The 288,358-nt window shown below is 47.3% G+C and overlaps 1 protein-coding gene across 1 annotated transcript; it reads left to right on the top strand.

Annotated features, from left to right (window-relative positions):
- Window positions 1-109,014: 109,014 nt before the first annotated feature.
- Window positions 109,015-241,850, top strand: LOC146350515 (uncharacterized). The gene is made up of 7 exons (XM_084841981.1): window positions 109,015-109,235; window positions 175,614-176,222; window positions 177,024-177,089; window positions 178,410-178,564; window positions 180,793-180,837; window positions 185,527-185,678; window positions 241,744-241,850. Exons 2-7 carry the CDS (start codon window positions 175,755-175,757, stop codon window positions 241,848-241,850), a joined length of 993 nt encoding a protein of 330 aa, XP_084698107.1. The 5' UTR covers window positions 109,015-109,235; window positions 175,614-175,754.
- Window positions 241,851-288,358: the final 46,508 nt, after the last annotated feature.

The raw sequence follows: 288,358 nt of genomic DNA, 5'->3' as shown, positions 1-288,358 counted from the left end.
ATGTTTACGTTTTACTCTATGGGGAAAAGTGCACCTTTGGGGTACATACCTTTGAAAATGCAGTTTTCCCCATTCAAAATGTACACTTTTCCCATTCAGCCAAAACTATAGAAGTGCACACATGAACATGGGAAACAAGACTATATGAGCTTCAAATTGGTGTTTGAAGAATCTGGGTGAACACAACAAGCACTTGTTCACCCACCCCTATTGACATTAGATGGTTCAACAGATCTGATCTCAGCCACCACATTCCATGTAATGTTCTATCTTCTGCTCTGACCCCTTTTTAATGCTGCTTTCTCTCATCCATAAAGTGATGGCAGATGCCCCCCATTTTGAAGGCTTGACTTATCTGGCTTCAGCCCCTGAATAGACTAAACTCTGAGTTAATAAAGAAGATCCCAGGCACCTCTACTTCAGGGATGCCACATTGCTACCCCCAGCTCGAGAATACCCAACTTCATCTTGAGGAACAACTCTTAAGAGGTGCCAGAATAGAAATCACATGATACATGAAGGGCATCCATCCATCTCTGACCTAAAGCCAGAAAGATCCCCAATAGGAGGGTGAAGAAAAGGGGGTTCCTGTCCCATGAGCCTAGAAGGCAAAGAAAGTAAGGGGCATAAAAACAGAGTGCTGTAGAAACAGAGGTAAAGGCAGAGGAACAAGCAACGGGATACAAGTGTGGTTTAAAATTGCATTGATATGCAAAATTCAGTTTAACTATTAATTCAAGGAGGGATGCTATCAACCATCGACAATACCAGCATTAATTACTATGGGGTCCCCCCCGCCCCTGAACTGACCTTCATCTAGCCCCGATTCAGCTCTGTCTCTCTCCCCTGGGAGCCACCTCTTGCTCCTCTCGAGTATTTTCCGCAATGCCTGTAGAAGTATGCAAAGTGTCAACCTCAGCTTAGTTTTTAACCTGGAGTGATAGCTTTACTGATTTGCCACTTTACTACTCTTGTTAATGAATTTTTAATCTTCTTAATGACATTAAACACGGAAAGTAATTAAGGAAAACAAGTTTGAAACTGCTGACTTAAACCCTTTATTCAGAACTATTTAATGTAGAATTAATTTGATTTTGCCCATTATTCAAATGAACGCATTACCTTCCCAGGCATTGGTTTTTTCTTCTCTTCACCTCCCCGCCCCCCACCAACTATTTTATTAAATATATCATACTAGAGAGTTTGTTCTTTCCACTGTGATGCAGCCAGTGAGCTCTGACATCTACCAAAGGCAGGGGCAGGTCCCTCTTGGGACTCATAATCCTGCTGCAGGAGGGATTCATTTATTGTAAGTGACAGAGTCAGAGTGCCCAAAATGCTAGGCCACTGCCAGCTGGAGAGGATCTAGAAAAGGCCTTGGACTAGGAGGAAAACAATATTCTGATGTAAATGACCTAAGAAATGGAGCAGAATTGATCTGCTCCATGGGATGATCTAGACAAGCCTCTATGAATGTGAAGACTTCCCTAAAGAAGTGCAGGACTGCCTGGCATTTAGAAGCCTGTGATACAGATCGCAGTGGTAATTTTAGACCCTGGCCTTAATAGTCTCTCAGCCCACTCTCCCAGCCATTCCATGCTTTCCCACTTGCTTCTACATTCCTGATACATTAAAGCAAGAGAGAGAGAGAGGGAGAGAGAGAGAACTGCTTGCCACCCTTGATAATAATAAAAAGAAGTTCTCTGAACATCTGCAGTTTCACATTTTAAACTCATTTAAATCATAGTACTGTCATGACCACAGGAATAAAATGGAGCTTGCTTCTGCTGGCCTGATGCTCAACACATTACTTGGGAATAAGCACCATTTTGTTGTAGCAAAGCATGATACACACTTTAAGTAAAAATAATAAGATGAGCTTCTGTAACCATGTTGTAGCTGGCCAGCTGGTCATCCCCTGATGTTTTTAAAAACAAGGAAGGATGACGTGGCACGCAGCATCTGCCACTGCTCCCATCACCTGTTGCTCGGGGGGGGGGGATTTGGGAGCCCCTTGGACTGTGGGGCCCTGGATTTCACCCCAAGGTCCAGATCATTAGGCTGCTAACCAGAACATGGAACCTGGCAACTCACAATGAATTTTGGAAATCTCAGGTTTCGCTTCATGTAACCTTCTGGTGGCTGTATGGCCTAAGCATGTGAGCAGTGTACATATGGCATCATTAGGACAAAACAGCAGAACATTGATTTGAGACACAATACAGCACTCGCATGATGAGACCATCACCCCATCTTTGCATGCTATTTGTGTCAAAATGCCCCAGTGTCAAAAAGCAAAGGTTACCATGTGTGAGAGAAAAACCTGACATTAGTGTTTTCTACTGATTTGGTTTCACCTTTTCCAGATGACAGCTTTCATTGCTGATGGTGCCTCACAACACAGGGCAGCAGGGCACAGAGCCTGTTGTGCAGTGCTGAAGGATCCCAGTAGCAAGCTCACCTCACTCTCCAAACGGGAACTGTCGGGTAACCTTCCTGCCTGAAACAGAATTATATGCAACTCGTTGGGTTTTACCACACCATGGTCCACCAAACCTGCCATCTGTAACATATTGTTTCCTCCCTTTGGAATCAGCTCACCAAATATTATTATAACCAATAATTATCCCATAGCAGAGCCCTAGTTTTAGCAGGAGCACCACTTTGTAGCTTTCGCTCTATAACAGTTAAACTAGCCCATTCTTAGTACCTGTAGCCACATGACATCAGAAGTCTTCCACAGAGGTTAACAGAGTTGTTTCATGTTTTCTGTAAAAGTAAAAATCCATCCTGTTATGTGCATACAACTGAACTCCTGCGGATCAAGTAGGCATGACCTAAGCTAATCTACAGTTTTTGCTAGATAAGAGATGGGGAAGAAATTTGTTTTGTTCACCTTTTAATACCAACTGGCCTGTTTTGCACTTCCTGACCTAATACGTGGAATGCAATCATCCTTCAGTTTTTGCACATATCCAGATTTTGTGATGCAGTGCTCTGATTGAATGGTATGTACAAAAAAATATGTACATTAGGAAAAATTGCATACAAAAATACATATACATTTTCATGTGGACTTCCAAGAAAACATTCACAAAATGGAACAAACTTCTGCTTGAAAAAAATGTAAACCTTATAAAAAGCAAAGCAGATTTGTCCAACCCTAATGAAAAGATTAGTGGCACATAATTATTTTAATACTAACATTTGACATGTAAACAGTTTGCTGTAGTTGCAGAGCATATTTTTGGATGAGGGGGAGGAGAACTGACTGCTGACAACTAGTGAACACTAGAAATGGAAAGAAAATCTCATACCAGAATATCTTCATACATGAGAAATTATATATTTATATGCATATAACACACACACACACACATTATGCTTGCCTTTGAGATCTATATACACCACAGCATGGGAAATGTCCATTACTGGTTAATAATGGGGAAATGATGACAATTACTGGAGCCATTCAGTTTCTCCACTAGTTGTTTAGTTTGGAATTGCTATCCTTTGTTCACTCAGTTTTTAGAATCCAGATGATGTTATCATACCGTTGCATTCCAGCGTTTGTCATGTTCCTCCCCATCTTTTTGAAGGCCTAATATATGGTATTTTTTCCACCTAAAACTAATGCTATCATCTGATTAAAGAGATCTTAAGTTGATTAATCAGAGGTGTTTTAGTAGATTAATTAATAAATCAATGAAATATGTATAAATGTGCACATGAGAAAACAAAAAGTCGTAGCCAACGGTGGCTTTACCTTAGCAGAAAGGGCTTCTGCTCACACAAGTCAGGGTTCCCAAACTTGCAGATCCTCTTGCCCACTTAGTCTTGGGAGACCCTCTGGAACAGCATGTAACATGGTGCAGAGGGCTGAAGTAGGCAGGGGAAGATCAGCAAATATTGGATGCCCCAACTTGTGCAAATGGAACTTGCTTTCCTGTACAGTAAAGCCACCACTGGGTAGAAGCAAATAATTTTAAAGACCTATCTTAGATGATGCATGTATATGTTTTAGCAAGCCTTACCTTAGAAGAGGTGAGGCATCCCCCCCTTTTACACAAGAGGGAATGCCTCTTTTAAGATGGCACCTGCTATCTCCAGTTTTAATAAGCAGTTGCATTAAAAATCAAATCTGCTGACCTTTTCAGTTGATCAGAATGTTTTTAATTGATTAGTATAATCAATTAGCAAAATGTTGCACTGTACCTAAAATGTAACTGCAGCATTGGTGTGAAGCGGCAAAGTGCTCTTGATGTTTTAGGAGCTTCTCTGCCTTTACTTCAGCCTCTAATTTTTTCCTGTTCAGCATGGCTGGGGCATTAATAATGAATTGCCTCAAATTAATTCCTACTTACCCATAGATGGGTTAATTGCTGGTTTCCTCTAATTATGTTTCTTTTTATTGCAAAGTTGTACTATTTTGCCATTTGTGTAAGAAAAAACCCCAGAGGAAACACCCCCCCCCAAGGAAACAGGAACTGACTAATTCAAGAACAATTTATCATTGCTGCCTCACAGCACAGAATTAGAAACAATTAGAAGCAGAAGTCACAAGGAGGAAGCTTATAATTAAAGTTGCAGGGAATCTTTACTGAATGGGCTTACAACTTATTTAAAATATTTCTTGGCTGCCTATCAGGGGATAAGCCCTTCCAAGGCGGCTTACAACAATAAAATACATAAAAACAATTACAATATTAAAAGTGATAAAAATATAAAAACAATAAAACAATAAAAGCCAACAATAAAACCAACGACGATGTTAAAAGCAGCAACAGATTTATTCAGATTTACAGAAGGATCTTGGTCATGGGGACGGGCATTGCTGGATAAGAAGTGCCATGTGGCACAACCATGTAAGTTCTGCTTCCTTCCAGTTGATTAAGGAAAATCAATGTCTGAGCAGGCCTAGTGTTGGAGCAGCCATAGAAAACAGGCTACAATCTGGCACACAATTGAGAGAGGGCTAATTCTGCCTTTCATCTCAGACAACAGTGGCAGAGGAAAGTTTTAGCCTCTGCTTCAATGGTATCTCTCAGTGCAGACATTTACTTTCTCCCATATAAGTGAATTGGTTCTATCAATTCCTATGCAGAAAAGTAAAGCATTGCACTGTGAACAGCATTGCAGTAGGACAAAAGCCTGCCCATTCCCCCAGACACCAGAGATAGGGAAAACCCACTTGTATCTCCAAGTGTACTTGGAGGAAGGGGAACCAAGCCCCCAAAGATCCTCCTATTTTTGGCTTTTCCACAGACACATACCAGGGGTTTTAATGAATGCAGCCTCTTAACTTGTCTCCTTCAATCCAGTAGAGTGATGTCACTCCACTAGAAAAAGGCAAATGATGGAGGTGGTGGGGAACCAACCCCTTGCTGAGGACCCTTTGGCTACAAGCATCCTCTCTAGGGGTGGGTTTCCCCACATACACTAGGGTTTTTGGAAATGCAGCCTCATTTCTCCCCTGGGCTATCTGCTGGACTCCTCTGTCCTGCATCAGCTGTCTGTCTTTTGCAGTTCAAGATCATATGTACTTGCTAGCACAGTTCAGGAGAGTCCCCCACAAGCCTATCCTGAGCTGGTGTCTTGCTTAGGCTGGGTCAGACAGAGCATTAAGGCAACTGAGGGGCAAATCCAGAGGCAGGTCAATAAACAGGCCAAGGTCAAAGGCCCAGAGAGAAATCTGAGGTGCAGCCAACGTCCAAATGCAGGAGAGTAGTCAAGCAGAAATGCAATCCAAAAAGCAGAGTCAAGCAGGAGTCCAGAGGTCAGTAGCACAGAGGTTCCGTCACGAGGCAAGGGAACAAGAGTACAAAGCAGTGGAAGTTGAGGTAAGGTGTTGTTTCCAACAGCTCTCAAGTTCCAACTGAGACCAGCTATAGCCAGAGCTTTCAGGCCCCCACCAAGGACTCAGCTGCAGTTCATCACAGACTTGTGCAACAAGTCCTCCTCATGAGAAATCCTTTACCCATGAGGAGCCCAGTTGCTCTGGTTCTTGAGGCGTGCGCTTCACCTACAAGTGGCGGCCCGTGTCTTCACTTTCTGGTGCCGGTGCACTCTAGGGGAAGGTGGTTGTTTGGCCTCCTCCTCAGATTCTGTGGGAAATGTATGGTCCTGAACGGCCCCATTCAGGGGTTCCTCAGTGTCCACCTGTACTGGAGGATGAGGTATAGCTCCCTTGGAGGTGCTAGGAGTGCCAATGTCAGGATGATGCACAGGGCTGTTGGCTCTGTGGTGCCTGAATCGTCATCTGACAAGTCATCCTGGCTTGGGTCAGGCATGATAGCTGGGAACTTAGCAGATGGGCAGGCTTGCTGCCTTTTGCAATGTGGTGTTGGTGGCCACTTGCAACCACCCATGATCTTTGCTGAAAATGACAGCTCTGCAGCGAAGGAGAGGTCCTACCACTGGACTTCTCCATGGCAGAGGCACTGTCATTCACAGCTTGAAATTCTGGAGCCTTGCAAGCTCCACAATGCCTAGATGGAAATGAAAGTGTTGGGACTCATGGGGGGCTTAGGCTGACAAATTCAGATTGGCTTGGAAATAAATAGGGATGTATGGATTTTGCTAAATCTGTTCCATTTGTGTTTCATAGATTGTCAAGCACCTTTTGTTCCATCATCTGCTCATTGACAGAATTGGATTTGTTTTTACCAGAATTCAGTCCTACTTGTGCTAATGTAGTGCTAATTTGCACTTGAACTAATGCTCAATAGCACAAATCCCCCCCAGTGAAAAATTGGCCTGCAAGTCCACAGAAACCTTAAAAAAAAAAAAAAAAAAGCTGGTCTTCTGCATAATCCGCAGGTCAGATTCATAGACATCCAAACACATTTGAATCCATTTCAGATTTTCTTGACATCCCTACAAAAAAGTCAAGCTGTTTCCTCGGGTGGTTGGTAAAAAGCTTGTCTTACTTCTGACTGAGCCAATCCAAAGCCATAGGGAGCTCACTCACCACTAACCAGTAAGTACTTCATAGGGTCTTTGATTGCTTCATGATCTTTAGTTGTCTTGATAGCTTTGTCAAGTTCTCTATCTGCCATCAGTCATTTTTCTTTTATTACTTTTCAGTTAGATCCCATAATAAGTCTATCCTTAAGCATTTGAAGCATTCATGGAATTTTTTATAAGCCACTTTGATTTTCTTTGACAAAGAAAAGTGGGACATATTTTTAAAGAAAATTACTTATGTAAGATGACAGTATTCCAGCTGAGCTATTTAAAATCCAAAAAGATGATGCTGTTAAAGTGCTGCACTCAATATGCCAACAAATTTGGAACACTCAACAATGGCCACAAGACTGGAAAAGGTCAGTTTACATTCCAATTCCAAAGAAGGGCAACGCCAAAGAGTGTTCAAACTACCGTACAATTGCACTCATTTCACATGCCAGCAAGGTTATACTCAAAATCCTACAAGCTAGGCTTCAGCAGTATGTGAACCGAGAACTACCGGAAGTACAAGCTGGGTTTCGAAGAGGCAGAGGAACTAGAGATCAAATCGCCAGCATTCGCTGGATCATGGAGAAAGCAAGAGAATTCCAGAAAAATGTCAATTTCTGCTTCATTGACTACGCTAAAGCCTTTCATTGTGTGGATCACAACAAACTGTGGCAAATGCTTAAAGAGATGGGAGTACCAGACCACCTTACCTGTCTCCTGAGAAACCTGTACGAGGGTCAAGAAGCAACAGTAAGAACTGGCCATGGAACAACTGATTGGTTCAAAATTGGGAAAGGAGTACGACAAGGCTGTATACTGTCGCCCTGCTTATTTAACTTATATGCAGAGTACATCATGAGAAATGCCGGGTTGGATGAATCACAGGTCGGAATTAAGATTGCCGGGAGAATTATCAACAACCTCAGATACGCAGACGATACCACCCTAATGGCAGAAAGCGAAGAGGATCTAAAGAGCCTCTTGTTGAGGGTGAAAGTGGAGAGTGCAAAAGCTGGTTTGAAACTCAACATTAAAAAAACGAAGATCATGGCATCTGGCCCCATCACTTCCTTGCATATAGAAGGGGAAGAAATGGCAGCAGTGACAGATTTTATTTTCTTGGGCTCCAAGATCACCGCAGACGGCGACTCTAGCCATGAAATTAAAAGACGCTTGCTCCTTGGGAGGAAAGCTATGGCAAACCTAGACAGCATAGTAAGAAGCAGAGACATCACCTTGCCAACAAAGGTTCGTATAATCAAAGCTATGGTTTTCGTAGGGGTGCACGAAACCCACTTACCTGTCCTCGAAGCTTTTCGCGGTGGGGGGGAGGCGCTTCGCTGCTCCCCCCGTGAAGTTCAGGCCGGGGGGGAGGCTTCCTGCCTCGCCCGGCCGAAATTCAGGCCGGCGGGGAGGCTTCCCGCCTCGCCCGGCCGAAATTCAGGCCGGGGAGGAGGCGCCTTGCCTCGCCCGGCCGCGAACTAAAAAGTAAAAAAAAAAAAAATGCCCCCGTGATAGGCTACGTGACGGTTAACGTAGCCTATCACGGCTAGATCTGCAAAGTCAGCCGTGATAGGCTACGTACATCGTCACGTAGCCTATCACGGGTGACTTAAAAAAAAAAAAGCGCGTACGCAAACGGCGGCCCCCATAGGGAGCCGCCATTCGCGTTCCTTATTTGGTCACTGTAGTCTACGTAAATCTTTACGTAGACTATGGCGAAAATAAGGGCAACGCTATTTGCGTTGCCCTTATTTTCGCCGTAGTCTACGTAAAGATTTACGTAGACTACAGCAACCAAATAAGGAACGGGAATGGCGGCTCCCTATGGGGGCCGCCATTATCCGTACGCGCTTTTTTTTTTTTTTTAAGTCGCCCGTGATAGGCTACGTGACGATTTACGTAGCCTATCACGGCTGACTTTGCAAATCTAGCCGTGATAGGCTACGTTAATCGTCACGTAGCCTATCACGGGGGCGTTTTTTTTTTCTTTTATTGGAATGGCGGCGGTGGCGGCAGCCGGTCAAAAGACCGGCTGCTGCTCCCGCCCCGGACGAAGACCCGCCGAACCGCCGGCCGGACCCGCCGCCGGGAGGGACATTCGCCAAAGGTAAGTCCCGTCCCGGGGGGGGTGCGGGGGGCAGAGAATTTCTCCCCGAAACTTGTTCGGGGGGCCGAACACGTTGGCGCTCGGCCCCCCGAAGTTTCGGGGAGAAATTCTCCGCCAACCCTAGGTTTTCGCAGTAGCAACATATGGCTGTGAGAGCTGGACTATAAGGAAGGCTGAGCGCCGAAGAATCGATGCTTTCGAACTGTGGTGCTGGAGAAGACTCTTACGAGTCCCCTGGACTGCAAGGAGGTCAGATCAGTCCATCCTAAAGGAAATTAACCCTGAGTGCTCATTGGAAGGATAGATACTGAAGCTGAAGGTCAAATATTTTGGCCACTTAATGCGAAGAGAAAACTCCCTGGAAAAGACCCTGATGCTGGGAAAGATTGAAGGCAAAAGGAGAAAGGGACGGCAGAGGATGAGATGGCTAGATAGCATCACCAATGCAATGAATATGGACTTGAGCACACTCCGGGAGAGAGCGGAGGACAGGAAGGCCTGGTGTACTATGGTCCATGGGGTCACAAAGAGTCGGACACGACTGAACAACAACAACAACAACTTATGTAAATCATGACTAACAAGCCTAATTGATTTCAGTGGGTCTGCTCTAAGTATGACTAATCTGGATCCAATCCCTTATCTGCAAAGGCACAGTCCTTCTGCTGTATTATCAACCCATCAATTGTTTCCACTGGACTTGGTCTTTTTAAGAGATCTTTTATCTATATATGGAAGCATTTCTGTTTGGGCTGCAGACAGTAGACCTCAAATAATGTAAACCATCTGCCTGGGTCTTTCTTCTGTTAGCTTTCCATTGGAGACCATGCTTTGCAGACATCCTTGCCTTTTGGACCAATGCATATTAGAAAAGGAGCAGCTTTGGGGGCTACAGACCATTTATCTGACGCTGCTGCTGCTGTAAGAATTCAGTTCCATCATCTCCTTTCATCTAGCTGAGTTGTCTGCAGCATTCCCTGTAGGGATGGACGAAAGTCCCTTACCTGTCCTCGAAGCTTGCTTCACGGTGGGAGGGAGGCGCTTCGCTTCTCCCCCCGAAGTTCATGCGAGGGGGGGAGGCGCCCCGCCTCGCCTGGCCGGAATTCAGGCTGGGCGGGAGGCACCCCATCCCTCGCCGGCGAAATTCAGGCCGGGTAGAAGCGCCCTGTCTACCCGGCCGCAGAAAAAAAAACAAAAAACCCACCCCCGTGATAGGCTACGTAATGATTAACGTAGCCTATCACGCCTAGATTTCCAAAGTCAGCCGTGATAGGCTACGTAATGATTAACGTAGCCTATCATGGCTAGATTTCCAAAGTCAGCCGTGATAGGCTACGTAAATCGTTACGTAGCCTATCACGGGTGACTTTGGGGGGGAAAAAAAAAAGCACGTACGCAAATGGCGGCCCCCATAGGGAGCCGCCATTTGCATTCCTTATTTGGTCCCTGTAGTCTACGTAAAGATTTACGTAGACTACGGTGAAAATAAGGGCAACGCAAATAGCGTTCCCTTATTTTCGCCGTAGTCTACGTAAATCTTTACGTAGACTACAGGGACCAAATAAGGAACGCAAATGGTGGCTCCCTATGGGGGCCGCCATTTGCGTACGTGTTTTTTTTTTTTCAAAGTCACCCGTGATAGGCTACGTGACGATTAACATAGCCTATCATGGCTGACTTTGGAGATCTAGCCGTGATAGGCTACATTAATCGTTACGTAGCCTATCACGGGTTTTTGTGTTTTTTTTTTTACTGCACTTGTAATGGCGGTGGCGGCAGCCGGTCAAAAGACCGGCTGCCGCCCCCACCCCTGACAAAGACCCAATGAACCGCTGCCGGGACCCGCCGCCGGGAGAGACATTCATGAAAGCTAAGTCCCATCCCGGGGGGGGGGGGGCGGGGGGCGGAGAATTTCACTGCCGATTTCGGGGGGGTGAATGCGTTGGTACTCGGCCCCCCGAAGTTTCAGGGAGAAATTCTCCCCCATCCCTAATTCCCTGTTTCAAAATCCTTAGACTGCACATTTTTTGCACTGGTCTGTGGGGAAGCCACCCCACACTGCCACCATGTGTTGTCTGTCAGACATTGACCACAGCCTTCAGGCTTCAAACAGGCGTTTTTGACTATACTGATTCATTTATGAGGTTATATATAGCTCCCTGGTAGAGCTCTGAACATGGGCCTGCAGAAGATGTCTCTAGGCCAGAGGAAGTGAGGATAGTGTCTGGAGGCTGGACAGTGCACAATCAGTTCATGTACTTAAATAAAGCACATGCATGAATCACTGCCACTGTTGTAGGAGAGGAAGCAATAAATTTCTAAAGTTTCCCCTATCCCAGTTCAAGAGCTAGATTCAGGAAGGGAGAGGGAATATGCATATGCAATATGCAACCCACCCCTCCGGAGTTTTGGAGTGTGCTGTCATCAGTATACTATTTCTCATTTTCATCTCCATCAGGTGAGGCTGTGGATGTGCTAGAGTAGTACGTGGCTGTGAGAATGGACTGGATGAGGGCTAATAAACTGAAGCTCCAACCAGACAAGGCCGAGATGGTAGTAGGCATTTCTCCTGGCCGGATGGAGTGTGTTCAACCTGTTCTGGATGGGGTTGCACTCCCCCTGAAGGAGCAGGTTCATAGCTTGAAGGTCCTCCAGTAACCATCTTTGTCACTTGAGGCTCAGGTGGCCTCAGTGGCTCGGAGTGCCTTCTACCAGCTTTGATTGGTGGCCCAGCTATGCCCCGATCTGGACAGGGATAACATGGCCTTAATAATCTATGATTTGGCAAGCTCCAAGTTAGATTACTGCAATGCAGTCTACATGGGGCTACCCCTGAAGATGGTTTGGAAGCTGTAGTTTGTGCAAGATGTGGCAGCAAGATTGATTGCAGGGACCAGAAGGTCTGAACATATAACACCAAATATGGCCCACTTGCACTGGCTGCCCATATGTTTCTGAGCCCAATTTAACGTGCTGGTTTTGATCTATCAAGCCTTACATGGTTCAGGACCAAAATACCTGATGGAGCGCCTCCCCCAGTATGAACCTACCAATGCACTATCATCATCATCTGAGGCCTCCCTCAAGGTGTGTCCTCCAAGGGAGATTTGGAGGATGACAACAAGGAAGAGGGGCTTCTTGGTGTCCCCTCCCCCCAATTGGGGAATGCTCTTCCTAGCGAGGTCCACCTGGTGTCAACATTGTCATCCTTTTGGCAGCAGGTTAAGACTTTCCTCTACTCCTAGGCACTTTTAACTGGTCCTGGAATTTTAATTGAGTGTTTTATTTTGTTTTGTAAATGAGTTTCATATTATGTTTTATATTGTATTTTTAAGGTTTTAATCTTTTGTAAACCACCCAGAGAGCTTTGGCTATTGGGTGGTATAGAAATGTAGATCATCATTCTTTATACAACGCATAGTTAAACTATGGAATTTGCTTCCACAGGATGTAGTGATGGCCACCAATTTGGATGGCTTTAAAAGGGGGTTAGACAAATTCCTGGAGGAACAGGCTATCAGTGGCTACTAGTCCTGACGGCTATGTGCTACCTGCAGTACCAGAGGCAGTGAGCCTATGTATATACACCAGTTGCTGGGGAATATGGGTGGGAGGGTGTTCTTGTGCTCATGCCCTGCTTGTGGGTTCCTGGTCAACAGCTCATTGGCCACTGTATGAACAGAATGCTGAGCTAGATGGACCTTTGGTCTGATCCAGTATGGCTCTTCTTATGTTCTTATAATCATCATCATTTATTCTGATTATATTTCTGTGGGGGGAAACAGATTTTAAAATAATTTTAATAGTTAACCATAAGAGCAATTAGCATATGAAAATAACATGGAAAATACATCTAAACCTAATCTAGAATGTTTAGATGATCTAATCTAAACCTAAGCCCTATGCGAGCATATGCCTGCTTGCATCTAGGGCAAAAGTGGAGAAGGAGATGTGAGTGCATACATAAGCTCTGCCTCCAGTGTTCTGAGGCACCCAACAGCCAACAGGTGATCCAACAGTGGCTCAGCTGAACATGCTTACAGAACCTTTTTCAGTCTTTCATGCTCAACACGCAAAGGTCTACCCAGCAGATGGGTGCATGGGGATGTTGGGGGTGGGGCCTACATGGGTCCCACCTCTGCCCTACATTTGAGCAGGCAAACTAGACTATTTCCCTACTTTAGCCAAGATCTATCAATAAAGTGCTTTCTTTCAGCTCATCCAAGTCCATTAATAATGTGGCTTCCAGCTTTCCTGCTTTTAGCTCAACTTAATTTGCCCCTGGAGTCTGGACCCTCTGCAGCACTCTCCATTCTGGCTTTTTCTGGTTTCTTTCTTTCCTGAATCCCCCCCCCCCGCCCCGAATTAATTGATTTTGCCTGCTCACTAGCTCTCCTTATGTACACTATTTTAATTTGCCCTCCCAACTTCTTAGCCAAACAGAAGAGCAGTACAGTTTTTCTAAGGTTATTATTTCCCATAGTATCTAGGTTTCCTTTCCCCTGTTAAATTTTCTGGGTTGATCTTTTGTATCTCCTGTGGCCTTTTGACCTCCTAGCAAGAACAGCCTTTAAACAGAAAGCAACCAGTTTGCAACCAAGAACAAACCATAGAATGGCCGAACAGTTTCATTCCTTGACAGGAACAAACCTAAAATCTGACTTGCCTACAGCACACATACTCTGGCCCATGCCATCCAAAGCCTTCTCCCTGCCCCACATATATGCAATTCCTCTATATCACCATGTCTTTATGTATCAGTATGTGTTACTAGACACTGTTCATGTTGCCAAGGAACTCAGGTGTGGCTATTTTCTTAATGGCCTGTTAACATCGCCCACCATACTGATAAGGTGAGTGATGTGCCATCTGGACCTGCCTTTCGGACAACACCTCCTCCAGCAACCAGTGCAGTGTTTCTGGGATCAAAACAAAAATAGGAGTAGGAGGGGAATTTGCTGCTACCATTACTTTCCCCTTGTACCTGTCACTGTTCACCCATGTTGGTTACTGCTCATTTGAACTAGCATTAACCAGAGCTGTGATCGCTGCTGCCCTCACCTCCGTAAGTTGAGGGTTTTGATCATGCTGAATGAAAATATGCAACCCTGGTAAAATCCTCCATCTGGGAACACCCCTAGTAGCCTAAGTGGACTCAAGCAGTTGTTTCCTTTATATTCTTGTTGAACTGGCCAGGTCTAGAGCTTCCAATCTTCTTCTCCCTGTACTTCCTGTTTCTTCTCCATCTCCCTTTTTTCTGACTTCTCAGCTCAATTCATGGTAACCCAACTCCCCCCCCCCCCGCCGCCCCTTCTTTTTGGTCCCTTTCATTCTGGCAGCTTCGTTAAAGGGTGGCGTGGTGCATCTTCTTTTCTAAGAAACAAACAAAGCCCCATTATTTCACATTTTCTTCATGAAGTGGGTCTAAACTTCAGCTATACAGCAGGGAAACCTGTCTCTTCTCTGATACTGGCACATACCATCCCTTCTTACCCACACTTGTCAGAAATATGGAGAGGAATTAATCTTCAAACATAGGAAACAATGAGAAGTGAAAGAGAAATTATGTTTCTCTCCTCTGGCAAAGGGGGGGAGTAGGGTGGGTGGGTACTAGATGAGGATGGGGCTGGTGGGGGGAGGAAGGACGGTTGCTTTGTTTTATTGATTTAAACACACAAACACACACACACACACACACATCCCAGAGGCGCCCAAAAGCACAGGGCAATGATTAATGTCCCCTCAGAAAAAGAAATTATATAGAATAAATTAAACTACTGTGGCAGCAAATTGAAAAATAAGGATGTAAATGAGGTTTGAATACTTAATATCTGAGAAGGGGAAGCTAGTCAGGGGCATGGAAAGAATGAGTAGATTTTGTCAGGGACAGTACATATTAGTTCCTGTATAAGGAAAAGGACTGGTGTGTGTGTGGGGGGGGCAGGGTGTGTGTGTGGGGGGAGGAGACAAGTCCGGTCTTGCCTAGCTAACTCCGCCTCCATCCAGGACAGAAAACCTGTGCACATGCACATGAAGTTCCTGTATCACATTACCCTAGCAGGGATGAGGGGGAGTTCATAGCTGTTCTCAAGTTCTACGATAAGTAATCTGCACTTATCCTCATTAGGTTTTCATCTAGCTGTAGTGCAAGAATTCTCAAATGCTGCCATAGCAAACTTTTCCAAATCAAGAAGCAAGGAATGTGGTCTCTATAGCTTGCCTGCACATTCCACTGCAGTCTCCTTTGTATCACTTTGAGAATGAATGGAAGAGCCAAGGAATACAACCACCATGACGAACAGCATTCTTTCTATCTGCTACAGGAAACAGCTGCTGGTATTGCATCAGGATGCCCTCTACAACAAACCTGCACTACCCAGCTAGCAACACACAGCTCTCCCTCATCCTTCCAGTAATCTGCACTGAGAGGAAATGTCTGAAGAGGAGACCGTGGAGTTAGGCCAAGAGGGTGCTGCTGGGAATGGTATTGGCATGGATAGAGCCACTTTGCATTTGGAACTTCTGCAGTATTAAAAATGTTAGGCAGTTGGTATGCTTCTGGGTGCACCATCCCAAAGGCCTAGGGTGTCTCTACATTAAACAAAAAAAACCCCACATCCTTACTGGGGCTTTCTGCTTTCGGTTTCTTTGTGAAATTATGATGAGCTCCTTTACCTGGCAGACATGTAGTTTGAATCGAAGGAGCGCCTCCCCCCTCCCTGGCATGTGTGCAAAGGAGCGGGGGGGGGGGAGCCTTGTTTTCATCGCAGCCCCCAGGAAAGCTACAGCTTCCTTCTGAGAAGACGCAAGATTGTGCTGTAAGTCTGCAATCCAGGCACACTTCCTTAGGAATGAGCCCCTTTGAACTTAATGGGGTGCTCTGAATCAACAGAGGACGTTGATGCTGAGCTTGGTGGGGTGGGGGATCAGATCTGTCTCCCTTCTCCCTCTGATTGGCCTATGATCGAGACATGTGCTCAAGCATTTACATGGCAGACATGTGGCTTGGATCAAGAAAAGTCCTTCCTCGGCAAGTTCATAGCCCTATGCTGGCATTATATACTGCTGATACGGCGCCATTGACTTTTATTGCTAGCTTATCTCCGATCTTTTTGAAAGTGGGATAAAGGGGGAAATGTGCAGGAGATCTCCTGGAGGCTGATGACATCATGTAAAGGACCCGCAAACTTCTGTGGGTGACTAATCACGACTGTGCAATAAATCACTCATGTAGAGACAACCCTAGGCTGGTTAAAGTATAAAAGACACAATGAATATACCAATTAAAAATCAAGCTATTTCTCCCACTTAAAGTGAAACAAATTTTCTCCCCAAAACTGTGGATTTTGATGGTGAATATTCCCTGTATATTTTGGAGATATGTGCATATTCTCCAATAATATGCACATATATGTGCAATAATATGCACATATATGCACATAATATGCACACAATAATATGTTCAGCATCAGAAGCTGAGATTATTATGACTCCCACTAGTGGAATATAGCAATTGAAAGATATAACTTGTTCAAAAAGAACAGAAGCAATAGAAAGAGGGGAGGCGTTGCACTCACTATATATTAGAAACGTACACATCTCCACAGAAATTCAGGAGAATGAACATGGTGGCTCTATTGAAAGCATCTGGGTTAAAATAAATGGAGGAAGGAATAAAAATAATGCTGTGGTTGGAGTCTAACGACCACCTGACCATGGAGAAGATGTGGATGATCCTTTCCAAATGCAAATTGCAGATATTTCAAGAGAATGTGAAGCAGTAGTAGTTGGGGGACCTTAATTACCTTGATATCAGTTGGGAGACAAACTCTGCCAAACACAGCCTGCCCAGGAAAGTCCTGACGTGCTTTGCTGACAACTTTCTCCTTCAGGAAGGGTGTAGGAAGGAATGGGGGGGATCAGCTACCCTTGACTAGGGATGTACGAAAGTCACTTACCCTTCCGCGGATTATGTTCATGGTGGGGGGGGAGGCGTTCTGTCCCTCCCCCCGGAATCCTCGAAGAGGGGGGAGGCGATCCGTTCCTCCCCCCCGGAATCCTCGACAGCTGGCTGTGCTCCGCGGCGGCTACACGGAGCAGCTGGCCAGGCCCAACCCAGGCCAGAGCCGTCCGCAGCCGGATTTGCGGCCGCGGAGTGCTCTGGGCAAAAAAACGGCTGGGTTAAAGAGAAAAAAAACCACGTACGCAAATGGCGGTGGCTACGGCCGCCACCATTTGTATTCCTTATTTTTCGCCATCTTTGTCTATGTAAATATTTACATAGACTATTACGGCAAAAATAAAGGGGAACGCAAATAGCGTAGCGGGCGCTATTTGCGTCCCTTTTTGATTCGCCATTTTAGCCTACGTCAATATTTATGTAGGCTAAAACAGCAAATCAAAAAGGGACGCAAATAGCGCCCGCTACGCTATTTGCGTTCCCCTTTATTTTTGCCGTAATAGTCTATGTAAATATTTACATAGACAAAGATGGCGAAAAATAAGGAATACAAATGGTGGCGGCCGTAGCCACCGCCATTTGCGTACGCATTTTTTTTTAACCCAGCCGTGATAGGCTATGTAAATCTTTACGTAGCCTATCACATCCCTGTTTAAAAAAACAAAACAAAAAAACTCCAGACTGCCAATGGCGGTGGCGGCAGCCGGTCAGAAGACCAGCCACCGCAGCAAGTCTAGTCCCGGGGGGAATCCACGGGGGAGCGGGGGGGTGGCAGGCCGTTCTGCCACAGATTTCAGAGGGCCGAATGCACTGGCATTCGGCCTCACCGAGATCCGTGGCGGAATCCCTACCCTTGACTTGATTCTGACCAATAGGGAAGAAATAAAACGTAACAGGAACATAGGGGGAGAGTGACCAAGTAATGGTCAAGTTCTTGATTTTAAGGAAAACTAGGGATTAGGGTTGGCGGAGAATTTCTCCCCGAAACTTCGGCGGGCCGAGCGCCAACGTGTTCGGCCCCCCGAAAAAGTTTCGGGGAGAAATTCTCCGCCCCCCCCCCCGGGATGGGACTTACCTTTCCCGAATGTTCCTCCCGGCCGCGGGTCCTGGCGGCGGTTCGTTGGGTCTTCGTCAGGGGCAGGGGCGGCAGCCGATCTTTCGACCGGCTGCCGCCGCCGCCATTCCAATAAAACTAAAAAAAAAACCAACGCCCCCGTGATAGGCTACGTGACGATTAACGTAGCCTATCACGGCTAGATCTGCAAAGTCAGCCGTGATAGGCTACGTACATCGTCACGTAGCCTATCACGGGTGACTTAAAAAAAACAAAAACGCGTACGCAAATGGCGGCCCCCATAGGGAGCCGCCTTCACGTTCCTTATTTGGTCGCTGTAGTCTATGTAAAGATTTACGTAGACTACAGCAACCAAATAAGGAATGCGAATGGCGGCTCCCTATGGGGGCCGCCGTTTGCGTACGCGCTTTTTTTTTTTTTTAAGTCACCCGTGATAGGCTACGTGACGATTTACGTAGCCTATCACGGCTGGCTTTGCAGATCTAGCCGTGACAGGCTACGTTAATCGTCAGGTAGCCTATCACGGGGGCGTTTTTTTTTTTTTACTTTTTATTTCGCGGCCGGGCGAGGCGAGACGCCTCCTCCCCGGCCTGAATTTCGGCCAGGTGAGGCAGGAAGCCTCCCCCCCGGCCTGAATTTCGGCCGGGCGAGGCGGGAAGCCTCCCCCCCCAGCCTGAACTTCGGGGGGAGAGCAGCAAAGCGCCTCCCCCCCACCGCGAAAAGCTGCGAGACCAGGTAAGTGACTTTCGTCCACCCCTAATGCCTTAGTTACACCCTGTTGAGCGACTGCAACATGCTCTATGTGGGACTGCCTTTGAGCATTTTAGCTGGTCCAGAAGGGTGTGGCCTGACTGCTGATCGGGGCCAGTTACAGGGAGCACAAGACTCCCGGGCTGAAATAGTTTTAGTAGCTACCAGACTGTTTCCAGGCACAATTCAAAGTGCTGGTTCTCGCCTTTAAAGCCCTATACGTCTTGGGTGGAAGGCCACCTTTTCCTGTACAACCCTGCCTGAGTATTAAGGTCTTTGGGAGCGGCCTTCGTCCCAGCACCACGACTGTTGGCGGCAACGCGAGAGAACGCCTTCTCGCTGGCTCCGGGACTCCCTGGCAAGGGAGGCCAGGGTGGCTCCCACGCTGTTGTCCTCCCACTAGCGGAGAAAGGCGTGTTTATTCAGGCTGGCCTTTGCCGTATAAGCTGCTCTGCTGCTGAAGTGTTTTTTTAATTGGCTACTTATTTCTTTGATGGTTGAGTGTTTAATTTATTTGTGTTTATGCTAGTACTGTGCCAAATATTTTGATTCTTTAATTTTCAGCAATCCATGGGGGGTGGGGATGAAATGAAGACTTCAGTGAAAGAGGCTGGGGAGGGGAAGAATTTTCTCACCGGGGAGGGGGACAGGGGCTCCACGTACCTTTGAAATGTAGGAGGTGACTGAGGGATTGTCTTTCTGTTTTTTACACTTAAAGTGTCCTGTGTCTTATCGCAGCATTGTGGGGCTATTAGCACGGAGGCTTTCAGCCCAGCAGTGTTTCACAGAATGCCCAGGAGAACTGTGCATAGGCTTCAGCAGTAGCATTAGTTAGCTTCTAGAGAGGCTCAACTGCTTTCTCTTCCAAAAAGAAAAGTGAGGCTGAAAAGGGTACATCCAGAGCTAAAAGACAGCCAGCACTGGCTTTTGAGAACTGTGCCTCCATCTCTGAAACTGCATCATCATCATGAGCTTCAATGAAAGCTGCTTTCAGCTGTCAGTATTCAGAAGATCCAGAGCACACTCCAAGACTACTCTCAATGTGAAGTTCTTCCAAATGCATGTTTTCCTTATGTTTTTCATTTCTGATGCCATTGTCATGACATATTTGACATGCCTTGGTACATGACTCCTCAGAAAGGAGGTCAACCTTCTCTCTCCTTTCCTTCAGTACTGAGAGGCAAATATTTACTATTTTTGTAGCTTGGCCTAAATGCATATCCTTACTTTGGAATGTTGAGTTCTCAGAGGCAAAAATAGACAGCACATTTCCCATTAGAAGTGTTATATCAATGCATTTAAAGTTGGCACACCGGACATGTTGGCTTTGTAAAGCTGCTGCCTCCATTTTGAGGTCCACTGGCACTACATTTTGCCTTAGTGGATTGGCTAGACAATGTACAGATCTGCCCTCTTATCAAACCTGTGACAAATAGTACTTGTGGTGCTGCCCTATCCACCTTTGCGCAAAAAGATGCCTCAGGTGATCACCTGAATAAAGTCGACTAATATGATTCTTGGGGGTGAAATTATACATATGATTGCATACCTCAAGGAAGACCCCAACCATGTATTCTCGAACAAACTTGTAAAATTATGAGATGTAGGACATAGTTCCCCCTATTTTTTCTTGTATGTGTGTCTTTGCAGCCCAACCAGATTTTTGAAAAGGAAAAGGCTGATGAACAACCCTTTACCACAACTGTCAGCTTCTTGATGTTGAGTCAGGGAGCCATGACCAGCATAGCCACATAAAGGCACTTCGTGTACTGCTAGGAACTTTATGCCTTCCGCAGGTTTGGTGATACAATACCTGCTCTTCTCAGTAACTAATAGGATGTGAATCTTTCTCCATTGCTGAATCCTATGGGGAAGGGAGATGTAATGTTGGGGGTAACAATGGACGTAGGCGCATGCACTGCAATGGAGAGAACAGCTCTGATAGCGCCCAATAATAGTCTTCAGACACATGTAGGAAGAAAGCCAGACTTTGAAGCACATGGTCTTCGATGTCTATATACTAATGCCCAGAGTATGGGAAACAAACAGAACGAACTTGAACTCTTAATACAAGAGGGAAATTATGACTTGATAGGTATAACTGAGACTTGGTGGGATGACTCTCATGACTGGAATACAGCAATTGAAGGATATAACTTGTTCAAAAAGAACAGGAGGAACAGAAAAGGAGGTGGGGTTGCACTGTATGTGAAAAATACATATCTCTGCACAGAAATACAGGAGGATGAGCTTGGTAGCCCCATCGAGAGCATCTGGATCCAAATAAATGGAGCAAAGAATAAAAGGAACCTGGGGGTCGGAGTTTACTACTGGCCACCCAATCAAGGAGAAGACGAGGATGAAACTTTTGAAAAGCAAATAGCCAATGTTTTAAGGAAGCATGATGTAGTAGTAATGGGGGACTTCAATTTCCCCGATATTTGTTGGGAGACAAATTCTGCAAAACATGCCCTCTCCAGGAAATTCCTGACTTGTGTGGCGGATAACTTCCTCCTACAGAAAATAGAGGAAGGAACTAGAGGACCGGCTATCCTTGACTTGATCCTAACCAACAGAGATGACTTAGTGGATGAAGCAGCAGTTACAGAAACTCTGGGGGAAAGTGACCATGTTGTACTTGAGTTCTTGGTTCTAAGGGAAGCAAAGCCAAGTGTAGTCAAACGCGTACCCTGGATTTTAGGAAAGCTGATTTTAATAAACTCAGAACAATGATCAGTAAGGTCCCATGGCAAGTGACACTAACGAGAAAAGGAATCCAAGATGGGTGGGAGTGTTTAAACAAGGACATTCTCAAGGCACAATTACAAACCATTCCAACAAGAAGAAAAGGTGGAAGACAACAGAAGAAGCCAATGTGGCTTCACAAAAACCTTAGGGATGACCTGAAAACAAAAAAGGACACATATAGGAAGTGGAAAGAAGGCCAAGTAACAAAGGAAGAGTACAGGCAGATAGCACAGAATTGCAGGGATGGTGTCAGGAAGGCTAAAGCTGAGAACGAGCTGAGGTTAGTGAGGGATGCTAAAAGCAACAAAAAGGCTTTCTTCAGCTACGTGCATAGTAAAAGGGAGAGGAAAGAAATGGTTGTTCAGCTATTAAATAAGGATGGCAAAACGAGATGACAAAGAAAAGGCAAAGGTGCTCAATTCCTACTTTGGCTCAGTCTTCTCCCAAAAGAGGGTCTATGACCCCCCTGGAAAATGCGAAGTACAGGCTGAAGGGGCAGGATTGCAGCTTGAGATCGATAGGCATATGGTCAAGGAACACCTAATTACTTTGAATGAGTTCAAATCTCCAGGGCCAGATGAACTGCATCCTACAGTAATAAAGGAACTGGCAGAAGAACTCTCAGAACTGCCGTCAGATGACTGGAGGAAGGCTAATGTTGTCCCTATTTTTATTTATTTATTTATTAAATTTATTAATCTCCCATCTGACTGGTCACCCAGCCACTCTGGGCAATGTACAACCCACCATAAAACAATTTAAAACAATAAAATTTTACCATAATTTTTTTTTTTAAAATACCCTAACCCACCCCAAATGCCTGCCTGAACAACCACGTTTTTAATGCACGACGGAAGCTCATTAAAGAGGGGGCATGACGGAGTTCCCTAGGGAGGGAGTTCCACAGAGTGGGGGCCACCACAGAAAAGGCCCTCTCCCTCGTCCCCACCAGTCTAGCTGTCCTGGCTGATGGGACAGAGAGAAGGCCATCCGAGGCTGATCTTGTTAAGCGGCCTGTCTGGTGTTGCTGGAGGCGCTCCTTAAGATAGGCTGGGCCGGAACCATATAGGGTTTTAAAGGTCAAAACCAACACCTTGAATTTGGCCCGGAAAACAACTGGTAACCAGTGCAACTCCTTCAGCACTGGAGTGATGTGATCTCGCCGGCGGCTGCCTTTAATCAGGCGAGCCGCGTTCTGTATCAGCTGCAGCTTCCGAACCGTCTTCAAGGGTAACCCCACATAGAGCGCATTACAGTAGTCTAAACGAGAGGAGACCAGGGCATGTACTACCGATGAGAGCAGATGGTCGGGAAGGAAGGGGCGCAGCCGCCGTATCAGATGGAGTTGATACAGCGCTGTCTGGCTCACAGCTGACACCTGAGCCTCCATGGACAGCTGGGAGTCCAAAATGACCCCCAGCCTGCGGACCTGTCCCTATCTTCAAAAAGGGTATGTTGTCCCTCTCAGTCGGCTGCTGCAGCTGCAAATGGCGGCCATCTTAGCGGCCGCCATTTGTGTCTTGCCAGGCTGCCGTGATAGGCTACGTAAGTATTTATGTAGCCTATCACGGCAAAGAGCAGGGACGCAAACAGCAGCCGCTACGCCATTTGCGTGGCTGCCTTTACTGTGATAGGTTACATAAATACTTACGTAGCCTATCATGGAAAGAGCAGCGGTGCAAACGGCGTAGCGGCTGCCATTTGCGCCGCTCTTTGCCGTGATAGGCTACATAAATACTTACGTAGCCTATCATGGCAGCCTGGCAGGACGCAAATGGCGGCTGCAGCAGCCCGGCCGCAGCCAGAACTCTGGCTGCAGACGGCCCTGGCCAGCGGCTCTGCTGAGCCAGCCAGGGAGGATTCCAGGGGGAGGGATGGAGCGCCTCCCCCCCACTGTGGATCCCCCACTGCGGAGCCAGGTAAGGAATGTGTACATCTCTACAGGCACCATACGCAGATTGCCACCCATTTTACAACTGGAATTGTATCCCTCATGTTGGTGGTTTCCCTTTCCGGTGCTGAGTAGAGAACCTCCGCTATTTCAAAGAGGGTCCCCCAGGTCATCCTGAAACTGGCAATCCACTGCTCATTATCCCACATTTGGAGGACAGAGTTCTCCCACCAATCCTGAGTGGTGGGGTAATGCCACCAAGGGTGGTGCTTTGTGCAGCTGCCCATGAGGAATGCAGCAGGGTTCACCTTCAGGTAGAGCGGGAGAGCTGCTGTCCTGGTATACCTGCTCCTCCTACCCCTCCTGAGCTTCTTGAAGGTGGACTCTCGATTCTGCCTGAGCCGCAGAAGGGAGACCATTGCCCTAAGGTCTGCCAGCAAGATGCAGATCACAGAGATGCACATCTTCAGGCACTGAGGCTCCATGATGGAATGGCTCCTCTGCACACCAGCCAGAAGTTGCCCCACAACTGCAGACAGCCGGAAGCTGCCTGTGTAGGGGAAGGGGGAGAGGCCACTGGAGGGCGCAGTCTGAGCAGAGAGGAAGAGATGTACATGTAAGCACACCTAACATACAAGTGCAGTATCTCCCCACCATGGGTATCCATACATACTGGTCAGTCCACATCACTGAAGGCAGCAGATACGTACAGGCATCTCAGCGAACTAGCACTGTAAGCTGTCCTAACATTGACAGCAGAATGCGCACGTCACCTCCCAGAGCCTGCAGGGAGCAGAGCAGAACGGGGCGACAGAAGGGGAACAGATACAGGGGTGAGCAATTGTGCCTTTAGAGTTCTCCACCCATCCATTACAGCGCAATTGCGCTTTAAAACACCCTCTGAAACCAAAAAAAAGTGGGCCTTCGAAGGCGGAGGAGTCACTGGGCATAGTGGGGCAACAGGAGCGGAGCAGCAGGGGTTGGATGGAGAAGGAATGGGCTACAGGGCTTATTATTGTGTAATAGTGCCTTTACTGCTGTCTCCCCTTTTGTTAACGTGCAATTGTGCTTTAAAATGCCTTTTAAACAAAAAAGGGGGCTTGGTAGGCAGAGGAGACACTGGCCAGAGCGGGGTAACATGAGCGGAGCAGAAGGGGGCAGAGGGAGGGGGGACTCAGCAAGAGGAGGAGGTGGGAACACAGATGAGCTAAGCAGACTGCACCCACACTCAGCCCAGACTCCATCCAGCCATCAGGAAAATAATTTGATTTGGGTGCATGGAAACAGCACAGAGCCCCAGGCAACACCAGTGATACGCCGGGAATTTGAGCACTGTGTGGCTGGAAAAGGAGCAGATCCCATCGGGGAAACACCACAACAAAATTGCAAGCGAGGTTAAGCCGATACCGTGGAAACACGGCCCTGGGCTAGATGGACCAATGGTCTGACTCAATATGAGGCAGCTTCCTATCTTTCTATGTTCCTAATTTTAATATGGCTGCCCCTTCCTCTCCCCCCAGGTGTTATAATCTGAGTTGCTCAAGAACACGATAAAAGCAGCACAAGTATAAAGAACGCCTGAATGAATGAATTTGGCAACAAAAAACACCAAAAAAATAGGCAGCGGTGGATCAAATGAAGAGCCCAGATTACCAGCCAACTAAAGAGTCTTGGGGGCAGTCACGAAACGTGTACCCACTGTGACTAAGCCAGGATGTTTATCCATAAAAACAAACAGTGAGGCAACTGAAGTCCCACCTCACCAGCTCCCTCAGGGGAAATTACGTAACAGGTGCATGGCCCCATCTCTCACGCAAGACTACAAAGTCTCACCTGGGGCCTCCTATCTATTTCTTTCCTTCTCTGACAGACAAGGGGTCAATAAGGTGCTGGTGCCTTTGCCCTCACTGAGATCCAAAAGTGCTAGTCCCAAAGGAGTCAACCCATTGGTGATATCAGGCCTGGAAGTGACTGCTGGGACTGGCCGCCTAGCAGTGGGGTGCTGACGTTCCTTAGCAAGCAGACGCTCCTCACCCAAGCTGTCAGAATTCGTTGCGTTTTGAAATGGCTGTGAGACGCTGCAGAAATATTATTTATTGCCTTATTTATTAATTGTATTTCTATACTGCCTTCTGAAGCCAGCCAAGGCAATTCAGAAAATAAAAAGCATAATTGAATAAAAACCTAAGAAAATGTTAAAAACCACCTTACAAACCATAACAACCGTTTTAAAAGCTCAGTCAAAAAGATGTGTCCTGACTCCCTTCCTGAACACAGAGAGCGCAGAGACCAGCCGCAACTCCAAAGGCAGTGCACTCCAGAATTTGGCGGTACTACAGGAGGAAGCCCTTTGCTGCATTCCAAGATGCGGGCCTGTGCAAGCAAGGGCATCCTCAGAAGAGCTTCTCCTGATGAACTTAATAAACAAGCAGGTTCATACAAGACGGGCAGTCCCTCAGATGGCCAGGCCCTATGTCATCCCGAGCTTCAAAGGTTAACACCAACCAACACCGTGAATTCAGACCAGAACACAATTGGCAACCGGTGCAGGTCTTTCAGTATTGGAGTGATCATGATGCTGTGCACCAGGTAGCGCCTAGCTGCTGCAATTTGCACTAATTTAAGCATCCAGATGCTCTTCAAGGGTAGTCCCATGCAGAGCACAGTTCAATAGCATCACTGTTATGTAATCAAGGCACGGATAACTGTTGCCAGAACAGACTGACTCAGAATGGCTGCAGCTGGTACGCTAGACATAGTTGTACAGACAAGTTCCTTGCCACCACTGGCACCTAAAAATCCAAGGACACCATGGTAAAAAAAATACCATCTTTTATCACAAAGAGCTTCTGTGCACAAGGATGTTAATCCACTGTATCTACTTTCAGTTTCGTCTCAGAATTGATATCCGAGCTGTACACAAACAGCTTTTCCTTTCCTTCTTTTCTGCTACATAACCTCTAGGTGGCACTGTGCTATAGCAAATAATGCAATTATAGAAGTAGGAAAATATGTTTTGTTTCACTTTCACAAATAATACTCCATTTTCATCACTCCAAAAGTGGGTGGGTAGTGCTCTTAAAAAACAGAAATGGAACTGGACGGTCATGACATCATCTAAAATAACGATAAACAACCATGAATAAGGAATGACAAGTGCACAATAAATGCCTTGTGTAGGTCAAAGATGTCCAGGAGGGTTACAGGTTAAGTACCAAATAAAATGACAATAGGTCATTTCGCACTGATTAGGTAAGCTCAAAAACAGCACCAAATGAAATTAAAAATAAATGATAAAATGCCCTGAGAATGAGGGAGAAATATGAAAGCCTCTTTCATGAGGGAAGAAAAGTTTCAGACAATTGAAGGGCAGATTTTGACACAACAGCTCCACTTCTTCCCTGGAGCTGGACACAACACTGCTCCCCGCCCCCTCCTCCCCACACACCTAATCCAGGGTTTTCAGGGAAGTAGCAGATTACAAGCATCTGCATTAAAGATGCATCTACAATCACCCTTCAGATATTTTAACATTTGGAAGACCCTCCCCCCACAATGAATGGTCGAAAATAAATAGATATACAATTTCAGCATAGTGCTAATCTACGCAGGAGCCAGCATTTTTTTTTTTTTTAAGGAAAATGGGCATTCATGTATGACACCCATAGCCAATAGGAGGACTCTTTCTTTTCTTAAATAAAATGTCCCTGTGCAGACCAGCGCTCCTCTTGAGAGATGCAAAGGCAGGGAGAGAGCACTGAGCTCTCCATGAGTTTTCTTTATTTGAGTAAGCAGCAGCAACATAGCAATCAGAGACAGAGAGAGAGAGAGAGTCAGTCCTGTTTACAGGGGCTTGTATATAGAATAATGGTGCAAAGTTGAAAACCTCCAAGGTCCACAAAGTCTGGTTCAGTCAAGGTCAAAGCCAGCAAGTCCTCAGAGCACAGTGACAGACAAGGATTTAGCAAGAGGAGTGGTCAAAGGCAGTCTAAGGTTACTTACAGGAGTCTGCAGCACGAGAGATCAGTTCAAGGAACAGCAAGGTCAAGGAAGCAAGGTTTCGAGTTGTGAAGAGCTGAGTTTAGATGTGGTTCCAGCAAACAGCAAGTATCAACTGAGAGCTTATGAACTGCTGTTTCCAGAGTCCCACCCAAGACTCAGCTGTGACCCATCAGAAGCTTCTGGAAGAAGTCCTCTTCCTGAGGAGGGCCCTACGTGGAAGGACTGCTTCATTCCCAAGTAGCCTGGTTGCTGCAATTCTTGAGGTGTGCACGTTGCCTCCAAGTGGCAGCCTGTGCCTCCACCTTCTGGCACTGGTACGCTTTAGGGCTGGGCGGATGCTAGGCCTCCTTCTCAGACCTCACGGAGATGTACAGCCCCCAAGGGCCCCATGCAGGACTTCCTTGGAGCCCACCAGTACTGCAGGATCTGGTGTAGCTTCCCTGGAAGTGCTAGGGGTATCAGTAGCATCAGGGGGATCTATACTGTTGTTGGACTCTGTGGTATCTGAATCTTCATCCAAAGTGTCATCCTTGCCTGGGTCAGCCATGACAGAGAGAGAAGAAAGAAGGTGCATGCGCCAATAATTGTATTCCTCCCCTATCACTTCCCCTTTTCTGTGCAGTGGGGATGTTGCTGGAATAGAAAAGCATGATCCCAAAGGAATGCTTTTGTATGGCTGTGTTGATACCTCCCCCTGCCCTGCCGACTGCTTTGAACCCACAGTCTTAAAGATGCATTCCCCTTTCTGCGGTATGAGTTGCTGGCTGCTGTGGATTGAAAAGGGCTATCATGAGCCTTTGGTTTCATTCCACTGGGCACCAGCTGCCACTGCATTGGAATGAAACTTTGCTGGATGGGATTCACTTGTGAGTAAATATTACTGAAGAATTTTGCTACTGCTGGATAATATAGTGGTATGTGAAATGCTTTGTGAAACCTTTATTTTAATCCCACTTCCAGCTAATTACAGAACAGCTGTGCCTCAATAGTACTAAAAAGACTCTAGGATGGACACAGCCTAAGGGAGCTTTAAATAAAATACCATAGAAGTATGCTATTTGGGGTAATTATTCATTTCATTTTTATCTCCCCCTTCCTCTGAGTAGCTCAGGAGGACAGCATGCATGATCCCCACCCCACTTCATTATTACACCAACCCTCTGAGGAATGCTAGGCTGAATGATTATGACTGGCCAAGCCCGACTCCTTTTTCCATTGTGGTAGAGTGGAGATTTGAACCCAAGTCTCCCCAATTTTACTTTGACATGCTGATTGCTAAACCACCCTGGCTTTTCTGATAGATGTGACAGAGCGTGGCTAAGCAATGGCACCAAAATACTTCTGTAGGCAAATTGGTGGTGGTGTTGATATTGTTTCCCAGAATTGCAGAGTTGTTAGGGGAATTGAGAAAGGTTTTGGTGGAATTTTCAGTAGGGTTGAAGCTTTCTGGGATGAAGCTTTCACAGGAGATGGAACATGAGTAAGAAATAATTTGGTAGGTTATTTTTTAAAACTAATGTGTTGGAGGAATGGATGAGATTAAAGAAGGCTGAGCTGGTAAAGAGGAGTGTAAGGCATTTACTCTGAGGCCTAAAAGGGAGTGGGCAGTAGAAGGCAATGGATTTGATTCATTCTTTTTGACATGCCTTCCTTTCAGTCTCTTAGGGCACAATCCTATGCATCTAGAACTTTTTATCTCTCTAAAAAACTCCCAGCATTCCTGTGGCTGGCTGGGGAATGCTGGAAGTTGTAGGACATTTTTTCTGTCTAAACATGCATAGGATTACACTCTTGGGCTCTTTTCCTAATGTTGACTGACTTTTAGGGCAGAGAACTGTACTTGGTAATATATTATTGTTAACTTTCCCCTCCTGCTCTGTGTGTGTGTGTGTGTGTGTGTAAACCGCTTTTATAGGAAACTGCTTGGTTGTAGTGGGAGCGTTCCCTTCCCTCGCTCCTTGATCATCCGTCCCCATTGGGACGATATCTTTTGCAGCACCTCTTCTAGCCACTTTCTCCTATATCTCCAACTTGTTTGTTATTTGTATTAGATTAGATCCATCTCCCCTTTCCATTTTTGTGCAAACTACTGTAGCTTTTCCTTGCAAGAAGCTGCTATGCTCCCCCTCCCCCAGCAGTCTTCTTGTGTTTGTTTGTTTATCTCGATTTTGGACTCTGTAAATGGGAGCATGTGCTGTGTAATGTCAACTCTTACTTCAGCTTTCTCCCTTCCATTTCCTTGTCATTTTTGTCTGTCAACTCTGTCTCTTTTACATTTTTACAAGCCCAGTCTTATTGCAATTTTTAAAAACAAACATTGACTTCTGGGCATGCCCCCCCCCCTTTAATTCATATTCAACCATTTAGTTTTCTGCCTTTCTAAATTCTTTTAAAAAGTCATATTATAGCAGCCTATGTGTGTAGTGTTTGCCCCCGCCCCCCCCGCCCCCCCGCTGAAGTGAACTGTCTGTGTCTTTTCTGTGTTGAACCTCCCCAAACAGAAATTAAGGAAGGGGGGTTTTTAGGGTTTTTTTAAGGGTTTGATTTGGCTGTTATCTAATCACCTGCCCTGTACTTCTTGAAGTTACCCTGCCTTCCATAAAAGAACATGAAATATAAAACAATAAATTAAAGACACCCATCATTTGCTTAGGTAGTTCTGCTTTTCTTTAGCTCTTGTGTGTCTGTGTCTGTGTGTGCGTGCATGCGTGCGTGCTCGGTTGTAGTCCCACCAACACTATATGTCCAAATTTCAAGGCAGTGTTGAAAAATCACTAGACACATAGTATTTATATTAATTGCCTTCCTATTCCAATAACAGTCCACTGTATGGCAAAGGAATCCAGTGCAATATGAGGCATCTTCAGGGTGCTGGCCGGGGCAGAGGTGGGCGAGGTGCTGCTGTCAGCAGCAGCACCGTTAGGCCAGCTGTCTGTCCCCAGTCCAGATGGTGCATCCCGGTGGAGTAGGCCAGCAGAGTGTGGAGGCCAGCTGCAGTGCTCAGAGGTCACTGTTCGAGGGGGCTGGCGTGGGCAGGTGCAGTAGTCGCACTCTTGCCCAAGGCGGAGCAGCATCTCCTTCTGCAGTGGAAGAGGGGAGCCCACTGATGGATGTCAGGTCAGAGGTGTCTGACGTCCTCAGCGTGGTGGAGGGCGAGGAGGAGGAGACCCTCCAGGGTGCGTTGGGGGAGGAACAGCAGGCAGAGACCCTCTTCCATTGTTCCCTCCGCTTGTGTGGTGCCCCCCCAGTCTCAAGGCAGGCAGTATGCGCCTACTCCCCCAAAACGTCAGGGCAGCATTGTGTGGGACCACTTTGAGTTGGGGGCGGATCCCAGCCCTGCAGTGTCACACCACTCTGAGCAGGGGGAACAGCCAGGGCACTACAGCACCAGCAGCCTGCTCCTGCACTCAAGGAGGCAGCGCCAATCGGTCTTGCTCGGGGAAGAGGCCCCCGCATCCCAGCAGGCCGGCAGCAGGGGCAAGTAGTGCCTCCGGACCTCCTGCAAGCTCTCTGTCTCACACCCCCAAGAGGCTTAGGCGGGCCACCATGGAGGAGATGGGGTGGGGGAAATACGGGTCTGCCAGGTGGAGGTTTCATGTGCCCGACCGGATCACCAACTGCATCAGTGAGATGGTGGCATTGGACGACCAGCCATTCTGCTCATCGAAAATGCGGGGTTCAAGACGTTGATGGCCCTGGTGGTGCCCTACTACAGGCTGCTGTGTCGCACCACCCTTAGCAGGCGGGTGGTGCCCGCCCTGTACCGGGCCTGCCGGGAGAAATTGGTGGGCCGTCTCCGCCAGGCAGAGGCGCAGAGGGTGCACTCCACCTCGGACGTGTGGCCCAGCAAGGGCGGAGCGCACGCTTAACCTCTCGATGAAGAAAATGTCCTGTTGGGCAACTTCTTGTCCCATCTCAAGAATACCTTTGAGTAGGGATGTACGAAAGGGACTTACCTTGTCACGCAGCTTTTTTCGCGGTGGGGGGGAGGCGCTTCGCTTCTCCCCCCGAAGTTCATGCGAGGGGGGGGAGGCTTCCTGCCTCGCCCGGCCAAAATTCAGGCCGGGCGGGAGGCGCCCCATCCCTCACCGGCGAAAGTCAGGCCGGGTAGAAGCGCCCCGTCTACCCGGCCGCAAAAAAAAAACCAAAAAAAACCACCCCCGTGATAGGCTACGTAACGATTAACATAGCCTATCATGGCTAGATTTGCAAAGTCAGCCGTGATAGGCTACGTTAATCGTCACGTAGCCTATCACGGGTGACTTTGAAAAAAAAAAGCGCGTACGCAAATGGCGGCCCCCATAGGGAGCCGCCATTTGCGTTCCTTATTTGGTCCCTGTAGTCTACGTAAAGATTTACGTAGACTACGGCGAAAATAAGGGCAACGCTTTCAGAATTGAGCTGGCCCTTACAGAGTCAGGTGCCTCGGTGGGCAAGGCACTGTTATCCGAGGTACCCAGCGCTGTCTTGGCGTTTCATTGGAGTGTATTGGAAGAAACAACCATGAGCTTTTTAACTGCAGCAACTCTACTACATGTTACAGCAGCAGAACACCACAAGATTTTTTTGAGAAGACAACCATTATGACTAAGTGTGCCCAAGAGCCAGCACGTTCCCCTCCCAAGAGTTGGTTGCCACTTCGAGCCAGTCAGGCACTCTCCCCTTTTCAGAATCGAGTTGGCCCTCTGGGCTAGGCACTGTCCACTTTGCAGAATCCAGGTGCCACTCTGGGCCAGCCACTCTCCGCTTCTCAGAATCGATCTGGCTGTTCTGGAATCAGATGCCTTGGCGGAGAAGGCATTGTTGCGTTTCGAGGCACTGTTGTCCTTTTCCCTCCCTACCTCCTCACCTAGCTTGTTGAGAGAGCCTTACCCTCTTGAGAGAGCATTCTGCTCTCCAGAGTCTGGGTGGACAGTCTCTCATGCTCACTCTTCTCTTTGGGGCAAAGCATTTCCCAATTACCCACCACCATCTCTGTACTACATTCAGTATTCAGAATACGAAATGTGTAACAGCAGGACCAATTTTATATGTTTTGGAGCAGGAAAATAAGAAGAATGACACAATACATAACTACTGCAAAGCTCCACTGCCTCCCTGGCACCAGAATTGCCCTCCCATTGGCGTACCATAAAGGATTTACCGTGTACTCATCCCGAGAGGGCCCCTTCATTACTGTGTTTTATTCTTAATCTTCTCCATTCCATTCCCTCCCTTGTGGTCGTGGCCGGTCATGGAGTCCACGATTCTTTTGTTTCACCCCACAGCCTCCTTGGCACCGGAACTGCGCTCCCAGGGATGTCCCCTTAGGGGAATTGTAGTCATACCTTCCAATTATTTGGCCTCAAAAGAATCCTATATTGTTATTGGTTGTCACCTCCCCCGGTCACTGCCTGGGCTACCCCACCCTCTAGCCCTCGGGCAACTGAGCGGTACACTCAGTCACGGTACTGTTTTTCGTGAATTTGTAAAGTTTCTGTCATTTGTACAGTCATGAAGGGCATCACCTTTTCATTACTAGTAGCTGAGATAACCCATGGCCCATCCACCTGCCATCCCCTCCCCGGCCAAAGGAACCTAAATGGCTTTTATGTGATTTCCAAGTTTCACTGTGATGCCCATGTTTATGCATGGCTTGTCTTTCAGACCAGGTCACCTGCCCACCCCATGGTCCGTGCCCATTGCCTGTGTGGAGAAGCTGGGCTTGGTGGCTAGGACCCCATGGGGCTATTGCTTATTGGCACCATCCTGCACCCATGGGTGTCCCTCTAAACAGATGACAAAGAAAAGGCAGAAGTGTTCAATTCCTACTTTCGCTCAGCCTTCTCCCAGAAGAGGGTCTATTACCCCCCTGGCAAAGGCGAAGTACAGGCTGAAGGGGCAGATTGCACCTTATGGTCAAGGCATATGGTCAAGGAACACCTAATCACTTTGAATGAGTTCAGATCTCCAGGGCCAGATGGACTGCACCCTAGAGTAATAAAGGAACTGGCAGAAGAACTCTCAGAACCACTGTCTATTCTCTTTGAGAAATCATGGAGGACGGGGGAAGTGCCAGATGACTGGAGGGGGGCTAATGTTGGCCCTATCTTCAAAAAGGGTAAAAAGGAGGAACCTGGGAACTACAGACCAGTCAGTCTGACATCAATCCCAGGGAATTCTTGGGCCCAGTGCTCTTCAACATTTTTATTAATGACTTGGAGGAGGAGGTGCAGGGAATGCTGATCAAATTTGCAGATGACACAAAACTGGGTGGGATAGCCAATACTTTGGAAGAGAGAAACACAATTCAAAGTGATCTTGATAGCCTGGAGCGCTGGTTAGAAAACAACAAAATGACATTTAATAGGGATAAGTGCCAAGTTCTGCACCTAGGAGAAAGAAACCAAATGCACGGTTACAAGATGGGGGATACGTGGCTCACCCACACTACAAGTAGGGATGGGCGAACGTCCCTTACCTTATCCCGCAGCTTGCTTCGCGGTGGGGGGGAGGCGCTCCGTCCCTCCCCCCAAAATTCTGGGTGGGCTGGGAGGCGCCCCATCCCTCCCCGCCAAAATTCTGGCTGGGGGGGAGGCGCCTTGTCCCTCTGGCCGCGAATCTCGTCTCCTGCCGGGACACAAATGGCGGCAGCCATAGCCACCGCCGTTTGCGTCCCTGCAGTCAGCCGTGATAGGCTACGTAAATCCTTACGTAGCCTATCATGGCTGAATTTGGGGGGGGGGGAAAGCGCATACGCAAATGGCGGGGCCATGGGCGCCGCCGTTTGCGTTCCTTATTTGGACACGTGTAGTCTACGTAAACATTTACGTAGACCACAGCATAAATAAGGGCAACGCTATTTGCATTGCCCTTATTTTCGCCGTAGTCTGCGTAAATGTTTACGTAGACTACACGTGCCCAAATAAGGAACACAAATGGCGGCGCCCATGGCCCCACCATTTGCGTACGTGCTTTCCCCCCCCCCCCAAGTCAGCCGTGATAGGCTACGTAAGGATTTACGTAGCCTATCACGGTGTTTTTTGAAAATCTAGCCATGATAGGCTACGTAAATCTTTACATAGCCTATCACGTTTGTTGTTGTTGTTGTTTTTTAGTTGGAAATGGCGGTGGCAGCAGCCAGTCAGAAGACCGGCCGCCGCTGCTGCCGCCACCGAACCACTGCCGGGAGCCGCCAGCACCAGGGACATTCGACAAAGGTCAGTCCCATTCTTGGGGGGGGCGGGGGGCGGACCGTTTCTCCACCAATTTTGGGGGGCTGAATGCGTTGGCATTCAGCCTCCCAGAGATTCGTGGAGAAATTCTCCGACATCCCTAACTAGAAGCGAGAAGGATCTTGGAATTGTTGTAGATCACAAGCTGAATATGAGCCAACAATGTGATGTGGCTGCAAAAAAGGCAAACACTCTTTTGGGCTGCATTAATAGACGCATAGCTTCCAAATCCCAGGAAGTACTCTACTCAGCACTGGTTAGGCCTCATCTGGAATACTGTGTCCAGTTCTGGGCACCACACTTTAAGAAGGATGCAGACAAGCTGGAAAGGGTTCAGAGGAGGACAACAAAGATGATCAGGGGACTGGAAACAAAGCCCTATGAGGAGAGATTGAAAGAACTGGGCATGTTTAGCCTTGAGAAGAGTGAGGGGAGATAGGATAGCACCCTTCAAGTACTTGAAAGGTTGTCACAGATAGGGATGTCAGAGAATTTCGCCACGAATCTCAGGGAGGCCGAATGCGCATATTATTGGTGGCGAAATTGGTGGCAAAATGGTCTGCCCCCCCCTTACCTTGTGCGAATGTCCCTGGCGGCGGCAGCTCTGGTGGCAGGGTGGCGGCGGCCGGTCTTCCGACCGGCTGCTCCTGCCGCCATTTCCAAGTTAAAAAAAAAACGTGATAGGCTACTTAAAGATTTACGTAGCCTATCATGGCTAGATTTTTAAAAAAACACCGTGATAGGCTACGAATATCTTTACGTAGCCTATCACGGCTGAGTGGGAAAAAAAACAAAAAAACCCGCGTGTGTGCAAATGGCGGCGCCCATGGGCGCCGACATTTGCGTTCCTTATTTTGGCACGTGTAGTCTACATAAACATTTACGTAGACTACGGCAAAAATAAGGGGAACGCAAATAGCCTTCCCCTTATTTTCACCGTAGTCTATGTAAATGTTTACATAGACTACACGTGCCAAAATAAGGAACGCAAATGGCGGCGCCCATGGGCGCCGCCATTTGCATACGCGCGGTTTTTTGTTTTGTTTTTTCACTCAGCCGTGATAGGCTACATAAATATTTACGTAGCCTATCACGGCTGACTGCAGGGACGCAAACGGTGGTGGCTACAGCCGCCGCCATTTGCGTTCCGGCCGGCCAGGATTAGCGGCGGGAGGGACGTGGCGCCTCCCCCCCGGCCAGAATTTCAGGGGGGGAGGGACAGGGCGCCTCCCCCCCGGCCAGAATTTTGGGGGGGAGGGATGGGGTGCTTCCCCCCCGGCCAGAATTTCGGGGAGAGGGACGGAGCGCCTCCCCCCCACCACAAATCAAATTTCGTGAAAGGTAAGGAAGCCAGATTCAAGTGACAGGAAGCCAGATTCCGGCTGAACATCAGGAAAAACGTCCTGACTGTTGGAGCAATACGACAATGGAACCCATTACCTAGGGAGGTGGTGGGCTCTCCCACACTGGAGGCACTCAAGACGAGGCTGGACAGCCATCTGTCAGGGATGCTCTGACTTGGATTCCTGCACTGAACAGGGGGTTGAACTCGATGGTCGTGTAGGCCCCTTCCAACCCTACTAATCTATGATCCTATGATTCTTCAGGCCCCCACCTGCCTGCCTCTGCCCGGCTACATCTGCAAGCCTCCACCTGCCTCCACCTGCCCATCTCCGCATGGCTTCTCCGGCCTGGCCTTCTACAATGGCCTACTCCTGCCCCCACCATCCAGACTGTGCCTCCCTCCGTAGGACTGTCTAGGCCTTTGGCTTTGAGCCCTAGGGGCGAAGACCCGCACTCACCCAACAGGGTTGTCCATGAGGAAGCAATAGGCCCTCTTGGCGGGCTGGAGTCGCTTTGCATCCACCTTTCTGGCACCGGGCTGCTTCTCACTAGAGAAGAGGCATCATTGTTGTCCCAGGCTCCTCTTCCCAACACAATGTGCCCTATTGGGAAAGGCATGGCAATTCAGTCCATCATGCCCCTTTCTTCTGTTCTTTTCTTCCTCTCCTTGCTCAATCCATCAGTTAGGAACACATGGTAACCATTCCCTGGGCCAGTCCGCATCTAGGGATGGCGGAGAATTCCGCCACGGATTCCAGTGAGGCCGAATGCACTGGCACTGGCATTCGGCCCCCTGGAATCCGTGGCGGAACGACCTCCTGCCCCCCCGCCTGCCCCGCGGAACCCCCCGGGACAAAGATTACCTGGAGCGGATGTGGCGGATGCAGCGGCGGCTTTGGCAGTGGTGTAGCGGCGGCGGCAGTGGCGGAAGGGGCGGGGGCGGCGGAAGGTGCAGCGGTGGCAGAAAGTGCGGCAGCGGGGGCGGCGGAAGGTGTGGTGGCGGCAGAAGGTGTGGCAGCGGCAAGGGCAGCAGAAGGTGTGGCAGTGGCGGGGGCGGCGGAAGGGGTGGCAGCAGCGGGGGCGGCGGAAGGGGTGGGGGTGGGGGCGGGGGCGGCTGGTCTCCTGGCCGGCCGCGGCTGGGCGCAGCGTACGCAAATGGCGGCAGCTACGGCGGCCGCCATTTGCGTTCGCTATTTTTAGCCGTTCTAGCCTGCGTAAATATTTACGTAGGCTAGAACGGCAAAAAATAGTGAACGCAAATGGCGGCCGCCGTAGCCGCCGCCATTTTCATACGCGTTGTTTTTTTTACTTTGCCGTGATAGGCTACATAAATATTTACGTAGCCTATCACGGTTAAGTACAGGAACGCAAACATCCCAAACATTTGCGTCCCTGCTGCCCAGCGGCTGGATGTCCGGCTGTGGGCAGAGCCGGCCGGCGGCTCTGTGGAATCCCCATGGAGCGGATCTGGCCGGGCAGGACTCTGGGGGGAGGGATGGAGTGCCTCGCCCCCATCGAGGATTCTGGGGGGAGGGACGGAGCGCCTCCCCCCCACCGCGAAGCAGATCCGCGAAACGGTAAGTGACTTTCGTACATCCCTATCCGCATCCCAGGGAGCTCCTCCCTATGCAGGGCTCGCTGGTATGTATGGGCAGTAGAACCACCACTGGTCCTGTCCAGCATAGCTCCTGTGTCATCCTGCCTTGGTCAAAAGGCCCCTGAGAGCATGAGGTCAGCATCAATGACAACTGCATACACAGGAGAAATTATGTTCCCTTGCACCACTCTGTTCCTTCAGATCCGTAGAATAAACTTGTCAACATTATCAAACCAGTGGAACTCAGCTTCCATTGGTGGGGTTTTCCTTTCTTTCAGAACAGTAGATTCAACTTGGGCTGGAAAAGAATGGTCCTTTCTCTGGGTTAAAGTCCTGAGGAATGGTCCTTTCTCTGGGTTAAAGTCCTGCCAGTGTAAATCCCCTCTGGCTCAGTGGAGCTGGGTTGTCCAAACAATTCTTCTCTAGAAAGGATTGGCCTTCTGGCTGTTAATCTCCTAAACCTGTTCCTTCCCCCGCTTGCCTCTTCCAGGCTCTGCCAGCTGCCTGCCTCCTCCAGGCTCCACTGGCCCACCCGCCTCCTCCAGGCTCCGCCAGCCTCCTTCCTGCCCCAGGCCCTGCAAACCTGCCTGCCCGCCTCTGCAAGGCTCCTGCCTGCCCCAGGCCCCGCAAACCTGCCTGCCCGCCTCCGCCAGGCTCCTCCAGCCGCCTGCCTCTGCCGACCTGCCTCTGCCACTGAAACTGCTCCCACAGTCCGTGGCCACTCCCCTGGCAGCTCTTCCCAGCAGAAGCGCTCGCTGTCGTGTAGGGGTGGCAGAGCCACCACAGGCCCCGACTGGCCGAGTCGCTGTGTCTTCCTGCCTCTGTCACAAGGCCTCCGAGAGCCTGGGGTCAGCAGAGAGGACCAGCTGCATAAACTGGATAATAATATGCACTTGCAGCACTCTCTGCTCCTTCGGGTCCCGAGAATCAGGTTTTACAGTACAACCTGCTCAAGTTTGTAAAGAAGTGGTCTGGCCAAGAAAAGAAGACCCCGAACATAGAAACATCAATACTCATTCTGTGTCGGCTAGAGTAAACAAGCGCAGATGGAAATTTCTTCCAGCCTGCCTGCCAGGTAAGGTGCATATACGGCCATAGAGAGGCTGAGGCGGTGATTCTTCAGAATAAATAAACTTGTTCTGCACTCAAGAGAAACCTGCACTATTGGGCATAGTGATCCCTGCTTCAGCACACTATCCCTGCTGTGTTTGCTTTGAGTTTCATGTAAAAATGAAATTTCACCTGCACCTAGCACACAAGCCGGTGGGCCAAAGTGCCTGAACTCTGGTGGGTGGGATGCCCTCGATGGGTGCTGGGAGGGGCCCAGGTTTCACACACATCCGTGGAAACAGGGAGAAGTTACAGCTCTTTGCTTGGAGGGTATGTTTGGAAAACCTCAGATTTTAACTCTACCTAGCACAAAAACCACTGGGCAAACTGTCTGAAATTTTGCAGGTGGCCTCCTCTCCAGAGGGGTGGGGAGGTCTCCAAATTTCATGCCTGTATCCTAAAAACTGGAAAGGTTATGACCGTTTGTGTTTTCCCATGCAAGTCAATGGGAAAACACCAAAACCGTGTGATCCTGATATCCGAATCTCGAGTCGGATTCAGATCGGAGGGGGTCCGAATCAGTCCAAGGCGGATCGGCGTTGCTTCAGATGATCTGAAGCGGCATCTGAAGTGGATCGGGAGGTCCATGTACAGCCCTAGGAAAGAGGGTCTGATTTAGAAATTGGGGTCTTTATCCTTCATATTACTATCCTGTTGCTGCCCTGGGTGGATTCCAGTGGGAGGTCCCACTTGTGGGTAGCATATTTTGTTAGCATTAGCAAAACCACAAGGGCCTTTTACAGCTGTCCTCGTTTCAGTGGGTCACTAGAAACAAGGCTCCATTGGGGAGGTGAGAGAGGCAAAGTTGGTTGAAACTGGAAATAACAAATAGCCATTGTGGTTCTGGTTTGAGTAATAGGGCCATGTTGCCATTGATGGCTGAGGCACTGGGGTGTGCAGGAAGAGACCCTGCATGCACCTGGATAAATGGGCTGGAGGAAGGAAGGAGCAGGTTACAGACATGAGAGAAAAAATAATGAAACAATGAGATGCAAGGAACCAGATCCTCCATAAATCTGGTCTGCCTAATTGGCTTCATGCCAAGTGACAACAGCTGAGAGTCTGGCCCTTTGGGCAGTTTAACAAACAAAAGCAAACCATAAGGCAGAAGGAGAGGAGAGGAAATGTCCCAAAGAGAGCATTTGAGGTGGGGGTAGGGGCTGTATTTGCATAAAACTCCTTCCCTCTGACTTTCCATCCACCATGACTGCTTAACCTCAAGGCATAGCTATCAGCCTGACCCAAAGGGAAATTCATATTTCCCAATTTGCCAGAGAACTGCTAGCATCAGTGTTGTTACTTTCCATCTGGCTGGGGCAGAAAACTGTCTGTCTGCTTTTTTTTCTTTCTCTCTCCCCTCCCTCCAGTTGTGTACAGTCTTATCTCTCTTGCCCTTACCTTCTTTCTGCCTTCTACTATCTGGCTGTTTTGGGTGTTTCTCTCATTCCTCTTCCATCAACACTCTCACACACACACTTAAAAAAAAATCCACTTCACTTTGTCTCCATCTTCCTATGTATACTTGCATGCTCTTTCAAGCACTCTCCTCTTCTGTCTTTTCTGTTCATATATATTTAGTATTTATTTACAAGCTTGATTTTTTTCCCCCTGGATGTGAAGCCAGGCATGTACAGAAATCCTTAAGATGCTATAAAGCTGCTGAGGTATAAAATGGAAAGTGCTTACCCTGCCTGTACAGAAATATCTCACTGCATGGCAATGGAAGCCACCCGAGCTGGGCATAGTAAATCTCACAGAGTTTAGCCTGTTTGTTTACACCATGATGGGGAGACAGAGAGAGCGAGCGATTATTCTGCTTCCCTGTCAAGCCACTGCACATGTTGGCCCATACATTTGGCATTCCTTCTTTTACATGCAGAATATCTGAGCTGACAGGAGGGAGTTCTTGCTCCATAGCCCATCCCATCCGGTCATCCAGGTGGCAACTACTGGTATTCCTTCCTCTCCACAGACTTATCAATCATTAACCCTTTCAGAACCAGGTAAAGTATGCAAAAGCCATTTCTAAAGTTGCTGTCCAACATTTAGAATTAGGCGATGAATGTTAGGTTCAACTACAAGGTTTTGCCCCAATCTGTACTTGTCGAGATGACCATGTACATATGTGTGCATGTGTTTGATAGCTTTTTCTGATTAGTTCAGAAATCAGCATAGCTTGTACTGGAGTGTGTTAACTGTGACACGCCATGCCGCCAGACTGTTGTCACCTCTGATTCTCCGTATGTATTTAGAATTGTTGAGAGGGAAATGTAATGACCAGATGGGAGAGGTTGACAGTAAGCAGCACAGGTGTTCTGAGGGAAAGGGGGAGGGGATTGCAGGATGGCACAGCAGTGCTGAGAGGCACAATGGCTGCCTGATGGCCTGCACAGAAGAAAGAATCACAGGGCTGTGATTGTTGTTCGTCATTCACGGTATTTCCTGCATGCCATACATGATGTTGTTGTCCTGCAGCAGTTGTCCCTCATCTTTCCCCTGTTTTCCCTGTGATATTTCTGTATGCAGAAAATCAAATGTGATATTATTTGCAGCCACACAATGGATCTGCCATCACTCGCCCGTGTATTGCTGACATTGCACTACGACATGCTTTGTGTAGGCAGGTGTTGGGGGGTGTTGATGTCACCTAGTGATGATGTCAGGTGGGAATATCATCCCCCCACGCCTCCCAAGACCTCCAGCCCCTTCACCAGTCCTCTCCTGAGGACAACACTGGGAACTTCAGAAGGGCAGTATAGCAGCATTTCACTACCAGTGTTTCACTAGTACAGCATGGCAGAGACCACTGGTGCTCCGAACACCCACAATGTTGCAACCCCTTTCCATTCAATTACCTCTCCCATAAATACTCAAATGAGAAAAGCGTTACAGCTTTCTTTTACAAGGACAATACTGACTTATGCATGGGGGGGGGGGAGTGCAGCATACTGTCACTTCACTGGTACAGCATACCAGCATTTCACTGGTATAGCATGGCAGAGATTGACTTGCACACATGAGAGGGGGGAGAACAAATTTCTGAAGTTGCGAACATACTGTGGATTGTATATAGAGGTTGCCGAGCTAGGGATCGGAGGGAGCAGAAGTGAAAAGGGGAGGCAAGAAAGTTGAAATGGAAAAGTTCATGCTGAGAGCGGGGAGGGGGTGAACAGAGGGCATACAATGCTGCTGACATCTGATAACTTCCCTCCAGACTCCACCCACCAGTGTAAATGGGAGGCAGTGTTATGCAGTAAGCTATGCCCCCTTTTCCTGGCCCCACTCTTCCCCCACAAGCACCAGTTGTTGGTGGCTTCTAGGGATGTACGAATCACTTCCCTGTTTCTGGTCAGGGCATCTGGTGGGGGGGGGGAGGCGCTCCGTCCCTCCCCTCAGAATCCTCAACGGGGGGGGGAGGCGATCTGGTCCTGCCCCCCAGAATCCTGCTTGGCCGGCTCTGCTCTGTGGCGGCTCTGCTGAGCAGCTGGCCAGGACCATCCGCAGCTGGACTTCCGGCCGCTGACAGGCTGCTGCAGACGCAAATGGTGGCCGCTGTAGCGGCCGCCATTTGCGTCCTTCTAGGCTGCCGTGATAGGCTACATGAGTATTTATGTAGCCTATCACAGCATGCCCCCCCCAAAAAACGGCGTACGCAAATGGCGGCGGCTACAGCGGCCACCATTTGCATTCCCTATTTTTCGCCATTCTAGCCTATGTAAATATTTACGTAGGCAATTACAGCAAAAAAAAAGGGAACCGCAAATAGCGTAGTGGTTGCTATTTGCGTTTCTTTCTCGTTTTTTTCGCCTTAAAAGCCTACATAAATATTTACGTAGGATAAAACGGCAAAAAAAAAAAGAATGCAAATAGCGCCCACTATGCTATTTGCGGTTCCTTTTTTTTTTTTTTTTGCCGTAATTGCCTATGTAAATATTTAAGTAGGCTAGAATGGTGAAAAATAGGGAATGCAAGTGGCGGTCGCCGTAGCCACCGCCATTTGCATATGGTGGTTTTTTTGGGAGGCGGAGTTAGCCGTGATAGGCTATGTAAATTCTTATGTAGCCTATCACAGCTCAAAGGACGGCAATGGCGGCCGCAGCAGCCCGGCTGTGGCCAGCCAGGAGACCAGCTGCTGCCGCCGCATCCGCCTCATCCGCCTCAGGTAAGTTCCATCCCGGGGGATTCTGCAGGGGGGGGGGGCAGGAGGCTGTTCCACCACGGATTCCGTGTGGCCAGATTCTAAAGAATCTGGTCTCACTGGAATCCGTGGTGGAATTCTCTGCCATCCCTAGTGGCTTCCCAGCTTTAGTGCAGTTCTTTCCCCATTCTAAAAGGTTGAAATGCCTCCCTGAGGTTCATTTACTGTCAGTAAGAGCTTTAAGCTGCAATATGCTGGTTGGGGGTGAGGGGTATTTTGGCCTTGCCCCTTTTGCCTCTGACCCCACCCACCACTGGAATGTGGCCCCCAAGAGCTTTTCCAAAACTAAATCCAGCGCTCTGGCTGAAAGAGGCTCCTCACCCCTGCCTTCATGTGTTGTAGCTCAAATCAGTGATTCCTTTTACAAATGTTGCAGGGAGGCAAGTGGGTCCCCTTCTTAGCTTTGGGGTCCTGGATAGCTGCCTGAGCTGTCAATGTGTTAATAGTAGGGATGGACAAAAGTCCCTTACCTGGTCCCACAGCTTTTTTCGGGGGGGAGGCGCTCCGTTTCTCCCCCCGAAATTCTTGGTGGGTGGGGAGGCGCCCGTCCCTCCCCACCGAAATTCTGGCCGGGGGGGAGGCGCCCCATCCCTCCCCGCCGAAATTCTGGCCGGGGGGGAGCACCCCGCCTCTCCGGCCGCGAAGAAAAAAGTAAAGTAAAAAAAAACAACGTGATAGGCTACGTAAAGATTTACGTAGCCTATCACAGCTAGATTTTCAAAGTCAGCCGTGATAGGCTACGTAAATCTTTACGTAGCCTATCACGGCTGACTTTGGGGGGGGAACGCATACGCAAATGGCGGCGCCCGTGGGCGCCGCCATTTGCGTTCCTTATTTGGGCACGGGTAGTCTATGTAAAGATTTATGTAGACTACAGCGAAAATAAGGGCAACGCTATTAGCGTTGCCCTTATTTTCGCCGTAGTCTACGTAAATCTTTTCGTAGACTACCCGTGCCCAAAAAAGGAACGCCGCCATTTGCCGTAGTCTACGTAAATCTTTGTGTAGACTACCTGTGCCCAAATAAGGAACGCCGCCATGGGCGCCGCCATTTGCGTACGTGCTTTTTTTTTTCCAAAGTCAGCCGTGATAGGCTATGTAAAGATTTACGTAGCCTATCACAGCTGACTTTGAAAATCTAGCCGTGATAGGCTATGTAAATCTTTACGTAGCCTATCACGTTTTGGTTTTGTTTGTTTTTTTACTTGGAAATGGCGGGTCCCGCCGAACCGCCGCCAGGACCCGCCGCCGCGACGGACATTCGCACGAGGTAAGTCCCATCCCGGGGGGGGGGGTGTCAGAGAATTTCTCCACCAATTTCAGTGGGCCAAATGCGTTGGCATTCGGCCTCTTGGAGATTCGTGGAGAAATTCTCTGACATCCCTAGAATATAGCAATCCTGCTCGTTACTTGAAAGAGAGTGCCAGATATTTCCCTAGCAATTTCCTTGGTTAAATAAGCCCATGCTGCCAGTTTCTCACTTTCTGCTTTAAGAGATTGGGAAGGGTGTCAGGAGGATCTGGAGGTCAGGGTTGCTGTGGCATTAGGAACCAGGCCTGAGACAGCTACAGAGAAAGGGGATGGTGAACTTCTAAATGTCCTGTGCGCTCTACATATTGTGAAAAAAGCTGTTGCATTCATCAATGTCAGGCACAGAGTTTGAATAAATTTGAATGCACTCAAGCGTGTTCTCTGCAGCTTTCTATAATATCACTTTCCAGTTTGAATATTTCACTTAGGTTTTTTTTTTCAAATTTCTTTTTATCCACCTTTTCATCTCCCTTCCTTCCTCCCCCCCGCCACAGGCCTCACCATAGGATCTGTGGATGCATGCACCTCTCAGCAATGCCCAAGTGTGCCAGCCAGATCGCACTGCTGAGACTTGTACACTATATATTTTTTCCCCATCAGGCTGCAGGAGACAAAGACACAATTTGGTTCCCAAAGAATAAGGCACAATAAAGCACTTCAGTGCAAGAGGCTTTAATTTTTAATTGGCTTATGCTATAATGCAAATGAAAAACCTGTACGGACTAGGATGTGCCCTCAATTTCTCTTCTATATGCCATCCATCATTGAGAACAGATCTATGTGGCATAAAAAGATGAGAAAGACTCAAAAGTACATTTTAGTCCTATTTGTGAAAGCAATATTAGCCATGAGCTTCCTGTGCCTATCAGTTCTAGTCCTGCCACTCTGATTTGCCATCCATCAGGAGCTTTATTCCATACCAAATAGGTGCAATTATGCCCTCCACAGTTCTTTAAAATGCCCATCCAAATGTATGGTGCAAATCAACATCCATGCACATGATTTTATTTTGCATCAACAAGCTTTGATCTCAGCTTATTTGACCCTCTTCCCACAAACTTGGGACTTCAGGAAAAGCACATTGAGATGGCATTGGCTGAAAAAGGGATGGTGGTGAGAGAGGAGCACATCAGTTTTATGGCTTGGAATTGTTCTGTTAGCTGGAGGGGGCATATCCTTTATGATGTTCTCATTCCATGCCCAGAAGTTTTGTTGCTTAGCCTGTGTTGAGGGAAGACAGTGAGGAGAGATGGAGAGTGGGTAGTTATGATTGAGGGGAACAGAGAACTAATAGGTGCTACTGCTTGTACTGAACATTTCCTCCTCTCTCATCATGAAAGCGCTCGGATGGTGTGTCTGCATCTCTCACTTGCTTTTCCTCTCTCTGTTTTTGATTTATATCCCATTACTTTGCCTGTTTGTGCCTTGCAGACATGAATTTTCCCCCTGACATTCTCTATACCGCAACCACATCAAAACCTTTGATAAAATAATAGTGGTGGGGAGGCTTGTATGGCTGCTTTCATATTTTCAGAAGAAATAGACATCAATTAAAACACTTCACAAGAGCTGACCCATCATTATTAACAGCATTAATATTGCCACACCTCTCATATTAAGTGCTTTTCACTGGGCAGTGCAGGAATTGTTGGTCGCCCTGTTACATGACGCTCTGATGGAAGTTACCAAAGGAACATAACTCCAAAACAAAATACAGATGCTTGGGAAACACACAGGGACCACTGTCAGTGGGTATTTGAAATAAGAATATGTAAATTTGAATTAAAAGTTATTGTACAAAATTCAGTGTTAGCAAGGATCTTGGTGTATCTACGAGACTTAACACACCCATATTCCTCACCAGAAGTGCGCAACCTATTAAACATTTCTTCCAAAACATTTCCAAGTATCTATGACCCAGAACAAGAAATTTACTGAGATCCAAACAGCAATCTCAAGTTTTGAAATCCAAACTTTCAAGATGTGAATTTTGGATTTGAGATGCACAATTTCACACACAAAATTTACATTTGAATGAAAATTACTGTCCTGTTCCCAAATTTATTTCAGTTCCAATGTGGACCCAAGGTGGATTTGAATGTGGCTGACCACTCAGTGCAAATGCTAAGGAAATGCTCAGGACAAGCCACCTCTTGCTTGACAAATAGCTTTCCAACTCAAATGGGTATATTTCTGTTTGTTTCTATTCAACATGATTTGAACATGAGGCAGCCTCAACATTGTATGTAGCACAAAATGCACTTCCAGGTAGGGATGTCAGAGGATTTCGCCACAAATCTCGGGGAGGTCAAATGCCAGCACATTCGACCCCCCGAAATTGGTGGCGAAACGGTCTGCCCCCCCCCCCGGACGGGACTTACCTTGGGCGAATCCTCCTGGCAGCGGCGGCTCCGGCGGCGGTTCGGCAGCGGTGCGGTGGCGGCGGTGGCCAGTCTTCCAATCGACTGCCACCACCGCCATTTCCAGTAAAAAAAAAAAAAAAACATGATAGGCTACGTAAAGATTTACGTAGCCTATGACGGCTAGATTTTTAAAAAATACCGTGATAGGCTACATAAATGTTTACGTAGCCTATCACGGCTAAGTAAAAAAAAAACATCGCACGGGAGGGACGGAGCGCCTCCCCCCCCGGCCAGAATTTCAGGAGGGAGGGACGGAGCGCCTCCCCCCCACCGCGAATCAAATTTCGTTCAAGGTAAGTGACTTTTGTACATCCCTACTTCCAGGACAGCATCTTCCTCAGCTTTCTAGAGCAGGTATCCCCAGCCTTTTTGGACCCATGGGCACATTTGGGAAGTTGTGAAACTGCTGTGGCACCACCAAAAAATAGCTCCCACAGTGGATGTGGCTAGTCACAATGGCCGCCATGGGGGCCTGGCTAGTGGCCCCCACTAGCCAGTCAAAATGCTAGTCAAAAGGGAGCTAAAGAGGTGTGTGTGGGGAGAGAAATAATGAAGCTAAAGATTGGGAGGGAGGAGGAAATACAAGGCAAAGGGGTGGAGGAGAGAGAAAATTCAAGGCTAGAGGCTAGAAAGGGAGAGTAACATTGTCCAAGGCTTTTCTTAAAACAATTTTTATACGGGGGCAGGGAGGGGAGAGCTTTGGTACCCATGGGCACCGTGTTGGGGACTCCTGATGTAGAGAATGTAATGGAGAGCGGGGTTAATTCATACACATGTTGGATTTGCCTTGAAGGCTGCAAGGTGATGTGCTTCTGTCATATTCTAATCGGCACCACCGATACGCATTCTCTGCCCATTGCACCCAAGAGCACACGAGACACTGAGCTTCTGGCTCTGCAGGTGGTGGATTTCGGGCATGAAGGCTAATCATTTAGCATTTTAACTCAAATTCTGCCAATTGCTTTTTTGTCTAGTCCCTTTCATTTATACTCTGAGAAACCTTTTTCACTATAGCTTTCTAACCAACAAATTCGGGAAGCAAGATGAACTTTACAAGAGATCAGTCATTACATTAACTCACAGCAAGAGTTCCATTTTGCTGCTACTTTGCTGATATATGCAAGACAATTTGGAAGATTTCAGTGGCAAGTCAATTATGATTGTACCATACAGAAACAAAAAGAATACATGGCTCTAGCTAATTAAATACTGCAGACAGAGCTTAGCCAAAGACTTTAAGTCAGTGTCTGAAACTTGGCTCTTCTCCATCCCACTGCCCCCTTCACTCCTTGGTCCACACTTTCCTGGGCTTTGGAGATCCTTTGCTTTCCAACCAAAGCTTACAGCATGTCCTGCTCATGTAGTGTGGGGTTTTGGACTTGCCCCTTCTTCCTCAACTTCTCGCACCTTCCACCCCATTTCTGTCAGGACTGTGCCTCACCGTTCGTCTTTCTCCCAGGGCTCTGTTTCTCTCAGCTGCTGCCTCTTTCACCCACCCACCCTCTTCCTTCAGCCAATTTGCCTGTTGATCCCTTGCCCCACTACTTCCCCTACTTTCTTGGCTACACTCGGCTTCCTAGATATCAGCTTTTGTGCCTGCCCAATCTCCAGCACACACACACACACACACACACATTTGGCAACAACACAGGCTCTTGTCATAAAGCCATGTGTTGGTGAGACAGAGAATAGGACGCTGTGCTTCTTCATGAAGAAGAAGAAACTGGTGGCTGCATGTTTTGGTAACCTTTCATATTGGTTATTGCACTGTGAGGCTGTCCTTAAAAATATTTGCAAAATGCATCTGCCCCTATTCTAGTGGAAATGAGCAGGAGTGAATGTATTCTAATTGACATGCTGCTCAGTGGTGTCAAGAAGGGATGTGCAAGAATTTTGTTTCGTTTTGTTAAACATCAGAATTTGCCCTGTATGCACCTTCAAACGCAAGTGCATTTTTCGGGCAAAGCTCGTATATTCCCAGGCTTGCATTGTGTTCACAAAATGCATTTGTTAGAAAACTGGACACTTTAAAAATGCACATTTTAGAAAAATATCCATTTCCACACTTTAGTCAATGGGGGGAAAGTACACATTTGGGTGTATGCTTTAAAAAATGCGCACCCAAATGTACACTTTTCCCATTCTAACAACAACAGAAGCTCACATTTGGGAATGTGGACGATGTGGACCAAGCTTCAGGGTGGAACTTGGAGAACTTTGATGAGCTCAAGCTTTGCTGATTCTTTCATCCTTAGTGTCAAGTGAGAAGATGGCCATGTTTTGTATAATGCGTTGCTTCCTACCCGGCAGTTGATTCTAGAGCCCACTGAAGATGCTCAATAGCTTTTGATAGCTAGAAATGTTTCCTTGGTGAGCATAGGTAATGGGATATTAGTTAAGACACACCCACATGCTTGGGCGTGGGCTTAAGAGAAACAGTTGGGGGAGCTGGAGTGTAGCCAGCAAGAGAGAAGAGCATCTGGGTTTAGCAGCTGGCTGGAAGAAGGAGCCGTAAATGGCTCCAAGCACATGCTGGAAAACAGATGCTGCTTTGAAGACTAGCACTGCCTGTCTAGAATGGTATTTGCCTGGTCAACATGCACATTTATAAATAAGTAAAAGGCCTACGTCTCCACTGCTGTCTCCTGACAAGAAAATGGAGCTTGCAGAACAGGGGTGCAGAACCTCTTTCAGCTTGAGGGCCAAATTCCACTTCAGAGAAGCTCTTGGGGGCCACATTCCAGTGGTGGGTGGAGCTGAAGGCAAATGGGCAGGGACAAAAATACCAAAAAATCTCATCATATTTCTGCTCTTCCTGCCAGCAACTAAGCCCTATGGGATGCATTTCAACCTTTTAGAACAGGGAAAAGCTGCAAAAAAGCCAGGAAACGATTGGTGGTTGGGAGAAAGGGGGCCATGGACTTCTGGGGCACCCTAGATGGCTGGACTGGGACTGCAGGAGGCCTGAATTGGGCCCCTGGGCTGAGGTTCTGCACCCCTGTCATAGAGGCTGCCCTGGAACATTGAGCCATTCAGGGAAATCATAAGTTGCACATGACACAATGTAACACCCATATTCACAGGTTTCCTCTGGCTGTCACTCTTGTCTTCTGGGTAGGATTTAAAATATTACCTGCAGCATTTGCGTGTGCGCACACACACACACCCTGTAGTGCTTCAGTATTGGAACCCCTTGTGCCTTAGCTCTCCTTTGCATGCCTTTGCAAACTGGGTGAAGACTTTTTATATCGAGAACTGATTTTTTTGAAGTTTGGATTGTTATGCATGAAACAGCTATGAAAGTGTCTCATAATGTTTTGTCTGCTCGAATCTCTCAATGGAGGCCTTCACACGCAGAGCAAATCTACATATCCTTGGTATTAAAGACGTGCCTACTGATATAAGCTTGGCGGAATTTATGGATAAACTTTTGCATGACCTATTTGCTTTACCATCTGATTTTTTACTTGATATTGAGCATGCATATCATGTTCCTGATTCAATGCGTGGCACTAAAGGGACTGTTACTGTTCAATTTTCATGAGTCTCCACAAAAAAATACCTTATGCATCTGGCAAGAGAACATGGTGAGCTCTGGTGGGGACCAGCAAATGACAAGATTATGCTCTTTCATGATTATACTAAAGAAATTGCTGATAGAAGAAGGCAATTTGCCAAGGCAAGAAGTTTGGCAAAGCAAATTAACCTGCAATATCATATTAAATATCCAGCTACATTTTGTGTTCTTTTTGAAGATCAAATGAAAAGATTCTTGGATCCTGATGCTGCAGAAACATTTTTAATTGGTATTAAAATTAAATGCAGGGAACCAACTCTCTCAGCCTCTGGAGTTGGAACTTAGCCATTTTCACTGTTCTCTTGAAGTCTTGTTTGGGTTTTAGCTGATAAGTGGTTAGACTGTAGGCCAAAGATAAATGTTTGCATTTTTTTCTTCTTCTTTCTCCACTTTCTTTATGTTATATTGTAATAAAGTGCATATTTGTGTGTATGTCTGAGTACACATATAAATCTATTTTTAGATATGATACTACTTATAATATATAAATGATTTGTTCCTGTTTTTGTCTTTCTCTTAAACTTCTCTTTTTTCCCTTTTTCATTAGTATTATTACTATTAATATCACTATGGGATTATTGTTGTTGTTGTTCCTTGCCGGCTAAACCTTTAATGTTTAGTAATTTATGGTTAATGGAAATGGATTGTTTGCTTCTATTTCTGTGCTATAAGACTGTTTGGATATTTGGTTTGTTTTTATTGAAGTTTAATATAATTCTGTTGTGTTTTTTTTCTTTTTTCTTTTTTTCTCTTCCTTCTTTTGTTATCCTCCCTTTCTTTTCTTTTTTTAGAATACTATACTGTCAGAAACTGATGATTTTGATTATATTGTTGGTAGTGTTTATTTTATTTGTAAAAACAAAATAAAAATAGATTCAAATATATATATATTGAGAACTGAATTTTACAGCACCTGGTTTGCTTAGGTTTTGGGTAACCTAGTGGTTTTTATCACAGAGACTCTTCCCCTATATATTATTGCCCCAGTCTCTAGTAGCAGCCAGAATGTAGACACAAAGGGAACTTAGCAACCTGCCTTATACCAAGTCAGACCATTGGTTTATCTGGCTCAGTATTGTCTACTCAGCCAAACGTGTGAGCCGGGCAAGGGTCCTGTGGAAATGTGGGTGATTTTCAGCATGGATGTACCATACTATCCTCCTCATCCATCTTGGTTCTAGCTATCACTCCAGACTGTTCGCTGGACCCCTTGTCTCCCTGTCTGTCCATGGGCTCTACTGCATCAGAATAGTATGATCCCCGCAACTCTTGTCATTTCAATGGGCTCCCTGCTCAAAATCACCTCTCTAAACAAAAGTAACATGTATGAGGTTTAGGAATATGATTTTGCCAGTAATAGCCCTGGGGCTCAGGAGTTCTCTTCCTGTCAAGATGTGGCAGTGTTTATCTTCGCTGAAGTTTCTGCAACTCTGTATACTTTGGCTTTCTGAGATGGTGATTCTGGTGACTGCAGGCATTCAGCTTGCTCCCAGGTCGGCTAAAGTGTGGTGGGGTTGGGGGTGTGCATGGAAGCCCTTCCTCCAATGTGTCAACATGCCCAGCTCTTCTAAAGATCTTTGTGCATATAGGGCTATGGTCAGAAGAAGGTTTGTAAGCACATTCAGCTGAACATGCTTACATGATCAGGAATCCTGATGAGGCACAATTCCAAACACCTTCAGACTTCAGTGCTAAATGGATAAAGGTCATTATGCACACCACGGCACATTGTGGGCAAGGCTTGTGCTAAATGGATAAAGGGTTTTATGTACCCCCACTCCATACAATAGGGCTCCCTCTCCAATTTTGAGAGAATGAGAAAACACTCTAAAAGTGTCCACCTGCCCAAAAAGGTTGGAGATTGCTGCCCAGCTTATGACTACTGTTCTATATAATAAGTATTCATATTGTGCTTATGTGATTTGTATATTTTAATTCATTTATTTAGCTCATACTGCTGCACTCTAATTTATTTTAAGTATAAGGTAGGTGTTAAATGTTAAATTAGTGGTGAACCATTGTAACTGTAGTGGGTTGTGCATGTGTGTTTTACTGAAACTGCCCTTGACAAAATCACCGATTATTTCCTCACTACCAAATCCAAAGTTCTCTACTCTGTCCCAATGCTTGAATTCTTTCCTTCCTTCAATACAGTTCATCACACTCTCTTCTTCGACTCACTTTATGCCCTAAATTGGAATGACTCTGTCCTCAGTTCATCCTTTTCTGACCTGTCTACTCTTTTCAAGATTGCCATGGTGGGGGGGGGAGGGGGGGACTCTTCCTCTGCCTTCTCCGTGTCTGTTGATGCCCTTTGTTCCCTGGTTGATCTCACTACATCCCATGGCTTTCAGTCCCTCCTCTATGCTGATGACACTCTGCTCTCTCTCCCTACCCCAGAACTTCCCCCTCCATCCGATCTTGTATCTCCAGCTGCCTGATGGACTCTTCTGCTTGTATGTTTCATCATTGTCTCAGACTTAATATGTCCAAGATGAAACTTTTTACCTTTCCTCTAGGCCTTTCTCTCCTTATCCACTGATAATCTCACCATCCATACTGTTCAATAGGCTCAAAGCTCTCACTTTATCATTGAGCCCTCCTTTCCCTCTGCTTTGTTCCCCATATTCAGACAGTTACCAACTCATGTAGTTTCTTATATTTATTTATGTATTTATTTATAATATTTATATTCTGCCTTTTTATATCCTGCTCAAAGTGGCTAACAATAAAAAGAAAATTCATCAAAATACAATTAATATTTAATTAAAACAACATTAAAAACACATTAGAAAAATTGCTTGAAAATCTGTGTATTAGGCAAGATTGTGTACAAAGATGTGTGTAATGGGAAAATGTGCACAAAAATTCATACACATTTTTATGCAAAGGTTTTAAAAACAATTCACAGATTACAGGATGAATTTAAGATAGGAAAACTGAGAAATGGGAAACCCAGATAGACAGATTTCTCCATCCCTAAGCACTAAGAATGAAGACTGCACTAACCACATCTACAACAAGCAGAAAGCATCCCATTCAAACCATCCAAACTAAAGTTTTTGTCCTCCAGCAGAATGCTGTCAAAGAGGGGGAGGAATTAACCTCCCCAAAGAGGGAATTCTAAAGTCTGGGTGCAACCACTGAAAAGGCTCTCTTTTGTGTTCCCACCAAGCCTGAATACCCAGCAGGCTCATTTTGGAGCCAGAAATTATTCAGGGACCCTGTTCATTGCTTTAAAGGTCAAAATCGGCATGTTAAAATATTGCAATATATCTTCCTTTAAAACAGGAGTGAGGAACCTTTTTTCTGTTGATGTCTACCTCAATCATACTCAAAATCTGTCAGAGTCCACATTCAAGAAGCTGGTGCAGAATCAGAGGCAAACGTGGGTGGAGCCAGAGTGAACAGAGTTTGCAAAGTGGGCTGAGGTCTCCATGTAGCCCTTGAGCCAGAGGTTCCTCACCCCTGCTTTAAAACATTACAGAAATATGGCCCTTCCTCTCCACTCCCTTGGCAAACACTCTAGTTCATGTTCTAGTCATATCTTGCTTTGATTACTACAGACTTCTCTTCTTCTATTGTTACCCCTCGGCCCTATCACTTTTATCAGAATCTTGCTTCTGAAATCACTCTCCTCTCTCATCACTTTTACCATTTGACCCCTATTCATAAATCTCTACATTGACTTTCTGACTTCTTCTGGATGCAGCACAGTACAACCCCCTTTTCCTTCCTTTTGAACTGTCCATGGGTCTGTATCTGCCTTATCTCTTTGCCTTCATATATCCCTGCCTTCAAAGTAATCAGTTCAAAGGTATCCTGCTCTCCTAAATGTTTCTGCCCTTTGCTGCCCCTTAAGCCTGGAACTGCTTTACAGAATGCTTCCATGATGCCACCTCTCTTATTTCCTTCAACCCCCCTCTCACACCGAGATCACAGCACCAGTATGACTTGCCAAATGAATGGGACTAGACACCAACTGAGATAGTCCCATGGAGGCCATAAAATCCTGAGCTGCTCCAGACAAGGTGGGCTTGGCATGAATGTTGGCCCTCACTTGAGACCAGTCCAGCAAGCTCAGGGAGGTAAAGTGTTGGGCAGCAGGATGGACAGTACTAACAGAATCCCAATTCTGTCTCACTTAGGGATCCACAATCAGCAAAACTCAAGTTCATTGAGGTTCTCTGAATTCTTCCTCCAAGCTTGTTCTGATTCATATCCATATCAGATTGTGAGCTTTTTTTCTTTTTCTTTTTGCATGAAAATTCATGGGTATTTTTGTGCACATTTTTGAAACGTGTGCATTTTTCTCCCATTGATTAAAGCATGTTTGTACCTTTTTTCTTTTCTTTTCTTTTTTCAAAAGTAGACATTTTTAACACTTTTTTTTGTTCCACAAATTGCATCACAACCTTGGAAATGTACAGACTTCAATCTCAGATTGTGTTTAGGTCTGTGTTCTGTTCTGGAAGGTGCAAGCTTGGTAAATTCTGGTCAAACCCGAACTGGAATGACTTTCTCATACATCCCTAGTCTCATTACCCACCCTTAGGAATATGCATTTGAAATTGGGTGAGTGTGGCACCTGACAGGGTGATGGAATCATGATAGACCACTGTGACCCCACTTCCCTGCCCTCTGAGTCTAGGCTGCTGTTGTATGTTGAACCATATCAGAAAAAGCTAGGATAAATTAACTCCTCCCGCTTCATCCAAATAGTCCCTGTGATAGATGCCAGATTGGCTTGTGCATTCAGGACCAAATCCCAGATGGTGATGATCTTGCATTAACATTTGTAATATAGCAGCAAAACTTCCAAACTTTGTCTATTACCAGAGCAACCAGCCTGCCATTGGCTAAAGGAAGGTTTGGAAGGGGAATGTCTTAATTGTCTAACCTGCCTCCCTGTATAATGTCCAGTCTTCCTACTGCCATATCAGCACTGAGCCTACCATTAGCCTCCCTTCCCTATCAGAACACATCCTTTAATGGCCCCAATATGCTGCACTCCAAAAGAAATTTCTCGCAGCAGACCAAAATCAGGAGAAAAATAAACCAGAAGTGTTCCAAACTGGAAAAGCAAGCTAAAATGGAATTTACTTCATAGCTAGGCAGTATCTATCCCCTCTACAAACCATGTTGCTCTCTTAACACAGTTTAACTCCATTTCCCACAAAACACCCAGCCGCATCTACCTTTTTCACCCTGGCAGAACCACTCTCTTGCCATGACCCAAACCCTGAAAAGGTAACCCACAGAGGTGATCCCCATTCAAGTTGTCCTCTTGGTTAGACCCACCACCTGCAGTGGGCCTCTAAGAAGTACATTCCCTTAGAAGTGGCTACCAAAGCACCTGGTTGTAGCAAAATTCTTCACTGGGTGGAGTTTCCTTCTTGGGCTGATGACAAGTTCCACAGCTAGTTCCAGTCTCCCTGCAGTAGCTCCAAACACCCCAGGAGTAAAAAAGTGCCATGCCTCCCCCAGCACTGAATTTCTTGCCACTGTTCAGAGAATCATAGAATCATAGAATAGTAGGGTTGGAAGGGGCCTATACGACCATCGAGTCCAACCCCCTGCTCAATGCAGGAATCCAAGTCAGAGCATCCCTGACAGATGGCTGTCCAGCTTCATCTTGAATGCCTCCAGTGTGGGAGAGCCCACTACCTCCCTAAGTAATTGGTTCCATTGGACGTTTTTCCTGATGTTCAGCTGGAATCTGGCTTCCTGCAACTTGAGCCCATTATTCCGTGACCTGCACTCTGGCATGATGGAGAAGAGATCCTGGCCTTCTTCTCTGTGACAGCCTTTCAAGTTCTTGAAGAGTGCTATCCTATCTCCCCTCAGTCTTCTCTTCTCAAGGCTAAACATGCCCAGTTCTTTCAGTCTCTCTTCATAGGGCTTTGTTTCCAGTCCCCTGATCATCTTTGTTGCCCTCCTCTGAACCCTCTCCATCTTGTCTGCATCCTTCTTAAAGTGCGGTACTCCTGTCCACTCTCTAATATTAATGGTAATAAATGAGGCATTTTGTGAAATATACATTGACTGAGAAGCTGTATTCAGTTATGCAGAACTCAAAATGTCAAAAATATTCTTGTGGGAGGGTCCATTCCAAAAATCCTTTTCCAGATGTTCAACTCTCTTTGCTAAGATTTCCCCACATTTGAATGCAGGCCTGCACCCCAATATATTTCTTAGAAATATGCTAACCAAAACATGGTTACAACTCATCCAGTTCTCCTTTCTAGTTTCCACAATCAGCTGCAGTTTCATTTAGGTTACTACATTGGTCTGAGCTGGGGGAGGATGCAGGGTGAGGTATCCCACTTATGCACTCTGGTTTTTAAGCACTAGCTTTTTGTTGCCTGGGGGAGTTTTGAGGGAGCGTGTGTCTCTCAGGTGCATGGCAGCCCTGACTGGGTAACGGTGCAGAACGTAAAGTGTTGTCTATTAGGTAGGGAGACTGGTTAATACAAAGAGTTGTTGGTAATAACAATGTCCTTTCAGCGTTGACAGAGACAAAGCACCTGCATGTGGTGTCTACCACTGCGTGCAGCGACTGATGGTTGGAGGGAAGCATTGGAGAGCATTTGAATTTCACATCCAGGGAGAGTCGGCCTATCATTAAAAAACCCTAATTTCAGTGTCAGGTGGAGTTCCAGGTAATCGATCATGGTGTCAGCTGACACAGGCTCTTCCTTGCTGCCTCACCTCAGCCTTGGGGTTTCCAATTAAACTTATGGCACGAATCTGGAAGGAAGTACAGTGGAAGAAGGCTGGGGAAGATGTGGAATGGGAAGCATTTGCCCCGGGATGGACAGGGTGGAGTGCCAAGTGGGCAACTGACACGGGCATGGGCACACAAGACATTGTGAAAGCCTCAGCTCTGGGAAGAAAAGGCACTGCACAGCCATGTGAAGTGCCTTTTGGTGAAGTGTAGTGAAGTATTCTTGTGCCCAAATCCTGTGGTTCATCACCACACTCCAATAATCTCACTGTGCATTGTTTAGCTAACATAACATTTTGAATAGGATTTCACTGCTTCCTCTGACGTACTGCTGCTGAATTTTATGGGATTACTCTGGAAGATGTTGTTTGAGGCTTGTGCCCCCAGCACATAAACTTCATTTACCATTCTTCTTATCCCCATTTTAGATATAGAGAACTAAAACTTGCCCAAGACCACCCTTTGTCTTCATCGCCATGCTAGGACTGAGACATCAGCTATACAGCCTGAAGTGCCAGAAGAATCATAGAATAGTAGGGTTGGAAGGGGCCTATAAGACCCTTGAGTCTGACCCCCTGCTCAATGCAGGAATCCAAGTCAGAGCATCCCTGACAGATGGCTGTTCAGCCTCATCTTGAATGCCTCCAGTGTGGGAGAGCCCACCACCTCCCTAGGGAATGGGTTCCATTGTCGTATTGCTCTAACAGTCAGGACGTTTCTCCTGATGTTCAGCCGGAATCTGGCTTCCTGTCACTTGAGCCCATTTTTCCGTGTCCTGCACTCTGGGATGATCGAGGAGAGATCCTGGCCTTCTTTGTGACAACCTTTCAAGTATTTGAAGAGCACTATCATATCTCCCCTCAGTCTTCTCTTCTCAAGGCTAAACATGCCCAGCTCTTTCAGCCTCCCCTCTTAGGGCTTTCTTTCCAGTCCTCTGATCATCTTTGTTGCCCTCCTCTGAACCCCCTCCAGTTTGTCTGCAATCCTTCTTAAAGTGTGGTGCCCAGAACTGGACACAGTACTCCAGATGAGGCCTAACCAGTGCTGAGTAGAGGGGAACTAGTACTTCCCGGGATTTGAAAGCTATGCTTCCATTAATGCAGCCCAAAATAACATTTGCCTTTTCTGCAGCCACATCACATTGTTGGCTCTTATTCAGCTTGCGATCTACAGCAAATCCAAGATCCTTCTCTCTTGTAGTGTTGTTGAGCCACTTATCCCCCATCTTGTAACTGTGCATTTGGTTTCTTTTTCCTAGGTGCAGAACTTGGCATTTATCCCTATTAAATGTCATTCTGTTGTTTTCTGCCCAGCGCTCCAGTCTATCCAGATCACTTTGAATTCTGTTTCTGTCTTCCAAGGTATTAGCTATCCCACCCAGTTTTGTGTCATCTGCAAACCTGATCAGCATTCCCTGCATCTCCTCCTCCAAGTCATTAATACAAATGTTGAAGAGCACTGGGCCCAGGACTGAGCCCTGCATTACCCTGCTCTCCGAAGTTTGAGAAGATCTCATTGATAAGCACTCTTTGTGTCCGATTCTGTAGCCAACTGCGCATCCACCTGATCATTGTTTCATCAAGCCCTCTTTTTGCTAGTTTGCTCATCAGGATATCATGGGGCACTTTGTCGAAAGCTTTGCTGAAGTCGAGGTATATGATGTCTACAGCATTCCCACTGTCCACTCCACAAGGGAGGTTATTTGATCAAAAAATGAGATCAGATTCATCAGGCAGGATTTGTTCTTGACAAATACATGTTGGCTTCAAGTAATCACGGCATTGTTTTCAAGGTGCTTCCAGATGGATCGCTTTATCATCTGCTCCAGAATTTTCCCTGGGATTGATGTCAGACTGACTGGTCTGTAGTTCCCAGGTTCCTCCTTTTTGCCCTTTTTGAAGATAGGGACAACATTAGCCCTCCTCCAGTCATCTGGCACTTCCCCCGTCCCCCATGGTTTCTCAAAGAGGATAGACAGTGGTTCTGAGAGCTCTTCTGCCAGTTCCTTTGTTACTCTAGGCTGCATTTCATCTGGCCCTGGAGATTTGAACTCATTCAAAGTAATTAGGTGTTCCTTGACCATATGCCTATCGATCTCAAGCTGCAATCTTGCCCCTTCAGCCTGTACTTCACCTTTGCCAGGGGGGTCATAGACCCTCTTTTGGGAGAAGACCGAACCAAAGTAGAAATTGAGCACTTCTGCCTTTTCTTTGTCATCTGTTATCATTTTGCCATCCTTATTTAATAGCTGAACCATCATTTCTTTCCTCTGTCTTTTACTATGCACGTATCTGAAGAAAGCCTTTTTTCTTGCTTTTAGCATCCCTCGCTAACCTCAGCTCATTCTCAGCTTTAGCCTCCCTGATGCCATCCCTGCAGTTCTGTGCTACCTTCCTGTACTCTTCCTTTGTTGCTTGTCCTTCCTTCCACTTTCTATATGTGTGCTTTTCAGGTCATCTCTAAGCTTTTTGTGAAGCCACATTGGCTTCTTCTGTTATCTTCCACCTTTTTTTCTTGTTGGAATGGTTTGTAATTGTGCCTTGGGAATTTCCTTGTTTAAACACTCCCACCCGTCTTGGATTCCTTTTCTCGTTAGAGTCGCTTGCCATGGGACCTTACTGATCATTGCTCTGAGTTTATTAAAATCAGCTTTCCTAAAATCCAGGGTATGCGTTTGGCTACGCTTGGCTTTTGTTTCCTTTAGAACTAAGAACTCAAGTATAGTTCTTGGTTCTAAAGAACTATGCGACTTTATCCACTAAGTCATCTCTGTTGCTTAGGATCAAGTCAAGGAGAGCCGATTCTCTAGTTCCTTCCTCTACTTTCTGTAGGAGGAAGTTATCCGCCACACAAGTCAGGAATTTCCTGGAGGGGCCATGTTTTGCAGAATTGTCTCCCAACAGATATCAGGGAAATTGAACTCCCCATTACTACTACATCGTGCTTCCTTGAAACATTGGCTATTCACTTTTCAAAAGTTTCATCCTCATCTTCTCCGTGATTGGGTGGCCGGTAGTAGACTCCGACCATCAGGTTCCTTTTATTCTTTGCTCCATTTCTTTTAACCCAGATGCTCTTGATGGGGCTACCAAGCTCATCCTCCTGTATTTCTGTGCAGAAATATGTATTTTTAACATACAGTGCAACCCCACCCCCTTTCTGTTCCTCCTGTTCTTTTTGAACAAGTTATATCCTTTAATTACTATATCCCAATCATGAGAGTCATCCCACCAAGTCTCAGTAACACCTATCAAGTCAAAATTTCCCTCCTGTATTAAGAATCATAGAATAGTAGGGTTGGAAGAGGCCTACAAGGCCATCGAGTCCAACCCCCTGCTCAATGCAGGAATCCAAGTCAGAGCATCCCTGACAGATGGCTGTCCAGCCTCGTCTTGAACGCCTCCAGTGTGGGAGAGCCCACCACCTCCCTAGGTAATTGGTTCCATTGTCGTATTGCTCTAACAGTCAGGATGTTTCTCCTGATGTTCAGCTGGAATCTGGCTTCCTGTCACTTGAGCCCATTATTCTGTGTCCTGCACTCTGGGATGATCAAGAAGAGATCCTGGCCTTCTTCTCTGTGACAACCTTTCAAGTATTTGAAGAGCACTATCATATCTCCCCTCAGTCTTCTCTTCTCAAGGCTAAACGTGCCCAGTTCTTTCAGTCTCTCTTCATAGGGCTTTGTTTCCAGTCCTGAGTCCTCTGATCATCTTTGTTGCCCTCCTCTGAACCCTCTCCAGTTTGTCTGCATCCTTCTTAAAGTGTGGTGCCCAGAACTGGACACAGTACTCCAGATGAGGCCTAACCAATGCTGAGTAGAGGGGAACTAGTACTTCCCGGGATTTGGAAGCGATGCTTCTAGTAATGCAGCCCAAAAGAACATTTGCCTTTTTTGCAGCCACATCACATTGTTGGCTCTTATTCAGCTTGTGATCGACAACAATGCCAAGATCTTTCTTGCTTGTAGTGTTGTTGAGCCACGTATCCCCCATCTTGTAACTGTGCATTTGGTTTCTTTTTCCTAGGTGCAGAACTTGGCATTTATCCTTATTAAATGTCATTCTGTTGTTTTCTGCCCAGCGCTCCATTCTATCCAGATCACTTTGAATTTTGTTTCTGTCTTCCAAAGTATTGCCTATCCAACCCAGTTTTGTGTCATCTGCAAATCTGATCAGCATTCCCTGCACCTCCTCCTCCAAGTCATTAATACAAATGTTGAAGAGCACTGGGCCCAGGACTGAGCCCTGCGGTTCCCCACTCGTTACCTCTCCCCAGTTGGAGAAGGTCCCATTGATAAGCACTCTTTGAGTCCGATTCTGTAGCCAACAGTGGATCCACCGGATCATTGTTTCATCTAGCCCACTTTGAGCTAGTTTGCACATCAGGATATCATGGGGCACTTTGTCGAAAGCTTTGCTGAAGTCGAGGTATATGATGTCTACAGCATTCCCACGGTCTACAAGGGAGGTTACTTGATCAAAAAATGAGATCAGATTTGTCTGGCAGGACTTGTTTTTGACAAATCCATGTTGGCTTCAAGTAATCACGGCATTGTTTTCAAGGTGCTTCCAGATGGATTGCTTTATCATCTGCTCCAGAATTTTCCCTGGGATTGATGTCAGACTGACTGGTCTGTAGTTCCCAGGTTCCTCCTTTTTACCCTTTTTGAAGATAGGGACAACATTAGCCCTCCTCCAGTCATCTGGCACTTCCCCCGTCCCCCATGGTTTCTCAAAGAGAATAGACAGCTGTTCTGAGAGTTCTTCTGCCAGTTCCTTTATTACTCTAGGATGCAGTTCATCTGGCCCTGGAGATTTGAACTCATTCAAAGTAATTAGGTGTTCCTTGACCATATGCCTGTCGATCTCAAGCTGCAATCCTGCCCCTTCAGCCTGTACTTTGCCTTTGCCAGGGGGGTCATAGACCCTCTTTTGGGAGAGGACTGAGCCAAAGTAGGAATTGAGCACCTCTGCCTTTTCTTTGTTATCTGTTATCATGTTGCTATCCTTGTGAATCCTTAAGAATTCAAGTTCATTCTGTTTGTTTCCCATACTCTGGGCATTAGTATATACACATCGAAGATCATGTGCTTCATTGTCTGGTTTTTTTCCTACTTGTTTGTGAAGACTGTTATTGGGTGCTATTAGAGCTGTTCTCTCCGTTGCAGTGCATGAGACTTTGTCCATTGTTACCCCCAACTTTACATCTCCCTCCCCCACAGGATTCAGTTTAAAGCCCTCCTGATAAAGTTCTTCATGCTGTGGCCAAACACATTGTTCCCAACCCTTGTGTCAGGGTGGACACTGAGCCCATAGAATCCCAGAGTAGTTCTGATTCTGAGGAAGAGCAGTCGCTTCTGGGAGAGGAGCCCGCTCCTCTTTCCCAGGGCCAACAGCTTACGGAGATTCCTCCCACCAGCATTCCTAGCTTAGATAGCAGTCCAGGGAGTGACAGAGCGCGGGTAGCAGACTTGGTGGACGCGTGACGCCGACGCAGAGAGCGGCGCTAAATGCAGGGCGCAGAAAGGAGGTGTAGTGCCCGGTTGGCGCGCAAACAACGGCTGCGCCCAGAGGATCCAAGGGAAAAGGGGAGGGACTCTCCCTAGTCCCTAAGTTCAGGGGTCTGCCAGTAATTCCCTTTCAAACGGGGACCAATTGTTCCAACTCAGAGCATAGGTACTGTGCTGCTCAGATATAGTTGCTAACGGTAGAGTTGTTAAGTTGTAAAAGAAGAATAAAGCTTTGAAAGGAATCCCTTTGTCTGTGTCTGGACTTGGCTACTGGATTAGACTGAGAGAGGCCTCCAAGGAGCCCTTGACAGTGTCCGTAGCCGCCGCCATCTGCGTATGCGGTTTGTTTGTTTGTTTTTTCTCCAGAGCCCTCCGCGGCCGGAAATCCAGCTGCGGACGGCTCTGGCCTGGCTGGGCCTGGCCGGCTGCTCCGCGGAGCTGCCGCGGAGCACAGCCAGCCGCGGAGGATTCTGGGGGGGAGGAACGGAGCGCCTCCCCCCCATCCAGGATTCCGGGGGGAGGGACGGAACGCCTCCCCCCCCCATAAACATAATCCGCGGAAAGGTAAGTGACTTTCGTACATCCCTACCTGGTAGGGATGTCGTGGGCGCCTGTTTTGGTCCACAAATTTGATGGACTTCTGGCGCCCGTGACATCCCTACCAGGTAGGGATGTACAGAAGTCACTTACCTTTCCGCGGATTATGTTTATGGTGGGGGGGAGGCGATCCGTTCCTCCCCCCCGGAATCCTCGAATGGCCAGCTGTGATCTGCAGCGACTCCGCGGAGCAGCTGGCCAGGCCCAGGCCAGGGCCGTCCGCAGCCGGATTTCCGGCCGCAGAGGGCTCTGGGTAAAAAAAAAAATAAAATGTACGCAAATGGCTGCGGCTACGGCCGCCACCATTTGCGTTCCTTATTTTTGGCCGTCTTAGTCTACGTAAATATTTACGTAGACTATTACGGCAAAAATAAAGGGGAATGCAAATAGCGTAGCAGGTGCTATTTGCGTTCCCCTTTATTTTCGCCGTAATAGTCTACGTAAATATTTTAAAAAATAAGGAATGCAAATGGCGGCGGCCGTAGCCGCTGCCATTTGCATACGCGTTCTTCTTTTTTTTGTAACCCATTCTATCCCTCTTCTAACTACTGGAAGGATGGATGAGAAAACCAGCCTCTCTCAGTTTCATCTTTCAGCCTCCTGGGGGGGGGGGGAATCTTCACAACAATGGAATGAGAAGCGCACTGGAGTATCACCCAGATTTTTATGGGTAATACTGGCTTTGGTCCACCAGGAACACACGAAGCCAGATGCTGACTGTAGTGTACCTTTAAAATCCAGTTATAAGGGGTCACGCAGCACTTGAAAGGAACATAATTCTGCGTGGAGTGCAGGGGGTAGAACTGAATGTCATCAACCTGGTAGGGGCTGCTCAACCTGTGAGAGAGGTTTGTTTCCCACCTCTGTCCAGGCTTCCCCCTAGGGATGGCAGAGAATTCCACCACGGATCACGGTGAGGCCGAATGCCAGTGCATTCGGCCCCCCGAAATCTGTGGCGGAATGGCCTGCCCCCCCGCCCCCCTGCGGATCCCCCCCCAGCACGAGACTTACCTGGGGCGGATCTTCCAGGCGGCGGTGGCTCCAGCGGCGGCAGCGGAGGCTGGTCTTCCGACCGGCTGCCGCCATCGTCATTTGCATTGGGTTTTTTTTTTTTTTTTTTTACAGAGACGTGATAGGCTACTTAAGTTTTTACGTAGCCTAAAATGTTTGGGTTAAAAAAAAAAAAAGGCGTATGCAAATGGCGGCGTACGCCTTTTTTTTGTGTACGCCTTTTTCTTTTCTTTTTTACCTAAACGTTTTAGGCTACGTAAAAACTTAACCGGGAGCCGGTGTGGTGTAGTGGCGAGAGTGTTGGACTAGGGGTCGGGAGATCCGGGTTCTAGCCCCCACTCAGCCATGGAAGCTCACTGGGTGACTTTGGGCCAGTCACAGACTCTCAGCCCAACCTCCCTCACAGGGTTGTTGTTGTGAGGCTAAAATGGAGAGGAGGAGGATTATACACCGCCTTGAGTTCCTTAAAGAGGAAAAAAGGCGGGATATAAATGTAATAAATAAATAAATAAATAAATAAAACAACTGGGTAAAAAAAAAAAGGCGTTTTTTGCGTTCCCCTTATTTTCGCCATCTTAGTCTACGTAAATATTTACGTAGACTAAGACGCCCCCCCCAAAGGCATACGCAAAGGCGTACAGCCGCCGCCATTTGCGTTCCTTAGTTTGGGCTGTCTTAGTCTACGTAAATATTTACGTAGACTAAGACGGCGAAAATAAGGGGAACGCAAATAGCGGCGGCCATAGCCACCGCCATTTGCGTACGTGTTTTTTTGTTTGTTTTTTTCCCAGAGCCCTGGTTTTCCATCCAGGATTCCGGGGGGAGGGACGGAACACCTCCCCCCCCCATAAACATAATCCGCGAAAGGTAAGTGACTTTCGTACATCCCTACTCCCCCCTGCTACTACGTTATTATGAATGGACAGCAACTAATTCACAATTCTGAAAGCTCCCCCCTGCTACTACATTATCTCCTCCCCTTTTCACCAATGTGCACACTTTTGCCTTGAGAAGCCAAAATCCTGAATTCTCAAGTGCAGCATCTGAAGGCTTCCCAGGATAGAATCCTACTCCCCCCCCATTTTACCACATTCCAGCAATCTGCCGCGGAGTTATTGCTTCCAACCCCCCTTTCTCCTTCTCCCTGTTCACAATGAGACGTTTCCATAAACCTGAAAGATTGTTACTGTGATAAAGAAGGGACTTTACATAACAACAGAGAAATGACTTTACATCAGAGAAACTACAGAACATCAAAGAAGCACAGCATCACAATAGCGATTTAAGAGAGCATCGGAGAAGTGGAAGAGTGCTTTAGGGCAAGTTACCCTTTAATGCTTTAGCACTTAAGCAAAATACCATGGCTCCGAATGCATAGAGATCTGTTAAAGATTCACTGTAGAGGAGCAAGATTTATTTCTTACTTCTGAGTAAACATGCACAGAATGGGGGTGGTGGGATATGTTAAAAATTAAAAGCAGGCTGTCTAACGTGAATGAGTGTCCCCAGTACTGCAGTAATGTGAGGGGCTGCTGCTGTATTCCAGGGGTTTTTCTCAATGGGAAAAGCTAATTCTATTTGGGAAACAAGAGGGAATGGTGTGTCCCACCCCATTGACCTTGTTACTGCCAGGTCACAGAGGGATGCCCAGGATTTAATGTGGGGGAGGGGGACATGGCACACTGTGGTAAAGCTGCTTTCAGTAAAAAAAAAAAAAAAAGGCAGAGTACAAGGAGTTTCAGAAAATGCAGCTTTTCAAGAGGGAAGCAGCTGGTTGGCAGCAGATGGGTGACGATGTCCTCTGTTGCAAAAGAACTTAGATTGCTCTAACGTCACACCAGATCCCTTGTGAAGATAGCCCCCAGGCTTTCTAGAACTCATGCCACTGCCTGGGAGCTAGTATGGTGTTGTGGGACGTGGCACAGCCAGGGCCAGACCTCAGGGTGCAGTTCTGGGGACCCAGAGTTCCAAGGGCTTCCAAATGACCTCCTGAACTGGCAGTGGTGGTAGGGATGGATGGAACACTTACCTTCCGTTCCGTTCTGTTTCCGCTGGGGGGGGAGGCGCTCCGTCCCTCCTCCCGGAATCCTCGATGGGGGGGGAGGCGATCCGGTCCTCCCCCCCGGAATCCTGCCCAGCCAGCTCCGGGCGCCCGCAGCTGGACATCCGGCCGCTGGGCAGCCCTGCAGGGATGCAAATGGTGGCTGTCGTAGCTGCCGCCATTTGCGTCCCTGTATTTAGCCGTTATAGGCTACGTAAATGTTTACGTAGCCTATCATGGCAGGAGGGGAAAAAACCCAGCATACGCAAATGGCGGCAGCTACCGCCATTTGCGTACACTGGGTTTTTCCCCCCCTGCCGTGATAGGCCACATAAATACTTACGTAGCCTATCATGGCCTCCGCAGGGACGCAAATGGCATCCCTGTGTTAGCCGTGATAGGCTACGTAAGTATTTACGTAGCCTATAACGGCTATGTAGAGGAAGCGATGGCATGGCCGCCATGTCATGGCCGCCATTCGCAAAGCAGCGCGGACGGGAGCAGGTAAGTGCTCCGTTTCGCGCGCCTTTTGTGGGTTGGGGGCGGCGGGGACTTGGTCCCGCACACCTTTCATGGGTTGGGGGGCAGGGGCTTCATTCTGCGACAGATTTCGGGGGGCCGAATGCATTGGCATTCGGCCTCACTGAGATCCATCACGGAATTCTCTGACATCCCTAAGTGGTGGTGGCTTCTCCTCCCTCTCCTTGCTCCTGGCTGCAGTCTCATCTGGCCAGCTGCAGAAGGAATTGCTGTGGCATCTGGCAGAGTGCGCCATTCAAAACTAAGTTTTAAAATAGTTATGTTTTGAGTAGCAGCAGTCTGGACTGATCAGGTGCTGCCTTTGGGGGACACAGGCAATGAGAGCACAGGAGTGTTGTGAAGACTGGACCTGTGACCTCATTGGCAGAGTCTCCCCAAAGGCAGTGTCTGATTGGTTCAGATCTCTGCTACTCAAAATCTAAGTTACAAAAAAAGTGATTTCAAAATAGCATACTGTGGAGCCTGCCCCAGTGCTTTCTTTTGCCAGTGTGAGGCCTGCTGGGCTAGGGGGAGGAGGAGAAGATGCCACAACTGCCACCACCACCACCATATAAAATTTAAAAAAAGAAAAGAAAAGAAAAGAGGGAGGGCTGGCTGGCTGGCTGGCTGCCTGGCTGGTGGGGTAGGCAACAGGGGTGCCCCCCCAGAAAACCAACATTCCTAGGGGTCGCTCAAAGGTGGCTGCACCCCTGGTGGTGGATAGCATGTTGGGCTTAAAACCTGCTTAGCCACACACTTTGTGGAATAGCCAGACATTCTGTCAGCCTAACCTACCTCTCAGGATTCTTATGAAGATTAAATGCAAGGGGGTGGGGAGAAGGACTACAGTGAGCAGATGGAGTCCTCAATTATAGAATAGTTGGGTTGGAAGGGGTGTACAAGGCCATCGAGTCCAACCCCCTGCTCAATGCAGGAATCCAAGTCAAAGCATCCCTGACAGATGGCTGTCCAGCCTCGTCTTGAACGCCTCCAGTGTGGGAGAGCCCACCACCTCCCTAGGGAATTGGTTCCATTGTCGTATTGCTCTCACAGTCAGGAAGTGTTTCCTGATGTTCAGCCAGAATCTGGCTTCCTGCAGCTTGAGCCCATGATTCCGTGTCCTACACGCTGGGATGATCGAAAAGAGATCCTGGCCTTCCTCTCTGTGACAGCCTTTCAAGTACTTGAAGAGCGCTATCCTATCTCCCCTCAGTCTTCTCTACTCAAGGCTAGGTCTTGCAACTGCCCCGTGCAACCCTGCTCAGGATCTCCCGAGTGTAACACGCCCTGCAGCCCATCCTCAATGCCTTCGTCATCCTGACCACGCCCCCAACAACTGAAAACAAACGCCCACAGCTGGCAGACGCAGCAGCTTCTTCCGCTATTGGAGAATTTCACGGGGAGGTCATGGTGCTCCTGTTCTGTGGGCTGGAAAAAAATACCAAATTTTTTGTGTTTCGGGAAAACACAGGATAGGCTGGGGAAAATGGTGGGAGATGCCCTGGAGGTTAATGGAGTAGTCTAAAGAGCCCGCAAACTTCTGTGACAGAGCCATTTCAATAACAGGATAAAAGCTCTGTATGAAGAAAGCCTATGCCACAGGAAGCTCTGAGAGTTTCTTCACATCATAGTAATGGCCAAGTTGTAAAAGGCCTGATATAGCACTCTAAGGACTGAATGGTGGCAGAGAGGTATTGTTTCTTTGATGCCGCCACCACCACCACCAGAAGGCTCAATAATGAGCTCTAACTTGAGTTCTGTCACTCGTGTTCTAGTCATGTAGTATAAATCTGTTTCATTGCTCTCAACTTGCTAGTAAACCAGGGGGCAGAATGGACCCTAATAGGCTGAAGAAACTTCTCAGGGGCAATTCTATTCACTGCCTGAGACATGTCTGCATGGCACAGAGCTACTAGGGCAACAATAGGAGACCAACACATACCAACCAGAAACTCCCTGGGGGCATTCACAACGTGATGTGGCTGCAAAAAAGGCAAGTGCTATTTTGGGCTGCATTAATAGAAGTATAGCTTCCAGATCCCATGAAGTACTAGCTCCCCTCTACTCAGCACTGGTTAGGCCAGTGAGTACTGAGGTTGGGAAGCCTCTGGTGGAAAGACCATGAGGACCCAAGGAAACGTATCTGGAAGGAGGGCTCCTTCCACCTTTGAAGTCACCAGAAGGGCTTCCGACTTCCCTCCCGCTCGGAGGAGCAGAGGGATGGGCGGAGCCATCAGTCATGTTACAGGAACCAATGATCAGCCTTCTGTCCTGATTTTTCCATGCAGCCACAAAAAGGTATAGAGCGTAGGGAAGCGTTATGAGAGATGCCTGTATATAGGGCCAGTCTAAATCCCGGAAAGGATCTGAAATCAAGAGGACTGGTTTGTAGGGGGATTAAATGCCAGGTGTGAAGAGAGCCATATTTTCTAAGCACTTTGAAGATGAAGCTGTTTGCAGTTACCTTGATCTGGATGCTGCCAATTGTAAAGAGGAATCTGAGGAGGTACCATGAGCACCATCTAGTACTGTTTTGTGGAAGAAATTACAGTTGCTGTGGCCTGAGAATATAACAGTGTTTCAAAGGGTCTGGCCTAGCACATGCCTGCTTGTCCCTTGCCCTCAAGGCTTATTGCAAGGTCCAGGGTGTGATAAATGCCTCATAAGAGTGAGTGGTCCCAGCCACCTTAAATGAGGCAGTTGTGAGACAGGTTCTGAAGAAAGCCTCTCTGGACCCAAGTATCACAACTTTTAGTCCATCATCAATATCCCTTTCTTAGGGCTTTTCTACATTTATCATATGCTCATCATTCCCTACTCACGGTTGTGTGTGGGTTCTTTCAATGACATTGTGACCCTTCAGTTTTGCTTCTGAATAAGGGTGAATAAGCTGAAACTTAATCCAGACAAGATGGAGGTACTGTGAGTTGAAAAACCAACTACTTCAGATGGAAGTTTACAACTGGTTGCACTCCCCCTAAATGACCAAGTGTGCGGTCTGGGAGCCCTACTGGGCTCTGAGCTAACTGGGGAAGCCCAGGTGGCTGCAGTGTCCAGGAGTGCTTTTTACCAGCTTAGGTGGTATGCCAGCTATCTCCCCTATCTGGAGAGGACAGAGCTTGCCTTAATTATCCATGCACTAGTCACATCCAGGCTGGACTGCTCTAATGCGCTGTACGTGGGGCTGCCTTTGAAGATGGTTCGCAAACTTCAACTGATGCAGAATGTGGCCCCCAAGTATTGGTGAGGGCAAGGCGATTTGATCACATAATGCCTATACTGCACCAGCTGCACTGGTTACCAGTGTGTTTCTGAGCCCAATTTAGAGTGCTGTTTTTGACCTTTAAAGCCTTAAACTGTTTGGGACCAAGTTAATTGAAGGTCTGCCTTCACCCATATCAGCCTGTCCAAACTTTAAGATCAGAAAGAGAGGCCTTTCTCATCTGCCCACCCGTGATAGCAGTTAGGTGGGTGACCACACGAGAGAGCCTTCTCTTCAGTGGCCCCATAACTTTGGAAGAAGTTGCCACTGGAGGTATGCCATGCTCCGCCATTGCAGGCTTTTAAGAAGGCCTTGAAAATGTATTATTTTACCATGGACATCTCTTAATATGATTGCTGTTGTTGCTGCTTTTGCTGTTGTTGTTGTCTTTATTGTTGGCTTTTATTGTTGTGTTTATCACTATTTTATTGTGTTTATGTTTTTATTCCTTTTAATATTTTAACTGTTTTTTATGTATTTTATTGCTGTGAGCCACCTTGGGAGGGCTTCTGCCCTGAAAGGCAGCCAAGAATATTTTTTTTAAAAAAAATCTGTATCTAAGCAACACTTTTGGCAAGTTTTTTTAGAGCAGGGAAAATGTGGCATTTAATTGTGAAAGTGAAAGAAACTGCTTTTTTCACTTGTGTATTTATGCTATTCTACTATACCACAGTGCCACCTAGAGATTATGTTGCAGAAAAGCAGGAAAGAAAACACTGTTTGTGTAGCACTCAGATCTCTACAGCGTAGTAACAGCCTTGTGTAGAAAAGTTCTTAGACAAGGTGTTCAAGCAGGTGGCAGCAGGGCAGCTCCAGCCACTCTTGGATGAACATGATTATCTGGATAGGGGCGAATGCTCCTTCCTTGTTCTCCTCAACCTCTCAGTGGCTTTTGATACTGTTGACCACGGTATCCTCCTTGACCGCCTGGAGGGGATTGGCACTGGAGACACCGTATTCCGGTGGTTCCGGTCCTTCCTCTCCACAGGGTACCAGAGGATAGCTCTGGGGGAGGAGGTTTCGGACCCGTGACCGCTCACTTGTGGGGTGCCACATGGTTCCATCCTCTCCCTGATGCTATTTAACATCTATGTGAGGCCGCTGGGGGCTATCATCAGGAGGTTTGGGGTGTGGTGTCATCAGTATGCGGATGACACGCAGCTCTACCTCTCATTCAAATCTTCACCAAGGTTGGCCATAGAATCCCTGTCCAAGTGTCTGGAGACGGAGAGTGGCTGGATGGGGAGTAGGGATGTACGAAAGTCACTTACCTTTCTGTGGATTATGTTTATGGTGGGGGGAGAGGTGTTCCGTCCCTCCCCCCAGAATCCTCGACGGGGGGGAGGCGATCCGTTCCTCCCCCCCGGAATCCTCGAATGGCTGGCTGTGCTCCACGGCAGCTCCACGGAGCAGCTGGCCAGGCCCAGGCCAGAGCCGTCCGCAGCCGGATTTCTGGCTGCGGAGGGCTCTGGGTAAAAAAACAAAACAAAACCGCGTACGCAAATGGCGGCAGCTATGGCTGCCACCATTTGCATTCCTTATTTTTCGCCGTCTTCGTCTACGTAAATATTTACGTAGACTATTATGGCGAAAATAAAGGGGAACGCAAATAACGCCCGCTACTCTATTTGTGTTCCCCTTTATTTTTGCCGTAATAGTCTACATAAATATTTATGTAGACTAAGATGGCCAAAAATAAGGAACGCAAATGGCGGCGGCCGTAGCCGCCGCCATTTGCGTACGCGTTTTTTTTTTAACCCAGCCGTGATAGGCTACGTAAATCTTTATGTAGCCTATCACGTCTCTGTAAAAAAAAAAAAAAAACCCTCCAGACTGCAAATGGTGGCGGTGGCAGCCAGTCGGAAGACCAGCCGCCGCAGCGGCCGCGACTAGAGCTGCCGCCGCCCGGAACTTGTGCCCCAGGTAAGTCTCGTCCCAGGGGATCCGCGGGGGGGGGGGGCGTGGCAGGCCGTTCCGCCACAGATTTCAGGGGGCCCAATGTTCTGGCATTCAGCCTCACCGAGATCCGTGGTGGAATTCTCTGACATCCCTAATGGGGAGGAATAAGCTGAAGCTGAACCCTGACAAGACCGAGGTACTCTGTCTTGTCAGGGTACACCATTACTTTGGTGGGAGACAAGAGGAGGTTGGGGGATGTTGACCTGCTGTTGAATGGGGTACGGCTACCCTTGAAAGACCAGGTCCACAGCTTGGGGGTCATCTTAGACTCCCTGCTGTCCATTGAGGCTCAGGTGTCAGCCGTGAGCCGGACAGCACTGTACCAACTTCATCTGATATGGCAGCTGCGCCCCTTCCTTCCCGACCATCTGCTCCCATTGGTAGTACATGCCCTGGTCTCCTCTTGTTTAGACTACTGTAATGCGCTCTACATGGGGTTATCCTTGAAGACGGTTCGGAAGCTGCAGCTGGTACAGAAAGCGGCAACATCCCCCATCCCCCATTTGTTTCTTCCATACAGCCGTGATAGGCTATGTAAATACTTACGTAGCCTATCACAGCTAACACATGTATGCCATTTGCATCCCTGCGGAAGCCGTGATAGGCTGCGTAAGTATTTACGTAGCCTATCACGGCAAAAAAAAGGGAACGCAAACGGCGGCGGCTACAGCCGCCGCCATTTGCATCCCTGCAGTCTGCCCAGCGGCTGGATGTCCGGCTGCGGGTGGCCCTGGCCGGCAGCTCTGCGGAATCTCCGTGGAGCCGGCCGGAGAGAATTTCGGGGGGAGGGACGGAGCGCCTCCCCCCCACCGTGAATGTCACCCTTCGAAAAGGTAAGTGACTTTTGTACATCCCTAGTTCCACAAGGTTCTATTTATTAATTAATGTATTATGTAATTTATATCTCACCTTTCTGCCAAAAATGGTGCTCTAGGCATCTAACAATAATAAAATGCAGATTAAAATCATAATTAAGATATAACATAAAAACAAATTAAGAACACAATTAAAAATACAACAATAAAAGAAATAGACAGCACCAATTAAAACCCCCTTCAGCAACCAACCAGTTTACATGCCAAAGCTCTGCCTGAATAAAAATGTTTTTGCCTGTGGGTGGAAGGACAACAGGGAAGGGAGCCCGCCTAGCCTCCCTTGCCAGGGAATTCTAGTGCCTAGGGCACCCACTGATCAGCCTTCTCTCCTGTCCCACCAAACCTGTCTTTGACGGTGGAGGGACCAAGAGAAGGGTCTCCCTTGAAGTTTTTAAAACCCAGGCAGGCTTATAAGGGAGAAGGTGGTGATTCAAATACCCTAGTTCCAAGTCATGTAGGGCTTTAGGTCATAGCAGCACTTTGAATCGTGCCCAGAAACAGACCAATAGCCAGTTGCAGCTTTTGTAACAAGGGAGTCATGTGATCCCTGTAACCAGCCCCGATCAACAGCCTGGCCACAGCATTCTGGACCAGATGAAGTTTCCAAACACTTTTGAAAGGCACATAGCATGTGGTACATGTTACAGTAGTCCAAATGGGATGCAGCTAATGCCCCAAAGTCTGGATGGCTGTTGTTTTCCCATTCACCAACCTGGCATTCAGTTGGTGAATCCTGAATGCCCGGTTGGTGAATGGGAAAACAGTAACAGTACCTTCAACCCAGAGGGAAGGGCTAAACCTCCTCTCCCTGTGTGCTACACTCCTGGTAGCAATCACCCCCATGCACCCAGGTGTTGTTGTTTTTAAGCCAAACAGGGTTGCACACTACACATTTAGTATAACGTGTGATTGGGCCCTTAATACCTGCTTTGAATCTCTTTAAAAGCTGTTGTTTTCTGGGTATAACTCTGACTAAGATTTGTTCATAAATAAACCTAACCCAACACCACTACACAGCTCCTCCAGTGTACACTTGTGAATAACTTTGTCGAGTCCTCCCAGATCCACACTGTGAAGAGCAGCAAAAGGATTTCTCCAAACTGAATGAACAGGCAAGGAAATGACAAATGAGATTCAATGTAAATGAGAATGGTCAAGTTCCCCCTGACTCACATCGGATTAGCTCAGAAATAAACCATGCTATTTCTCCCAAAATTGAGAAATAGCTTGATAAATTACCAAACCAATCTGAATTCCCTAAATTTTCTGGGCAGCAGCTCTTCAAAACAATCTCCTCAGCTCATCTCAAAACAATCAACACACACACATTGCTAGGGGCCTGCTTTGAAGTGCTGATCTTGAAAAACTGGGGATGGGGGCTAAAATGTGGTGGGCTGAGCTTTTGACCCTATCCCCCCAGTTTCTTAGGGGGGAACCTTCAAAGCAGGGCTTAACTCAAGATGTCTTATCATGCTTGGATTTCTACCCAATCCAAATAAGAATTTGGAGGTTTCTAAGGCTCACCTCTCCTTTCAGGTGAACATTGCTGAGCCCCAAATGGTTGTTTCTTGGTCTGATCTAGGCAAACTTCACAGGCCTTTCTAAATATAATTTAGAAGACCACAATATTTAATTAAGTGCAAGGTGATGTACATTGGGGGTGGGGGGATCCTAATTTCATAATATGCTGATGGGGTCTGAAGAACTGTTTGTGACTACCATGAAAGAGAACTTGAGCTCATGGTGGATAGCACACTGAAAATATTGACTCAGTGACAAAGAATGGAAAAGATACATTTCATCTTAAGGGTGATTGGACAAAATCCAAAATGGATGAAGATTATACCTGAAGTGAGATAGTTGGCAAATATGATTAGCTCCCCAAAGGTTATCAAGCCCTTTTCTAAAGGGATTGAAAATAAAACTGCCTGTATCATCATGCCTTTATATAAATGAATATGGTCACACGTTTGAGTGCTGTGTTTAGTTTTGACCATTCCATCTCAAAAAGGATATGCTGAGGTTCAGGAAGACTACTGAAATGGAGTATCATTCATATAAGGAAAGGCTAAAGTGTTTGGGGCTTTTTGATTTGGAAGAAGGGGGTGGAGCTAGAGCATCCCTCAACAATTACCAATGTCTAGAGTCCTTTAGCAGGATCTGAAATTCATTGGTTATTAAGCTAATGGGGTCAAAAGCAAATTCCAAGATACTGGACAAAACCCAAAATGGATGACAATTATACTTGAAGTGATGTAGTTGGCAAATACAATTAGCTCCCCCAAGATTACCAAGCCTAGAGACTGAGATGGCTCCTTTTGAAGAGCGATACCTCATTAGCTGCAGTATTTTGCATCTGAGTGCTGCAGTGACAGCTTCATTGGCAATCATCCACTTTCATTAGATGGTGGAATGTGAGTGTTCCTCTGGGTGTCTTGAAAGTGTCCTCTCTGTGATATGCTACTTAAGCCTGGACAGTGATATAGAGACATAAAGGTTCTCATCAACTTCACCTTACACCAGCCTTCCCCATCCAGATGTTTTAGACATCAACTCCCATCAGCCCCAACCAGCATGGCCAATGCTCAGGAATGCTGGGAGTTGGAGGGCACCCAACTGGGGAATGATGCCATATACCTTCACCTGAATCTATAGGAAGAGCAGCAACCAATCAATCTGGAGCCGACTTAGTTGGTGAAAGATCTGTGGGTTGTCCATGTACAACTGGACGGAGTCTCACTCAAGTATTTTGTCAGACTGATCCCAGGTTTCAGTCACAAGTCAGTGGGAGTAGCAGGGATGGCTTCTCCATGTCATAGGGGTTCTTACGTGGACACTTCATGGAGATTGTGATGCTACCCACCCAAAATTGAATTGAAGGGGTGTGGCCTGAGGACTCCCAGCAGCTGTGTGGGCAGGAAGTTTCAGTCTGTTTCCTGTCTCCTAGCAGAGCAGAGAAAGCTGCTCCACCTGGTCTAGGAGCTATACAAGGAAGCAAGATCCCAGAGAGCAAGCGATCACAGCGGGTGAACAGGGAGAGCAAACAGGAGTTAGCCAGGGGAGTTTGGCAGGCGAGGTCAAGGGGGAGGCCCTTAACAATTTTTTTAAAAAAAATCTTTTTCTTTTAACACACACTTCCATACCAGTGGGACTCTGTTGTTAACCTCCAGTGAATAGAGGACAAAGCACAGGCTATCCTACAGTCAGAAAGCTAGAAACATAAAGGGAATAGAGGCTATCGAAGGGAAAAGACTGACCAGTGGTGGTGACCTGCCAGGTGTGTGCAATGTTGTTGTTTTTTTGCCTGAGATCAACATGGCCTACACATGCAACAAGTGCAAGTTGATCACGCTGTTGGAAGAAAAGGTAAGAGGACTGGAGTGGCGAGTGGCAACCCTCCAGGGAATAAGAGAACACAAAGAGTTCTTGGACAGAATAGTGGAACTACAGGAGCAAAGTGAAGAACAGAAGCTAGAAGAGAAACAGCAAGCTGAGGCAGAAGAAGAAAATGCTGATGTGAGGAAAACTGAAGTAGAGGATACTCCTTGGAAAAGGGTGACAGGAGCAGAAGAACTAGAAGCCACTTTACACCAGTGGAAGCACTGGAACTATGGAACTGTTTCCAGGTACTTGCAGATGAGACTGGAGGACAGCCTGCAGAGAATGAATTACAGGGGAACCTGCATGAGAGAGTGAGCAAGAGGCTGAAGGTCAGTCAGGCCGAGGTGATGAAACCAAGGCCTACAACAACAAGAAGAATAGTAATCGTGGGAGCTCCTTGCTGTGTGGGATCAAAACCCAAGTATGTCATGAAGACCCATGGACTTGCCAAGTATGCTGTCTCCCAGGAGGACGAATTAGAGCCGTGACTGAAAGGTTGCCTACACTCATAAAGCCCATTGACAGGTATCCCTTTCTTCTCATCCATATGGGAACAAATGATACTGCCAAGCGGACCTACGAAGAAATCACATCAGACTTTGAAGCTTTGGGAAGAAAACTCAAGAACTTTGGGGCCCAGATAGTTTTCTCATCCATCATTCCAATAGTTAGAAAAAGGATAGAAAGGGAAAGAAAAATACTCCAGGTGAATGACTGGCTATGAAGGTGGTGCTGACATGAGAGATTTGTATTCTGGGACCACGGGCTATACTTCCTGGAAGATGGTCTGTTGGCAAGGGATGGGTTGCACCTCACAAGGGCTGGGAAGAATGTGTTTGGCCACAGCATGAAGAACCTCATCAGGAGGGCTTTAAACTGAATCCTACGGGGAGGGAGACATAACGTTGGGGGTAACAATGGATGATGGCTCTTGCACTAAAACAGAGAGAACAGCTCTAATAGCACCCAATAATAGTCTTTAGAAACATGTAGGAAAAAAGCCATACTATAAAGCACATGGTCTTCAATGTCTATATACTAATGCCCAGTGTATGGGAAACTAAAAGCATGAATTTGAACTCTTAATACAGGAGGGAAATTATGAACTGATAGGTGTAACTGAAAATTGGTGGGATGACTCCCATGACTGTAATACAGCAACTGAAGGATAGAACTTGTTCAAAAAAGAAAAAAGGTGGAGTTGCACTATATCTTAAAAAATACATATCTCTGCACAAAAATACAGGAGGATGAGCTTGGTAGCCCCATCGAGAGCATCTGGGTTAAAAGAAATGGAGCAAAGAATAAAAGGAACATGGTAGTCGGAGTCTACTACCGGCCACTCAATCAAGGAGAAGATGAGGATGAAACTTTTGAAAAGGAAATACCCAATGTTTCAAGGAAGCATGATGTAGTAGTAATGGGGGACTTCAATTTCCCCGATATTTGTTGGGAAACAAATTCTGCAAAACATGGCCCTTCCAAGAAATTCCTGACTTCTGTTACAGAATCATAGAATAGTATAGTAGGGTTGGAAGGGGCCTACAAGGCCATCGAGTCCAACCCCCTGCTCAGTGCAGGAATCCAAGTCAGAGCATCCCTGACAGATGGCTGTCCAGCCTCGTCTTGAATGCCTCCAGTGTGGGAAAATGCCTCCTGTGTGGGAATCTGACATCAATCCCTGGGAAAATTCTGAAGCAGATTATAAAGCGATCAGTCTGCAAGCACCTTAAAAACAATGTAGTGATTACTCGAAGCCAACATGGATTTGTCAAGAACAAATCCTGCCAGATGAATCTGAACTCATTTTTTGATCAGGTAACCTCCCTTGGGAATGCTGTGGACATAATATACCTCGACTTCAGCAAAGTGCACCATGATATCCTGATTAGCAAACTAGTGAAAAGTGAGCTAGATGAAACAACGATCAGGTGGATCCACAGTTGGCTACAGAATTGGACTCAAACAGTGCTTATCAATGGGATCTTATCAAACTGGGGAGAGGTAACGAGTGGAGTACCACAGGGAGCAGTCCTGGGCCCCGTGCTCTTCTACATTTTTATTAATGACTTGGAGGAGGAGGTGCAGGACATGCTGATCAAATTTGTGGAAGGCACAAAACTGGGCAGGATAATTAATACCCTGGAAGACAGAAACAAAATTCAAAGTGATCTTGATAGGCTAGAGTGCTTGGCAGAAAACAACAGAATGAAGTGTAATAGGGATAAATGCCAAGTTCTGCACCTAGGAAAAAGAAACCAAATGCACAGTTACAACATAGGGGATACTTGGCTCAACAACACTACAAGCGAGAAGGATCTTGGAATTGCAAAAAAAGGCAAACGCTATTTGGGGCTGCATTAATAGAAGCATAGCTTCCAAATCCAAGGAAGTACTAGTTCCCCTCTAGTCAGCACTGTTTAGGCCTTATCTGCAGTACGGTGTCCAGTTCTGGGCACCACACTTTAAGAAGGAAGCAGACAAGCTAGAGAGGGTTCAGAGGAGGGCAACAAAGATGATCAGGGGACTGGAAACAAAGCCCTATGAGGAGAGACTGAAAGAACTGGGCATGTTTAGCCTTGAGAAGGGAAGACTGAGGGGAGATATGATAGCACTCTTCAAGTACTTGAAAGGTTGCCACAGAGAGGAAGGCCAGGATCTCTCCTCGATCATCCCAGAGTGCAGGACACGGAATAATGGGCTCAAGTTACAGGAAGCCAGATTCCGGCTGAACATCAGGAAAAACTTCCTGACTGTTAGAGCAATACGACAACGGAACCAATTGCCTAGGGAGGTGGTGGGCTCTCCCAAACTGGAGGTGTTCAAGACGATGCTGGACAGCCATCTGTCAGGGATGCTCTGAGTCTGACTTGGATTCCTGCATTGACCAGGGAGTTGGACTCAGTGGTCTTGTAGGCCCCTTCCAACCCTACTATTCTATGATTCTGTGACCTTGGGAATACTTACATCAGTTTTCCAAACCAAGGATCTACAAAAGAAAGGAAGGAAGGAAGGAAGGAAGGAAGGAAGGAAGGAAGGACAATGAATGAACTAAAGTGCAATGCCTTGCCCACTAGAGCATACCATGTAGGGAAGCGTGGCCTAGGGCTACAAACCAGACAACACCAGGGCATATTCTCTAGGGAAGAGCAGCCTGTGGCCAGAAAGGTGGAAACCAACCAAGTCAAGCCCACCAAGAGGGCATATTCCTTAATAGGGGATGACCGTGAGGGGTGACTGGGGCTCTTCCTCCTTGGGGCAAAAAGCAAGAGCAAATGAGAGACAGATACAGAAAGAAAACTCCCCACATGCCAGAGGGAAAGGGGAACGGAGGAACAGTGCATAACGCACCAGGACTTGAAACTGGAGAATGTGCACCACTCTCGTGCTGATGACATCAGGCACCTTTGATGTAATGTCCATCTTCCTGGAAAGGGAAATCTAGCCATGCCAGGAGGGCACATTGATAGGACAACAACAGTTGCCTTGACTGACCGAGGCAAGGGCGCTGGCACATGGCTGGTGGGGAGACAGAGACACCTGTGAGTGCGGCAGGGTGCACCTAAGCAATACACCCATGGTGTCAAAGCCACCAAGCCCAGCTCTTCCACCCAGGCATGGGGCATAGTGCATGGGGCGACCTGGTTGATTCTGCAAGGCTTTTCCGAGAATTAAGCCATGCATACACATGGGCATTACAGTGAAACTGGGAAAGCCTTATTAAATCCGTTATGGTTTCTTTAGGTGGGGTGGGCGAGTGGGCAGGCAGAGGAGGCAGAGGCAGGCAGCCAGAGGTAGGCAGTGGTGGGCAGAGGAATGCAGGTGAAAGCAGGCCGGTGGAGGAAGGCAGAGGCAGGCAATGGCTGGAAGAAGTAGGTTCGCAGAGGCCAGCTGTTGAAGGCAAGCGGAGGTGGGTGAAGGCAGGTCGGTGGAAGTGGGCGGAGGTAGTCTGGTAGAGGCTAGCAGAGGCCTGCCGGTGGAGGCAGGCAGTGGCTGGCAGAGATTGGCAGGTGGAGGCAGGCAGGCAGAGGCTGATGGAGGCAGGCCAGTGGAGGCAAGCAGAGGTAGACAGAGGCATGCCGATGGAGGCAGACAGAGGTGAGCAGAGGCAGGTAGAGGCAGGCTGGTGGAAGCAGGCAGAGGCTGGCGGAGGCAGGCTGGAGGAGACGGAGGCTGAAAGAGAGACACCCGTGCATGCAGCAGGGTACAAATAAGCAATAGCCCCATGGCGTTAAAGCCACCAAGCCCAGGCATGGGACATGGGGCATGGGGCAGGAGGGCAGCCTGGTTGAACCTGCAAGGCTTGTCTCAAAGATTAAGCCATGCATACATGTGGGTGAAACTCGGAAAGGCTAATTAAATCAATTATGGTTCCTTTGGGCAGGTCGATGGGCAGAGGCTTAAATAAAGTAATAGTAGTAGTCGTAATAAAAATGTAATGCCTTGGCTGATTTAAATAAAGACAAAAAATAGCCAGCAGAAATAAAAAGAAACAGCAGGATGACTGAGTGTGCCGCTCAGTTGCCTGAGGGCATAAGGGCTAGCCCAGAAGGGCCAGGTTCAACTTTGAGGGAGATCAGATGCTCCACTAAGTCAGGCTCTCTGTAGCTGAATGGAATACCTACTTCTGTCCCGGGGAAGTAGTGACGACGATGAATAAAAATACAGGACTCTTTCGAGGCATGGTAATTGGAATCAATGAGTACACTTCCCTTAAAGCAATATCCATGGGAGGGCAATTCTGGTGCCAGGGGTGTGGTGGTAGAAAACAAAATATCCTTTTTTATTTTCAGGTCATCTCTACCCTTCTTGGACTCCTTTTCACGTTAGAGACATTTGCTATGGGACTCTTTAGAATCCGCCCCCCCTCCCCGAGTCCATGGCGGAAAAGACTGCTCCCCACCACCACCCCGCAAAGTCCAGTCGGGACGGACCCTAACTGGAGGCAGCCGGTCCGGGTCCGTCATCCTCGGTCCACAGCCATCCGCTGCCGGGCGGCGGACGCAAATGGCATCCGGCGTAGTGGACGCCATTTGCATCCCTGCCCTTGGCCATGATACATAGCCTATCACGGCAAAGAGCAGAAACGCAAATGGCGTCTGCTACACCATTTGCATCCCTGCTCTTTTCGTGATTGGCTATGTAAATATTTATGTAGCCTATCACAGCCACGGGCGGGGATGCAAATGGCGTCTGCTACACCAGACGCCATTTGCGTGGCAGTGGCCGGAAGTCTGGGTGAGGACGGGAAGGATTCCGGGGCCGGCCGGGGAGGATTCCGGGAGGAGGGATGGATCGCCTCCCCCCCCCCCCGCAGACCCCTTCAGCAGACTGGTAAGTGGGTTTTGTACACCCCTAGTCATAATTTCCCTCCTGTATCAAGAGTTCAAGTTCATTGTTTGTTTCCCATACTCTGGGCATTAGTATATAGGCATCCAAGACCATGTGCTTATAGTATGGCTTTCTGAAGACTATTATTGGGTGCTATTAGAGCTGTTCTCTGTTTTGGTGCATGAGCCTTTGTCCATTGTTACCCCCAACTTTACATCTCCCTTCCCCGTACGATTCAGTTTAAATCCCTCCTGATGATGTTCTTCATGCTGTGGCCAAACGCATTCTTCCCAGCCCTCCTTCACCCAGAGTATTTTTCTTTCCCTTTCTATCCCTCTTCTAACTACTGGAAGGATGGATAATAAAACTATCTGGGCCCCAAAGTTCTTGAGTTTCCTTCCCAAAGCTTCAAAGTCTGACAGGATTTCTTCATAGCTCCACTTGGCAGTATCATTTGTTCCCACATGGATGAGAAGAAAGGGATGCCTGTCAATGGGCTTTATGAGTATAGGCAACCTTTCAGTCACGTCTCTAATCCACCCTCCTGGGAGACAGCATACCTGGCGAGTCCATGGGTCTTTGTGACATACTTGGGTTTCAATCCCACACAGCAAGGAGTCTCCCACTACTACTACTCTTCTCTTCTTGTTGTAGGCCTTGGTTTCATTGCCTCTGCTTGACTGACCTTCAGCCTCATGCTTGCTCTCATGTGGGGTCCCCTGTAATTCATCCTCTGCAGGTTGTCCTCCAGTCTCATCCTCAAGTACCTGGAAATAGTTCTATAGCTCCACTTCCCCCACTGGTGCAGAGTGGCTTCTAGTTCTTCTGCTCCTGTCACCCTTTTCCAAGGACTAACCTCTACTGCATTTTCCTTGCCTCGGCATTTTTCTTTTCTCCCTCAGCTTGCTGTTGCTCTTCTAGCTTCTTTTTGCTCTGCTGCTGTAGCTCCACCATTCTGTGTAAGAACTCCTCGTCTTCTTTTATTCTTTGGAGGGTCGACACTTGCTGTTCCAGTCCTCTTACTTTTTCTTGCAGCACTGTAAGCAACTTGCACTTGTTGCACATGTAGGCCATGTTGATCTCGGGCAAGAAAACAAACATTGAACAGATCTTGCAGGTCAACACCACTGCAGAGTGTTTTCCTGCCATAGCCTCTATTCTAGGGATGGCGGAGAATTTCTCCACGAATCTCCAGGAGGCCGAATGCCAACGCATTCGGCCCCCCGAAATTGGTGGTGAAATTCTCCGGCACCCCCCCCGCCCCCTCCCCCGGGATGGGACTTACCTCCTTCGAATGTCCCTCCGGGCGGCGGGTCCCGGCGGCGTTTTGGCAGGGGCAGGGGCGGCAGCCGGTCTTCCGACCGGCTGCCGCCACCACCATTACAAAGCAAAGTAAAAAAACAAAACACGTGATAAGCTACGTAACGATTTACGTAGCCTATCACGGCTAGATTTTCAAAGTCAGCCGTGATAGGCTACGTAAATCGTTACGTAGCCTATCACGTGTTTATTTTTTTTTTTACTTTACTTTTTTTATTTCATGGCCGGGGAGACAGGGCGCTCCCCCCCGGCCTGAATTTTGGCGGTGAGGGGCAGGGCACCTCCCCCCCACCAAGAACTTTGGGGGGAGAACTGAAGCGCCTCCCCCCCCCACCGCGAAGCAAGCTGCGGGACCAGGTAAGGGACTTTCGTCCATCCTTACTCTATTCCCTTTATGTTTTTAGCTTTCTAATTGTATTGGGATAGCCTGTGCTTTGTCGTCTATTCACTGGAGGTTTACAATAGAGTCCCAGCGATATGGAAGTGTGTGTTAAAAGAAATTTTAAAAAATTGTTAGGGGCCTCCCCCTTGACTTCCCCTGCCAAACTCTTGTTTGCTCTCCCTGGTCGCTCACTCTGGTCGCTCGCTCTCTGGGAGCTTGCTTGCTTCTGTAGTCCCTGGACCAGCTGGAGCAGCTTCCTCTGCTCTGCTCTCCTCTGCTCAGCTCAGCTAGGAAGCAGGAAACAGACTGAAACTTCCTGCCCACACAGCTGCTGGGAGTACTCAAGCCACACACCCTCAATTCAATTGGAGCTCTCTGGAGCACACGTTGAGCACACAGCGACTCAGAATGGAATGTCTCTCGGCTTACCCCAGCCCGCTCACCACTTTGCCTTTGACTCCTCTTCCACTGCAACTCCCCTGCCAAACTCCTGTTTGCTCTTCCCTGTTCGCACACTCTGATCACTTGGTCTCTGGGAGCTTGCTTGCTTTTATAGCCCTAGACCAGCTGGAGCAGTTCCACAAGTCTATGGCTGCTCCACAGGCAGCTCTGCCCTATAGAAACACTTGTTGGCATGTATTAGCTCTAGAACTACCACAGGTCCCGCCTGGCAGAGTTGCTGTGTCTTCCTGCCTCTGTCAGAAGACCACTGAGAGCCTGAGGTCATCGGAGATCACCAACTGCATATATATAAAAAGTTTAAACTGGATAATAATGTGCACTTGCTACACCCTTAGTTCCTTCAGTTCCCTTGAGTAATTTTTTTTAATTAAAAACTGTTTGAAATTTGGCAGTTGTGGTGTGGCTAAAAAAAACCCCAAACATTAAAATATAAAATAAATGCAAAATATTCATTTTGTGTGTGCTAGAAAAAAAAAGCACATCACTAAAACAAACAAACAAACAAACAAATAAATAACCTCTTCCAGCCTGCCTGCCAGGTAATGTCTGTATTCATTCATAGAGAGGCTGAGCCTGTGATTCTTCTGAATGCAGGTTGGTTTGCACTTCAAAGAAACCTGCTGCAGCATAGATTTGGGATAGTAACCTCTGCTTCAACTCACTTTCCCTTCTGAGTTTGGTCTGAGTTTCTGGGAACAGTACTTTTTTTTTTTACCTGTGCCTTCTTGCACGAAAACCAGTAGGCCAAACTGTCTGAGATTTGGCAAGTGTGATGCCCTCGAGGGGCTCTGAGAGGGGCCAAGATTTCATGCTCTTCTGTGGAAACAGTGAAAAGTTACAGCTCTTTGCTCTGAGAGTGTTGGTGGAAAAAATCAAATTTTAACTCTGCCTAGCACAAAACCCAGTGGGCCAAACCATCTGGAATTTGGCAGATGGAGTCCCTTCTAGGGGAGCTGAGGGGTTCCTAAATTTCATGTCTGTTTCATAAAAATTTAAAAAGTAATGGCTGTTTGTGTTTTCCCATGCAAGTCAATGGGAAAACATCAAAAACGAGTGATCCGGATATCCAAATCTTGCTTTGGATCTGGATCTGAGTCAAAGCAGAGGGAGTCCAAATCGGTCCGAAGCAGAGTGGGGCCACTTTGGAAGATCCAAAGAGGCATCCAAAACAGAGTGGGTGAGCTGTGCACAGCCCTACCACAAATCCTGGCTTTTGTGCCGCCACCAAAAGTGCAAAAATGGCATACCCTTAGTTGGGGCCAGACAAATGATTAAAAAATCCACATTCTCATATCTTCTCCGAAGTTACGCCAAAATTTTGTGCTAGTTTTGTGTGTATTGTGCCACAAATCCCAAGTTTTATCCCACCACCCACAACTGTATACTGATGCATAGGGATATATGAGAATTTCATTTTTGCTTGCAACACACGCAACCATGCCCCATTCAAAGCTCCAAATGAAAGGACAAATGCGAGCAGATTTCTTCTGAAAATATTTGCAAATTGTTGAACACTTGCTCACATTCATCTTGTTCCCAATTCCCAGTTTGAATTGCACAAATTTCCTAATGTATGCAAATTTCCTCAGTAGGCTGAATCAGACTTTTTACGAATTTGCTATGCCACACCAAATGTATGCCATTTTCATGCTTTTGGTGGTGGCACAAAACTCAGGATTTGATGCACAGAACAGCACAAAATTAGCACAAAATGTTGGCACAGGTTTGGAGGTGATCTGTCAAAAAGTTGTGTGTGTGTGTGTGTGTGTGTGTGTGTGTGAACTATAAACCTGCATTTAATGTATCACTACACAGTTGTGGGTGGGGGCACAAAACTCAGGTTTTGTGGCACAAAATAGCACAAAACCTTGGCATATGTTTGGAGGAGATACTAGTTTGGGGGGTACGTAGTTAACAGAGCAGCCTGGAATGTGCTTCACATTCACAGCCATTCTGCTCTGACCATAGTGAACTGACAGGAATCATAGAATCACAGCGTTGGAAGAGGCCATTAGGCCCTCAAGTCCAGCCCCCTGCTCAGTGAAGGAATCCAGTTTAAAACTTCCCTGGCAGATAGCAGTCCAGTCTCTGCTTGAATGCCTCCAGCGACGGAGAGCTCAACCCCTCCCTATGCAGTTGGTACCGTGGTCTGACTGCTCTGACTGTTAGTGTTAGGAGGTTTTTCCCAGTGTTCAACTGAAATATGCCTTCCTGCAACTTAAGCCCATTGTTTCATGTCCTACAGTCTTGGATGACAGAGAACAGGTTGCTGCCCTCTTCTGTGTGACAACCCTTTAGGTACTTGAAAAGTGCTCTCATATCCCCCCTCACTCTTCTCAAGGCTAAACATACCCAGTTCCTCCAATCTTTCCTCATAGGACTTATTTTCTAGTTCCTTGATCATCTTTGCTGGCCTTCTCTGAACTCATTAAAATTTATCTGAATCCTTCTTAAAGTATGGTGTCCAGAATTGGACACAATATTCAAGGTGATGTCTGAACAGCATAGAACAGAGTGGAAGTATTACTTCCTGTAATTTTGAAACTATACTTCCATTGATGCAACCTAAAATTGCATTTGCCTTTTTTGCAGCCACATCACACTGCTTACTCATATTCAGGTTGTGATTGACTACAACTCCAAGATCCTTTTTCACGCATACTATTGTCAAACCAGGTATCCCCTCATGTTATACCTGTGCTTTTCATTTCTTTTTCCTAAATGAAGAACTTCGCACTTGTGTCTTTGTTCAAATGCATTCTATTATTTTCTGCCCAGTCTTCTACCCTATCAAGATCATTTTGAATGCTGTTTCTGTCTTCTAAGGTATTCTCTCTCCCACCCAATTTTGTGTCATTTGCAAATTTGATAAGCATTCCCTTACCTCTTCCTCCAAACATTAATAAAAATGTTGGAAGAGTACAGGCTCAGGACTGAACCCCACAGCACCCCACTCGATACCTCCCTCCAGTTTGATGAGGAACCATTGATGAGCACTCTCTGAGTACGGTTCCCCAGCCAGCTGTGGATCCACCTAGTAGTAGTGCCATCCAGCCCACTAGCTTGCTAAGCAGGATATCATGGGGCATAACATACCTTGCTGAAGTCAAGGTATAGTATGCCCAGAGCATTTTCACCTGAAAATAGTCTGCAACCCTTTAAGGTTGCCCATCTCAATACTTTTTTAAATAAATGTTTTATTTCATTTTCATTCTAAGGTACATAACAATTTTAACACATAACCAAAACATCAGCCATTCACAATTCCTGTAGGTTGTTTTTCATCATTTGTCAGATATGCTAGTAGATACGAGAGACTTTGAAATGAGGTATATGATTGTAAAGTAAGTTTCATCGTCTGTTAGTATCAATACCATTCCTTTTCCCATTTCCAATCTCCCCTTCCCTGCGTTGCTCCTGTTGTGTCAGCATATATGGGTCGTATGGTAAGTCTGGGATGTGATTCAGTGCCACAGGCGACCCCATTTGTATTCTAACCATTTCTGCACCACTTTGAGGGCTTTTGGACAAGAACAGGAATAAAACTAACCTTTACCTTTACCTTTGCTTTACCAATACTGGCATGAACAATCCCAGATTGTTCCATTCTCTAATATCAACACAGCAGTTCCCTCTGCGCTGCTGTCTCTTATGCAGATGGGCTGAACAGCTATTGCAGGTTGAATCTCTGGGCGGGGCCACGGTCTTCCAGGTAGTGACTCTGGGCTGTCCACATCCAGAGCAGACAGAGCTCACTCACTGGAAGCATGTCCTAATCCGCGTTCCTCAAAGAGACAGGACACACAGCGTGCCTGCAGGGGTTGCTGCTGTGCTGCACTTTGGTCACTCCTGTTCGCTACTCACACGTAGCACGCTGGCATCAGCAGGGGCTGGGCTCCTCTGTTTGGGGAGATGAGAACACAGGGAAACGTGGGCCCAGCACTTCTGAATACTTGGTCCTTCTGTAACTCAGTTTCCCATCTCAAGGATAGGGGCCAGTGAGGCAAAGCAGATTGTAACGATATAGATTATGAATTGTTCTGCTGAAGTGCTAGTGCAAAATAGTAAGACAGAAGGATTCTCCTTGTTATGGGCAAATAATTATTTTTACCTTGGTTAATATCATTTGCCTGATATCCATGGTGCTGTTTCCTCTGGTTACTGAAAACCACCACCGAGTCCAGTGCTCTCCACAGATGAGATTGACTTAACCCTGCCTTATGAGCATGGGTTTTCTAGTGCAGGATGCTTATATTTTGGCATCTACAGAACCACAACATTCACAAGATGTTCCCCCCTCTACACTTTGTTTCCTATGCTTGCAGTGTTAGTTCAAAGATGTTCTAATGCATGTTTAGTGCGTCCAGGGTCCAGTTCATGAGATTATCTTGCAATCATGTAGATGCATATGGTAAACATAAAGTTTACATAAATGTGCTAAGTACGTTCATTTCACAACCACCTTGTAAGGTAGATCACTTTTATTATTCCCATTTAACTGATGGGGAACTAAGGCTATGGCTCTTTCTAGACAATCCGTTTATAGTGAATGCAGAGCTGTTGCTTTTGCTGCATGGAAGCCATGTGAAGGAAGTGCTTCTGTTTTGAGGGTAGTGCATTTTCCAGCACTCTTAACAGTATTATATTGTTGCTAGGAAAATGCAGTTCTTTTTTTCTCCAGCTAGTGAGGTCATTGTGATTTGGAATGCTGTCTATAATATGGCTGCATGAGTGTCATGAACATCTATTAGACAGTGCCCACATGGCACAATTTTCCCTCCCTCTACTTCAGGCCTGTGCCACATGGTGCCCTAATGCCAGGGAAGAGGAGAGTCTCATGGGAACAGAAACTAACTAGGCAAAGTGTGGAGGAATTCTGAAAGCGACAGAAGGCAGACACAAAAACAGGCAGCATTTCCAAGAACAATCCATTCTGCTAACCTTGCCACTAGATAGCAAAGTCCAGCAATTCTAGGATTTGTCCTTGTTTATTGTGGTTAACAGCACATGGTGGGGAGGGTAGTTTAACTTCTGGATTTAAACATCATCACACATGCCTCCAGCAAGCCATGTATGTACATTGGAGTGGTTGCAAAACACATTTACACTTATGTAGCTAGATGCTATGCACATTTACCTGGAGGTAAGCTCACTGAGTTTGTTTATTTGTTTGAATGTCTGATTGACTGAGTAACTGATATCTTATCTTTCCACCAAAAATGGCACTCACGGCAGCTACCGAGAATAAAGCTGAGCGTAAAACAGAAACTTAATTACATCAATAATAAAAACAGGTAAATTAATGGCAGAATTAAAATCACAACAATGAAAGAAACAAACAGCACTGAACCCAATAGAACCCCCTTCAGGATGCCTGCTTGAATAAAAACATATTTTTCTGCCAGTGAAAGCACAACAGAGAAGGAGCCAGTCTAAATGGAAATGCTTTGTGACCCGATACTGTTTTAAACCACATGTTCAGGAAATCCCCCCCCCCCCAAAAAAAAACTGTTTTGGCCTGGCAGACAGGCAGAGCTTCGCAGCATCAACAAGCTCTCCCCGCCCCAATAAGTACCATAGGCTTCCCCCTTCCTCTCGGCCCCACTCCTAAGCGCAGTGAGGGAGGGGAGTGTGTGCGTGCGCACCTGCACGCATCGTCCTCTCTCCAATGGCCCTGAGCAGCCTGCTCAGCAGGCACAGCCAGGCCATGGGGGCTGAGTGGGCGGCACAAGAGGGGGTCCACGGTGCCCCTCCCTCTCCACGGTGGTGGCGGTGCCCCAGGCTCCTCCTCAGAGGCTCTTCCCTGGAAGGAGGAGAAGAATTCAGCAGCTCCTGAGTCCGGCCTTTTTCTTTTTATTCTCACCCCCCACCTCCGCACTTCTGTAGCTGCAAACGGGTGGGACCTCAGTGGAAGTCAATGGGAATCATTTCCGAGATCGAGATGACATGTTTGCCAGGCTGTTCTCAGGGAAGAAGTGGAGACTTCAAACGAACAGAAACCATCCCAAAGCACAGGCTCATTTGGGAGAAAACAACCTTTTAAACTTATTAACCCTGTAGCAATGCTTCGCACCCCTGGATAGGCGCAGATTCAGAACAATAGCCTTCCCTGCCCCTCTTGCCCTGTACTGAGTAAGTGCAGTGCAGGTCAATGAGAATTACTCCCGAGTAGACATGTTTAGCAAATGAGTGCGGCAGAAAAAAACCACCAAAAGCAAAGGGGCATACCACAGTGGTGACATAAGACCTGAACACACCCCTAAGCACAGCCACCATACTGAGCCTAATTTATTTCGGGGAATCGGGACACACACTGTGTGAACTGCATTGAAGCTGCAGTAAGAAGATCATCCGATGCAAAACGCCTTTACGAAAATGTGGATTTTCAGGCAGGAAACCATGCTGTTGCTGCGAAGTGGTGGCTGCATCATGTGCCCTTAACGAGGCTGAGCTGCAGCAGTGCTGGAGTAAACCACACCTGTAAATGGGCCCCCAGCCTTCCTTAGCAGGGAGTTCCAGTGCCTGAGAGCAGCCACCAAGAAGGCCCTCTCTCATGTCCCTACCAAATGTGCCCACAATGGTGGTGGTACTGAGGCTTCACTTGAAAATCTTTGAAGCCAAGTTCATTGGGGCTTACTCTCAAGTGAGTGTGCATAGGACTGCAGCCTTCGAAGATATAGCTGTTGTTTTGTTTGGCGTTGTGCTAGAGGCAAATGGCTAGTGGCACATTGCAAGGAGGGCTTGAATCACCAGTTGTTACTACCACTACCCTGTAACATGGAGCTACTTTTCAAACATCTGCAACAATTAAAGCATTTTAATGGAGGGGTCACTTGATTCTCTTAGAGTAGGGTGCACAACCTTTTCAGCCCTGAGGGTCACATCTGGTGTCAGATGGGGGGCTGGGGGCCACACAAATGTTCATACATACACACACACATACACTTCCCCACACACACATACACTCACACACATTCTGCCATCTCTACCCCCCACACACACACACATTCTTCCACCCCTACACACACACACACACACACACACACACACACCTCCCTGCCTGCTGAGATCTAGGAATCTCTGTTTCTCTACAGGTATTAGTGGCAAAAAAAAAAAAAAAGAAATCTCACAGGTGGGATTACTGGGGGCTGGGAGGGGTTTTCCATTTCAGAGGGGAGGTCACTGGGGCCTCTCCAACCACCAGTGGTCTCCAGCAAGATCACTGCTAACAGCAGCATTGGAACAGCATTTTCCCCCTGCAATCCAGCTGATCAGCTGGGCTGTGGGGGAAAGCAGGCAGGGCCCCCATGGCACCGCAGCAGCCAGGGCGGCCAACAGCTGCATGTGGCCTGTGGGCCACGGGTTGAACATCCCCATCTTAGAGCTACAAATGATCAACCCACTGGAATGATAAGAGGCTTCCTCTGGAAGCCTCCCCCGCACCCGCACCCCACCACTTCCTGTAAGTATTACAGAATGTGCTCAAATTTGGAATCATCAAGACATAATTTCCCCCTAAAAGTTTACTCTCCAGATTCCCATGTAGCTTCAGAAGTATTCCTTAGGACTTTGGAAACAGTTCTTCAAGTGACTTTGCCAGGATGTAAATGACTATTTGTGTCCATTTGGACATTTATTTTCAATGTAAGGTGGATGGGAGGGAACAATTACGTATCTGGGCAAACCCAAAGGAAAGTACAGAACTGAATTGCCAGTGTAATAACTTGTGGGGACCGGTGTAAAGCATGAATATTCCTTTATCAGGATCTATCTCAGAGCTGTTTGAACCTGAGACTATAATATAAGGATATAGTAGGAGGCATAATAATAGAAGGGAGAGACTGAGAACACAATCCACCGTGGCTCCTCTTCATTTCAATTGGGCTTGCTTAGGAGAACTTCCTGGAGGAGGGTCTTCAAGCAAATGAACCAAGCAAGCCACAAACGGCACATGAAGGTTGAAATCCACAGGGCAGCTGCTCTGATAAAGCAAAAATGTCCAATTCATATGCCAGATTCTGACAGAAGTCTTACCACCTCTGGACTCATATGCCTTGCCCAGCATATGTCATTGCTCTAAATTAGACACGTTTATTACATTTTCATGGATCTTAAAGTGATGGAATGTGCAGCTAAAAGCAACCTGGGAAGCAGGGCCTCAGTATACATGATGCCCATCTCCTCTGACTATGTCATGAATTAAAGTGAGATTAGAGTGGGGCTTTTCCACAAGATAAGGTGGATATGATAAATATTCCACCTGATGTTTCTCCCACCATTTAAAAACATACTGCTGGATGAGCTCTCCCATACTGACGGCTGCTGTAAAAGCAGGGAACACTTGTTCAGCAGAAGGGCAGGCTCGGTAGAATCATAGAATAGTAGGGCTGGAAGGGGCCCACAAGGCCATCAAGTCCAACCCCCTGCTCAATGCAGGAATCCAAGTCAGAGCATCCCTGACAAATGGCTGTCCAGCCTCGTCTTAAAGGCCTCCAATGTGGGAGAGCCCACCACCTCCCCAAGTAATTGGTTCCATTGTCATATTGCTCTTACAGTCAGGAAGTTTTTCCTGATGTTCAGCCGGAATCTGGCTTCCTGTAACTTGAGCCCATTATTCCGTGTCCTGCACTCTGGGATGATCAAGAAGAGATCCTGGCCTTCTTCTCTGTGACAACCTTTCAAGTACTTGAAGAGTGCTATCATATCTCCCCTCAGTCTTCTCTTCTCAAGGCTAAACATGCCCAGTCCTTTCAGTCTCTCTTCATAGGGCTTTGTTTCCAGTCCCCTGATCATCTTTGTTGCCCTCCTTTGAACCCTCTCCAGTTTGTCTGCATCCTTCTTAAAGTGTGGTGCCCAGAACTGGACACAGTACTCCAGATGAGGCCTAACCAGTGCTGAGTAGAGGGGAACTAGTACTTCCTGGGATTTGGAAGCGATGCTTCTAGTAATGCAGCCCAAAAGAACATTTGCCTTTTTTGCAGCCACATCACATTGTTGGCTCATATTCAGCTTGTGATCGTCAACAATTCCAAGATCCTTCTCGCTTATAGTGTGGTTGAGCCACGTATCCCCCATCTTGTAACTGTGCATTTGTTTTCTTTTTCCTATGTGCAGAACTTGGCATTTGTCCCTATTAAATGTCATTCTGTTGTTTTCTGCCCAGCGCTCCAGTCTATCCAGATCACTTTGAATTTTGTTTCTGTCTTCCAAAGTATTAGCTATCCCTCCCAATTTTGTGTCATCTGCAAATTTGATCAGCATTATAGGGTATTAGCATTATAGCTGCTAAATCAGCATTATAGCTGCTAATACCAGCTATAATGCTGATATTAAAATCAGCATTATAGCTGGCTTCCCTTTCCTTATCTACTTGGAGAGTCAAAGAGCCAGCATGAGAGTCCAGCAGCAGGCCAGGATGGGCTGCCTCATAGTGATGGGGAGTGGACTAGGATCATATATGTCCCTCTCATATTCTTCAGACTGTTGCTGCAATATTTTAACAGCTGGGGTGGAGTAGGGATGGGGCAATCTGTCAAGCTTATGGAGGTTCTCATTTTTCCACCACAAAACTCATTCTGACTTGAGTCTGTATCAAATTGTGAAACTCCCCCTCCCTCAGCACAGAAATTCATAGTACTTCCATGCACATTTTTTTAAATGTAGACATTATTTGTTTGCATTTCCTAAATGTCTGCATGTTTAAAATTGCATGTTTCCATTGAGAAAAGTGGTTTTCTGCATATTTTCCCAGTATACACATTGATTGTGCACACAGTTCCAATTTTCCTGGTGGTGGTGGTTGTACAAATCCCCCTCCCTTAGAACTCATTGCAAGCTGCAGAACTGTGTAGATTTCATCAGCAAGGTGTGTTCCATCCCATCTTTAGTTTGGGGAGATGGGTATTCTTACATTAAAATGCGAACCCAGTGACTTTCTCACCTATCCCTAGAGATTCAGCAGGCTGCAGCATTCTGAATGTGCACTAGCAGTTTCCCTAAGGGACACCAGCGCTCATCCAAAAATGCTAATAAAACAAAAAAAAAAATAACATTCCTAAACTTGTCACTATGTTGTACCTGTTATCTGTTAGGTGCTTATTAGATCCACACATCCATATTCCAAAGTGTTCAGATTAATAATGATAGTCCTTGTAAAGGAGGAATAGCATTTTCCCAGCAACAAAGTATCAACGCTCAGACTCTGTGCTGTGAAATTGCAATATCCCCATACAAGAAGAGGGGAAACATCTCCCAAATGGACTTAGTGCAGAAGCCCACTGGTGTATATATCACACTGCAGTGAAATCAAGGTGATGACTAATTGTGCAACATGCATTACTAATGATCGTATTGGAGCTGCTATCTCATACCATGCACATTTTATGGCAGAAGATACTGGGAATTATGATTTATTCATCTTCGTTTTACAATATTATGGAGTCCAGAATATTGGAGGGCAGGCGGGGGGGGGGGGGGTGAAAGAGCTAAGACTTTGGAATATTTTCAATACCCCCCCCCTCTCTCTCTCTCTGAGGTATGAGGTTGACACCATAAAAATCTGCCTGAGTCAGCCCAGCTTTGTTTATTTTCATTTATATCCTGCCTTTCCTCTAAGAAGCTCAAAGTGGTGTATGTGGTCCCACCCACGCCCATTTTATCCGCACATCAATCCTATGTGGCAGGTTAGGTTAAGTTATAAACTATCTCAAAGGTCATTAATGACATCAGCTCCCTTTTGAATTATCCAAGGGTGTACCCCAAGTGGATTTTCATGTTTATGCTCACCTTCTTCACAGCTCTCACCAATTTGCTATTAGTTTACTGGTCCAACTAATAAAACCACATTCCGGCAGGGTACTAAAAACTGTAAAATTTCAGAGTTGGCCTGAGAAAGGTCTTATTCAAAAAACTGATTGCACTGAGCCAAGCTCTGTGACTGACTTTCTAGCTGCTGCCAAGTTTTGCTTCTGATTCACCTAATTCCATCCTGGATATGCACCTGACCCACAAGCAATCTCTTAGTCTGTAAGATCCCACCAAGTTTCAATCCTGAGTCCCACCCCTGACCCACTAGGTTCTGGGCCACAGATCTGTCTAATGATCCAACAGCTGTGAATTCAAAGTTGGCAACCCTCTAATTTCACCCCATTGAGCAGTTCCATGAGTCAGGCAGTGCCAGTGTCAGGCTGGGTAGCACTTTGGGGCACCATTTCCTAAGTAGACTATGTGGGTTGTGGAAGGGAGAGAGAAAGGAAGGTCTCTACAGCCCATAGGCCCTACCACTGCGAGCTGCTCTTGTGCACTTTGTTGCCATTCCCAACCCACCCCATCTCCCTAGGGTCACCTCGGATGCCAAGCCAAGGGGGTTAAGAATAGCTGTTCTATCCTGTAGCCAACTTTTCTTCTTTCTGGAGAGTCCACTCCTCTCTGCATGGTCCCTTTAGTGCTGATATTTGTCCAACTAAGCAGGACTGGGAAAGAAGCTGCTGTCCCCTTGCTGAGCTGAGCTAGACTGCTGCCTGTTTGGCACACGATACAGATGTGCTTGGCTCCTGGCAGAGCTGTCAGAGGGAGTGCTCCAGCTTGCCTGCCTTTCCCACCCCATGCTCCCCTCCCAATGGCCCCTGAGCACCTAGCAGAGCATGCTGTTGGCTGGAGAGACTCAGTGCCGCATGCCACATTGTGACAGATGATTGACTCGAAACAATATCTAAGGCGATCAGGATAAAGTACCGACCATTTCAAGGCTCAGCAGAATTCAAATTCTAATTAGACTTCTCACCACATTCCAAATAAAAATTGTTCCCCTGATATCCTTTTTGCCTATCAGGTGTCTCTCCCTGATCGCTGGAACAAAACGCATAAAGAAAGTGATTAAAGCCATAACAAAGGCATAAAATTGAAATTATTGCTGGCATCACATCTGGGAGTAGAAAGTGTCACCACACATCCCTCCCTGCCCCTCCCCCCACTCACCGGCTGGAGTCCCCCTCCCTAAACACACACAAAGCACTGCCGTTGTTGGCCAGAGAACTAGGAAAACACCTTTGGCCTTCTGCATTCAGTGCTGGGCTCTCTCCCCTGCGACTTGTACAAGGCAGGAGGGTTAATAGAAATGCTTACTTATTGTTTATAACACTTCCATTTTGCAGTTTTTACCATCTTCCTAATTTTCATACTCATTTCCTACAGCCCTATAAAGTAGGTTGTCATCATTATTCGTATTTTATACAGAGGGTGGATTATATGAATACTTCCATGACATTACCAAGTGAATCCTTGACTGAGAGGTAGTGGGATGATTCCAGATGGTAGTCCAGCATTCTATTTAATGGATCCCATGAGATGTATTTTACCTACACACTCGGCTCTGCAGAGCTCGTTGTTTTCTTTCAATAAACATACTGCTCACAGTCAACTGATGATGACATCATGATGAGCTACATTCAGGCCGCATAATCCCCAGCACCATTGTCAGCTGGAGGATTAAGCACTCTTCATCAACTCAGCATACACTTTGAATTTGGCTCAGGCCAACTTCATAAGCAAACACAGTACAACATTTTCAGCTAAACACACATGCACAGGAACAGAAAAATGCCAAAACATTAGGGATGTCAGAGAATTCCGCCACGGACTGAAATAGGATTGAATTCTCTTCAGTTGGTGCCACGGAATCCTTTGCGGAATGGCACCACGAGGTCTTGCGGAGCCAGCAGTCATGCAGCTTTCTTTTCGTTGTCCGCAAAGAGTTGCGGAATTGTTGTAAATAAAAACACAGTGTAGGATATTCCGATAATAAATACGTAAGTTTAAAAAAAAAATGAATTGTGCTCACCGCCTTGTTTGTGGGTGTTCTTTTTAAATTGAAATCCTCCGTCTCCATTTACTTTCAGCCAAAACGCTTCCTAGGGGCTTCCCAAAAGAAGGCTGTCTTAGGTGCGCCTAGGCAATAAACTCTTAAAGCAACGCTGTTTTAAAGAAAGAACAAACCTTTTAAAATGACCATGCTGCTCCAGGACCAGCATGGTCATTTTTAAAGGTTTTTTCTTTCTTTAAAACAGCTTTGCTTTAAACAAAGAATGTATCGCTCAGGCACACCTAAGACAGCCTTCTTTTGGGAAGCCCCTAGGAAGAGGAAGTGTTTTGGCTGAAAGTAAACAGAGACGGAGGATTTCAATTTTTTTAAAAAAAATGTAAATATTTACGAAAAATAGCAATTCTTATGGAAGTTATGCAGACCCACGGAGATGGCTGGGCACCAGAATTACAGTTTTCGGTACGGATTTGTCTTCATAATTTTCAGAGTGGAAAAAAAAGAGGAGAATGCCGGGGGCTTGTGAACAGCGGAACAGAGCACTGGCTGCAAACTGAAGAAGTCAAGCAGCACTGAAGGTACACAATTCGTACATCCCTACAAAACACTGGAGTCAAAATAAATATGTAATTAATGCATTTCTTAGAATTTGAAATTCACTAACAGTGAAATACTATGCATGTCTACATAGAAGTAAGTCCCATCGAGTTCAGTGGCACTTGCTCCCAGGCAAGTATATATGGAATTCCAGTCAAAATGTTTCTATTTTGTCATTCAATCTTGAAATTTTTCAAAAAGTATACCATTACATGTCAACCATCAAATACTGTGTTATACCAACTGATATCAAATATTAGGTGTCAAATACAAATATAAAATATTTGGTAATATTCAGCAAATATTTGAATAAGAAGACTCTTAGCTGCTAGATAATATCTGCAAAATATTCAACACCAAAACATTTTGGTTGTTTGGAGAGAAAATTAATTTTAGACCTACAAAGCCTAAAGCATCCTAGGGCTGATCACAATTGTAATCACATTAATCATTTATACCATAGGTCTATTCACACACAAAATGCACAAATATACTGAGCAATTCATCTAAGTCTGCCACTTTCCATCCAGAAGGCAATGTTCATTTCTTTAAGGGCTCCAGGATTGAAAGAGATTTTGAATATGTAGAACTCTTTGGACAGTATCCTATGTGTCACTACCACTAATGCAAATCATGCTGTGCTAGCATAAATGACCTCTAGTACAATACCAATAGCATTTTCCCCCAGAAAACCCACTATGCAAGCAAGCGCTATTGGCATTGCGCTAAAGGTTGTCTATGATTGTGCAATGTAATTGCTGCATTGGATGCTGCTTTTTGAGCAACATGCTTGCTCACATATGACAGGCAGCGAAATTCATGCATGGATGTTTCCCTAATTTTATATCTTTAAAGTCATGTGTTTGGTATTGCTGATATTACCCCCCCTTTCTCCAAGTTACTTAGGGCTATGTGCAAGGCTGTCATTTGTTATCCTCACAACAATCCTCCAGGGCAGGTTAAACTGAGTGCTTCATGGCCTTCCTGGTGTTAGTCCAACATACCATGCGCCCATGTTCTGTTTTCAGATTACAAGCAGTTTCCTACGACCAGCACAAAGAACCAGGTAAAGCTGGATCCTCATTCCATGGGCGCATGTCAGGGCAACCCAGCCCATATAAGCTGCATATGCATGTAAGCATGCCAAAGTGCCAGAAGCTTTTTCCATGCAGCCTGGAAGCATATACTCTGAATGTGTGGCAGGGGGAGAAGGACCATGCTGCTGCCCTTGTTCCTTGGGTACAGAGCCCATAGGCTCTTTCTTCATGATCCTGCATCTTTCAGGGACTCAGCTTGCATGTATTTATTTATTTATTTATTTATTATTATTAAATTTATTAATCACCCATCTGGCTGGTCACCCAGCCACTCTGGGCGATGTACAACATACAATAAAAACAGTTTAAAACAATAAAATTCTACAATAAAAACATTTTCTAAAATACCCTAACCCACCCCAAATACCTGCCTGAACAACGTTTTTAATGCACGACAGAAGCTCATTAAAGAGGGGGCATGACGGAGTTCCCTAGGGAGGGAGTTCCACAGAGTGGGGGCCACCACAGAAAAAGCGGTGAGAGGATAGAACCCTGTGGCACCCCAGAAGTAAGTGGCCACGGGTCCGAAACCTCCTCTCCCAGTGTTACCCTCAGAGATAACCTCTGGTATCTGCCGGAGAGGAAGGACCGGAACCACCGCAATACGGTGTCCCCAATGCCCAACCCCTCCAGGCGGTCCAGGAGGATACCGTGGTCAACGGTATCGAAAGCCGCTGAGAGGTCGAGGAGAACAAGGAAGGAGCATTCACCCCTATCCAGAGCCCTCCTCATATAATCTACCAAGGCGACCAAGGCCGTTTCTGTCCCATGCCCAGGCCTGAAGCCCGACTGAAATGGGTCTAGATAATCAGTTTCTTCCAAGTGTGCCTTCAACTGCACCGCCACCACCCGCTCAATCACCTTGCCCAAAAATGGCAGATTTGAGACTGGGCGAAAGTTGTTCAAAACTTGAGGATCCAAGGAGGGCTTCTTTAAGAGCGGTCTTATCACTGCCTCCTTGAGGGCTGATGGCATCACTCCCTCCTCAAGGGAGGCGTTCACCACCACCTTGATCCCCTCACCCAGTCTCTCTCTGCAGCTCATAATGAGCCAAGATGGGCAAGGATCAAGTAAGCAGGTGGTCGGCCGTACTGATGAAAGCACCTTGTCCACTTCATCAGGAGGAAGAAGCTGGAACCGATCCCACAAAACCGGTTTGCCACAGGCCACCTCTTGCTCACTAACTGTATCCACAGCGTGCAGAGTAACACACCTAATCTGATCAATTTTATCTGCAAAGTGCCTTGCCAAGGCCTCACAGGAGGCCTTAGAATGCTCCAGTGGTTCCGGAGCCACAGGACCAACCAGGCTCCGGACCACTTGGAACAGCCTCCTGGGACAGCACTCTGCAGACGCGATGGAGGCAGCATAATATTCCTTTTTTGCTGCCTTCACTGCCACGTGATAGGCTGAAGATACAGCTCTAGCCCGTGTCTGATTGTCTTTGGAGCGAGACTTCCACCACCTGCGCTCTAGCCGTCTCACCACCTGTTTCAGAGCTCGTAACCGCGGATTGAACCATGGTGCAGTCCGAGCCCTGTTCAGGGGGAGAGGGTGTTTCGGAGCCACCTGATCTAATGCCCCAGTGATTGCGGCATTCCAGCCAGCCACTAGGGTCTTGACTGAGTGGCCATTGGCATGCACCAGAGAATCCCCAAGCGCGTTCAGGAATCCATTTGGATCTATAAGACGCCTGGGGCGGACCATTTTAATGGGTCCTCCACCCCTGCGGAGGGGTTGTGGAACCGAGAAGTCCAACGTCACCAGATAGTGATCTGACCATGACAAGGGGGTGGCAGATATACCCCCGACTTCCAGATCACTCCCCACTTCTCCAGAAACAAACACAAGGTCTAGTGCATGACCGGCTACATGGGTGGGCCCAGTTAGAATATGGTGCAGCTCCCAGGAGGCCATGGTCTACATGAAGTCCCGAGGTGCTCCTGTGAGGATGGCCTCTGAATGTACGTTGAAGTCCCCCAACACCAGTAAGTTAGGGGACTGCACACGCACATCAGAGACCACCTCAAGCACCTTGGCCAGGGAGTCAGTCGTGCAGCGGGGTGGACGGTACACGAGCAGAATCCCCAGACTGCCCTTCAGGCCCAACCTCCAGTACATGCACTCAGCAACCTTGGTCTCCCGGAGAGGGGGTCTGGTGAAGACCAAGGACTCTCGGTAGATAACAGCCACTCCCCCTCCCCGATCCCCAGCCCTCGGCTGCTGTGCATACGAAAATCCAGCTGGACACATGGCTGCAAGGGTTGGAGCAGCAGCCTCGGCCAGCCAGGTCTCCATAATACATGCCAGGTCTGCACCCTCATCGAGGATCATGTCATGGATGAGGGAGGTTTTCTGGGTAACAGACCTGGCATTGCAGAGCAACAAACAAAGGCCAGAAGATGGGGTCACGCCTCCCCCAGCCATCCTTTGGCTCTGGACAGGCCCGGAGCAGGGGACAGATACTACACATCTCTCCCTTGTTCCCCTTACCTGGCATGGCCTGCCCCTAGCGCTCTGCCAACACCTGCCGCCCAGCCTCGGTATCTTCTGGCCCCCAACACTCCCCCACTGCCTCCATCAGGTGGACACATGCCCCTCGCTCCCGCCTATCAGGCAGGCTACCCACCCCTAAAACCACAACAAAATCCCCCAGAAAAAAGAACACACACACACACACACCAATTAAAAATCCCCTTAAAAATAATGCCAGGCCGGAGTCCACAGGGAAGGCCAGGTGGTGGTGGTGGTGGTGGTGGTGGCGGCCGCCGCCGCAGCCAGCCCAGCAGCAGCAGGCACGCCTCTTCCCCGGTGATGGTGGTGGCCTCTCCTGCAGGCCCTGGCTCTTCCAGGCCACCTCAGCCAGCAGCTTATGTAGCCCCTCCAGGGAGGGCAGGTGGAGCAGCACAGCTGGCTCGGTACCTGGGGGCCTGGTCCTGCAGGGACTGGCGGTCTGCCAGGCAGAAGTCTCCAGGGAAGGCCTGGTGGTGGTGGTGGTGGTGGTGGTGGTGGCAGCAGCAGCAGCAGCAGCAGCGGCGGCGGCGGCAGGCCCGCCTCTTCCCCAGTGGTGGTGGTGGCCTCTCCTGCAGGCCCTGGCTCTCCCAGGCCACCTCAGCCAGCCAGCTTATGTAGCCCCTCCAGGGAGGGCAGGTGGAGCAGCACAGCTGGCTCGGTACCTGGGGGCCTGGTCCTGCAGGGACTGGCGGTCTGCCAGGCAGAAGTCTCCAGGGAAGGCCTGGTGGTGGTGGCAGCGGCGGCAGCAGCAGCAGCAGCAGCAGGCCCAGCAACAGCAGGCCCAGCAACAGCAGGCCCGCCTCTTCCCCAGTGGTGCTGGTGGCCTCTCCTGCAGGCCCTGGCTCTCCCAGGCTACCTCAGCCAGCCAGCTTATGTAGCCCCTCCAGGGAGGGCAGGTGGAGCAGCACAGCTGGCTCGGTACCTGGGGGCCTGGTCCTGCAGGGACTGGCGGTCTGCCAGGCAGAAGTCTCCAGGGAAGGCCTGGTGGTGGTGGCAGCGGCGGCAGCAGCAGCAGCAGCAGCAGGCCCAGCAACAGCAGGCCCAGCAACAGCAGGCCCGCCTCTTCCCCAGTGGTGCTGGTGGCCTCTCCTGCAGGCCCTGGCTCTCCCAATGGCTCTCCTGTCTCCATGTACAGAGCCTATGCATGTTCACGTCTCAGAGAGGAGAGTAATGAGTGCAATCCTGTTTCCTCTTTATGTCTTTCACATATGCGCTTTCATAACATGGGAAAAGATGATGACAGTCCAGTAGAAAAAAATTACCCTTTAGATCCCTGGACTCAGCTATAGACAATGGTGTAGTGGTACATTTTGAAGTGCAGGTGCTCATCATGAGAGTCCCCAGAGGCACACACACCCAAGGAGAGTCCAAACTCCAGGCAGCTGTGTTGATCCATATCAGCAAACCAGTTCTAGCAGTTTTCATCTCCACCAGGAGCAGGTCTAATGGGTCTGCAGGTCTAATGGGTCTTAATTGCCCCTTCAAGACCAAGTCGCCCTAAAATACTTTGCATTAACAGGGAACAATATATTGTTGCTGGGAAATCCATCCCCTCCCCTACTGTGAGGGCTGCAGCTATGCTCAGAGGGAAAGGGGAAGTCTGTGGGGCTGGTCAATGACATCATCCCTGCTCATCAAAAGGTCCCAGCACATCTACCCTGTGAGCCCTGGCTCTGCTATAGCAATGGGCTTCTGTAGTCATAGAATCATAGAATAGTAGGGTTGGAAGGGGCCTACAAGGCCATCGAGTCCAACCCCCTGCTCAATGCAGGAATCCAAGTCAGAGCATCCCTGACAGATGGCTGTCCAGACTCATCTTGAAGGCCTCCAGTGTGGGAGAGCCCACCACCTCCCCAGGTAATTGGTTCCATTGTCCTATTGCTCTTACAGTCAGGAAGTTTTTCCTGATGTTCAGCCGGAATCTGGCTTCCTGTCACTTGAGCCCATTATTCCGTGTCCTGCACTCTGGGATGATCAAGAAGAGATCCTGGCCTTCTTCTCTGTGACAACCTTTCAAGTACTTGAAGAGTGCTATCATATCTCCCCTCATTCTTCTCTTCTCAAGGCTAAACATGCCCAGTTAGTCTTGTCAAGTCACTCACCTCTTGAAACCATGCCCCATCTATGCAATGGAATTGACCAATAGATGTGCTGAGAAGATAAACCAACATACAGAAATGAAGCCATATGCCTTGAGCCTTCAGGATATGGCAGACTTTTAAGTGCAGCTAATCAGTGCCCAAATTCTGGGAGAAAGTTAGGAGGTCCCTTAAATAAGTGAGTTGTCCCTTGTTACACTAAGGCTGAAATCCTGTTACACAGTGGAGTAAGCTTCATTGAGCTCAATGGGACATCTTGTCTGAGTAGATTTGTATAGGATTGTGCTGTAAAGGTAGGATGCCAGTAAACTCATAGCTCTTGTGAATTGAACTGTAGCTAGTGACTGAAGGTAGATTTGAAGTAAGAGGGAAAAACAACAACCAAAGATTATGTGCAGAAGCCTGTTTGACACTGTGGAACTCCTTTGGGGGCTCCTCCTTTTCCTCACAGGAAGATAATTGGCCAGTCTGTATACCCATGGCCAAGAAACACACTACCTGCGTACATTACAAATGCATTTTCCTATACAGAGATTGTATCTATATTGAGAAAAATGCTGTATGAATAGGGCACTTGTGAACTGCACTGGTTCAAGCACTGTTTGGGCATATTTTGAGTACCTTCTTTGTCCTTTGGATCAGTGCCCTGAATCGCAGTGCACTTCACCAGTAGCCTAGTTAGTCCTTTTAGCCAGCTGAGGGGGCACCTCCAGAAGAGTTAGAGAAAGAAAGGCGAGGGAGTGGGAGGGAGGGAGGGAAAGAGACTGAGACTAAAGCGATATAAAATTAAAAGGTAAAAAGCAGGAACGCAAATGGGAGCACTCTTTCAGCTTTCACATTATTAATGACTCTTCAAAAAATCGGCGAGTTTTCCAATCTTCTCCGAGAAGCGCTTGAAGGAGCTCACAGATGAAACTGACCTTCAAAATGTTCTTTGGTCTTTAGTTAAGAAATTCGCTCGCCATTATGGCATCATTAGGGAAACAAGGATAAAATTACTCCATGGTTAATGACCTATAGTATCTCCCCACCAAAATTTGTTTCAGATCTAATAAAACTGTGCTTAACACACTCGGATGAGTTATGAGGACTGTTCTGCAGGGTATTAAAATGTGGAAAATAGATTTTCCGAAGCTGGGGGGACTGGACTTTTCGAATCAGATAGCAGAATGGAATTTTCTGGGCAATAAATTCTTCCATGTCTCAATTTCATCTCGCTCGCTCCCTCTCTCTCTCTCTCTCTCTCTTCCTCTTTCTTATTCACTCTCCCCCTGAAATGAAAAAGCAACATGGAAATCTTTATAGAGCAGAGGCTTATATAAACTTTAGTGGGGTTGTGAGGGAAGGATCCCCCTTTATGCTTTTTGTCTTGTGTTTGAGTAGAATTTGTTATAGCTTTGGGGCACTAGCTTTCTTCGCCAACATAATTCTACTGTCATTCTTTTTTGGAGTAGCAATGTGTATTTTACTTTAACTGGGTGTGGTATTACAATTAACTTACGAAGTATGTCATGGTGCTTTGCGGGAGGTGGTACTCAAGATTTGCACACAAAGGATGAACTCCCTCCTTTCCATTTGTATGTGAGCCAGTGACAGTCACCCCATTTCTGGCGTCTTGTACATAACTGTGCTTCCTGACATTCACCACTGTGCAAAATAGAATGGAACAGCACCCATGTTTCCTTGCTAACGTATATGGAGGGTTTGATCCATGAAGGGCTTTGCACACAAATGACATGTTACATGTTCGGCATGGCAGGATAGTACGCACAAACGTAGACACATGTATGAATACTGATCCTCCATCTACAGAATGCAAAATTGTGATGCATCATTCCATAATTTGGGGTCACTGGGAGCCCACAGATGGGCTGGGGCTTGTGGATGAACCCAGTCAAATCTGTTGTTGCCTGAAGCAGGAGTCCGAATCTCCGGTGGCGCTTCTAGGTTAGTGAGGGCTAGTTACTGCCGCTGAGAGAGGTGGCTTGCGAGGTAATGGCATTTTGCTCTCTTTAAACTTTAATCTTTCCTATTAATTCCCAGCAACTGGAGAATGTATGAGAGTTAATGTTCCATGAACGTGTTTCTCACTCGACAGTCTCTTCGAGCTAATTACCTTCAGGTGCTAAATGGAGGGAAATTGCAATCCATTTGGATGTGAAAAAATTTCGCCTTTCCAATCCCCTGTGAAACATTCTTTTTCCTGCGTGTTGCAGAAAGAATGCACTTGGGTTTTTTTTAATGTTTTCCTTCTCTACTCTCCCCCCCGCCAGTACAAACACCACACACACACACACACACACACACACATGCAATATCCCTTCTTCTCTCAAAGACTCAGAGTTCTTCGGGAATCTGTAAGAAGTGGTCAGTGGAAGGAAGGGTGTATCTTAGCACAATCACTTGGGATCCAACAATATCTGGAGGGGGGGGGGAAGGATACAAAACATAGAACATTGCAAAATATCTAGGAGAAAATAAATTGCTTTCCAGACCTGGAATTCATGTATATTTTACACTCATGCTTATATTCCCCATTGCTGAATTTTGAATACAAAGGGAACCAGTTCAGTATAATGGCTAGAGTGTTGGACTGGGATTCGGGAGATCCGGGTTCTAGTCCCAACTTGCCCATGAAGCTCCCTGGGTGGCTTCAGGCTAGTCCCTGACTTTCACCCTAACCTACCTCACAGGGCTGTTGTGAGGATAAAATAGAGAGGAGGAGGATCATGTATGTTGGCTTGGGCTGCTTGGAGGAAAGGCACGATATAAATGTAACAAATAAATAAGATATAATTTTCCAATCCATGTCAAGCCATTCCTTTTCACATATGGAGTTGGAGTTCAGTCTAATGGCCCTGGGTGCACTGGGCACCTCGCTCTTAATGGGAAATGCAGTCTCCAAAAAGCCATAAGAAAACACGCTGCAGATGTAGGTGATACAACAGAGTCTCTGGCTATTTTTGGACAGCCAATTGGGTACCCCAAATAAATTTTGGGTCCCTAGACAAGCCCTTGTGTTGCCCCCTCAGGGCACCTACCTGTGGTGAGTGTTCCAGCAGAAGCATACATGGCTGCCATTGCTACTCCTGCTATTGCTACCATAACTGAGATGCCAGAAACAGCAGCTCCAGTAGCATGTTAGCCTAAAAAAAAGTATTTTAATTTCCCACTCCTCTCCATTTGCCTGCACAATATTTATACAGGTAAAAAAAAGGCACTTAAGGTCACTTTAAGCATGCCATGCCCAACAAAAACTGAAGACCTTGTTTCGCAGAACACTTACACATTTGATATTGCTTACCATTTTGTGAAGATTCTCCTAATTCATCAGAATCTATGAAGAGATGCGTCATCCATATAATGCAAAGTTGGTGGACTGAATGCAGGTAGGACTGCAGGTAGGAGTGGCAGGGATGAATGCAGTGCAGGCTCCAGGTTCTTGAGCACCCTTGGGCAAGGCATCTTCGATGGGCCCCTCCCCCTCCCCCTCCCTCTACCTTCTCATCGCCATTGTCACCAGCTGCTCTTCCTCCTCCTCCTCCTCCTCCTCCTCCCCATCATTCCTACCACTTGCTTGCTTGACATGCAGAGGGCGAGTGAGCAAGTCGGCCATGGCATCTACTCCTCCTTCTCACCACCACTGTTGTCTGGGCTAGAGCGAGAGGCAGGTGAACAAGGAGGTTGCAATGGTGAAGAGGAGGAGTGACTCCAGGGGGATCTTGTCAGTGGGCCTCTGCTGGGTGTGGGCCTTTGGCAGGTGCCCAACCATGCCTATCGTTGATGCTGCCCCTGACTGAATGGGAAACTCAGGGAACCTGATATAAGAAATCCTAGAGGCTCCAAGCATAATCAGAAATTCCCATGTCGGCCAGTTGGAACTGGGTTAAAATCCCACAGTCTTGCTGGGTGGTAGCTTTATTAGAGTGGCTTCAAACTAACATGTACAAACATGCTGCAGACTTTTAGGGCATCCTGAGCCACTTTGAACCACTTATGAGCTACAGCCAAAAAATGCAGAAAATGTGATAGAAATGACAGCTGCCTGTGTCTGTGTTTCCATTCTGCACTTCTGTCAATATGGAAGCTAACAGCAGAGCCTCCTACCTAAAAAAAACCTGCACCAGCAAAAGCACCCTCAACTTCAGCAAGTCTCATGTCAAGCCAGTGAGTCTGCTCCTGGTTTGCAGGGGAATGATTCCTATTGCAGGATCAGAGTGTATGACTGACAATGTATGGGGTATTTTTATATATAGATAGATATAATCTCCAGCTTGCACACATGGCACAGCTGGATGTATGAGTCACAAGAATTCTGCAGTTAAATATTGTTTTGGGATGACAGTTTGTCTGTTAGGGTTTCATGAGAATACCAAACATGAGTATATTGATTTGGTTCAGAACAAGGTTCTTGCATGAACCTTCGCCACTAAAAATGTTTGCCCCACCGAACCCTTCTCTCACATCAAGGGTTTGTGAAAAGATAAGAATGTAGGTTAGGGATGCTTCTGAAACCCAGATTTTGGAGTTCCAAATTACCTGGCCTTGTTTCCAGAATGGAATCAACACATTAGGAATCCTCCACAGTTGCTTTTATTTTTAATTTCTACAGAGCTCTGTGCATGAGCAGCTTGCTGAAACTTTGCATTTACTCAGTTCACTTGTGTCTTCCCTCCACATTACTGAAGTGCATTTGTGCATTAACAAAACACTGAAGAAAAGAGCAATCTTGATGTAATTGTACATATGATTACATCAAGATCCTGTTTTGCGTGGTGTTTACACAGAAGTGCATGTTTGCATTAGTAGAATACTACAGGAGAAGAATTACTTATAATCACATCATTGTCCTACGCTATCATACATGTTATCCCTATGATCTGACCAACCTCCTTCCTATCACTTACTTACATGACAACTTCCCCGCAATATTTCTTCTTCCATAGTTTTTTTTGTTTAAAGGGGTTTTTAAAGTACAATCGCACATTAGTGAACAGGGAGAAAATGGCACAGATGCATTTGTGCATGAATAACCCCTATAGCCCAGTCACCCACCCTCCGCCCAATTCTGCTCCGCTCCTGTTACCCCGCTCCAGCCAGTATCTTCTCCGCCTTTCAAGTCCCTTTTTGGTTTGTTTAAAAGAAGGCTTTAAAGCACAATTGCACGTTAACGAAAGGGGAGACAGCAGTAAAGGCGCTGTTACACAATAATAAGCCTTGTAGCCCATTCCTTCTCCATCCGACCCCTGCTGCTCCACTCCTGTTGCCCCACTATGCCCAGTGACTCCTCCGCCTTCGAAGGCCCACTTTTTTTGGTTTCAGAGGGTGTTTTAAAGCACAATCGCGCTGTAATGGATGGGTGGAGAACTCTAAAGGCACAATTGCTCGCCCCTGCATCTGTTCCCCTTCTGTTGCCCCGTTCTGCTCTGCTCCCTGCAGTGGGATGGTTCCCTATGGGCTCTGGGAGGTGACGTGCACATTCTGTCAGTGTTAAGCACTCTGCTGTCAATGTTAGGACAGCTTACAGTGCTAGTTCGCTGGGACGCGTGTACATATCTGCTGCCTTCAGTGGTGTGGACTGACCAGTATGTATGGAAACCCATGGTGGGGAGATACTGCACTTGTATGTTAGGCATGCTTACATGTACATCTCTTCCTCTCTGCTCAGACTGCTCCCTCCAGTGGCCTCTCCCCCTTCCCCTACACAGGCAGCTTCCGGCTGTCTGCAGTTGTGGGGCAACTTCTGGCTGGCGTGCAGAGGTGCCATTTCATCATGGAGCCAGGGTACAGCCAGGGTTGGACTGGGGGCTTGGCCAGGGGTGGGGTGGAAAATGCCTTCCATCGCGGCAAGGCAGCATCGTGGGTGGGTTTCCTCACCTGGCGCTGTTCTCTCTGGCGGGGCAGAGTGGCCTCCTTGGGGGTGGATGCGTGCTGTGCGGGTCCAGCGGCTGTGGTGCAGGTAGATGGAGTGGTGGCTGGAGATCAGGGGAAGCTGGGGTGAGAGGGAATGGCTCACCCTCCTCTGCCCCCAAGCTCAGGTCAGGGGTCGCTTCCTCCGTCTTGGGCTGAAAACGCGCCCTGGGCCTCCTTTCCGCAGCACCCCGCTCAAGCAGTTCCATCGGCTGCTGCCTGGCGTGCACGTTGGCTCCTCCTCCACTCTTGGCCATCTGCACGTTGTTCCCCCTCCACACCCCCTCAGCTTCCTCGTTTTCGTGCACAAGAAACCGGAACACCCAGTCGTGCTCTGCAGAGGTGTGACGAAGCAGCCGATCCAGGTGGAGGAAGGAAGAGCGTCCCGTGACCCGTCCTCCAATTCCTGGCCATTGCTAGCCGTGTTGCGGGCAATGGTGTGGCTGTGTGATTTGGGATGACAGCCACTGGAAAAGGAGCAGAGAAACAGAAAGATTCGGTGTCTTCCCATGCTGTTCTTCCAGTTGGGACCTTCCTTGGGGGAGGGCCTTCCCCAGAGGTAAGGCAGTGCCGTGTGTGGGAAGTGGGGCTTGGGCTGAGGGGGGGAGGGCCTTCCCTTGGGGTAGGGGAGCGGCCTGGGTGAGGCCAGGGCTTGGACGGAGGGGGGAGGACCTTCCCTTGGGGTAGAGGGGCAGCCTGGGCGAGGGCCTTGGCCGAGGGGGGAGGGTCTTCCCTTGGAGTAGGGGAGCAGCCTGGGCGAGGACCGGGGCCTGGGTGGGGGGAGGGGCTTCCCTTGGGGTAGGGGAGCGGCCTGGGTGAGGACCGGGGCCTGGGCAGGGGGAGGGGCTTCCCTTGGGGTAGGGGAGCGGCCTGGGTGAGGACCGGGGCCTGGGCGGGGGGAGGGGCTTCCCTTGGGGTAGGGGAGCGGCCTGGGTGAGGACCAGGGCCTGGGTGAGGGGGAGGGTCTTCCCTTGGGGTAGGGAAGTGGCCTGGCGAGGCCGGGGCTTGGGCCGAGGGGGGAGGGTCTTCCCTTGGGGTAGGGGAGCGGCCTGGGCAAGGGCCGGGACCTGGGGGGGAGGGACTTCCCTTGGGGTAGGGGAGCAGCCTGGGTGAGGACCGGGGCCTGGGCGGGGGGAGGGGCTTCCCTTGGGGTAGGGGAGCGGCCTGGGCGAGGACCGGGGCCTGGGCGGGGGGCAGGGCACACATGTACACCAGATGGCATTCACACAGATACATCATCCTCCCCTTTGCCCCATGGCTTCTGTTCTATGCATTGCTACATGGCAGTGATCCCCACTGAAATCAGGCATAGCTACTTGCTCCGGATTGCTCGATATAAACACACACACAGCCATTCACTGCTTCCGCCAGTCCTTGGCAGCACACCCATACTTACAGCAGAGTCCATACTTTCAGTGAGGGGGGGAGGAGAGGGAATCATGCCATTAATAATAATGCCGATGACCGTGCGGAACACTCCAGCAGTAGTAGTTACAACTAGTGAAATGGAATGTGTTTCCCTGCCCCCCATACACACACTATTTTACAGTGCCCTTTGGGGGGCATAAGCAGTCCGGCTCCTCACAGCAAACAGACGTGTTGTCTGGGGTCTGCCAGAATGCTCGCCCGGGTGTGCCTGTCCCGTCGAGCTGGAATGCTGTCCCACCAGCATTCCTGGGGCCACTGGCGCCGTTGCTCTCCCCACGACTGTGGCTGTGGCTGAAGAGGGCGAGGTAGCCGCTGTGGGACAGCGAGGCGGCAGAAGCACTGGTGGGGGGGGTGCCGAAGGGGAGCCTGTCTCCTGTGCAGGCCGTTGCCTCCGAGCGCATCAGAGTTTGCAAGCGGAGGCCATGGGCATCCACTCACCTTGCGGCTGGTCAGGCCAAGCCTCCCCTCCCCTCTGCAGAGTGCTATTCCTGCCTGTAAGGCAAGACAGCAATGGGCAGCAGCAGGCCTGCGGGGGTTGGGGCAGGGGCGCTGGCAAGCTGCTTGAGAGGAGCACTCGCCATATTTTCTGCGACCTGGGGAAGGCGTTCCTCCACAGTCACCGTCTGGAGACTGTGGGTGAAGAGCTCCTCTGATCCTTCAACCCGAGGCGCTAGAGAAGCTGCCGGAGCAGCTGGCGTGCGGTGAGTGGCAATGTCTTGCTGACCCGCTTGGGCTGTACGGCAGCTTCCCCTCTCCGGATGCTTTGGAGTGCTATATAGAAGAGGCAGGTTGCAGCATCACTCCCAGAGCGGGAGTTGTGTGTTGTCACCCTTCTACATTCCAGACGCAGCGCTTTGGCCTTTGTCCTGCACGCCACCGCGCTGTGTCTGCGCCCCTGGAGGGACATTTGGTGGGCCATCTGCTCATGGGAATAAATGTTCCAGGGCCTGGAACGAAGCGCCTCCTGGGCCTTCTGCTCCCTCAAAAATCCAGTGGATCCAGCACCTCCTGATACCTCCATGACACCCCACGCCCCTTGCTGGCAGACTCTGCCAAAGCCAGGGGTCCTTACACCAGCCCTGGGGGAGAATGAAGTTGGTGTCAGGAGGCCCTAGCCGGCCTCTTTCAGTCTACTCCAGTAGTAGGGATGTACAAAAGTGACTTACCTTTCGCGGATTATGTTGATGGTGGGGGGGGAGGTGTTCCATCCCTCCCCCCGGAAACCTGGCCGGGGGGGGAGGCGCTCCGTTCCTCCCCCCGTAATCCATGAACGACCTGCTGTGCTCCGCGGCAGCTCCACGGAGCAGCCGGCCAGGCCCGGCCTGGCCCGGCCAGGCCAGAGCTGCCTGCAGCCGGATTTCCGGCCGTGGAGGGCTCTGGGTAAAAAAAACAAAAAAACAACTGCGTATGCAAATAGCGGCAGCTACGGCCGCCACCATTTGCATTCCTTCTTTTTGGCCGTCTTAATCTACGTACATATTTACATAGACTATGACGGCGAAAATCAAGGGGAACGCAAATAGCGTAGTGGGCGCTATTTGCGTCCCTTTTTCATTCACCGTTTTAGCCTACATAAATCTTTACGTAGGCTAAAACAGGGAATAAAAAGGGGACGCAAATAGCGCCCGCTACGCTATTTGCGTTCCCCTTGATTTTCGCCGTCATAGTCTAGGTAAATATTTACGTAGATTAAGACGGTGAAAAGAAGGAACACAAATGGCGGTGGCCGTAGCTGCCACCATTTGCGTACGCGGTGTTGTTTTTTTTAACCCACCCCCAACCATGATAGGCTACGTAAAGATTTACGTAGCCTATCACGTCTTTTTTTTCTTTTTTTTTAAACCTAGCCATGATAGGCTACGTAAGATCCATGGCGGAATTCTCTGACATCCCTATCCAGTAGCCAACTCCAGACACAGACAAAGGATTCTTTACATAGCCTATCACATCTGACTTTAAAAAAAAAAACACGCGCGTACGCAAATGGCGAAAATAAGGGGAACGCAAAACGGTGAAAATAAGGGGAACACAAATAGCGTAGCGGATGCTATTTGCGTTCCCCCTTATTTTCACCGTCTTAGTCTACGTAAATGTTTACGTAGACTAAGACGGGCCAAAATAAGGAATGCAAATGGTGCGCGTGTTTGTTTTTTAAGTCAGACGTGAAAGGCTACGTAAAGATTTACGTAGCCTATCACGACTGACTACAGGGACGCAAACGGTGGCAGCTACGGATTCTACGGAGCGAAGCCGGCCTGCCAGGATTCCGGGGGGAGGGACGGTTCCCCCCCAGCGGAACCCGGTGGAGCCAGATAAGGCCAATTTCGTACATCCCTACATACAATTCAAGATATCAGAAACAGATGCATAAAGCAACTGAACGTAATTGAAAGTCCATCTCCATTAGTATATCTGATCTCCAGAAGGAGACACCATTAAATTGCCTTTGAAATCTGGGCTGCTGGCAGAGAGTCTTGGTGACCTTCATGACATCACAATGCCAACTGCCCAGAACAACAATCTTATACTCAAGAGTCAGATTTATGTATGTATTTATTATTTATTACATTTCTATACTGCCCAATAGCCAATGCTCTCTGGGTGGTTTACAGAAGAAGGCTTAAAACCATAAGATACAATAGCACAATATAAGAAAACAAAAACATTAAGGGTGCAATCCGATGCATGTTTAGACAGAAAAAAGCATGGCTGACTGGGGAATGCTAGGAGTTGCAGGACTTCTTTCTGTCTAAACATGCATTGGATTGCACTCCTAAAAGTTGAAAACAGAATAAATCTAGAATTAAATGACCAAAGTAAAACCATCAGCAATACAAGGAGCTTAAAACATACTAACACTATTTTTTAAAAAACAAAACTGAAAGAATAAAAAGCCTGGGAGAATAAAAAGGCCTTCACCTGGTGCCAAAAAGATCACAGCGTAGGGATGTCAGAGAATTCCGCCACAGACTCCAGTGAGGCCAGATTCTTTAGAATCCGGCCCCCAGAATTTGTGGCGGAACAGCCTCCCCCACCCCACCCCCCGGAATCCCCCCGGGACGGAGCTTACCTGGCGGCGGATGTGGTGGTGGTGGCGGCGGTGGTGGTGGCTCCGGCGGCAGCGGCTCCGGCTGGTCTCCCAGCTGGCCGCTGCCAGGCTGCTGCGGCCACCATTTGCATCCTTGCAGTCAGCCATGATAGGCTACGTAAGTATTTACGTAGCCTATCATGGCAAAGAGCAGGGACACAAATGGCCGGGGCCCTGGCCAGCCCCAGCCAGCGGCTCCGCGAAGTGGGCCAGGGAGGATTCTGGGGGGGAGGGACAGAGCACCCCCACACACACGGATTGCCCGGTGCGGAGCCAGGTAAGACTTTCGTATATCCCTATCACAGTGTAGGTTCCAGGCGAGCCTCTTGGGGGTAGCATTCCACAACCAAGGTGCCACCACTGCAAAGTCCCTCTCCTTAGTAGCTAACCGCCTTACTTCATTGGGGGGGGCGGTCCCAGAGGAGGGCCTCTGAAAATGATCTTAAGGTCCAAGCAGGTCTATATGGGAGGAGATGATCCTTCAGGTAACCTGGCTCCAAGCTGTTACCGTAAAGCTGAGTGCAAATGGCCTCTTGAAATTATCCACCTTATTTATGGGCAAAGAGATTGGAAAGACAATTTAACTGAATTTCTCCAGGGTGAGGAAAAATTCTGCAACAGTTTCTCACAGGTAGGGCTCATCATTGGCAGGGCTTGTAACACAGCTTCTTTCTTTTTTCCAAAGGGGTTTTGGTACTTGCGCTGCCACTGCAAGTGGCAACAGCATCAACTGCGTTGGCAGCCAGGCACCCATTTTGTATCCTCCACCATGTTCTAGAGCTTCACCACACAAGGCTAAAATCCTGGATCCTTACCGGGGCTTCTGCTTCCTGATACTTTGCAGGATTAAGATTGGCTCCTTTACACAGGCAGATGCGTGCTTTGAATCAGGGAATTCCTTTCTTGGCAAGTTCTATGTGTTTCATTTTACAACCATTAGATGGCAATGTGGTTATAGCAGAACTGCACAATTACACACAGCCAATATATTGGATTAACATTCCTTATCGGGTTATCTCCGATCTTTTAAAAAAGTGGGATAAAGGTTAGAAAATACAGGAGATGCCCTGGAGATTGACAACATTATGTAAAGGGCTTGCAAACTTCCACGAGCAACCAATCACAAGCGTGCAATAAAAGCCTCATGTAGAAATCCTCCCATATGCGTCATTCTGGGGCGTTGCAGGAGGGGGAGATCCCCCCCCCCCGTGAAGAATATTTGGAGAGACCTATTAATGGGGGAGTTTAAGAAAAGAACAATCTCAGAAACTTTCTCAGAAAAATGCATCTAAGTTGTGTCCAGCTCTGGGGAAGAGGTAGAGCTAATGCTATTTAAAGGTGTCCTCTCTTTGAAGGGCTGTCCAGTCCAAGTCCGGTTTAAAGACAAAGCACCATATTAAGAAGGGGTCTTGAAGAGCAGGAGTCTTGAAGTTGCCCATCAATCTGGACAGCACACTGTGGGGGGGGGATCTCCTGGCCCTTCTGTCTTCCTCCTTGGCCATGCCTCTGCAGTGATGTTAGGGATGTACAAAAGTCACTTACCTTTTAAAAAAGTTGACTCGCGGTGGGGGGGAGGCACTCCGTCCCTCCCCCCCGAAATTCTGGCAGGGGGGGAGGTGCCCCGTCCCTCCCCCCCTGAAATTCTGGCGGGTGGGAGGCGCCCCGTCCCTCCCGCTACGAATCCTGGCCGGCCGGGACTGCAAATGGCAGTGGCTGTAGCCGCCGCCGTTTGCGTCCCTGCAGTCAGCCGTGATAGGCTACGTAAGTGTTTACGTAGCCCATCACGGCTGAGTTTAAAAAAAAAAAACGCGCGTACGCAAATGGCGGCACCCATGGGCGCCGCCATTTGCGTTCCTTATTTTGGCATGTCTAGTCTACGTAAACATTTACGTAGACTACGGCAAAAATAAGGGGAACGCAAATAGCGTAGATACTACGCTATTTGCGTTCCCCTTATTTTCGCCGTAGTCTACATAAATGTTTACGTAGACTAGACGTGCCAGAATACGGAACGCAAATGGCAGCGCCCATGGGCGCTGCCATTTGCGTATGCGCGGGTTTTTTTTTGTTTTTTTAACTCAGCCGTGATAGGCTACGTAAACATTTACGTAGCCTATCACGGTATTTTTAAAAAATCTAGCCGTGATAGGCTACGTAAATCTTTACGTAGGCTATCACGTTTTGTTTTTTTTTAACTTGGAAATGGCGGTGGCCGGTCAGAAGACCAGCCGCCGCTGCCGAACCGCTACCAGAGCCGCCGCCGCCAGGGAGATTCACCCAAGGTAAGTCCCGTCCCGGGGGGGGGGGGGGCGGGGGGGGCAGACTGTTTCGCCACCGATTTCGGGGGGCCGAATGCACTGGCATTCGGCCTCCCCAAGATTCGTGGCGAAATTCTCTGACATCCCTAGTGAAGGTTCACCACCACCTACACTGCTTGCAACCTACACCTCCCTCCTCTCTGCTTGAATGGTACATAAATCCTCCTGCAGCTGGGAATAGCTGCTACAAGTACCCCAAACTGGGCTAAAAGGTGTTATAGCCAGGTGTGACTCCTTGATTGGGTGGGCTACATGAAGTTTGTTTAGCCAGCCACCCCCTCAGGCCCGACAAGCCTTCACTCCTTTGTGCAGTGAAGCCTTTGTGCAGACAAAGCCACCCTCCTGGGAGCAGGCGGGGAAGAAATGTAGCGTCTAAGACACTTAAGGTTATTTATTTATAACATTTATATACCACCTTTCAATAAAAAAGTCCTCAAAAACATTTGTTTAGTGACACTGGATAATGTAATAATTCTATTAAAAAAAAACTTTATTCTGTTGTTTGCAGTATTATGAGTTATGACTATAATGCACTATGAACAATCCAAACTCCTAAATAAATAATGTATTCTTATTTTCTTCCATGTGAGCCTAGGATCTTTTCCTATTTATCTAAGACATTAGGAAGGGAACATCGCGAGTAGAATACTGGGGAATATGAAGTTACATGCTATTTAGAAACTCGGTGAGTGGGCAAGTGGGGTTGTTCATAGGGTCTGTAATCATATTTGGGATGAGGGAGGGATTCTGCCCCCCCCCACCCCAACTTGTAGGGCTGGTGCCAAGGGCTGGCATGGTTGGGCACCTGCCGAGGGCCCACACCCCAGCAGGGGCCCACAGACAAGAACCCCTTGGACTTGCTTCTCTTCACCATGGCAACTTGCTTGTTGACCTGCCTCTTGCTCTGGCCCAGGCAATGGTGGTGGTGAGAAGGAGGAGCAGGAGATGCCACTGCCATTTGGCACTCTGCTCATTGGCACTCTGTCTGGCAAGCAAGCAAGTGGTAGCAATGATGAGAAAAAGGAGCAGCAGCAATACTGGGAAGAGGCTGGACTCACTGTGGGAAGGGGCTACTAGGGGCGTCTTGCCCGAGGATCCTTCGAAACCTGGGGCCAGCACTGCCAACTGGTTCATTGAACCTTAGTTTTGCTGGTATTTTAGTTTTGACCTCCCCAGAGTGTGTGACCTGGCAACTGGCTTCTTTTCTTTGGCATCCTGTGAGCCAGATTCTGTGGGCTAGTTGGTAAGTGAATCCTGTTTGGGGGCAAGGGTGCGACCAGATGGCCTCCCGTGATTTTCATGTTGATAGTTCTAACTAACAGAGAGGATTTGGCCTGGCAAGGAGGAGGGCATAGGGACACCAGAAATTTCTTTATCTTGAGAGTTACATTCTGTGGAACTTTAACCTGCCTACTAGTTACTGCAAGTAATTTCCAGCACAGAGATTTCCACTACTGGTAGTGGAAAAGAGGAAGCATCTGTTTTATCAATAGGAAAATGAAAGCATTAGCATTGTTTATTCTTGTCCTTTCAATTAACTTGTCAGAAAGACTACCTCCTTCCCTAATTCATGTGCATTTGCCTGTCTTAGGCCATTTGCCTCCACCCCAAGCCAGCTTAGTTTCTTGCTTTCCTGTCTGGCTCTGGCTTTCTCTTGCCTCCTGCTCCGCAGCCTCATTTTGCTCCCTGTCCCCCTCCCTAGATTGTGCAGCAGCCAAGAAACAGGATGCCTCCCAAACAGTAGGAACGCTTTCAAAGGTCATTGTGGGGTTAGCAGGTGTGAGTCCAGACAAAAGGCCATTTCATACGTCTTTGAAGGGCGTGAATTATTTAAGTACCAATACATTTAATAGGCTAATGCAAGCAGATATGTCACCTGCTGCTTCAAATGGCAGAACCAAGTGGACTTACTGCTGGACAGAACATCAGCTTCAAATTGTACACTTCACTTTTCCAGAGTTTCTCTCTTCTTTCCGCTCATATGCAGCTAAAGGGGGGGTGTCCTCTAATCTTGTCTCAGATCAGGCCACACCATCATTCTAATACCGATCTTGAGTGGTCTGGTGTCTATCATCTGGTAGCAAAGATGGGGCCACATATAGACAAGGTAGGGGTTTCTGCCTGTTTAGGGGACTCTCAGCTACACAGAAAAATATTAGTTTGTAAATTAAAAGAGAAAGAGATGGGGAAAAAAACAAAATAGCCCCACAAGGGCCCCAGCTCATTAGCTTCCAGGACTTGTGGAATGCTGAATGCAGTTGAGCATTAATTGGGGCGGGGGATAGGGGAAGGGGAGAATTACCCAGCTCATGTCCCTGCTAGTTTACAGTGTGTGTGTGTGGGGGGGGAATTAGTATCAGGGGATACATATTGTGTGATTAAAAATACTCCTCCCTGCACTACATGAGGACACTTTAGGAGAGGGGAGGAAAAAGTGCAGATTTTCTGCTTCCTCACTGTTCACAAAGTCCTCCTCCTCACCACCCATCCACCCCCAACATATCAATTCAGTGTTCAGGTTTGGGACTGATAACCACCCCCAAACCTGAGCCTTTTAATGCTACGTAGTAAAATGGGGGAAGGCTGCAGGAGAGTGGGATTGTTTTTAGAGTGTGCCTTCTTCTCGCCACCTGAAGCTGCTGCATCTCTGCAAGCTCCAGTCAGTGCCGCAAGGTCGGCTGGTACTCTGAATAGGAGCGCTCACACTGGAGAGCAGGACAGGGGTGGGAAGTGGCTTGTTGGCCATCCAAACCGCTACCTTTGCTGAAGAAGGAACTTGGCCCCACACCAACTGGGAGGCTTCTGTAAGGTAAGGATCAGGGAGATCCAAACAAAAAGCAAGACATTAAATGAACACAAGCAGACATATCATGACAATGGAAGTATCAACTTGCATAATTCATTCTTAGTACAGAATGTGAACTTTTTGTTAAAAGAAATTAAATGCCATCTTGTTGACACAATGGTAAAATGTGGGTTGGGCAGTGCTACGGTTAGGCGGACCCACTAGTGGCTGAGCAACAGTACTCAGCGAGAGCTGACTGATGACTTGGTATCCTCCCAGACAGATTTCTCCAGCGGAGTGCCGCAGGGCTCTGCCCTCAGCCCTGTGCTGTTCAACATTTCTGTAAATGACTTGGATGAGTTGCAGAGGAGTTGCTTATCAAATCTGCAGATGACACAAAGCTAGGAAGGACAGCCAACACCATAGAAGACAGGATCAGGATTCAAAGATTCAAAAGGATCTAGACAGGCTGGAAAACTGGGCTAAGTCTAACAAGATGAGATTCAACAGAGATAAATGTCAATGACAGAAATATAGGATGGAGGAGATCTGGCTTGGCAACAGTCCATGTGAAAAGGACCTAGGTATCTTAGTAGATCACCGGCTGAATATGAGCCAACAGTGTGATGCGGCAGCTAAGAAAGCTGATGCAATCTTGGGCTGCATTAACAGATGCACAGTGTTCAAATCACAGAAAATATTAGTTCCACTCTATTTTGTGTTAATCAGGCTGCATTTGGAGTACGTGTCTAGTTCTGGGGGCCCCCTTTTAAGAATGGACAAGATGGAGCATATCCAGAAAAAAGCAACCAGGATGGTGAGGGGTCTGGAAATGAAGTCCTATGAGGAATGGTTGAAAGAGCTGGGTCTGTTTAGCCTAGAGAAGAGAAGATTAAGGGGAGACATGATAGCAGTCTTCAAATATCTGAAAGGCTGTAATGCAGAAGATGGAGCAGACATAGAATCACAGGCTTTGACACCATGGGTGTATAGCTTAGGTGCACCCCGCTGCACTTACAGGTGTCTCTGTCTCCCCACCAGCCATGTGCCAGCACCCTTGCCTCAGTCTGTCAAGACAACTGTTGTTGTCCAATCAATGTGCCCTCATGGCATGGCTAGATTTCTCTTTCCAGGAAGATGGACATTACATCAAAGGTGTCTGATGTATCACGAGAGAATCTGGCCTCATTGGGGTCCGTGGTGGAATTCTCCAACATCCCTAGTCTGATGTCATCAGCACGAGAGTGGTGCACATTCTCCAGTTTCAAGTCCTGGTGCGTTATGCACTGTTCCTCCGTTCCCCTTTCCCTCTGGCATGTGGGGAGTTTTCTTTCTGTATCTGTCTCTCATTTGCTCTTGCTGTTTGCCCCAAGGAGGAAGAGCCCCAGTCACCCCTCACAGTCATCCCCTATTAAGGAATATGCCCTCTTGGTGGGCTTGACTTGGTTGGTTTCCACCTTTCTGGCCACAGGCTGCTCTTCCCTAGAGAATATGCCCTGGTGTTGTCTGGTTTGTAGCCGTAGGCCACGCTACATGGTATGCTCTAGTGGGCAAGGCATTGCACTTTAGTTCATTCATTGCCCTTTCTTTCCTTCTTTCCTTCTTTTGTAGATCCTTCATTTGGATAACCAATATAAGTATGGGGGCCAGATAGTTTTCTCTTCCATCCTTCCAGTAGTTAGAAGAGGGACAGAAAGGGAAAGAAAAATACTTCAGGTGAATGACTGGCTACGAAGGTGGTGCCGACAAGAGAGATTTGGATTCTGGGACCACGGGCTATACTTCCTGGAAGATGGACTGTTGGCAAGGGATGGGTTGCACCTCACAAGGGTTAGGAAGAATGTGTTTGGCTGCAGAATGAAGAACTTTATCAGGAGGGCTTTAAACTGAATGCTATGGGGAAGGGAGATGTAAAGTAGGGGGTAACAATGGACAAAGGCTCATGCACCACAACGGAGAGAAGAGCTCTAATAGCACCCAATAATAGTCTTCACAAACAAGTAGGAAGAAAGTCAGACTATAGAGCACATGGTCTTTGATTTTTATACACTAATGCCCAGAGTATGGGAAACAAACAGCATGAACTTGAACTCTTAATACGAGAGGGAAATTATGACTTGATAGGTATAACTGAGACTTGATGGGATTACTCTCATGACTGGAATACAGCAATTGAAGGATCTAACTTGTTCAAAAAGAACAGGAGGAACAGAAAGGCAAGTGGGGTTGCACCATATGTTAAAAAATACATATCTCTGCACAGAAATACAGGAGAATGAGCTTGGTAGTCCCATCAAGAGCATCTGGGTTAAAAGAAATGGAGCAAAGAATAAAAGGAACATGGTGGTCAGAGTCTACTACTGGCCACCCGATCAAGGAGAAGACTAGGATGAAACTTTTGAAAAGCAAATAGCCAATGTTCCGAGGAAGCATGATGTAGTAGTAATTTGTTCAGTCGTTCAGTCGTGTCCGACTCTTCGTGACCCCATGGACCATAGCACGCCAGGCCTTCCTGTCCTGCGCTCTCTCCCGGAGCGTGCTCAAGTTCATATTCATTGCATCCATGATGCTATCTAGCCATCTCATCCTCTGCCGTCCCCTTCTCCTTTTGCCTTCAGTCTTTCCCAGCATCAGGGTCTTTTCCAGGGAGTTTTCTCTTCGCATTAGGTGGCCAAAATATTGGAGCTTCAGCTTCAGTATCTGTCCTTCCAATGAGCACTCAGGGTTGATTTCCTTTAGGATGGACTGATTTGACCTCCTTGCAGTCCAGGGGACTCGTAAGAGTCTTCTCCAGCACCACAGTTCGAAAGCATCAATTCTTCGGCGCTCAGCCTTCCTGATAGTCCAGCTCTCACAGCCATACATTACTACTGGGAAAACCATAGCTTTGATTAGACGGACCTTTGTCGGCAAGGTGATGTCTCTGCTTCTTACTATGCTGTCTAGGTTTGCCATAGCTTTCCTCCCAAGGAGCAAGTGTCTTTTAATTTCATGGCTACAGTCACCGTCTGCGGTGATCTTGGAGCCCAAGAAAGTAAAATCTGTCACTGCTTCCATTTCTTCCCCTTCAATATGCCAGGAAGTGATAGGGCCAGATGCCATGATCTTCGTTTTTTTAATGTTGAGTTTCAAACCAGCTTTTGCACTCTCCTCTTTCACCCTCAACAAGAGGCTCTTGAGATCCTCTTCGCTTTCTGCCATTAGGGTGGTATCGTCTGCATATCGGAGGTTGTTGATAATTCTCCCAGCAATCTTAATTCCGACCTCTGATTCATCCAACCCGGCATTTCTCATGATGTACTCTGCATATAAGTTAAATAAGCAGGGTGACAATATGCAGTCTTGTCGTAGTCCTTTCCCAATTTTGAACCAATCGGTTGTTCCATGTCTGGTTCTTACTGTTGCTTCTTGACCCTCGTACAGGTTTCTCAGGAGACAGGTAAGGTGGTCTGGTACTCCCATCCCTTTAAGAATTTGCCAGAGTTTGTTGTGATCCACACAATCAAAGGCTTTAGCGTAGTCAATGAAGCAGAAATAGACGTTTTTCTGGAATTCTCTTGCTTTCTCCATGATGCAGCGAATGTTTGCGATTTGATCTCTAGTTCCTCTGCCTCTTCGAAACCCAGCTTGTACTTCCGGTAGTTCTCGGTTCCTATACTGCTGAAGCCTAGCTTGTAGGATTTTGAGCATCACCTTGCTGGCATGTGAAATGAGCGCAATTGTGCGGTAGTTTGAACACTCTTTGGCGTTGCCCTTCTTTGGAACTGGAATGTAAACTGACCTTTTCCAGTCTTGTGGCCACTGTTGAGTGTTCCAGATTTGTTGGCATATTGAATGCAGCACTTTAACAGCATCATCTTTTAGGATTTTAAATAGCTCGGCTGGAAGACTGTCATCTCTGCTAGCTTTGTTGTTAGTAATGCTTCCTAAGGCCCACTTGACTTCACTCTCGAGGATGTCCGGCTCAAGTTCAGTGACCGCACTATCATGGCTATCAGGGACATTCAGATCTTTCCTGTATAGTTCTTCTGTGTATTCTTTCCACCTCTTCTTAATCTCATCTGCTTCTGTTAGGTCCCTGCCTTCTTTGTCCTTTATCATGCCCGTCTTTGCACAAAATGTTCCCTTGAGATCTCCAATTTTCTTGAAGAGATCTCTAGTCTTTCCCATTCTGTTGTTTTCCTCGATTTCTTTGCATTGTTCATTTAAGAAGGCCTTCTTGTCTCTCCTTGCTATTCTCTGGAATTCTGCATTCAGTTGGATATATCTTCCCCTTTCTCCCTTGCTTTTCGCTTCACTTCTTTCCTCAGCTACTTGTAAAGCCTCATCAGACAGCCACTTGGCTTTCTTGCATTTCTTTTTCTTTGGGATGGATTTCGTTGCTGCCTCCTGAACAATGTTACGGACCTTTCGTCCATAGTTCCTCAGGTACTCTGTCTATCAGGTCTAATCCCTGAAATCTATTCCTCACCTCCACTGTATATTCATCAGGGATATGATTTAGGTCATACCTGAACGGTTTAGTGGTTTTCCCGACATTCTTCAATTTAAGCCGAAATTTTGCAAGAAGCAGCTCATGATCTGAGCCACAGTCAGCTCCAGGTCTTGTTTTTACTGACTGTATGGAGCTTCTCCATCTTTGGCTGCAAAGGACATAATCAATCTGATTTCGATATTGACCATCTGGTGATGTCCATGTGTAGAGTCGCCTCTTGTGCTGTTGGAAAAGAGTGTTTGCTATGATCAGCATGTTCTCTTGGCAAAACTCTATTAGCTTTTGTCCTGCTTCATTTTGTACACCAAGGCCATGCCTGCCTCTTATCCCCGTGATTTCTTGACTTCCTACTTTAGCATTCCAATCCCCTATGATGAAGAGGACATCTTTTTTTGGTGTTAATTCTAGAAGGTGTTGTAGGTCTTCATAGAACCGATCAACCTCAGCTTCTTTGGCATCAGTGGTTGGGGCATAGACTTGAATTACTGTGATGTTCAATGGTTTGCCTTGGATTCGTACTGAGATCATTCTATCATTTTTAAGATTGTACCCCAGTACTGCTTTTCCCACCCTTTTGTTGACTATGAGTGCTACTCCATTTCTTCTAAGGGATTCTTGCCCACAATAGTAGCACCTTGAAAACAATACAGTGATTACTCGAAGCCAACATGGATTTGTCAAGAACAAATTCTGCCAGTCTAATCTGATCTCATTTTTTGATCAAGTCACCCCCCTTGTGGACTATGGGAATGCTGTGGACATAATATACCTCGACTTCAGCAAAGCTTTTGACAAAGTGCCCCATGATATCCTGATTAATAAACTAGCTCCAAGTGGGCTCAATGAAACAACTATCAGGTGGATTCACAGTTGGCTACAGAATCGGACTCAAAGAGTGCTTTTCAATGGGATCTTATCAAACTGGGGAGAGGTAATGAGCAGAGTACCGCAGGGCTCAGTCCTGGGCCCAGTGCTCTTCAACATTTTTATTAATGACTTGGAGGAGGGGGTGCAGGGAATGCTGATATCCCGGTTATTTCTTGACTTCCTACTTTGGCATTCCAATCCCCTATGATGAAAAGGACGTCTTTTTTTGGTGTTAGTTCTAGAAGGTGTTGTAGGTCTTCATAGAACTGATCAACGTCAGCTTCTTCGGCATCAGTGGTTGGGGCATAGACTTGAATTACTGTGATGTTGAATGGTTTGCCTTGGATTCGTACTGAGATCATTCTTTCATTTTTGAGATTGTACCCCAGTACTGCTTTTCCCACCCTTTTATTGACTATGAGTGCTACTCCATTTCTTCTAAGGGATTCTTGCCCACAGTAGTAGATGTAATGGTCACCTGAATTAAATTTGCCCATGCTTGTCCATTTTAGCTTGCTGATTCCCAAGATGTCGATGTTCAATCTTGCCATCTCATGTTTGACCACCTCCAGCTTACCTTGATTCATTGATCTGACATTCCAGGTTCCTAAACAATATTGTTCTTTACAGCATCGGATTTTCTTTTCACCACCAGACACATCCACAGCTGAGTGTCCTTTCGGGTTTGGCCCAGCCACTTCACTCTTTCTGGCGCTACTTGGAAATACCCTCTGCTCTTCCCCAGTAGCATATTGGACACCTTCCGACCTGAGGGGCTCATCTTCCGGCGTCATCTCTTTTAGCCTTGTGATACGTTCCATGGGGTTTTCTTGCAAGAATACTGGAGTGGGTTGCCATTTCCTTCTCCAGTGGACCACATTTCGTCAGAACTCTCTGCCATGACCTGTCCGTCTTGGGTGGCCCTGCACGGCATAGCTTATGGCTTCACTGAGTTATGCAAGCCCCTTCGCCACAACAAGGCAGTGATCCATGAAGGGGGTAGTAGTAATGGGGGAGTTCAATTTCCCTGATATTTGTTGGGAGACAAATTCTGCAAAACATGGCCCCTCCAGGAAATTCCTGACTTGCGTGGCGGATAACTTCCTCCTACAGAAAGCAGAGGAAGGAACTAGAGGATCGGCTATCCTTGACTTGATCCTAACCAACAGAGATGACTTAGTGGATAAAGTAGCAGTTACAGGAACACTGGGGGAAAGAGACTATGTTATACTTGAGTTCTTGGTTCTAAAGGAAGCAAAAGCCAAGTGTAGCCAAACGTGTACCCTGGACTGTAGGAAAGCCGATTGTAATAAATACAGAACAAGGATAAGTCAGGTCCCATGGCAAGCGACTCTAACGAGAAAAGGAGTCCAAGATGGGTGGGAGTGTTTAAACAAGGAAATTCTCAAGGCACAATTACAAACCATTCCAACAAGAAAAAAAGGAGGAAGACAACAGAAGAAGCCAATGTGGCTTCGCAAAAAGCTTAGAGATGAGCACAAAACAAAAAAGCACACATATAGGAAGTGGAAGGAAGGCCAAGCCACAAAGGAAGAATACAGGCAGGTAGAACAGAATTGCAGGGATGGCATCAGGAAGGCTAAAGCTGACAACGAGCTGAGGTTAGTGTGCTAAAAGCAACAAAAAGGCTTTCTTCAGATATGTGCATAGTAAAAGACAGAGGAAAGAAATGGTGGTCCAGCTATTAAATAGGAATGGCAAAATTATAACAAATGACAAAGAAAAGGCAGAGGTGCTCAATTCCTACTTCAGCTCAGTTGTCTGCCAAAAGAGGGTCTATGACCCCTCCGGCAAAGGCGAAGTACAGGCTGAAGGGGTGGGATTGCAGCTTGAGATCGATAGGCATATGGTCAAGGAACACCTAATTACTAGGGATGGCAGAGAATTCCACCACGGACTCCAGTGAGGCCGGATTCGTTAGAATCCGCCCCCCCCCCGGAGTCCGTGGTGGAATGGAACAATCCCCCCCGCCACTCCATGAAACCTCCCCAGGACAGAACCTACTTTTTGTCAGCTGTCCGCGGGTGCAAATGGTGTTTACGTAAGTATTTATGTAGCCTATCGCGGCTAACGCAGGGATGCAAATGGCGGCCACTACAGCAGCCGCCATTTGCAGTCCCAGCCCAGCAGTGGATGGCGGTCTGGCTGTGGGCGGCCCCGGCTGGCGGCTCCACAGACTCACTGCAGAGCGGAGCCGGCCAGGGAGGATTCCGGGGGGAGGGACGGATCGCTTCCCCCCCACACCCTGGATCCCCAGAACGGAGCCAGGTAAGTGATCCGCCCACCCCTACTAATTACTTTGAGTTCAAATCTCCAGGGCCAGATGAACTGCACCCTAGAATAACAAAGAAACTAGCAGAAGAACTCTCAGAACCACTGTCTGACCATGTTGTCCTTGAGTTCTTGGTTCTAAGGGAAGCAAAACCCTGGATTTTAGGAAAGCTGATTTTAATAAACTCAGAACATTGATCAGGAAGGTCCTATGACAAGCGACTCTAATGAGAAAAGGAGCCCAAGATGGGTGGGAGCTTTTAAAAAAGGAAATTCTAAAGGCACAATTACAAACAATTCCAACAAGAAGAAAAGGTGAGAGACAACAGAAGAAGCCAATGTGGCTTCACAAAAAGCTTAGAGATGACCTGAAAACAAAAAAGGACACATATAGGAAGTGGAAAGAAGGCCAAGCTACAAAGCAAGAGTACAGGCAAGTAGCACAGAATTGCAGGGATGGCATCAGGAAGGCTAAAGCTGACAATGAGCTGAGGTTAGCAAGGGATGCTAAATGCAACAAAAAGGCTTTCTTCAGCTGTGTGCATAGTAAAAGGCAGAGGAAAGAAATGGTTGTTCAGCTATTAAATAAAGATGGCAGAACGATAACAGATGACAAAGAAAAGGCAGAGGTGCTCAATTCCTACTTTGGCTCAGTCTTCTCCCAAAAGAGGGTCTATGACCCCCCTGGCAAAGGCAAAGTACAGGCTGAAGGGGCAGGATTGCAGCTTGAGATCGATAGGTCAAGGAACACCTAATTACTTTGAATGAGTTCAAATCTCCAGGGCCAGATGAACTGCATCCTAGAGTCATAAAGGAACTGGCAGAAGAACTCTCAGAACCGCTGTCTATTCTCTTTGAGAAACCATGGAGGACGGGTGAAGTGCCAGATGACTGGAGGAGGGCTAATGTTGGCCCTATCTTCAAAAAGGGTAAAAAGGAGGAACCTGGGGACTGCAGACCAGTCAGTCTGACAACAATCCCTGGGAAAATTCTGGAACAGATTATAAAGCGATCCATCCGTAAGCACCTTGAAAACAATACAGTGATTACTCGAAGCCAACATGGATTTGTCAAGAACAAATTCTGCCAGTCTAATCTGATCTCATTTTTTGATCAAGTCACCCCCCTTGTGGACTATGGGAATGCTGTGGACATAATATACCTCGACTTCAGCAAAGCTTTTGACAAAGTGCCCCATGATATCCTGATTAATAAACTAGCTCCAAGTGGGCTCAATGAAACAACTATCAGGTGGATTCACAGTTGGCTACAGAATCGGACTCAAAGAGTGCTTTTCAATGGGATCTTATCAAACTGGGGAGAGGTAATGAGCAGAGTACCGCAGGGCTCAGTCCTGGGCCCAGTGCTCTTCAACATTTTTATTAATGACTTGGAGGAGGGGGTGCAGGGAATGCTGATATCCCGGTTATTTCTTGACTTCCTACTTTGGCATTCCAATCCCCTATGATGAAAAGGACGTCTTTTTTTGGTGTTAGTTCTAGAAGGTGTTGTAGGTCTTCATAGAACTGATCAACGTCAGCTTCTTCGGCATCAGTGGTTGGGGCATAGACTTGAATTACTGTGATGTTGAATGGTTTGCCTTGGATTCGTACTGAGATCATTCTTTCATTTTTGAGATTGTACCCCAGTACTGCTTTTCCCACCCTTTTATTGACTATGAGTGCTACTCCATTTCTTCTAAGGGATTCTTGCCCACAGTAGTAGATGTAATGGTCACCTGAATTAAATTTGCCCATGCTTGTCCATTTTAGCTTGCTGATTCCCAAGATGTCGATGTTCAATCTTGCCATCTCATGTTTGACCACCTCCAGCTTACCTTGATTCATTGATCTGACATTCCAGGTTCCTAAACAATATTGTTCTTTACAGCATCGGATTTTCTTTTCACCACCAGACACATCCACAGCTGAGTGTCCTTTCGGGTTTGGCCCAGCCACTTCACTCTTTCTGGCGCTACCTGGAAATACCCTCTGCTCTTCCCCAGTAGTATATTGGACACCTTCCGACCTGAGGGGCTCATCTTCCGGCGTCATCTCTTTTAGCCTTGTGATACGTTCCATGGGGTTTTCTTGGCAAGAATACTGGAGTGGGTTGCCATTTCCTTCTCCAGTGGACCACATTCTGTCAGAACTCTCTGCCATGACCTGTCCGTCTTGGGTGGCCCTGCACGGCATAGCTTATGGCTTCACTGAGTTACGCAAGCCCCTTCGCCACAACAAGGCAGTGATCCATGAAGGGTATTCTATGTCATACCACCCAACTTTATGAGAGACCAGTCCAGGTTGATGGACTGTTCTTGTTAAGAGTGGCCTTAAGGCATTGGCTATAATCAAGCTGCCATCTATAGTATTGATGTGTCCTTTGAAAATGTACTCCCAAAAGATAAGGACAGCTCAAATGATCCTGAACAGACTGGCTAACAGAAGAAGACCATCTTAAATGTTTCTCACCTATGATGCTTCCCTCTGTTGTGTCCATGGGGAAGGCATGCATTTGGGGAGTTTGTATAAAGATGGACCAAAGTATAGGTAAATGGTCACTTTCTGGTCAGTCTATAATGTTATAGCTTGCCTTATAGGACAATAAATTTGATGAGCAAAAAATGTAATCAATCACACTACCTGACCTACTATTAAGAAATGTAAAATATCCATTAAACTTATCCTGCAAACTGCCATGAAGGCATTTCAGCTGGAAGCAGGACATAAGTTCAACTAGTCTCCAATCTTCTTCATTGATTATTTTATCATGTGAAAAGCGATCATATGGAAAGACAGCACTACACTCCAGACCAAAAGCATTTCCATTTTCATTGGCTCCTGGACCAACACGAGCATTAAAGTCACCACAAACCACTATAATCACTTCAGGAAACTGTGCTTCACAGAGGTTCAGTACCTCCACCAATTCTTCCCATAGAATCTTTGTGTTCAGTGAGGATTTATCAGGTGGAAAATATACATTAAGGCAAATTAAAGTGTCCAGCTCACACCTCCACTTACCTTTTACCAATACTGATAAAATAAAATTACTTTTAGACTGATGAATTACCTCAGCCTCAACATCAAGCTTCACTGAAACACGTGTAGCCAGGCCTCCCCTGGCTCTTCCTTTCTAATGGAGTTTTGTTGAAGGAAGCAGAAAGGAACTGAACCCCTGCAGCAAGAGGGTTGAGGTTTCCAATAACCAAGTTTCTTGGAAACAAAGAATGTAATAAAGTGAAAGAAATTTGCTAAACTCTTGATCTGTTAACTTGTTCTGCCACCCAGCTATGTTCTATGATAAATAGAAAGGGGGGAATATGAATCCAACCCATCTAGTCAGGGACATTCCTAGGAGTGGTTCTGGGCTCTGGGAAGGATTCCCCATGTTTTTCCTAAAACAATACCCATCTCTCAAGCAGGGATGTCAGAGAAATCCGCTGCGGATACAAATGCGGATTCTTTGGAATCTGGCCTCAGGAATCCACAGTGGATCGGGACCACTTACCTCTGCTCCGGGAGGACTGGAACGGCACTCAGCTGCTTCTTGCCAGCCAGAGCCGTTCACCTCCTCCCTGTCCCTGTCGATTGCCATGTCTTAAAAAAAAAAAAAACATTAATGGCAATCAGAAGGATGTGCTCATAGACTTATATGCAAATAGAGTCATGAATCTTGCATCTAAGTCTATGTGTCCATTGGCTTATACGCAAGATTCACGGCTCTATTTTGCATATAAGTCTATGGGCACTTCTTGCTGACACATAGACAGACGCAAGATCCATGACTCTATTTGCGTATAAGTCTATGCGCACATCCTCCCGATGGCCATTTTTATTTTTTATTTTTTTAAAGACATGCAATCGGCAGGGACAGGGGGGAGGCGAACGGCTCTGGCTGGCAAGAGGGAAGGAAAGTGGCCCCCAAGCCAGTTGCCCCCCCACCGGAATCTGAGCAGAGTGGAGCCACTCTGGAGGATTCTGGGGGGAAGGAACAGATCACCTCCCCCCCACGGATTCCCCACCGGAACAGACGGTGGGGAGTCTGTACACCCCTACTCTCAAGTTTGAAGAATTGTTTGAACTCTTGTTTAGCTCATATGTATTTCTGTCCCAGTAATAGTTGGCTTGAGTGCCCCAAACATAATTCCTAGGGGAAATAATAGTATTATGAACAGAGGGAGGTGGACCTCCCCAACACTCAGAGCCACTCCCTCGTCTATGCCATGGGATGGGAATGTTATTTGGATAAGTCACATACAGAGGCATAGCTTCCTCAGAGTTCATCCAATTATGTGGAGTATCACTGGGGGAATGGACCCCATTGTGCCAATTTGGGGAGTGACTAATGACTTTCTTTTGTTGAACCACTTCTTGGTATGAACAGGTGAATATATGTCTGTGTGCTAGTGTGCGCTGACCCCACTTAAAGGACACATTGTTACTCTTAAAAAGGGAGAGTAAATTCCAAAAACCTTGGCAGCGCTCCAAGCAGGTGGTCAATTCAATTATACTTCTTGTTAAAAAAAATGGAAGATAAAAAGAAAAGCAGCAAAAAAATTAAAAACAGGTTTTTAAAAAGTTAAACTTAAAAAGGAATACCCTTTCCTAAGAGAGGGGATAAAAGCAATACACTGTTGCAAACCAAGAACACAATTACAGTGTTGAACCAAGACCAGATAATCACAAGTACCAATTCCCCATTTAGAAACCCAGCATAGACTAAAATAATAAAAGACTACCTAACCCAGTCTGGCCCACATCTCTCCCTCCCTCCAGGTGGCCTGACTTGTAAATCTTCTGGCAGGATCCCACTCCTTCCTACCATAAAACACAATCTGAAACTATACAAAGTAAAATTAACTCTTTCTCGTTGCATGTTTGGCCCTGTGGGGCCTTTTCCTTGATACATATATGACTCGTCCTTACACACACACACACACACACACACACGACATGGGGAGGGATGAATCAAGTCTGTGTGTAAGCAGGAAGAAAAGGGACAAGCCTGTAGTTTTGGAGTAGGCCTGAAAGAAACACACATAGAGCTGAGTTGCTCTCTATGAGAAACCTACGGCACTGGAGGTTCTGCTAGAAATCCGGTTCTCAGAGCAACATTTGTTGGGAATGGGTTTAAACTGTGAGCCTCTATTTATGCTTAACCTGTGTATTTGTAAATAAACACAAAATTACAAAATGCCATAAGGCTCCAGTAACCTCATTCAAACAAAAACAAGACCCAGGGCAATTGTTGCACCATTGGAGTTCTTGCCCTTCAGAGTGCTGGTAGCACTATGTACGTGTAAACTTGTAGGTTCTGTCACCAAAGTGCTGTGATGTAGCTCTAGATCTGTTAATAATTGTTAGACCTGTTTGGGGAAAATATTGGAAAACCTTTTTAAAAATATGGTTACTGAGAGTAAGGGAAACAACAAAGTTTACCAAATTAACTACCACTTCTATTTAACACTGCCTAGAGAAGTATGAGACTGAACAAATACCTTGCAGAAGCAGATCTTGAAGATACGCTGCATCAGGGATTTATACTTGTGTAGCCCCCTGATTCCACAGGCTGAACATTACACTGGTGTAACACCAGTGCACTCCACCACCATAGAGGCTGAATTGGGCAGTGTCAGGACCGAATTAGTATTCCAAGCTTTCTCAAACCTCAGGCTGCCCCTGGTAACAGCATAGTGTTATAGCAGCAAAAGAGATGGGTTCAGTTAAAATACTCCCACTGAGCTTGGCAGAGAACCAGAAAACACTGCCGCCTCCGTCTTCCCACTCCACCTACCCAGCTTCCCTGGAAAAGAGTTTCTAACTAAGTCGGCAACAGGCAGCACAGCCTCCTTTCTGGGTGAGCACCAGGTGGTTTACCCAAGCATTGCTACTGATGGCAAAACACCATTTTTTTCTAAACTGCTTCGGCTCCCCCCACCCCACTTCTCCTTTGCTTTCTGCCCCCTAAACTGTCCCCCCCCCCCAACTGCTTATTGAAGTTGGGGGTGAAGCTTTAACTGTTGGGTCACCTGATTCAGCCTGCTGCTATAAAAGCTTGTGGATTGTGGGTGGGGCCACAGTCCACAGCTGAGGCTAATATGAGCAGGTCAGCTCTGTAGCAAAGCTTTCTGTTTCCTGGGAGTGAGTGAATAGGGTGAGCAAACAGGGGCATTTTGTGTGAGGGTTTAGTGGGAGAGGTTGTGGGGGAGTCCATAGAAATGGCAGAGTCATCTGGAATGCCTAGCACTATGGAAACAGAGGGAGTTGTTCCAGGTGTACCTGCAGGGTGTGCTCCATGTTTGTCTTCCTGCTTGAAGAAACAGGAACCACACCTGCAGCAAGGGCAAGCTAGTAGCTCTCCCGGAAGAGAAAATGGTGAGGCTTGAGGCACACCACTATACACTTCAGCTTGTCAGAGAGAGAAAGATGACAGACAAAGGACCATCCTGAGAGGGCAACAGAAGTAGGGATGGCGGAGAATTCCGCCACGGATCTCATTTGGCCCCCCGAAATCCGTGGTGGAACGAAGCCCCCTGCCCCCCACCCAGCGAAAGTCGCGCGAAATGGAGCACCTACCTGGTGCCATTCGCGCTGCTTTGCGAATGGCGGCCGCGTCTGCAGCTGCCATTCGCGTCACGATTTTTGCCGTGATAGGCTATGTAAATATTTACATAGCCTATCACGGCTAATGCAGGGACGCGGAGGCCGTGATAGGCTACATAAATATTTACGTAGCCTATCACGGGAAAAAAGGGAATGCAAATGGCGGCCACCATAGCCGCCGCCATTTGCGTTCCCTTTTTTGCCGTGATAGGCTACGTAAATATTTACATAGCCTATCACGGTGAAAAAAAAGGATGCAAATGGCGGCAGCTACGGCAGCCGCCATTTGCGTCCCTGCGCAGCCCAGCAGCAGCCGGATGTCGCTGTGGGCGGCCCCGGCCAGCCGGCGGCTCTGTGGAGTTGCCACGGAGCCGGCAGACAAGGATTTCGGGAGGAGGGATGGAGCGCCTCCCCCCCACCACGGATGTCATGAAATGAAACAGATGAGCCATTTCATACATCCCTAAACAGAAAGGGGAGGTTTCCAAGGACAAGGAAGTAAACAAAGGCCAAGAGGTAGAGGAGTGGGAGAATGTGACAAACAGGGCCAGGAGAATCAGGAGACAGTCTGTGCCACTGCAACTACACAATAGTTACCAGACTTTTCTCGTGGGGGGTGACCCATGGGCCACTGAAAGGTGGGACACCACCCTGCACTCCACAGAACACTACAGAAGATATTCAGGGCCATGCAGAATTGAGAAATTTAATTACCAACCCAAGGAAGAACAGACATCTTTCCACAGAGGGTGACTCTGGGCTAGGGATGTATGAATCCTACTCACCCTTCCGTTCCGTGGCATCAGCAGTGGGGGGAGGTGCTCCATCCCTCCCCCCAGAATCCTCCCCGGACTGGCTCTGCTCTGCGGCGGCTCCGCAAAGCCACCGGCTGGGGCCAGCCGCAACTGGAGTTCTGGCCGTGGCCGGGCTGCTGTAGCCACAAATGGCAGCCGGGCTGCTGTGGCCGCAAATGGCGGTCATCGTAGCAGCCGCCATTTGTGTGCTTGCCTTGCAGTCAGCCGTGATAGGCTATGTAAGTATTTATGTAAAGCAGGGACGCAAATGGCAGCAGCTACACCATTTGCATGGCCGTCTTTACCGTGATAGGCTACGTAAATACTTACATAGCCTATCACAGCAAAGAGCAGGGGCTACCAAGACTCATTAAACCAACTGACTACTATCCTATCCTGCTGGTCCATGTGGGAACAAATGATATAGCCAGAGGAAATGTTGAATGGATCTCTAAAGACTATGAGGCTCTGGGTAGAAAAGTGAAGGATTTGGGGGTGCAAGTGGTGTTTTCATCTGTCCTTTCTGTCAAAGGTTAGGGCATTGGTAGGGAAAGAACAATACTGAAAGTGAACAGCTGGCTATGCAGATGGTGTCATCAGGAAAGGTTTGGTTTCATGGTGTATGATACCAATATGATGGACTTCTTGCAGGTGATGGGGTGCACCTTATGAGGCCTGGGAAGAATGTTTTTGGAAGGAGCCTCACAAACCTGATCAAGAGGGCTTCAAACTAACAGGGGCGGGGGGGGGGGGATAAGCCCAGAGTCAACTACTGAGCCAGCCATTACACAGAGGAACACAAAGACAAAGGAAGAGACAAGACAGTGGAAGTGGATCCCAGTAATTTGCAGATAAATACAGCAAGGAAACTGGGTAGGTGCAATACGCATGGCCTCAGATGTCTATATACTAATGCAAAGAGCATGGAAAACAAACAGAATGAACATGAAATCCTGTAAGGTGGTAAGTATGATCTAATAGGTATCACAGAGACTTGTTGGCAATGAGACTCATGATTGGAATATATAGCCACTGAAAGGTATAATTTCTTCAAAAGGAATAGACTCAACAGGAAGGGGGGAGGAGGAGTGTGATATGTAAGGAATGTATACACCACTATGGAAATTCATGATTCTGAGAATGGAAACCCTGATGAAAGCATTTGGGTAAAAACGGTAGAGATGTTGGAGAATTCCACCATGGATTCCAGGGAGGCCGAATTCCAGTGCATTCGGCCCCCCGGAATCCATGGCGGAACGAAGCAACCCCCCCCCTGCCACCCCCCGAAATGGGCCCGGAACGGAGCTTACCTGTTTGCGGCCGTCCGGTGCTCTGTGAATGGCTGCCGCGTCTGCGGCCGCCATTTGCGTTCCTGCCTATTGCCGTGATAGGCTACATAAGTATTTACGTAGCCTATCACGGCTAACACAGGGACGCCATTTGCATCCCTGCGGAGGCCGTGATAGGCTACGTATATATTTAGGTAGCCTATCATGGCAATAGGCAGGAACGCAAATGGCGGTCGCTACGCCATTTGCGTCCCTGTCTTTTGCGGTGATAGACTACATACATATTTACGTAGCCTGTCACGGCAAAAGACAGGGACGTAAATGGCAGCAGCTACGGTGGCCGCCATTTGCATCCTTGCGCAGCCCAGCAGTGGCCGGATGTCTGGCTGCGGGCAGCCCCGGCCGGCAGCTCCGTGGAGTCGCCACGGAGCGGAGCCGGCCGGGGAGGATTTCGGGGGGAGGGACGGAGCGCCTCCGCCCCCCACACGGATGTCCCTGGACAAAACCAGGTAAGTGTTTCGTACATCCCTAAAAAACAGAGGGGAACGTTGGGTGGGATCCCATGGCTAGAAAACCTGGAGGAAAAATAGAGACTTCAACCAGGATGGGAGATCCTGAACACTGAAATACTGATGGTATAACCACAAACTACTCCCACAAGATGGAAAAATGGGTGAGCTGGACAGGGAGCTCTCTGATGAGTTGAACTCAAAAGGGTCATGTATAGAAAATGGAAGGGGGGTGTATTACCAAGGAGGTGTACAGTAGAGTTGACTGAACCTGTAAGGATGGCGTCAGGACGGCAAAGGCCCAGAATGAGCTGAGGCTGATGATGGATGCTAAGAACAACAAAAAGGGCTTCTTTGGCTATGTTAGGAGCAAGAAGATCAAGGAAGGGGCAGGTCCTCTGCTTAGGGAAGATGGTGAATTATTAACAGATGATGGAGAGAAGGTGGAACTACTCAACTCCTATTTTGCCTCTGTCTTCTCCCACAAGGGGAGTTGTGTTCAATGTGGGACAAGTAGAAAAAATTATACATGGAGGGATTTGCAGCCCAGAATAAGTAAGGACATGGTTAGAGAGCACTTAGCTACGTTAAATGCATTCAAGTCTCAAGGGCCAGACAAATTGCATCCCTGGGTGCTGAAGGAGCTTGCAGACATAATTTCAGAGCCACTGCCTGGAATCTTTGAGAACTTCTGAAGAACAGGTGAGCTGCTGGAAGACTGGGGATGGACATAAACAGAGAGGATGAAGAGAGGAATTCTGCACCCCTGATCTAGATCCATTTTAATCTGGCTTCAGGCCTGGTCATAGGACAGAGACTGCTTTGGTCAATTGGTGGATGATCTATGCCAGGAACTGAACAGCGGAAGTGTGTCCCTGGGAGGATTTCCACAGCGACAGGTTTAGTTCGCTCTCCGCTTTGCTGATCTTTTTACTGGAGTTGAATCTGCTCCATCTGGGGGGACACAGGGCTTGAAAACCTGGATTATCCCAAAGCTAGCCTGGGGTTCTCAGCAGGTCACAAGGCAGTTTACTGCAAATTACTGTGAGTTGTTTGTAGGGATGTCAGAGAATTCCGCCACGGATCTCGGGGAGGCCGAATGCCAGCGCATTCGGCCCCCTGAAATCGGTGGCGGAACGGTCTGCCCCCCCGCCCCCCCCCGGACGAGACTTACCTGGGGCGGATCTTCCTGGCGGCAGCGGCTCTGGCGGCAGCTCTGGCAGCGGGGCGGTGGGGGCGGCGGCGGTAGCCGGTCTTGCGACCGGCTGCCACCGCTGCCATTTCCAGTTTAAAAAAAAAAAAGAAGACGTGATAGGCTACGTAAATCTTTACGTAGCCTATCATGACTAGATTTTTAAAAAAAACCGTGATAGGCTACGTAAATGTTTACGTAGCCTATCACGGCTGACTTAAAAAACAACAACAACGCACGTCCACTACACTATTTGCGTTCCCCTTATTTTCACCGTCTTAGTCTATGTAAATCTTGACGTAGACTAAGACGTGCCAAAATAAGGAACACGAATGGCGGCGGCCGTGGCCGCCGCCATTTGCGTACGCACGTTGTTGTTGTTTTAAGTCAGCCGTGATAGGCTACGTAAACATTTACGTAGCCTATCACGGCTGACTGCAGGGACGCAAACGGCGGTGGCTACGGCCACCGCCATTTGCGTCCCTGCTAGCCAGCGGCCGGATCTCCGGCTGCTGGCGGAGCCGGCCGGCGGCTCCGCAGAATCCCTGCAGAGCACAGCCGGATGGCCAGGATTCCGGTGGGGGGGAGGAATGGAGCGCCTCCCCCCCATCCAGGATTCCGGGGGAAGGGACGGAGTGCCTCCCCCCCATCAACATAATCCGCGAAAGGTAAGTGACTTTTGTACATCCCTAGTTGTTTGTGTGGCTACTGGGTGGAGTCTCATCCACATCATCATTTAGAGAGCCTGTTCTCTCCCTCCCACTCTCACCTGGTTCTGCCCCTTGTGCTTTCTCTGGCCAGTGTGTGTGTTAGCACCCGCACCCTCCCCATCCTATGTCCAACCCTTCCCACCCAATTTTTTAAAACTTATTTTCCATCTAAAGCCACAATAGCGCAATAGCAACAGGACTAAATGTGCAGACCCATTGATTTAATTTTACTTGGGGTGCTGGAACAATCAGGTAGAGTAGTTCTTTCCTGGGGGACTTCGCTCTCTTGTTTCCCCAATGGAAGTAGTTTTTCTGATTCCCATTGAGAAAATCTCTAGGACCGCAACAGCGACCCCTCAGATTACCACAATAGTGAGGACACTCAATCACTTTAGGTAGCCTGCTTTCAATCTTTAACATATCCCCCCTTCTGTGCATGTTTACTCAGCATTAAAAAATAAATCTCTCTCCCTTGAAGTGAAAGATTTAAAGGCTAAGTTTAGTAACTTGCCCTAAAGTACTCTTTCACTTCTCCGATGCTCTCTTAAATCGGTATTGTGATGTTGTGGTCCTTTGATGGTCTGTAGTTAACTAGTTAACTTTAACATAACTCTTGTTATGTTAAATCCCTTCTCCACTTTATTGCTTTATTGCAGTAATGTTCTTTCCTTCTCATTGTGAGCAGGGGAAGGAGAAGGGGGGGGGGGTTGGAAGCAGTAGGCAGGAGTGCACACATGGTGAAAAATGGGGTGGGAAACAAGCCTCACTCATTGGTCTCCTCACATTTTTTACTCTATGTCCACCCACCCCATACCCCACTTGTAAATAACTCCACTCCCCACTGGTGGCTGTGGTAGTTGGAATGGGAGTGCTTACTTCTAGGGATGTACAAAAGTCACTTACCTTTTCACAGATTCTGTTCGTGGGGGGGGAGGCGCTCCGTCCCTCCCCCCAGAATCCTCGACAGGGGGGAGGCGATCCGGTCCTCCCCCCCGGAATCCTCGATGGCCGGCTCTGCTCCACGGCAGCTCCGCAGAGCAGCCGGCCAGGGCTGTCCACAGCTGGATTTCTGGCCGCGGACTGGCTGGTGCAGTCAGCCAGTCCGCGTAGCAGCAGCCATTTGCGTCCAGCCAGGCAGCCATGATAGGCTACGTAAGTCTTTACGTAGCCTATCATGGCTGGGCAAAAAAACCCCAAAACCAGTGTATGCAAATGGCAGGGGCTACGGCGGCCGTCATTTGCGTTCCCTATTTTTCGCTGATTTATCTTACATAAATATTTACGTAAGATAAAATGGCAAAAAAAAGGGGAACGCAAATAGCGTAGTGGGCACTATTTGCATTCCTTGATTTTTTGCCGTTCTAGCCTACGTAAATATTTACGTAGGCTAGAACGGCGAAAGATAAAGGCACGCAAATAGCGCCCACTACGCTATTTGCGTTCCCCTTTTTTTCGCTGTTTTATCTTACGTAAATATTTACATAAGATAAATCAGCGAAAAATAGGGAACACAAATGGCGGCCGCCGTAGCCGCCGCCATTTGCATACGCCGTTTTTTAATTATTATTATTGGTTTGCCGTGATAGGCTATGTAAAGACTTAATCATTTTTATTGTATTTTTTATTTCTTACGATTGTTAGCTGCCTTGAGCTACATTTTCTTGGTGTTGAATGCCAGTGGGGGAATCTGAAAGGAGATAACACTGGGGGATGACCTTTGAGGGGATTCCTCCGGGGGGGAGGGCTTGGAGCTGAAGCCCTGCCCCCTAGAAGAGCCTCAAGAGGCTCTGTGGGCTGGATTGGGGCTGGAGATTCTGCACTCCTGTTCTAAACCCATTTCAGGCTCATTATTTCTGCAGATACACGTTCTTGTCATCTCTCATCCAGGCAATGTTGAAGTTTTTGAGAAATGGTTGGCCACCACACATGAGCAGTATGTCAGCCTAACTCAAATCTTTCTTTGCAGAACAGGGCAGCCTTACAGTGTCAAAGGGTTTAGTTTTTTATGGTGATAGAATTGTCATTCCAGCTGAGATGAGATAAGACATACTAGCAAAACTTCGTGATGGTCACCAGGGTATCACCAAATGCACACAGCATGCGAGACTATCAGTCTAGTGGCCACAACCAGGTCAAGGCCTTAAAGTGCTGGTAGCAAATTGTGAATTCTGCCAAAGCATAAACTCTCTCAGTGAAAAGAAAAACTAATATTTATTCCATTTCCAAATAGACAGTGGAAAACAGTTGGAGAAGACATTTGTAAATTACAGGGCTGTAAGTACCTGGGTCCCCTTCATGGATCACTGCCTTGTTGTGGCGAAGGGGCTTGCGTAACTCAGTGAAGCCATAAGCTATGCTGTGCAGGGCCACCCAAGATGGACAGGTCATGGCAGAGAGTTCTGACAGAATGTGGTCCACTGGAGAAGAAAATGGCAACCCACTCCAGTATTCTTGCCAAGAAAACCCCATGGAACGTATCACAAGGCTAAAAGATATGATGCCGGAAGATGAGCCCCTCAGGTCAGAAGGTGTCCAATATACTACTGGGGAAGAGCAGAGGGAATTTCCAAGTAGCGCCAGAAAGAGTGAAGCGGCTGGGCCAAAGCCGAAAGGACACTCAGCTGTGGATGTGTCTGGTGATGAAAAGAAAATCCGATGATGTAAACAACAATATTGTTTAGGAACCTGGAATGTCAGATCAATGAATCAAGGTAAGCTGGAGGTGGTCAAACATGAGATGGCAAGATTGAACATCAACATCTTGGGAATCAGCGAACTAAAATGGACAGGCATGGGCGAATTTAATTCAGGTGACCATTATACCTACTACTGTGGGCAAGAATCCCTTAGAAGAAATGGAGTAGCACTCATCGTCAACAAAAAGGTGGGAAAAGCAGTACTGGGGTACAATCTCAAAAACGATAGAATGATCTCAGTACGAATCCAGGGCAAACCATTCAACATCACAGTAATTCAAGTCCATGCCCCAACCACTGATGCCGAAGAAGCTGAGGTTGATCGGTTCTATGAAGACCTACAACACCTTCTAGAACTAACACCAAAAAACGATGTCCTTTTCATCATAGGGGTTTGGAATGCTAAAGTAGGAAGTCAAGAAATCACCGGGATAACAGGCAAGCATGGCCTTGGTGTACAAAATGAAGCAGGACAAAGGCTAATAAAGTTTTGCCAAGAGAACACGCTGATCATAGCAAACACTCTTTTCCAACAGCACAAGAGGCGACTCTACACATGGACATCACCAGATGGTCAATATCGAAATCAGATTGATTATGTCCTTTGCAGCCAAAGATGGAGAAGCTCCATACAGTCAGTAAAAACAAGACCTGGAGCTGACTGTGGCTCAGATCATGAGCTTTGTGTTGCAAAATTTCGGCTTACATTGAAGAACGTAGGGAAAACCACTAAACCATTCAGGTATGACCTAAATCATATCCCTTATGAATATACAGTGGAGGTGACCAATAGATTTCAGGGATTAGACCTGATAGACAGAGTGCCTGAGGAACTGTGGACTGAGGTCCGTAACATTGTTCAGGAGGCAGCAACTCAATCCATCCCAAAGAAAAAGAAATGCAAGAAAGCAAAGTGGCTGTCTGAGGAGGCTTTACAAGTAGCTGAGGAAAGAAGGGAAGCAAAAAGCAAGGGAGAAAGGGGAAGATATATCCAACTGAATGCAGAGTTCCAGAGAATAGCAAGGAGAGACAAGAAGGCCTTCTTAAATGAACAATGCAAAGAAATCGAGGAAAACAACAATAGAATGGGAAAGACTAGAGATGTTTTCAAGAAAATCGGACATCTCAAGGGAATGTTTTGTGCAAAGATGGGCATGATGAAGGACAAAGAAGGCAGGGACCTAACAGAAGCAGATGAGATGAAGAAGAGGTGGAAAGAATACACAGAAGAACTATACAGGAAAGATATTAATGTCCCTGATAGCCATGATAGTGCGGTCACTGAACGTGAGCCGGACATCCTCGAGAATGAAGTCAAGTGGGCCTTAGGAAGCATTACTAACAACAAAGCTAGCGGAGATGACAGTATTCCAGCTGAGCTATTTAAAATCCTAAAAGATGCTGCTGCTAAAGTGCTGCACTCAATATGCCAACAAATTTGGAACACTAAATAGTGGCCACATGACTGGAAAAGGTCAGTTTACAGTCCAATTCCAAAGAAGGGCAATGCCAAAGAGTGTTCGAACTACCGTACATTTGCGCTCATTTCACATGCCAGCAAGGTTATGTTCAAAATCCTACAAGTTAGACTTCAGCAGCACGTGAACCGAGAACTACCAGAAGTACAAGCTGGGTTTCGAAGAGGCAGAGGAACTAGAGATCAAATCACCAACATTCGCTGGATCATGGAGAAAGTGAAAGAATTCCAGAAAAACATCTATTTCTGCTTCATTGACTATGCTAAAGCCTTTGATTGTGTGGATTACAACAAACTCTGGCAAATTCTTAAAGTGATGGGAGTACCAGACCACCTTACCTGTCTCCTGAGAAATCTGTACAAGGGTCAAGAAGCAACAGTAAGAACCAGACATGGAACAACCAATTGGTTCCAAATTGGGAAAGGAGTACGACAAGGCTGTATATTGTCGCCCTGCTTATTTAACTTATATGCAGAGTACATCATGAGAAACGCCAGGCTGGATGAATCACAGGTCGGAATTAAGATTGCCGAGAGAATTATCAACAACCTCAGATATGCAGATGATACAACCCTAATGGCAGAAGGCGAAGAGGATCTAAAGAGCCTCTTGTTGAGAGTGAAAGAGGAGAGTGCAAAAGCTGGTTTGAAACTCAACATTAAAAAAACTAAGATCATGGCATCTGACCCCATCACTTCCTGGCATATAGAAGGGGAAGAAATGGAAGCAGTGACAGATTTTACTTTCCTGGGCTCCAAGATCACCGCAGACGATGACTGTAGCCATGAAATTAAAAGACGCTTGCTCCTTGGGAGGAAAGCTATGGCACACCTAGACAGCATAGTAAGAAGCAGAGACATCACCTTGCCAACAAAGGTCCGTCTAATCAAAGCTATGGTTTTCCCAGTAGTAATATATGTGAGAGCTGGACTATAAGGAAGGCTGAGCGCTGAAGAATTGATGCTTTCGAACTGTGGTGCTGGAGAAGACTCTTACAAGTCCCCTGGACTGCAAGGAGGTCAAATCAGTCAATCCTAAAGGAAATTAACCCTGCGTGTTCATTGTAAGGACAGATACTGAAGTTGAAGCTCAAATATTTTGGCCACCTAATGCGAAGAGAAAACTCTCTGGAAAAGACCCTGATGCTGGGAAAGACTGAAGGCAAAAGGAGAAGGGGACGGCAGAGGATGAGATGTCTAGATAGCATCACCGATGCAATGAATATGAACTTGAGCACACTCCGGGAGAGAGTGGAGGACAGGAAGGCCTGGCATGCTATGGTCCATGGGGTCACAAAGAGTCGGACACAACTTAACGACTGAACAACAACAACAACAACAACAAAGTACCTGGGTGCTATAGCCTATTTTTTCAGATACTGTATCTGGACATAGCCCACTTGACTGATCTTACAGGCTCTACCACCTGTACTCACAATGGCCTGACTTCAGGGAAGTCTACATAGCATATGAAAAAGCTAAAGAAGCCTACAAGTTCTGTTTGGATAGACATCATGGGGTAAAAGTAATACCAAAACTACATCCTAGTTCACCAGTGAGAATAAAACTTGACAATCAGAAGGGATGGTTAGAACCAGCAAGCGTACAGGGACAGTGTTTAACACTATGGTCCTTTGTTGCCATGACTAACAATGACATGTTCAGGAGGAATCAAAGACACCTGCAATTTGTGCTTGGATTGCATCTGACTGTACAGTCCCCAGTGACTGCAGAAACAGATCTCTCAGGAGAACAAAGGTTTCCAACAGACTAATATCCAGCAATTGAGCCTGTAACATCAATACACACCCAGGTTCTATTACCACCTATGAATATTTGTTCCTCATCTTCAAGCATAAAGAAAGTAACTTCCCGAGGCAGAATGATCAGGAAACCTGCACATTACAGACAGTAATTATTATAGGGAGAGAAATAGCAACCATTGTGGGGCAGAATAATCCCAAGGTGCTATTAGAGGTGATTGATAGCCTACTCATCACCTAAAGGAAGGGATGTTCTTAAAAGAAGTTAATATTATTTGCTTGGCTCAGTTGTTGGGGTTTATTTATTAAATTTATTTTATTTATTAATAAATAAAATTAATGTATTAATTTTAATAAATTAATAGATTAATTTATTTATTAATAAATTAATTATTAATAATTAGTCTGTTTCCCACCTCCCAGCTGAGCAGAGCAGAGCAGAGCAAGCTGCTCCAGCTGGTCCAGGGACTACAGAAGCAGGCAAGCTCCCAGAGAGCGAGCGAACAGAGCGAGCGAACAGGGGGAGTAAACAGGAGTTGGCCAGGGGAGTTGCAGTGGTTGAAGAGACAAAGGAGACAGAGGCTAAGAGGTAAGTGAGTTGCAGGAAGCCCAGGGGGCTGCCCTTTATCCTTCTGATTGGCTGTGAGCTCACCAGGTGCTTCTGAGAGCTCCAACTGAATTGGAGGGGTGTGGCCTGAGTACTCCCAGCAGCTGACTGGGCGGGAAGCTTCAGTCTGTTTCCCGCCTCCCAGCTGAGCAGAGCAGAGCAGAGCAAGCTGCTCCAGCTGGTCCAGGGACTACAGAAGCAGGCAAGCTCCCAGAGAGCGAGCGAACAGAGCGAGCGACCAGGGGGAGCGAACAGGAGTTGGCCAGGGGAGTTCGGCAGGGGAGGTCAAGGGGGAGGCCCCTAACATTTTTTTTAATTATTTTTATTTTTTATTTTAACTAACTTTTTTCCATTTATTTGTTTTGTAACACACACTTTCACACCAGTGGGACTCTGCTTTTAACCTCTCCTGAGTAGAGGAGCAGGCACAGGCTAGTCTAGAACAATCACAAAGCTAGACACAAAAAGGGAAAAGAGGCTATGGAAGGACAAGACTCTCCAGTGGTGGTGACCTGCAAGGTGTGTGCAATGTTTGTTTTCTTGCCTGAGAACAACATGGCCTACACCTGCAACAAGTGCAAGTTAATCACGCTGCTGGAAGAAAAAGTAAGTGGACTGGAGTGGCGACTGTCGACCCTCCAGGGAATAAGAGAACACGAAGAGGTTCTTGGACAGAATTGGGGAACTACAGCAGCAAAGGGCAGACCAGAAGCTTGAAGAGCAACAGCAGTGGGAAATGCTGAGGTGAAGAAAAATGGAATAGAGGATACTCCTTAGAAAAGGGTGACAGTTAGGAGAAGAAGAACTAGACGCCACTCTGCACCAGTGGAAGCAGTGGAGCTGTGGAACCGATTCCAGGTACTTGCGGATGAGACTGGAGGACAGCCTGCAGAGGAAGAATCACAGGGGAACCTGCATGAGAGTGAGCAAGAGGCTAAAGGTCAGTCAAACAGAGGCGATGAAACCCAGGCCTAAAAGAAGAAGAAGAGAAGAGTAGTAGTAGTGGGAGACTCCTTGCTGCGTGGGATCGAGACCCAAGTATGTTGCGAAGACCCATGGACTCGCCAGGTATGTTGTCTCCCGGGAGGACAGATTAGAGACGTGACTGAAAGGTTGCCTGCACTCATAAAGCCCACTGACAGGTATCCCTTTCTTCTCATCCAAGTGGGAACAAATGATACCGCCAAGCGGAGCTATGAAGAGATCACGTCAGACTTTGAAGCTTTGGGAAGGAAACTCAAGAACGTTGGGGCCCAGATAGTTTTCTCATCCATCCTTCCAGTAGTTAGAAGAGGGATAGAAAGGGAACGAAAAATACTCTGGGTGAATGACTGGCTACGAAGGTGGTGCCGACAAGAGAGATTTGGATTCTGGGACCACGGGCTATACTTCCTGGAGGATGGGCTGTTGGCTAGGGATGGGTTGCACCTCACAAAGGATGGGAAGAATGTGTTTGGCCACAGCATGAAGAACTTCATCAGGAGGGCTTTACACTGAATCCTACGGGGAAGGGAGATGTAATGTTGGGGGTAACAATGGACATAGGCGCATGCACTGCAATGGAGAGAACAGCTCTGATAGCGCCCAATAATAGTCTTCAGACACATGTAGGAAGAAAGCCAGACTATGAAGCACATGGTCTTCGATGTCTATATACTAATGCCCAGAGTATGGGAAACAAACAGAACGAACTTGAACTCTTAATACAAGAGGGAAATTATGATTTGATAGGAATAACTGAGACTTGGTGGGATGACTCTCATGACTGGAATACAGCAATTGTAGGATATAACTTGTTCAAAAAGAACAGGAGGAACAGAAAAGGAGGTGGGGTTGCACTGTATGTGAAAAATACATATCTCTGCACAGAAATACAGGAGGAGGAGCTTGATAGCCCCATCGAGAGCATCTGGGTTGAAATAAATGGAGCAAAGAATAAAAGGAACCTGGTGGTCGGAGTCTACTACTGGCCACCCAATCAAGGAGAAGACGACGATGGAACTTTTGAAAAGCAAATAACCAATGTTTTAAGGAAGCATGATGTAGTAGTAATGGGGGACTTCAATTTCCCCGATATTTGTTGGGAGACAAATTCTGCAAAACATGGCCCCTCCAGGAAATTCCTGACTTGTGTGGCGGATAACTTCCTCCTACAGAAAGTAGAGGAAGGAACTAGAGGATCAGCTATCCTTGACTTGATCCTAACCAACAGAGATGACTTAGTGGATAAAGTAGCAGTTACAGGACCTCTGGGGGAAAGCGACCATGTTGTACTTGAGTTCTTGGTTCTAAGGGAAGCAAAAGCCGAGTGTAGTCAAATGCGTACCCTGGATTTTAGGAAAGCTGATTTTCATAAACTCAGAACAATGATCAGTAAGGTCCCATGGCAAGCGATGCTAGCGAGAAAAGGAGTCCAAGATGGGTGGGAGCTTTTAAAAAAGGAAATTCTCAAGGCACAATCACAAGCAATTCCAACAAGAAGAAAAGGTGGAAGACAAGAGAAGAAGCCAATGTGGCTTCACAAAAAGCTTAGGGATGACCTGAAAACAAAAAAGGACACATATAGGAAGTGGAAAGAAGGCCAAGTAACAAAGGAAGAGTACAGGCAGATAGCACAGAATTGCAGGGATGGCGTCAGGAAGGCTAAAGCTGAGAATGAGCTGAGGTTAGCAAGGGATGTTAAAAACAACACAAAGGCTTTCTTCAGCTACGTGCATAGTAAAAGGCAGAGGAAAGAAATGGTGGTTCAGCTATTCAATAAGGATGGCAAAATGATAACAGATGACAAAGAAAAGGCAGAGGTGCTCAATTCCTACTTTGGCTCAGTCTTCTCCCCAAAGAGGGTCTATGACCCCACTGGCAAAGGTGAAGTACAGGCTGAAGGGGCAAGATTGCAGCTTGAGATCGACAGGCATATGGTCAAGGAACACCTAATTACTTTGAATGAGTTCAAATCTCCAGGGCCAGATGAACTGCATCCTAGAGTCATAAAGGAACTGGCAGAAGAACTCTCAGAACCGCTGTCTATTCTCTTTGAGAAATCATGGAGGACGGGGGAAGTGCCAGATGACTGGAGGAGGGCTAACGTTGTCCCTATCTTCAAAAAGGGTAAAAAGGAGGAACCTGGGAACTACAGACCAGTCAGTCTGACATCAATCCCTGGGAAAATTCTGGAGCAGATCATAAAGCAATCCATCTGGAAGGACCTTGACAACAATGCCGTGATTACTCGAAGCCAACATGGATTTGTCAAAAACAAGTCCTGCCAGACAAATCTGATCTCATTTTGTGATCAAGTAACCTCCCTTGTAGACCGTGGGAATGCTGTAGACATCATATACCTCGACTTCAGCAAAGCTTTCGACAAAGTGCCCCATGATATCCTGATGAGCAAACTAGCTCAAAGTGGGCTAGATGAAACAACGATCCGGTGGATCCACAGTTGGCTACAGAATCGGACTCAAAGAGTGCTTATCAATGGGACCTTCTCAAACTGGGGAAAGGTAATGAGCGGGGTACCGCAGGGCTCAGTCCTGGGCCCAGTGCTCTTCAACATTTTTATTAATGACTTGGAGGAGGAGGTGCAGGGAATGCTGATCAAATTTGCAGATGACACAAAATTGGGAGGGATAGCTAATACTTTGGAAGTCAGAAACAAAATTCAAAGTGATCGGGATAGACTGGAGTGCTGGGCAGAAAACAACAGAATGACATTTAATAGGGACAAATGCCAAGTTCTGCACCTAGGAAAAAGAAACCAAATGCACAGTTACAAGATGGGGGATACGTGGCTCAACCACACTACAAGCGAGAAGGATCTTGGAATTGTTGTCGATCACAAGCTGAATAGGAGCCAACAATGTGATGTGGCTGCAAAAAAGGCAAATGCTATTTTGGGCTGCATTCATAGAAGCATCGCTTCCAAATCCTGGGAAGTACTAGTTCCCCTCTACTCAGCACTGGTTAGGCCTCATCTGGAGTAATGTGTCCAGTTCTGGGCACCACACTTTAAGAAGGATGCAGACAAACTGCAGAGGGTTCAGAGGAGGGCAACAAAGATGATCAGGGGACTGGAAACAAAGCCCTATGAAGAGAGACTAAAAGAACTGGGCATGTTTAGCCTTGAGAAGAGAAGACTGAGGGGAGATATGATAGCGCTCTTCAAGTACTTGAAAGGTTGTCACAGAGAAGAAGGCCAGGATCTCTTCTTGATCATCCCAGAGTGCAGGACACGGAATAATGGGCTCAAGTTACAGGAAGCCAGTTTCCGGCTGAACATCAGGAAAAACTTCCTGACTGTCAGAGCAATACGACAATGGAACCAATTACCTGGGGAGGTGGTGGGCTCTCCCACACTGGAGGCCTTCAAGACGAGGCTGGACAGCCATTTGTCAGGGATGCTCTGACTTGGATTCCTGCATTGAGCAGGGGGTTGGACTCGATGGCCTTGTAGGCCCCTTCCAACCCTACTATTCTATGATTCTATGATTTTATTAAATTTATTAATTGCCCATCTGGCTGGTCACCCAACCACTCTGGGCGATGTACAGCATATAATAAAACAGTTTAAAACAATAAAATTCTACAATAAAAACGTTTTCTAAAATACTCTAACCCACCCCAAATGCCTGCCTGAACAACCACGTTTTTAATGCACGGCAGAAGCTCATTAAAGAGGGGGCATGGCGGAGTTCCCTAGGGAGGGAATTCCACAGAGTGGGGGCCACCACAGAAAAGGCCCTCTCCCTCGTCCCCACCAGTCTAGCTGTCCTGGCTGACAGGACAGAGGGAAGGCCATCTGAGGCTGATCTTGTTAAGCGGCCTGTCTGGTGTTGCTGGAGGTGCTCCTTAAGATAGGCTGGGCTGGAACCATATAGGGTTTTAAAGGTCAAAACCAACACCTTGAATTTGGCCCAGAAAACAACTGGTAACCAGTGCAACTCCTTCAGCGCTGGAGTGATGTGATCTCGTCAGCGGCTGCCTTTAATCAAGCCGCCGCATTCTGTACCAGCTGCAGATTCCGAACCATCTTCAAGGGTAACCCCACGTAGAGTGCATTACAGTAGTCTAAACACATGGGTTCACATGGTTTAGAACTCAAAGGAGAGAAAATGTAGTGAAGTGACAGAGATTAGGAGACAATACCTTATATGGAAATGAAAAAACTAAAGGAAGAGGGAGTGCATTCTCTGACGTTGATTAAACAAGTATTAACCTTGGGACAAATCTGAACAAACAGAGCTCAGATTAGATTAAGGGTGGAGAACCTTTTTCAGCCCAACAGCTGAATTCCAATCTGGGAAAGGTGTCAGGGCCACATTCCAGGGCAGGATGGTGCCATAGGCAAAGTGGGCAGGATCAAAAATGTGATTCTTACTGATTGTAAGTAAATACTAGCAATCCGCTGAATATGTTCCCAGCTTGGAACCACAACTCAAGGACAGTCACTTACATCCAAAGCATTAAGAGCATCCTACCCAAACTTAAACAGGAAAAAAAACCAAACCTATGCAGGTCTACTCTGAAGTAAGCAGGACCAAATTACTCAGAAGCATAAGGAGCACTTTCCGAATTAAGAAGAGGTGAATTCTACTCGGGAGTAGCTAACAGTCAATTGCTTTGGAAATGCTCTAGAAATGAGTGGAAGGTCAAGAAAAGACTAGAGGAGGCCAGATTACATGGGGAAAGAACACATAGTGTTCCAGAAGCCATGGTCAAGGATCAAAGGCAGAGGATGATGGGAAGGGGACATGCCCTACAGGGAGAGCCTCGCAGGCTGGCAGTGAAGTACTGTCCCAACAGTATTGCATCTGCAAAATGCTGTGGAGCTGCACTTTTCAGCATCGTTGCAAAACTACTGCAGCCACCTAGTAGAAAACCTCATAGGTAGACTGTTGTAACTTATTTGCTAGGCATTTTGAAGATAAAGTAGCTCATTTTGAACACAATATTGGTTGCAGTATCATTGTGCGAATAAACCTACAGGTAGGTAGCACAGAATTGCAGGGATGGCGTCAGGAAGGCTAAAGCTGACAGTGAGCTGAGGTTAGTGAGGGATGCTAAAAGCAACAAATGGCTTTCTTCAGATACATGCATAGTAAAAGACAGAGGAAAGAAATGGTGGTTCAGCTATTAAATAAGGATGGCAAAATGACAAACAGCTGACAAAGAAAAGGCAGAAATGCTCAATTCCTGCTTCAGCTCAGTCTTCTCCTGAAAGAGGGTCTATGACCCCCCTGGCAAAGGCGAAGTACAGGCTGAAGGGGCAGGATTGCAGCTTGAGATCGATAGGCATATGGTCAAGGAACACCTAATTACTTTGAATGAGTTCAAATCTCCAGGGCCAGATGAACTGCATCCTAGTGTAATAAAGGAACTGGCAGAAGAACTCTCAGAACCGCTGTCTATTCTCTTTGAGAAACCATGGAGGACGGGTGAAGTGCCAGATGACTGGAGGATGGCTAATGTGGTCCCTATCTTCAAAAAGGGTAAAAAGGAGGAACCTGGGGACTGCAGACCAGTCAGTCTGACATCAATCCCTGGGAAAATTCTGGAGCAGATAATAAAGCTTTCAATCTGTAAGAAGACTAATCTGATCTCTTTTTTTATCAGGTCACCTCCCTTGTGGACTATGGGAATGATGTGGACATAATACACCCTGACTTCAGCAAAGCTTTCAACAAAGTGCCACATGATATCCTGATTAGCAAACTAGCGAAACGTGGGCTAGATGAGACAATGATCTGGTGGATCTACAGTTGGCTACAGAATTGGACTCAAAGAGTGCTTATCAATGGGATCTTCTCAAACTGGGGAGAGGTAACGAGCGGGGTTCCGCAGGGCTCAGTCCTGGGCCCAGTGCTCTTCAACATTTTTATTAATGACTTGGAGGCGTAGATACAGGGAATGCTTATCAAATTTGCAGGTGACACAGCATTGGGCGGGATAGCTAATACCCTGGAAGACAGAAACAAAATTCAAAGTGATCTTGAAAGGCGGGAGCGCTGGTCAGAAAACAACAGAATGACATTTAATAGGGATAAATGCCAAGTTCTGTATCTAGGAAAAAGAAACCAAAAGCACAGTTACAAGATGGGGGATACTTGGCTCAACAACACTACAAGTGAGAAGGATCTTGGAATTGTTGTCGATCACAAGCTGAATAGGAGCCAACAATGTGATGTGGCTGCAAAAAAGGCAAATGCTATTTTGGGCTGCATTAATAGAAACATAGCTTCCAAATGATGTGAAATACTAGTTCCCCTCTACTCAGCACTTGTTAGGCCTCATTTGGAGTACTGTGTCCAGCTCTGGGCGCCACACTTAAAGAAGGATGCAGACAAGCTGGAGAGGGTTCAGAGGAGGGCAACGAAGATGATCAGGGGACTGGAAACAAAGTCCTATGAAGAGAGACTGAAAGAACTGGGCATGTCTGCCTTGAGAAGAGAGGACTGAGGGGAGATATGATAGTGCTCTTCAAGTACTTGAATGGTTGTCACAGAGAGGAAGGCCAGCATCTCTTCTCCATCATTCCAGAGTGCAGGACATGGAATAATGGGCTCAAGTGACAGGAAGCCAGATTCCGGCTGAACATCAGGAACTGAACATTCCTGACTGTTGGAGTACTACAGCAATGGAACCAATTACCTAGGGAGGTGGTGGGCTCTCCCACACTGGAGGCATTCAAGATGAAGCTGGACAGCCATCTGTCAGGGATGCTTTGACTTGGATTCCTGCACTGAGCAAGCAGTTGAAAAAGATGTCTTATAGGTCCCTTCCAACCCTACTATTCCATGATTCTAACCCTTTGCTGCTGTCTATCACATTTGGTTGGATGAGTTTAAGAGTGCGATCCTATGCATGTCTAGACAGAAAATAAATCCTACAACTCCCCCCATCCCCCCATCCCAAATGGATTTCATTTGAGGATGCTGAAGGAAATCTGTGCTACTTCATGCCCACTTGAATCTTGTCCTTCTTTGTTAACATACTTAGTGTTGTCATCTTTGTCAGAAGGGCATCTTCCAGCCACCTTGAAGAAAGTGGTCATTAGGACCCTCTGAAATAAAATATCATTAGAACCCATTGTTATTATAATTATTAATTATTAGTAATAATTAATAATAAAGTGACTAAAGCAGTGCTTGGATACAATCCAAAAAATGACAGAATAATCTCAATTCGAATTCAGGGTAAGCCATTTAACATCACAGTGATCCAAACATATGCCCCAACCACAGATGCTGAAGAAGCAGAAGTAGATCAGTTCTGTGAGGATCTGCAGCACCTACTGGATAGTATGCCAAAAAAAGATGTTATTTTCATTACAGAAGACTGGAATGCTAAGGTGGGTAGTCAAACGGCACTTGGAATTACAGGCAAGCATGGTCTGGGAGAACAAAATGAAGCAGGACATAGGCTGATAGAATTTTGCCAAGACAACTCACTGTGCATAACAAACACTCTTTTCCAACAACCTAAGAGACGACTTTATACATGGACTTCACCAGATGGTCGACACCGAAATCAGATTGATTACATCCTTTGTAGCCAAAGGTGGCGGACATCTATGCAGTTGGTAAAAACAAGACCTGGAGCTGATTGTAGTTCAGATCACAAACTTCTTATTGCACAATTTAGAATCAGACTCAAGAGAATAGGGAAGACCCACAGATCAGTTAGATATGAGCTCACGAATATTCCTAATGAATATGCAGTGGAGGTGAAGAATAGATTTAAGGGACTAGATTGAGTAGATAGGGTCCCGGAAGAACTATGGACAGAAGTTCGCAACATTGTTCAGGAGGCGGCAACAAAAAACGTCCCAAAGAAAAAGAAAACCAAGAAGGCAAGATGGCTGTCTGCTGAGACACTGGAAGCAGCCCAAGAAAGAAGGAAAGCAAAAGGCAACAGTGATAGGGGGAGATATGCCCAATTAAATGCAAAATTCCAGAGGTTAGCCAGAAGAGATAAGGAATTATTTTTACTCAAGCAATGCATGGAAGTGGAAGAAGATAATAGAATAGGAAGGACAAGAGACCTCTTCCAGAAAATTAGAAATGTTGGAGGTAAATTCCAGGCAAAAATGGGTATGATCAAAAACAAAGAAGGCAAGGACTTAACAGAAGCAGAAGAGATCAAGAAAAGGTGGCAAGAATATACAGAAGATCTGTATAGGAAGGATAATAATATCGAGGATAGATTTGACAGTGTAGTCATTGAGCTAGAGCCAGGCATCCTGAAGACTGAGGTTGAATTGGCCTTAAGAAGCATTGCTAATAACAAGGCAGCAGGAGATGACGGTATCCCAGCTGAACTGTTTAAAATCTTGCAAGATGATGCTGTCAAGGTGATGCATGCCATATGCCAGCAAATTTGGAAAACACAAGAATGGCCAACAGATTGGAAAAAATCAACTTATATCCCCATACCAAAACAGGGAAGCACCAAAGAGTGTTCAAACTATCTAACAGTGGCACTTATTTCACATGCCAGTAAGGTAATGCTCAAGATCTTGCAAGGTAGACTCCAGCAATTCCTGGAACGAGAATTGCCAGATGTACAAGCTGGGTTTAGAAAAGGCAGAGGAACTAGAGACCAAATTGCCAATATCCGCTGGATAATGGAGAAAGCCAGGGAGGTTCAGAAAAACATCTATTTCTGTTTTATTGACTATTCTAAAGCCTTTGACTGTGTGGATCATAACAAATTGTGGCAAGTTCTTGGGGGTATGGGGATACCAAGTCATCTTGTCTGCCTCCTGAGGAATCTGTATAACGACCAAGTAGCAACGGTAAGAACAGACCACGGAACAACAGACTGGTTTAAGATTGGGAAAGGAGTACGGCAGGGTTGTATACTCTCACCCTACCTATTCAACCTGTACGCAGAACACATCATGCGACATGCTGGGATTGATGAAGCCAAGGCTGGAGTTAAAATCGCTGGAAGAAACATTAACAATCTCAGATATGCAGATGATACCACTTTAATGGCTGAAAGCGAGGAGGAGCTGAGGAACCTCATGACGAAGGTGAAAGAAGAAAGTGCAAAAGCTGGGTTGCAGTTAAACCTCAAAAAAATCAAGATTATGGCAACTAGCTTGATTGATAACTGGCAAATAGAGGGAGAAAACGTGGAGGCAGTGACAGACTTTGTCTTTCTAGGCGCAAAAATTACTGCAGATGCTGATTGAAGCCAGGAAATCAGAAGACGTTTACTTTTTGGGAGGAGAGCAATGGCAAATCTTGCTAAAATAGTGAAGAGCAGAGACATCACACTGACAACAAAGGTCCGCATAGTTAAAGCAATGGTATTCCCCATAGTAACCTATGGCTGCAAGAGCTGGACCATAAGGAAGGCTGAGCGAAGGAAGATAGATGCTTTGAACTGTGGTGCTGGAGGAAAATTCTGAGAGTGCCTTGGACTGCAAGAAGATCCAACCAGTCCATACTGCAGGAAATAAAGCCAGACTGCTCACTTGAAGGAATGATATTAAAGGCAAAACTGAAGTACTTTGGCCACATAATGAGAAGACAGGATACCCTGGAGAAGATGCTGATGCTAGGGAAAGTGGAAGGCAAAAGGAAGAGGGGCTGACCAAGGGCAAGATGGATGGATGATATTCTGGAGGTGATGGACTCGACCTTGGGGGAGCTGGGGGTGGCGACGGCCGACAGGAAGCTCTGGCATGGGCTGGTCCATGAAGTCACGAAGAGTCAGAAGAGTCAGAAGCGACTGAACGAATAAACAACAACAGAACCCATTGACTTGGGTAACCTGTCTCCAAGCTCCCTTTTTGGGGGCAAGGTGGTCAAGAGGGTGGTGCCGAGGCAATAGAAGACACTATTGAATGACATTTATTAGTTGAATCAAGTCCAGTCAGGTTTCAGACCTGGATTTGTTCACTCTAGTTGATGATCTGTACGACAGATGTAAAATTTCTGGAAACTGTAAAGTCAAGGGACAACATTTTCCCATAATTTTAATGTTTTACATTTAAAATTTTTAAAAGTAAACTCAGTACATTTGTCATTATTGTCTGAATAAATTATACTTTTAAATTTAATATATCAAACATGATAATTTTATGAGCAAATCAAGTTATACATAATGCATTTTAGGAACTTCAGCAAATAGTCCCTAAAACATCTGAATCATCTTAGAAGCCAGATGAAACAAGAAGAACTGGAGGCAGAGGGAGACTGGTGTGCAGCATCTGTTTCTCTTTGTGAGGAACTTGTTGAGGTGGCATTTGGGGGAATCTGGTCTGAAGGAAAAGCTATTGAGAGCTTATTTAGCTGGTGAAGACTCTCTTCAGTATTCGGAATGGTAACCAAGCTTATTTAATTGTAAGAATGTTTATGAAATCTCACCTATTATTATTATTGGAAAAGCGACATTTTATTTCCTTTTGTAACTAATTCCCCTTAATAGATATATTGATTTTGTTCATTTTGAAAGATCGTCTGTAGTGGCGATGTCAAACCTATGCCTACATCATAGAAGCGAGGCTACTGAGTTTCTTTTAGGTACAGAGCAGAGATGCACAGCCTGTGGACCCCAAGACCTTTACTGCAACCCCTCATTGGTGCCCTGACCCCACCATTGAATTCCCCACACACACACTTGTACTCTACATTCTCTCCCCAGAGATCCTCATACAGATTGCTCTTTCCATGCTGCTGCTAGCAATGAGGAAAGAACTATACAGTCTGTATAGGGTTTGCTGGGATGGATGTCCACGCATGTCTGTGCATACACATGTAGCCCCAGACCCCTTAACCAGCATTGCATGCAGCCCTCAGGGTTGAAAAGGCTGTGCACCTGTGGTATAGAGGTTTTATTTTGGTGACAGCAGTTACAGATTTTGTTTAGCTCAGGCAGCATTTCCTAGCAGTGCAGTCCAATGAGGAACTTTGTCTAGCCTGTCTTTTAATAGCTACATTAAACTGCTGAAGGGAGGTCATCAAAGACATTTGACTTGGATTCCTGCACTGAGCAGGGGGTTGGACTTGATGGTCTTAAAGACCCCTTCCAACACCACTATTCTATGATTCTATGAAAGAATCATAGAGTATGGGTTTTGGTGGCATCTGTATTCTGATGACACCCAGCTCTATTTCTCCTTTTCAGGTGAGAACAATGATGTCCCTTCAATCACAGGAGCTCAATCTAGTTAAGACAGAATTGATGATACTGGGGAATTTACCGGACCAGGGAATCACTGGAGTACAACCCACCCCCCACCCCCATTGCCCACAGCATTACCCCCCATATTGGGAACCTGTTCTGGATGGGAGTGTACTGTCTTATGAGCATCAGGTTTGTAGTGGGGACAGGGTGCTCCAGCTTCAGGTATTGTCCCTGGATTTCCAGGCAGCAGCGATGTAGTATCTCTTGTCATCTTTGGTTGATACTTTTCCTCCTGGCAGACACCTTCTTTATGTGAGTTCTAAATTTCTGGTAGGCTGCGACCAGCCAGGCTGAACCTCCTGACACACCCTAGTCTGTCCAACTGCTTGGGGACTTTCTGAGCCTTACTGCCAAGGACCCCTCCATTCAGCCCAGCCCTAGGGAAAAAGAAAAAAAGAAAGGTGCTTTGGACTTTCTTTCCCAAAGTCCCCAAAACAGAAAACTTTCCAAAACCCTCCTAAAAACCTTAAAACACAAGTGGTGGCTTTGTAACCATGTATTCCCCTTTCATGTGGGGAAGAATTCAATGAGAAATCTCAGTTAAAAAACAACACAGCCAGATGTCTAATACAAAATGGAGTTTATTCAAGGGGGGTGAGAAATGGGTGGGGGGACTAGGGAAGACAACAATCACACACATACCCAGAACTCCAAATAACAATCAAAAAGTCAGTTTAACATCTATTCACGTTGACTACAGCTTTGGGTCCTAGAGCATATGCCGAGTTTATTGCAGACAGGATGTTCTGAGAGAGACAGAGCGAGAGTGCCCGGCTTCCAGTTAGGTGCTATATAGGGAAAGCACTAGAAGGTCTGAGATCTTTTTAATGGGGATCTCCACTCAGTGAAAGCCAGCCCCTTTGTGGAGACGGATGGTTGGTCTGTCCAATGACAAGATAGCCTCCATTCCTGATGCCAGTAGTTTAGCCACCAAACCAGAAAATTACTTAGTCACTGGACCCACCTTCTTAAGGACAGTAACTTATAATTCAAAAGCCCAAAGTGGTTGGAACTAGTCAGCCTATTCAAGAGAAGGGATTATGCTTTAGTTTGCATTTTGGAGGTCAAGGAAGTGTCATAAGGCTAGATAAAACTGTTCAGGTTGCCCAGCAGGGTGCCAGTTGACCAGAGGGGTTTCTGCATGACAATGGAAGGAGAAGCGAATGGAGGGTTACCCAGATTTTTTCAAGGAATCAGCTTTGGTACGCTTTGGTCTGCACAGGGCTCCATGAGTACACCGTGGAACACTCCACGAGTGAGTGCACCACACCAGTATAAGTCGCTTCACAGAACATACTTCCAGGCAGGGTGGGGGGATTGGAGTGAACATCATCAGACTGGTGGGGGCTGCTCAACCAATAAGAGAGTCCCTCCCCCAAGGCTCTCCTTTCTCCTTCCGCTGATACTCCTGTAATGTGATGGATCAAAGCTTAGCACTCATTACTTCCTTACACCAACAAAGTAAACAGTAAAGAAACCCAGCTGCAGATCCTTTGTTACTTGATAAAATCCTGGGAGGTCTCCTCCCATGAAGTGGTCTTGCCAAAAATCAGTCTCTTTCTCCCCCCCATTAATTACTTCCTTTCAGCAATGCAAACAGTAAAGACACACAGCATTGACATTTACAGAACAAGCCTCACTGACCACAATAGGAGTTACTTCTGAGAAGACACCTGCTTCCCCAAGCTATGCCCAAGCCCAATTCTGCCAATTTCCTTTTTTTGTTCCCCTTTAAAAGAGTTATCTCACTTTGTCACTATTGCACATTTGTCCAGCAACATCTACACCCCCATCTTCCTATGCCATTATCACGCAATTGCTCTATCATGCAATTGCTCTATCACGCAATTTCACAATTCTGTGATATAGTAATTGTGTGATAGATGGAAGAAATCACTTATCCTGAAAGGAAGTAGTTAAACAAATCACACCTACAAAGGGGTTTTGAATGTCACTGTGTCACTATCATGCATTTGTCCAGCAATACCTATACCCCCTATCTCACTATCTTGAATTTGCCAGCTATTCCTATACCCCCATCTCGCTCTCTTGCTATCTTGATAGCATGATAGGGGGTATAGGTATTGCTGGACAAATGTGCAATAGTGAGATAGGGGGTGTAGGTATTGAGGACAAAAGCACTATTTCACTTTAATGCTTTACTTTTTTAAAAGAAAAGTTACAGGCTGCCTGGAGCACACCAGGATGACTATGGGATGGTCACGATGTCATGTATCCCTAACGACCTCCAAACACAGCCAGCTCGGAGTAAATTGTTCATGGAGACACCCCCCAGGTGGTCTAGGGGGCTCTGTGGACCCCAGAGGTAGGGGGCTTGTCACAGGTTTGTCACAGCAGAGTTCACCCAGGATGTAAAGATAATCAGCTCCCCTGGATACATGCAAAGAACATTGCCTACTAGCAAGGCAGAGCCAAAGGAGTTCTGCTACGTTATCAAGGGCTTCTTCTGGTAGAGAAGAAGTTCAGTCTCGTGTTGGTGAGTTTGTATGTGCCTTTTACAACCAAGTAAAGTTTGTTCTGCCAAGCCTTCACTTGGTGGATTCAGTTATTCAGCCACTCTTGCGAACAAGAAAAGCAGTACAGAAAATTTTAAAATGTTGTGTATGTCTGTGGTTGTTTGTTCTTCTGGAACAATTTTTTTCAGTTTGTTATGATTGGATTGTGGTTGTTTTGCCCTGTCATTTACTCTTTATATCTTTTTAAAATGCAAGATTATGTGCTTATAGACTAAAATGTTAAAAGGTGAAAAAAAGCTGGTGAAAACAGGCCCAGGATGGCTATGTGGCTGCCACTACTTGTCTTGCCAGCAGCTCTCATCTGGCCAGCTGGCAGGGAGGCCGAGGGGCAGTGATAATGGCCTCATTGCTAGAATGAAACAGCTAAACATGAACACCTCCACAAACTGCAGCTGAACTGGTTCCTTTCCAACAGTCTGTTTCCTTGGTACCTGTGGAGCTTCTGCCATTACACAAGAAAGCTGCAAGGAGTCAGATCAAGATTCAGAAGTTCCCCCACCACCATACAAGAATAACGAGCAAAACATCAGGCAAATAATTCTACTGCCTTTTGAGACTGGTGAAGTGAGCAATGTCTTCTGAGTCCCCTCCCAATCAGAAGGGCAGCAAGTAGGGCAAAGGCAGCATGGTCCATATACTACTCTGATTGACAGCTGCTGGGAGTCTGCACCCCTTCTCTAGAGAGAGGACTCAGTTGGAGCTGGTAGTGACTCTGGAACAAGGATCCTGGTGCAAGCAGGCAAGCCAGCCCCTTCACATGCCAGCAAAGCAAGAGCTCCCAGCAAGGCATCCACCAGCAGCAAGTGGCAAAGACAACGTGCCCCACCCACTGGCAAATGGACTGATAGCTCCACCAAATTGCCAGCCTGTCTCTGGAGGTCTGGTGGTTCTTTACAGAATCATTACAATAAAACCCTATTCCCCCTTTTTAAATTACCTTCACCCTACACCTCACCCCTTCCACATACACACCTTTTTCTGTTTATATATATTTGATCTTTTGGTTTATTATCTTTGTGAACTGAGATGCTTATATTTTAATATAATGTAATGATCTATAATGTGTGAAAATTCTTAAATAATTTAAAATGTAAAATTGCCCCCCCCCCCCCCGGGACGGGACTTACCTTGGGCAAATCCTCCTGGTGGCGGCGGCGGCGCCAGCCGGTCTTCCGACCGGCTGCCACTGCCACCATTTCCAGTAAAACAACAACAACAACAAAACGTGATAGGCTACGTAAAGATTTACATAGCCTATCACAGCTAGATTTTTTAAAAATACCGTGATAGGCTACGTAAATGTTTATGTAGCCTATCACTGCTGAGTAAAACACAAAAAACAAAAACCGCGCGTACGCAAATGGCGGCGCCCATGGGCGCCGCCATTTGCGTTCCTTATTTTGGCACGTCTAGTCTATGTAAACATTTACATAGATTACGGCAAAAATAAGGGGAACGCAAATAGCGTAGCGTCTACGCTATTTGCGTTCCCCTTATTTTCGCTGTAGTCTACGTAAATGTTTACGTAGACTAGACGTGCCAAAATAAGGAACGCAAATGGCGGCGCCCATGGGTGCCGCCATTTGCATACGCGCGGTTGTTTGTTTTTTACTCAGCCGTGATAGGCTACGTAAACATTTACATAGCCTATCACGGCTGACTGCAGGGACGCAAACGGCGGTGGCTATGGCCGCCTCCATTTGCGGCCCGGCCGGCCAGGATTCGGGGGTGGAGGGACGGAGCGCCTCCCCCCGCCAGAATTTCGGGGGGAGGGATGGAGCGCCTCCTCCCCACCGTGAATCAAATTTCTTTCAAGGTAAGTGACTTTCGTACATCCCTAGAATTTTTCAAACTTCAGTCATGCTGGGCTTCCAATAGCCACCACCACCACCACCAATAACCTGAACTTTCCAAACATTGCTAAAACAAAGCAAAGTGATTGGGCTTGGTTCTGACTTTCATGCTGAATAGAACACCAAGGTCAATGAAGAAGGGAGTAAGATAGTCTTATCCTAAACGCTTGGTAAATATCTGGGTGACAAAGGGATAGTCTTATCCTAAAAGCTTGGTAAATATCTGGGTGACACAAAGGGAAAGCAGAGCTAATAGAGGGTATAGGAATAGGTTGAGGTCCTCCACGGGACACTCTTTCTCTCATCCCATTTTTACCCATCTTTCCTCTGCCTACTCTCACATTGATCCACAGCATTCTCATGCCCTGCATAACCCCATAAGAAACTCTGCAAATGTACTCCCCATTTGTAAAAGGAATTCAATGTGTAAGAGAAGTCTGGAAAACATGGGTTATTACAAAGAGACCAAGGGTACATACATTACCCATGCACCCCACCACACTTCATAGCACGCCTGCCCCTCAGTTGCTCAGGGAACCCTGCCCACCATTCCCCATGGCCCAGCTGATCAGCCAGCACCTGGGCTGTGGGGAACAGAGAGCTATTTTCCTGCTGCTGCAAGGTAAAAGCAATCCTGTCTGCAGGGATTGCTGGGAGGGGGTGAGGATGAAACATCTTTCCTTCCACCACCCCACCCTAATTACAATCACTGAGTGGGCGAAAGGCTTGAACTTTTCCCCTAGAGTGATCCTGGTCCTAAATGGGTTTATGTGAGAATGTGTGTGCGGGCAGGCCTGACTGTGTGCCCTGCCCTGCCCAACGCTGTCCCACTCACCCCCAGCCCCATCCACTTGTGCAGGCCCTGAAGAGTTCCCGAGGGAGCCATGTGGCCCTCCACCCGCAGAGGGTTGCCCGCCCCTGCTTTGCAGACTGAACCCAGGCTTAAAAGTCAGAAAGGGGAAGCGAGAGAAGCTAGGGATGGCGGAGAATTTCTCCCCGAATCTTCGGGGGGCTGAGTGCCAACGCATTCGGCCCCCAAAATCGGCGGTGAAATTCTCCGCCACCCCCCCGCCACCCCCACGGGATGGGACTTACCTTTGGCAAATGTCCCTCCCGGCAGTGGGTCCGGCGGCGGTTCGTCGGCCTTTCGTCAGGGGCGGGGGCGGCAGCCGGTCCTCCGACCGGCTGCCGCCGCCGCCATTACAAATTAAAGTGTAAAAAGAAAAAAACAACCCCGTGATAGGCTACGTAACGATTAACGTAGCCTATCACGGCTAGATTTCCAAAGTCAGCCGTGATAGGCTACATAAATCATTACGTAGCCTATCACGGCCGGGTGACTTTGAAAAAAAAAAAAGCACGTACGCAAATGGTGGCGCCCTATGGGCGCCACCATTTGCGTTCCTTATTGATAGGTATAAATGACTCATAGGCAAATGACTCAAAAATCATTTGCGTTCCTGATTGATAGGTATAACTGAGACTTGGTGGGATGACTCTCATGACTGGAATACAGCAATTGAAGGATATAACTTGTTCAAAAAGAACAGAAGGAACAGAAAGGGAGGTGAGGTTGTACTGTATGTGAAAAATACATATCTCTGCACAGAAATATAGGAGGATGAGCTTGGTAGCCCCATCGGGAGCATATGGATCAAAATAAATGGAGCAAAGAATAAAAGGAACCTGGTGTCTACTACCGGCCACCCAATCAAGGAGAAGACAAGGGTGAAACTTTTGAAAAGCAAATAACCAATGTTTTAAGGAAGCATGATGCAGTAGTAATGGGGGACTTCAATTTCCCCGATATTTGTTGGGAGACAAATTCTGCCAAACATGCCCTCTCCAGGAAATTCCTGACTTGTGTGGCGGATAACTTCCTCCTACAGAAAGCAGAGGAAGGAACTAGAGGATTGGCTATCTTTGACTTGATACTAACCAACAGAGATGACTTAGTGGATAAAGTAGCAGTTACAAGAACTCTGGGGGAAAGCAACCATGTTGTACTTGAGTTCTTGGTTCTAAGGGAAGCAAAAGCCTGGATTTTAGGAAAGCTGATTTTAATAAACTCAGAACAATGATCAGGAAGGTCCCATGGCAAGTGACTCTAATGAGAAAAGGAGTCCAAGATGGGTGGGAGCTTTTAAAAAAGGAAATTCTCAAGGAACAATTACAAACAATTCCAACAAGAAGAAACGGTGGAAGACAACAGAAGAAGCCAATGTGGCTTCACAAAAAGCTTAGAGATGACCTGAAAACAAAAAAGCACACATATAGGAAGTGGAAGGAAGGCCAAGCAACAAAGGAAGAGTACAGGCAGGTAGCACAGAATTGCAGGGATGGCGTCAGGAAGGCTGAAGCTGAGAACAAGCTGAGGTTAGCGAGGGATGCTAAAAGCAACACAAAGGCTTTCTTCAGCTACGTGCATAGTAAAAGGCAGAGGAAAGAAATGGTGGTTCAGCTATTAAATAAGGATGGCAAAATGAGAACAGATGACAAAGAAAAGGCAGAGGTGCTCAATTCCTACTTCTTTGGCTCAGTCTTCTCCCAAAAGAGGGTCTATGACCCCCCTGGCAAAGGTGAAGTACAGGCTGAAGGGGCAGGATTGCAGCTTGAGATCGACAGGCATATGGTCAAGGAACACCTAATTACTTTGAATGAGTTCAAATCTCCAGGGCCAGATGAACTGCATCCTAGAGGAATAAAGGAACTGGCAGAAGAACTCTCAGAACCGCTGTCTATTCTCTTTGAGAAATCATGAAGGACGGATATAGTGCCAGATGACTGGAGGAGGGCTAATCCCTATCTTCAAAAAGGGCAAAAAGGAGGAACCTGGGACCTACAGACCAGTCAGTCTGACATCAAACCCAGGGAAAATTCTGGAGCAGATGATAAAGCAATCCATCTGGAAGCACCTTGAAAACAATTCCGTGATTACTTGAGGCCAACATAGATTTGTCAAGAACAAGTCCTACCAGATGAATGTGATCTCATTTTTTGATGAAGTAACCTCCCTTGTGGACCGTGGGAATGCTGTAGACATCATATACCTCGACTTCAGCAAAGCTTTCGACAAAGTGCCCCATGATATCCTGATGAGCAAACTAGCTCAAAGTGGGCTAGATGAAACAACGATCCAGTGGATCCAGAGTTGGCTACAGAATCGGACTCAAAGAGTGCTTATCAATGGGACCTTCTCAAACTGGGGAGAGGTAACGAGAGGGGTACCGCAGGGCTCAGTCCTGGGCCCAGTGCTCTTCAACATTTTTATTAATTTGGAGAAGGAGGTGCAGGGAATGCTGATCAAATTTGCAGATGATACAACATTGGGCAGGATAATTAATACCCTGGGAGACAGGCACAAAATTCAAAGTGATCTTGATAGACTGGAGCGCTGGGCAGAAAACAACAGAATGACATTTAATAGGGATAAATGCCAAGTTCTGCACCTAGGAAAAAGAAACCAAATGCACAGTTACAAGATGGGGGATACGTGCCTCAACAACACTACAAGCGAGAAGGATCTTGGAATTGTTCTCGATCACAAGCTGAATAGGAGCCAACAATGTGATGTGTCTGCAAAAAAGGGAAATGCTACTTTGGGCTGCATTAATAGAAGCATAGCTTCCAAATCCCGGGAAGTACTAGTTCCTCTCTACTCAGCACTGGTTAGGCCTCATCTGGAGTACTGTGTCCAGCTCTGGGCACCACACTTTAAGAAGGAAGCAGACAAGCTGGAGAGGGTTCAGAGGAGGGCAACAAAGATGATCAGGGGACTGGAAAGAAAGCCCTATGAAGAGAGACTGAAAGAACTGGGCATGTTTAGCCTTGAGAAGAGAAGACTGAGGGGAGATATGATAGCGCTCTTCAAGTACTTGAAAGGTTGTCACAGAGAGGAAGGCCAGGATCTCTTCTCAATCATCCCAGAGTGCAGGACACGGAATAATGGGCTCAAGTTACAGGAAGCCAGATTCCGGCTGAACATCAGGAAAAACCTCCAGACTGTTAGAGCAATATGACAATGGAACCAATTACCTAGGGAGGTGGTGGGCTCTCCCACACTGGAGGCCTTCAAGACGAGGCTGGACAGCCATCTGTCAGGGATGCTCTGACTTGGATTCCTGCATTGAGCAGGGGGTTGGACTTGATGGCCTTGTAGGCCCCTTCCAACCCTACTATTCTATGATTCTATGATTCTATGTGCCTGCATTAAGCTGTGTCATGGTAGGGCCAGCCCTGCTGATGACACTTCAGCTCAATCCTCTGGCTGACTTCTCCCAGCAGTTTCATGTAGCTGTTAAACAGAATGGAGGACAAGAGGGAACCTGAAGACATCCCATACTCCAAAGGCTATAGAGTGGAACATAAGTCCCCCAGCCCATCACTTTGCACCATGGAGACTGAAAGAGTTGACGGTACTTTGCTAGTCTTGTGTCTGGCAGGTCGTGTCTTATGTGTGTGGTGGGATCTAGTGACATAAAGAGCTTCCACGCATGGCTATTGTGGAGGCATTGTCAGTATGCCACTCTGTGACTGGTGTTCGTTGGCAGTGTGGCTTTCAGTATCTTTTTTTCAAAGTGCTGTTGCTAGGGATGTACGAATCCCTTACCTGGCTCCGTCCAGGGGCGTCCATGTTGGAAGGGAGGCAATCTGTCCCTCCCCCCAGAATCCTTCTCAGCCAGCTCCGCTCCGCTGTGAGTCTGCAGAGCCGCCATCTGGGGCTGCCCACAGCTGGACCTCTGTCTGCTGCCGGGCTGTGGCCCGGCCCCCCAGAGTCCATGATGGAACAGGGCAATTCCCCCCGCCCCCCCCCCGCGGAATCCCCCCAGGACGGAGCCTACCTGGCGGCGGTGGCTCCGGGTTGTCTTTTGGCCACTGCCGGGCTGCGGCCGCAAATGGTGGCTGTTATGCCGGCCACCATTTGCATCCCTGCCAAGCCATGATAGGCTATGTAAGTATCTACGTCGCCTATCCCGGCTTGGCAGGGACACAAATGGCAGCTGGCATAGCGGCTGTCATTTGCGGCCGCAGCCTGGCCGCAGCTGGAAGTCCGGCTGTGGCTGGACAGGATTCCGGGGGGAGGGATGGATCGCCTCCCCCCCACCGCGGATGCCCCTGAGCGGAGCAGGGTAAGGGTACATCCCTAGAACCTAGTGTGTAGAACTGAAGACTTTGAAACCTGAGCTTTCAGAGCCCCACCCAGAGCACAGCTGTAGGCCATTAGTGCCACCAGAGAGAAAGGCCTACACTTGAATAGGACCTTGTTTATGAGAACACCTTTACTTGCAGTAACTCTGCAGCAGATTTCTGGGGTGTGGCAAACTGGGATGAGGGTGGGAACTAGAAATGGGGAACATTGCAATCTTATGCATCTCTACTCAGAAGTAAGCCCCATTGGGTTCAGTGGGGCTTCCTCCGCTGTAAGTGGGTTTAGAATTGCAGCCAACATTTCCCAGAGGAGTTCTGAGAAACAAAAAGAGGAAATCATCATCATCATCATCATCGTGAGGAGAATCCCTTCCAAAATGGGCAAACTGAAACCTGAATTTGAAGATTACTTTGTGAACACAGGCCTCTAGAGCTCCCCCACACACCAATTTCACCACATCTCAGCAATCTGCTGCAGAGTTACTGCTCCCCACCCCATTTTGTCCCCTGTGTGAACTTTTGCCTACTGCTTCCACCCTCCCCCTTCTCCCTTTGTCCTTCCCCCTGCAATGAGAAGGCAAGATTGTTACTACTTTCAAGAGGAGAAGTGATTGTACATAACAGAGAAACTACAGAACATCAAAGAAGCACAACTTCTCAACTGTGATTTAAGAGAGCAATGGAGAAGCGAAAGAGTAAACATGCGCCGAAGTGGGGGAATGTTAAAGATTGAAACCAGGCTCTACTCATGCATGCCCAGGCGGTTGTGGTTGCTGGAGTGTTTACTTCGGGTTCATGATGGAACAGCAATGCGCTATTTTGATGTTGCACTCTTAAGGGGATTTTTTTTTAAAGGTAGAGGCTGCTGAGCATAGCACACCTAGGGATATACGAAAGTCACTTACCTGTTCGGGGATTATGCTGATGCTGGGGGGGAGGCGCTCCGTCCCTCCCCCTGAAATTCTGCCCAGGGGGGGAGGCGCTCTGTCCCTCCCCCCCCCGAATCCTGGCCGGCCGGCTCCGCTCTGCAGGGATTCTGCGGAGCTGCCAGCCGGCTCCGCCAGCAGCCGGACAGCCGGCCGCTGGCTAGCAGGGATGCAAATGGCAGCGGCTGTAGCCGCCGCCGTTTGCATCCCTGCAGTCAGCCATGATAGGCTACGTAAATGTTTACATAGCCTATCACAGCTGATTAAAAAAAAAAAAAACTGGCTGGGGGGGAGGCGCCCCGTCCCTCCGGCCGCGAATCCTTCTGGCCAGCCGGGATGCAAATGGCAGCAGCTGTAGCCGCCGCCGTTTGCATCCCTGCAGTCAGCCGTGATAGGCTACGTTCCTTATTTGGGCCCGGTAATCTACGTAAAGATTTACATAAAGATTTTTTTTTTTTTACTTTCGTACATCCCTACGTCCAAGTCAGAGCAGATCCAAGCGATTTTGTCTGCAAAGTGCTGAGCAAATTGTTCAGAGTGGGCTGTCAAGAGGTTTAAATTCTCCTCTTGCGGCTAGTGTATATAGGGGTGGACGAAAGTCCCTTACCTGTCGTCAAAGGCCGTTCGCGGTGGGGGGGAGGCGCTTCGCTGCTCCCCCCGCGAAGTTCAGGCCGGGGGGGGAGGCTTCCCGCCTCGCCCGGGCCGAAATTCAGGCCGGGGAGGAGGCTTCCCGCCTCGCCCGGCCGCGAACGCGAAAGTTTTGTTGTTGTTTTTTTAACGCCCCCTGATAGGCTACGTGACGATTCACGTAGCCTATCACAGCTAGATCTGCAAAGTCAGCCATGATAGGCTACGTCAATCGTCACGTAGCCTATCATGGGTGACTTTAAAAAAAAAAAGCGCGTACGCTAATGGCGGCCCCCATAGGGAGCCGCCATTCGCGTTCCTTATTTGGTCGCTGTAGTCTACGTAAATGTTTATGTAGACTACGGTGAAAATAAGGGCAACGCAAATAGCGTTGCCCTTATTTTCGCCGTAGTCTACGTAAACATTTACGTAGACTACAGCGACCAAATAAGGAACGGGAATGGCGGCTCCCTATGGGGGCCGCCATTATCCGTACGCGCTTTTTTGTTGTTGTTTTTTAAGTCACCCGTGACAGGCTACGTGACGAGCAAATTTGCAAATCTAGCCATGATAGGCTACGTGAATCGTCACGTAGCCTATCAGGGGGCGTTTTTTTTTTTCTTTCATTGCAATGGCGGCGGCGGCAGCCGGTTGAAAGACCGGCTGCCGCTCCCGCCCTGCTCGAACACCCGCCGAACCGCCGGCCGGACCAGCCACCGGGAGGGACATTTGGTGAAGGTAAGTCCCATCCCGGGAGGGGTGCGGGGGGCGTTCGAAGGATTTCTCCCCAAAACTTGTTCGGGGGGCCGAACACGTTGGCGCTCGGCCACCCGAAGTTTCGGGGAGAAATTCTCCACCATCCCTAAGTGTATAAAAGACCCCTGACCACTTGAAACAGCTCTGCTGGACAGCTCTTTGCAGACGCAATAGTGGCAGAAAAAAATACTTTCTTTGCTACCCGTATTGCCACAGAGTAGGCCTTCAAATAGGCTCTAGCCTGTGTTCGATCGGATTGCCTCCGAGTTTTCTGCCAATGTTGCTGGCCATGAAGGTGACCAGCAGGACCAAGAAGCGGCTGCTCACTCCTGCCTGCCCGCCTGCTGCCCTGCCCGCCCATCAATCCTCCACTCCTGCCTTGTCCCGAAGCCGTGGGGCTTCTGGAAGATGTTGGCCAGGCTATCGCAAGAGGCCCAGAACTTGTTAGAGGCCCAGAAGTATTGTGAGAGATCCCGGCCCACTTGTGATAGTTCGGGAACTCTCATAAGAGTTCCACCGACCTCCCTCTCGTGCCCCACAGCTGAGGCACAAGGTGGAAGCAGCTGACAAAATTCTGATCTCATTTTTTGATCAAGTCACCTCCCTTGTAGACCATGGGAATGCTGTAGACATCATATACCTCGACTTCAGCAAAGCTTTCGACAAAGTGCCCCATGATATCCTGATGAGCAAACTAGCTCGAAGTGGGCTAGATGAAACAACGATCATGTGGATCCACAGTTGGCTACAGAATCGGACCCAAAGAGTGCTTATCAATGGGACCTTCTCAAGCTGGGGAGAGGTAACGAGTGGGGTACCGCAGGGCTCAGTCCTGGGCCCAGTGCTCTTCAATATTTTTATTAATGACTTGGAGGAGGAGGTGCAGGGAATGCTGATCAAATTTGCAGATGACACAAAATTGGGAGGGATAGCTAATACTTTGGAAGACAGAAACAAAATTCAAAGTGATCTGGATAGACTGGAGTGCTGGGCAGAAAACAACAGAATGGCATTTAATAGGGACAAATGCCAAGTTCTGCACCTAGGAAAAAGAAACCAGATGCACAGTTACAAGATGGGGGATACGTGGCTCAACCACACTACGAGCGAGAAGGATCTTGGAATTGTCGTCGATCACAAGCTGAATAGGAGCCAACAATGTGATGTGGCTGCAAAAAAGGCAAATGCTATTTTGGGCTGCATTCATAGAAGCATCGCTTCCAAATCCCGGGAAGTACTAGTTCCCCTCTACTCAGCACTGGTTAGGCCTCATCTGGAGTACTGTGTCCAGTTCTGGGCACCACACTTTAAGAAGGATGCAGACAAGCTGGAGAGGGTTCAAAGGAGGGCAACAAAGATGATCAGGGGACTGGAAACAAAGCCCTATGAAGAGAGACTGAAAGAACTGGGCATGTTTAGCCTTGAGAAGAGAAGACTGAGGGGAGATATGATAGCGCTCTTCAAGTACTTGAAAGGTTGTCACAGAGAAGAAGGCCAGGATCTCTTCTTGATCATCCCAGAGTGCAGGACACGGAATAATGGGCTCAAGTTACAGGAAGCCAGATTCCGACTGAACATCAGGAAAAACTTCCTGAGTGTCAGAGCAATACGGCAATGGAACCAATTACCTGGGGAGGTGGTGGGCTCTCCCACACTGGAGGCCTTCAAGACGAGGCTGGACAGCCATTTGTCAGGGATGCTCTGACTTGGATTCCTGCATTGAGCAGGGGGTTGGACTCGATGGCCTTGTAGGCCCCTTCCAACCCTACTATTCTATGATTCTATGATTCTATGACAGGTGGGAGAGGCAGCCAGGAGGGCTGCACGTGGGCTGGCTGCCTGAGCAGGTCAGGGGGTGGGAGATGAGCAGGCAGGTGGGAGCAATGGTGCCAGCAGCGCAGCCGCTGCTGCCAGGAGAAAGAGAAAAGGGGTGGCAGTGGCTTGCTTGAGGCAGCAAAGTGCCTCGGGCCAGGCCTGATCATCAGCACATGGAAGATATGTAGCTCTGTCTCTCTTTTCCATCTACAAGCCCCAGGGAGGCTGTGGAATTATCGGACAGATGTCTGGAGACAGCTTTGGGATGTATGAGGTCAAACAAGCTGAAACGTAATCCAGGCGAGGTGGCGTATCCAGACTCTCAGCGGTCTTGGATAGGGTTGAACTTCACCTGAAGGACCAAGTTCATAGGTTGGGGATACTCTGGGATTCAATACTATCTGTGGGAGCGCAGGTGGTGTTGATAGCCAGGACTGCCTTTTACCAGCTTAGGCTGGTGACAAAATTAGACTTGCCTCAGATATACATGCATTACTCACATCTAGGTTAGACTAGGGTAATGTGCTCTATGTGGGGCTGCCTTTGAAGACAGTCTGGAAACTTCAACTGGTACAGAATGCAGCCACCTTGTTGTTGGTGGAAGCCAGACAATCAGAACATGTGACAGCAATTGTGTACCAGTTGGACTGGCTGCCAGCCAATTCAAAGTCCTAATCTTGAACTTGACCTAGGATCAGGTAATTGCAACTGCCATATGAAGCTGCCCAGGCACTAAAATATGCCTCTGAGGCCCTGCTCATAGGCCTGCCTGTAAGTCAGTTTGGTTGGTAGGCACAAGAGACAGGGCCTTCTTGGTGATGGCCCCCAGGTTGTGGAACTCCCTGATGACTGAGCTGCTTATGGCCTCAACTGTGAACATTTTAAAATGGGGTTTAAAAACTCATTTATTTTGGGCTGCTTTTTCAGTCTATTTAATTGCTCAGGTTTAAGGAGCCATCTGAAATGTTTGATATTTTTATGATGTTGCTGTTTTATTTTGAACTGGCCTATTTTTAAAATATTGCTTTGCTACTGTCAGATAACATTGTGCTTTTTTATTTTAAATTGTTTTTATATTTGTATTATTATATAAACTATGCCCTAAAAAGATAGCATATAAATAAAAGTAGAAATAAATAAAATAAACTGATAGGCTCTCAGGTGGTTGTCTAGTGCATTTGATGGTTGTTTAATGCATTTTATGGATCTGATTTTATTGTACATGTATTTTACTATTGTAAGCCACTTTAAGTTTCTATTGGGTGCGGGGAGCAGGATACAAGTTTTTTAAATGAATAGTAAATAAATACTAGCTGTTGTCAGTGGAAACACTGATTAGCCCAGGAGTAGAAAACGTGGTGCCTATGGGCACTACTTCACCCCCTGGACACCTTTCTTGGTACCCACCAAGGTACCCTACCACTGTTTAGTTATTTATTGGTGGGGGGGATACATTTTCTTACCAGCAGTTGGGATCACTTCAAAGCAAAGTGTCAGCTTTCAGCTGCTACCATCTTCATTTCCCAGGAATGCGGGGGTGGGGCTAAAGAAAGCAGTGGAGAGGGGCTAGGAAGGGCAGCGGCAAGCCAGCAGGGAACCACCAGGGAGGGGGTAGGGAGAGTAGCAGGAAGGTAGCTGGGAGCAACCAGGAGGGTTGTGGGCTTGTATGTCTGAATGGATGGGGGCTGAATGTGTGAGAAAGAGAGAAGGAGGGAGGGAGGGTTTGGGGCATTGGAGGGATCCTGAAAATGAGTGTGATTTTGCATGCGCTTGCAGTGAAGAGGAGAAGGGAAGGATATGTATGCATGCATGCATGCATGATAGATACATGGTGTGTGTGTGTGTGTGTGTGTGTGTGAGAGAGAGAGAGAGAGAGAGAGAGCACATCTATGGGTGGCAATCCATAGTGAGAGAGAAGAAGAGATAGGGGGAATGAGCTGGCTGGCAGAGGGGTGGGGGTGTGGGGAGAAAAAAAGAGTTTAATTTCATTCATTCACTTGGAGCCAGGCCTCAGATGATGATCTCAGGGCATGGGCAGGAACTTATGAGGAGAGGTGGGTATCCTTTTTTTACTGTGGCCCCAAGCCATGAAGGACTTCGCAGGTTAGCATCAGCACCTTGAATTGGTCCCTAAAATGAACCGGGAGCCAGTGAAGATGGTACAATAATGGCATAATATCATCATAATGCCCAGTTCCAGACAGTACCCTAGCTGCTAGTACATAGTTTGTACTAACTGAATTTTCTGGGCTGCCTTCGAGGGCAGCCCCCCCCCCCCACGTAGGGCAGCCCCACTATCCACATAGAGTTGTAGGTGGCATTCCAGCCTAAGCTGGAAAAAGGTGCTAGAGCCTCTAGTGACAAAGTTGGATTGGCAAGCATCCCCAAGTGATGGATGTGCTCCTTCAGGGGGAGTGCAACCCCTTCCAGAACAGGTTGAACACCACTCACCCAAGCAGTCAACCCGCCCACCAGCACTACTTCCACCTCTTCTGAGTGTATTGGCCCTCATCCAGCCCATTACCACAGCTAGGCACCGATTAAGCACTTCCACTGCCTCACCTTAAGATCTTCCAGGTCCAAGGGCATTTTTTTCAGGACTGGTCTCGCTGCTACCTCCTTTCAAGAGGCTGAGACCACTCCCTCCTGTAGGGAATAATTTATAACTGCTCAAACCCAGCCATTCCGCTCCCTATTGGTTGTAATGAGCCATGAGGAGCAAGGGTTGAGAAAACAGGGGGTTAGGTGAACTTTTCCAAGCACCTTGGGTCCTAAAAACTGAAAGACATCCAACAATATCTGACCAGGCAATCGGGTACATGGATACCTTCACGGATTGTACTGCCTGAACTGTGGGATTTGCTATTGCCTTCCTCTGAACTTTGCCAATTTGTCTGTGTCCTTCTTAAAATATGGAGCCCAGAACTGGACACAATATTCCAGATGAGGTCTGACTAGTACAGAAATCATCTAGTACTGTTACATCCTGTGACTTGGAAACTATGGTTCTGTAATGCTGTTTAACATCTTATTAGCCTTTTTTGCAGCCACATCACACTGCTGACTCATATTCAGCTTGTAATCAGCTACAACCCCAAGATCCTATTCACATGTATTACTGCCATGACAGGTATCCCCTCATCCTATAAATTTGATTTTTAAAAAAATATTTAAATGCAGAACTTTGCATTTGTCTCTGTTGAATTTAATTTTGCTAGTTCCAGCCCAGGAATGATCTCTCAAGGTTACTTTAAATTTTATCCCTGTCTTCTGAGGTGTTAGTTATGCTGAGTAGCTGATGGCCAAATGACATCCCCATCTTGCTTCCCTTGAATGCCTTGTAGTCCTCCCAGCTTCTAGGTTCCTCCTGGTCATCAGCCACCTATCAACCATGTAATAGCCACAGCCCTGCCTAACCACTCCTGCAGCCTCAGCCTTGCTCCCTGCATTCCAGTCAGCTCCAATGAGCTGGTCCAGCTAGAGGAAGGTACTGGGTTTGCAGGACCTTCCTTTTCTTCCCCAGCTGTTTGATGTGTTGGCAGACGGCCTAATTAAGCCTGGCTGATTCCTCTGGTCATCTCCTCTTCCTTTTTCCAGGCCCTGGAAATCAAAAGTAGCCTTCCCCAACCTGATGCCTTCCAGATGTCTTGGACTACAACTCCCAGCATCCCTGTCCATTGACCATGCTGGCTGGGGCTGATGGGAGTTGAAGTCCAAAATATCTGGAGGGCATTACATTGTGGAAGGCTGTCCTAAAGTGTCCTGTGTGCATTTTACAATGCCTTTCCTCAGTTATAAGACTGAGGCTTCCAGTCAGTACAGTGATGATTTGACATGTACTCTGGTCAAAAACTATAGGGGAAGTCACTATATTCTATTGCCAAGATTTGTTTCCAGCAGCCTTAGCATTAGTCAAAGCATGGATTTTCTTCATAGAGTTGTTCTATATCTAATGTAGTGTGTGTTTCTTAAAATGGAGGGTTTCTTTCAATGACATGAATAGGAGAAAAGAATAACCCAAACTCCTATCTCCCCCCGCCCCCCCACCCTGCCTGCAACAGACAGAGCTGGCCGCAAACACACTATGTTGACACGCATCGCTCTCTGTTCCTTTCCTGCTCCTTCGCCAAAACATCTCCTGCTGTTTATTTATTTATTTCCTTCTGATAATGGAGGGGATCGTGTTTCCGGAAGAGCGCCAGCAGATGATATGAGCCCCAGTACTGATACTGCCAGCAAAGCCTATGCCAGCTTTTTCTGCCGGAAAAAATTCATTTTTTCCAGAAGGAAGCCATGAGTGTGAAGTGGAATCCAAATTCGATTTCTCTGCACTTTTTTCTTATATTTGTTATCGCAGAGCAGCCCACCAGGTGGGGCAATGGAGAAGCTCATTCAGCTGCAACTCAGCCTTAATCCAATTTACAGTTTCTCTCAGAGAGATAATTACAGCCGTTAAAGCAGTTAGTGCTCTACAAAGAGGCTCTTGTACAAAGCTTCAGTCCTGTCTTTCAACTACCCACCTAGAGTATTAAGGATCCTCTGGAAAGTGCAGGGAGAGTCTGTCTAAGCGAAGCATCTTTTCTTTCATGCACCCTTTTCGGCCTTACTCAGAGGCTGGATCTACACTTACCGCCTTTCCTCGCTTCCAATTCGGTTTCACCGCCCGCCTTTCACACTACGCAGTACCCGCCTCGTATTGGACCGGGAGTTTCCGGGGTCTGCGCCCCCGCTTTCAACACCCTGTTATCCCGGGGTTTCCCACTAATGTGCTCCAATTTTCTGCCTTCGCTACCGTATATGGTCATTGTCCCCTCCCATGCACGCCCATATATGGCGGTGTTTGTATTTCCCTGCTGGCCAATCAGGGCGCACCACTCCCCCAGGTTGTGTTCTAGCCATCGATCGCGTCTCTCCCCGAGCAGTCAGCGTCCGTGAGCAAACAGGTAGCCCCCCTGCTCCCCGCCCGTGGCTTTTTTTTTTTAACCAGGAGAACTTCTTTGAAGATTCGAAGAATCGTAGTTTGGGGCTTGTAGATATCGCTGCAGCCTCCCCATCTGCCTGGATCTTAGGGTAATCGCTTAAAGAACACTCCCCACCTCTCGTGTCCGTGCTGCATTCCGCGCTGTGTTTACCCGCCACTCCCCCAAATACTCTCCCGGTCTCGCTCGCATCCCTTCCTGAGCAGCCGGCGTCCGTGAGCAAACACGTGGCCCTCCCCACACCCCTGCCCATGGCTTTATTTTTAAACAAGGGGAACATCTTCAAATCTTCAAAGAATCGAAGTTTGGGGCTTGGCAGTATCGGTGCAGCCTCCCCGTCTTGCTGGATCGTGCGGTGGGCGCCTAAAAACCGCCCCCCACCTTTCGTCCACGCGTTGCATTCCACCCTGTGTATTCTCCCCCCACTCTGCTCTTCCAACCATGGCGCCATCGCTCAGCACCCACCATGCCCCCCCCTCATCTGGACACCACTCTCTTCCTCGCCGCCTCCCCCCACCGGACGTGTATCACGGCGCCTTGAGCTGCTCCCTCCGTGGCAGCGCGCGTAAATTTTTCTTGGGAAGACTTCCGCGCTGCTCTCGTCGCCACGAATGCCATCCCTTCTCCAAGAGCGCCCCCGTGTACTGTACGAGGTGGCCACGTCCCCCCCTCAACACCTTCCCCAGAGTTTTCAGGGGGTTGTTCCCCTCAACACGAGGGGTGTGTTTCCCCCTCCCCTCCCCAAGACTGTCAAGGCACACCCATCATTGTGAAAACAACGTGGCCTGAGACTGTTGGACTGGCATGATGGGGATTGTGTGCTGGATGGCTGATCGGCCATTGGGGGACACGTGACGTGTATGGGCACACGGTCCCTTGGGATGGCGTTTGCCCTGGAGCGTGAGTCAGGGCGGCTTTCCCAGCTTCTCTTCCCCCAGAAAAGGCTGCAAAGCCTGCCCACTCCTCTGTCATTTTTTCCCTGCTTCGGCGCCATGCTTGGTCTTACTTTCACGGGCAGACATGAGAGCATCCAGTTGGTTACGTGGTGGGGCAGCCCCTGCGTGGAAGGTGCTCCAAATCAGGGCCATGACATGATGCGGCTACCCTGTGATGCCCACCATGGACTGTGATGGCTAGGTGGGCCAGCCCCTGCCCTGATATTTACTTCCGTGTGTTCCTTTCTTAGGCTGTTATGGTGCGTGCTGCTGGTTGACCCTCGACGGCAGGGAGATCCCACTGCCGCTGCTGGAAATCCAGACCAATACAGTTCTCAGAAAGATCTACTGCATTGGGCCCCCCTTCTTTCCACCATCCGCGTCAACAGAGGATGACATCTACTAGCAAAGGAAGAGGGGTGTCGTGGTGGCACGCAGAGATAGTGGACTTGCTGGACATTTGGGGGGAGCAGAAGATCCAGGAGCAGCTTCGTAGCAGCCATAGGAACCTCGACTTCTTCGAAGAGATCTCCAGGCAGATGACTGAGCGGGGCCACACCTGTAGTGCCATTGAGTGCAGGGGGAAAACAAAGTCCCTATGCCAGGAGTACAGGAGGGTGGTTAACCATAACTCCAGGTCAGGGAACAACGCAGCCACCTGTCCGTATTACACAGAGCTCCACAGCATTCTCCGGGGGGATGCCACCATTCGCCCCAAGCATGTGGTTGGAAGTCTGCAGATTGCTCGTGGTGCCGCACACGTGGAGACCCTGAAGACGGACCCCCTGGAAGGGGAAACGTTGGAGATGCCAGAGGGATCACAGGAAGAGGAGGATCACCTTCCCTTGGAGGTGCATGATGTGAGTAGGTGCTGTGGCCCGGTTCGGTGTCTGGGGGTGGTGTGCGTGGAGCATTGGCTGTCCTCCAGGGGCATGGCCACATACTCCGCTCTGCATGGTCCCGGTGTAGCCCCACGCATGTAGCCCCGCCACCTACAACCACAGGCTGCCCCATCGGCCAACCAGGACCGGGCCCACCCGCATACTCGACATTACTACCTGGTTGCGGGCTGGGGAGATGTCGGGGGCATGTGTGGAGTGGTCCAGGAACAAGAAGGATGGGGGTCTCAGGTTCCTTAAAAAAGGACATGTCCAAGGACACAACGGCCAACCGGAGACACACTTTTCACAGGTCTTCTCAGCCAGGAGCAGGAAGGTGAAGGACCCTCCCAGGAAGAGTTCGCCGGGCAACCTGGGGGGAGCAGTGAGTTGGGGGGTGCACCAAAGCCTTTCCGCACACCAACCAGTCAGTGTGGGGGGATGGGGGGGTGTCCACACTCCTCTGACCTAGCACCTCAAGCGGTTCCCACAGAGTTATCAGGGGGCCCACCCACCGCAGCAAGTGGTGATACGTCAAAGCACCTCGCTGCCTGCTGTGCCTAGCCAGCTCAGGTACCTTGATGGGCTGCTCCCGAACTTGCTTTAATGACTGCTTCGGGTTGCTCTGGTGTCCCCATCTGGGCGCCTCCAAGCCCCACCTCGAAGCCACACCGCGCCAGGGGGAAAAATTCCTGGGTGGATCTTAGTTGAGTGGCGGCCGGCATGGGTTTCAAGACAGTGGGTTTTCCTTTTGCTTGGCTGACATCTGCCTTGCTTTTCCAGGTGCAGGGCAGAGTGCATGTGCTCAAAGGGGAAGCGGGAGCGCTACCGACGAGCTTGAAGACACAGGTAGGCAAGGGGAGTAGCGTACTCCCGTGTGTTGGGTCCCCGTGAGGGAGATCTGAGATCATGCGTGCAACGTGTGCGCTGCCTGGACACCCTCAGACTGGCCTTCCAGGGCAATTCACCCCCTGACCAACAAGCCCGTTCTCCCAAAGGGCTGAGCCCTGGCCAAGGTCTACCGCTGGTGGTCACAAATCACCGTTGGCCAGTCCTCCACGTCCAGCCCTCCCCGACACCCCATCAGGGACAACGCCGGGGCCTGATTGCAGTGTCCCCTCCCCGCCGTGTAGGGAGGGAAGCTCGCAGTTACCATGGTATTGTTAAGGGTCTATACTTGCCCGGGGTCCTAAGCGTAGGTATTATTCCACCCTGGTCTCCACCCAGAAATTACACAGCAGCAACGCTCGCCACACCTCCCACATACCTGGGCTTTACCTGGGGCGGTGATGGCCGTTAGTGGCGGACAACCGTGGGTCCTGGTGATGGGCATTTCACACGCAGGTCTTGTGCGCGGCTATTGCTCTATGCTGGCCAGCAGAGGCTGTACCGCGCTGCATGCTTAAACCCTCTCAACTCTCTCTAACGGAGCATCTAGTAACAAACAGGCAGGCCACATTATCCCACGCTATGCGCCTGTCACAAATAAGAAATAGAAGGAGCCGTAGAGCGGCCAACGACATCGCTGAACGCATCATGCATCACGCCACCGAGGAGAATGACTGCATCCTCGCAGTCATGGAAGGAGGTGCGGCGGTGTTTAGGGACTATGTAAGAAGATCCGCTCTGGACGAGGAGGCTGTGAGCAGGGATAAGAGGGCATTCATCGCCTCCGTATATGCCCATGCAGACATTCTCTGGGCAATGCTTGAAAAGATGCCTGATCAGCGCTCAGGGCGGGAAGCTTCACCCCCGGGGGAGGAGGGGGTGCGGTGTAGGCATATCCCAGAACATCAGGGGCCAGCCCCACGATTGCACACTCGGGGACACCATGACTCCCTAGAACGTGGTAGGAGCCCAATGAGGCCAGGGTTGGCCACCACGGGGACCCCCTCCCAGGGTCAAGAGGAGGTTCCTTCCCCCCGGACATCCACACCAAGGCATGTTATGGGTTCTCGGATGTGGCCTGCGCAGTTGCACAAGTGCCCCAGGCAATTCTCCCCATGAGGGACTCCCTGTGAAAGTTCCCTGCTTCCCACCTCTGTTCAGGGAACCCCCCAAGTTCCACATGTGACCACCACAGCTGGTGAGCCGTGGTACTGTCTCCAAACATTGTTTGCCCCATGCTGTGTTTCGCCCCCATATTGTTATGTTCTCTTTGCGGTTCAGGGGGATGCCATGACAGAACCTGTCTGGAGCTGGCTAGAGTCACTTCCTGGATGGAGGGATAGGCTGTGCACCGGAAAGAGGCCCCAGCGAGACTCGAGCGCCCAAAGAGAAGTACCCTGCACTGCTGTGCAGGACCACGCTCAAGTATCTCCCCTGTGAGTTCCCCGTCATCCCAAAAGTAAAGTTATTTAGAAACAAAACAAGTCTCTCCCACGAGTTGTATTGCGTTATGAGAGCAGTGTGGCACCACAAAGGTGGGTTTCTGTTAAAAATTTATTTAAGTGCTTGTGTTATTTATAAGTGCTGCTTACAGAAGAAAAGTGCCCACTCCACCCCCCAGTGCAATAGACCCCAGCTTAACACTTGCCCCCCCCTCCCCCGAGCCTCCTCCCGACAGGTCTTTTTTTTTTCCTGGGCCTCCCTCTCAAGGCGTGACAGCTGCTTCTCCATCCTTCCCACTGAAAAAAAGGGAAAGATCCCAATCAGGGCCCCCACAAAGAACAGCCTGCATGTTGCCCAAACATGGAAGCCGCCAGCCTTAGATACTCACTGGTCTTCTTCATGGAGCCCTCCAGGTGGATGACGGCTCTGAGAACAGTGGTGGTTGTCCCTGCCTGCCCCAAAGATGCTCCGCTGAGCCCCATGACAGCAGCCACCGCCGAGCCTTGGGCGGGTGGCCCCAATGTCCCCGGCGTGGCTGCACCTGCGCTGGTGGAAGGGGAAGTGGTGTCAGTGCAACTCCAGTGGTGGGATGCCCGCGGAGGGGGTGATACCACACCAGTGGACTGTTCTTGGAGTAATTTGGTGTGTAGGCGGAGCGGGGAGAGAGTGTAGGGCTGCCCACAGGAAGGCGGGCTCGCCCTGCGGCGGGCCAGGAACACGTTCACCTTTTCCACTCATTCCCTTGCTGTGTGGCAATGTGCTGCTCCCAGACAGCTGGCTGTTCCCCCACCCAAATTCCACTGTCCATGGGCCATCAGGGGCCGTATGCCACTCCAGGAGCAGTGTCCCCAGAACAAGGACATGCTGGGAAGGGCCTCCACCGCGCTCTTTCAAGGCTCACCTGCGGTCCTCCTCCTGGGCGCAACCTGCCCCACGGTGGCCGTTGAAGGGGCAGGTTGGCTCCCAGCCTCAGTGTCTCCACCACCAGAGGAGGATGGCACTGCCCCCCTGCTGGAGCCACCGATGGCATCACTTGCCTCCCGACCAGTGCTCTCTGCAGTGCTGGAAAAGAGAGGCTTGCACTAAGGACAGGGTGGCCCCAAGGGTTAGGGGGGTGCCCCAACCAAGCTCACGCACAGGCCCGGTGGCATTCCCACCCACCCCACGGCAATCTGCCCACAAGTCGCCCCACAGGCACACACACAGGGAAACGTGCGCGAACGCAAGAGCCTTGGCGCGTCACCACGCTTGAGCGAGCGCGCAGTTTCCTTGGCTTGTGCTGCCACAGCTGCCCAGAAATGTGGCACTGAGGTGAGGAGTGCTGTGCCCCTGTCCAGAGGGGCCCTTGAGCGTCTACGCTATTTGTGTTCCCCTTATTTTCGCCCTCTTAGTCTATGTAAATGTTTACATAGACTAAAACATGCCAAAATAAGGAACGCAAATGGCGGCGGCCATGGCCGCCACCTTTTGCGGACGTGCATTTTTTTTTGTTTTTGTTTTTAAGTCAGCCGTGATAGGCTACGTAAACATTTACATAGCCTATCATGGTGTTTTTTTTAAATCTAGCCGCGATAGGCTACGTAAATCTTTACGTAGCCTATCACTTTTTTTGTTTTTTTTAACCTGGAAATGGCAGCGGCAGCAGCCAGTCGGAAGACTGGCCGCCACAGCCGTCGCCGCCGCCAGAGCTGCCACCAGAGCCGCCGCCACCAGGAAGATCCGCCCAAGGTAAGTCTCGTCCTGGGGGGGTGGGGGGCGAGCCATTCCGCCACCGATTTTGGGGGGCCGAATGCGCTGGCGTTCAGCCTCCCCAAGATCCGTGGCGGAACTTTCGTACATCCCTAGCTAAATGCCATCTTCGATCTGGCCCTTCTTCAGCAGATAGCCCACAGCTGACATCACCACCAAAACAGAGATGCTAGCTGTGGCCAACTTCAGCAGTCAGTCTGACTTGCCCTTTGCATCCAGCCACAATTCCTGCACTCCTCTGGAGCCACTTTTCTTCTAACCTCCTCTTTCTCAGTGGTGAAGGAATGTACTCCCCAGTGAGTCCTACAAGGGAGAGGAGTGCAGCTGTGTGAGTAGAGTGCCACTCCAGCTACTGACTTTGCCAGTAGCCCTTTGTATTCGCTACAGGGGGTGATGAGAGGAGCCATTTTCTCCTCTGCCAGAATGAACTGAGCTCCCACATTTCTTTCACCACCCCCACTATGTGCTGCAGGTCCTGTACATTATCAGAAAGATGGCGGACAAGAGGCATATCAAGGTGAGGCTGATTACTCCCAGCTGCACATTCTCAGTGCAAACACCCTCTGAAAAGCACATTCAGACTATAATGCAAGGGAAAAAAATTGACAAGCTCCCTTGCTCTCTCAAAAGAGTGAGAAATTTTCATTGATTTATTTCTTCATGGCTTCTTAAACAGATAATTAATTCACCACGAATCTCCGGATGCTCCGTAGCTAGTCGTTAATATTGTAAATTCAGATATACTTCAATAATCGCCTGACCCCCCCATCACCCCATAATAGATAGCCCTGCTGTGATGGTGATGTGCTGGGGGGGGGGAGCAAATCAATTTGGGAAGACATGAAGGGATCACCTAGTGAAGGGAAGCTATTGATTCCTTCTTATAAGGCACTGCTATAATATTTATTCTTTTGTAAACAGAATTAACCCGGCATCATGGGTCATTCCTATTGAGTAGCATTCTTCGTGTTCATAGAGTAATACAGATCGTAGCAGACAAGGTGGAAACAACAGACAAGACATCAAAACCACACCACTTGGAATACACTTGTCAAAGGCCTGTTGCTCTTTGGAGAGACCATTCAGCAACCACAGGAATTAACTACTTCTAAGGCTGAGGATCTGCATGCATATGAGTCTTCAGCTCAGCACTGTGTGCTGTGGAGTAGATGACCTCCACAATTTGTACCTTGATGCCATTCTGTTGCAGCCAAGCACTGGTCTGTAACTTAGCTGGTAAGAGGGAGTGGTTTGCCTATGGCCACCTACTGAGTCTGTGGCAGACAGGGGTGACTCCATAGGGTAGCAGGTGCTCCCCACAAATATTTCCCACAACCCCATTCACTCCTCCAGCTTTTTGTCATGGTATATTAAGGTGCTATATGGTGTGGGTTAAATCCTTGCTTCCCCAGTAATGGTCTTTGTCACCCCTTTTCTCCTTCAAACTAGTTTTTCTGGAGCTGCCCCAGATTGCAGAGGGGATATTCAAACAGAGCTGCTTCTGACTGGTTGCTCAGTCTCTTAGACACCACGCTACACCAGGTCTCAGTCTCAGGTAGGGATGTCAGAGAATTCCGCGACGGATCCCGGTGAGGCCGAATGCCAGTGCATTCGGCCCCCCAAAATCCATCGCGGAATGGCCTGCCACCCCCCGCCACCCTGCGGATCCCCCCCAGGACGAGACTTACCTGGGGCGGATGTTTTGGATGGCAGCGGCTCCAATGGCAGCGGTGGCAGCTGGTCTTCCAACCGGCTGCCGCCGCCGCCACTTGCAGTCTGTATTTTTTTCTTTTTTTTTCCCCCCATAGATGTGTTAGGCTACATAAAGACTTACGTAGCCTATCACATCTGGGTAAAAAAAACCAAACAAAACGTGTACGCAAATGGTGGCAGCTACAGCCGCCGCCATTTGCGTTCCTTATTTTTTGCCGTCTTAGTCTACGTAAATATTTACATAGACTAAGACGAAGACAAGAAAGGAGAACACAAATAGCACCCACTACGCTATTTGCGTTGCCCATTCGTTTCTTCGTCTTAGTCTACATAAATATTTACGTAGACTAAGACGGCGAAAAATAAGGAATGCAAATGGCGGCGGCCATAGCCGCCACCATTTGTGTAAGCGGGGTGTTTTTGTTTTTGTTTTAACCCAGAGCCCTCTGCAGCCGGAAATCCAGCTGCGGACGGCCCTGGCCTGGGCCTGGCCAGCTGCTCCACAGAGCCGCCACGGAGCACAGCCGGCCGTCGAGGATTCTGGGGGAGAGGACCGGATCGCCTCCCCCCCCGTCGAGGATTCCGGGGGGAGGGACAGAACGCCTCCCCCCCCCCCATGAACAGAATCCGCAGAAAGGTAAGTGAGTTTCGTACATCCCTAATCTCAGGTGAGAACTGCAGCACCTATGCTCTGGAAAAAGAGCAAGTGTGGATTTACCCTGAATAACAAAACAGTAGAAGCTGGAAGCAAGCCAGCGGCAGAGTGAACTGGCTACTTGCATGAACAAGAAATGGAGGGGGGAGGGAGCAGTGTCCAACATAGATACAGAATTGCGGAAGTGGGAGAAGTCTATGAAAGGAGGCCATGTGCACTGGGCAGATTTAGGGGATTGAAGCATAGCCCTTCAAAGTGATACTTTGATGCCTTTTCTATGCACTATCACTCAAACAAGCTAAAAAATCCATAGAGGGACTTCATTTTGAAGAGAGCCCTGTATTAATTTTGCTGCCTTTCATCAATCTGGAAGCTTTCCTAGAAGTCTTTTACATCATCCCCCCCCCCCAACCACCAGGCCTGACAAGTACACCCCACTCCCACCCTGACTTCTCCCAGCACCTGTTTCCTCAAGCGATTTACTCTGAACTGGCTGCGTGTGGAGGTCGTTAGGGATACATGACATCGTGGCCATCCAGGAGCCACCCTGGAGCTTGATGCAGAAAAACCAGATTTCCTGAGACTGCTTATAGTCCTATTATTTTCCTTAATTTGGCTTGTCTGTGCTTCTGTTGTGGTGTACACCAACCCTTTGCATTTACTCCAGTGTGTTAGTCCTGCTCAGAGGTGTGCCTTTCACTGTGACACTGGTCCAGGGGTGTTTCCCCAATGTTTTCCCCACCTGCATTTCCCTGATGTTTCCACCATTTCCCGCTGACCACCAGAGTTTTGTTTTGTTTTTTTAAGTAAAGGATTAAACCAATACAGCACTTTAGCGCTACGTCGCGAACCAGAGGTAAGCACTCCCCATTCACCAGCCACCAACTGTATCTATGTTGGACATTTAAAGTCGTTACTTTATCAGGGCCTAAGGCTTATACTGCTAAAAGAGCCATAGGGTGAGGTGTACATATATAAGTTCCCGGCCAGATCACAGTTCAAGAGTAGTTACTGCAGAATCCTCAGTTGCGCATTTAGAAGGCATCACTGTTTCTTGACCACAAAAAAAGCCCCAGTTCTCCAGCAGCACCTCTACCCCCCTCTCGCTACCTCATTATAACACTATTGCACATTTCTTCCATCAATATGCATACCCCCTATGTCAGTATCGCACTGTTACTCTATCATTTATCACTCAATCGTGAAATAGCACTAACACACATTTGCGCTACCATGCAATAGCACATTAATTCAGGGGTTCCTGCTAACTCCTGTTGTAGTCAATGAGGCTTGTTCCAGATAGTGCACTATCACGTGTTTGTGCTATCATGAGATAACACATTTATTCAGAGGTGCCTGCTAATGTGGAAGCCTGGTATTTAGAGGGAAAGAAAAAAATAGGCAGAATTGGGCATAGGTCTGGGAAGTCTACTCCAAAGTAACTCCTGTTGTGGTCAATGAGGCTTGTTCCTGAATTTACTGAGATTGCCATTAAGCCAAAAACACTAAGTACACCCAGGGTACACATCATGTATTCATCTGGTGAAAAGCATAGTAACTCCCCTAATGGCTATGAAGCGTTATTTCCAAAGCTGTGTGTCTCTGCTGTTTGGTTCAGGGCTTTTGGGAAGTAATTAATGCCAGCTTCAATCCTTTGCATCATCGCCTAACAGGGGGGCAGGAGAAAGGGGAGTAGAGCCTGGATGGGGGAGCCTCTCTTATTGGTTGAACAGCCCCTGCTAGTCTGATGATGTTCACTTCCCATCCCTCCACCCCACCCAGAAGTATGTTTCTGTCAGCAACGTATAGTGGTGTGCAATCCTCCGTGGAGCCCTGTGCAGAGCCATTCCGATTCCACAAAAAATCCGGTATTCCTTTGTTTGCTTCACCCTTCAGTTGTCGTGGAAACACGGCCCCAGCCACAGATCAAGGTGACATCTCCCAGCAGTGTGTGTTTGGGGTGGGGTCCCCTGAGTTAGCAAGACCTCTTTAAGGTGGGGCATGATAAGAACCCAGCATCCCAACCCCCCTCCTGCAACCAGAGTGAATGAAGAGAGGGCAAGTTCTTCATAGTTGTCATATGATTCACACAGCATTTCCTTGCCTTGGCCATTGAGGGCAACAGCTTGTGGCTAATTAACACATTCAGAGGTGCCGCTCAAGCAGAAAGGCCAAGAGAGTGCTTGTCTGATGAGAAGGATTGGGGAACTGACCCAGGAAAAGGAGGGGCAATGCTCTGCCTACATCCCATTATTTTCCCTTCCAGCAAGTCAGATTTGCTCTTCTTTAGAGCCATAGAAACATTGTCCTCTAGGCAGCTTTCATTTACCTGACCCCAGGTGCCCCCTCTAAGGGTAAATTGAGTTTAACTATTGAACAGCAGCAACAAAAAACTTAGCAGGAAATACAAAAGAAATTGCTGAGCAGGCCAATGTAGTCAGTGATGTCTGTGACCTCCACCACCTTCTCCTATGTAAATGGAAGATGCAAATCTATTTGAATGGAGATGACTCTGCATCTTGAAGCAGAGTACGACCAACTGAGGTGGCTGAAGGTGGGTTGCTTGTGTCCCCCATTAAATGAGGCACTTTGCAAAGCTCCAGGGGGAAATGTGGTGGCTCCAGTCTCCTTTCATTGCTTCCTGGTTCTGCTCTACAGACTCTCTCATTGTCTTCCCTCTGAATGGAACTTTGTTGCTGACAGTCTGTTTAATTAGGAATTCTGCTCCCTGTAAGAGCCCTTCACAGCCCTGGCTCCTTAATCTCTTCTCAGTATATCACTTCCTTTCTAATGTTCAGCCACAGTTTAACACTGTCATTTCTCTTTGACTTCCATCAGGAAGAAAGAGAGAAAGGGAGCCAAGCAGACAGAAATCTTGGGTGCTTACAACAGCCACCCCTTTAGGCCTGAGGAAGTGGCCAGAATACTACAGCCCAGCCTTCAACTGTCAATGCCTTATCCAGAGATCAAGACCAGCCCCAGGCATTCAGGTACCTTGCCTCTGGTTCACACCTTCCCTCCACATCAGCCCATCCCTTACACACTTTCTGCCTTTTCACAGAATCATAGAATCACATAATAGTAGGGTTGGAAGGGGCCTACAAGGCCATAGAGTCCAACCCCCTGCTCAATGCAGGAATCTAAGTCAAAGAATCCCTGACAAGTGGCTGTCCAGCCTCATCTACAATGCCTCCAGTGTGGGAGAGCCCACCACCTCCCCAAGTAATTGGTTCCATTGTCGTATTGCTCTAACAGTCAGGACGTTTTTCCTGATGTTCAGCCAGAATCTGGCTTCCTGTAACTTGAGCCCATTATTCCGTGACCTGCATTCTGGGATGATTGAGAAGAGATCCCGGCCCTCCTCTCTCTGACAACCTTTCAAGTACTTGAAGAGCGCTATCATATCCCCCCTCAGTCTTCTCTTCTCAAGGCTAAACATGCCCAGTTCTTTCAGTCTCTCTTCATAGGGTTTTGCTTCCAGTCCCCTGATCATCTTTGTTGCCCTCCTCTGAACCCTCTCCAGTTTGTCTGCATCCTTCTGAAAGTGTGGTGCCCAGAACTGGACACAGTACTCCAGATGAGGCCTACCAGTGCTGAGTAGAGGGGAACTAGTACTTTTCCTTCATGTTTGTCATGTGCTTAGAGAACATGTCCTACAAGTGTCTAGGAATTGCCATGCACTTTCCACCATCTCCTCAACTTGACAGAATGACTGGCTAGCACATGGCTAAGGTGTTGTTTCTGGAGTTCTCAGCTGCTGCTGTTCGATATCTGTTTCCGTTCTGGTATCCAGACAAATATTTTAAGTGTACAATTGGCATGCCAGCACTGCCAAAGGCTTAAGAAAGAGAGTTAAGTCATGTACTACAAAGAAAGGCAAAATAACAACAAAGGAACACTTGAAAACTTATTTGCCACCGTTTAATCTGCTCATTTGAGATGTTAAAGGCCTTTTTGGTATAGGCTCTTGAGGACAAAAGCTGGAACCCTTGAAAGTCCACTGTGACCAATTTGTGGGGAATTTTGCAGATAAAGTTGCTCATATCCTTATTAAGCCATTGTTGTGACGGAGCAATGTACAATGGTACACTTTAAAACAGTAAAATTATATATTAAAACATTATTTAAAAATACCCTAACCCACCCCAAATGCCTGCCTGAATAACCAAGTTTTCAGGGCATGGCGGAAGCTCATAAAGAGGGGGCATGGCGGAGTTCCCTAGGGAGGGAGTTCCACAGAGTGGAGGCCACCACAGAAAAGGCCCTCTCCCTCGTCCTCACCAGCCTAGCTGTCCTGGCTGATGGAACAGAGAGAAGGCCATCCGAGGCTGATCTTGTTGAGCGGCCTGTCTGGTGTTGCTGGAGGCACTCCTTGAGATAGGCTGGGCCGGAACCGCATAGGGTTTTAAAGGTCAAAACCAACAGTACTAAGACCTTTACTGAAGAAAGCAAATTTAGATTCAATGGTTTTCAATAATTATTACTCAGTATCTAACCTGTCATTTTCAGGCCAGGTGTTGGAGTGGGTGGTGGCTTCAGAACGCCAAGCAGTGTTGTATGATACTGATTACTTAGATCCATTCCAATCCAGTGTCAGCCCTGGTTATGGGATGTAAACAGTCTTGTTCACCCTGGTGCATGGACAGGGGGAGTGCAACCCTGCTGGTTCTCTTGGACCTCTCAGTGACTTCTGATACCATCAACCATTATATCCTTCTGGGTCACTTATCTGTATTGGGCCTAGGAGGCAAGGGTGGTTCCAGTCCTTCCTGGAGGAGCAGTCCATTAAGATCCAGATTGGGTCCCCTGCACTTCCTCTTGAGTAAAAATGATCAGCGTAGACCAGGGGCGGGCACCTTTGGAGGGTCTGGAGGCTAATTTCTGCCTTCCAGAACCCACCAAGGGCTGCACCACCACCCTGCTGATCTAAACTAAGGAGGGAACCACTAAAAATTCCCAACCCCAAGAGCCAATCCAGAAAGGATATCATGGTTGATGGCATCAAAGTGGGCTAGAGGAAACAACTCTCAGGTGGATCCACAGTTGGCTACAGAATCAGACTCAAAGAGTGCTTATCACTGGGATCTTCTCAAACTGGGGAGAGGTAACAAGAGAGGTACCTCAGGGCTCAGTTCTGGGCCCAGTGGTCTTCAACATTTTTATTAACCACTTGGATAAGGAGATGCAGAGAATGCTTATCAAATTTGCATATGGCACAAAATTGGGCAGGAAAGCTAATACCCTGGAAGACAGAAACAAAATTCAAAGTGATCTTGATAGACTGGAGCGCTGGGCAGAAAACAACAGAATGAAATTTAATAGGGATAAATACCAAGTTCTGCACTTAGGAAAAGGAAACCAAATGCACAGTTAGAAGATGGGTGATACTTGGCTCAAGGATCTTGGAATTGTTGTAGATCACAAGCTCAGTAGGAACCAACAATGTGATGTGGCGGCAAAAAAGGTAAATACTACTTTGGGCTGCATGAATAGAAGTATAGCTTCCAAATTCCATGAAGTGCTAATTCCCCTCTACTCAGCAATGGTTAGGTCTCAGCTTGAGTACTGTGTCCAGTTCTGGGCACCAAACTTTAAGAAGGATGCAGACAAACTGGAGAGGGTTCAGAGGAGGGCAACGAAGATGATCAGGGGACTGGAAACAAAGCCCTATGAGGAGAGATTGAAAGAACTGGGCATGTTTAGCCTTGAGAAGAGAAGACTGAGGGGAGATAGGATAACGCTCTTTGATTAATAGTTTTTGATTTGTTTTTTTTAAAGGGGGGGAACAACATAGACACACAATAGACATCATTACAACAACACACACAAGGATACACTAAAATACATCTAAGATTATAAGGTATCTACCTTCGGCTCCTCGTACACAACAAATGCTTATTATTGTTCTCTACTTCTTATCTTAGTTGTATATCATACATTGAGTTCACAGACATTATCTCATTTCTCTCCTAATTTTTAACAAAGAAAAAAGAGAGTTGACCATCTCAAAGATCAGAATCCACATACATAGATATCATTTTTCTCTATTTCTTGTACAAATTCTAAAAAAGGTTTCCATTCTGACATAAATTTAATTATTAATCCTTCTTTAATTATAATACTAAGTTTTGCCATCTCTGCCAGCTCCATCATTTTCGTGATCCACTCATTTGCAGTTGGTATTGTTTCATTCTTCCACTTTTGTGCATACAATAATGTTGCAGCCGTTATCATATAAAGAAAGAGGGTTCCCCCCTTCTCCTTTACGTCTTTGTCCATTCGTCCCAGTAAAAAAGTCTCTGGCTTTAATTCTATAGTAGTCTTTAATATTCTTTGAACTAGAGACTGTATTCGTTTCCAAAATGTTTTAGCTTTTTTACAAGTCCACCGTAGATAATAAAACGTTCCATCTTGGTCTTCACATTTCCAGCATTTTCCAGAAACACCCTTATACATTTTAGACAGTTTACATGGTGACATGTACCATCTATACATCATCTTATAGAAATTCTCTTTAAGATAGGATAGCGCTCTTCAAGGACTTGAAAGGTTGTCACAAAGAGGAAGGCCAGGATCTCTTCTCGATCATCCCAAAGGGCAGGACACAGAATAATGGGCTCAAGTTCCAGGAAGCCAGATTCCAGCTGAACATTAAAAAAAACTTCCTGACTGTTAGAGCAATACGACAATGGAACCCATTACCTAGGGAGGTGGTGGGCTCTCCCACACTGGAGGCATTCAAGATGAAGCTGGTCAGCCATCTGTCAGGGATGCTTTGACTTAGATTCCTGCATTTAGCAGGGGGTTGGACTCGATGGTCTTATAGGCCCCTTCCAGCCCTACTATTCTATCATTCTATAATTCTATGAAATGCTGCTGAAAGATGCAGGAGAATCATCAGTGTGGCCCTTTCCCTGGCCTTCTCTTGGTGTAAAACAGGATGACCAAGGCAGTACAGAAACTAGGCCTAAGGCTAGATTGAAATGTATCTAGATCAGGAGTGCAGAACCTCGGGCCCAGGGGCCAAATCCAGCCTTCCCTGGGTTCCAATACCACCCTCTGGGGCTCTGCAGATGGCCATGCCCCCTTCCCCGGACCACTGATCATTTGGTGGTTCCCCAGCTTTTGTGCAGTTTTCCCCCCATCCTAAAAGATATAAATGCCTCTCCTAAGGTTTACTAGCAATAAGAGCTTTAAGCTAAAATATGCTGGTATTTTGGAATTCCCCCCCTCCCCCGAGAGCATCTCCAAAATAGAATTCAGCCTTTGGGCTGAATGAGGTTCAACTCCCCTTATCTAGATCATCCATATCATCCAAGGGCGACTGCAGCAGCCCTGACAGCTGCACCACCCACTTGACCACATTGCCCAGGAAAGAGATGTTTGCAACTGGACAATAAGAACATAAGAAGAGCCCTGCTGGATCAGACCAAAGGTCCATCTAGCCCAGCATTCTGTTCACACAGTGGCCAGCCAGCTGTGCACAGGAAACCCACCAGGACATGAGTGCAAGCAGCTGGTGTACATAGGCTCACTGCCTCTGGTGCTGGAGGTAGCACCTAGCCATCAGGACTAGTAGCCCCTGATAGCCTTTTCCTTCAGGAATTTGTCTAACTCCCTTTTAAAACCATCCAAATTGGTAGCCATCACTACATCCTGTGGTAGCAAGTTCCCTAGTTTAACTGTGTGAAGAAGTACTTCCTTTTATCTGTCCTGCTGAATCTCCCACCAATCAGCTTCATGGGATGACCCTGAGTTCTTGTATTATGAGAGAGGGAGAAAAATGTCTCCCTGTCCACATTCTCCACATCATGCATAATTTTGTGCACCTCTATCATGTCTCCCTTTACCCTCATTTTTTCCAGGCTAAACAATCACAGCTGTTGTAACCTTCCCTCATAGGGGAGATGCTCCAGCCCCTTGATCATCTTAGTTACCCAGTTTTCTGCACTTTTTCCAGCTCTATATCCTTTTTTAGGTGTGGTGACCAGAACTGGACACAGTATTCCAAGTGTGGTCACACCATAGATTTGTATAGGGGCAGTATGATATTGGCAGTTTTATTCTCAATTCTTTTTCCAATTATGCCTAACATGAAGTTTTCCTTTTTTACAGCAGCCGCACACTGGGTCAACATTTTCATCGAGCTGTCCACCACAACCCCAAGATCTTTCTTGGTCAGTCACCGCTAGCTCAGATCCATCAGCTTATACCTGACACTGAGATTTTTTTTCCCCAACGTGCTATTACATTCTTCAGAAGTGGCCTTACTTTTTTTCAGGAGTGGCCTTACAACTGCCTTTTTCAAGTTGGTGGTGACTACAATTTTTCTCAAAGTTGCATTTATTACTCCTTAGACCCAGTTGGACATCTCTCTCCTGCTAGGTGTAACAAACCAAAAAGGATTGAGAAGACAAGCACCAAGCATCAACTCCACATCCTCAAGCTGTAGCAATTGAAAATCATCCCACAAACTTACCGAGACAGTGCTCTGGAGACCTCACTGGGTTCTCCCACCAAGTTTATGGCATCCAAGTCACAGGAAATGCAAGCAATTGTATCCTTGAAGTGTACGTCACATCCTTGAACATGTCACATGTTGTAGTGTCCCAATTTGGGTCAAGTTGAACTACCCCCCCCAAACACCAAAAGCTCTGTCATTGAGTCATTCCAAGGACTCAGTAGTGGCAGAGAAGTCTTGCTGTTCACTATCACCTCCACAGTGTAGGCGTGATAGTGAGCTCTCACCCATGTTTGGTCACAGTCACATTTAGTCTTTTGTCACGTATGCTCTAGGTGTCTCCCAATATTTTTTTTTATCATCTTCAGCTCCCAGTTAACCAGAAAGCTCAAGATGATGCCCTTCAGAGGAGAATGGCCGCTGTGAGGCTAAATTCATCAGGTAATTATCTAATCATGAGAAGTTAGTTAAACAACCCCCCCCCCCCGGTCAGTCCACCATTTTCCTCCCCACTTTAGAACTCCAGAGTTAAGAGTGTGAACCCTGCATGAGATGGGTTGATGACATTTTGGAACCACACCACGGTATGATAGAGAATTTGTTATGAAACCTAACCATTAAAGTGTAACATGGGCTGTAAGGAAGTTCAAATGTATCTTGGACAAGGTGACCATTCTAGAGTGGGTGGCTCACTTTATTTGCTTTTTATTATGCTCTAGAATCATAGAGTTGGAAGGGGCCGTCTAGGCCATCGAGTTCAACGCCCTGCTCAGTGAATATCCTTGTCCATATTTACTATAAACTGTCTGCCTCTGTTTCAACAGATGCAGGAAGGAAACGGCGGGGGAAATCTATCACTGCTGGTTCCTGCTTCGGCACCTCCAGAAGTGCCAGCTGAACAATGCCGAAAGAGACTGCCGCCTGCTGCCATTGTGCTGAGAAACACCTGGCCACTATTTGGGCCAGAACTAGGGATGTCAGAGAATTTCTCCAAGAATTTCTGGGAGGCCGAATGCCAACACATTCGGCCCCCCGAAATTGGTGGAGAAACGGTCCACCCCCCTGCCCCCCCCCCCGGGATGGGACTTACCTTGAGCGACTGTCCCTGGCGGCGGCGGCTCCCAGCGGCGGTGCGGCGGCGGCAGCAGCCAGTCTTCCAACCGGCTGCCACCACCGCCATTTCCAAGTAAAACAAACAAACAAACAAACAACAAACGTGATAGGCTACGTAAAGATTCACGGCTAGATTTTCAAAAAACACCGTAATAGGCTACGTAAATGTTTACGTAGCCTATCACGGCTGACTTTGGGGGGGGGGAAGCACGTACGCAAATGGCGGCTTTTTTTTCCCCCCCAAAGTCAGCCGTGATAGGCTACGTAAACATTTACGTAGCCTATCACGGCTGACTGCAGACCAGGGACGCAAACGGCAGTGGCTACGGCCGCCACCATTTGCATCCCAGCAGGAGAAGGGGTTTCGCGGCCGGAGAGATGGGGCGCTCCCCCCCGGCCAGAATTTCAGCGGGGAGGGATGGGGCGCCTCCCCCCCGGCCAGAATTTCGGCGGGGAGGGACGGGGCGCCTCCCCCCCACCCAGAATTTCGGGGGGAGGGACGGAGTGCCTCCCCCCCACCGCGAAGCAAGCTTCGGGATCAGGTCTGGGTGACAAAGTGGGGGATCACCCCTTTTCTCTCTTTCCCTCTTCCTTCCCATCCAGCAGGTTGTCAGTGAAGGGATAGATGGCACTTGCCAGAGGACTGAACTGATCACTTCAGGAGAGCTTTCGAAATTAAACTGAAGGCTGCATGAAATTAGACCAAGGGCTGCATGAGTCCATAGGGCTGCAGGTTGCCCACCCATGACTTACTGTGTGTAAGGTTCTGGGGTTGGGGTATTTGATGACAGCATTGGTAGCACAAGATGCTGAATTAGTGATGATTCCTGGGGGGGGTGTTCCCACCAGCGATTTACTCCGAGCCAGCTGCGTGTTGAGGTTGTTAGGGATACATGACGTCATAGAATCATAGAACAGTAGGATTCGAAGGTGCCTACAAGGCCATTGGGTCCAACTCCCTGCTCAGTGCAGGAATCCAAGTCAGGGCCATCCAGCAGCCACCCTGGAGCTTATCAGGGAAAAACCGGATTCCCTGCGGCTGCTTAAAGTATGATTCTTTTATTTAAGTTGGGTTCTCCCTGGTATAGCTGTTGTATGTCCCAACCCCCGCATTGAGCTCAGGTATGCTAGCCCTGCCCAGGGGTGTGCCTTTCACCATGATCCCAGTCAAGGGGTGTTTCCTCCCATTGTGCTGAATGAGGCTTGCCCTCTGAATGCTAGGGATGTACGAAAGTCACTTACCTTTCCGCAGATTCTGTTCGGGGGGGGGGGGGGAGGCGGTCCGTCCCTCCCCCCGGAATCCTCAATGGCCGGCTGTGCTCCACGGCAGCTCCGCGGAGCAGCCGGCCAGGCCAGGCCCATCTGCAGCTGGATTTCCAGCAGCGGTGGCTGCTGGGTAAAAAAAAAACACATGTAAGCAAATGGCGACGGCTACGGCCGCCGCCATTTGCGTTCCTTATTTTTCACCGTCTTAGTCTACGTAAATATTTACGTAGACTATTACGGTGAAAATAAAGGGGAACGCAAATAGCGTAGCAGGCGCTATTTGCATCCCTTTTTGATTCGCCGTTTTAGCCTACGTAAATATTTACGTAGGCTAAAACGGCGAATCAAAAAGGGATGCAAATAGCGCCCGCTACGCTATTTGCGTTCCCCTTTATTTTCGCCGTAATAGTCTACGTAAATATTTACGTGGACTAAGACGGCGAAAAATAAGGAACGCAAATGGCGGTGGCCATAGCCGCCGCCATTTGCGTACGCGTTTGTTTTTTTTTTTACCAGGATGTGATAGGCTACTTAAGTCTTTACGTAGCCTATCACGTCTCTGTAAAAACAAAAACAAAAAACCCCCGCCAGACTGCAAATGGCGGCGGCGGCAGCCGGTCGGAAGACCAGTCACCGAAGCCGCCACCACTGGAGCCACTGCCGGCACCGCCACCGCCCAGAACATCCACCCCAGGTAAGTCTAGTCCCAGGGGGGATCCGTGGGGGGTGAGGGGGTGGCAGGCCGTTCTGCCACAGATTTCGGGGGGCCGAATGCACTGGCATTCGGCCTCACCGAGATCCGTGGTGGAATTCTCTGACATCCCTATTGAATGCCCACAGAAATTATAGACAAGCCCCTCAATTGAGATGGCACATTTTAAAGCCCAATTCCTACAGTGCGATTAAGCGCGATCTCGAGACTCCATTTCATTGCCTTGGAAGTAACTACTTCACAGCTCCCTTATAGAGATCCTGTGCATTAAAATGGGGGCTGGTTTCCGTCTCTTTCACACAACAAACGCATTAATGTCTCCTCAGAAGTAATTCCCATTGTGGTCAATGAGGTCCTGCAGATTAAAATGGAGTCTGGTTTCTATCGTTGTGTTCTCCCCCCACCGTCTTTCCCAGCACAAGCATGTGTGTGTCTACGTGGAAGTAACTCCCCTTGTGCTCAGTGGGGCTTGCTCCTGAAATGCAGGTGCATCTAGACATTCAGGGGAAAGAAGAAATGGGGGGAGAAGGGGGGACACCCCTCTTATTGGTTGAGCAGCTCCTGCCAGTCAGATGAGGTTCACTCCAACCCCCAACCCCCACCAGGAAGTATGTTCTGAGAAGCAATTTTTGCTGGTGCAGAGAATCTGCTCATGGAACCCTGCTCACAGCAAACCCAATTCCTTTTTAAAAAATCCCATACTCCTCCATTAGCTTCTCCTTCCATTGTCATGGAAACACGGCCCTGGAAAAATGTGTCTCTGTGAGCCAAAATGCTTGCTTTAAATATGAAGCAAGCATTGCCCCCAACCCCAGATGACATTATGGCAAAACCAAAGCCATCCCAGGATTTATGGTGGAAAATCCATATTTTCTTATACTACTTATACTTATTATGGAGAAATTTGAGACAGATTAAAATGAGCTCGGATTTCTAAGAATCTGACCTGCGGAATCCGCTGCAGAGTGACCCCCTCAGGCCCCGTGGAGTCCGTGGACTTTTGGATGATTTTTTTACTTTCCCGAAATTTACAAATATAAATCCGTAGAAAAATACGTAAGCTTCTGCTGAGGAAACGTAGAATGGAATAGGGAACAATACACTAAATGTTACGTACTGGGGTAAATTATGTAAATGTTTACGTAAATACTTATGTAATTATTTCCGTATTTTTCCGCATGACGGGGAAAAAATCGCATCCATCTGTGGGCGGATTACGGAACGAAAGGCACCTGACAATCCACAAAACACAGACGGAGCAGATTTTACACAGTCCGTACATCCCTACTTATACTCTGGTTTTTTTCCTTTAATTCAGGTTCTCCACACTTCTCGTGCTGTGTGCTCCTGTCCTAGGGATGTAAGAACTCACCCTAGTTCGGTTCTCCATGCGCTTGCCGAAGCAGTGCCCCTGCTCGCTTCCCCCCCGAACCTGTGCTCGAGCCACCCACGAGTTTGGTGAATTCCCCAGCACTCACCGCAAACCTGTTCGGTGAGCGCTGCCATTTTCGTGCCTTTGCTTTCTAGGAAAAACAGGAAGTTAAAAAAATGTGCATATTCAAATATATGCAGTTTGGACCTGGGAAAGCTAAATAAGCACAATATTAGAGGGATTATACCTCTAATATTGCACGTATTTAGCTTTCCCAGCTCCAAACTGCGCATATTTGAATATGCGCATTTTTTAAACTTCCTGTTTTTCCTAGAAAGCAAAGGCGCAAAAATGGTGGTGCTCACCGAACAGGTTCGCGGTGAGTACTTTGGAGCGCGAGCAGGCATGAGCGGGGGGCGAACAAGGACAGTGCCTCGGTGGGGACAGTTCAGGGGTCGCAGGCAGGGGTTGCTCGACGAATTCCCGAACCCCGAACTGTGCTCACAACATCCCTATCCTATCCTCTGTGTAAGGATTGTCTTGGGCCTTGCAGTTTTACATTTGGATACAATATGGGGTATGGGGAGCTTAAAGTTTAAGGGGTAAGAGATAGGGGTGGGGAGGTTAAAGCTAATGTGCAACAAGACAAGTAGGGGGAGTAAGATCTACTGTATTAGAAGCTTGCTAGATGCTGATGCTGACAAGAGATGTTTTGACATCCTTATCAACTGTCTTCCTTTTAAGGAAACTGGGTAATAGGTCAGGGGTCATAGATAAGAACACATTGTGGTTTGGGATTCCTCTGTCTGGAAAAGAAAGGGAAGAAGAAAGGAGCTGTTGACCACATAAAAGAAGAACTTAGACCTGTTTCATAGTAAACAAGATGCGACAGAGATAGGAGGGAATTTTTGGGAAATCTGTCATGAGATGGGACATATAGGATGACATGGACCAATAGTTGTAAAGATTTTGGAATATGTATTAGAGGGGAAGACACCATATTTGGGGGGGCGGGGTATTAAAGTTGGTACATGGAAGGGATCTGGGTCTGTCTTGAACCTTGTCCTGAACCTGAGATGTTACTCTGAGCCTATCACTTAGGCCTCAGGGACTCTGTGGTCATGCTTGGAGAAGGAGAGAGTCCCTTTACCCTTCTTGGTAAAATACATATGTGTGAGTATGTCTTATCTTTGCTTTGTTGCTGAGTGGAAGGTTTGTGTGCTAGTTAAACTTTATTTTTCGGTGTCTTTCTTTAATAAATGCATTTAACTTATGTCATTGTTTTAGTCCTTATTTGTAGAATTTGAGTAAACCTGAGTGAATGTGGTCTCAGTCCCCAAAGGAACCTCACCTACAACATCAGGGCCAAGCTGAGGCTGTTTAAAGTAAGTGTGCCTAGGTATCCAATACCAGGGGGGACCCTGAAATTTTAGCCTCCAGTTTTTCCCTTACATCCGCATCTATTTTGGCATGATAACCCTGCCCAGGGGTGTGTCAAGGGTTGTTTCCCTTGTCTGTATTTCCCCAAGGTTTCCGCCATTTTGCAGCCAGGCACTCTGGAGTTCCAGTATTTATTTCTCCTCGCTTTACTTTGGCAGTCATTGCAGTTGCTTTTTATCTTCTTCATCAGCCACCCTACACACCTAGATGACCCCTGTTTAGGGCCCCCCAATTTATTTATTTTTTTATAAACCTACTGTGCATTTGGCTGGGCTCAGCCAACATTAAGCGCTAACTAGTGCTGCTTTTAGCAGTGGGAACCCATGACTGGCCAAGCCCGGCTACAGGGAAAGCAAACCAGAGCACCCCCCCTTCTGTGCATGTTTACTCAGAAGTAAGTAATAAATCTTGCTCCCCTGCAGTGAATCTTTAACAGATCTCAATACATATGGAGCCATGGTAAATCGTTAAAGCATTAAAATGGTTAAAACCTAACATTAATAACTCGCCTTAAAGCACTCTTTCGCTTCTCAGTGAAATTCCTATCTTGATGTTGTGCTTCTTTGACATTCTGTAGTTTGTAAAGTTGTAGTAGCGATCAGATCACGAAAACATCTCATTTCATTGAGCAGGGAGAAGGGGGGGTAGAAAAGGATGTTGGAAGCAATAATTCCCTGTCAGAGTGCTGAAATGGGGCAAAATTGAGAGGCTGGGTTGCTTTCATGGGACACCTTTATTTATTTATTTATTTATTTATTCATTCATTCATTCATTTAATTTCTATACCGCCGAATAGCCAAAGCTTTCTGGGTGGGTCACAAAAATTAAAACCAAAGAGCACACAATAAAACAGTACAAAATATATAAAACATTAAAACCACAGTAAACAATACAACCAGAATAAAACCTAGCAGCAGTGCAGGGATTTAAAATACAGATTTAAAACAGAAAAGCTAAAAATCTAAAGAGCTAAAATGCTAAAATGCCTGGGAAAATAAAAAGGGTTATTTTTATTTTCCTTTTTATTTACCTGGCGCCGGAAAGAATACAATGTAGGTGCCAGGCGAACCTCACTAGGGCGCTCATTCCACAGCCGGGGAGCCACAGCAGAAAAAGCCCTCCTCCTAGCAGCCACCTGCCTCACTTCCTTTGGCAGGGGCTCACAGAGAAGGGCTCCTGATGATGATCTTAAGGTTTGGGCAGGCACATATGGGAGGAGGCGATCCTTCAGGTAACCTGGCCCCAAGCCATTAAGGGCTTTGAATGTTAATACCAGCACTTTGAATCGGGCCCGGAAATGGACTGGCAGCCAGTGCAGCTGGAAAAGTACTGGCGTAATACGCCTTCTCAAGGTAAAAGTGCACACATTGAGGAAAGGGAGGGGGGATAATATAGTAGCAGAAGGGAGCCTTCGGAATTGTGAATTAGTTGCACTCCATTCATAATAACGTAGTAGCAGGGGAGGAGCTTGGACGGGGGGGGGCAGCAAACAAGCCTCTCTCATTGGTTGAGCAGCTCCTGCCAGTCTGATGACATTCAGTTCTACTCCCTGCCCCCACCTGGAAGTATGTTCCTTTCAAGCGCTGTGTAACCCCTAAAAACCGGATTTTAATGGTGCTGTACAGTTGGCTGTTCTTGCTTCGTGTGTCCCTGACATTCCAAAGCTGATTCCATGAAAATTGGGGTAATGCTCCAACACGCTTCTCATTCTGTTCTTGTGAAGATCCCCCCCCCCCCCCGCGCGCAGTTCTCCAGTTCCAGCAGCTCTGACTCTTTCTGGCCTTCTTTATTTCCTTCCTTCACTCTTCTCTCTGTTTCTCTGTGTTTCTTTATTTTTGCCATTGGTTTTTATATCTTTAAATTAGTGTAAGGATATAAAATTATGTTGAACCTCCTGCAAACCTCATAATGTCCTCTTACTCTGACCTTCTGTCATAGGAAGGTCAAAAGAAACCTTTGACTTCCTGAGCAAACATTATTATCATCGTCATCATTGCTGCATTTATATCCCACCTTTTTTCCTCCTGAAGGAACCCAAGGCGGCATACATAATCCTCCTCCTCTCCATTTTATCCTCACAACAACAACCCTGTGAGGTGGGTTGGGCTGAGAGTCTATGACTGTCCCAAAGTCACCCAGTGAGCTTCCATGGCCAAGTGGGGAGTAGAACCCGGATCTCCCGGCTCCCAGTCCAGCACTCTCACCACTACACCACACTGGCTCTCAAACATTCTGACTCCTATAATCTAACTAAATGTTTGCCCTTTTGGCTGAAACAGACCAGCACACACACAAAGTTCAACCCCATTATATTCAAAACTAAATACAAGGGAAGACAGTTCTGTTCCTTCATAATCATCATTTGTCCACGGTGTTCAGTCTGCATCTTTCTATCATGGGCCATGTTTCCACAGCAATGGAAGGAGAAGCAAATGGAGGAGTACCAGATTTTTTTAAAGGAATCAGTTTTGTTGCGCATTGGTCCATCCCTTTTGGCTTAGGGATGGCAGAGAATTCCGCCACGGATCTCGGGGAGGCCGAATGCCAGTGCATTCGGCCCCCCGAAATCTGTGGCGGAACGGCCTGCCACCCCCCACCACCCCCGGTGGATCCCCCCAGGACGAGACTTACCTGGGGCGGATCTTCCGGGCGGCAGCAGCTCCGGCGGCTGGTCTTCCGACCGGCTGCCGCTGCCGCCACCATTTGCAGGTTGGGGGGGGGGCATTTACACCCACGTGATAGGCTACGTATGTTTTTACGTAGCCTAGAACGTCTGGGTAAAAAAAGGCGTATGCAAATGGCGGCAGCTACGGCCGTCGCCATTTTTGTTCCTTATTTTGGGCCATCTTAATCTACGTAAATAATTACGTAGACTAAGATGGCGAAAATAAGGGGAACACAAATAGCGTCCACTATGCTATTTGCGTTCCCCTTATTTTCACCGTCTTAGTCTACGTAAATATTTATGTAGATTAAGACGTTAAAAATAAGGAACGCAAATGGCAGCGGCCGTAGCTGCCGCCATTTGCGTACGAGTTTTCCCCCCCCCAGAGCCCTCCGCAGCCAGAAATCCAGCTGCGGGCGGCTCTGGCCTGGCTGGGCCTGGCCGGCTGCTCCGCAGAGCCACCGCGGAGCATAGCCGGCCAAGGAGGATTCCGGGGGGAGAGGAACGGAGCACCTCCCCCCTGTCCAGGATTCCGGGGGGAGGGACGGAATGCCTCCCCCCCACCACCATCAGAATAATCTGCGAACAGGTAAGTGATTTTCGTACATCCCTAGCTGGGCTCCACAAGCAGGTTCTCTGCACCAGTAAAAATAGCTTCACAGAATATACTTCCTGGTGGGGCTGGGGGTTGGAGTGAATGTCATCTGACTGGCAGGGGCTGCTTAACCAATAAGAGAGGCTTCCCCCCTCCCCCCTTTCTCCTTTCCCCTGAAAGTCCAGATGCACCTGCATTTCAGGAGCAAGCCCCACCAAGGGGAGTTACTTCCGAGTAGACACACATATGCTTGTACTGGGGAAGAGAACACAAAGATGGGAAACCAGCCCCCATTTTAACCTGCAGGATCTCTATAACGAAGGGTGGACATAGTTACTTCATAAGGCAATAAACCAAACAAAGGAGAATCAGATCCTAGGGAACTGGGCTTTAAACTGTGCCATGTCAATTAAACTCTGTAAGTTCCGATGTGGGCATTCAGAGGGCAAGCCTCACAAGGGGAGCTACCTCTGAGGAGATACTAATAGGTTTGTTGTGGGAAAGAGAACAGTAAACACAAAGGCGAAAACCAGCCCCCATTTGAACCCGCAGGATCTCTATTAAACCATACAAAGGAGAATCGGACTGAGTAGACACTAACTGGTTTGTGCAGGGATGGGAAACACACAGGAAATACCCCTTGACCGGGGTCAGGGTGAAAGGCGCACCCCTGGGCAGGGCTAGCATACCCGAGCTAAATGCGGGGGTTGGGGCACACAGCAACTATACCGGGGAGAACCCGACTTAAGGAAAAGAATCGGACCTTAAGCAGTCTCAGGAAATCTGGGTTTTCCCTTATAAGCTCCGGTGTGGCTGCTGGATGGGCATGACATCATGTACCCCTAACGACCTCAACACACAGCCAGCTTGGAGTAAATCGCTGGTGGAGACACCCCTTTGCATACTGCATCCTTCCATGAATCACCCGTCCACTTCTTTGCTGGATGTGGCGGACAAAGGGAAAATATGCCTTTCATGAGTGCCTAGGCTGCTTCCTAACCACTTCCAGATCAACCCAGATGTTTAGGGGATCATGTTCTTCCTAAATCACATTCTTCCTGTGTCACATTTTGAAACATAGGAGTGAGAGCACTCTAGTTATTTCAAAATATAGCATGAGGGGCCGCGGTGGCTTAGTGGTTAAGACGCTGAACTGCAGACCGGAAGGTCGGCAGGTCGGCAGTTCGAGACCCGAGTGCTGCGTGACGGAGTGAGCTCCCGTCTTCAGTCCCAGCTTCTGCCAACCTAGCAGTTCAAAAGCAAGAAATTGCAAGTAGATAAATAGGTACCGCCTCGGCGGGAAAGGTAACAGCGTTCCGTGCACCTCGGTGTTCAGTCATGCCGGCCACATGACCACAGAAGTGTCTTCGGACAGCGCTGGCTCTTCGGCTTAGAAACGGGGATGAGCACCGCACCCTAGAGTTGAACATGACTGGTTGGGGACACCTTTACCTTTATAGCATGAGGAAATAGGCCTGTCAGATCAAAAGTTAAGAAATAAAGGGCACTTGTTTGCAGGGGTGTTTCAAATAAGAAATCTTCATTTTCTATGCAAGTTTGAGATATGGAAATCTGGAACTCCCATTATGTTGCATGTATTATGTTTAGGGCTGCAACATTTAATCAGTTAATTGGTTAAGTCAAACAACTAGGAGTGTACGAATTTCCTACCTTGTTCGGGTCCGGGACATCCGCCGGGGGGGGAGGCGATCCGTCCCTCCCCCCGGAATCCTCCCCAGCCGTTGTAGCTGCCGCCATTTGCGTCCTTGCATTAGGCTGTGATAAGTACGTAAGTATTTACGTAGCCTATCACGGCAAAAGGCAGGCACGCAAATGGCGGCTGCTACGACAGCCACCATTTGTGGCCGCAGCAGCCCGGCAGCAGCCAGAAGATGATCTCGAGCTGCTGCATCCACCGCCAGGTAGGTCCGTCCTGGGGGGATTTTGGGGGGTGGCGGTGGGGGGGGAGGCTGTTCTGCCACAGACTCCAGGGGGTCGGATTCCAAAGAATCCGGCCTCACTGGAGTCCGTGGTGGATTTCTCCAACATTCTCCCTACAGACAACTAAAAAGGTATTTAGGGCACAATCCTATGCATATTTAGGCATGGCATGGCTGGGGAATGCTAGGAGTTATAGGACTTTTTTCTTTCTAAACATGCACAGGATTGCACCCTTAAATGACTAAAAATTGCCTCTAGTTAATCTGGCAGCAAATTTAAATACAAATATGTATAATACAAGTGCTTATAACAACCGCACTTGGCAATCACCATCTTAAAAGAGGCATTCTTCCTTCAAACACAGGGAGAATGCATCTTCTAAAGATGATGCTTTTTATGATGTCTGAATTGTCTGAAAACAGAGCTTCTAGCTTCAGACTTATTGTTTATATTGATATGCAATCAATCGATTAATGGACTAAAAGGTATTTAATTCATTTGCAGCCCTAATTATGTTGCTGCATGGTTTATAGTAACAATGGTTAAACGCTATCAATAAATGCCTTACAACAGGAAACTCAGCTCATACAAGATAAACTTGAGAAAGTGCCTTAACAGTGCAATGCTGTAAGGTCTACTCAGAAGTGCACCTATGGAATGCGATAGTAAGTGTGTATTGGACTGCAGCCTTAGAATCCGAAGCACCCCCAAACTGAACCATGGCTGAAGACGCATTAGTCTCTTCAAACTGCCTGATGATCAAGAGATCATCAGTTCCCAGGGCCAATGGAGCTACATCTTCCTTCACCTTGGAGAAGGATATTGTCCTTTCTGGTGTAATCTCTTCACAGCATGGAGGCCTTTTCTGGGTCTTACATTTTTCCTCCATTATTTTTGTTGCTAATAAGTTTGAAGTTCAAATAAGTGAGCACTTCTCTAGAGATCAGTCTTTTTTCTTTAGACTACTCTTGGGCAAAAAAACAAAGCTAAAGAACATATGTATAGGAGCATGTAGTATTTAAAGGGAGCACACATGAGAGGGCAATGGCTGGTTGCCTGTTCCCTGTGGTGTGAAATGAACAGGATGAGGCTGGAGGTCTTTAACTCAGTATGGTTGAATGGGCAGCAAGACCAGAATATTTGTTGACACTCTGTAGCATAACTTTTAGCTTATTTTTAGAAGCAAGATATGTATTTCAGGTTGCAGAGAAAATTCCAAGGAAAGTTTCTTGAATATATTGCTTGCAGTGAATGTAACCTGAGCCTAGAGGAAATCCCAAATTCTTTGTCTCGCCATCATAGCTTCCAAGGGCATGTGATGTGAAAGAGCTTACAATATGGGAAGGAAGCTTCAGACATTATAAAACGGGACATGAAGAGATGAGAAATATCATGGACTGGCTCCATTGGTAGGCCAGGATGGGCCAGGCAGATCAGCAACTGCATGGCAGGAAGAGAAACTGAGACAATGTCTGTTTAGAAGCAAGAGTAGGATCTCGTTTGGAGTGGTGCAATAATGGGACAGTGCACTACCTATTCAGCTGGAGAGTCTGATTATACAATTGCAGCAACAGCTGTCTAGTCAGGTCAGCCAGTTTTCCCAGCATTTTAACATTATAAAGTCTGAGCATTCTATTCAACATAAAATAAAGCCTCTGTGTGCATTTGTGTCTGTACGTATGACATGGTGCTGCATGTAGTTGTGTGTGACATTTGGCAAAAAGAATCTACCTGGTGAGAGGTACAAACTGGACACATTTCAGGAAATAACTAAGTTATAGCAATTTTAAAATGTACAGCAGGTAAAGGGGTCCCATGTTTCCAAAAACATTTGGGCCCATTCAAAACATACCTGAAGTTGTTTCGGCAGTCAAGATTATGTCAAAAATGCAAGGATATTGTAGCGGTCTCCATTTTGCTGGTTTTGATGCAAATACATTGTGTATTTCTAAAGTTATCAGGTTTAAAGTGTTCCCAGTTTATCATTTAACTAAGAGCAAGCTATTCAGCATATGTTTATTGCCAGACTGATACTTTCCTGATGAAAACTGTTTTCCAGAAGGAAAATGACCATAGATGGGAAGAGCAGACTGTGCAAGATAGTAGATGGGGGAAGGAGAACTGCTGCTGGGTCCTTGTGTTTGTGACTGATATGCTGCTAGATATTTCTACATGTGAGAGAGGAACAGTCTCTTCACTTGATTTGCAGTCTCTGTCTTGGCTTACTTCATCTAGTGGTCTATTGTGCGTTTCTTTTGAGATCTCTTCCATGTTCATTTCTTATCACAGAATGCAAATTGACAGAGGACTATGTTCCAGGATTGACATAAACCACTCTGTTTCAGCCTTAGGACCTCCCCGCCCCAAGTTGGGCCAGAGTGGCAGTAACAACAATAGATAGCAGTGGATGCCTATTTATGTCTGGAATCATATATAGACTGCACTGTATGCCTACATTTATCTTGAGAGGTGGCAGACTCTCCTGTGTTAGAGGTTTTTAAGCATAGCGTAGGTGGCCACCTGTCAGGGATGCTGAGGAAGTGGATTTTGTGCATTAGCAGGAGGTTGGATCAGATGACCTTTGAAGTTCCTTACAATTAGAGATGTAAAAGTTCCAGAAATTTTGAGGCTGTAGAAAAACACTGGGGTTGGGGGGGGGGGGTTCGGGTGAAAATGGAGATTTTTGAAAAATTGAAAAGTAATACTTATTTTGTTAGCACTCTTTACAGATCTAAAGTCATTTTGTTGCTTTAAAATAGCCTTCCCCAACCTGATGCCCTCCAGATATTTTGGATGTCAGCTCCCATCAGCCTCAGGCAGCATAGCTAATGGTCAGGAATGCTGGGCATTATAGTCCAAAACATCTGGAGGGCACCACGTTGAGGAGGGCTGTTTTAGGAACATAAAGCAGCATTTCTGCTCTAAAGTTATTTTATGTATGACTTAGTTTGCTCAGTCAGGTGAGTCCCCTACACGGGACTTCATAGAACAAAACCCAAGCTGTCAAGAATGCACAATGGTGACTCTAGTCACATGTTGGGAAACTGAGAATAAATTTCTATCAGTAAAATATACTTTAGGTCAATAACTTTAATAAGGAATTAAAGAACTAACTGTGCTGGGAATCTTATAGAGAGGATTTAAAAAAAAAAAAAATCCCCATGGCTTCATTATTTCCAGACACTTTACATCTCTAGTCTTTCTATAAAAGTGTTCTTATTACATAGTTTTAGAAATCATTCTGTGGGGAGTAAAGGCTGGGAAACAATATATATAAATAGTTTGTCTGAAATTCTGAAATAAAATATTTCATAATCTAAAGCTGTTCAATTTTTCAGAAAAAAACAAAAATAGCCCTCAGGAAAAAATGGGGGAAAAAACATGTTTTTTTCCTGAATTTTTCAGATTTTTCCTGGTGCTTCACATCTCTACTTGCAACTCTATGCTTCTGCCTGGAAAAGGGCCCTTGCTTCTGCTGGAGCAGTGCTACAATGGAAATACTTACTAATCTACTGATTGAAACCCACCCCCACCCCCGCACACACACACACACACACACACACACACATATCTGATCGCTACATTTTGGTGACAAATTGATAAACTGCATCGTCTCTGGGTTAAAGATTTGATCTCATTCACTTAATCCACTATCAATAAGATATTAATCGTGCACCGACCCACTCTGCTCCTCATCCACCTACAAATCCAATAATCATTTCAGAATTCACAGTTGAGTGGGACACTTGCTTCAAACAATTAATTTTAGGGGCGTCTCATTTATTTTCCCTATAACTCTGTCCCCCTCCTTTGACTCATACACACAGAGACATGCACTTCCCTGCTGATGCTTCCACTCAGCCATACTTTTAAGACCATGGGAGTGAGAGAGTGTCCCACACTGAAGAACACAGGGAACCGGGTGGGATCTTCTGTCACCTAGGTACTCGTTCTTTGACATTCTTCCTCATCTCCCTCAATAAGCATTACAAGCTTTATTAAGTGGAAATTCATCAACCAGATAGTTCTTCCATATCTAACACTGAAGACAGCCAAGTTGCACCATGACAAATTTGGCCCAACTTGTCAAAGACCAGAGGTACAACCATCAGGGACCTTGAGAGGAGCAGGTGTCTTTGGACTACTTCCTCCTTTTTATGTTCCACTCAAAATGTTCAAAGCCTATTTGGGTTGATCCAGGGTCAATGCTCCTAGAGCTTCTTTCACCTGGGGATCCCCAACCTTCAGTACCTCTGCTATTCCCTGGACCTACAAGTGCAGCATTGTTGCCCATAAGAAAAATAGTGTTTGCCTTCTCCTGCTTGGGATCCACCTGCATCTAGATGGTCAAGCCAGAGATATGATCCAAAACATGATGGAATCCACTTACAAAATGTCAAGGATTGCACTCCTATCTACATCACAGCCAGAGCCATGATCCATCCTTCAGCTTTAGTCAGACAGCTGAAGAAACAATAGAATGTACTCCTCCTCAGTCAGCAGTACCTGGCCAGTCAGGCCTCTTGTCTAAACCAGCTCTATCAAGCAGTACCTAAACTCCCTTTACTGCCCTTTTGTTCCGGGGAAGTAGCAATGCCCCCACTCCTCAAGCAACCAGTGGCAGCACCAGAAATACATTAGATTTTTTAAAGAAATAACAGTATATTTCACATTAACTTACTGTCTGTAGTAAGTCCTACTGAATGTGATGGTGTTAACTTTCAAGTACGCATGCTTAGGATAGCAGCCTTAATTTAAATTTCCAGTTCATGATTCAGTTATAATTTCCAAGTGCTGGCAGAAGTTGTTGAGAGGTGCTGACCTAGTGAATACTAATGAAAAATTCACAATGCAAAATGAAATTCCTTTCTGTGCACCAGTGTTTTAGCTTTTTAGTACCAAATGATCGTTAGTCTCACAAGTGAAACATGTACTCATGAGAAAGGCAACTGTGTATGCATCCTTAAAACTACGAAGTCTATGGCCCTCATTCCCAGACCTGATCAACCTGTCTGTACAAAAATGCTGGAGGTTACATAGGTGTAGGGACCTGCTCCAGCAAAGTCTGGCATGGCAGTCTCATCCAGAAATGTTCCAGCTGGCAGGTAGTGGTGTTTAACAGCATTTTGGATTGTAAAGGAGAGGGATTGGTATCCAATCACCCACACATCTGCAGATTCCTAAAGGGACTGCCGTACTGAATCCCCCAATGATACACAGGTTCCCCCCTTGGAATCCAAACCAGGTTCTCATGGCACTGATGGACCCTCCCATTGAACTCATGGCCACATGTTCACTTAGGGATGTGACCTTAGGAACGTTGCTCTTAGTAGCAGTCCTCTCAGCCAGGAGGGGCTTGGAACTTCCCTCTAATCCTCAGTTTTGTGTCTTCCACAGGGACAAAGTGGTCTTGCTCACTGACCCCTCATTCATTCCAAGAGGAACTCAGTAGTCCACAGGGCACAGGAGATATCCCATCCCAAGCCAGCACATGGGCAGGAAATGAAATGGTGCCTGTTAGATGTGGACAGCCCTCCATACATCCATCAGGATAGGACTGCAACTACACATAGGTCTGAGTCACTGTTTGTTTCATATTGAGATGGATTAGAGGGGAGAAGGATCTTAACATCAAGCATCTCAAGATGGCTGAGGGACTGTATTGTTCGGGCCTACAGGTCCCTAGGCAACCTGCTACCTGAGGGCACTGAAGCCCACTCAGTGGGATGGCAGACTCGGTGGACTTCTGGGGCCATTTTCCACTAGAAGAAAATTGTAAGGTAGCAACCAGGTTGTCAATCCACACTTTTCCCGGATACTACAAGACCTTAGCTGATGCAGTCTTTGGGCAGAGAGTGTTACAAAGAGTAGTTGCCCAGCGCTTCTGTCTCCTGGACCCCTGATCTTCGAGGGCACTGCTCTTCTACATCCCAAAATATTCAGAATGCCTTCCAATGTCAGGGGAAAAGGGGAGGTATTTATTGTGTATTTCTGTTCTCCGTGACTCGTGGAGAGCATTCTACCCACTGCTGTTGCCCAGGGCGTACAAAAATGCCCAGGGCTTCTGCCACTGCCTAACATTTGGGGAAGGCAGGTAGAGCTTCCTGGGGGAAATCCTCACCATACTATTATCTTATTATATTGTATTATTCTCCTCAGTCTTCCTTTTTTTCTAGTTGCCTCTATGACATAGGAGGTTTGGTAATGGAGGCCCAGAGGGTTGAGGGGCTTTTCTTCTCTGGCCTGGGGCCTGGGGAGAGGCCTCTCCCCTTCTAGGGCAGTCCAAACTGGTGGACCATGCCTCCATCGGAGGAAGGAGACTCCTCCCAAAGTATTCAGAAAGCCCTCCATGACCCACTGAGAACAGGAATATACAGAAAGAAGTTTCCTTTTTTCAATCAGAGCTGAAAGTTCGGTTAGAGCAAGTAAGAAATTGTAGAAAACACAAATCCCACTGACTAAATACAGGGAAGGGAAAATGAAAGGCACAGATGTAAGTGCTGGCATAATCTATTAGTTTTGTGCTTGAACATTTTATATTCAGAATGAAGAATATCCTGGACTCTGGACAAAATGGCCAGTTCTACACCCTCATAGTCCAAGAAAAGAAAACGATCTCGAATATTAGTGTAGTGCAATCAAGCCCCCAAACTGGGGGTGTAGAATCCTACATAGAGAGAAAAATCCAAAAATGCACACTTTTGAGAAGTGAAAAAAAAGAACCTCCACCACTGCAACAGCCAGTGGGATGGGGCATGGGTTTTCTTCAGTGCCCACAGTTGGTGGGAGCTTTGGCTGTGGAACAGGACTAAAAGAGCCTGCTATGACAGAGCGAAGACGCTGGCTCCAGAGAAACTGCTACACAAAAGTGTTTGAGCAACAAAAGCTACAGCAGAACAAACACGCTAATCCTTTAATGAGGCGCCTGATCTCCTCTTCCCTGTGTGGGAGGTGGCAGTGGGCAGCTCCCTTTGGAGACACCCTTTAAAACTCATTCAGAGAGCTCACCAGGGTCCAATCCAATTACCCTGCATCCTGTTGAGCATCTTTGCATACAGCCATCAGTGCACACATCGCCCTTTCAGTGCTGCTTCTTATAGCTTGTTAATCCTCCCCTCATTAGAGGCCTTTTACCTCCCTCCCAGGGGAGTTGATTCAGCCGGGCCTTCAGTGCCATACAAAACTCACCTGCCTTCCTTGCCTTCAACCCTGTTGGGGGGAGGAGGGGAAAAATCAGCCTTCCAGCAGCCCTCTGGGATGCGACGCATAATCTTGTTTCACCGCAGTCTCTCTCCCCACTCTGTTATATCACCTTTTTTCTTATAAGACTCTTGGCTCAGACGCTACTCTAGGCAGGATGCTCCAGGCTTCTGAAACACTCAACTTTACTGCAGCCTTTTTGGCAAGCCACTATTGTTAAAGCAGAGAGAGGGCAGACTGGAGATTTTCCATACAATTTATAATCCCGCTTCACTATTGGTGGGAGAAACACCTGTGAGAAAGGACACAAAAAGCCTAGTTGTCATTTTCAAGCAAAGGGCTGACTTTCTTGCCAAAGATCAGAAAAGATAAAGTGGGGTCTCTCTCTCCCCAGGGAATGACTACCCAGCATATGTACAGTGCCAACAAGGACTCTGCACATTAACCAGGGCCAAACTACACGTTACTAGGGACCTGTAACTACCTCCACCCTACATCTTTTGCCATGTCTCCCCAGTAAAATGTTCTTGGAAAAGAGGAAGGATGCATCATTGTCTTACCCAGTGTTTTCCTGCTCTCGTTCCATTGTCTGCTACTTGCAAGTAGCATAGAAGCAATGGATGAGATGGTGTCTGTGACGAGAAGCTGGAACTAGTTCCAACTTCCCTGCAAGGTAGGACAAGCCACTTCTGGCCTTAAACGCCCAAGAAGCACCCAATAGCCACTGGCACTGAAATTAGCACTGAGGGTACCCAGAAGGAAGCACACCAACTTGGAGTGAGTAGATGTTTATTTTAAAAGGGAAGGGTAGAGGGAAAGGGAAGGTGTGAGGTGGTAGATTGTATAGAGGATTACAAGTCTACAATAACCAAAAGGAAAACCCTTGTGCATAGAGAGCCATTCAACAGGACACCCAAGCAAAATAACAAAAGCTGGCTAACCTATCCCTATGCATTACCGAAGTAAGGACCACCCAGGATAGAGCCCAGCAATCCAAACTGGTCCAAAGACCGACACAAGGAGGGGAGACAACCCCACCATTGCTCCTTTTAAGGCATAGCCCTGCCAACCCAAGGCGGACTTCCCCCAGCCACGCGGGAGCCCAGTTGCTGGGCTCCCCACCCTCACCCCAGACAGAGGCATTGTCTTCCCACCAAGCCCAGCACTTACCTCTTGCCCAATTAACAAAGGCTGAGCTTGGCCTTGAGCACCAGGACCGAGGAGCTACACAGATAACACATTCACAGGCGGCTGTATCATACATGAGAGCTGGGCCTAGCTTCATAGTGGGAAAAGCTGGCCTGTCTTCTTGGCAGTGTCATATCATGTCTTTCCCAACTATATATGCCTGGAGAGAAACTGCGAAAAGACCTGGGACAGGCAATAGTCACATATTTCCTGGTGATACATAATTTGCTCCCCAGTGTCAATTGCTGGCTAAACATAAGCTCTGGATAAGAGGGCACCACAGCTCATAATGGTAAACTTCACATTACTTTTTAAAATGCTCATTATTTTACCCCTGGGGAAAAAAATATTTGTAGGGGGAACAAATGTTCTGCCCCGGCTTGGCAATAGAACAGATGAGTGTGGGGAAAAGTCATTGAGAGGGTGCAGCTTCAAGGCAGGCCAAGACCAGGTGAAATCATGTCTGACAGAAGACTAGAAGACAAAGAGCTCTTGGCCAATATTGACAGCAGCAGGTAGCCCTGGGAGTGCCTGTGGGTCCACCACCAAATGCTCCAATGGTCCCTTTTTATGAAGGACAATTGCTGTTTTCAAGTGCTGTCCTGGAAAAATCACCTTTTCCACTTTGTCCCTATTTTGCCTTTAAGAAGATCTTTAGGCATTTTTAAAAGATAGTTAACACTTCAGGTTTCGGCCCTCTCCCCCCAGCATCAGAACTTTTGCTTTTAAAGGAAGAGTGCAAGTTAGGGTATGTCTATATTCTATAAAATTGTGAATGTGTGAGGACTAGAACTGCTTTATCAGGGTCCCCTAATAAAGAATCTGAGCAGAACTCTGCTGCTGACCTTGCCACTCAACACCAAGGATTGGCGGGGGGGGGGGGGGCAAGTGGCACACATGAGAGACATTGGGAGCAGAGTCCATGTGTGCAGCCTTCTCCACAGTTTGAGCCCTCACACATTCTGGACAATGCAGGGCTTAGAAATTCTCTATTAGAGAACACTAGTTACACACACACACACACACACACACACACACACAAACTACAATTCCTACAATTACAATCCTCTCTTCTTCTTAGGGTTTTCCCTAGGGAGAAGGGTTTCCCTGGGGTTTTATATAACCGAGACCTGGGTGGATGAGCAGGGAGGAGCCAGTCTCTCCCAGCTATGCCCACCAGGGTACTTGGTCCAGCATCAGGGGAGGCTTGAAGGCCGTGGCGGCGGTGTTGCTGTGGTCTATAGGAATTCCATCTCCCTCTGCAGGCTCCCTGTCCATGTGACTACTGGTCTGGAGCGTTAGCACCTTGTGTTGGGTCAGCGGGACAGATTAGGGATTCTGTTGGTCTACCGGCCACCCCGATGCTCAACAGACTCCCTAGGTGAGCTGATGGAGGTGGTCTCGGGTGTGCTGCTGAGATCCCCCAGACTGTTGGTTCTGGGGGATGTCAACATTCATGCTGAGGGCACCTTGTCTGGAGCGGCTCAGGATTTCATGGTCCCCATGACAGCCATGGGACTGTCCCAACATGTCATTGGCCCAACACATGTAGCAGGGCATACTCTAGACCTGGTTTTCTCAACTGGACATGGAGATGGTGATATGAAGGGGGGGACTTTTCATCAGTCTCTTTGTCATGGTGAGATCACTGCCTGCTGAGCTTTAGACGTACAGCAGCTTTTTTTTCCTTCTGCAAGGGTGGGGGACCTATTAAGATGGTCTGCCCCCAGAGGCTAATGGATACAGATGGTTTCCAGGAGGCTCTGGGGAAGTTTCCGGCTGATATGGCCGGTGCGCCTGTTGAAACCCTGGTTGATCTGTGGAATGCAGAAATGACCCGGGCAGTTGACACAATCACTTCTGAGCACCCTCTCCAGAGTAGAGCTCACACAGCTGCATGGTATACCCTGGAGCTGAGAGTGATGAAACAAAATAGGAGATGGCTTGAGTGCAGGTGGAGAAAAACTATAGCCAGGTATATTCAAAGGCAGTGAGAGAGGCAAGGAAAAAAAATATTTTACTGCCTCTATTCAATCGTCCCTATGCTGCCCAGCAGAGCTTTTTAGGGTTGTCCGGGGCCTTTTACATACTGGCCCTAAGGACACTATGCAACAATCTGAGGACCGCTGTAATGCACTGACTAGGCACTTCCAGAGTAAAATCTCTTGCATCCGCTGGGACTTAGACTCCAGTATTACTGCAGGTGAATCTGGTGAGGTATCCAGAGCACAGTCTTGTCCAGTTTTCTTGGATGAGTTTCAGTTGGTACAGCTCAAGGATGTGGACAAGGTGCTTGGACAGCTTCTTGCAACCACTTCCATATTGGATCCTTGCCCTTCTTGGTTAATTAAAACTAGCAGGGAGAGAACAGCCGGCTGGGCTAGGGAGATGATTAATGTCTCCTTGTGAGAGGGAGTGGTCCTGGGCCACCTGAAAGAGGCAGTGGTGAGACCACTCCTGAAGAAATCTTCCCTAGACCCAGAAGGCCTTAATAATTATAGGCTGGTTGCAAATGTTCCATTCCTGGGCAAGGTCCTTGAGCGAGTGGCTGCCTACCAGCTCCAGGTACTCTTGGATGAGACCGATTATCTGGATCCATTTCAACCAGGGTTCAGACCTGGTTTTGGCACAGAAACAGCCTTGGTTGCCCTGTATGATTACCTACGTCAGAAGAAAGACAGGGGGAATGTGGCCTTGTTGATTCTCCTTGATCTCTCAGCAGCTTTCGATACCATCGACCATGGTATCCTTCTGGGACAAATATCCGAGCTGGGAGTGGGAGGCACTGCATTGCAGTGGTTTTGGCCCTACTTGGAGGGTCACCTCCAGAAGATGATGCTTGGGGAACACTGCTCAGCCCTGTGGATTCTCCAATATGGAGTTCCACAGGGATCAGTTTTGTCCCCCATGCTGTTCAACATCTACGTGAAACTGTTGAGTGCAGTCATCCAGAGTTTTGGAGTGTGTTGTCATCAGTATGCTGATGACATGCAGCTCTATTTCTCCTTTTCATCTTCTTCAGGTGAGGCTGTGAATGTGCTAACTCAGTGCCTCTCCGTGACAATGGACTGGATGAGGGGTAATAAACTGAAGCTCAGTCCAGACAAGACTGAGATGTTGTTGGTGGGTGGTTCTGCTGACTAGATGGGGGGTATTCAACCTGTTCTGGATGGGGTTGCACTCCCCCTGAAGGAGCAGGTCTGTAGCTTGGGAGCCCTCCTGGAACCACCTTTGTCATTTGCGGTTCAGGTGGCCTCAGTGGCACAGAGTGCCTTCTACCAACTTCAGTTGGTGGCCCAGCTACGCCCCTATCTGGACAGGGATAACCTGGCTTCAGTTCTTGCAACCACTTCCATATTGGATCCTTACCGGAGTCTATGCTCCGGTAATCTCCAAGTTAGATTACTGCAATGCACTCTACGTGGGGCTACCTTTGAAGATGGTTCGGAAGCTGCAGCTCATGCAAAATGCAGCGATCAGATTGCTACCAGGGAACAGAAGGTCTGAACATATAAGACCGACTCTGGCCCACTTGCACTGGCTGCCTATATGCTTCCCAGTTCAATTCAAGGTGCTGGTTTTAACCTATAAAGCCCTATACGGCTTGGGACCGCAATACCTGACAGCACGCCTCTCCCGAAATAAACGTTCAGCATCTAAGACCCTCCTCCTAGTGCCTCCTCCAAGGGAAGCTTGGAAGGCAGCAACAAGGGAGAGGGCCTTCTCAGTGGTTGCCCCCCATCTGTGGAACAAGCTCCCTGATGAGGTCCACCTGGCACCAACATTATTAACTTTTAGTCGCCGGGTTAAGACCTATCTCTTTTCCCAGGCATTTGGCAACAAATGATGAGTTTTAATCAGTCCTGGATGTGTCTGTAGTTATGACTGATAGTTCAATGTTGTTTTGAATTATATGTTGCTTGTGTATATTGCCTGTGTGCTTTTATGTGTTTTTTTGTAAATGGCTTTTAAACTTTTTATATTTAATGTTTTAACTTCTGAAAACGCCCAGACAGCTTTGGCTATGAGGCAGTATAGAAATGCAATCAATCAATCAATCAATCAATCAATGTACGGCCACTATGTCTACAGTATAACCTGAGAAAAACCAGGGGGCTGTCTTCACAAGCGATTTAGTGCAAAGTTAGAACCGTCTTAATTCCTTTGCAACAGATGATGTTGTCACCAGTTAGGGATGGATGAGCCCATCTCCGTCCAGGACTGGGGAGCTTGACAAACTGCCCCCTGCAGCTCGCGCAGCCCGGGCCTGCTCAGTGAGCTTCCTTGCTTGCCCCGCCTGCCCATGAGCTGTGCGAGCTGCCCCTCTTCCTCCTGCCCGCTGTCAAAGGCCGGCACAGGGAAGGAGGGCCTCAGCGCAGCCACCCCCAGCCTCTCTCCCTGGCCTTCTCTAGAGGAGGCCAGGGCGAGAGGCTGGAGGTGGCTGCTGAGGCCCTCCTTCCTCGCGCCGGCTGTCAACGGTTGGTGTGGGGAAAAGGGCCTGGGCGCCAGCCCCCAGCCTCTCGCCCTGGCCTCCAGCAGGTGGGGGGGGGATAGGTGCCTCCTTCTTTCCCCCTTCCCCCATCCCTGCTACAGCAGCGGTGGCAAGGAACAAGCTGGTTGTTTTCCGTAAGGCCAGGAAAACTTACGGAAAATGACCAGCCTTTCCCGCGCCACTGCTGCTATAGCAGGGATGGGGGAAGGAGGAGAGGTGGTGCCTTCTTCCCCTCTCCTTGCTGAGGGAGCGGCGCCCAAGCTCTTGCCTGACTCAGCATGCCACAAGTCGGGCAAGAACTCAGGTCTGCAAGCTGGTGTCCGGGGGGCCAAACCAGCAACTTCTCACTGGGCTTCAAGGCCCGACTGGATGCTTGCAACATCCCTATCACCAGTTTGCTGCCAACCAGCCGCTTCCCTCTTGAAAAGCCACATTTTCTGAAACCCTTTTACTCTGACTTTTTTTTTAACTGAAAGCAGATCCATGGCAGTTTTACCACAGTGTGCCATGTCCGTCCGTCCCCATTAAATCTTGGGCATTCCTCTGTGATCTGGCAGTGATGTGGTCAAGGGGGTGGGATGCCCCACTCCCTCGTTTCCCCAATGGAAGTAGTTTTTCCCATTGAGAAAATCCCCAGGAGCACAGTAATAACTGCTCACATTATTGTAGTAGAGGGGACACTCATTCACCTTAGATAGCCTGCTTTTAATCTTTAACATATCCCCCACCTTCTGTGCAGGCTTACTCAGAAGTAAGAAATAAATCTCACTCCCCTGCAGTGAAAGAGTTAAAGGCTAACTTTAGTAGCTCGCCCTAAAGAGTTCTTTGGCTTCTCCATCTCTTAAATCTCTGATGTAAAGTCGTTTCTCTGTTGTTATGTAAAGTCCCTTCCCAGTTTTATCACTTTGTCGATCTTTGATCTTTCCGGTTTATGGGACCTGACCTTCCTTGTGAGCAGGGAGAAGGCAAAAGAGAGAAGGGTGGGGAAAGCAATAGGCAAAAATGCACATATGGGGAATAACTCCATGGCAGATGAATGTGATGAAATTGGAGTGGAGGGAAGCTCTCAGGGGGAGCCTGCAGCACACTGGAGATATGGGGATTTTGGCTTCTTCAGGGAAATCTGCACACGTGGGGAAAATTAGTTGCTCTCCATTCATAATAATATAGTGGCAAGGGGGAGCCTGCCCTGGACAGGGGCAGGAAACAAGCCTCTCTCATTGGTTGAGCAGCCACTGGCAGTTTGATGGCATTCAGTTCTACTCCCCCCACCCCCACTGGAAGTATGTTCCTTTCAAGCTCTGTGTGACCCCTGAAAACTGAATTTTAAAGGTACAGTACACTCGGCTTATCTTGCTTTGTGTGTCCCTGATGGACCAAAGCTGATTCCATGAAAATTCAGGTAATGCTCCAATGCATTTCTCATTCCGTTGTCATGACTATCACCCACTGACCCACCCAAGAGAGGAGAAATGTGGGCATGGATTTTTTTTAAAAAAAACCCAAACTTTGTCTGTGTTGCAGGTTGGAGCTGAAGGCGGGTCTCAAGTCTGAAAAAGTTGAAGAGCACCAGTGCAGCTGCATGTGAACCTACACACCTGAAGACAAAGTGCCATCACATTGCTCCCTTTCCTCTTCCCTACAATCTAGACAATAACTGTTGCTAAGGGTGCATACTGATATAACTAATTTCAGCAATGAGAATGCTGTGGATGCACATGCACACCCACTACATTTCTGACACATCATTCTAGGGCTCGGGGGATATGCTTTTCCAGTTTACAAAGCAGCTGGATTTATACAGCACTGATTGGCCAGCCCTTGTGTCAGTCACAAAGCAGCTTCCCTGCCCCGGAGCTGATGCTGATTGGCTGGCCTTTGGTCAGTCATAAAGCCACCTCCTCAACCTCCCATCATAGAGTACTTTTAGAAGGTGTTTAAAATCTGAAAGCTTTTTAAAATGTCAAAAAAATGTTTGAATAAATAACTACCCAGGTGCTTGGGCTAAAACCCCAAACGAAGTGGATAGCCCACCTGAAGAATTGGGAGCAAGGGAGGGAGCTCATGGTCCAAAGTCTTGGTGAGTGTTTGTGAGCTGAGGAAAGAAGGCAGGGGGAAGGGGTATGAAAAGTGCTCACTTGCAGCATGACAGTGTAGAACTGCAAGTGCTCTACAAGAGGTACAAGCAAAAAGAGAGAAGGGGCAGGAACACAGAGCGAAAAAAGAACAAGAAGAGAGATGAAACTGCATACAACAATAGTTATTTATTGGTGCACATAGATTGCCCAATGCATTTTGGTTTTTAGAAATATTCAGGGGCAAGGAATCTTGGTGTATCTTGGGGGTGTCTCCATGAGCAATTTATTCCAAGCTGGCTGCGTTTGGAAGTTGTTAGGAATACATGATGTTGTGCCCATCCAGCAGCCACCCCAGAGCTTTTCAGGGAAAACCCAGATTTCCTGAGACTGCTTAAAGTCCGATTCTTTTCCTTAAGTCGGGTTCTCCCCGGTATAGTTGCTGTGTGCCCCAACCCCCGCATTTAGCTCGGGTATGCTAGCCCTGCCCAAGGGTGTGCCTTTCACTGTGACCCTGGTCAAGGGGTGTTTCCTTTGTGTTTCCCATCCCTGCACAAAGTAATTAGTGTCTACTCAGAAGTAACTCCCATTATGGTCAATGAGGCTTCTCCCGTGAATGCCCACATCAGAATTTACAGAGATCCCCCTCAATTGAAATGGCACAGTTTGAAGCTCAAATTCCCTACATGCTGTAAAGTGCTATCTTGAGGCTCCAATTCTCCATTGTTTGTTTTTTTGCCTTAGGAAGTAACTACTTCGCACCTCCGTTATAGAGATCCTGGGCAGCATCGGGTTAGAAAGGGGGCTGGTTTCCCATCCTTCTGTTTACTGCTCTCTTTCTCACAACAAACGCATTAGTGTCGCATAGAATCATAGAAAAGTAGGGTTGGAAGGGGCCTATAAGACCATCAATTCCAACCCCCTGCTCAATGCAGAAATCCAAGTCTCCTCAAAAGTAACTCCCATTGGGCTGAATGAGGCTTGCCCTCTGACTACTCACATCAGAATTTACAGAGATCCCCCTGAATTGAATACAGCATTGACTCTGTGAAGCCTGTAAAGTGCTTTACCAAACCTGCGATTCTCCGTGGCTTTGTTTTTTGCCCTAGGAAGTAACTACTTCACACCTTCGTTATAGAGATCCTGGGCAGCATCAGGTTAGAAAGGGGGCTGGTTTCTCATCCCTGTGCCCCCCCCTTTCCCAGCACAAGCATATGTGCATTTACTCAGAAGTAACTCCCATTGTGCTCAATAAGGCTTGCTCCTGAAATGCAGGGACATCTGCAGTTTCAGGAGAAAGGGGGGAGGGGGAAGCCCCTCTTATTGGTTGAGCAGCCCCTGTCAGTCAGGTGACATTCACTGCAACCCCTACCAGGAAGTATGTTCTATGAAGTGTTTTTTACTGGTGCGGAGCACTCACTTGTGGACCCCTGCATGGACCAAAGTGCAGCAAAGCTGATTCCTTTTTTAAAAAATCTGGCACTCCTCCATTTGCTTCTCCTTCCGTTGTGGTGGACACACAGTCCAGATCTAGAAAGGTAGTTCGAAAAGTTTACACTGGATTGTTTCTTCAAGGAGTACTCCTATAAGTATAATCATATCCCCTGTGAAATTAAACATTCTATTAAAGATTGTATTTTAGGCAGTTTACTAATCTACCCTGTTTCAAAAGGGTGTGAAAATCAGGATAATGCATAGTAATGAATACAATGTACAGCAGGGGGAGAAAAGGTGTCAGCAATGTATAACTCTACAGTGGAAGCAAAGGTAGCCAGGCAACAGTTCTTCAAGCCAAACTACACGTTTTTGTGAGAGGTTCATAACTGGATTTCCGTACATATTTTTCCTCTTGTAGAAGGAGAAGGCAATTTGGATCAGCACCATGATGTGAGGAGGAGGAATAACCCCTTTCTAACCAGAAAAAGAGGCGAACCTCAGAAGATGCTGACGGAAATAGTACTGTTTCTTCACAAAAACATGCTAATTTTCTGTTGTTCCCTCCAACATGTTTCTAGTGTAACAACTCATGAGAAGCACCTAAAATATATATTCAGAAATTTCAACCAATGTACCATAGAAATTATAAGGACGATTATATACAAGCACCATTTAGAGCATTTTATATAGGTTTTTATCTATAAAAAGAGATTCTATGGGGCCTCCATGCAAATCTGCACATTAAACAATATTATTTCCTAAACAGTCACTTGCCCCAGCTTCATGGGGTGAGGGGAGCTGCTCGACTTTGACTAATTGTCATCTGAGCCAGAGAACCGTTGGGGAGCGGATGGCCTGATTTGGAATGGGGGTGCACTTCACAGCACACCAAATTTGTATTCTGAGCCACGTCAGTCGGGAGCCTGGCAACACTGCTTTGCCTTCCCTAGTGGGATGCTGCTTCGCCTAAGGGTGGCATGCTGTCAGAGGTCATGCTGGGCCTCTCTAGCTGCTCCACCTTCAGACTCATTCAGCAGGACTACCATAGTGTCCATTGTAGAGCATTATGGGAATGTGCACCTTGAATTTAAGCCTCTTGCCTCAGAAGCCACTGGCAGGAGGCTCCCCATAACACTCAGTCCACTAGTCCTATAGGTACTAATTTTTCTGAATCAATGAGACATATGACTTCGGAAGGACACATTGTGCTGATGCATACTTGAGGCTTGTTACCTCACTGTCTCCCCTTTTCCTGGAGATGCTGAAACTCTGCATACTTTTATGCAGCAATTCTATGAGGGAGACAGGGCAAGGGAGCGGGATGGATTTTAAAAGCATTATTGTTACCAGAGGAAGGAATTTCTGGACCAATAAATCAGACCAAGGCAGCAGTAGGGCTAGTATACCTGGAGTGTGTGAACAAACTTCATTTCCTGGGAGACTGGCGTTCAATCACCCTCTGTCATACTTCACTGATCAGAGGTGGACATGAGAGGAGTTCATTAAGGTGGAAGAAAAATAATATAATAGGCCCTCCCCAGTGTATGCACTATTCACGACCCCAGCACTGAGAAAAACACTCACTTCCCACCATTTAAGGAAGCTCCAGAAGGTAGTAAATGCAAAGAAGTAAGTATCTCTTGTCCCAAGGACATTTTCTTCTGAAATTTTTTTTTGGAAAATGACACACGTTTTTCTAGATGCTGCCCCCTCTCTCCTATTTCTTACTTTCTGGTTTGTCTTAAACACAAACTAGATGTGGTGCAGTAGATCTGTGAATAGGGACAAATTTGGATCAGAACTTCAGCACTGGGGAAGGAATGGTTTAGTCCTTTCTCCTCATGCCATTTTTCTGATTAAAATCACTCTCCTCCAAAGCTGCTCTATGCCAAGTGGGGCAAAAGATAAAGGTACCTGTGTTATACCTGTATGTTTTCCCCCATGAGACAAGTAGCAGTTTTGGGCAGGAGAGATTCTGGGCTTCATCACACAAGGCTAAAAATCCTGCAATTTACTTCTGCTTCCGGAATCTTTGTGAAATTAGATCAGGTCCTTTCCACATGGCTTTTGAAAAAAAACTAAGCTTCCAGATAAGGTCTATGTGTTCCATTACAAAGCCACTAGGTGGCACTGTTGTTTAATGTACAATAAAGCAACTTTAAACAGTATACCCTTATTTGCATCCATTCCATGGTGGGAGGAGGGAAAATGCTGGACTTTCGTAGTCATGGAAAACAACGCAATAGAGCTCACAAAGCGTGGGAGGTGCCCTGAAGGAGGCCGTCGTAGTGTTCAGGAGCCACAAACTTCTGTGAGTAAGCAATCTCCATAGCAGGATAAAAACCCCATGTGAAGGAGCCCTCAGAGTGGCAAAACAGGGCTGGGAGAACAACATCACTCAATCAAATACAGTTGTAAAGGGAAACCATCACAAGAATACCACTGCATATTGGTTTATATTCTCTTATCTGTCATGACAAGATATCTTTCAAGGGAAAACATTCATAACTGTAATAATAAAACAAACAAAAACCCACCCCACCCAATACAATAACCTACATACATTTTACACTCATATTAAAGTGTGTGTGTGTGTGTGTGTTAGGGGTAATGTGAGTTGAACATCTAATGTTCATAACAACCAGCCATTGTGCATATTCACCACATTTAATGGGGAATGTGCATATGATCTGATCATGAAATGGTAATTGTACATACTCTCTAGCCATTATGCATGATCTCCAACAGGCTTGGGGAATGTGCATATCTGGTCAGTATGCACAATCTCCAACAGGTCTTGAGGAATGTGCTTATCTATTTCAACTGCATTTTGTACTTTCTCTGGGCAATATGCACATTCTTTGTTCAATATAGTCTCCAAGAAACATACCCTTTGTTTTATCTCTAGTCAGAGGCAGCCATCTGCCACCCACAGGGCTCATGTAGTCCACTGTCTAATTTTATGCACTTGGTAGTATTTCCTCCCACAGTTGTCAAAAAGGGGCATGGCTGCAGCCTTCATCTCTTGCTGCTCAGCTGCTCCCTGCTAAGTAGCATGGGGGATCATGGGAGAGGGAAGGTTTAACCTTTCCCTTCCCCCACATACAGCTATAAAGCTTAGGGGAAATTTCCTGCCCCCACTCCCTACCACACACACATTGCTCAGTTTCAGCAGGAAATAGCTGAGCAACAGAGGAAAGGGGGCTGGGGCTTTATCAGAGGCATCACCCTCTTTTCCTCACTTTTCCCTGCCAATCACCTGAGCAGTAATACTCTACAGACACCCCCTTTTCCCCACTACTCAGCTGTGTGAAAGGAAGGATAGTGATGATGTGTGTGAATCCACTTGCCCACACACATGCACATAGCCACATCCCATCCATTCACAGTGTGTGAGAGGATGGATGGGGGTGGTGCATGCACGCGCGCGTGTGTATGTGTGTGTGTGTGTGTGTGAGAGAGAGAGAGAGAGAGAGAATCACTACCTCCTTTTTCTTTCTCTTTCTCCCGCCACAAATGTGTGTGAATGAATACATGGGGTGGGTGTGCATGCGTGCGCATCCATCCACACAGCAGAGCAGTAGGGGAGAAAGGATGGGACAGCAGTAAAATATTAACTTTATTTGCAGCCCATTTTCCTTTTCCCCACTACTTAACTATTCCATACTCACCAGCTGAGCAGTCTGAGAGAAGTTTAACCCTTCTCTCTCCTGCAATCCCAATTAAGATTGCTCCCCAACATAATTAAACTTTTTCATAAGCTTTATTGCAATACACATGGAATGGTTTTCATCAGGATTGCTGGGAAAGGAAAGGGTTAAACCTCCTCACCCTGTGATCCTGCCCCCCCCCACACACACACACATGCTGCTCATTTGATTGAGAGGGAAGAGCAGAGCAGTGGGGAAAAAAGAGGGTGCAGACATGGGTTGCCCACCTCTGAACTAAAGATAAAAACCAAGGGAATATTTCTTGGAGGCTATGCGTATGGACCAGAGAATGTGCATATTGCCCAGAGAATGTACAAAAACCTGTTGACATATGCACATTCCCCAAGGCCTGTTGGAGATTATGCATAATGACAAAAGATTATGTACAATTCCCTCTTCATAAACAGATTATATGTACATTCTGCAAGAGGTGTGGTGGATGTGCACAATGACCTGTTGTTTATACATTGGCTGTCCAACTCACATCACTCCTAACACACACACACACACACACACACACACATATGCATCTGAAAACTCTTCATAATTTAAGGCAATACTTTAAAATGTGACAATTTAAGAAAGAAAGCAGGAGAGGAAGTATCCCATGTTTCCTCTCCCCCCACCCTGAAAAAAATCTTAAACCAGAATGCTTGTTTCTGTCTAATAGTTAACACACTAGACTTACATATACTCTTACAACATAGTAAGAGTTATTTGAAAAACCTTCATAGCTCCCAAACATCTTTGATCTAGTCGTAGAACCATGTCAGGTCCTTAGTACTCTGAGGAGCCGAAGGTGATGAAGTGACTGTGTTGACGATTAGAGTGCAAATGGTGGAAGACTAACAAAGATGATCAGGGGACTGGAAACAAAGCCCTATGCAGCAGAGAGACTGAAAGAACTGGGCATGTTTAGCCTTTGATTAATAGTTTTTTTGCTGTTGTTTTTTAAAGGGGGGGAACAGCATAGACACACAATACACATCTTTACAATAACACACACAGGGATACACTAAAATACATCTAAGATTATAAGGTATCTACCTTCAGCTCCCCTTACACAACAAATGATTATTATTATTCTCTGCTTCTTATCTTAGTTGTATATCATACATTGAGTTCACAGACATTATCTCATTTCTCTCCTAATTTTAACAAAGAAAAAAGAGAGTTGAGCATCTCAAAGATCAGAATCCACATATATAGATATCATTTTTCTCTATTTCTTGTACAAATTCTAAAAAAGGTTTTGCATGAGATACTCCCTATCCCATCTGATTATTTACTTGATATTGAGCAGGCATTTCGTGTGCCAAATGCTAAAGGGACTGACTATACGATCATAGTCCAATTTGCAAAAGTCTCCACAAAGAATTATATCCTGCGTAGGGATGTCAGAGAATTCCTCCATGGACTCCGTCACGGACTCCCCTCCCCCACCACCCTGCGGAATCCCCCCGGGATGGAGCTTACCTGGTGGTGGTTGTGGCAGTGGCAGCAGCTCCAGAGGCTCCAGCTGGTCTCCCAGCTGGCCACTGCTGGGCTGCTGTGGCCTCATATGGTGGCCATTGTAGCGGCCGCCATTTGCGTTCTTGCAGTCAGCCGTGATAGGCTACATAAGTATTTACGTAGCCTATCACGGCAAAGAGGAGGGACGCAAATGGCAGCCACTACACCATTTGCGCCCCTGTTCTTTGCCGTGATAGGCTACATAAGTATTTACGTAGTCTATCACGGTAAAGGCAGCCACACAAATGGCATAGCAGCCGCCATTTGCGTGGCTGCCTTTACCATGATAGGCTACATAAATACTTACGTAGCCTATCACAGCTGACTGCAAGGACGCAAATGGCAGCCACTACGACGGCCGCCATTTGCGGCCACAGCAGCCTGGCTGCAGCTGGAACTCTGGCTGCGGCTGGCCCCAGCTGGCGGCTCCATGGAGCCGCCACGGAGCGCAGCCGGCTGGGGAGGATTCCAGGGGGAGGAATGGAGTGCCTCCCCACCACCGCGGATTGCCCAGCACGGAGCCAGGTAAGTGTTTCATACATCCCTAATCCTGCATTTGGCAAGAGAGGGTGGAAGCCTTTCCTGGAAACAAAATAAAGTTATGTTATTTCCAGATTACATCAAAGAGGTGGCGAATAAAAGAAGGCAATTTATCAAAGCGAAAAATATGGCAAAACAAATGAACTTACAATATTACTTAAAATATCCTGCTACACTTCGTATTGTGTCTGAAGGTCAGATGAAGAAGTTTCTAAATCATGAAATGGCGGAGGCATGGCTGAATGTAAAAATGCGTGAGATTTCTGTTAGAACCGCAGGAACTGGAATTTTTAAACAAGCTTTGTTAACTGTTTGTGTTTAGTCTACATGATCCAGGCTAGGTCAGAAGATAAATGATTATACATATGTTCATTTATTCTCTTTCATCTTTCATTTTTTCTTGCTTTTCTTTATATTTTTTATTTCAAAATAGATATAGTATGTTGTATTTAAATTTATCGTTTGAGGGTATATTGTGCACATGCACTTAGATATCTAGTATAAAATATATTACTGATTGTTGAAGGTTTAAGTTTTATTATTATATAACACTATATTTCTTTTTATTATTATTATTATCATCATCATCATCATCATTAATATAGGCTACTGGGAATGAACTATAGACCTGTTTCATTGATATAAGATTGATATGATATTGAAATGTAAGGTTGTTTATTAAACTGTAAGATTGTTAAGGTTATAGATTTTTTTTTAAATAAAATGGCATCGGAGGCCAGGAGGTATTGGAGTTTAAACTTAATTCTTTAAAGGGGAGGGAGAGGGGGAGGGAGCGGGAGTGGGAAAGAATCTTCTTTTCTTTTTCTTTACTTCCTTTCCTCCTCTTTCCTTTTTTCTTTTTCTTTTTCCTTCTCTTTTTGTTAATGTGGTGTCCTCATCAGAATATTGCATTACTGGGAAATTGTAGTATTGATCAGCTTGTTGGTATGTTTGGTATTGTTTATTTCATTTATAAAGATAAAATAAATAAAAATATATTCCAAAAAAGAGAGAGAGAGAGAGAAGAGAAGACTGAGGGGAGATATGATAGCGCTCTTCAAGTACTTGAAAGATTGTCACAGAGAGGAAGGCCAGGATCTCTTCTCCATCATCCCAGAGTGCAGGACACAGAATAATGGGCTGAAGTTACAGGAAGCCAGATTCCGGCTGAACATCAGGAAAAACATCCAGACTGTTAGAGCAATATGACAATGGAATCCATTACCTAGGGAGATGGTGGGCTCTCCCACACTGGAGGCATTTGAGACGAGGCTGGACAGCCATCTGTCAGGGATGCTCTGACTTGGATTCCTGCATTGAGCAGGTTGTTGGACTCGATGGCCTTGTAAGCCCCTTCCAACCCTACTATTCTATGATTCTATGAAAACTCAGAATGAATATGATCAAACACAGCTAAGAATGCACTTGCAAACTTATTCTGTGGCAGTGATGGCGGCAAAGAAATCCTACTTCTCCACCACCATTGCATCTGCTCAGTGTCGTCCAGCAGAGCTCTTTCATGTGGTTAAAGGCCTCCTGGGTGTAGGCACGAGAACTCAAACCCTCAAAGGCCCACTGCAAACAATTTTACAGACACTTTGCAGATAAAATTGCTCATATTCATGCCACCTTGTATGCCATTGTTTTGACGGGGTCTGTTATGGACAGAGGTGGTGCACCACCTGTCATGTTATGGATACCTTTCAGCTTGTGCAACCTGAGGACATGGACAAACTGTTTGGAGGACTGAGGCCCACTACTTGCCCTGTAGATCCTTGCCCATCCTGGCTTGTGAAATCTGCCAGAGCTGATAAATGGTAAATGGTAAATGCCTCCTTGAGGGACGGTGAGGTCCCTGCAGCTTTGAAAGAAGCTGTGGTGTGGCACTTGGTGAAGAAACCAAATTTAGATCCTATGGTTTCGGATAACTACCACCCTGTGTCAAATTTGCCATTCTTGGGAAAGGTGTTGGAGCGTGTGGTGACCTCACAACTCCAAGACATTTTGGATGAAACTGATTACTTAGATCCATTCCAATCAGGTTTCAGGGCTGGTTATGGGACGGAAACAGCTTTGGTCACCCTAGTTGATGACCTACGCTAGGCAATGGGTGGGGGGGTGCAACCTTGTTGGTTCTTCTGGACCTCTCAGCAGCTCTTGATACCATCGACCATGGTTATCTGGACTGGGCTTGGGAGGCAAGGTTTAAAGTGGTTCCAGTCCTTTCTGGAGGAGCGCTCTCAGAAGGTGGTGCCGAGGGACTTCTGTCCCACCCCATGGCCATCAGCCTGTGGGGTGCCGCAAGGCTCTACCTTGTCCTCCATGCTTTTTAACATCTACATGAAACCACTGGGGGAAGTCATTGGGAGGTTTGGGCTGAAATGTCACCAGTATGTGGATGATACTCAGCTCTCCCTCTTGTTTCCATCTGCACATCCCATGGAGGCCGTGGAAATCTTGAACCAGCACCTGGAGGCTGTTTTGGGATGCATGAGGGTGAACAAGCTGAAACTTTATCCAGACAAGATGGAGGCACTGTGGGTTGGGAAACCAACTACTTCGGATGGAGGTTCACAACTGGTCTTAGATGGGGTTGCACTCCCCCTGAAAGACCAAGTGTGCAGTCTGGGAGTCCCCCTGGACTCTGAGCTAACTGGGGAAGCCCAGGTGGCTGCGATGTCCAGGAGTGCTTTTTACCAACTTAGGCTGGTATGCCAACTGTGGCCCTATCTGGAGAGGATGGACCTTGCCTCAGTTATCCACACCCTAGTGACATCCAGGCTGGGCTACTGTAATGTGCTATACGTGGGGCTACCTTTGAAGACGGTTCAGAAACTTCAGCTGGTGCAGAATGCGGCCACCCGAGTATTGGTGGGGGCAAGGCGATTCGATCACCTGATGCCTATACTGCATCAGCTGCACTGGTTACTGGTGTGTTTCCAAGCCCAATTCAAAGTGCTGGTTTAGACCTTTAAAGCCTGAAAAGGTTTGGGACCAAGTTACTTGAGGGACCACCTTCACCATATCAGCCCACACTTTAAGATCAGAAAGAGAGGCCTTTCTCATGTGCCCACCCATGAGAGCAGTTAGGTGGATGACCACACATGAGAGGGCCTTCTCTGCAGTGGCCCCACACCTTTGGAAAAAGTTGCCACTGGAGGTCTGCCATTGTCTGTCATTGCAGGCTTTTAAGAAGGCCTTAAAGCATATTATTTTACTGTGGCCTTCTCCTGATATTGTTGTTGTTGTTGTTTCCATACTGCCCTAAAGCCAAAGCTCTCTGGGCGGTTTACAAAAGTTAAAACATTAAAATACAATATACAAAGTTTAAAAACCATTTACATAAAACATATGGACAATATATACAAACATATAACTAAAAACAATTTTGAATTAAAAACAATTTTTTAAATATTCAAAAATAAACACAGCTTAAAACAACTGCTTAAAACAGTATACAAAACTCAGTGAAAGGAACAAGAGTTTTAAAAAGGGAAGGCCTGCCAGAATAATAGCATCTTTTATGCCTGCTTAAAAACCTTCAACGAGGTCAGCAGGCACATTTCAACCGGCAGGTCGTTCCACAACTGAACTGAGGGGTGGCAAAGGAAAAGGTCCTCTTGCATGTGGCTGCCAATCTCACATTAGGCAGCCGCAGCAGAGAGCCCTCAGAGGACATCAGGCAGCGGACTGGGACGTAGGGGAGGAGGCACTCCCTAAGGTGCCTTGGACCTAGACAATGTAAGGCCTTAAAGGTAAGAACCAAGGATGTGTTTCCACACTATTGGCTTCACTTTGTTTGCAACTTTGTTGCAATGTTTCCCCAGTCGCATCTTATCCTTTTCCTGTTTCCACAGTCCTTGAAGACCCGGCTTATCATTGCTGTAGCCTGGGGCTCTCTGCTGTTTCCACTGAGCTCTAACTGAATTATTTTCTTGATGGCTGGGTGGAGTCTGACTGGAGTCTGGGTTGGTTCTGATTACCTCATCAATGTTCCCACCTCCTTGACCATGTTTCCAGGACAATAGAAGGAGAAGCTAATGGAGGAGTACCAGGTTTTTAAAAGGGAATCAGCTTTGCTGTGAAGAGAGGCTTCCCCCCCTCCCCCACTTTCGCCTTTCCCCTGAAAGTCCAGGTGCACCTCCATTTCAGGAGCAAGCCTCGTTGAGCGCAAAGGGAGTTACTTCCGAGTAGACACACATATGCTTGTGCTGGGGAAGGGGGAGGGAGAACACAAAGAGGGAAACCAGCCCCCATTTTAACCCAGAGGACCTCGTTGTCCACAATGGGAGTTACTTCTGAGGAGACAGTATTGGGTTTGTTGTGAGAAAGAGAGCAGTAAACACAAAGGCAGAAACCTGCCCCCATTGTAACCCGCAGGATATCTATAGGGAAGCTGTGAAGTACTTCTTCCTAAGGCAATTATTCGAAGCCTCAAGATCCCACTTGATCGCAGTTATTAGTGATTTGTTGTTATTATTATTATGTATACTTTTAAAACTCTATTATTATTAATATTATTACTGATTAGTAAGATTTTTGGCTGGTTAAATTGTTAAGCTTTACTATTATATGTTAGCTGAAGGGCAATATATGGTTACTGGAAATGAATTGTAGGCCTGCTTTCTTGCTATAAGACTGATGATATGATATTGAAATGTTAGGTTGATTATTTATGCTGTATTGAATTGTAATATTTCCAATGTTATAGATATGTTTTTTAAGCAGAATGGGATTTGAAGTTTCTATGTAATGGAGTTTAAATTTTTTTAAAAATTGTTTATATATTTTTTTTCTTTTTTAGGTTTTTTTTTCTTCTTTTCTTCCCTCTCCTCCTTCTGTTTTCTTTTTCTTTTCCATTATTGCTGTGTCCTCTTAAGAATATTGTATTGTTTAGAAATTGTTATTGATTAGGTTGTTGGTATTGTGTATTTCATAAAGTTAAATATTGAATAAAAAGTATTTTTAAAAAAGAAAGAAAGATCCCGCTTGATCGCTTAATCACACTTAAGGAATTGGGCTTTAAACTGTGCCATTTCAATTGAGGGGGAATCTTGGCAAGCCTCATCCACTGCAATGAGAGTTGCTTCTGAGGAGACACTAATAGGTTTCTTGTGGGAAAGAGACTGAAACCAGCCCCCATTTTAACACACATGATCTGTATAAGGAAGCTGTGAAGGAGTTAAGTCCTAAGGCAATGCACCGAAGCCTCGAGATCGCGCTTAATCACATTTAAGGAATTAGAATCATAGAATTTCTATGATATATGATTCTATGAATCATAGAATAGTAGGGTTGGAAGGGGCTTACAAGGCCATCGGGTCCAACCCCCTGCTCAATGCAGGAATCCAAGTCAGAGCATCCCTGACAGATGGCTGTCCAGCCTCGTCTTGAACGCCTCCAGTGTGGGAGAGCCCACCACCTCCCTAGGTAATTGGTTCCATTGTCGTATTGTTCTAAAAGTCAGGATATTTTTCCTGATGTTCAGCCAGAATCTGGCTTCCTGAAACTTGAGCCCATTATTCCATGTCCTGCACTCTGGGGTGAGCGAGAAGAGATCCTGGCCTTCCTCTCTGTGACAATCTTTCAAGTACTGAAAGAGCACTATCATCATATCTCCTCTCAGTCTTCTCTTCTCAAAGCTAAACATGCGCATTTCTTTCAGTCTCTCTTCATAGGGCTTTGTTTCCAGTCCCCTGATCATCTTTGTTGCCCTCCTCTGAACCCTCTCCAGTTGGTCTGCATCCTTCTTAAAATGTGGTGCCCAGAACTGGACACAGTACTCCAGATGAGGCCTAACCAGTGCTGAGTAGAGGGGAACTAGTAATTCTTGGGATTTGGAAGCTATGCTTCTATTAATGCAGCCCAAAATAGCATTTGCCTTTTTTGCAGCCACATCACATTGTTGGCTCCTATTCAGCTTGTGATTGACAACAATTCCAAGATCCTTCTCGCTTGTAGTGTTGTTGAGCCACGTATCCCCCATCATGTAACTGTGCATTTGGTTTCTTTTTCCTAGGTGCAGAACTTGGCATTTATCCCTATTAAATGTCATTCTGTTGTTTTCTGCCCAGCGCTCCAGCCTATCCAGATCACTTTGAATTTTGTTCCTGTCTTCCAAAGTATTAGCTATGCCACCCAATTTTGTGTCATCTGCAAATTTGATCAGCATTCCCTGCACCTTCCTTCAAGTCATTAATTGGCACTGGGCCCAGGACTGAGCCCTGCGGTACCCCGCTCATTACCTTTCCCCAGTTTGAGAAGGTCCCATTGATAAGCAGTCTTTGAGTCCGATTCTGTAGCCAACTGTGGATCCATCAGATCGTTGTTTCATCTAGCCCACTTTGAGCTAGTTTGCTAATCAAGATATCATGGGGCGCTTTGTCGAAAGCTTTGCTGAAGTCGAGGTATATTATGTCTACAACATTCCCACAGTCCACAAGGGAGGTTATTTGATCAAAAAATGAGATCAAATTCATCTGGCAGGATTTGTTCTTGACAAATCCATGTTGGCCTCGAGTAATCACTGCATTGTTTTCAAGGTGCTTCCAGATGGATTGCTTTATCAACTGCTCCAGAATTTTCCCAGGGATTGATGTCAGACTGATTGGTCTGTAGCTCCCAGGTTCCTCCTTTTTGCTCTTTTTGAAGATAGGGAAAACATTAGCCCTCCTCCAGTCATCTGGCACTTCACCCATCCACCATGATTTCTCAAAGGTAATAGACAGTGGTTCTGAGAGTTCTTCTGCCAGTTCCTTTATTACTCGAGGGTGCAGTTCATCTGGCCCTGGAGATTTGAACTCATTCAAAGTAATTAGGTGTTCCTTGACCATATGCCTATCGATTTCAAGCTGCAATCCTGCCCCTTCAGCCTGTATTTCGTCTTTGCCAGGGGGCTCATAGACCCTCTTTTGGGAGAAGACTGAGCCAAAGTAGGAATTGAGCACCTCTGCCTTTTCTTTGTCATCTGTTATCATTTTGCCATCCTTATTTAATAGCTGAACCACCATTTCTTTCCTCTGTCTTTTACTATGCATGTAGCTGAAGAAAGCCTTTTTGTTGCTTTTAGCATCCCTCGCTAACCTCCGCTCGTTCTCAGCTTTAGCCTTCCTGACGCCATCCCTGCCATTCTGTGCTACCTGCCTGTACTCTTCCTTTGTAGCTTGGCCTTCCTTCCACTTTCTATATGTGTCCTTTTTTGTTTTCAGGTCATCTCTAAGCTTTTTGTGAAGCCACATTGGCTTCTGTTGTCTTCCACCTTTTCTCTTGTTGGAATGGTTTGTAATTCTGCCTTGAGAATTTCCTTGTTTAAAAGCTCCCACCCATCTTGGACTCCTTTTCTCATTAGAGTTGCTTGCCATGGGATCTTACTGATCATTGTTCTGAGTTTATTAAAGTCAGCTTTCCTAAAATCCAGGGTACGCATTTGACTACACTCGGCTTTTGCTTCCCTTAGAACCAAGATCTCAAGTACAACATGGTCGCTTTCCCCCAGAGGTCCTGTAACTGCTACTTTATCCACTATGTCATCTCTGTTGATTAGGATCAAGTCAAGGATAGCCGATCCTCTAGTTCCTTCCTCTACTTTCTGTCAGAGGAAGTTATCCGCCACACAACTCAGGAATTTCCTGGAGGGGCCATGTTTTGCAGAATTTGTCTCCCAACAAATATCAGGGAAATTGAAGTCCCCCATTACTACTGCATCATGCTTCCATAAAACATTGGCTATTTGCTTTTCAAAAGTTTCATCATCGTCTTCTCCTTGATTGGGTGGCCGGTAGTAGACTCCGACCACCAGGTTCCTTTTATTCTTTGCTCCGTTCATTTTGTTCCAAATGCTCTCGATGGGGCTACCAAGCTCATCCTCCTGTATTTCTGTGCAGAGATATGTATTTTTCACATACAGTGAAACCCCACCTCCCTGTCTGTTCCTCCTGCTCTTTTTGAACAAGTTATATCCTTCAATTGCTGTATTCCAGTCATGAGAGTCATCCCACCAAGTCTCAGTTATTCCTATCAAATCATAATTTCCCTCTCGTATTAAGAGTTCAAGTTTGTTCTGTTTGTTTCCCATACTCTGGTCATTAGTATATAGACATCGAAGACCATGTGCTTCATAGTCTGGCTTTCTTCCTACATGTGTCTGAAGACTATTATTGGGCGCTATTAGAGCTGTTCTCTCTGTTGCGGTGCATGAGCCTTTGTCCATTGTTACCTCCAGCTTTACATCTCCCTCCCCCGTAGGATTCAGTTTAAAGCCCTCCTGATGAAGTTCTTCATGCTGTGGCCAAACACATTCTTCCCAGCCTTTGTGAGGTGTAACCTGTCCCTTGCCAACTTCCCATCTTCCAGGAAGTATAGCCCCTGGTCCCAGAATCCAAATATCTCTCATCAGCACCACCTTCATAGCCAGTCATTCACCCGGAGTATTTTTTGTTCCCTTTCTATCCCTCTTCTAACTACTGGAAGGATGGATGAGAAAACTATCTGGGCCCCAAAGTTCTTGAGTTTCCTTCCCAAAGCTTCAACATCTGACGTGATTTCTTCGTAGCTCCGTTTGGCGGTATCATTTGTTCCCACATGGATGAGAAGAAACGGATACCTGTCAGTGGGCTTTATGAGTGCAGGCAAGCTTTAAGTCACGTCTCTAATCTGTCCTCCTGGGAGACAATATACCTGGAGAGTCCACGGGTCTTCGTGACATACTTGGGTTTCGACCCCACACAGCAAGGAGTCTCCCACTACTACTACTCTTCTCTTCTTGTTGTTGTAAGCCTGGGTTTCATCGCCTGTGCTTGACTGACCTTCAGCCTCTTGCTCACTCTCATGTAGGTTCCCCTGTGATTCTCCCTCTGCAGGCTGTCCTCCAGTCTCATCCTCTAGTACCTGGAATCTGTTCCACAGCTCGACTGCTTCTACTGGCGCAGAGTGGCGTCTAGTTGTTCTCCTAACTGTCACCCTTTCCCAAGGACTATCCTCTACTCCATTTTTCCTCACCTCAGCATTTCCCACTTCTGCCTCATCTTGCTGTTGCTCTTCAAGCTTCTGGTCTTCACTTTGCTGCTGTAGTTCCCCTATTCTGTCCAAGAACTCTTTGTGTTCTCTTATTCCCCGGACGGTCGACTGTCGCCATTCCAGTCCACTTACTTTTTCTTCCAGCAGCGTGATCAACTTGCATTTGTTGCAGATGTAGGCCATGTTGTTCTCAGGCAAGAAAACAAACACTGCACACACCTTGCAGGTCACCACCACTGGAGAGTCTTGTCCTTCCATAGCCTCTTTTCCCTTTTTGTGTCAAGCTTTGTGATTGTTCTAGACTAGCCTGTGCCTGCTCCTCTACTCAGGAGAGGTTAAAAGCAGATTCCCACTGGTGTGGAAGTGTGTGTTACAAGACAAATAAATGAAGGGGAAAAAAGTTTGTTAAAAAAGAAAAAAAATGTTACGGGGCCTCCCCCTTGACCTCCCCTGGCCAACTCCTGTTTGCTCCCCGTTCACTTGCTCTGGTCGCTCACTCTCTGGGAGCTTGCTTGCTTCTGTAGTCCTTGGACCAGCTGGAGCAGCTTGCTTTTCTCTGCTCTGCTCAGCTGGGAGGCGGGAAACAGACTGAAGCTTCCCGCCCACTCAGCTGCTGGGAGTACTCAGGCCACAGACCCCCAATTCAGTTGGAGCTCTCAGAAGCACCTGGTGAGCTCACAGCCACTCAGAAGGATAAAGGGCAGCCCCCTGGGCTTCCTGCAGCTCACTTACCTCTTAGCCTCTGTCTCCTTTGTCTCCTTTGTCTCTTCTACCACTGCAACTCCCCTGGCCAACTCCTGTTTGCTCGCTCTGGTCGCTCGCTCTCTGGTCGCTTGCTTGCTTCTGTAGTCCCTGGACCAGCTGGAGCAGCTTGCTCTGCTCTGCTCAGCTCTGGGAGGCAGGAAACAGAATTGGGCTTTGATAGGTGCCATGTCAGTTGAGGGGCTTCTCTGTTATTTCTGTGGTCATTGAAAGGGCAAGCCTCATTCAGCACAGTGGGAGAAAGCACCCCTTGGGCTGTGTTCTGGTGTTTATTTTCAAAGATGCTTTAAAAGTTGGTCCCTTGGCATCCTGCTCCAAAATGGGGATGAAACTTCAGGAAAACAGGGAGGGAAGAGTGACACAGCCACAAAGGCTGGGCTACAAGCCCCATGGGCAGGACTATGATACTGAACCCAGTGTGGATGTGGAAACAGGTCAGTAATGGAGCCAAAGTAAGCTGGAAAAGTCAGACTATAACCAGTCTCAGAAGAAGCTATTTTTCCGCATTAAAATGTGGGTCTGGTGCTGAATGGCCACGACATCATGGAAACACAGAGACCTCATGGCGCAGCCAGGTTGGAGTTAATTGCTGGTGGAAACACAGCCCAGCACTTCATATTTTGCTTGGAACAGGGATGTACAAATACCTTACCTGCCAGCCCGGGGGCGTTCTGCGGGGGGGAGGCGATCCATTCCTCCCCCCGGAATCGTCTTCAGCGATTCCACAGAGCCACCAGCCGGTTCCAAAGTGCCAGCGATACAGCCACCATGCCATATCGCTGGCTGAAGGGGACTACTGACTGTGGCCGCAAATGGCGTCCCAGACGCCATTTGCGGCCACGGTCAGTCCCCTTCAGCCAGCGATACGGCATAGCAGCCGCATTGCTGGCAATCCAGAGTCGGAGGATCTGGCCGAAGAGGATTCCGCAGGAGGCGGGGGTAAGTCTTCCATTCAGCCACAGACTTTAGAATCCAGCCTCATCGGAGTCCATGGTGGAATTCTCCGCCATCCCTAGCTCGGAAACAAATTGGCAGCTGGTGTAAAGATTTTAAAACCGGTGTAACATGGTCTCCACGGGCTGTCCCTGAGACCAACCTGGCTGCCATATTTTGTGCCAGTTGAAGTTTCGGAACAAAATATAAGGGCAGCCCCAAGTACAGTGCATTGCTGAAATCAAGCCTAGGAGTTACCAGCACGTGCACCACCGTTACCAGGTCCGTATGTTCCAGGAATGGGCGTAGCTGGCATATCAGCTGAAGTTGATAACAGGCACTTCTCACTGTTGCCTCCATCTGGGGTGCCAAGAGTAGGGTTGGGTCAAGAACCACCCCCAAGCTATGAACATGCTCCTTCAGGAGGAGTGCAACCCCATCCAGAACTGGTTGACATACCTCAATACCTGAAATAGAACCCTTCACGATGAGCACCTCTGTCTTGCTTGGATTCAGTTTCAGCTTGTCCTCCCTCATCCAGCCCATTATGACTGCTATTGTTGCTGTTACTGCTATTATAGTTGTTGCTGGTTTTATTGTTGGCTTTTATTGTTTTTATGTTTTTATCGCTTTGATATTTTAACTGTTTTTATGTATTTTACTGCTGTAAGCTGCCTTGGGAGGGCTTCTGCCCTGAAAGGCAGCCAAGAAATGTTATAAATAAATAAATGAATAAATAAGCCAGAGCAAACTCTAGCAGAATAACACGCTATATTTATTTTGTCTCCTAAACCACTTCAGTCAAGATTGACATGAGGGTTGTTCAAACACCAAGCAGAGGTGCAAGGTTGTGTTTTCCATACATGGAGTTGGCAGGGTGTGTGGTTAGTGGGCATGTCAGGGGTGGGTGTGGACTACACAGTTCCATCAAACATTATTTTAATGCATGAGAAGTGTTGTCTGAATCCCCCTAATCCTCCCTCAGTCTTAAACTGTTATGTGAATTGGGAAAAAGTGCTTAGAAAATTAATTTCATGGCAGCCCCCCATGGAATAGATAATATCCACATCTTTTTGTAGGCCATAGTCCTCTAGACCTTGGTTTAAAACTGCCACAAAATTTCCTGCGGGGGTTTTTTTTTTGGGGGGGGGGTAGGACACATTTAAAGCTAAAATAGAATTGTGCGCCCAGTGTAAAAGTTTGCGGCTATAACATTCATATTTTTGCCCAATGTGGGGCTAGATAGTTCAAAATGAGTGGAAGAAATCCACAATGTATTAAAAAAATAGTGAGAACAACATGGAAAAGATGAAAATAGATGGTGCAAAATGTGTAAAATATATGGGGAATACTTCTTAGTTTTTAGTTTTTACATAAGGGAAAATAACTCCTTGAGCCTTGAGGCACAGCACACATTATATACCTTTTTTCCCATTTAGCCTGAAAATTGCTAGGGCAAAATATCACCCTCCCTCCCATTTCTACCAGCAGCAACATTCACAGTACCTTACTGCAGTATGTAAGGTATCATTACCACCATCTTAATTATCCCATAATGCCTCTGGCACCAATATTCTGGAGAAATTAAGACTGTGTTTCCACAACAATGGAAGAAGCTAATGGAGGAATACTGGATTTAAAAAAAAAGGAATCAGGTTTGCTGTGAGCAGGGTTCTACCACGAACAGATTCTCTGCAGCAGTAAAAATCGCTTCATGGAACATACTTCCTGGTGGGGGTTGAAGTGAACATCATCTGACTGGCAGGGGCTGTTCAACCAATAAGAGAGGCTTCCCTCCTTTCCCCCCTCCCCCCTTTCTCCTTTCCCCTGAAAGTCCAGATGCACCTGCAGTTCAGGAGTAAGCCTCATTGAGCACAAGGGGAGTTACTTCTGAGTAGATGCACATATGCTTGTGCTGGGGGAGGGGGGAGAATGCAAAGACAGAAATCAGCCCCCATTTTAACCCACAGGACTTCATTGACCACAACAGGAGTTACTTCTGAGGATACAGTAATGGGTTTGTTGTGGGAAAGAGACCAGTAAACACAAAGACAGAAACCAGCCCCCATTGTAACCTGCAGGATATCTATAACGAAGCTGTAAAGTACTTACTTCTTAAGGCAATGAATTGGAGCCTCAAGATCCCGCTTAATCGCATTTAAGGAATTGGGCTTTGATATGTGCCATGTCAATTCAGGGGGATCTCTTTTATTTCTGTGGGCATTCAGAGGGCAAGCCTCATTCATCACAATGGGAGGAAGCCCCCCTTGAGTGGGGTCATGGTGAAAGGCACACCCCTGGGCAGGGCTAGCATACCCGAGCTAAATGCGGGGGTTGGGGCATACAACAACTGTACCAGGGAGAACCCAACTTAAAGAAAAGAATCATACTTTAAGCAGCCTCAGGGAATCTGGTTTTTCCCTGATAAGCTCCAGAGTGGCTGCCGGATGGCCACGATGTCATGTATCCCTAATGACCTCAACATGCAGCCGGCTCGGAGTAAATCGCTGATAGAAACACCCCCTAAGATGAAAGCTGCTGCAGCCATGTAGTTCACTGTCACATGTTCCTGCTGCTGTCCGCTGCTGCAGTGGCACCCACCCTGTCACCCTCTGGTAAGATCACTGGGGGAAGACCACCAGGGCAGCATTGAGAGGGGCAGACAGTACCCTGCCAAAGGCCCCCACTAACTTGGCCCTGGCCCTGGCCCTGCTTGTTGCTTAAAAAAATATGTGTGGTGTTCTTGCTCCTGATTGGTTGTTTTATTTGCTGCTCTGTAGTTTTGTTTATTTTTAATGATGTTTGATATTTTAAAATGAATTATATTATTGTCTAAGCCACCTTGAACGTGTCCATCTGGACATGGAAAGGCAGGATAAACATTCTCAAATAAATAAACACCAACTGACTTTTCCCATCACCCTACAGATCTGAAGGTGGAGAGACTGTGGGGCTGAATGCCAGAAGAAAGGATATTCTTATTAGTGAGGCACAGTGGATGAGTTCCACTCTGTGCACAGGCTCCGATTGCCATGCTTTGGATTTCAGTGGCTGAAGTCATTTTGGCAAGTGACAGTAAGGGATTTTGGCCTTCCTCTGTCTGTGGTGCATTGCTTGCCTAACGCCCATGAACTACTGAGGTTGCATGAGGTCCTGTTTTCTTGATGCCAAGTGGTGTGGTTATGAGTTAGTATTTTTAGGAATCCTACTAGAAGTCAAAAAGTAGATTATATGAACTTAAAGCTTCTTTCCTTTCATCTCACTGACACTACTGATTTAGGTCTCTCAGTGAGACACCTCTGAGTGCAGAATCAGCAGGCACTGTCTGCCGTCCATACTTGCTACTCCATCTGCATGTGGTTCTCAGCAACTTCTCACGCTAGTTATTTCTAATCTCTATTTGGATCATTAGTGCCTCTTTTAATTTATTTATCCAATTTTACTGCTGGAAACACTTCATGATTTACAGCCCTTTCCTAAGTGTGTGTATTAATAAGGCTTCTCCCCATTTCCTCAAGAGACAATTATCATGTCCCCATGATGGGAAATGACGGCAAGAACCCAAGGAAGTCAGCTGGGGCCAAACAAATTTGAATAAATTGAAGCAGCTGCTGACACTGCAATTCTGAAAGCAGAGCTCAGGCAGCCTTTCTAGAGTCTGGTGCCAGGAATGGCTTTATGTTATGATGCAACATGTTAGGAGTAGATAATCTTGGGGATGGGGACCATGCCCTACTGCCAAGTGCCTGTGGTTGTGATCAAAACATGACTTCTAGTCCAGGATGGGAGCGGAGGTGCAAGAATACTGATCTTATATATTGTGAAGTTGCTGTATTATAAATATATTATACAACTGGAGATCCACACCAAATCGCAATTGTGGTTTCTCATGAATAGTACCTTTGCTGCATCCCTTCCCACTTGACACGTAGGCTAAGCAATCCTACAATCCTGCTATGCCAGTGGGCTGCTTATGTTACCACAATGTCAGTGTAACTCAACAGTATCCCATACAGGGATGGCGGAGAATTTCTCCACGAATCTTCGGGAGGCTGAGTGCCAACGCATTCGGCCCCCTGAATGTGTTGGGGAAATTCTCCGCCGGCCCCCCGCCCCCCCCCCCCGGGATGGGACTTACCTTCGGCAAATGTCCCGCTCGGCGGCGGGTCCCGGTGGTGGTTCGGCGGTGGTTCGGCGGGGGCGGCGGCCGGTCTCCTGACCGGCTGCCGCCACCGCCATTACAAAATAAAAAAGTACAGAAAAACACACACACACACACCCATGATAGGCTATGTAACGATTTACGTAGCCTATCACGGCTAGATTTCCAAAGTCAGCCGTGATAGGCTACGTAAATCGTCACGTAGCCTATCACGGGTGACTTTGGGGGGGGAAAGCGCGTATGCAAATGGCAGTGCCCCATGGGCGCCGCCATTTGCATTCCTTATTTGGACAGGGGTAGTCTACATAAAGATTTACGTAGACTACGGCGAAAATAAAGGAATGCTATTTGCGTTGCCCTTATTTTCGCCGTAGTCTACGTAAATCTTTATGTAGACTACCCCTGTCCAAATAAGGAACGCAAATGGCGGCGCCCATGGGGTGCCGTCATTTGCGTACGCGCTTTTTTTTTTTTTACAAAGTCACCCATGATAGGCTACGTGACGATTTACGTAGCCTATCACAGCTGACTTTGGAAATGTAGCCGTGATAGGCTACGCAAATCGTTACGTAGCCTATCACGGGTGTGTGTGTTTGTTTTTTACTTTTTTTCGCAGCCAGGGAGATGGGGCGCTCCTCCCCGGCCTGAATTTCGCCGGCGAGGGATGGGGCGCCTCCCCCCCGGCCTGAATTTCGGCCGGGCGAGGCGGGGCGCCTCCCCCCCCTCGCCAGAACTTCGGGGGGAGAACCGAAGCGCCTCCCCGCCACCGCAAAGCAAGCTGCAGGACCAGGTAAGTCCCTTTCGTCCATCCCTAATTCCCATATAATACTGTTCTCTGTGCAACTCAGAAAACAAAATATCAAAATACAATAATAAAATACAATAACCAAAAATAACAAATTGCAGCATAAAATTTGTTGTTGGCAGTACATAAAATAAACCAAACTATACAGCATCTGTAAAAAAAAAATTCACAACAGATAAAAACAGTGGATTAAAATCCATAGCCTTAAGATCACTCTTCTTAAATTTATTTTATTTTATTTATTTCATTTCTATACCGCCCAATAGCCGAAGCTCTCTGGGCGGTTCACAAAAATTAAAACCAAACAGCACACAATAAAACAATTTAAATATATATAGAACATTAAAACCACCATATAACAATACAACCACAATAAAACCTAGCAGCAGTGCAAGAGTTTAAAATACAGATTTAAAACAGCAAAGCTAAAAGTTTAGAAAGCTAAAATGCTAAAATGCCTGGGAAAATAAAAAGGTCTTCACTTGGCGCCAAATGGAATACATTGTAGGTGCCAGGCGAACCTCACTAGGGAGCTCATTCCAGAGCCGGGGTGCCACAGCAGAAAAAGCCCTCCTCCTAGTAGCCACCCACCTCACTTCCTTTGGCAGGGGCTCACAAAGACCTGAGAGAATAAAAATCTGGAACTGAAATGACCATAAAGTCTAAAGACCCAGTCACGTATACACAAGGATCAGACTGGTTGCACAAAGAGGCCAAGCCCTATGCAACAGCTCTGTTTTCACATGCAGGAATTTCTAATCCAGGATGCAACATCCCACTGGAAATGGGAGAGACCCAAACACATAGGCACAGCTGAGAGAGTAAGGTGCCTGCCAGTGCAGGGGCAGGGAGCCTTAGCCCTTTCGACCCTCTCCTGGAAAATATGTGACCATTTCCTTCTGCTATTTTTGTTTATTTTTACATATACTGTATGTACTGCCTTATTTCCTCCAAGGAACCCATAGTGGTATACCTGATCCTCTTCCTCTCCTTTTTATCCTCACAACAAGCCTGTGAGGTAGGTTAGGAGCTCCAAAGTCACCCCATGAGCTTCATGGCCAAGTGGGGACTAGAACCCAGGTCTCCTGAGTCCCTGTCCAACACTCCAACCACTACACCACACTGGCCCAGCAGGCCTCACTGTCAATCACACCCCTCTGCAACTGACTGCAGCATACACTATGCCAGCAGTATCTATTTGATTTGCACATGTTGAGAAGCTTGCCCCTTTACACGCTGCAGAACTGGAGGGGCAGACAGTGTTAGGTGCAGTGAGCTGAACTAGGTTAGGGGAATCCCTATTGGTTAACTTCTAGTAAGAAAGTTCTAGTGTCCACTGTGAGAGAGTGAGAGATTTAATTGAACAGCACCAGGGTTGGAATAGGTTCTGTAGGAAAAGACACATGTATCGCTGCCAACTGATCACTGGAGCAGGGCTCCTGTGCCTTTGACAGTTCCATGTCAGACAGCAGGGTAGCAAGTGTGATGTCCCTGTGGCTCCACCTCCGAGCTGAGTATCTCTTCACCCATGTCAGTCATCAAACTTCCACAGGAGCCCATCTGAAACATGCAGATTGGCAGTCCCACAGAGGAACAAGTGGAGCACCAGTCACTGCTGTTAGTCATGCTGAGCCCCCCACCCCCTTGTACTCTGCACAGAGCTGGTCGTATGGAAGGTGTACGTGCTGAAGAACAGCCTGTGGGGAGCAGAGATGCACTGCGAGAATAATAAGCAATGTTCAGCAGCTGCAGCATGTGGTCTCTGAGCCTGGAATTGGCAGGGTGCTATTCCTCCACCGCTACCAAGCTTTGGCCCGTAGGGAAGGGGTGTGTGTGTGTGTGTGTGAATTTGTGGACTTACCAGGGCAGGGGAAATCAGGTGACTTTGGGGTGGAGGATACTTATGTATACTTACAAGTTGGCAAGGGCTTTTTTTCTCTTTCCATCCCCTCCTTCTAACTTAATCTGCAACTAGATCATAGCATCCACACCTTTGATGCTGTAATCTAGCTGTAAATGCCTCCTGTAGAAAAAGGAGACAGGTATATTCCCCCACCCCCCAGAAACAGAGCTTCAGCTATTGGGCAGTATGGAAATATAATTAATAGATAAACACATGCCCCTGGGAATGACACTATGTCATCGCATCGATTTTAGATTTTCAAAGTAAATAGAAAAGAGGGGGCAGGGGAGAGAAAGAAGCCCTTGCCACCTCATCATTGTAAGGAAGTACTTCTACTACTAACCCCCTGTCTGAACTTCACACATAACCCAAATGCTGTGCTCCCCCAAACTTTGGGAAGGTTTTCAGCCCACTAAAAGCAGCATGCACGTGTGCACACACATGCAACCAACCAAATTGCTCAGCACAGTCTTAACCTGAATGCATGTTAGATGTTTGTGGGGAGGCGACAGGGGCAGAGAGAGTGGTGTCACCTGTGTGCTTTTCCAGTATGGTTGCCTATGCCTCCCATTTCCTTTTTGGGGAATGTTATGTATCTTGGGGGGGGGGTATTGTGGCTTAGTTATTGTTTTTGAACCTTGGCAGCTCCTCTAGAGTTGGGAGTAGCAGCTGTGGAAGACCAGCCTTGACATTTTGAAGGTCTTCAAAAGAGGACATACTTATCTCCCTATGTTCCATGTGGGCCATTGTTCTGAAAACTACAAATAGCCTAGAGGTTATCTCTAGAGGTTAGAAAACTACAAAAAACTAGGCTACCTGTAGTTTTCAGAACAAGTTAGAAAACTTGTTATGAAAACTACAGATAGCCTAGAGGTTATCCTAGAGGTTAGAGTTCCCTTCCAACCCTACTATTCTATGATTCTAGGTGTCCCTAAGAAACAAACCAGCAATGTTTCAGAAGGATAAGTGCATCGGTTCATGTGGAAGGGGAGTTCTCAAATTGGGGAAGGGGGTGATTTTCTTCACCTTCCTTTCTCTCTCTCTCTCTCTCTCTCTCTCACATACACACACACGCACACACACACACGCACACACTGGTCTGGGGGTAAATTTATATGAAAATGGAATCGGTCATAGAGGTATCCCCAGGCAAGAAACCTGCAAAGTTTCAGAAAAATAGGAGCAGGGTCTACGGAAGTATGATTCTTGAAATCAAATTTAAGGCTTTTTCATAACGAAGAGTGGTGACATTGGAAGAATGGCCATCTCATAGTCCCTTCCTTGCCCTCCCTCAAAGCACAATGGTTGAAGCCCATGGTAAAGTGTACACTAGGATTAGAAGGTGGACTTATCAGTCGCTCAACTACACTTCTTCCCTCCTCCTGTAGTATTTAGAGAAACTAAACCCAAATATGGTATTTCAAGACACAAAGTCTGCCACCTAATATATATGTATGCACATTGCACAATCACAAGTGTTAGCAGTGAAATAAAAAATACCTCTGAGCATACGCAGAATGCTTTTCTCTCACCACTGCGCGCTTACAGCCTCCTTCTCCCTATTCTGTTCCCCTCCACACAACAATCTTGTGTTGTGGAGAGATGGATAAGAAAAGTCTGCTAGGATAATAAGCACTAGGCAGAAGCAATCAAGGGAGCTCTGCAAAACCACAAGCAGACAAGAACCCACCAGTTAGTGATGAGTATCTATGGGGGAGAAATGTGTCTGGTTCCCATTCTAAAATGAACTAATCTAATTTGCACGCCTGAAACAAATATGAAGAATGGAACATATTTATCCTTCAGTTTTCATGCTTCTCCACATTTTGCAATGCAGTTTTCTGATTAAAAATGCATTCAAGAATCTGTATACTAGAGGAAATAGGACCCAAAAATGTATGCACCAGGAGAAATGCATAAAACCGGCACCTGAAACTGCATTAGTTGGGGGTTGGGTGGGCAGAGACTTGCAGGTAGAACAATCAGTCATCAACTTCATAGGTGCAGGGCAGCGAATGAGCAGAGGCTTCTTCACTGCCCCTCTCCTTGCTCCAATGATCAGTGAAGTGCAATCTAAGAGAATGAGTTACTTCTGAGTAGATATGTTTAGTCAACACCTCTCCTCATGTCCACCCTTTCATGATGCAACTTTCCCTTGTGCCTAGCACTTCTGCTCCCTGCAGCCCTCACCAAAGCCAACTGCGGTCACACAGACTCCCAGACCACACTGAGGGCGCCATGATGAGAAAATCCAATGCAAAATGACTTCACAAAGAAGTGGATTTTCGGGCAGAAAAATACATAGTTGATGCGCAGTGTCATCTGCCATGATTGTCTGTGAGGTGCAGTAGAACCAGAGTAAATCCCCCATGTAAGTAACTGTAAATAAATAAATATAAATAATTTCCCCACCTTCTTGTAGTAAACAACAAAGTTTTCCAGGGAAAACACACCCAGATTAAAAAAAAACAGTTATGAAGGGAGAAAGCCGGCAGAGGGGTGGGGGCTATCCAGCATATTGCACTGAGCGCCACATGTACAACTATCTTCCTGCTGGACAGAAGTCGTGGGTGTGTGCTCAGTGTAATGAGCTCCTGGCTCTCAGGGAACAGGTTCGTTCCCTTGAGGCCAAGGTTGCTGACCTGGAAAAGCAGATTGAGGCAGAGAGGTTGGTGGATGAGGCCTTCAGGGACCTATTAGCTGGGCTGTGTCCCACTCCCAGGGTGACAGCTCCTCTGCTGTCATGGAGAATGTGGGTCTCGGGGAAGGAAGGCGTCATTCTGAGGAAGAGGGAAATGATCCCTTAGAAGGGACCCATTCCTCAGAAGATGAACAAATATCCTCTCGCACCGAGAATGTGCCTCTAGGGGGAGGGGGGCTAGTGGTAGTAGGAGATTCGACCATTAGACACATAGACAGCTGGGTTTGTGATGGGCGTGTAGGTAAAAAGGTAAAGGTGTCCCCAACCAGTCGTGTCCGACTCTAGGGTGCGGTGCTCATCCCCGTTTCTAAGCCGAAGAGCCAGCGCTGTCCGAAGACGCTTCCGTGGTCATGTGGCCGGCATGACTGAACACCGAGGTGCACGGAACGCTGTTACCTTTCCCGCCGAGGCGATACCTATTTATCTACTTGCAATTTCTTGCTTTCGAACTGCTAGGTTGGCAGAAGCTGGGACTGAAGACAGGAGCTCACTCCATCACGCAGCACTCGGTCTCGAACTGCTGACCTGCTGACCTTCCAGTCTGCAGTTCAGCATCTTAACCACTAAGCCACCGCGGTCCCTTGATGGGCGTGTAGACCACATCACAAATTACCATTCTCTGAAATGGTACCTGTTCCACATGGAGGGCCAGCTAGACAGGCAAAGCTGAGTCTCAATGCATGGATGAGACGGTGGTGCAGGGAGGAGGGGTTCAGATTTGTTAGGCACTGGGGAACGTTTTGGAACAAGCTAGGCCTAGGGATGTCAGAGAATTCCGCCACGGATCTCAGTGAGGCCGAATGCCAGTGCATTCGGCCCCCCAAAATCTGTGCTGGAACAGCCTGCCACCCCCCCGCCACCCCCCCGCGGATCCCGCCCAGGACGAGACTTACCTGGGGCGGATGCTCCGGGCGGCGGCAGCTCCGGCGGCGGCGGCAGTTGGTCTTCCGCCGCCACCATTTGCAGTCTGGAGGTTTTTTGTTTTGTTTTTTTACAGAGATGTGATAGGCTACGTAAAGATTTACGTAGCCTATCATGGCTGGGTTAAAAAAAAAAGCGTACGCAAATGGCGGCAGCTACGGCCGCCGCCATTTGCATTCCTTCTTTTTGGCCGTCTTAGTCTACGTAAATATTTACGTAGACTATTACAGCGAAAATAAAGGGGAACGCAAATAGCATAGCGGGCGCTATTTGCGTTCCCCTTTATTTTCGCCGTAATAGTCTACGTAAATATTTACATAGACTAAGACGGCCAAAAGGAAGGAATGCAAATGGCAGCGGCTGTAGCCACCGCCATTTGCATACGCGGGTTTTTTTTGTTTTTTGTTTTACCCAGAGCCCTCCGCGGCCGGAAATCCGGCTGCGGACGGCTCTGGCCTGGGCCTGGCCAGCTGCTCCGCGGAGCCGCCGCAGAGCACAGCCGGCCGTTCGAGGATTCCGGGGGGGAGGAACGGATCGCCTCCCCCCCCCGTCGAGGATTCTCGGGGGAGGAACGGAACGCCTCCCTCCCACCATAAACATATTCCGCGGAAATGTAAGTGACTTTCGTACATCCCTAGCTAGGCCTGTGCAGGAGGGATGGTCTCCACTTGAAGCAAAATGGAACCAGACTGCTGGCACTAAACATAAAAAGGGTGGCAGAGCAGCTCTTCAACTAAACCCTGGGGGAAAGCCGACAGAAGCTGGGGAGCATCCGTTTTGGGTTAAATGATCCCAAAGGGATGAAGATGAAAATGTTTTTGATTGCCCAGATGTAGAAGGGGAGGAAATAGGCCAGGAGTACATGGTAAAACATAATAGACAATCAAAGGGGTCAATGTCCCATAGCAAAAGATGCACATGCCAGAGGCATCTGGGGAAGGATACTATGTACAGGTGTTTCTATGCAAATGCTAGAAGCCTCCAAGCCAAAATGGGAGAACTGGAGTGCTTGATTTTAAAGGAAAACCTGGATATAGTGGGCATTACAGAAACCTGGTGGAGTGGAAAGAACCAGTGGGATATGGACATCTCTGGATATAAACTCTATAGGAAGGACAGGGAAGGGTGTACTGGGGGAGGTGTTGCCCTGTACATTAAAGAGGGCATAGTGTCGAGCGGACTAGAACATGTAACAGGGTAGGCTCTTCCACAGAAGCACTATGGGTGACAATTCCAGGCTCCAAAAGTAATTTAGTGCTAGGAACATGTTATTGTTGCCCATACCAGAATACTCAGAATGATGTTGAGATGGAAAATGAAATCAGGGAGGCCTCCAAACAAGGAAGTGTTATAACAATGGGTGACTTCAATTACCCCCACATTGATTGGATACATGCATGTTCCAGCCATGACAAAGAGGTCAAATTTCTTGGTGCCCTAAACTATTGTGCCCTAAAACAGTTGGTCATGGAACCAACCAGAGGGGAGGCGACCTTGGATTTATTCCTAAGTGGTGTCGCCCAGGACCTAGTACGAGATGTAAATGTTGTTGAACCAATTGGAAACAGTGATCACAGTGCTATCAGATTTAATATATATATTTAAGTGGAAAATTGCCCAGGAAGTCCAACACAATCACAATTGACTTCAAAAGAGGAAACTTCTCTAAAATGATGGAACTGGTGAAAAGGACATTAAAAGGGGGAGTCAAGAGGATTAAATCCCTTCAGAATGCTTGGAGATTACTCAAAACCACAATAATAGAAGCCCAGCTAAAATGTATACCACAGGTTAGGAAGGCAGCATAAAATCCAAGAGGTCGCAGGCATGGTTAACCACCAGTGTTAAGGGAGCTATTAGAGAAAAGAAGGCTTCCTTCAGAAAATGGAAATCTTGTCCAAGTGAGGAAAACAAAAGGCAGCACAAGCTTGCACAAAGGCGATGCAAGCAGACAATAAGAGATGCAAAAAAGCATTTTGAAGAGCATATTGCTAACAACATCAATGCCAACAATAAAGAATTCATTAAATAGAAGCAGAAAACCAGCTAGGGAGGCAGCTGGACTATTGGATGACAAAGGAGGTAAAGGAGTACTGAAGGAGGACAAGGAGATTGCAGGGAAGCTGAATGAATTATTTTCATCCGTCTGGATTGCAGAAGATATAGGACAGATACATGTGCCTGAACTTGTTTTTAGGCAGGGAGTCTGAGGAACTGAGGCAAATAGTGGTGACAGAAGAGGAAGTTCTCAGCCTTATTGCTAAATTGAAAGCAAATAATTATTGGAGCCCAGATGGTATCCATCCTAGAGTTCTCAAAGAACTCAAATATGAAAATACTGATCTTCTAACCAAAATATGCAACATGTCCCTAAAATCAGCCTCTACACCAGAAGACTGGAAGATGGCCAATGTAACACCAAGTTTCAAAAAGGGATCCGGAGGGATCCAGGAAATTACAGGCCAGTTAGCGTAAAATCTGTTCCAGGTAAATTGGTTGAAGGCATTATTAAAGATAAAATTAGTAAGCATATAGAAGGACAATCCCTGCTGAAAAAGAATCAACACAGCTCCCGCAAAGCTAAGTCAGTCTCACTAACCTTTTAGAGTTCTTTGAGAGTGTCAATAAAACATGTAGATGGAATGATATGGTAGACACTGTTTACTGGGATTTCCAAACAGCTTTTGACAAAGTCCCTCATCAAAGACTCCTGAGCCAATTTAGCAGTCATGGAATAAGAGGACAGATCTTCTTATAGATCAGTAACTGGTTAAAGAACAGAAAGCAGGGAGTAGGAATAAATGGTAAATTCTCCCAATGGAGGAAAGTAAATCGTGGGGTCCCACAGGGATCTATATTAGGACCAATGCTTTTTAACCTTTTCATAAATGATCTGGAATTCATTCATTCATCATCTAATTTATATACCACTTTTCCACAAAAAGTGCTCAAAGCAGCTAACAAAACAGCAATACAACAACAAAAAAAGCATACAAATACATCATTATAACAGGACCTCATTACAATAATGAACAACTCATTTAACCAATACTAACATAATAACATTTCAGATTAATTACAAAGTAGGCAAAATCAAATATTGCAACACAATATCAATTAGGAATTAGGAGTGAGCAGTGAAGTGGCCAAGTTTGTGGATGACACCAAATTATTTAGGGTGGTTAAAACAAAAAGGGATTGTGAAGAGTTCCAAAAGGATCTCTCCAAACTGGGAGAACTGGCATCTAAATGGCAAATGCGGTTCAGTGTAAGCAAGTGTAAAGTGATGCACGTTGGGGCAAAAAATCCCAACTTAACACATAGCCTGATGGGATCTGAGCTAGTGGTGACCAACCAGGAAAAAGATCTTGGGGTTGTGGTGGACAGCTCAATGAAGATGTCAACCCAGTGTGCAGCCTCTGCAAAAAAGGCAAACCCCATGTTAGGCATAATTAGAAAAGGAATTGAGAATAAAACTTCCAATATCATACTGCCCCTATACAAATCTATGGTGTGACCACACGTGTAATACTGGGTCCAGTTCTGGTCACCACACCTAAAAAAAGATGTTGTAGAGCTGGAAAAAGTGCAGAAAAGAAATACTAAATGATCAAGGGGCTGGAGCATCTCCCCTATGAGAGAAGGTTACAACAGCTGCGATTGTTTAGCTTGGAAAAAAGGCGGGTAAGGGGAGACATGATAGAGGTGTACAAAATTATGCATGGTGTGGAGAATGTGTATAGGAAGACATTTTTCTCCCTCTCTCAAAATACTAGAACCCGGGGTCTTCCCATGAAGCTGATTGGTGGGAGATTCAGGACAGATTAAAGGAAGGACTTATTCACACAGTGCAGATTAAACTATGGAAATTGCTACCACAGGATGTAGTGATGGCCACCAGTTTGGATGGCTTTAGAAGAGGGTTGGACAAATTCCTGGAGGGAAAGGCTATCAGTGGCTACTAGTCTTGATGGCTGGGTGCTATCTCCAGTACCAGAGGCAGTGATCTTATGTACACCAGTTGCTTAGGAACATCGGTGGGAGGGTGCTCTTGCACTCATACCCTGCTTGAGGGTTCCTGGTCAACAGCCAGTTGGTCACTGTGTGAACAGAATGCTGGACTAGATGGACCCTTGGTCTGATCCAGCATGGCTCTCCTTATGTTTTTATGGGACCCTAGTGTCTCCTGTCAGGCTTCTTGGCAGAAAGCTCCTTACTCTCACAGGGACATTGTTCCCTGTGAGCAGGGCTTGATCTCTCATTTTCCTTGCAACTGAGCTGTGGAACTGATTTGGTATTATTCTATCCTTCGCTTCATATGCATCCTATTGTCAAAGAGTGGGTGTTCATGATCTAAGGGGATTCAAGCCCTCATGTGCAGGGATCCCTGGAGGGTATTCACTATTAGCCTGTTGCCAGCTCCCAGTGTGAACACACTCGCAGCAGACATACGTCCAGTAGTGAATGATCATACAGCAGGTCTGTTTTTCACCTTTGACTCTGTCCTCTCTAACATATTGCAGTGCTCCAAGCAGCCCTGATCCAGCCCCAGCTGCATAGAGCCCGCAGTCACTTGCCCATCGATTCAGGGACACATCTCATAAACCAACCAACACAGCAACTCTCCCCAGCCCCCATGTCACTGCACCCAATTAGTAAATGATAAGAAAAATACAGCCCTGCAGCTCCTCCCTGCCATCTGTTCTCATACTTGAACTGTGTGTGCTTACTACGGGCAGTTCCTCATACCCCCAGAAATTGACATCGCTTTCCTCTGATTCATCTATACCTTCTTCCAGGCAACATGCTGAATAAGATGGACATAATGTATTCGGCTTTTGCAATTTAGAATTCACTACTTTGAAACTGAAAGAAAGACAATGGGCCTCTTCTCATTCTTCTGCTGTGCTCCTGCTGAACCTTTGCCGGGACTTCAAACAGCTGGCCTCAAACTTAGCTCATCAGAGAGGCAATCATGTCCCCCTCCCTCTCCATCAATCAGAACTCAGTTTATGTGTGCTTATATGATTTTTCTTAACCAGGAGAACACAAATATTTTTAAAAATTAAAATGTCGATTTCACCTTTTTATTTTTACCGAAAGAATTCTTAATGGTGTGGTGTGACTCTCATTCCAAGTGATAAAACACAGGTCATAAAGCAAGGCTTTATCACACTGCATACAGGGTATAAATAATAGCTATCACCCAACCTCACTGTGTCCGCTAAACTCAAAGAGTTTGTATATATGCTTCTGATTCTTAAAAAGCTAATGGTTATTATCATTTCCTTTTCTGTATCATGAGCCCCTATTTCAGTGTCTTTGGTTCAGCCAGACCTGCAAACCCTTGTACAGCCTACCTGATTTATGGGGACAATGGTCAAGACTGACACCCTAATGAAATCCATGACACCATATTAATGGGGTTGTTTGTTACCACTAGAGTTCAATGACTACTTGTACACCCTCCAAGCTGTGCTCAAGAAGGTACACAAAGGCAGCCTGTAAAGGCCACTGAATGTGTGACTGCCAGAAGAGGTGCCCCCTCCCTTAAGGGAAACATGTCACTTTCTACAGTTTTCATTCCAAAGGAATGACGTGACCACATAAATGCAGAAACTATAGACTTTAAGTTGCTGCAGAATAAGGTGGAAAGCCCCCAGGACAGTACTGGTAAGTGGCTGCAGGACCAGGATGGGTCCTCGCAGAATATGATAAGTAGCTGCAGAACCAAGATGGACACCCAAAGTATGATAAGTTAAGTATCAGCAAGATCAGGATGAAGGCCCACAATGTGGGTAAGTAGCTGCAGAATCAGGGTGATTCCTCCCAAGCAATAAAGGTAAGTAGCTGCAGGATCAGAGAGAATGCCTACATAGTGATGCCAGCCATTGGGTACGTTCTTTGTTCCTGATGCAATCCGAAAAGTTTGCAATTCAGAGTTATTAAACTGAATGGTAGCCCTGAAGGGCACATAAATAATGTTTAATATATGCTAAAAATGGGGACCAAATTTGTACGTTGTTGCTGCATGAAATAAAAATGTAAAATTTACACTATCAAAGGCTTCATATAGATCCAGTGCCATAATTGCTAAAGGGGAGTGAGGTGTTTTTTTACTGTATTCTATTATACTAAATAATCTTCTTACGGGATCATCTATATATCAGTGTGGTAGGAAGCCACACTGATCGGGATAAATCACCTTCCCTAAAATTTTCTTTAGTCTATTAGCACAGATTATAGCAAAAAAATTATAGTCTACCTTGAGAAGAGATACAGGTTGGTAAGAATCTGGCTTCTTCGGATCTTTATTCAATTGTAATAACAAGACAACTCTGGATTGGTGCCAGGTTGATGGTAAATGGGGACCACCCTGAATAGTATTAAATGAATTTAACAGGTGTGGACTAAGTATACATCTGTACATTTTGTAAAATTCCAGGATAAATCCATCTTTGCCTGGCGATTTATTCAGCTTCCCAATTACATTAGTTACTTCCTCCATCATGACTGGGAGTTCTAAATCTTCTTTATTTTCTTCTGAAATACCTGCCACCTTAGCTTTAGATAAAAAATCATTAATTTGTATTTCATCTGTCTCAATCCCTCTGTATAACTGAGTAAAGTAATTTGCCAATCAGTCGCCCACTTCCTCAATGTCGTATATTCTTTACCCTTGTGATAATTTTAATGATATTATTTTATTCTTTTCTTTTTTTAACCCAATTTGCCAATAGTTTGGAGCCTTTCCCATCAAATTCATAATATTTTTGTGTTACATATAACAGATGGACCATTGCTTTACCTGTTTCCAATAAATGTAATTCTATGCGTTTTCTTTCCATTTATTCCCTAATTTTAAATGAGCCAGTTTGTTTATATTTATTTATTAAATCTTCTAATTCTTGATTAATTTTTATTTATTGTTCTTTCTTTTGTTTACGATAATGGCTCATTTCTTTTATATAAAGGCCTCTCATTGTAGCTTTCATAGCTTCCCATCTTATTATTTCAGAAGTCTCTGTTGTTAAATTTTCTCTGAAATAATGTTCCAATTCTCCTCTTATTCTTTCTCTAATTTCCATTTGTGATAATAAAACTGTATTCAGTCTCCAAACATAGGTTGTTTTTTATTCCTTTTTAAAACTTAAATTCACTATCAGTTACTGATGATCAGTATCATCAGTATGATCAGTTACTCTTATCTGACCTATGGAGTGTACTTTCCTTAATGAAGTTTCTGAAACTCAAATGGCATCCAAAAGTGAAAATGACCCATAGGGCCTAAAGAAAAAGGAATGAGTATTATCATTCCTATGACATTCAGCCCAAACTTCATATAACTTATATTTATCTATAATATCTAAAAAACTTGCCTGTATGTGTTGTACTTTGTTTTCCCTGCTGAAAGTTTTTATTTTTGTTTCTGCCTGTGCCTTTTCTTGGAGAAGCACCTTGTAAATTCTAGTGCGTATCACCACCCAAAATTATATCTGCTTTGGAGAAAGTATGTAATTTTAAAAAGATATTTTTTGTAAAAAAAATAACTGCTTTGTATTCGGGCTGTAAAAAGATCCCAAAACTACTTTCTTATCTCCCTCCAAAATTCCTTCAATAAATATATATCTACTGTCAACATCTTTAGATATTCTCTGTGGTGTGAAATCTATCTTGTTATGAATTAATATTGCCGCTCCTTTGGAATTATTTCCTCCTGGGTTTACAAAAACATGTTTCCAGCACTTATTTTTAAATATATTCTCCTGTATGCTTGATTTGTGCATTTCTTGTAAAAAGAGCACTCCTGGTTGTAATTCCTTGAAAAGTTTACACAGTCTGGCCCTTTTAATTACAGACCCGGGCCCTTTTGTGTTCAATGTAACATATATTAATTCATCCACAGTTGAAGAGTAATGTTGAGATATCCTTTCCCCATATGGCTCCCCCTGCTTTCTTATCTATTTTGTTACATTTCCCAGCTCCTTTTCCTCCTATATATGCCCTCCCTCGACACACCTGTTGACTTGACTTTCTGGACTTCATCACACAGAGCTTTTATCCTGCGATTGAGATGGCTCCTTCACAGAAGTTTACAGGCTCTTTACATAACTCCGTGATCATCTCCTGCACTAAATGCCCTCTGTTCCATTTTTAAATAGATTGCAGATAATGAGCTATCAAATTACCCCGTTGTGTTCCACTTCAGTTTCCTCCGTCAAAAGAGTTAAAGTGGCAAGAAGAGGAGTGAGATCAATGAAAGAGTATGGAAGACTCAGATGCTGGGAGAAGGAAGGGAAGGGGGTGGGGGGAAAGGAAGCACATGAAAGATCCAGTGTGGTGTAGTGGTTAGAGTATTAGACTGGGAGTCGGGAGATCCGAGTTCTAGTCCCCACTAAGCCATGGAAGCTCACTGGGGCTGGATCTACACTTACCGCCTTTTTTTGCTTCCAATGAGGGTTCACCGCCCGCCTTTCACACTATACAATAGCCGCCTCAAATTGGAACCAGAATTTCCCACTTCCGTGCTCCCACTTTCAATACCCTAATATCCCGGTACTTCCCCTTAATGTGCTCTGATTTTCCGCCTTCGCTACCATATCCAGTCATAGCCCCCTCCCCTGCCTGTCCATATGTGGCAGTGTTTATATTTCCCTCCTGTCCAATCACAGCTCTCAAGGGCCCCATGTCTTCTTCTGGCTACCAATTGCATAGCTTCTTCAGCAGCCCCCATTTCCTCAGCTACAAGCAAAGGGTTGGATGTGCATGCACTTGTCTGATCTCGGAAGCTAAGCGGGATCGGTCCCGGTCAGTGCTTGGATGGGAGACCGCCTGGGAATCAGGCTTCCTGCACTGAGCAGGGGGTTGTTGTATCCCTTCAAATGAAAGTTTTACCCCCTCCTATCCCCTGCTCTGGCTGGTTTTTTTTTAAATTAAGGCATTATCCTCGCAGAATCGGGGCTTCTCCAAGATGTTGGGGTTTTTTTTTCTAATTCAGGCATGATCTTCGAAGATTTGAAGCTGTGAAGCTTCACAACCTCAAATCTTTGAAGATCATGACTGAATTAGAAAAAAAACATCTTGGAGAAGCCCCAATTCTGTGAGGATAATGCCTTAATTAAAAAAAAAAACCCATCCAGAGAGGGGGATAGGAGGGGGTAAAACTTTCATTTGAAGGTATACAACAACCCCCTGCTCAGTGCAGGAAGCCTGATTACCAGGCGGTCGCCCATCCAACTACTGACCGGGGCCAACCCCGCTTAGCATCCGAGATCAGACAAGCACGCGCAGGAAAACAGCACGAAAACAGCACAGCACTCGAGTACGAACCGAGCTTGCGCATTCAACGAAGCACTGCTATGGGGAAAGTGGGTGAGTATGAATAATCACATTTTAATATGAGAGCGTTTAACCCGATGGGACACCGAATTCATTGCGATGGCGGGCGCAATGTAGATCAGCCCTGGGTGACTTTGAGCTGGTCACAGACTCTCAGCCCAACACACCTCACAGGGTTGTTGTTGTGAGGATAAAATGGAGGAGGAGGACTATGTACACCGCCTTGGGTTCCTTAAGGAGGAAAAAAGGTGGGATATAAATGTAATATAAATAAATAAATGGAGTTGTTGCGATCCTGCATTTAAAACAGAAGCAGAAAGCCCCATTTTAAATGCAGGATTTTAGGCTGGTGTAGAAGTGTCCTCTATCTAGTATAGAATGTATCAACAAAACTGTGATGTTCCGTCTTAACACTCTCCTGTTCTTTTATCTATTTCTAAAACACTAACTGAATTTATTGAATACCTTCAAAATATAACTAAGAATTAGAACCTAGGCAGACTGCTGCCCTATTTAATTCACAAGGCAGCCACATAGAGAGATCACCTCCTCAGCCTCTTATTCTTTCCCATTTAATTGGCTCATTTTAACATTTACCTGCTTCCCTTTGTAATTCACTCACACACACACACACACACACACCACTTTAGTTATTTGCATACCAATTTATATTCAGATAGAGGATACAAAGTTTTACACTACTACCCCACATCCAGGGAGAGTTATAAAGACTGATTTCTGCCTCCCTACCACTTTGAGATCTTCTTGTCTACTCCACTACACTTGCTTTTGCTGTGTTCAACTTCCTCTGCATGTTACCTTGCCTTTGTTTATTCACTGAAGTTTCACAGGCTAACCCTGGCCCTGTTGCCCACAGTGGAAACTTGTCCATGTGCTCATATAGCTTAGGCTCTCCACACATACTGATGTACACACATACAGCACTCCATGGGAGGAGGGACTCTGGTCCAATAAGGGCTCCTCTTTGTGTGGAGGACCTCTGTGCACACACAAGTGGAGAACTGTTCCCCATTTCATCTGGACATGTAGGTGGTAACGGAGTGTTTCCAGTGGGGACAGGGCCCAGCAGCCCCCTTCAACTTCCAGTACATGGGGTGAAGTTTGCTTGAACCACCCTTCTGTTATTAGAAATCGGGATAAACAAGAGTTCATGTTTTATGAGAGCTGAGCTGCTCTCTGGCTCATCTTCAGGTTGGTTCACTGGTACAATTAACACACGCCATGTTAATGAAAGTAGGAGAAGATTTGTAATAGAACTTATAAACCAGGGGTAGGAAACCTCAGGTCCTGGGGCCAAATCCCCCTCCTGGGGTCCCAATCCAGCCCTCTGGGCTGTCCCAGATGGCCATGTCCTGGCCCCAGTCCTTTCCCCCTGACCACCAATCATTTACTGGTTTCCTGACTTTTGTGCGTTTTTCCCCTATTCTAAAAGGTTGGTATGCCTCTCCTAAGGCCTAGTTACTGGCAGTAAGAACTTTAAGCTACAATAGGCTGGTATTTTTGGCATTTTGGCACTGCACCTTTTGCCTTCAGCCCCGCCCACCACTGGAATGCACCCCTGAGAGCCTCTCTGAAATGGAATTTGGCCCTCAGGCTAAATGAGGTCAAGCACCCCTGTCATAAACAAAACAGCTTTTACCATTAAGGTACAACTTTAAAGTGAAATATCCTAATGCTTGTAATTGTAATATAGCTTTATAGATATATAGCATTGCCAGGTGGCAACCCAAAGATTCCAACTATATCTTCTAAGGTTCTGAGCAGATATTACCCCCACCCCCAGGTTTTGTGACCTCACCCCCTCTCCAGAGACCAACTTTTCAGATGCAGTGCTGTCATTTTCTAATTGGGGCTCTATTTCCTAGTATGAACAAAGCAGGAATTCATCTCTGACTACTTTGAAGCACAGCTATAGTTTAGTTGTCTTTTTCATCACTGAATAGAATTTTATGTTCTGGGGGGGGGGGATCACTTTCTGGCTGATCAAGTAGAGCGGGTGTGGTGCAGTGAATAGGGTGTTGGACTAGGACTGGGGAGACCCAGATTCAAATCCCAGTTTGGCCATGAAGGCCACAGGGTGACCTTGGTCCAGTCATTCTTTTGACCTAGCCTAGCTCACAGCATTGTCTTGATGATAGGGGGGAGATCCATGTATGCCACCTGGAGCACCTTGCAGAAATAAGTGGTTATAAATACATATAGGCATATCAATTTGAAGGGCCACATCTGCCAGGCCCTTGAGAAGCAATTTAAATTGAATGTACTGCATTGGAGTAGTTCACTAACAGAGGAATGCAAAACCACACGGAAACAAGAAGGATATCAATGTAGTTAAGTTTAATTAAAACAAGTTAAATTTAATGAAATTGTCATGATTGTGAAGCTTCTCCCTGCCCCCTGCCGCCCCAGCTCCCCTATGGGGCCATACAGCCCAAGCCCACATTAGCCAAGGGTGAAGGGTATTGCCCCCCCTGAAAATTCAAACCCCCCCCATTTCAGCTCCCAGGGGAAATGCTGGCTCTGGTTCTGCACGAGTGGAAGAGGATGCAGCTGTTGCTGCTCCTGTCCCCAGCTCTGCCTGCTGCATCAAACAGCACTGGGAGGGCTGTTTCAGTTTTTCAGTGGAAGTCTGTTTGAGTGATCGCCTAGGCCCAGAAGAACTACCAACTAGAGACAGTCCTGAATAAGTTGTTCTTGCTATTTCACCAATCTAGATTTTCTTGCTCTGTATCTTCGTAATAAGTTATAAAAAATAGTTATTAAAATAAATATGAAAAAGTCTAACGTGTTGCTGCTGTTACTATGTAATTTCTGACCTACTTCAAAATGCGTTTCATTTTCAGTTCAGGGTTAGGAGGTGAGGATTACTCAAGAAGACAGAAACATCTATCCCAAATGTCAATAAGACAACAGCTGCAGATATTAACCAAGAAAATATGTGCATCTGAAAAAAACGCAGACAGCAATTATAGCATAAACAATAATTAAAGTTTTATTTATTAGCATAAAGGTTTCTTTTCCTCCACCACTGTGCATATGATGTCTCACCCAGACTGCAAACCAATGCAGCGCTCAAAATACAGGAGGGCAGAGCTCTCTGTTCCCTACATTTTGTGATGGCCCCCCTTTAGTTACTGTCTTAGTAGAGGGGGCAAGATTTGCTCCCTACCTCTATTCAAGCCCCCTCCCTCGTAGCCCTCCTGCCTGGAACTCTCCATCATGCCATTCTGGAAGGGTGCCTAGCTCCAATGAAAGGGGAACATAGAACCTTCCCTCCTCCATGTTTGGGATCAAAATGAAAACTCTAAACTTAGGTAAGTGCTACTAAAGCTCCAGCTGCTTCACTGGGGTCTCTGATAGGGGAACAAGGAAGTTCTTTGGGGTTAAAGCACAGGGCCCATCTGTGCCCTGGAATTTCAGGGGAGAGCAGATGAGTAAAATATTCCCCAGAGAGCTGTCCCCCAAAGGGTCAGAGAGAACGCCCTCTCAGCGGGCTCCTGCTTCTCCAGGTGTTCCTAGGCGCTCACAGGATCGCCGGGACTCCCTCTCCCTGAAGCACACATGAACGGTCTTGAGTGACAGTAGCTATCTCCAAGGGGCAGAGGAATCATAACTCAGGATAGAATTCTGTCTGGGGAGTCTCTGCTGCTCCTATAGCCTCCTGGCGCCTTACCTATTGCTGTACCTGCTGTAAATCTCATTTCCCCACCCCTCCACCATCTGAAATACCACACTTGGTCTTGCACTGAATGCTGCCAGACCTAAGATCAATTGATGAAAGACCTACAGCAACATAACTGGTTTACAATGCATGAAACATGCGTTCTTTGCATTGCTTAGAATCAGCAATGGGGGAGATCAGGATGCTTGTGTCTATATTGTGTCTATATCAGATTCGTGGCAGGCAAAAATTTAACAGGTTAAGACTCTTCTCCTGCGGAAATACAATTATGGGAAAAGCTTCGCCTGTTCACATTCTGTCTGTCAGACATCTTGTGTGTGGCCCCTGTTCTATTTTTTTTCTTCATGTGGGTCAATGAGGTCCAAATGGGGGTGAAAGGTCACCTGATCTGGTCAGTTTTCCCTACTATGGTGAGATCTATTGTATCCTTATCGAAATTATAGTATTTATTTATTTATTTATTTCATATTTATACCGCCCACTAGTCAAAGCTCTCTGGGCAGTTCACAAAATAAAAACCACAAAACCACAACAGAAAATACATTAAAGCTACAGAATATAATTTGCATTTTATGCAAATTTGTTCTATTTTGTGAGTTGGGCAGAGGGCCTGACCACATACAGTATACAGGGCCCAGAAAATTCTGTCAGCGCCTTTCCCCCTATAATTCAAGCATCTATAAACATCTATAAACAATTCAAACATCTATAAACTATAAACAATTTTTTTCAATGAGGCCTAGAATTCTATCAGTACACGTAGCATAGGCTGAGGATATTCTGGACCCTCTTTAAGAGCTGAGCCAAAATTTCTTAGAAGCCATTTTTCTGAGAAAATTTATGAAAAGTTTCTTTCCCCCACCTTCTAGAAAAAGGAGGCCACTTTGCAGAATTTTCTCCAATTATTCTCCACCTTTTGTGTGTGTGTGTCATGGCCGCTATTCCCTTCCCCCACCCTGTTCCCCATGTTCCGGACTGAGCATCATTCCAGGGCATTGTAAAGGGTGTAAGATGGTGGCTGCCACGCTTCCGGTACAATCGCTGCTCCTACCACTTGCAGCGAATGCACTGGCATTCGGCCCCCCGAAATCCGTGGCGCAACAGCCTCCCCCCCCCACAGATTCCCCCCAGGACGAAGCTTACCTGGGGCGGGTGTTCTGGCGGCGGCAGCTCCGGCGGCGGCTGGTTTTTCGATCGGCTGCTGTGGCCACCATTTGCGTCTGCTGTTTGCTGTGATAGGCTACGTAAGTATTTACGTAGCCTATCATGGCAAGCAAAAAAACCCAAACACCAACGTACGCAAATGGCAGCGGCTACGGCGGCCGCCTTTTGGGTTCCCTATTTTTCGCCGTTTTAGCCTACGTAAATATTTACGTAGGCTATTATGGCAAAAAAAAAAGGGGGGGGACGCAAATAGCATAGTGGGCGCTATTTGCATTCCTTTTTTTCCGCCATAATAGCCTACGTAAATATTTACGTAGGCTAAAACGGCAGGGAAAAAAGGAACGTAAATAGCGCCCACTACACTATTTGCATTCCCCTTTTTTTTCACCGTAATAGCCTACGTAAATATTTACGTAGGCTATAACGGTGAAAAATAGGGAACGCAAATGGCAGCCGCCGTAGCCACCGCCATTTGCGTACGCTGTTTTGTTTTTTTTGTTTGTTTTGCCTGCCGTGATAGGCTACGTAAATACTTATGTAGCCTATCATGGCACCCTAGCTGGACGCAAATGGCAGCCACTAAGGCGGCCACCATTTACGTCCGCAGCAGCCAGTCCGCGGCCAGAACTCTGGCTGCGGACAGCCCTGGCCAGCTGCTCCGCGGAGCCACTGCGGAGCGGAGCCGGCCAGGCAGGGTTCAGGGAGGGAGGGCCGGATCACCTCCCCCCCATCGAGGATTCCGGGGGGAGGGACGGAGCGCCTCCCCCCCCTCTGCGAATCACATCCACGAAAAGGTAAGTGACTCTCATACATCCCTAGAAAAAAGAAAGAAGCTGTGCTACTGTCACTGCTAATAGTGAGCCCCACCCTTGAGAAACTGTTGAAGAATTCCCCATCCTGAGGCTCTTTCCTTCCCCACCAGGTTTCAGTATGTCCCTTCCTGACTGGCATGGCTTGCCCAAGGGTGGAGCTACAGCACGGCGTGTGCCAAATGCTTTCCCTTTCTTGCCACTATGTTCTGGAGCCACCACTAGGGAGCAATTGCAATAAGGAGTTAGCAGGAGGTAGTGGCTCTGTAACGTATTTTAACAGAACTTCTGCCTGTGCTGAGAGCCACCTCTGTTCTGCACCATCTGCATAATGAAAGCATTTCCCAACAGTTTCCTCTAGTCCAAACAGTTTGGGGACAGCTCCTTTGAGTTTACTCTTGGAACCCAGACAGATTGACTGCCTGCACTTTCTCCTGCATCTAGCATTCCAGGTGTCTAGATTATTGATTTGCCTAGAGCTCCCAACCACAGTGGCACAATTGCACCATTTCATTACTGATTGTTTTGAGGACAATGGATTCCATGTGACCAGCAGCAAACTGAAGCCTAGTTTCATACTCCTTCCTGAGTGTGACAATTATCTGAGAGGTATCTAGTGGAAACACTTAGGCTTTCTTCACACGGAGATTTATCCTGTGATTGAGATTGTTCCCTCATGGAAGAGCCTTGTGGGCTCTTTACATGATGGCGTGACCCTCCTGCACTCAATGCCCTTTGTTCCATTTTTAAATAGATCACAGAACTATCAAATTACCCCGTTGTGTTCTGCTTGAGCCTTGAGTTCCCTCTGTGAAAAGAGGGAAAGCAGCAAGAAAAGGAGCAAGATCAATGAAAGCAAATGGAAGACTCAGATATGGGGAGAAGGAGGGGGAAAAGGAAGCGGTTGAAAAAGGAGTCATTGTGATCCTGAGTTTAAAATGGAAGCAAAAAGCCCCGTTTTAAATGTAGGATTTTAGGGGGGTGTAGAGATGCCTTAACGTTTTGTTTTTGGAGAGGGTGACTGAGATTGCTGCCTCTTCCAATCAGTGCTATATCTCTCTTACCTCCTTTTCCAATATAAAGTGATTTGAGAAGCTAATTGGAAAACCATGGTTGTGACATGTGAAATTTTGGGTACCTTTGTTGCTTTTAAGATGGATTTTCATTGCAGATATGGAACAGAGGCAACATCCAGGCTGACAGTCTTAGGGTGCACCCAGATCACCAGTTTTCCACATGATCTGCTATTCAACACCTGTGCAAGAAGCTGGTGCACTCCAAAGTATATCCCATCGTCTGTCACAATCAACACTCCACTTCCTGTGGGCTCTTTTTGCACAAAATCTTGTACCTCATTAAAACTTTTGTGTGATTGGCCTGGGCAGACATCTCATACTGTCCCACTTCCATTGTTTCATGCCTCCTTTATTATTGTAGTCACCTTCTTTTTGCTCACTTGCTAACCTCTCTTAGTTGACACTTCGCAATCCCATGTCATGTTGCCCTGCATATATTTCCTACAAACAGCATCCGATTTATTAGAGTGTGCATGGTTTTAATGTATTGTGGCAGCAATATTTGGATACAGCCTTAGTTTTCTTGCACTACAGTGCTGGCAATAATACTGGCAGACCTTATCCCTGTCAACTAAGCTGCTGATGGTGATACCATGAACAGCATTGAGAAACATCTCTTCTGATCTTAACTGTGGCAGCTGCATCAGTGGCAGGAGCACTTCAGATAGGCATTGGAGAGGTGGCAACAAGCACGTAGAGCAAGCTAACAGCGTAAAGGAGGTGGAGCTGTAACCCATTTTGTTAGTTTCCCTTCTCTCTTTGATCCAAACAACTTTCTCTCCAAATTCCTGTTCCTGTTTTTCTGCTGAGGTCTGGTGTGCCATATTGCTTGCAGTCTCTCCACATTTTGGTGTGTGCGCGTGCGTGCATGTGCGTGTGCGCGTGCATGCATGCGTGCAGTAAAGGGTTTATAAATGCTACTCTATTGTGTATAAGGATGACTGTCTCAATTTGGTAATACTCCATGGGCAGCCTGTCCTACTGGGACTCTGTCAGCAGCCACCCCCATCATAATGACTGATATTTCATTAGTGTATGATAAGCTCCTAGTAAAGATTTAGGTTCTAAACAAGTAATCCTATATAACAGTAACAAACTCAGGTGGGGTGGGGGGGACCAAAAGACAACTCAGTGAGGACTGAGCATGCTCAGTGGGCACAGAATGCAGACTAACGGCTGAGAGGAGGCAACCAGAAAATCAGGGGGGAGGGGAGAGAAGGGAGGAACAGAATGGAATATAGCTTGGAAATGGGCATGGCTGGCTGGCTGGCACACTGAACAGTAGGATTCCATGTGGCAGCATTCTGTTGCAGGTCCCCCTTGTATTTAATAAAACAGAAATAGTTATCTCAAAACATCTCAGAGATCTCAACACTTGAAAAAAATTAATGTGTGGACTGAGAACGATGAAAATGGACAAACAGTGTATGGTGGTATTGGACTGCTGTTTATTTGCCTCCTTTTCCAATCCATAACCACTTTGTGCCACTGTGTTTTCAATCCTCCCTTCACAGAATAGAAGCCAGGACAAAGAAAAGGAAACTAGATGTATTTTTCTTTTATGTCAACACATTTTTAAACCAATCTCAAAATAATTTAGGAAATTGCTGAGTCTCAGCAACTCCAAAGTATGTGGAGCTACTGACAAACTAACGATGTAATCTAGGAGGCAACCAGGTACATGTGGGCTAACAAAGCAAATGCTGAATGTTTGTGACATCAGATCCCACAGCAGCAGCTGATGCACAGCACTTGCAGTTGCCAGTGCAAGGACAGGCACACACATCCCTCATTGAAACAGAGGCCTAATCTGCTGTTCTGCTTTTTGAAATCTTAATCATAGTCTATGCAACAGTGATCAAATGTATCAGTTGCATGATAGAGCACCCCTTCAGAAGAGCCTTTTCTAATAACCACACACACCTGTGAGAGCGAGAGGTATTATTATCACCCTCTGCAAATAATGGATGTCATATAAGCAGGCCGTCAGGTGATCTTTCCCTGAGGCAAGACACACAGGACTTTTTAAGAGACGCATACGCACACACTGAGCCAATTCATACATCCTTTTCTTGAGCTTGTTTTAAATCAGGTTAATTTTTATTTTATTTTTTTGTCAGTCCATTTATACTTGGCACCAACTGATCGCTTGATGGGTGGATAGGTTTACCACACACTCAGACTGGAAACACCAATTATCAGTGATTTATCTCTGCACAGAGTCAGTGCTGGCCATTTGGGCACATGCCAGCAATGATCTACAAACTCCTAGCTTCAGTTTAGCTCAGTTTAGCACTGGCTTTGCAAACCAAGCTATCCCCCCCCTTAAGAAAATACCTCTTTTTTTCAAGACCATTTAGGTTCCCATCATATTATTGATGACATTGGGAGTGCAACAGGGTAGCTCCATGTACAGTCTAACTGTGATGTAACCAAGGCATGGAAGTAGCGGCAAAGTAAAGGAAGGAAATAGAGGCACACAGGTGCTTTAAACTTTCACAAGGCAAAGGATACCCCAGAGAACAATGTGGGCAGGCCTTCCCCAGTTCCAATCTAGTTTCAGGCTAGAAACTCTTCACTCTCTCCTGACACACTGATTAACTTCTCTTTTCCACTCATCCCAGACTGCACCCTCGAAATGAATTCAGGTGACCATTAAGGAATGTTATTGTGGTTTTGTTAAAGCCCAGACTCTAATCAGACATCACTTTAAGGATAGAACATTCATAGTAATCAGACAGCAAACTCAGTTGTCACAACAGTATGACTCTTCCCATGCTCAACAGACGTTCATCTTTCACATATAAGCCAAGCTATACAAATAATCCAAACTTCATATTTTCTCCATTCACACAATATTAGGTCAAAACTACATGTTAGATTAAACATGCTCTATCAAAAGCATGCTCAAGTTAACTGCACAGGGCTCTGATACAGATACACCTTTAGGGGCACATAGCGATTTTCAGCTGGAAATCAGTGTGGGGCTGCAATCCAGATCACAGCCCTGTGCAGCTACTTCTCCTTCAAATTAAGAGTACTCAATGGAGAAAGCAATCCTATGGCCACTAAACGCTGTCTAGAGGGCCATAGGACTTTTCGGTTTCTGGGAACCAAGGTCAGAGCCAGGGTTCTGACTTCGGTTCCCAGAAACTGTGCTCCCCGCCCTGTTCCCCTCATAGCCAGTGCAGTTCTCTCCTCACTGGCTACATCTCTGTGCTCAGAGACGGAGCCTGGAGATAGGGAAAGGGGGTGGTCCAGGGACGGGGAGGGGAGGAGACCATGAAAGCCACTTTTTGCAGCTATCTATGCGCCACGCAGCCTCCTTCCCTCCCTGAAGCCACAACTAGACAGGCCAAATCGCCCATCTTGCCAAGAATGCAGGGTGACTGGAGCATGGAGGCAAGGATTGCCTCTTGCTCTGGCTTCCCTGCATTGGAGGCAATCTACATTACCTTTAAACTGGTTTCAAACTGGTTTATCTAAAGGGATCCTGCAGTTTCATAAGGGTACTGAGAATTCTTTGCTAGAGACCCCGTCCCCTGCCCAAGCAGCCCCTCTTCCTAGAACTACAGTTCCCAGAATCCCTATATTTGGTAGCCGTAATCGCTAAAAACAGGTTTGAAACCAGTTTAAAGTTGTAATGTAGATTGCCTCAGATACTCGGCAGCCTCCGACTTCAGAGGCTGCCAACTATCTCAATAGGCTCTCACCCTTAAGCACACTTTTTAAAAAGTATGACTTTAACATAACATGTAGCGTGGCCCTAACTCAGTGGAAATATATAGCATACCTCTAGGAGCCCATAAGCCTACCTCTAAGAAATGTCAAAAGGTAATTCACTAGATGCAGGCAAAATTACACTCTATTTCTGGAATGACACAGGGACAGATAGTAAACACCTTCAAGTAAAACTCACATGGCAATTCAGTGGTCCCACTATGCCAGCAGCCAGTACCTGTGGTGTAACATCGGCATAATGCAGTGTGGTGGACCACTGGGGGTCACTGGCCCATCCACTGCCAACCCAAAGAGAACAGTGAGGAAGAGGACAGGCTGGGACAGCTATGAGCGGTGGGGGCCCTGGAACAACATTACCAAAGGGTGCTCTGTTCGCCAGCCCACAGCCCAGTAAGCAGCCCAGCTGTAGCCAGTAGGGGAGGAGAGCAGGATAAATCAGTCTGGTGAAGCTATTTAAAGAGTGTCTGGAGCCACATGAGAAGGGGAGAGGAGAGACACAGGGAGAAAATGTAGGAGGAGACAGAAACGACAGCAAAGAAGATGGTGATACAGAAGACACAAGATGAGAACAGAACAGATGGAGAAGGGAGACAGGGGAAAGCTAGGGGGGCAGAGATGAGAAGACTGAAATATGGAGGACAAGGGAGAAGAAAATTGGCAAGGAAGAGAAGGACAAGAAAAAAATGTGGAAGGAGGGAAGGAGAAGGGAAAAAAACTAGGACAGTAGAGAAAAGGAGAAAAGAGAGCTGGGGGAAAGGTAGAAGAGCAAGGGACAGATGAGGAAGGAAGCTAGGTTCAGGAGGGTGGAGGAAAGGAAAGAGATGAGCTGGAGAACTGGGAGAGAAGGAAAAGATAGGCAGTCAGGGGTGGCACAGCAGAGGGGACAGAGCCTACACCTGGGAGGTTATCCTCTTACCCTGACTAGTGCTGTGCCCCCCCCCATCCACATTTTCAGACCATTCTCATTCAATTTGATAGAAAAGAAACTGCTTTTGAAAAGAAATTCAAAGGACAAGAAAATTTCAGAGAAATTCTCATGGGTTGGGTTTGGGGTTCTTGTGCCTACCTTACTTATAAGGAGGCCAAGGAGTGAGTGCAGTTGTCTTGTCTTCCATTGTACAATCATCTCTCTGGCAGTCTGTAGCCTCCTCAGCTTCCCAGACTTCAATTAAAGCCCAGTGAAAGACATCATAAGGTGATTCCTCCCATTGGGCCTTTTCAGATCAGATCTCCATAGGGGCCAGGTTGCTAACACAGTGATTGCTGTTGCCACTGGCAGTGGCAGCACAACCCCCCTCCCCAAACCCTTAGGAAAACAGAAAGAGGATGTACTACAAGCCGTGAATCCCAACTGTGAGAAACTGTTAGAGAATTTCTCCTCCCCCTAGAGGGAGGACCTCTAACTATAGCAGTTGAGTAAAACATGGGGAAGAACCGGGTAGGAGTCCTGGCCTTGCATCAGGGGCATGCTTTGGATTCAGCTATATCCCCAAATAAATCAGGCTGACCCTGAAAGATTCAGGAGACGTCTGAATTGAAGTGGGGCTCCGCTGAAGCGGACTGAATCCAAACCCGAACCTTCCTGAAGCTTTGTTAGAGATTTCAGTTTAGAGGGACACAGAGACCTAGACAATGTCTGCAAAAAGTGATACAGTTGTCCCCAAGCTCTCCATATGAGGAAAGTGACAGGGTGGGAGAGGTGTGGAGGTGTGGTTTTTTGACTGGCAGCTCTAGGTTCTAATCACAGTGGATGGTTTAACAGAGCTTTGGGGTAGGGATGTTGTAGTAATATACTGCAGGACTGTTCCAGTGCTCAGTGTTCTTGACTCATTCTCTTTCCCAGGAGCAGGAACATTAAGGGAGCAATCCTATCGGGATTCCTATCAGCCACCAAACTCAGAGGCTGATGGGAATCCTATGCAGAGCAGGAGCAGCATGGAGGCATTCTTTGCCTCGCCACTGCCCCCGCTCTGTATTTCAGCTAGGCCAGTCACCTGTCTAGCTGAGGCATTAGGGAGAGGAGGGACAGAGGCTGAGGAAGGCTGGGGATAGCTTGTATCCCGCTTCCCCAGTCCCCTCCCCACCAGCACGCCCCCTTTCCCTCCTCTCCGAGCTCGCATTTGCAAGCTTGGAGAGGCAGCCTGGCAGGAGGAACATCTGCTCCTTTTGTAGTGGGAGAGGGGAGCCCACTGAGGAACATCACATCAGAGGTGTCGGATGCCCTCAGTGTGGTGGAGGGTCAGGAGGGGGACATCCTCAAGGGTGTGGGTGAGGAGCAGCAGGCAGAGGCTCACTCTCTGGCAGTGCAGGCAGTAGTTGTGGGGAGAGGCACCCAACCCATCATCCAGGATGCTGCTGCAACATTTGTGCAGCATTACCTCGTGTATCCCATGGAGGACTGGTCCACTGACCCCATGGCCTACTGGTCATCCCACAACCAGGTTTGGTCAGACCTGACTCAGGTGCCCAGGGAATGATTCAGCTGCCCACCAACCAGTGTCCCAAGAGAGAGGATGTTTTCAATGACAATGTGATACCCCACCACTCCTGCTTAGACACTGAGTTGGCGGAACAGCTGGTCTTCCTCAAGGTCCATTAGTGAAGCAGGAAAACGTAAATGTGCATCTTCACATTTATGGAGAACAATGTTTTTAAAAAATAAATAAAAAGACATTAGTTATTCTGATGTAACATTTACACAGACATTAAACTGTGTGTGACATAATCATTTCAAAATAGCTGATGACATTCCGTTCTACTCATGGGACTCCGCCCACACAACTCCAAACGAATGCGGTTTCAGGTGGCGTGTGCCATGTGATAGCGAGTTTTTTCAATGTATACCCAACTTTAGTGGCTACGCATGCCACAGTAGAAGCAAATTTGAATTCATGAACATCTGGCTTTAAACGGAATCGCATTATAAAGCATCTCTGTGTAGATGGGGCCTGGGTGTGTGTGTTAAGTATTAAATGAAAATAAGGGTATTTTCCTTTATTAAATGCTTTCCCTCATTTAATTTCCTTCTGACCTTGCTGTTTACAAAGTCAACTGTAAACAGCACCCCACCACCATATGTACTGTATATAATCCTGTAAAAACCTATAATGGATCCATGGATCTCCAAGGATCTGATGGTGGGCTATAGTCCATGAAAGCTTATACCAAAATATGTTTTTAGTCTTTAAGGTGCCATAAGACGCTTCGTTGTTTTTGCTGTTAATGAAGTTTATGTGGGTTGATGGTCATACAAAAGGTGGAAGTGCATTGTTGGGCCATGTGCGAAGCAAGAGGATGGGTGGGGGTGAATTTTTAATGTTTAATATGAGTTATAAGAGCTGGTGTCAGTCTTCAGTCTCCTTCCCTAGGGTCTCCATAAGATAAATGTCCAAGTGGGGCACTTGATGTATCTTGTCTTTACTGCACATGCATGTAAATGAGTAGACACCATAATGTAATGCACAGATGGCCATTTTACATGCTAGGGAGGCTTTATTATGAACATAGTGTAAATTGTTTTTCTAGTAAAGAATTCTTTACTTAATTTAAATAATAATAATAATAATTATTATTATTATTATATTTATATCCTGCCCTCTTTCCTCTTGCAAGGAGCCCAAGGCAGCTTACATGGTCCTCCTCCTCTTGAGTTTATCCTCACAACAACCTTGTGAGGTAGGTGAGGCTGAAAGTCAGTGACTGGCTCAAAGTCACCCAAGGGCTAGGTAGTGAGTAGAACCCGGGTCTCCCCAGTCTCAGTCCAACACTCTAACCACTACACTGGCTCTCATATTTATGTTTTGCCTTTCCTCCAGAAACGAAAGATCTCCCCATTTTTACCCTCACAACAATCTTGTGAGGTCAGTTAGGCTGAGAGCTAGTGACTGGCCCAGACCATCCAGCGAGAAATGGGAGGCATTTGCCAGTCCTCCTCTCATGCAGCAAAACATCCTGGACCAGCAGTGGCTGTGTATGCCTGCATGCCTGTTTGGCTGTTGTGTCTGAATGAGGCAGTGGGTCAGTCTATGTCTCTTTCTTGAGTGTGTGTGTGTGTGTATGTGTGTGTGAGAGAGACAGAGACAGAGACAGAGACAGAGACAGAGACAGAGCTTCAGTGTGTGTTTATGTTTTCTGTGTCTGTATGCTGTAAAAAGGGAAGCTTGTATTTGTATTTGAGCTCTCTAACCTAGAAGAGATACTATTCTTTTTGCTTCAAGGAAAGCATGGAAAACGATTTCCACTAACACTCATAGTGAAAAATGTTTTTGCATTATTATTGTACATTGTCGACTGTGTGCGTGTGTTTGCACAAATGTTGTATGTGAGTTCAGTACTGAGGGCAGAGTAGGGGGTTATCTACAGATGGCTAGCCCTGGAGCCCATCATGGCCTTGATCTGCCACTGAAGATATCTCCATAGGATATCATCATTAGCAGCAACATGATTTTGTATGGTTGTGTGAATTCTTCACATCACCACCATTGTGCACTCATGATCTTAACGTCACTTGATACTCTGTGGAATGGGAGTTGTTGCTGGAACAGGAGAATGTGGGTCCTAAGGGGTGCTTTTGTGTGGCTGTGTGATTCCCCCACCCCCTCCCTCGCACACAACAATCTTAAAGTTTGTTTTAACTTTAACCGCCTCCTCCCATATGTGCCTGCCCGGACCTGAAGATCATTATCAGCGGCCCTTCTCCGTGAGCCCCTGCCAAAGGAAGTGAGGCGGGTGGCTACTAGGAGGAGGGCTTTTTCTGTTGTGGCACCCCGGCTCTGGAATGAGCTCCCTAGTGAGGTTCGCCTGGCGCCTACATTGTACTCCTTTCGGCGCCAGGTGAAGACCTTTTTATTTTCCCAGGCTTTTTAGCTTTCTAAATTTTTATCTTTGCTGTTTTAAATCTGTATTTTAAATTCCTGTACTGCTGCTAGGTTTTATTGTGGTTGTATCCTGTTTCCCGCCTCCCAGCTGAGCAGAGCAGAGCAAGCTGCTCCAGCTGGTCCAGGGACTACAGAAGCAGGCAAGCTCCCAGAGAGCGAGCGAACAGAGCGAGCGGACAGGGGGAGCAAACAGGAGTTGGCCAGGGGAGTTCGGCAGGGGAGGTCAAGGGGGAGGCCCCTAACATTTTTTTTTTATTTTTTTTTACTAACTTTTTTTCATTTATTTGTCTTGTAACACACACTTCCACACCAGTGGGACTCTGCTTTTAACCTCTACTGAGTAGAGGAGCAGGCACAGGCTAGTCTAGAACAATCACAAAGCTAGGCACAAAAAGGGAAAAGAGGCTATGGAAGGACAAGACTCTCCAGTGGTGGTGACCTGCAAGGTGTGTGCAATGTTTGTTTTCTTGCCTGAGAACAACATGGCCTACACCTGCAACAAGTGCAAGTTGATCACGCTGCTGGAGGAAAAAGTAAGTGGACTGGAGCGGCGACTGTCGACCCTCCGGGGAATAAGAGAACACGAAGAGTTCTTGGACAGAATGGGGGAACTACAGCAGCAAAGGGCAGACCAGAAGCTTGAAGAGCAACAGCAAGATGAGGCAGTGGGAAATGCTGAGGTGAAGAAAAATGGAGTAGAGGATACTCCTTGGAAAACGGTGACAGTTAGGAGAAGAAGAACTAGACGCCACTCTGCACCAGTGGAAGCGGTGGAGCTGTGGAACCGATTCCAGGTACTTGCAGATGAGACTGGAGGACAGCCTGCAGAGGAAGAATCACAGGGGAACCTGCATGAGAGTGAGCAAGAGGCTGAAGGTCAGTCAAACAGAGGCGATGAAACCCAGGCCTACAAGAAGAAGAAGAGAAGAGTGGTAGTAGTGGGAGACTCCTTGCTGCGTGGGATCGAGACCCAAGTATGTCGCGAAGACCCGTGGACTCGCCAGGTATGTTGTCTCCCGGGAGGACAGATTAGAGACGTGACTGAAAGGTTGCCTGCACTCATAAAGCCCACTGACAGGTATCCCTTTCTTCTCATCCATGTGGGAACAAATGATACCGCCAAGCGGAGCTACGAAGAGATCACATCAGACTTTGAAGCTTTGGGAAGGAAACTCAAGAACTTTGGGGCCCAGATAGTTTTCTCATCCATCCTTCCAGTAGTTAGAAGAGGGATAGAAAGGGAACGAAAAATACTCCGGGTGAATGACTGGCTACGAAGGTGGTGCCGACGAGAGAGATTTGGATTCTGGGACCACGGGCTATACTTCCTGGAAGAATGGCTGTTGGCTAGGGATGGGTTGCACCTCACAAAGGCTGGGAAGAATGTGTTTGGCCACAGCATGAAGAACTTCATCAGGAGGGCTTTAAACTGAATCCTACGGGGAAGGGAGATGTAATGTTGGGGGTAACAATGGACATAGGCGCATGCACTGCAATGGAGAGAACAGCTCTGATAGCGCACAATAATAGTCTTCAGACAGATGTAGGAAGAAAGCCAGACTATGAAGCACATGGTCTTCGATGTCTATATACTAATGCCAGAGTATGGGAAACAAACAGAACGAACTTGAACTCTTAATACAGGAGGGAAATTATGACTTGATAGGTATAACTGAGACTTGGTGGGATGACTCTCATGACTGGAATACAGCAGTTGAAGGATATAACTTGTTCAAAAAGAACAGGAGGAACAGAAAGGGAGGCGGGGTTGCACTGTATGTGAAAAATACATATCTCTGCACAGAAATACAGGAGGAGGAGCTTGGTAGCCCCATCGAGAGCATCTGGGTTGAAATAAATGGAGCAAAGAATAAAAGGAACCTGGTGGTCGGAGTCTACTACCGGCCACCCAATCAAGGAGAAGACAAGGATGAAACTTTTGAAAAGCAAATAGCCAATGTTTTAAGGAAGCATGATGTAGTAGTAATGGGGGACTTCAATTTCCCCGATATTTGTTGGGAGACAAATTCTGCAAAACATGGCCCCTCCAGGAAATTCCTGACTTGTGTGGCGGATAACTTCCTCCTACAGAAAGTAGAGGAAGGAACTAGAGGATCGGCTATCCTTGACTTGATCCTAACCAACAGAGATGACTTACTGGATAAAGTAGCAGTTACAGGAACTCTGGGGGAAAGCGACCATGTTGTACTTGAGTTCTTGGTTCTAAGGGAAGCAAAAGCCGAGTGTACTCAAACGCGTACCCTGGATTTTAGGAAAGCTGATTTTAATAAACTCAGAACAATGATCAGTAAGGTCCCATGGCAAGCAATGCTAGCGAGAAAAGGAGTCCAAGATGGGTGGGAACTTTTAAAAAAGGAAATTCTCAAGGCACAATCACAAACCATTCCAACAAGAAGAAAAGGTGGAAGACAAGAGAAGAAGCCAATGTGGCTTCACAAAAAGCTTAGGGATGACCTGAAAACAAAAAAGGACACATATAGGAAGTGGAAAGAAGGCCAAGTAACAAAGGAAGAGTACAGGCAGGTAGCACAGAATTGCAGGGATGGCGTCAGGAAGGCTAAAGCGGAGAACGAGGTGAGGTTAGCGAGGGATGCTAAAAACAACAAAAAGGCTTTCTTCAGCTACGTGCATAGTAAAAGGCAGAGGAAAGAAATGGTTGTTCAGCTATTAAATAAGGATGGCAAAATGATAACAGAGGACAAAGAAAAGGCAGAGGTGCTCAATTCCTACTTTGGCTCAGTCTTCTCCCAAAAGAGGGTCTATGACCCCCCTGGCAAAGGCGAAGTACAGGCTGAAGGGGCAGGATTGCAGCTTGAGATCGACAGGCATATGGTCAAGGAACACCTCATTACTTTGAATGAGTTCAAATCTCCAGGGCCAGATGAACTGCATCCTAGAGTCATAAAGGAACTGGCAGAAGAACTCTCAGAACCGCTGTCTATTCTCTTTGAGAAATCATGGAGGACCGGGGAAGTGCCAGATGACTGGAGGAGGGCTAACGTTGTCCCTATCTTCAAAAAGGGTAAAAAGGAGGAACCTGGGAACTACAGACCAGTCAGTTTGACATCAATCCCTGGGAAAATTCTGGAGCAGATCATAAAGCAATCCATCTGGAAGCACCTTGACAACAATGCCGTGATTACTCGAAGCCAACATGGATTTGTCAAAAACAAGTCCTGCCAGACAAATCTGATCTCATTTTTTGAAGTCACCTCCCTTGTAGACCGTGGGAATGCTGTAGACATCATATACCTCGACTTCAGCAAAGCTTTCGACAAAGTGCCCCATGATATCCTGATGAGCAAACTAGCTCGAAGTGGGCTAGATGAAACAACGATCATGTGGATCCACAGTTGGCTACAGAATCGGACTCAAAGAGTGCTTATCAATGGGACCTTCTCAAGCTGGGGAGAGGTAACGAGTGGGGTACCGCAGGGCTCAGTCCTGGGCCCAGTGCTCTTCAATATTTTTATGAATGACTTGGAGGAGGAGGTGCAGGGAATGCTGATCAAATTTGCAGATGACACAAAATTGGGAGGGATAGCTAATACTTTGGAAGACAGAAACAAAATTCAAAGTGATCTGGATAGACTGGAGTGCTGGGCAGAAAACAACAGAATGGCATTTAATAGGGACAAATGCCAAGTTCTGCACCTAGGAAAAAGAAACCAAATGCACAGTTACAAGATGGGGGATACGTGGCTCAACCACACTACGAGCGAGAAGGATCTTGGAATTGTCGTCGATCACAAGCTGAATATGAGCCAACAATGTGATGTGGCTGCAAAAAAGGCAAATGCTATTTTGGGCTGCATTCATAGAAGCATCGCTTCCAAATCCCGGGAAGTACTAGTTCCCCTCTACTCAGCACTGGTTAGGCCTCATCTGGAGTACTGTGTCCAGTTCTGGGCACCACACTTTAAGAAGGATGCAGACAAGCTGGAGAGGGTTCAAAGGAGGGCAACAAAGATGATCAGGGGACTGGAAACAAAGCCCTATGAAGAGAGACTGAAAGAACTGGGCATGTTTAGCCTTGAGAAGAGAAGACTGAGGGGAGATATGATAGCGCTCTTCAAGTACTTGAAAGGTTGTCACAGAGAAGAAGGCCAGGATCTCTTCTTGATCATCCCAGAGTGCAGGACACGGAATAATGGGCTCAAGTTACAGGAAGCCAGATTCCGACTGAACATCAGGAAAAACTTCCTGAGTGTCAGAGCAATACAGCAATGGAACCAATTACCTGGGGAGGTGGTGGGCTCTCCCACACTGGAGGCCTTCAAGACGAGGCTGGACAGCCATTTGTCAGGGATGCTCTGACTTGGATTCCTGCATTGAGCAGGGGGTTGGACTCGATGGCCTTGTAGGCCCCTTCCAACCCTACTATTCTATGATTCTATGTATTGTTATATTGTGGTTTTAATGTTCTATATATTTTAAATTGTTTTATTGTGTGTTGTTTGGTTTTAATTTTTGTGAACCGCCCAGAGAGCTTCGGCTATTGGGCGGTATAGAAATGAAATAAATAAATAAATAAATAAATAAATAAAGTTCAGGTGCATCAGTTTTCCCTTTCTGTGGTATGGGCTGCTGGCTGTTAGGGGTTCAAAAGACTGTTCCGCCTCTGGTGATCCCCACCACCACCATGGCTCTGCCTCCAGTGACATATCCTCTGCCCTGCCCATCAGATTGGCCACTGGCTGCCACTGAGCGTAATTGGTATTACAAAGTTTGCTGGAAAGACATCAGTAGTGTGGGTGGGGTGGGGTGGGGTGGGGGAATCATTTCATATTTCACATTAAAGAGAAGAGACCAAGTTGTAACACTGCCAATAATACTGTAAAGATAAATCTAAGTATGTACATCCACTTTAGCTCCACTGATATCAATGGGAAAGTCACAGCTAACATAATTCCTGTGGATTTCAGTAAGATGAAACCATGACTAACTTATTCTGGATCCAACATTTCTGCTATGTTTTGCAGAAGTGGATTGTTGCTGAATAAGTTCCTAGGGCATTGACAAGTTGGAGTATGTCCAGAGAAGAGCAACCAGGATGGTGAGGGGTCTAGAAATGAAATCCTATGAGGAATGGTTGAAAAAGCTGGATATGTTTAGCCTGGAGAAGATTAAGGGGAGACGTGATAGTGGTCTTCAAATATCTGAAAGGCTGTCCTGCAGGAGATAGAGCAGACTTGTTCTGTGTTGCTCCAGAGGGCAGGACTAGAAGCAACGGCTGAAAATTGAAGGGAAGCAAATTCTGGCTAAACGTTAGGAGAAACTTCCTAACACTGAGAGCTGTTCAGCAGTGGAACCGAGTGCTTCTGGAGGTGATGGGTTCTCCTTCACTGGAGATATTTAAGCAGACGCTGGACAGCCATCAGTCAGGGATGCTCTAGCGGCACCCTGCACTGCAGAGCCTGCACTGAGCAGCAGGTTGGACTAGATGATGCCCAAAGTCCCTTCCAACTCTATGATTCTGTCCTATGTCAGAACAAGGAAAACAGTAAATGGAAGACACTTTGGAAAACCCCCAGAAGATATAAAACTTAACAGGGGGAGCAATCCTATGGCTGCTAGTCAGTGGCTAGACAGCCATAGGATATGTGGTTTTCTGGGAACTGACCTTGGAGCCCACTCCCGCACTGCCCAATGCGCCGTGCTTGGAAGAGGAGTGCGGAGCGGCCAAAACAGGGTGTTCCGGGTGGCGTTCCTGGGTGAGGAAGGTGGAAATGCCAGTACCAGACATCCGGCAGCCGCTTCCCCTGCTCCACCTTCCTGCGGCTAGACAGGAATCAGCTGTCTAGCTGTGAACGCAGGGCAGCTGAAGCGTGGAGGGGACAATCCCCTCTGTGCTTCTCCTGCCCTGCATTGGATAGGCGGTCGCCTCCAAGTTCGGAGGTGGCCGCCTATCCTGATAGGATTGCACCCTAAACCTTGTGAGAAAACCTAAGAACACAAGGGGTAACTTTGCAGCTGTGCAGTCCTGCATATGGGGAAGGTTTTCATGAGACATTTTAAAACAACAGTCAAATTTCCAAATATTAAAAGGTGTTTATGGGGGAAGGAAAAAGAGAGGGACAAGTGAAGGCAACAATCACATATGCAAAATTATAAATAAAAAACAATAAAGGCAATCTAACTTAGCTAGTTACATGTTACCTACTTGCCTAGAATCTTGCGTTTCAGAGCATATGCAGAGTTCATTGCAGCAAAGAGCATCTGAGAGAGAACATCTTGGTCTCCTGATTATCTAAGTTGCTAGCAAGACAGGGAGTGAGAACAAAGCTTCAATGTAACTACTATTATTAATTAATGATTATTATTTTATTGCATTATTTCCCACTGTAAAAAGCAGTCTCAAAGTGACTGACACACACGATACGATGTATGGGAATCTGAGTTTAATAAAAGTTGGTCTCTTAGTTTTATTGCTGTTTTATTTATTTATTTATTCATTTAATTTCTATACCTCCCAATAGCCGAAGCTGTCTGGGCGGTTTGTCCAATAGTATGATAGCCTCCATTTCTGATACTGGTCTAGCCAGCAAATCAGAGCCACCTTCTTAACAACCTTACAGTTGCATTATAACGGGGTTGGCCAGATCCAACAGGACAAAGCATTGTGTGAATGAGCTTAGTGTTCTATGTGTATCCAGAAACAAGGCACATGCTGTTTGTGTATCCAGAACTGTCTTCCATTTGTTTACCCAGGCTTTTCATTACATTTTCCTCTGGTTTTTTTTTTTTTTTTTGCATTGTGTAAACTGTTATTTACCTGTTTACTGTTCTCCCAATTGATTTTGATTATGTTTTGTTGTTAATTTTGTATTATTTTACTGTGTTTTATTGCTTATACCCCACTTTGGGATCATTTTATAATGAAAAGCAAGTAAGAAATTTCTTAAATAGTTTTTTCTTGTATATAACTTTTTGAATATTTCCTTTGCTAAAACCAAAAGGTCAAAAGTTAATGCAGTTGCCAGTAAGGGCCAATCTACACTTACGTTTTTTTCCACCTCCAATGCAGTCCCGCCATCCGTTAGGGGTGGACGAAAGTCACTTACCTGTCCTCAAAGATTTCCCGCGGTGGGGGGGAGGCGCTTCGTTGCTCCCCCCGCGAAGTTCAGGCCGGGGAGGAGGCGCCTCGCCTCGCCCGGCCGCGAACTAAACAGTTAAAAAAAAAAAAAAACGCCCCCGTGATAGGCTACGTGACAATTAACGTAGCCTATCACGGCTAGATCGGCAAAGTCAGCCGTGATAGGCTACGTAAATCGCCACGTAGCCTATCACGGGTGACTTAAAAAAAAAAAAAAGCACGTACACAAATGGCGGCCCCCATAGGGAGCCGCCATTCGCGTTCCTTATTTGGTCGCCGTAGTCTACGTAAACATTTACGTAGACTACAGCGACCAAATAAGGAACGCGAATGGCGGCTCCCTATGGGGGCCGCCATTATCCGTACACGCTTTTTTTTTTTTTAAGTCACCCGTGATAGGCTAAGTGACGATTTACGTAGCCTATCACGGCTGACTTTGCAAATCTAGCCGTGATAGGCTACGTTAATCGTCACGTAGCCTATCACAGGGGCGTTTTTGTTTTTTTTTTCTTTTATTGCAATGGCGGCAGCGGCAGCCAGTCAAAAGATCGGCTGCCGCCCCCGCCCCTGACAAAGACCCGACGAACCGCCGGCCGAACCCGCCGCCGGGAGGGACATTCGGCAAAGGTAAGTCCCGTCCCGGGGGGGTGCGGGGGGCAGGGGGGTGCGGAGAATTTCTCCCCGAAACTTGTTCGGGGGGCCGAACACGTTGGCACTCGGCCCCCCGAAGTTTCGGGGAGAAATTCTCTGCCATCCCTACCATCCGTATTTCACACTATGCAGCACCCACCTCGCTTCGTAACCGGAATTTCCCGCTCCTGTACTCCCGCTTTGAACACCCTGTTATCCGGGTATTTCCCATTAATGTGCTTTGACTTTCTGTGTTTGCAACCGTATATGGTCGTTGTCCCCTCCCATGCACGCCCATATACGGCGGTGTTTGTATTTCCCTCCTGTCCAATCAGAGCCCTCAACTCCCCCAGGTCATCTTCCAGCTAGCGATCGCATCTCTTCCAGAGCAGTCAGTGTTTTGGCGCAAACAGGTAGCCCCCCTGTGCCCCTTCCCTTCCTTTTTTTTTTAAACAAGGAGAACATCTTCGAATCTCTGAAGAATCGAAGCTTGGGGCTTGGGGGGTGTTGCTGTAGCCTCCCGTCTGCCGGGATCGTGCGGTAAGTGCTTAAACCCCACTCCCCACCTTTTGTGTCCGTGTTGCATTCTGTCCTGTGTATTGCTGCTCCACCACTCTGTTCTTCCCCTCGTGGTACCACTGCTGGGCACCCACCATGCCCTCCCCCCGTTTATCTGAACACTACTCTCTTCCTCGCCTGGCTTTCTCTCCCACCGGCGGGATATCGCAATGCCTCACACCGCTCTCACCGCGGCAGTGCACATAAAGTTTTTTGGGGGAGACTTCTGCACTGCTCTCATCGCTGTGAATGCTGTCCCCTTCTTCCAGAGTGCCCCCACGTACTGTATGAGGTGGCCACGTCTCCTCCTCACTAACTTCCCAAGAGTTTTTTCAGTGTTATTTCCCTCTACATATGGGGTGTGTTTTCCCCCTGTTGCTGCGACTGTCAAGGCATGCCTGTTCTTTTGAAAACAATGCGGGCTGAGCTGGCTGGACTTGCATTACGAGGCTTGTGCACTGAATGGCTTATTGGGCTTCGGAGGACACATAATGTATCTGGGCACACGGCGCCGGGGATGGCGTTTTACCTGGCGCGTGAGTCAGGGCGGGTTGCCCCGCTTTTCCTCCCTCAGAAAAGGCTGCAAACCCCAGCTGTTCCTCTGTTGTGTGACCTCACTGAGGCACCGGGGTAGATCTCACTTTTGCGGTCCTCCACGAGAGCCTTCTGCCACTAACGGAGGGTGGCTGCGCCCTGCATGGAAGGGGCTGTAAATCCAGGCCATGACATGTGGCTGCCCTGTGATGACCCCCCCTTGACCCGGGTCTGGCTTGGGCGAGACGCTCTATTGCTGGAGGGGGAGAACTAACAGGGTTGGGGGACTGCTGTGTACGAGAACTATGTGGGCCGCTCCCTGCTCTGATATTTACTTGCATGTGTTCTTTTCTTAGTCAGGCTCTTACAACACGGAGTGCTGCATGACCCTCTACAGCAGGGAGATCCCACTCAAAATTCCGCCCATGTTGTTCTGGGAAAGATCTGCTTGATAGGGCCCCCCCTCCTTTCCACCATCAACACCAACAAAGGATGGCATCGACTAGCAAGGGAAGAGGGGTGTCATGGAGGCGCGCAGAGATAGTGGACTTGCTGGACATTTAGGGGGAGCAGAAGATCCAGGAACAGCTTCGTAGCAGCCACAGGAACCTGGACTTCTTTGAGGAGATCTCTAGACAGATGACTGAACAGGGCACCCACCGTAGTGCCATTGATTGCAGAGGCAAGACCAAGTCCATGCACCAGGAGTACAGGAGGGTAGTTAACCACAACTTCAGGTCAGGGAACAATGCTGCCACCTGTCCGTATTATGTGGAGCTCCACAGCATTCTCCTGGGGGATGCCACCGTTCACCCGAAGTGCATATCCGGAAGTTTGCAGATCGCTCGTGGTGCTGTGTGCATTGAGACTCCGGAGCCAGACCCTCAGGAAGCACAGCCGTCGGAGACATCGGAGGGATTGTTGAAAGAGGGGGATCGCCTTCCCTTGGAGAGGCACGACATTGGTAGGTGCTGGGGACCAGGGTGGTGTCTTGAGTGGTGTGCATGGTGCATTGGCTGTCCTCTGGGGGCATGGCCACATACACCACTCTGCATGGTCCTGGAGTAGCCGCACACATAGCCCCGCCACCTACAACCATAGGCTGCACCATCGCCCACCCTGGACCAGACCCACCCGCATATTCGACATTACTGGCTGGTTGCAGCTTAGAGAGATGTTGGGGGGCATGTGGGGAGCGGGCCAGGAACCAGAAGGAGGGGGTGTCTGGTTCCTTCAACACCTATGTGCCCAAGGACACTGCAGCTAAGACAAAACACACTTTTCACAGGGCAGAACAGCCTGGAGCAGGAAGGAGAAGGGCCCTCCCAGGAACAAGACACCTACCCCCCCCCAGGGGGAGTGGTGAGTTGGAGGGCACATCCTTGTGTTTTTGCGCACTAGCCGGTCACTGTGGGGAGTGGGTGAGGTGGTCACACTCCACTGTTCTAATGCCTCGAGTTGTTCCCAGAGAGCGAACTCAGGGGGCTCGCCCCCTATGGCCAAGGTCACTACGTCAAAACACCTCATGGCATGCTGTCCCTACCCAGCTCGAACACTTAGATGGGCTGCTCTCAAACTTGCTCAAAGGCCCGGTTTGGGTTGCTGTGGTGTCCCCACCTGGGCCCCTCACACCCCAACCTTGAAGCCCCCTCATGCCTGGGTTTTTAATTTTGGGGCGGATCTCGGAGGAAGCGCAGCCAGGATAACTTTCCTGAAAGTGGATTTGACTTTTAATTGGCTGACGTCCACCATGCTTTTCCAGGTGTGTAGCAGTGCACACACACTCAGAGGGGAAGCGGGAGCACTCCAGATGAGCTAGAGTACAGAGGTAGGCAAGGGGATGAGCATACTTCTGCGTGCTGGTCCCCGTGAAGGAGTTCTCAAAGCATGCATGCAACGTGTGCACCCCACAGACTGCCCCTCCATGCCAATGTTCCCCATGACTGACAAACCAGTTTGCCCTGAGGGCAGAGCCCTGGCAAAGGTCTCCCGCTGGTAGTCACAAATCCCCATCAGCCAGCCCTCCACGTCCTGACCTCCAAGACATGTCCTCATGGACAACGCAAGGGTCGATTGTGGTGTTCCTTCGCCACTGTGTTGAGAGGGTAGCTAGCAGAAATCATGAGAGCTTGGAAGGATCGATACCTGCCTGGGGTCCCAAGCAGAAGGAATCTTCCCCCATGGTCCCCACCAGCAAATTCACCTGCAGTACCATCCGCGACGACACCTCTAACGTCCCTGGGCTTACCTGGGGCAGCAATGGCCAATTGCGGGGGACAAACGTGGGTTGGGCGAGAAGCGTTTTCCATGCAATTCCTGTCCATGGCTATCATTTCATGGCGGCCACCACAGGCTATGCTGCACAGCATGCTTAAACCCTTTCTAATCTCTCTAACAGAGCATCTAGTAACCAACAGGCAGGCCACCTTATCCCCTTCTATGCGCCTGTCACTGATCAGAAATAGAAAGAGCCATAGAGCAGCCAACGACATCGCTGAATGCATCATGTGTCATGCAACTGAGGAGAATGATCATGTCCTTGCAGTCAGGGAAGGAGACGTGGAGGTGTTTAGGGAGTATGTGAGAAGATCCGCTCTGGACAAGGTGGTGGCAAGCAGGGATAGGAGGGGACTCATCGCCTCCATAGATGCCCACGGACATACCCCAGAACATCCAGGATCAGCCCCACATGTACACACCCACACACATCCCAACTCCCAGCGATGTGAGCGGAGCCTGATCAGCCCAGAGGTGGCTACTGCAGACACCTCATTCCGGCAGCATGCAGAATAGGGATGTCAGAGAATTCCGCCACAGATCTCGGTGAGGCCGAATGTCAGTGCATTCGGCCCCCCGAAATCCATGGCGGAACGAAGCCCCCCCCCGCCCCCCCACCCACCCCGCGAAAGGCGTGCAAAACAGAGCATTTACCTGCTGCCGTTCGCACTGCTTTGCGAATGGCGGCCTCGTCTGTGGCCGCCATTCACTTCTTCATTATAGCCGTGATAGGCTATGTAAATACTTATGTAGCCTATCAAGGCAAAAAAAAAAAAAAAAAGGAACGCAAATGGCGGCGGCTACGGCGGCTGCCATTTGCGTCCCTGTGCAGGGTGCCCAGCGGCTGGATGTCCGGCTGCGGGCGGCCCCAGCTGGTGGCTCCACAGAATCTCAGTGGAGCAGAGCCAGCCGGAGAGAATTTTGGGGGGAGGGACGGAGTGCCTCCCCCCCACCGCAAATGTCACCCTTCGAAAAGGTACGTGACTTTTGTACATCCCTAGTGCGGAAGCTGTTTCCCCCATAACCTCCACACCAAAGCATGATGGGGGAGCTCAGATAAGGCCTGCGCGACTGCACAAGCGCCCCTGCCAATTCTCCCCATGACTGCCTGGGACAGTTCCCTGCTTCCCCCTTGTGCTTGGGGCACCCTCCAATTTTCAAATGCAATCGCCGCTGGTGGTGAGCCATGTTAATGTCTCCCAACGTCATTTGCTCCTTTCTATGTTCTGGCCCCATGTTTTGATAATGTGTCTTTTGCAGTTGAGGAGGATCCAGGACAGAACCTGTCTGGAACTGGCTCGAATTGGAAGCCGGATGGCGGGATAGGCTGTGTGCTGGAGACAGGCTCCAGCAAGAGTTGACTGTGCAAAGACAAGTCCCCTACACTGCTGTGCAGGACCCAGTTTAAGTTTTTCTCCGGTATGTTCTCTGTCATCTCAATAGTAAAGTTCTCAAGAAATAAATCACATGTCTCTCCCCATTTGTATGACGTAATAAAAGCAGCAGGACACTGAAGCCTAACGCTCCCCTCCCCCCCTCCCGAGTCTCCTCCTGACAACTTTTCTTGGCATCATGTGCTTCCCTCTCCAGCCGGGCCAGGCTCACCATCTTGCTCACTGAAAACAAAAAGATAACTCCCGATTAGGGGCTCCCTGAACAAAAATCAGCATACTGGCCAAACACGGAAACTCCCCGCATGAAATACTCACTGGTTTTCTTCACGGAGCCCTCCAGGCGGATGACAGCTCTGAGCACGGTGGTGGTTGTCCCTCCTGCCCCGCAGATGCTCCGCTGGGGCCCGCGACAGCCACCCCCGCCAAGCCAGGGGCATGCTGTGCCACCATGCCCAGCACCGCTCCACCTGTGGTGGCGGAAGGGAAACTGAGATTAATGGGCCTCTAGTAATTTGGCACCTGCGGAGGGCGCATTATGCCATCCATGGGGGGCTGTTGCTGTTAATTTGGGGGTGTGGGGAGCCAGGAGACAGCATATGAATGGCCACAGGACAGTGGTGTCACCTGGCGGCGGTCCAGGATCCCCCCTCACCTTTTCCATTTATTCCCTTGGGGTGTCGCACAGGGTTGCTCTCAGACAGGTGGGTGTTCGCCTGCTTTAAATCCACTCTCTGTGGGACATCGGGGGGGGGGGTTTGCTCCAGGAGTGGTGTCCCCCAGAGAAGACCATGCCTGGAAAGAGATTCCTGGGCACTCATATCAGGCTTACCAACATGCTTCCTCATCAAGGCAAGCCGCCCAGCGGTGGCCGCTGCTGGCACACCTCAGCTGCTAGCACCAGCTCTGTCCCCGCTGCCCAAGGAGGGCCCTGCTCCACCCGGAGCTGACGAACCCATGGCTCGCTGTCCGCCCCATGCTCTCTGCAGCACTCGAAGAAAGAGGTTTGCGGTAAGCACCCCAGCAGGCCCAAGGGGTGGGAGGCTGCCTCTTCTTACCTCACACACCAGCCTGGTGGCATTTTCAGCCGCTGCACAACAATCCAGCCACAGTTTGCATTGCGAGCGCATGCATGGCAAACTGTGTGCATCCGCAATGGCTGTGGCGGTGTGCCACGCTCTCGTGAGCACACACTTTCTTTAGCATGAGCTGCTAAAGCTGCCCAGTGATATGGCACAGAGGTGTGGATAGGGATGTACGAAAGTCACTTATCTTTTCGAAGGGTGACATTTGTGGTCGGGGGGAGGCGCTCCGTCCCTCCCCCCGAAATTCTGGCCGGGGGGAGGCGCTCCGTCCCTCCCCCCGAAATTCTGGCCGGGGGGAGGCGCTCCGTCCCTCCCCCCCGAAATTCTGGCCGGCCGGCTCCGCTCCTCAGGGATTCTGCAGAGCCGCCGGCCGGCTCCGCCAGAGGCCGGACATCTGGCCGCTGGCTAGCAGGGACGCAAATGTTGGCGGCCGTAGCCACCACCATTTACGTCCCTGCAGTCAGCCGTGATAGGCTACGTAAATGTTTACGTAGCCTATCACGGCTGATTTAAAACAAAAAAAAAATGCGCGTACGCAAATGCATTCCTTATTTTACACGTCTTAGTCTACATAAACATTTACGTAGACTAAGACGGCGAAAATAAGGGGAACGCAAATAGTGTAGCGCCTACGCTATTTGTGTTCCCCTTATTTTCGCCGTCTTAGTCTATGTAAATGTTTATGTAGACTAAGACGGCGAAACTAACGGGAACACAAATAGCGTAGCTTCTACGCTATTTGCGTTCCCCTTATTTTCGCCGTCTTAGTCTACGTAAATGTTTACGTAGACTAAGACGTGCCAAAATAAGGAACGCAAATGGCGGCGCCCATGGGCGCCGCCATTTGCATACACACGTTGTTGTTTTTTTCTTTTAAATCAGCCGTGATAGGCTACGTAAACATTTACATAGCCTATCACGGTGTTTTTTAAAAATCTAGCCGTGATAGGCTACGTAAATTTTTACGTAGCCTATCAGTTTTTTTGTTTTTTGTTTTTTTTTACTGCAAATGGCGGCGGTGGCAGCCGGTCGGAAGACCGGCCGCCACAGCTGCCGCTGCCGAACCACCGCCGAACTGCCGCCGGAGCCGCCACCGCCAGGAAGATCCGCCCAAGGTAAGTCCCGTCCCGGGGGGGGTGGCGGGGGGGTGGCAGACCGTTCTGCCGCCGATTTCGGGGGGCTGAATGCGCTGGCATTTGGCCTCCCCGAGATTCATGGCAAAATTCTCTGACATCCCTAGGTGTGGAGTGCTATGCTTCTGTCGAGAGCAGCCCTTGAGAGGGGCAATCTCAGTTTTTGTTGTGCCATACCCAGCCCACACCCCATTGTCCACCCACCACTTGCCCGGCTGCCCCTGGGCAAACACTACACGACCCCCAGTGGTGCCACCACAGTGGAGGGTTCCATCCTGGCGGTTGCACAGTGGGGTCACCGCAGCCCAGGGAGGGCCACAGTGTCTGACATGGGCAAAGGGGGCATAACAGCACCATGCCCAGGTAGAGTCGGCCCCACAGGTTAACCCCAGCCATCATTGCCCTGCTTGGGGCCATCGCCAACCCTTTCCCTGGAAGGACCACGAGCCGCTCACGCCCGGACACCCTCCCTCACCACACCTTCCACAGGCACAACCCCAAATACGCAGTGATGGCAACATCCCAGGGCTGACCTGCACTGTGCCTATCTGCGTAGCTTGGCTGTCTGGCACAGAGCCAGAGGCATGCAGCCCCCTATAGTGGGGTGGCTCCGCTCCAGGGGGAGGGAGCCCTGAGTGCTGCTCTTTCAGGGCCTTAAATTTTGTCCGGGACTGCTGGGCAGAGCGAGGGAACCCCACCTGCAAGAGCCCTCTCGCTACCACCCTGTACACGGACTCATTGCTGCATGTGTAGCTGTGCATTACTTACTCCGCATGCCAGCCCTGAAGGAGTAGCTGGAGCATGAGGTCGACCTCCCTCTCCTGCCAATATGCCAGCCTCCGTGGCGCTGTTTTTTCTGGCAGGAGAATGGCTTTGGGGGAGTTTTGACAACACCATAGAGAAGTCCACCTCCCCTGTTTCAGCGCAGTGCCACCTGTTGATGAAGCTCTGAATCACCAATTCTTCAAAGATCCTGGTAGAGAAGCATGGGGGGGGTGCTGTCTCTTGCGGGCGCGATGGAGAGAAGGGCAGGGAGGCAGTTATCGTTCTTTAAACACTTTTAATCAGAGAAACAACGTGATGAAAAACGGGCGAGCAATCTCGAGTGAGCAAAAAACACAGCAGAGATAGAAACCACAACTCACCACCATCACCACCACCACCACACAACCTAGCACCCATGGGCTTCCCAAGACATGTCACCTCATCGCAATCCTTACTTGTTCTCCCACATGAACTTGCAAAGCGCCCTCCAAACCTCGTTCATGCAGGTTGTCGTCATTGACGTAGGGAAGCCCCAGGGTGTCCAACACAATACGGTTATTGTCCCCAGATGCCTCTGTCAAAGCAGTCCCATTCATCTCGCAGATATTGTGGAGAATGACACAGGCAGAAATCACTGATGGAACGTTTTCCTCCGCCACCTCCAGTCGTCCAGCAAGACATCTCCACTTGCTCTTCAGCCTGCCAAAAGCGCGCTCCACCATGTTTCTGGCTCTGCTGAGGCGGTGGTTGAAGTGAGCCTCCTCTGGTGAGAGGTGTCCCCCAAAAGGCTTCATCAGCCAACGTTGCACAGGGTAAGCTCCATCGGCCAGTATCAGAAGCAGGATAAGCACACCGCCCACTCTCCACGTCAGGTTCCCAGGGACAAATGCCCCAGCATCCATGGCCTTGCACAGTGCGGAGTTCTGAAACATGTAGGTGTCGTGGTTTTGCCCGCTCCACCCGATCTTGACATTGATGAATCGTCCCACGTGGTCCGTTTTGCCTTGCAGAAGCATTGAATACTAGTGCTTCCTATTGATACATTCTCTGCCCTGTCTAAGCAGGGAAACGATTGACAAATGCGTCCCGTCGCAAGCAGCAAATGCCCCAGGAAACCCAAGGGTGGAGAAGGCGAGCATCGCCTGGAGAGAGGGGAGAGAGCATATTTGGTAGGAGGCGGCCAAAGCATGACTGACTGTTGCCAAGCAACAGATGCATCCCGCTCATGCCCCCATCTCCCCACACACTTGCCCGGACAAGCCCCATCAAGCACAAAGCACACAGCACCAGCTTCAAGGGTCATGTGACGTGCTCCCGTGCGTGCGCGGACAGACACACACACACAGAAACACACATGTTCAGGAGGACAGTGATCACCATTAACGGAGGAGTACCTGTGAAAATCTCTGCAGAGCATATTGTTCCCGCGCCACGGATGTGAACCTCACCTATATCCCACTGTAGTAAATGCAGCTTCGATTCTTCAAAGATATGAACCCAACCTCTAGCCTGCTGCATTAGATGGAGCTTCAATTATTCAAAGATGCGAAGATTCGAAGATGCTCCCTTTCCCCAAAAAAGCCGAGTACCCCCCCACCCGCCCCCGAGCTGCACTCACCGCATCCACATTGCCCAGGGTCACCGTTCTCCGCAGTAGAGTGTGCTCCAGAGCAAGGCAGACCTCCACAAAGATCCCCGTGACTGTGGATTTCCCCAACCTGAACTGCTCCGCTGCACTCTTGTACAAGGCATGATTGGCGAGCTTCCAAATGGCGATGGCCACCCCCTTCTCCACCGGGATTGCTCCGCGCATTTGTGTCGAGCGTCTGGTCAATAACAGGGCCACCTCGCCAACGACCTGAAAGAACGTGCGACGAGGCATCCTGAAGCGCTCAATCCAGCGTTCGTCATTCCAGACCTTCAGAACAAGCCTCTCCCACCAGTCCTGGCTGCTTGGGTGCACCCAGTACCTCCGGAAAACCCTCAGGATGGGGAGAAAACACACAGAAACACAGAAAACGTTCTGCGCCACGGTGACCGTGTTCCGCAGCATCCGTGAACATAAGTTCAGATGGCAATGGCGGTACTATCACAGTACCCAGAGCCAAGACCTCCTCTGCTGGGATGATAGCCGGTCCAGAGCAATCACTGCCTTGAGAGCACATATCAGGGCATTGGTGGAGAGAAACAGCAGCCTGTAAAACATTGTCAGTTCTCGAACCATAGCTTCCACCGGGATTCAGATCCAAAACAATATACAATGTATCCAGAAAGAGCTACCAGGGGATCAATGGGGCGAGGTGGGGTTTCCATTGACCAGCAGTAGAAGGATGCAGGGGAAGGGAAGGAGGGGAGGCGGGTTGTCGGCGGAGGTGGAAGGAGTTGCCGCTCCTCCAATCAGAGCCGCCTCGCTTGGAAGCTGGGGAACTGCAAGACGCCAGATTATGAAGCGTGCTCCCGCGTTCGAGGAGGGAGTGGACAGGGGAAAATGGGTGAGTGAGGATAATCACGCTATAATGCGAGTGCGTATAACCCGACATGGCCCCGACT

Source organism: Heloderma suspectum, chromosome 3, assembly GCF_057233095.1.
Source record: "Heloderma suspectum isolate Gila_16-S chromosome 3, 16-S_ref, whole genome shotgun sequence".
NCBI classification, from domain to species: Eukaryota; Metazoa; Chordata; class Lepidosauria; order Squamata; family Helodermatidae; genus Heloderma; species Heloderma suspectum.
Note: the sequence above shows the minus strand (reverse complement) of the source record. Positions and strands in the feature narration are given on the sequence as shown.

What these genes read in the sequence shown, in the direction of transcription:
- LOC146350515 (XM_084841981.1), top strand. Translation starts at nt 175,755, where the DNA reads ATGACATCTACTAGCAAAGGAAGAGGGGTGTCGTGGTGGCACGCAGAG. An exon ending in CACGCTCAAGTATCTCCCCT is followed by an intron (nt 178,565 to 180,792) that starts GTGAGTTCCCCG and finishes TATGTGCTGCAG; the next exon opens with GTCCTGTACATTATCAGAAA. An exon ending in GACCAGCCCCAGGCATTCAG is followed by an intron (nt 185,679 to 241,743) that starts GTACCTTGCCTC and finishes TACTCTGCACAG; the next exon opens with AGCTGGTCGTATGGAAGGTG.